This window comes from Tenrec ecaudatus, chromosome 7 (genome assembly GCF_050624435.1).
Source record: "Tenrec ecaudatus isolate mTenEca1 chromosome 7, mTenEca1.hap1, whole genome shotgun sequence".
Taxonomy (NCBI): Eukaryota; Metazoa; Chordata; class Mammalia; order Afrosoricida; family Tenrecidae; genus Tenrec; species Tenrec ecaudatus.
Window position 1 is genome coordinate 52,145,845 of NC_134536.1, and position 288,358 is coordinate 52,434,202.

At 42.1% G+C, this 288,358-nt stretch overlaps 1 protein-coding gene and 1 non-coding gene across 2 annotated transcripts; one reads left to right on the forward strand and one right to left on the reverse strand.

The window, feature by feature from the left end:
* The first annotated feature begins 5,275 nt into the window (after positions 1 to 5,275).
* On the forward strand, positions 5,276 to 208,961 carry MAN1A1 (mannosidase alpha class 1A member 1). Its single transcript, XM_075554619.1, has 12 exons — positions 5,276 to 6,574; positions 56,214 to 56,310; positions 59,435 to 59,550; positions 72,089 to 72,169; positions 126,009 to 126,103; positions 176,174 to 176,297; positions 178,646 to 178,739; positions 189,646 to 189,761; positions 195,870 to 196,089; positions 196,568 to 196,740; positions 205,136 to 205,251; positions 206,072 to 208,961. Exons 1-12 carry the CDS (start codon positions 5,981 to 5,983, stop codon positions 206,196 to 206,198), a joined length of 1,953 nt encoding a protein of 650 aa, XP_075410734.1. The 5' UTR covers positions 5,276 to 5,980; the 3' UTR covers positions 206,199 to 208,961.
* Positions 208,962 to 287,470: 78,509 nt separating this feature from the next.
* On the reverse strand, positions 287,471 to 287,634 carry LOC142453989 (U1 spliceosomal RNA). Its single transcript, XR_012785531.1, has one exon. It is a non-coding gene; the product is annotated as a U1 spliceosomal RNA (small nuclear RNA).
* Between the last annotated feature and the right edge of the window lie 724 nt (positions 287,635 to 288,358).

The following is a 288,358-nucleotide window of genomic DNA, read 5'->3' on the forward strand; positions in this document are numbered from 1 at the left end:
CTCTCTTGAACTGCTGCATTCTGCTCAAGTGACGGACATTGTAATACATCGTAATACTGCGAGCATGATCTGCTTTTGTGCCTGGAGCGCTTGGCTCCCTGGTTCTTTATGCACTGAGCCATCACACCCTTCCCTCCCTTGGAGACTCACCATCACCGTGTTCTCCTCGCTTCGGGAACTATAAAGCCGGCTAATGGGTAAAAGTCTTGGTCACCTTTCTATTAGGACTGGGTAAAACTGTGGATCCCTTCCTCGCACCACCCTCAGCCCATGTCCCCACCCCTGCTCTCCAGAGGACACTCCTGAAGCAGGGGACAGGAGATGAAAGGACCCCCGGTGAGGAACCGCAGCACACAGTGCATTTCACGTACCCTTTTCTTGAGTCTCCTTTAGGAACATTCTATAGATTCATCACGGGTTAAATTGGGCCCATTCAAAATATGTGTCGATTTGGCTACAACACGATTCCCGGGATTGTGTGGTTGTCGTCCATTTTGTAACCTAATGGAACCTCATTTTTTTGTTTTTGCTTTTGGGTTTTTCTTTCTTTTTTTTTTTAGATAATTAAGACAATATGGTTCTCTGTTTTCCTTGGTCTTTCACCACTTCAACATTAATTCTCTTAGGGGAGGAGAGAGATTGAATCAAGTTTTCCAAACGTCTACTGGACTAGATATATTTAAAAACAAACAAACAAAACATTCACTACCACCTCCTCAATTCTGACTCATAGTGATCTTCTAGAACAGAAAGGAACTGTCCCTGTGGACTCCAAGGCTATCATTCTCCAAGAGAGCAGAAAATCTCACCTTTCTTCCATGGCGCCACTGGCGAGTTTGAACCACCAACCATATAGTTAGCTGCCCATTTGTGGACATTAACTATAAACACTTTTTAACCCAAGAATCACGGTAATGTTACAGATGGAGAACACAAAGGACATAGAAGACTTACTGTCTGTGGTCATGCAGCAGAGCCTATCCATGCTGATTATAATATAGAGTCCTCTCTCCAGTGGGACCTGGCCCACAGATCTCAGGAAAACCACTCCTGGCATTTGTCTTTTTCAATGCTTGGTTAATGGAGACATCACAAAATAAAACCAAAACATCCTACAATGGGTGCAGTAGTGAAACACTCTTATTTAAAATTTTTAAAAAAAAAGGCTTTACTTGGAGAAGGGAAGCTGAGAACTTCCATAAACTATTCTGACTTTGAGAGTTTAGAATTTCTCTATAAACTGCCATATATCTTCCTCTTTTTCAAATCTGCCTTTTCCCTTACACTCCAACTTTCTATATAAAGAAAACACTTTCTCATGGAATGCTACTTTGATGAGGAGAGGTACGGTAGCATTCTCCAGCACTTCACTCTCCCCGAGGGCCTTAAATCTCTGTAGCAGCAGACTAACAACCCAAAGTACCACGCACAACTTTGTTTCTACAAAGAAAATGTTCTGAAACTTCCAAAGAGCTAGTTCACAAATACTTTGCAGAACACGGGTTTTCAACTTGGGAACCGCTAATATTTACAAAATGAGTGTTCAGAACAGAAACAGATCTTTCGACAGCAGCCTCCGGGGATAGAGGTGACTCATTAATTCAGCTGCTGCCAAATACCACCACCACTACCACCAACCCCCATACTACTCCTATCTTTGCTCTCATCGAAGCATGGTGATTGGAGCTCTGTGAAAATAATCTGCTCCGTGGGTAGTTCAATGTAAATTAGGGAGAAGTGAAAACAGACTTGGGGATATGATTTTAGAGCACATTTGAGCACAAATATCATTGATAGTCTCTATTAAACTTTGGTTAATTACCATCTTCAGAAACTGCATATAAAATTTAGAGCTGCCTACTGAAGCATTGGCATTTCAAGAATAATGTTCATATTGAATTATTTTCTGGAATATAAAGGCAAAAGCCTATTTTGACTTGAAATTTGAAAATACATAGAAATCTGCCAAAGGAAATTTGATAAAATCTAAATTGTTGGAGTGGTTAGATGGCTGATTCTTACACATATAGAATAATTAATTTCTTTGATTATATTATTTGTTTGAAATCACAGGGCAAATACTCAAAATTATTTTTTTCCATATATTTCTAATTAGTGCTTTCTCAAAACTTCTTTGTGGTAAGACATGTAACTTTACCCTTTAATTTTAATAACTTTTCACCTTTTCTTTCGGTATTACCAATTATCTTTTATGTCATCATGTGCATAATTATTATAGTTCATTTAGGCATGTTAATATAGAAGCTAAGTTTATAAATCCAAGCAACCAAATAAATTGGGGATCTGTTTATACTTCTTTAGTTATCCAACGCAGGTTAAAAAAAACTACCAGGGGGCGGGGGGAACTACCCAGTTCTAAAGATTTTATTTTGAAATTCCAAAATTTATAAATTACCAAAGAAAGCTGCAAAAACAGAAGCATTCAAAAAGAAGAAATAAGAATTATGTTTGTAAAGAAACTTGCAAATGGTACATGAGAGTCATACCCATACTTCAGGACGGGCTGACCAACTAAAGAAAAGTGACACTCAATATTAAAAGGGGGAATCCACAATACTACTGATGTTGTTACATTTGCTTTCAGCTCTTCCTAATGGGAAAATATGTGTATCATGATTATTGTATTCACGAAGATCAAGACTTTCAAGTAGATCTGGTGGGAAACTCAACGTGATGGCAAGAAGTCAAGGTTTTATTTTGGGGGAAGGCAGACAAGCCAGGTTAGCCCCATTTTTGGTCTATCTCAGAAGAGGACGTTTGGTTTTGTTATTTTTATTGTGAAGCACGTTGTGATATTAATGTCAGGGTAGAATGTTTTTGTTTCCCTCAAATGTACTTTTAAAAATTATTATTATGTACCTTGTACCTTGTACCAGAAAAATTTATTATTCTGTACCTTGCCTTAAATATACAAGTTTTGCATGGTTAATTTATTCTGTATGCCTCTATAAAGTTTTCTCTGTGCTTTAATTTTTTGAAATGTAACTCTAACTTGACTATGAACATTCTAATGGTTTTCTTATCCCATAAAGACTGGTACTCTTTTGCCTTTTACCTTTTTGCTAATTGCTATTAAGCCAATTCTGACTCCTGGTGACCCCCAAATATGTGCAGAAACCCTGTACTTAACCATCCATGCTAATTTTTACCTAATAAGTTTAAATCCAGTCTTCAAACAAAATAAACTTCTATCTTATAAGAAATTATAGTAAATTTTAAATCTTAAAATAAGCTTCATAAGGTTGAACTAATATAAATAGATCATTCACTTTAAAAGATTTAAACACAATATAGACAAATGAAACATAGTTTCAAGAAAACAAAAAAAATTCTTAAATCTGTGTGTTAAATCTTGAATGTTGCCATCACAGCTGGTGATAATAAATGCCCACTAGCTTAATTACCAAAGCTCAAGACTGCCAGAAACAGAATTAGGTTTAAAACTCTGAATCTTCCCTTTACCGCCAGTTTAACAGGCACTTAAATGTTAAATTAAAATTATTGATTTTAAATTTCTAAATATTTCTGTGGCTATAAAACTAATACCATTTAAATAATATGGCTGTTAAAATAATAAGGTACTCTCCAGTGATGACCATAAATAGATATGCTTTTAGAGTACTTAATACCAATTGCTAGATGAATAGATACTCAAGAGAGAACGCCATTCTAAAAATGCGATTGAAAACAATGTTATTTTACAGCAATTTAAACATTTGAACTTATCCACACCCTACAGATCAGTGCACATCTGTGATGAAATAAGAAATATCTTTCATATATCCATGCATGTATACAGGAATTCTTTTCCAGTTCTTCTAAACTTTATTACCCTGCTTGAATATACTGCACTCTTCTGGGCATAGAAATTCATAGCAGGTATTAACATAACGAAGCAATGAAGTTTGCTTATCTATCAACAGGACCCTTAAATGTATGACTCTGTTTACACACACACACCTCACACAAACAAACATGCAACGAAGCCTAACCATAAAAGTAAATAAATGAAAGCTGTAACAGGAGTTTCTGGCTTAGTTTCAAATGTCTCATAGAGTAACACTATAAACAAGTGTATCCTGAGCACGGTCCTGAAAGGTGCCAGCTGTTTCCTTTGAGACAAACAGAAAGACTGAAAGTCACGTTTCCAGAGAAGGAAGAGGCCAGGATAAGGCTGCTGAGGACCAGCTTTCAGTAATGAGAAGTCAGTCGACATCTTTCTTTCCGGTAACACTTTATTTATGGAACAAAGGGCGAATTACGAGCACATAAAAATGATGCTGTCTTGATAACAATTTCTATTGGACCGAGCTCTCACTTCGCTGGGGGTAGTCACATCGAAGGCTTAATTTCTAGTGTCGAGGGTTTTTTTTTTTCTGCTGCTGCTTCTTCTTTCTTCCCTTTGCTTGAATCTATGGCAGCATAAAACCCTCTTCTTTAAATGGAAGATTGGAGCAACTTCTATAAGGTAAATGAATTTTGCACGTGTGTGTGTGTGTGTGTGTGTCCTCCGCAGAACAACTTTTTTTTTTTTAAGGGTAAGGGTAAAGGAAATGACAAGTTCTAATAAATTGTGCTAGCCGGATCAGAGTCCACAGCTCTGGGAATCAAGGATCCTCTACAAAAAAAAAAGGACGGGGTAGGGGGGGGTCACTTCTAGTTTACCTGCCACAGGGCACCTGAAGAATCCCTGCTTTCGCTAAAAAGGTGATTAGAAGAGACGCACCTCTTGAAAGGCTAGGTGCCCAGGGATCCCCCGCCAAGCCCAGCCGTTCTAGGGAACCCCTCGGGGAGGTTCAGGCGCCGCGCCTGGAGTCCGCCTGGAGGCAGAGCTGTCCCGCACCAGCCGGGCGCAGCCCGCGCGCAGGAGGACCAGTCGTCCCTGGGCACCCTGGCCCGGGTCCGCGCGAGGTAAACTCTGGGACCCCCGCCCTCCGCACCCTTCCCGGCTTCCGCGGCAGGTCAGCTCCACACACACACCCCTCCCCACGCACCCCGCCCGGCCCGATCCAGCTGCTGGACGCCTCGCGGCGCCGAGCCCACTGCCGCGCCGCCGAGCCCACTGCCTCCCCGCCCGCCCGGGCCAGGCCCCGCCGGGCTGCGCTTCCCGTAAACTGCCCGCCCCGCGCGGCCCCCTCCCCGCCTCGGCACCGCCCCCGCGGGCCCCCGGCCGGCGCGTGATTGGCCCGGCCGCGCCGCCACTCTCCGGCCGCGTCACCACCCTGGTTTCCGACCGCCCGGAGACCGGCGGCGGCAGTAGTGCTCGCGGGGCCGCGGCGGAGCCCAACGTGCCGCCTGCTCGCTCGTCCTCGCGCGCGGGCTCGCGCGACGCCCACCGGAGCCGCAGCCAGGCCTGCGGGGGCGCGCGCTCCGCCGCCCCCGGGAAAGGACCGGCAGCTAGAGACTGCCCCAGCATGGGGGGCGAGCGCACTTGAGGAGCCCCCAACCCGCGCGGAGACCCTCTCGCCCTGAGGGGCGCCGCCCCCTGCTTCAGGAGGTGTCCGCCCGCGACCCTGCTCCAGGTGTGCACCGGGCATCCCGCCCCCTGGGGACCCGAGAACTTCACCCCAAGTCCAAAGAGTGGGCAGCGAGGGCGGTGCCTCGCGCTGGACTTGGTGCTCGGAGTTGACGCGCGGTCCCGGCGGCTCCCGCGGCTGTCAGAGGGCAGGAACCCGCTGGAAACTTTGTCGTGGGCATCGTCATCCCTACGCCGTCCCGTCTTCCTTTTCCGCAGGGGCTGCGGCCAGCGGTCTGCCGCGCGTGCCTGCCGGCGCCCGGAGCGGCCGCGGAGAGAGGACCTGGCCGGGAGTGGCTTCCCCTGGGGGCACCTGCAGCCCAGCCGCGGGGTCCGCCCGGCCCGGATGCGCACGGCCCGGCCCCGCAGCCGCTGACGCCTGGCCGCGGCGGTGAAGTTTGGTGGCTGAGCGGCGCGCCGCGGGGCCACTGGGCAGCGGGCGCGATGCCCGCGGGGGGCCTGTTGCCGCTCTTCAGCAGCCCCGGGGGCGGGGGGCTCGGCGGCGGCTGCGGCGGCAGGAAGGGGTCGGGCCCCGCCGCCTTCCGCCTGACGGAGAAGTTCGTGCTGCTGCTGGTGTTCAGTGCCTTCATCACGCTCTGCTTCGGGGCGATCTTCTTCCTGCCCGACTCGTCCAAGCTGCTCAGCGGGGTCCTGTTCCACTCCAGCCCCCCGCTGCAGCCGGCCGCTGACCACAAGCTCGGGCCCGGGGCGCGCGCCGAGGAGCCGGCCGAGGGGAGAGCCCGGCGCCGCGAGGAGGGCGCGCCCGGAGACCCGGCGGCCGCCCTGGAGGACAACTTGGCCCGGATCCGCGAAAACCACGAGCGGGCTCTCAGGGAAGCCAAGGAGACCCTGCAGAAACTGCCCGAGGAGATCCAAAGGGACATTCTGCTGGAGAAGGAGAAGGTGGCCCAGGACCAGCTGCGAGACAAGAAGGCATCGGGAGGGTTGCCCCAAGTGAACTTTGTGCCCCCCATCGGGGCGGAGGGACCGGAGCCCGCAGACCTTGCCATCCGCGAAAAGAGGACAAAGATCAAAGAGGTGAGTGGCCAGTACCAGACACACCTCCCGACAGTTCGTATTTTTCCAGGAGAAAGAGCAAACCATTGCAAAGCTTAAGACCGCAGCATTAGGGGAGCTGACGGCTTCCCCCTTCCGCCAGGTGCAGTGTCAAAGGCTCTTTCGGTTGTTTATTTTGCTTTTTTTTTTCAGTATCAGAAGATGTAGCCCTTTACCATCTGAGGTTCACTCCCCTTGCCTTTATTTAACTTGTCTGCTGTGGAGCACCAGTTAGACTATTTAGGACAGGTCGACCTCCATCGGGGCGGGGGTCGGGGGGAAGGGGGAGCTGCAAACCGCCTCTTTCACAGGCTACTGCAGGGTTAATCTCCCCTGAGAAGAGTAGCAGACAGTGGAGGCCACAAACAGCTCCCTAATGTGACTTGGAAGTAGCTTTGAGATGAAGCTGGGATGTAAATGCAAAGCATCCACTCCAGGTAATGAAAAGGTTCTAACCACAAGACAGTAAATAAGTTCACACCTGCATGTTCAGTTGTGTCCCCATTCTGCCCCATGGCATCCTGTGTGTGTATTTTGAGGCTCCGAGGGTGGAACTGGAGAACCGCAGAACACGGGAGGTATACTTTTATTTTCCACTTAAAAAAACTAAATAAAAAGAGGAGTAAACAGTCTTCTGTGTGCCATCAAAAATAATGTGATACAACAGGTTTGCCTTCGTGGTAGCACGTCAATGACAAACTTAATCTAAGATACACACGGACTTCGATCGGTCTTTTATCTGTTCTTTCAGGAAATTGTCAGCTGGAACTTGTAGCATGTGATTAGTGAGTAACCAGTTAAAACTGAAGGGGACCAAAAATGTAATTTTGGGCTCTTCTTTTAAAAATGAAACTCTGAGAGCTCTGTCCAGGGCCCCCAAGCCATTTAGTCGAGGAGTCAGGCCTTGTAGCCCATGCTGCTTTTTCCTGGTCACCTGTCACCAGGCTGTGGGTGGACAGGCCTCCTTTCAAGTTACTCTCTGAAACTGTGCCGGCCTGGATCCAAGAACTGGATCCATATTAAAAGCACTTCATCCCAAATCTTCATTCAGCTGTTTTTTTTCAAATACAACATGCATGGAAATAGGAGTTGTTACCCTTTTTTTTTTAATATATAGAGATTTGTAAAATTAAGGTTCGTATTTTGACATTGGGCAGATTGTCAGGAAAGGAAGAATCTGGATCCCTCCCTTTCAGCAAGTAAGAACTTTGAAGTGGAGAAGTGTTGCTGCAGAATGGGGGTGGATCAATTGTCAAAAGACTGTTTTTAAGAACAGATGGATTTAGTTACGCTGAAATTGCGTAAATTAATGTGTTTCTGCAGCCCGTTCAGATTAGGTTAGGCACGATGCCTTCTTGTCTCTTATGCACATAGCTTCCTTCCATAGTCCATCAGTCATTCTGCTTCTTTGAGATCCCCTCCTCAGCCACAGAACCCACCCACACATGAAGAAAGGGATTCAGCTTTCCCTGACAGCTGCTATCTAACTGTCTTCCTTTTGCATGAACTCTTGTCAGGGCTTAGGAAACCAGGAGGAGGGAAAAGGCTCTTTCATCACACATTTCCTCATCCTCATTGCCATCCCTTTAAAAAATATCCCACAAATCTTTGATTCACTAACTCTATGAGACCACACATACACACTGGAACAAAGGTGAGAAGCTAAGGAGGGGCAGGGATGCAAGATTAATGGAAACCCCCCCCCATAAAAATAAATAAAGAGAATGTTGACACACTATGAAAAATGTAACCAATGTCCTGGAGCAGGTTGTGTAGAAATTGGTCGGTGAGAAGCTAATTTGCTATGTCCACTTTTACCTAGCATACAATAAAATAGATATTTTTTAAAAATCTAACCAAATGCATAGATAAATTAATCCAACTTACATCTACCTGCTCATGCGTCCCTTAATTTGGAATATTATAAGTCACAAATGTCATGCTTCTGCATTTATATGGACTGCCACTGCAGATTACGATTGCGTTGTCTGAAACACAATTATGACTGTGTTTCACGTTTTAAATACGAACGGCGCATAGATGTTAAAAAATCTGGTACTGACCCATAGTGATTGAAAGTGCAGTTGGAGCTAAAGCAGTAGGACAGTTGATTCCAGATGACGTGCCAACAGAATGCACATCCATCCCTCTTAAAGCCAAGTCGCTATCAAAAGCTCTTAATTAACCGTGTAAAGGAAATTCATGTAGAGTTCTGTGCCAGTGTGATGCTAACATCTTAACACCTAGATGCTTTGAAACTGCCCAGTCTTGCAGAAAGTGGTGGAACTAAGTGTTCTTTAAAATCCCATGTCACTGTAAGAATCCCAAAGAGCCCGCACGATTAGCTTCAGTATTTAGTCCAAAGATGTTGGGAAGAAAGGCATTATGATTTTCCATCAGATTAGTTCAGGGAGATTTGTTTCTTTGTAAATGTCCCCAAAAGGTAACTGATGCTTTTCTAATGCCATGCTGTAAATGATCGGTTTTAGAGGCAAAGAGTTCCTGCCCTCGGTGAAGAGGACTCATTTATTTTCCATGCTTAGACTCTACTGCAGTCTCCATTATAGCCACCTCATGCATGCACCAATAGGTATTTGCCTGGGGTTTGTTTTTTATTGGACCTGTATTTTCTAGTGCCCTTTATATATTTAGGTTTTCTACTGGTGTTGGAAGGAGCCCTGGTGGTGTGGTGGGTCATGCGCTGGGTTGCTAACTATAAGGTCAGCATTTTGAAACCACCAGCCTCTCTGTAAAGATGTAGAGTCTCAGAAACCCCCAGGTGCAGTGCTTCTCTGTTATAGAGGGTCCCTATGAGTTGGAATCAACTTGATGGTACTGAGTTTGGTGTTTTTGGTATTGGTGGTTGGGGTTAGGCATTGGGCTTTTACCCATAAAGTCAGCTGTTTAAGTCCATCAACCACTCCAGAAGAAAAATGAGTTTGTTTGCTTGCTCCTGTAATGAGTTAGTCTCAGAAACTCAACATAGGGCCTCTGAGTAGAAACTGACTCAAAAGCAGTGGGCCTCTGAGTCGAAACTAACTCAAAAGCAGTGGGTTTGGTATTATAGCTAAATGCGCTGACACTTTTCAGTTACAATTTTGGAAGTCTTAACATGTTAAGAGTTGGATTGCAATTTCTGAATCACTCTTCTTTTGTAAATGGAGTTTAAAGGCATCCAGGACTAATTTTGTGTTGCCAACACAAGTAGGTAACTGATACAGCAGTAAATTTTAAAACGGTTTTGTGCTCTGTTAATTTCACACAGGTCATTGCCTAGCACCTTCACCAGAAGGTGTCACTTGAGTGTTTTCCGGTACTAATTTGATGAAAGGCAAATGTTTTATATGAAATTTCAGATTGAAATTAAGATCCCTCCCAAAAGTGAGGTTTGCAAATAAATCTATAAATCTGGGGTTTCTCATACCCTTATAATTCATTGTGGGTCTGTATTTAAGGAGTTAAAAATTGTACTCAAGTTGTCCTTAATTGTTTAAAAAAAAAAAGACAGTGTTCAAAGAACACGGAATGAAGCACGGACTTTAGTTAAAAGAGTCCCATGGAAGTTTTAGAAGACTACTTCCTCTCCCCTCTCCGCCCCACCCCTTCTTTAAAGATTATGAAACTTTGTGTTTGTCTTTTGGCCTATGCACTGTCCTTTAGGATGAGAGTCCAAACACTTTTTGGAGGAGGAACTCTTTCCCCTCCTTATTTTGTTTCCTAGATTTCTGGGAAGTCCCTGAGTACCAGGGCCTAGAGACAGACAGGTTGGTTCCTCTCCAACTAGAATTTCTCACAACATAAGTAGGGAGAGTGTGTGCTGGCAACTAGCCTGACGGGTCACAGGTCAACAGTCACTCGTCAGCCAAGGGGTCAAAGTAAGCTTCTCTCCATTTGTGAAACAGGTTTCATAGCTTCGTTACAGACTTGCTTACGCAATCACCAATTTCAAAGATTTTTATTCATGCGGCAGACTAGCCTTCCTTTTTTCCTGAAGTCTGCCATTTGTGTGAACTACAGATAGCAGTGCTCCGGAGTAAGCACCGGACTCTTCAGACTCAACATGGAGAAAGGTTAGGCGGTTTGCTCTGGTGAACGATTTACAGCCTCGGAAACCCTGTATCTCGATGGAAGTGGGGTTTATGGGCCTGTATAGAGCTCACTATGAGTTGGCATCGACTCGATGGCCATGGGTTGGGTTTGTCTTTTATTGACTATTAACTTCTTTGGAAAAGAATATATGTGGCAGGGATTTTCTGTGAGAGATTAAAACACAATGAAACCTTTCATATTGAAACTTAACTTTCCATGTATTTGGAGGAGTAGGGTGGGTGTGGAAAATAAAAATTTAAAAAATATTAAAAGCCACAAGTTGAAAACCTGACTCGATAGCAGCTTAGATCCCCTCGAGTTGCCTATCTGTCCAACTGCTCAGCCCACTGTGTGGCAAGTGGGAGATTCTCCTGATCAGAAACATTCCACAGAGCAAGTAGAACCTGAAGTGTTTATAAAGGTTCGCTCTCTCTAACAAGTAGATGAATAAACTAAGACACCAAAAGTGAAGGGCTGGGGTAGAACTGGCTGATAAATGTAACCGTATGAAATAAAAAATGTTGATTATGTTGGATGTAATTTTATGTAAGCTAGTGATGATAAATCTCCAGAGTATAACATCTTCTTATCAGGTGCCTAGGTTGCTGAGCTGTGTATAGAACTTAAAACATAGTTGTAAGGATTAAAAAGTATATTTTCAAGTGATAATGCATCTATATTTATCAGGTACGCTACTAAGCTAAGCCAGTTTGAGAAGTTTATGTCAGGTGTTTCACGTGTGTGAAAAAATGTTTTTTTTTTCTTTTTATATTTTATTAGGGGCTCATACAACTCTTATCACAATCCATTCATATACATACATCAATTGTATAAAGCATATCCATACATTCCCTGCCCCAATCATTCTCAAAGCATTTGCTCTCCACTTAAGCCCTTTGCATCAGGTCCTCTTTTTTTCCCTCCCTCCCCGCTCCCCCCTCCCTCATGTGCCCTTGGTGATTTATACATTGTTATTTTGTCATACCTTGCCCTGTCCGGAGTCTCCCTTTCCCCCCTTCTCTGCCGTCCATCTCCCAGGGAGGAGGTCACATGTGGATCCTTGTAATCAGTTCCCCCTTTCCAACCCACTCACCCTCCACTCTCCCAGCATCGCCCCTCACACCCCTGATCCTGAAGGTATCATCCACCCTGGATTCCCTGTGCCTCTAGCCCACATATGCACCAGTGTACAACCTCTGCCCTATCCAGTCCTGCAAGGTAGAATTCGGATCATGGTAGTTGGGGGGAGGAAGCATCCAGGATCTGGGGGAAAGCTGTGTTCTTCATCGGTACTACCTCGCACCCTGACTGACCCATCTCCTCTCCTAAACCCCTCTGTGAGGGGATCTCCAGTGGCTGACACTTGGGCCTTGGGCCTCCACTCTGCACTCCCCCCCCCCCCTTCATTCAAAAAATGTCTTTGTGTGACAGCTGAACTTGTTAGAATTCTTTGGAGAATTTGCATGTTTGAATTCTGTGATTGCATGACCGATGGCAGTATGAATTTTTCATTAAAGTCAGTAGTGGGTATATGTCTCTAGTTCAGAGAGAAAGAATACCTGCAAATGTATGGGATAAACAAGGATAAGTGTACACAAAGTTGAGGTGCCAGTGCGTCCAGCTCTGGGTCGCCTCATGTGTAACCTCGCAGAGCTGTGGCCTGCAGGGTTTCCAATGACTGGTTGTTAGACACGGATGGTCAGATCTTTCTTCTGGCCATCTGAGGTTAGACTTGAACTTCCACTCTCTGTTCACAGCTGAGCACACTAGTCATTTACTCCACTCAGGACTCACAATGCAGACATCTGAAATGACCAACCTACCGCTCACAATTGAAGCTGCCAGTGTCTTTATAGCCTACCAAGACAAAACAAGACCCACTATCATCTAGTCAGTTCTGACTCATAGCAACCCTGTGGGTCAGCGTAGAGCTGCCTTATAGAGCTTCCAAGTCTGTAATCTTTCTGGCTGTAAAGTTTACAGAAGCCGTCTGTTACATTTTTCTCCCACCTCTGCCTGCATGGTAAGTTTGGATTGCCAGCCTTTCGATTAGCACCCCAGTGTTTAAGCACTCAGCTACCAGGGCTCCTTTAGGACCTATAAGTTCCTAAAAAGAAGGTTTCTACAACCAAAATAGGAACAGCTTTGTGTGGAATACAAAGATACGATGCTTGACAAAGCAATCTCTCCTCCAAGTAGAGGAGATGCTTGGAGGAGAAGCTGACATTAAATAGTATCGAGAAGCAATTCCTTCTTTGGGGAGCCTAAGCTTTCACTTAGCCATCAGTGTACCTAGTTTGGTGTTCAGTTATTGAACTATCTCTAATTCCCCCAGTCCTCAGCCCTCTGTTGAAAGGCGCTTTACACAAATCACAAATTATTTTTTCCTGTTAACTATACTATGCCATAAGAATTCTGACTTTAATTTCTGATTTTTGGAACTAAACACATGCTCTCTGTCCTAAAGTATTGTAGCTGAACAGGACCTTAGAGATAGCTCAATTCTTGTATGTTAGGATTGAGGCCACCAAGACATCCAGGTAGTGGTGGCATTACATTGACAGTGGAGCCCCAATCCTCAGTCTGTGCGCCTTCCTATATCTCACCTTGTTGTACTATGCCTCCTCAGTAAAACCGCTAGGGTGTGTATCAATCCACTGCCCATCTTCATTATTTATAGAACATAATATAGAGCCAGTTCTACAGCCAGAACTCAGTCTGTTACCTGATCATCAGTTCTTCAAGATTATACATTTGTGGTTAAATTAACTAATTTTAACAAACTAATTCTACTAGTGACATGATTTAGAGAACCGCTTTTTTAAAGTTCTATACTGAAACTTTGGAATGGCATCTTTTGCTCATTATAAATATCTAAAGCCATTGAGCTATGATTACTTTGTTTAATAAACTGTTTAATAATTCTGGGAAATAGCTAATTAAGTTTCAAGAGGTTATCAAAAGAGTTAAAAGGAAGCTTTGGTGTTTGAAGGCATGGCATTTTCAGTTAATCAAACAATCTTTCCACATAGCTATGAGTGTGTTGAGCAATTCTCTACTCTGAGAGTGCCACCAAGTTCTAATCGTGGGTATCTTGTCAGAGCTGTGCTTACCGCACATGCATCTGCAGCTTCCGCACTTCAAAAGGTATTGAAGAATTAGTTCGTCTCTTTCTCGCCGCCAATGTGCTTGTTTCATCTGTATCATCTTCTCTAGGAAATCTCCTTTCTTCAGTTACCTACTTGAGCATTTAAATGATTCCTCAGAATCAAAAGGGAGTTTGAGGAAAGTGAAGGTTAACCTGCTCTGTCCTTCGGGCCACCTTCTACAAAGTGAGCAGGAAATTATTGTTTTTGGTTTGGTAGAAATGAGATAATTATGATACATTCTATAGTTAGACCTTAGTCTGGCAACTTTTAGCCAAAGTTGACATAAACTGTACAAAAAGTCTTATTTTGTAGCCCTCAGTGTTTGTTTTTACGTTGTTTTTTTTTGAGAATTAAGTGTGAAGTGCATTGAATTTAACTCTATGAAGACTTCTGGTCCAGAAACCTCAGAAACCCTGTGGTTTCTCTGGGCCTTTATTCATTTTGTGATGGCCAAAGGCACTCCCAACTCCTGGTGACCTCTGTGACCTCCTGGTGACCTCCGTGACCACAGTGTTGCTGTTGTGTCGTCCAGGACTGCATTTTAGAAGTAGATGGCCAGGCCTTTTTTCTGAGTCACCTCTGGGTAGACCCAAACCTAGAACCCTTTGGTAAGCCAATATGTTTACCTTTTGCACCTCCAAAGAACTCCAGGACTCGTTCTGAATAAGAGAAATGAAAGTCAGGAAGCTGTGACTTTGAACTCCTAGTCAAACCCAAACACACTGCCATCAAGCTGATTCTGACTCATAGAGACCCAATAGAAACAGAGCAGAACTGCCCCTTGGGGTTTCTAGACTTTAAATCTTACCAGAGTAATTCTCTAATGGAAAAAAACTGGTGGATTTGAACCGCTGACGTTGTGGTTAACAACCATGTACATAGCCTACTTACTACACCACCAGGGCTCCTAGTATTCCCCCTATTGCACTAGGGACCAAGCTGAGAACTAGTTTTTAGCACGCAGGCCCACTCCCTCTATGGTATCTTAATTGCGAGGTTTTAGTTAGGGCTGATGGAGCAACCAGAATGGGTGGGCCTGAATTTTTTAAATGTGGGTGAACGAGTATGCTAACCACAATTGTAGAAATCGCAGGTCGAAGGGAGACCTGCTAGAAACATAATCACCTTCTAGAAAATAGCAGCAGCCTTCAAAATTCATAGCAACTGAACCTCCTAATAGGTTCAGTGGAAAAACAAGAGTGCCTAGCTCAAAGATAGCAGGCACTGTGCCATTTTGAATGTGTGTCACTCTCCAGAGTCCTGGCAGTATCCCAGTGTTAAGACATCAGGTTCTCCAAAGGGGCTGCTAGTGCTTCTTCCAAGTGTCCCAATACAGGGTCTCTGGAGACTGGCTGGACTCACCCTCACCCTCATCCCCAACCCCACCTCCTAAGCCTTGAATAACCCCCCCACCCCTAGCCATTAAAAACCTCGATGCCACCATTGAGTCGATTGTGACTCTCAGTGGGTTACTTGTTGGGCTGCTAAGGACAAGGCCAGCAGTTTGAAACCATCAGCTGCTCCATTGGGGAAAAGATAGGCATTCTACTGCCACTGTTTTCGAGTTACAGTCTGGGAAACCCGGAGGGACAGTCCCACCCTGTCCTATGATGTGCAGCCTTGAGTGGCCCCACGAAAAACCCCTAGAAACAGACAGCACTTCTTTGCTTGATGAGGCATTGCTGGAAGAAGCATTTCTGGCTAATGCCTTTGCTCAGGCTAATGCTTTTTCACTGCCTCCCCCCACCCCCTTTCCCTGCTGAGCTCTCCTTGATCACTTAGCTGTTTGAAAGGAAACCAAGTGAGATGAAGGTATGGTCATTTAAAAGTTACCGCCCTCGTATCTGTCACGAAGACCCTGGCAGCTGCTTAAGGTGCGTCCTAGCCCAGCAGTCCTGCAGATAATCAGGAAAGAGATCAGAACATTCAAAAGCTCACCCACAACCTTGGTATTTGAGCTTAAGAATTGGCGTGCCCACCTTCCTTTTGTTTTCCTGTCAGTCCATTTCCTCTGGGCTCTCCAGCTTGTGGAAGATCTATCTGATCCCTGATGTACTCCATTCCTTTCTTTCTGGTCAGCCTTGCTCCACAGCCTCTCCTATGTAGACACTCAGATCTTATTATGTCAGATGCATTTCTAATTTTTCATATTCTAGTCTTCAAAAAGTTCATGGGAAAAAAAGGATTCTCTTTTAGTTCTGTTTTTTTCTCGAACATTTTGAAGCCCCCTCGTATTTATATGTGGGTCATCAATAAGGTTGCTCTAGCCCTAGTCTCTGGTGAGGGAGCAATTAGCATGATGGATTTGGTATGAAAGGAGGTCTGGGAATGAGGAGATGAAAGCCTGATGGGGGAAGCCCAGCCTGCAGGGGCGGCTTAATAACACAGCATGCGACACACGTAAACATTGCAATGTGCTGATGGGGAAGCTTGTTTGTCTAGGCTGGGGTTTTTACAAGGAATTTATGGGAAAGGGTGTGGCAGTAATTGATGAAGGATGAAAGGTTGAGACATGAATTTAGGCCATGCAAAAAGACCACAAGCTATTGCTGGAGTCTCCATTTTTGCCAAAGGCTTCATCTTGGAACAGTCTTGTCAAGGTGCCATGAGGAAGGTGTGATTCTCCTGCAAGACAGAAGAATCTCAGAGAAAGAAGGCCAGGCCTTCTGGGCGGGGTGGTTGCGTCCAGCCTCCCCAAGCTGGTGTGTGCTGCATGCTTGTCTGGTGCTGGTTCTTCTCTCAAAGGAAGATGTGCTGTACCTACTAAAAAGGATGTGTTTCTTCACTGTAGCTGCCAGAGAATAAGATGGAGGATGTTGTTTTCTCCAAGTTGGCCGTGGTTCAGGTGACCCTCTGCCTAACAAAATGCTGTGCTCTCAGGCCGCTCCAGCTCCAAAGCTATAATCAGGTGCAGAATAGGTTGGGGGTGGGAGTGGGCCGTGGGGTTTTCACAGTTTTAAAAGTAGATTGCCAGCCCTTTCTTCCTCTGTCTAGAAGCTGTTCTTTGCCAGAGCAGCACATAGAGGCCTCCACTGGCCTATGGGAGGCTCTGGGCGGTGCACTCAGGATTGAAGTCTCATTCCCATCAATCTGAAAGTGTGCCTTCCTTTCATTGAAGTATTGCTTCCTAAAGGCTGCTGCCGAAGGTATTGTAACTTAGATTGCTTAGGAGAAATGAGTCTGCTCTGAGATTTCCCTGAGCTAGGAAGACAGTGGATTTGTAGAAGCAGCAAGTATCTTCCACTGTTTTGTTTTGTTTTTCATTCCTAACATCTACTTAGGAAGGAGAAATTGCAAGTGCACAGGGAGTAGAAAAGAGCAGGAAAACAAATCCCTTCACATTTGTTCAGTCGTGAGGACGACCTGATGGGTTTGGGGTTGTTGTTTTCCCCACAGTTACAGCATTGATCTTTTCAAATGTCATCTTGTGACAATGCAATATGACAAATAGAAGTATCTCTATTTAACCATTCTCTTGACTGTGGCACTTAGGTAATTTCCAGTCTCTTGTTTTTCCTAAATACCGGCATGAATACCTTTGTCCAAGTCTCCACCCTTGGCACTTCCTCCACCTCTGTGAGTCAAAGCAGCCCAGCACACATGGAGGGATTGTTTTCTAAACACAGCTTATACTCTCACCTAGAATATGATGACTGTGGCCCAGTGAACCTTTGTGAAATTCATACCTTTGGAATGGTATCTTATATTTTAATGTTACTTGTGGAGTTTTTAAAGGAGTGAGATTAGGAAGAGGACAAGGTTTGGAGGCCCAAAGAGTTGGGGAACTGAGGAAGTGGATTCTAGCCTGGAGAGCCTGGATCTGGGAGAGACTAGAGTCCCTGAGGAGGAAATGTCTTTGAGGTAGGAGCATGTTATTATTTTTTTAATGATAGCTTCAGTTGGTAACATCAAGATGTGCCTCATCCCTAGGCTGAGCACTTAGGATGAACTAGGTATTTGTTTACAAACGGGAGCCCTTCCTAAACGGGGACGTTTTTGTTAAATTGTAATTGAGTTTTGCGTTATGTATTGGCTTCTGTTGAGATGTGAGGAAAGAGTAAGGGATGGTTGCCATTTCAGGTATAATCCAAATGTTGTTGTTGTTAGGTGCTACCATGTCAGTTATGACCCATCGTGATTTTAAACACACGATGGGCCCGTGCCATCCTGTACCTGAGCCTATTGCTGCAGCCACTGTGTCCATCCATGCCATTGAGGGCCTTCCGCTTTTCGATGCCGCTCCAGCCTACCAAGCGTGATGTCCTTCTCCGGGGTTGTTCTCTCCTGACAGTACGTCCCAAGTATGGAAGATGCAGAAGTCTGGGCATCCGGGCCTCTGAGGGCCACTCTAGCAGAACTTCTTCCAAGACAGATTGGTTTGCCATTTTAGCAGTCCATAGTACTTTTAATATTCTTCTCCAGCACCACAATTCGAATGTGCTGATCTTCATGATGGCTTCCCCAAAATCTTAAAGTTGAGGTTCAAAAACAGTTCAACTAGAATTTCAAAAGTCAGTTAATGATGCTAGAAAATAGTAAGACTTATAAAGCGGAATCTTTTTCTTGCTATTTAACAATGAAAAATTGTGATTTTAATGAAAATTTTCAGGAAATTGGTTTTCCACTCAGCAGCTCATACACATTTCCTTTGGTGACATTGGTTACACCCGTCCTGTTTACTCCCTTCATTTCCTGGTTCTATTTGCCCACCCTCTTTCTTCTCCCTTCCTGCTCTCTCAGCTTTATCCCTGGCCCAGGCTGTGTGTACCCTCTCCTCTGCTGGATGGTTTTAAGGCATGTGCACCTCTGTCATGTTATCGTTCACTCGACAAGCCTGTCTGTTGCCTGGCTAAAAGTTGAGCAGGTGGAAGGAGTTCTGTTGCAGGCTTGACCGGTGACTAAGGGCCACAGCCTGGGGGACTCCACCGGTCTCCATCAGATGACCAAGTCGTCACTTTTATGGTTTTGATTTTGTTCCACACTTTTCACCTGCCCTACCCAGGACCTTCCACTGCGATCCCTCTCAGAAGGGCCAGTAGTGATAGCTGGCCGCCAGGTAGGTCTTTTGGTTTCAGGAGGGTCAGGCTGAGGTTTGAGTGGCCTATTAATCTATTGTTGCCTTAGTCCTTGATTTTCTTCACTCTTCTTTGCTTCAGACAGGGAGTGACCAATTACTGCGTCTTAGACAGCTGACCACTAGCTTTTAAGGCCCACAGCCATTACGCTGGTAGGATGTAGAGCATCGTCTTTGTGAACTGTACATGGATACTATGCAGTTGATTCAGCTGTCCCTCGAGACTTATGGTCCTGAGCCCTTAACCCCCATAGAGCGGAATTCTTAAAGAAAAAGTGTCCAAAAGAAAATTGTTACAAGATTACATAATAGCTTACATTCTTATTTTTGAAGGGGAACTTTAATCGCTTGTATATTACAGACTAAGCGTTTTAAGTGGAATGAATGACTATCTTTGCATTCTTGTTTGGTATTTTAGAAGAGAGGCATGTTTTGTTTATGAAGTTAGAGCTATTCTTCTGGCCAACTACTTCATATTAAGAGTTTTTAGTCATGCTTTTTAAGATAGTGAAGAATTGCACATTTTAAAATGTATTTATATTCTGACCTTGGTTAGTTCATAAAAGTCTGCCAAACGCCAGAACTATTTAAATTTGGCTGTGAGACTGTGTTAACATGATGAATAACGCTTGACATAAATGTACTATATTATTTTTATAAATTGTGTTTGAGATGATAGTAATTTTAGAATATTTAGAATGCTGTTCTGAGACATGTTATTTTTATAGTCAACTTGCAGTGTTGAATGCTATAATGTATCTAGTCAACTACAAGTTTCACTTCATAATTCGAAATGCTTGTGCAGTCCATTCTGTGATTTAAGGAGTTATTAGCTCAAGTCAGCAATTTTATAAGGCATGCTTATTAAGAAACATAAAAGGAACTTTACGTCGTAAAAAGGGTCCCTTATAATTGGCACGTGCTTAATTCATGATATGCATTCATTCATATCAGGCAACTTTGGTTAGTCTTCATTATTTAGTTCTCCTAGGGGTTGCTACTTAATTTAAAATCTGTATCGAAGAAGTCAGGAGCTTTCAAAAAGGAAAGGAAACCTGAGGGAATACAAAAAATGACGATGTACTCGCTACTGCTGAAAGATACGTTAGCAGTTAGGTTGGCTACAAACTATAATTTATTGCGCGTTCCATCAGTAATAAAACTGAGCAGCAGTGTAGGCTGAAAGGACGTCCGCTATGCGGACTGCGGAAATGTGGGGTTTCCACGGCCCTGGCTGGCCCTCATCCTGGATCTCTACCTCGGCAGGATGTCCGCTGTGCGGACTGCGGAAATGTGGGGTTTCCACGGCCCTGGCCGGCCCTCGTCCTGGATCTCTACCTGGGCTCGCATGCCGTCATTGCTGTGGAGCAGCCAGCTTTGCACCTTGACCAGAGCCAGGGCTCAGTAAACAATTTAAATAATGTTTTGAGTATGTAGCTATATAAATTGGAAGTAGATTTTTATTTATCTCCGGAAAGCAGCCAGCTTTGCACCTTGACCAGAGCCAGGGCCCAGTAAACATTTTAAATAATGTTTGAGTTTGTAGCTATATAAATTTTAAGTATATTTATTAATATCCAGAAAGATGTGGATTTTTTTATTCCTTAAATACTGCTTAAAATTGCTTGTTTGGTTACAGTGTCAGTCAGTCGTGCTGTAAGGGCCCAGTAAATATTTGCTGAATGGTATGCTTTTTAAACAAACATTGTTGAAGAAGAAGTTAATCAAGCTAAGTGTGACTCCCCTTTAAGCCATCACATCTTCTCCTAGTGTTGCTCCCTACCCCACCCCGCTCTTTTCCCTCATGTTCTCATGGGTCGCAAGCCTTTGTCCTTTCGGACCGGGCTTACCATTCACAACAGTTAAAAGTCCCTCAGAACCAAATCTAGTGAGTAAAAAAAGTAAGTAAATGTAGGAAATTCCTTCCTTCAGATTTGAAAGCATATTTTTTTCAGACTGCTTTGTAAAATTTCCTTTTAATATTTTTTTCTCATCTACGGGAATGATAAACTTGTAAACCGGCAATGAAGATAATTTCAAAACACTGTGGAGTGAATGTAACAGTGATGATATAAATGTAAAAACCCATGAGAGAGCTGATGCCAGGGGCTAAAGTGGAGAGCAAATGTTTTGAGAAGGATGAGGGCAATGAATGTACAAATGTGCTTTACACAGTTGATCTATGTATGGATTGTGATAAGAGTTGTATGAGCCCCTAATAAAATTATTTTTTAAAGAAAGATAAACAGACAAAATGAAACACAATTTGTAAATTCAGAAAATATAACAGAATTGGAAATGGTAATACAAAAGCATCAAATCTAAATAAATAAATAGGTCCATGAAGAAAAAAAAACCATGAGAGTCCTATGAAGGTCAGAACTTTATTATCAAAGTTCTGTCGTTTCATGGAACAAATCGGGCTGCTTTAGACGTACAGCCAGCCTTTTTTTTTTTTTTTTTTAAGCTATGTGATTTCAGAATGAGGCAGCGGTCTCGTTCGTGTCTATTCCTTGTTCTGGTTGAGGAGCAGTAGAGGCCGCATAATGAACTATGTCATTTTCCTTGTGTTTCGTTCGATTTTACAAGTGCTGCAGCGAATGACACTTGGATTTCTTTTGACGTGGCAACTTTGTTCTCTCTCTTCCTTCAGAGACAAAGGTATTTTGGTGAGTGTCTTTCGGAGATGAAAAGTCATCATTTGTGTGGCATGACGTTTTCTCTTTGAGAAAGGATGACCTTTTAAAAAAGAGAAAGGACATTGGGCGCGGAGTTTCTGATTCACTAGGTCTGGGGCGCAAACCGAAGCCTGTCATCAAGTTGATCTTACGCGCAGCCACATTAGATAGGGTTTTGCGGCTGTAAATCCTCCTGGGAGCAGACCGACTCATGCTTCGCCCGCCTAGGGGCTGGTCAGTTTGCCCCAACACTTAGCCAGCAGGCCCGCAGGGGCTCCTCATAGGCCTGGGTAGGAGTCAAGGGTTTTCCCAGTTTACGTGCCCGCAGCTGCGGTGGGTGCTTCTGGTCTACCTGAGTGCCCTTTGACAAGCGTTGCTCTTGTCGGGTCAGACGCCTCCGCTGGCCTTCACAGCCTTGTGCACACACACCTCCGTCACTCCGTCTGTGGGATTGTGCCCCTCATGACTCAGAGTGCACTCGGAGGCTCTGTGCTTGAGCTAAGCTTGCATAGGGGTGTCTTCAAAGCATACTAATTTAGGACTTTGCCTTGTTTACTTCATTTCCCTCAAATGGAATGACATTTTTTTCCATTTCTGCTGTTGGCCTGTGAGTCACTAATTTCATTGGCATTTCTCTTGTTTTCAGCCAGATTTTAAAACCCCCAAAGTTGTAGACCCCTTTTTCTACTCCATGCTCATGGCCCAGAATTTGATAGTAAGTGATTTCTTTTAAATAGGAACAAAAGGAAAGGATGTTAAGTAGTAATCACCACAACTCCTCCCAACGTAGTTGGGCTGTGAGGCAGCGCAGCAGAGGAGATAGCCCTCCGAGGCCCTCTCCCCACCTGTGAAATGGGTCTGGTATTTCCCTGTCACAAGGTTTACAACAGAAAATATGCGTGAAATTCCCAGCACGGAGCTCAGCCCAGAACCTTATGCAATAGATTACATTTGCCTATTAGCTACTATGGCTTGGAGTAACAAGAATTAGATTCCAGAAGGCATTTCCAGGAAAGAAAAGGAAGTCTTGTCTACAGGGTTATAGTATTGACCAAAGGCCTGTGTTTTTCATTGTTGCCTCCCTCCGGGTGATGCCCTGGTGGCACAGTGGGTTAAGCATTGGGCTGCTGACTGAAAGGTCCATAGTTCAAACTCCCCAGGTACTCCATGGGAGAAAGATGAGGCCGTCTGTTCTGTAAAGATTCAATAGCCGTGGAAACCCCATGGGACAGTTCTACTCCCTTTTGCAGGGTTGCCATGAGTTGGAATCAACTTTGCGACAATGGGTTTTTTAAATTTTTGGTTCCTTAATTATTCTTGCCAATGTCTAGGTTTCCTGCAGCAAGAAGGTAAACATCCTTTTGCTTTGTTTCCATTGTTAGTCCACAGAAGTGATACTCACCATAGGAAAGTCATAGGGAGGGAGGGTGTTGAGCATTGCAGCCTCTCATTCATTCTTCAGTATCCTGTTACCTCTGGCTCCCTGGCCTGCCATGAGAGAGAGGTGGAGAGGGAGAGATGGGAGAAGGGAGAGGAGAGAGGGGAGAGAGAAGGCACAGGCTGGAGAAGAAGGAAAGCTGGAGAAATACCTTCGGGGCATGGAAAGAAATATTTGGTGAGCTGAAACGCTGATAACATTTCATTCAGAGATAGTTACGTGGATAAATTTAGCTCCATAATTAGGCACATGGTGCTTTCGTTTAGGATGTATCTTTGTAATAGATCTGTTGATTATTAGAGCTGCTGTGTCTTTAACTGCATTGGCAGCAGAGATTTCTAGTGCATTTAAAACAAGAACTGAAGAGTGAAATGGAAAACTGAATTAATAACTTGTTCTTGGTTGGTTTTAATCTGCTCTTTATTAACTCTGTAGTTTATGCCTGGAGGAGTAGATTTGGAAGCAGAGTACCGGCTAATGTTCTGAAAGTTTACTTCCTTTTGTTGGAACATTGTACTCTTAAAGACTGTCTGAAGAACATTTTGGCTGGATATTGTTAACATCAGAGATGATGCTTAAGTTCTTAGGACCCCGCTGAAAAATATAAATAGCTTTTAATCTATGAATGAAATTTTTAGGTTATTTCTTGGTAGATTTCAAAACAAAAATTAATAAAAACTGAGGTACACTTTGCTAACCACAAGTATGTTTTTTCTCCATTTTGGGTTTTTTTTTTAAGATTTTCTGAGTCTGAGGAAATAAGAAAAGTTACTTTCCTTTATTTCTTATGCCATGTTGTGTCTCTAAAATGCACTGAAGACTAATAAAGGTATATAGATTTGGATCATAGATTTTAGAGAAAGAGTATTTTTCTCTTAATTTTAGCCTGGTATGATAAATCTGAGGAGGCTTGGTGATGCAGCAATTAAGCACTTGGCTGTGAAGTGAAAGGTCAATGGCTTGAAGCTGCCAGCTTCCCTTCAGAAGACAGATGTGGCAGTCTGCTCCTGTCCAAAGCACAGCCTTAGAAGTCCTTAGGGGTGAGGGGGGTGGTCCTGCCCTGTCACGGAGGGTGACTGTGAGTGTCATCAACGTGATGATAACAGATTTGCTTTGATTTTGTGGGGATGATGAATTGAAATTCAGGTGTAAATCAGAGTATTGGGGGGGGGGGTGGCTGGTCCGTGGAGCATCTAGATGCCATGTTTACTCCATCCTGCCGTCTATGAACTACAATGGCATTATGGAGAAAATGGAAATACTGCAAGAATGACCCAAATGTAACAGTGACATGAAGTGGACACATGCTGTTAGAAAAAAAGCAGCCATTGACTTGCTGAGTGCAAGGTTGCCACAAACCCCAATTGATGTATAAACAGCGCTGTGTCTGTGCATCACAACGAGGTGGAGTGCAGTAAACAGGGCACGCCTGTCTGGAAGTGTAAGCCTGTGGTTGGAAAATGGTTGCCTTTGAGGATCTGCTGTTCTCTGTTTTTTTCTTTCCTTAATGCTTCCTTAATGTGGTCCCATTAGAATATGCCTGGAATTTGGTGTATTTGTTTCTGTGGTTATAGTTCTCCACCCACCTGTGATACGGAGAATTGCACTCTGGGTTCTTCGGAGGTAAAGCCAATAGAAAGCAGGCGTGAGCAATAACTTTTGGAAGGCTGGAAAAAAGTTTGACAAACTGTAGCGCCAGATACTTGTCTGGTTTCACCAGGTCAAGGTTCCTCATTTGTCAAGAATACATAGCTAGTCCAGTAGTATATATTCTTGACAAATCTCCACTTCTGGAATCTAATTTTTAACTTTGATGTGGAAATAGAGGTTTAGGATTTTATGACCCCAAATCCCACAAGTAATTAGGTATTAGTTTTTATTTTTTGCTGTTTGGTTTTGTTTACCTCCTGCTATTAATCATATTCCTTTGGTTTCTCTTTAGGGGAGAGCTGTTGACAATGGGGCACAGGTAGACAGCAGTAGAGTAGCAAAGTGGGACTGCGTGTATTTCCTAGGTCAGAAGATTCATCACCTTAATAATCAAGTACTGAGTGGCTATTAGCTGGGACTGAGCAGGTCTCAGTTCCCGGAGGCTGGAGAGGTGGATTCCAGACAATACTTCTTATGCTCAGACAGATCACCTTTCCCCTGACCTGCCTGGCACTAGCTACTGTGTTTTAGAATTCCTGAGAGAGAAAGCTGTCTAGTTCCATGATTGGTTAGCATATTTGTAGGCCTTTGGCTCTCAGTAGAATTACCTGAAAGCTGTCTCAGGAAGTAACACCTTTGATTGATTTAAAATCTCGTGCATCGCCCTACTCTTGCTAGTGTTTTCCAAAATGCAGAGGGATTTTGCAGGCAGCCTTTTAAGATCCGATTCCAAGGTGATAAACAAAACTGCCCAGAAGTGAAGGTGCTTCCTCCACCTCCCAGTAAGATCACTGCTCCTGTGCTTTATACTCAGGACCCAGTCTTTAAATCCGGGTCTTTAAAGTCGCATCAGGAGCCATTTAATAGACAGTGTCTGTTGTGTATAAAGCACCCTGGCGGTTTCTGTTGTGATGAAACAAGTCTCAAGTTCTGTGTGTCTTGCTTTAATACAGAAATTTGTCTAATAATTGATTCCTTGATTGATTACTAAACCTCCACTAGGATTTTTTTTCAGGTTTATCTAGCTCTGCGCATACCTGATTCCATGAATACCTGATAATTATTAAATGCTTCTATCCTCAATAATAAACATTATGTTTGCACTGTGTACCTTAATCTTAACACCAAATTCTCATTAATTATCATGAGTAGCTTTATTTCTGTTCTGATTTTTAATAGCTATGGACAATACTCATTAGTGAGTTTTTTGTTCATATCACTAGGTTCTCTTTTCTTTAGGTTCAAATGATGATAACATGTTAGACCATACATTTAATAAAAAGTACAGCTTCTCAGTTATATTCTAATATATGCTCCATCCTTTCTGCCAGTAGAATGAGCTTGTCATTCGTGTTCTAAGAATTGTCTCCTTAATTTCTTTTCTATATAGTTTGATCTCTGATTAATATGATCAATAACAGATTGTAAAATCTCATCTTTGAGTAAATTTTGCCTCTTTTATGTGATATTTAAGTCCAGAGTGGAGAAAAGAAAATAAAAATAGCATGTTTTGGGGGGAGTATTTACTCTTGTAGGCAATTTACACCCAGGAAATCGAGGTCCAGAAGGGTTAAGCAAATTGCCTAGGATATCACAGCTCGTGTGTGCCTCATCCGGGGTTTACACTTGGTCTATCTTCCTCCCTCTGCAGTTGCACTGACTCCTGGTGGTCTGCTCTCAGCAGTTTTTTGTCTTAGCACCCTTGAAGATCATACCAATCTCAGCTAAAGAACTGGGACTCCAGGAAGAGTCACTCCTTTGGGAAGAATGGAGTGAAGAGACAGGATAAAGGGTTGGCATTCTTTTCCATCTCAGCTTGTGAGATACAACATGTTGGGTTTTTTGTTGGTGGTGATTTTACTTAAAAGTCGCCATTCATGAAAATCATTTGGATTTTTGAAAAGTTGTTTAAATAAAAATGGAAAGACTATAATGTCACGAAGATACAAAGTCTAACTTGCTTCCTTTTCTCCTCCTACTTTGGAAGCAACTGCTATTCCCAAATTTTAGATTGCATAAATTTGGACTTGCTTAATTTTGGTTTGGGAGGTTTCATAAAGCATGACTACATCATCAAAAAATGAAACTTGAATTTAAACTGACAGTGATGTATATTTGCAAAGGAATTCTTTGAGCCACAGTAATTAATACATTGATACTGATTTGACCCTTGGGTTTTCTATAAAAATGAAAGCAAAAACCATATGTTTAGTCCTCACCAATAGACTGGACAGTACAGTGCTTTCTAAAGCTTATCTATACAAGTGGCAATACAGTAATCATTCATTCTCCAAGGATTTTAATATTGGTTATATAAGGCCACTCTTTACACTTCTTGTCTTATCCATGTCTTTAGTTTTCCTACAATATATCAGATTAAGGAACACTGTAGACCATACTCGAATTCCTCACTTATCTACTATCTCACTATTTAACACAATTCATTTGTGATAATAACAAAAAAAATCAGTGGACTTTTGCACACTAATGATGTATGTCTGACAGTAATGCACTCCTAGGGGCCAGGCAAGAGTAGTACTGCCTGTGAAGGTCAAGTTGGCTGGGCAGGATTCTGGGCAGTTTGGCCGTTGGGTCAGGATGTAGCCACCCTCCACTTTGTGATCCAGTGTGATCGTCCTCCATTTCTCTCTGGCCATCACACACCCCTCGCTGCATAAGAGCACGGTCTTTAAGACAGAGCCACGTCAGTAAATGGGTGCACTCGCTCTCCAAGTGTTTAGCAGCCACACCTATGCAAGGCACTGGGGAGACTATAGTGAGCAACAGAGATGGCACCCAATAGGGTAAAGAAAAAAAGGCCAGTGTGATACATGGTATGGTAGGAGGATTATCAGGTCCCTGTGATACTACCCAAATGGTTGGTGGACTCATAAGATTCTTCGGACTAAGCCCAGCCATCAAAAACCTAAGGCTCACAGTTCCACTTTGACGTGCATGGGGTTCCCGTGTGACAGAACCGAGTGTGGGTATATTTCTTGTGGGAGTATGTGTAGGGTCAGTTAACTCAGACTTTGGATTAAGGAATGCTCTTTCAAAGATGGGTGGTATTAGAAATTTATCCATTAAAGGGCAGGATCACGAGTGCCTCTGGGAGAGAGAACCATGTGTGCAAAAACACAATCACCCGAAAAGTGAACCAGGTGAGTGTGGCTGAGGAATATGACTTGAGAAGTCATGCAGAGAGGTCACTGAGAGCCATGGCAGAATTCTCAGTTTGGGAAATTGTATGAGATTTGCAGGTTAGAGTAAGACTAGCCAGGAAGAGTGTCAGGAGGAGGCCATGGAGATCTCTGTGAGAGGTGGGGTTGGTCCAACTTGGTCACGTAGCTGTAGGGTAGGAACAGCGAGCTGATTTTTGAGATGAGGCAGTCCCCAGACTATGTGTGACTTCCAGTCCTGCATCTGTCCTTAATTCAAATGTGTATGTCGACCAGAGGTTAGATGTTTTTCCTGTGTAACATTAGTCAAATGTTTGTCTTACTGTGTAGGTTTCTATGCTTAAAAATATGAAAGAAACATGTCCAGCTACACTACAAACATTTTAACACAACACAGTAATGATAAAGGCAGTTTTTTGGTGTGCATCACAGTGTAGCACACATTTGCCATTATGGACCTTTCATAGACGCCTCAAATTTTTCACAGAATAGGCTTTATAGCCTTTATGGGGCTTGGTTCAGAACTGTGGGTTGTATATAAAATTGGATGTTCACAACTGGACACTGTCTATATTGAGGAAATAAAATTTATAGAACCATTTCATTTAAATTGGTGCTCTAGTGGCATAGTGGTTACATGTTGTGCTGCTAACGACAAGGTCAGCAGTTTGAAACTACCTAGCTACTCTGTGGGAGAAAGACAGAACTTTCTATGATCGTAAAGAGTTACAGTTTCAGAAACTCACAAGGGGCAGTTCTACCCTGGCTTATAGGGTCACTGTGAGTCAGTCTCAACTCGATAGCAGTGAGTTTGAAGTTGAATGTTTGTCATTTATTTTGGACAGTGATCAGGTAAGAGGAGTCAAAGACGTTTGGGACTTTGATAAGGGAGTTCAATGGTGTTCACAAACCTGGGTAGAGCAGAGTGGAATGGATTTGGCTTGAGGCATGTGGCCCCAGAGAAGCCTGTAAATGGTGCCCAAAAGGACGAGGTCTTTCATAAGCCGCTGGAAATGGAAACAAGTGCTGAGAGGAGAGGTCTAGGTTAGAGAAACCATCCTGAGCCCTTCAAGTGATGGAGGCAATAAGCTCCCCTCACGGAGTGTGCTATGTTAGAAAAGACAAGGTCATAGCGGCCCAAGAGTATTCACATTTAAGAGATAGGCAGAGCACGAGGTGGCAGAGAAGGAGTAGTCAGAGATGTAGCAAGAAAACGAGCAAAGCGTGGCACCCTTGGGGATTTTTACCCATTTCATGTCTTAAAAGGTGAATCTCAGTAATGCCACGTGCTGCTACGAGGCAAGGTAAGGACTGAAGATTGTCGTTTGGATTTGGTAGCAAGGAGGTTGAAGGTGGTCACCACAGCAGTTTCAGAAGGATATTAGGATAGAAGCCATAATGTAGTGGAGGTAAAGAAACATGCAGAGAACTCTTTTAAGATGGCTACTGTCAACAGGACTGAAGAAACACCAAACACACACACACACACACACACACACAATTGTGCTGACTCATAGTACCCCTGTTGGGCAGGGTAGAACAGTCTCTGTGAGTTTCTGAGAAAGCCCCGTCTTTCACGTTGCTGGTGGTTTCAGACTGCCCCCCTTGTGGTCAGCAGCCCAGTGCATAACTGCTACGCCTCCAGGGACCCTAGGACTGAAGAAGCGTGGTGATAATTGCCAGACGATACAGGGCACAGAATAGCGGGACATGATATACTGGGCACTGCTGGGAGTAATTTGGAAATCGTGATGCCGTGGTGGTACCCTCTGCAGATTCAGCCAGCCTGATAAGCTGAAAGCAGACATGTGGGGTGACCTAGGGATTGATTTTTTTTTTTTTTTTTTTTGGTGTTTGAAACAGAGGGAAGACATGTGGTCACCAAGTTTTCATTTGGGAATCTCCTTGCAAAACATCATTCATTTGAAAAGACAGAAATCCATCTAAGACCTCGACAGGTCCTGGAGCTATGATTCAGTAAAGCACCAGGGCCCAGTCTTACCAATCCTCCTATTTCTTATGATGGACTAGTTGGTCTTCTTACTCTTGACATATCTACTGTATTCTTTGCTCCACAAACAACCACTCTATGAATAATCTGCAAAATTCACATGGCCCCTGAATCAAACAAGCTGATGAGTCTTAATTCCAAATTCCAAGAATGGAGTATCTGACCCATTTCCACTTAGGTATCTGGTCATCTATGGCCAGGGGGTGGAGAATTAATTTTTATAAATGTAGCCATGGCACAGAGACTGCTAGGGGAGTGAGAGAACAGGGTCCCTCGCTACAAAGAGGTTCCTACCATCTCTGCTCTACCCAGATGGCTGCTCTGCTGAATCTGTCCTCCTGGATTAATGGCCTGTGGCAGGTAAATCCACTTGTCCGAGATAGATCACCTGGGAGTCCACCACAGAAGTGAGAGTTCACCAGTCTTTTAGATCTTTGTATGATTCCTTTAACTGTTATAAACATGCCTGGAAAACAGCAATTCCAGAGCAAAGTCTTGTGTGCTCTGAGGCATCCCCATTTGATTTTCATGTCAATGCTTCAATATGTAAGGACATTTAAGTGCTTTGGCGTCAATGATGATCCCAATTGAGCACTTATACATATGTGTACACACACATATATCTACACACGTGTCTATATATTTTTTGGGATTCATGCAAATCAAGCCTTACCATTCTTCTTTTGAAATCCTACCTGTCTAACTGACATCTCCTCAGTTCCATAATTGCACCTCTAATTGCCCGTTTTCAGTAGAAAATCATCTCTCTGTGCTTTTATGGCCTACTTTGCTTAAGTCTCTTTAATACATTTATTACAGTCTTTATAACTTTGATATATTTATTACACAGGCAATGAGATGAGAGCGCTCATGGCTTTGTCACTTATTAACAGTTCAAGCCTCTGTAAGTTCTCCGTTTCTTTGAGCCACGTTCTCATCTGAAAATGTGTCCATAATGTCTACTTTTCATGGTTTTGAAGAGCCAGCAAGTGAACTGAGGCAAAGTTATTTGCATTTAAGGGAGCCTGTGCAGATGTTGAGTATCTAGGGAAATACCTTGGGTTTCCTCAGTTTTGTATCTGCCACAGAGGAGTGCCTGGTATGGCTGTGGATGAGTTGCAATTCTTCCTTGTCTTGCCATATTGTGTGCTGGGTGTGCTTGTTATCACTGTCCTATCAAAACTTCACAATCAAACCAACTTAACACAAATTAACATCTTACAATGCTGTAAGTCAGAGGTCTGAGTAGACTTGGTTGCTTTCTTTGCACTGGGTCTAAGGCTGAAATCAAAGTGTTTGCCACTTTGGCTCTTACCCGGAGGGTTGAGGTAAGAATTTGTTTTGTCAACACATTCAGACTGTTGGAAAAATTCAGTCCCTGGCAACTGTAGGACTGTCAATCTTGAGTCTCTAAATCCTGCTCGCTACCTGCATTTCTTATTGCACTGTATCCACTCCCTCTTCAAAGGAGCAACAAGGCATTCAGTCCTACTGAAGTTTTGAATTCAACTTTCCCACCTGCCACATGTTTTCTGCCTCCAGCTGGAGAAGCATCTCTGTTTTTAAGAGCTCAAGTTATTATGCTATGGGTTATTATACCTGGATAATCCAAGACACACTTCCTATTTGTAGTCACATGGTACAGTGGTACAGTTAAGGATGCCACCCACAAGGCTGGCTATTCAAAATCACCAGCTACTCCTTGGGAGACAGATGAGGCGTTCTACTCCTGTGAAGAGTTATAACCCGGGAAACTCATAGGGGCTGCCCCACCCTGTCCTGGAGGATTGCTCTGAGCTGAAATGACTCATTCACAGTGGGTTTGGATTTCTCAGTAACAAAGAGCCCTGGTTACGGAATGGCTAAGAACTTGATTGCTAACTGCAGAGAGGAACCCACTCATAAGCTCTGCTCCCATGAAGATGACAACTTAGAAACCCCCTGGGGCACTTCTATTCGTCTGCCACCTGGGGTCACTATGAGTTGAAATCGACTCAATGACCCCAAACACCAAAGATTAACCCTTGGGTAATTGAAGATTTAGTTTAATCAAATCTGCAAACTGCCTTTGCCATGTCACATATTCACAGGTCCAGGGTGTTGGGTCTGAAAGTCTTTGGGGGTGCTCTGCAAACAAGAGCTACTCAGATGGCCATGCTGCATTGTGGGACTTGCTGCTCAGATTTATGCTCCACAGACAGAAGCTGTTCTCCAGGCTGTGTTTTCAACTTCGAATAACTGCAGGGTAACCCAACCAGAAGATGCTCAATTTCGTAATAAGCAACTCCTTTGTATAGCCAACTTTATTACTATATATAGGTTAACAGTCAAGAGAAAGTAAATGTGTTATATCTAAGAATATAAATGTGTTCAATTTTTTCCTATAGGTATTTTGCTGAGATCTTATGAAATACCTTTGATATAATATGTTAGTTTGATCCCATGATTGTATTCTGCACTCAGTAGGTAGGAATATGTAAGCCGCCCCGTGTCATAAGATGAATTTCTGTTTACTGCCTACATCTCATCAGGCTATAGTGTACACATGAAGAGCAGAGACTTGGGCCACACACTCTGGGTATGACTTGTCTGTTTGCCATTTACAAATCAAGTGGCCAAGCACAAGTTATAAACCCTTACTCTGTGCCTTACTTACCCTATCTGAAAAAGAGGAGTAAAAATAGGTAGGCCCTATTTCATAGAGTTGTTATTAAGGATAAAATTTAATTAATTGATCTATGACTTTTGGGGTGTGCTTAAAAGTGTGTAAGTCACAGTTGGACCTTGGCGTTGTTTGCCCTGACTCATGGTGCCAAATGTGCACAGAATGGCACAGTAGAGTTGTCCTGGCTGAAATCTTACTTGAGAGGAGCTCTGGTGGGGCAGTGGTTAAGGACTGGCCTTTGATCTGTGTGGTCGGCAGTTCAAAACCACTAGGAGCTTCTCAGTAGAAAGACTGGGTTTTCTACTCCTATAAACAGTTAAACTGCCTCAGAAACCCAGACCTGGGTTACTATTTGTTTTTTAGTAAATCATTTTATTGGGCTCTTATAACTCTTCTAACAATCCATACATCAATTGTATCAAGCACATTTGTCAATATGTTGCCATCATCATTTTCAAAACATTTTCTTTCTACTTGAGCCCTTAGTACCAGCTCCTCGTGAACCCTTAGTAAATTATAATTATTTTCATATGTTACACCATCCACTGTCTCCCTTCACCCACTTTTCTGTTATTTGTCCCAGTCAGAGGGTGGGGTTGTTATTCTTCAATCATTGTGATCAGTTCTCCCTTTCTCCCCCTTTTCTCGCCACCTTTCCCTTACCCTCATGGTATCACTACTCCCATTATTGTTCCTGAGGGATTAATCTGCCCTGGATTCCCTGTGTCGAGAGCTGTTATATGTACCAGTGTACACATTGTGGTCTAGCTGGATTTGTAAAGTAGAACTGGGGTCATGATAGTGGGAGGGAAGGGGGTGGGTGAGCATTAAAGAGCTGGAGGAATGTTGTGTGTCTCATTGGTGCTACACAGCACCCTGGATGCCTCATCCCTTCCTTGTGATCCTTCGGTCAGGGTATGTCCAGTTATCTACAGATGGGCTTTGCGTCTCCATTCCTCCCTGCTTCATTGGCCTCGATAGGATTATTTGTTTTAGGCCTTCTGATCTCTGATACCTGATCCTTTCAATACCTTGTGATCACACAGGCTGGTGTGCTTCTTCCATGTGGGCCTTTTGGCTTCCCTGCTACATGACTGCTTGTTTAACTTCAAGCCTTTAAAACCCCAGATGCTATATCTTCTAATAGCCGGCCACCATCAGTTTTCTTCACCACATTTGCTTACGCACCCATTTTGTCTTCAGGGATCATGTGGGAAAGTTATCATCACAGAATGCCAGGTTATTAGAACAAAGTGTTCTTGTGTTGAGAGAGGACTTGAGTAGAGACCCAATGTCCGTCTTGCTACCTTGATACTTAACATATAAATATATGTACATATAGACCTATATCTCTATCCTTATATATTAACATATTTACATATATGCGTGCCTATATTTAGACCTCTAAAAATGTCTTTTGCCTCCTAGTTCTTTCCTCTATTTCTGTTTATTTTCCTCCCATCATACTAAAGCTTCATTCGACTCTCAGCAATTCTTCTCGGCTACATTGAACTTGATCAACCCCCACCAGGCATTCTACACCCTCCACGCCATTGCCAGGCCTTTCCCTTCAGGGAGCCAATGGGTGGGTTCAAATCACCTACTTTTAGATTAACAAGAAATTGCAACATGCTTTCAAGTTGTTTCCTTCTAGCAAAAATCAAAACCTAAGCCCATTGCCCAGAAATACCTACTGCCATTAATTCCCACTCATAGTGACCATATAGGTCAGAGAAAAGAGCTTCCTTAGGGTTTTCAAGACTAAAAATTTGTGAAAGCAGAAAACTTCATATTTCTCCCACGGAGCTACTGGTGGTTTCAAACTTCTGGCCTGGATGCTAGCGAAGCTCAGTCCATAAGCCATCACAGCCCCACAGGACTCCTTTCCAAGACATAGAAAGTGTTCATGGTGATTATGGGAATTGCTGATTTTAAACCGTTGGTTCTCCAGTGGGGTTAGTTGGCCCTCCAGGGGACCTTCGTCATGTCTAGCGATGATTTGGGTTATCATATCAGGGTGTGGTGAGCCAAGTGGGTAGAGAGGCCAGGATGCTGCTAAATGTGCACAACTCTCTCCCCAAAGCAGAGTTATCGACTCAAAATTTCAATAGTTGATAAAGATGAGAAATCCTGTTTTTAAAAGGTGGCATTTTAAGGGTTCATAACATTTTTGGTAAATAAAAGAGCCGTGATAGCACTATGGTTTAGACTGTGGCTGCTAACCACAAGGTTGGCAGTTCGAGGGAGAAAACTGAGGCTGCCTGTGCTCTTGGAAATCCTAAAGAGGGTCGGTACGAGTCAGAATGGCTCAGTGGCAGTGGGACATTTGTAAATACGGTACTGGGGTTTCATAAATAGCTTTCCATTGCAAGGAGACGTGACTGAAGGTACTGAGGAACTGTGCTCCATAAAGTATTAAGTGAAAAAGCCTCTTGGCGATTAAAAGCTATCTCATATTATCTACCTACTTGTCTAGTTTTAAACGTCACACAGATATCATAGGAAAAGTGTGATTAACTAAAAATATATATAATAAGTGGTTAGACATAATCTCTTCTATCCATTGTACTTTCTAATTTTATTTATTTCTTAATTTTCCAGTGAACTTTGTTCTGGAAGTTGTAAAGAAAGAAATTGTTCAAAATTGGGAAGTGCTGTTACTGTATGTCAAAACACAGTGACAGTAAAGCTACCTACCCTGTCTTTAGTTACCGATTCAGAATGTTGGCTGGCGGCACAGTGCTTATGCATTGGGTTAACCACAAGATTCGCAGTGGGAAACCACCAGTGCTCTGTGGGAGAGAGATGGGGCTCTGCACTGCTGTCAGGAGCAGCCCCGCTCTGTCCTATAGGGTCAGCAGGAATTGGAATCAGCTCAATGGCAGTGAGTTAGTTTGCTGCTCGGGGGAACGTTGGTGGTACAGTGAGGTAAGCATTGGTTGCTAACCAAAATATCAGCAATTAAATCTAACAGCCACTCTGTGGGAGAAAGATGAAGCAATTTGCTTCTGGAAAGATATAAAGTCCCGGAAATCCCAGGAGGCAGTTGTACTCTGTGCTGTGTAGGGTGGATGTGAGACAGAATCAACTCTATGGCAATGAGTTTTGTTTGTTTCTTTTTTTTTTTTGTAGTGAAGCCCTAGTGATGAAGTGGGCTACTAGTTGAGCTTCTGACTACAAGTCAATAGTTTGAAACCAGCAGCTACTTCTCGGGAGTAAATTGAGGCTTTCTACTCTGGTACAGATGTACAGTCTTGGAAACTCATGGGGGCAGTACTGCTGTGGCCCTAACGGGTTGCTATGAGTTGGAATGGAATCAAGGACAGGGAGAGAGAGAGTTGGTTTGCAAGGCCTGATAAATGTTTGCCAGTGCCCTATTAGTCTCTGAAAATCATATGAGGTTTGTGTATTTTCAGTTTTCACCGCTCCGATTCCATTCTTACACATAGCTAATGATTTAGACTCCCAATTTTAAATTTCAGAGTACTGCTGTTCAATCACTTCCTGGGTTATAAACACATCTGGCTCTGTTATGTTGACTCAAGGTTAGTTATTTTTGAGTTGTCTTTCTCTTTATTCAAGACCATATTTATTCATTCTTGCTTTTATAGAATTTATCCTTTTGATGATTGGTCACTTCATTGTTCCAACTGTATAAACTCTGGACACAGAGGACTGATGAGGCCGGGGAGGGACCTGAAAGAATCTGGGCACATTTCCGTACCTTCCACTCCTTCACTGGGTAAACTGAGCTCCATAAACCACAAGTACAGCCACCACCGGTGCAGTGAGGGGAAGTTACTTGGTACGACCCTTCAATCTGTGCTTTTGTTACTCAGCACAACTAGAGAGGATTGCCACACAAGCCAAATAGTCCGTTTTGCCATTCCACTGGCATTTGAGAAGCAGCAATAGAGACTCCTCTGACCAGGCGAAAGAAGAACCAGGAGGGAAGCACGTGTAACCTTCCTGAAAAACCTCCCGAGTTCCTTAATAAACCCCATTAGTTGTGAGTATTGCCTATGGTTTCTCTGTGGCGATTGCAGTGGATTATCAACCCTAGTAGAGAAGTAGGGTGGCCTGGATGGCGGGTGGAGGCATGTCTCACCTCTGCTTCACAGAAACCATATTTGGGCCAGAATGGAGTTTGATCTCCCCTACCCACTTGGCAGAGCAGGTGAGACATGGCCCCCATGCCAATTCTTCCACTGTGACTGTAAATTGTTAGAAGTTAAGATGAACACTGACGTGCTGGGCATCAAATCTGTGCTTGAAAATGCTCGGTAATTGATTGCATGATTACATAATATAATTGCTAAGTATTACATACAATATTGTGATGACATATAATATTGTAATACATATAATATTGTGATGATATTTCACTGGAAACACAGTTTTGATATATATTTTTTAAATGTTGGCTTATATAAATTCTGCCAAAAGGAACAAGTTAGTCACAGTGAGGATGATTTCCACTCAATCATTTCAGTTTCTTTTTTTTGGGGTCATTATAACTTTGGATCTATAGGGATAAAGAGAAATGCCCAGACAATGCATTCAAAAGAACCCAAACATTTTTGATATAACATTTTTATATTTGTCATATTATGCAATTAAAAACTGGAAAAATGCATTTTATAACATACTTGTATTTGTTTAGTGTGACCTTTTGTTAAGCTGTATGACTTCATTTTTGAGACAATCAAAAAGTAGTGAAATAGAGATATCTGGTTTTTTTTTTCACAGAACTTCATGATCAAAAAGGATTAGCATTAAATGCAATTGGTATCTTTCAACAAGTTGTACGGGATGCATCTTGCTCCTGTAGCCTCAGGGTGTGAGACTGGAGAGGGTCAGCGCCCACCGCAAGGACTCGCACATACCAGCAACCACGCTGGTGTAGGATTTTATGTTCTGTCGTACCCAAAATGGCTATGGTTTGGAGCTGACTGCAAAACCACTAATGACAGCAATGCTGCGTTTTCAGATGATGGACTGAGTTACTGGCTAGAGGAGGCCGGGGACTAGAGACGATGCTAGGAGATCATTCCTTTCCGAGGGATGGTTCTCAGGAGTTCTGAGAATACAGTTGAGGTCTGAGTCAGGTTTGCAATGAGACAAGTTATGATGATTATGGATCTACGTGGAGCAGAGTTCCATACCCGGAGATCTAAGTCCATGAGAGGAGAAAAAACACAAGGAGAGTCAGGACTGAATCATTTTGTGGGACTGACACACTATGCAACATATCGGGCAGCGATTGAGCATTATTGGCCTTTGAGTCCTTCACATCCTTATAGTATTTGTCATGTTGGCACTTAGTAGACGTTTATGGAAGGAATAAATGATGCGATGTGGAACAAAGGAACAAGTAATAAAGGAGGTGAGATTCGGAGAATCTTTTTCTCAGACTGACTGGCAACTAAGTGACAGAGAGCAAATGCACTTTATAGGATTTAGCGGCTACAATGGAAGAGCGAGGCCACTTGAACTTTTTCACTCCTGCCCAGTGTAACATTTGCAGGCCACATAGTTGATTATTGAATTTCCGGATTTCATTTTCTTACCAGTAATATTCAGAGGTGAGGCACTAGTTGCTTGTATGTCCTTCTAAAGTTAGAACAAAAATGCAGATAGGATAAACAGATCCCTCACAAATCCTGACGGAGCATCATGGGAGAAGGCAAATAGTCTCCTGTTTCCAAGGAGCATTTTAAACAAGGATATTTTAAATCAAGTTAGAGAGTCCTAAGCCAAGGACAGTATTTTATATTCAGTAGTGAGAAGGCATTTTCTGTCGATGGTAGAAGGTCAGACTTCTCTATTTAGAACAATAGTCTAGTTTCCAGAAATGAAGGATATGGAATTCTAATATTACTCAATGAAAAGAAAACACATAGTATAAGAAAGCCAGTTTGTATGGAAATTGATAGTTGGCAATCAACATGTAATGACCTGTTTTAAATAAGATTTGTTGTGATTATAATAAAGCATTGGGGAATTTGTATTCTGATATATATATATATATATTTTTAGAGAGAAAGTTTAATATTGAAGAAACAACTGGAAATCAATTCTGATACTCTGTAAAGGTAGATAAATTGAACACATTGACTAATGTCACTAACCAGAAATGGTATTTAATAAAAGTATTATTTTATATAATTTTAATCAAAGCCTTTACAGAATGTTAAAGCTATTTATTATATCTAACATGATAGATGCAAGTAATGTATTAATTCTATTTTTACTAGCACCATGTATACATACATTTATATCATAAAGATGTCTTTATAACATCTGAGACTTCCATACAAAAATATAAGCCTCTTTAATAACAATATTTACTATAATACTTTTTACATTTTTCTACAAGTATTTTATTTCTTTCAAACAGTAAAGAAAAACTACTAGATTTTCTACAACATCGCTGTTTTCTTTATAAACCCAGGAACTGTCATTGCATGCCTCTGTTTTTTATAGTGGTTTCCTCCTCTGCCACCCATAAAACAGCAATTATTCATAGCTTGATCAATTTGAATAGTATACTTTCTTTGATAGGTCATCAATTTATTGTGATTCAACTGTTGTGATGAAATCTTCAGAGTGCTTTCAGTCACCAGACTATCTTATGAAAAGAAATAAGATGGGGAAGTCCTTCTGCTTAATATGCCATAATTTGGGGTCTGATATAAGCCCAATATTTATGTGAAAACTCAAATTTTCAGGTAAAACAAAATGAAAGAAGAGTTATTTGAAGAATAGAGAGCTCCCTCGTTCTATTGCCCTTGGGCGCCTTTCAGTCTAGAACCAGCCGGTCCCCTGAGACAATCTTTTAGAGAAATAGCAGATTGTCATAAAAATATAGGCTATGACCCATCAGATCAGCGCCCTAGTTAAAAATCATTATTATGAGTCCAAAAGGTTAACAGTTCCTCAGAAGGGGCAGGGGAACCAAAAGTACTTGGGGAACAAACGGCACAAAGAGAAAGTGGGCACACTGCAGTAAACACAACTCACCAAACAGTTTGTGTGGAAATTGTGAAATGAGGACTTAACTGACTGTATAAACTTTCACCAAAGATGCAATAAAACATTACCCAAAAAAGCTACCTAAATTCATTAGTGGTTGTTAGTAGGTCAGCTAATCACGGGCTTGTGTCTAAGTAATACGGCAACCTTGGTGAGGGCAGCCTCGGCTCTTCCTCCCGGCAGGTAGTTCCCCAGCTGACCACTCCTTTGTGAAAGCAGAAACCCTGCCTCGCTGACACGTCTGCATCCCTCACGTCTTCATCCAAGGCAAAATAAAGGGGAATGTGCCTGGACCTTGGCCTATGTCTCATTGACTGGAACTTTGTCACAGGGCCACCCACCTACAGTAAAGAGGTGGCGAAAGCACACATTTGCCTTTTACAGCTTCTATTCCAGTACCCATGGTGGGACAATAAGTACACATTGGGTAACTGCATGCAAGGTCAGCAGTTCAGAACCACCATCCACTCCTGGGGAGAAAGGTAGGGGCTTTCTACTCCTGAAAAGGGTTTTGGTTTTTCATTTCAGTGACAAGCAAGCTAGGGGATAGGGGATGAGACAGTCTTTAGTATCGACAGTAGGTAAAATATATATTCATGTTTCCCCCCATTTTTATTGTTGCTGTTCAGCTTTGTAGTGTTTTGAAAGAGTGAAATAATTAGACTTTTCCTGACAAATGAAACATCTTTTACTCTTTTCCTCAACTTATAGAACCATTTGCTCAACTTTTAAGCCATAACATAACTGAGCAGACTTGGAAGCCATTGCATGAAAAACTAACACTAAGTGATGCGGTCCATTTTAACACATCGCGTGTCTGGCACATACTTAATTCTGGGCGCTGGTCATCCAGCAACAGGAGGATGAATGATGATTGTCTTTTCTGCCATCTGAAAACAAACAACTCGTGCTCACGCACACTTTCAGCCTCTACCAGAATGGTTGACAGTCATGCACTTTCCACCCCAGGAACTACCAGCATTCAAAAAGTTCATGGAAATTTTCCTTTACCTTTTCATTCCATTTTCCATGAAATATTTTAATCCATTAATTAACCCATGCCCTTGTACCACTGGCAGAGCACCTTAGATGATGCACAGAAAGCATAGTGCTCATGATACAGGTATATTAGGTGTGAATGTGTGTCTTAAATGATATATGCATTAACTTCCAATTAATAAATTTTAAAAGTAAAATATATTGTGAAAAGAATGATACCATACCACATATACTCAAAAATAATTCCATTTGCCATCACTAGTAATAATTTTAGTAATATAGTAGATATGTAAATTAAAATATAGTTAAGTTTTGAAAAATAGGTACTATCTCTTTTCATCCTTGTGATTTTTGTAAATATTTAGCAAGAAATCAGATGTTGCCAAATTTGGAGTGATTCATATAGTGCTATTACCGTTCCAACTCTCCCACGTCTTTTTTCAGTAGCTCAGTAGCCACAAAATGAAACTATCTTGGTGTTCTGTTGGTGGGGACATGGCATCTATTATGAAACCAAGGGAAAAAAGACAATGAGATGGTTTATTGCTCAACTGAAGATTAACAGCTTTCAGAGGAAGGGTCTTTGAGCTGTTACATTTCATGTAAAGCAAAGTCCCTTCTCAGCATACACCGGTCACCCTCTTTTTCCCTGCAGGACCATGAAAGCAAGAGATAGTCTCACTTTCAATTCCTTAATATGCCAACATAGTTAATTTTTTCTACTCCAAATCAGCACAGTTTTAAAAATAAGCAAGGTTGCATGGTGGTTTTACATGTCATGCTTCTGAAAGACTCCTTATTAAAAATTAAAATTCCCACAACACTTATAGGTAATTAAACCAGAAACCAAACTCATTGCCATCTAGTCATGCTGATTCATAGCAACCATCTAAGACAGGGTGAACTACCCCTGGGAGTTTCCTAGACTGTAACTCTTAACGGATTTAGAAAGCCCCAACTTTATCCTGCTTACCTTGCCGTTAGCAGCCTAACACATAAACACTCTGCCCCCAAGGCTCCTCTGCATGGGGGATAGGAAACATTAATTATGTGGATCAGCCACACACAAGTAACAGTTAATGCGTACTTGAGAGTTGTGTTTCCCTAAATGCATGGGTTGCCTCTTTAGTTTAGGACAATGTATAATATATTATATCATATTGTTAGTTTGGATTTAAAGTCAACTTCTAACACGTAATAGCAAGTTGCCCAAGATGAATTACTTGGTCTTGTTTTTGTTTTCATATGTACAAAGGGAATTTCAAAAGGGAGGAAGGGCGGGGGAACTAAATGAACCTAGAAAGAGAACAAACAAACTTTACATGAAAATTGTTGTGAGGACCTAAGATTATGATTAACATATTATTTGGCACACAATGGATATTCAATAAATGCTACCTATTGCTATTATAAAGATAATACATTTCCTTTATTACACACCAATTAATGGATTGTAAGCCTTGGAGAATCCATAGTTGTTGCTTAAGCATTATACTCAGGAATAAGCACTTCTAGTGTTCAATGATACAGTAATATATCATATAAATTATCTTAAAAAATCTTTTAAAAACTTCTTTAGTTAGTGTTGCTGTGAATATTCATAGCCAAATGTGTTAGTCTGGGTACTTTAGAGAAACAAATTCACAGAAACTCATGTATAAGAGAGTGTTATATAAAGGTTAAGTACATATCAAGAAACATCACAACCCAGTGCTGCCCAAACCCACAAGTTCAACATTAACCCATATGTCTGACAACAATCCACAAAGTCGTCCTCTTCCATCTCACAAAACACATGCAATGACACCGACTGCAGGAGGAAAGCCGTATCAGTGAACGTGTAAGCATCTCAGCGCAGGCAGGCGTCTCCACACAGCTGCATCCAGCGCTGCATCGGGGTAGGCCCACGCAGCTTCTCCTTGGGGATGTCTTGCAGGAAGTGAGCCTTGCCAGCTGAAGCAGGAAACTGGCTAAGGCAGCTGAACCGTGGTCCGACCATCACCAAGCAAGAGACCCGAGAACTAGAAAGGCGAGGCTCACTGAGCCATTTCTCTCTGCCCTTCATTAACCCCACGTGTGTTTATTGGCCAGGTTGGCACAATAAGCTAACTCACAAAGCATGCACCTGTCCAACAGTTTCCACCTGTACCATCTCATGACAGTTATGACATTTTTGAATTGCGCCACACCACCATTCTTACCCATCATTTCTGAGTTGACGCTCATTAAGAAATACACTGCTCCCTGAGGTTACTTTCTTGCCTTTGAGCTGCTTTTATCTATTTGATCCCTGTAATAATTAGTTTTTTGTGTGCCAACATGGCACCTGTAAGAAGATATGGGTGAGTTTACCTGTTAGTCAGGCCGCAGCCTGAAGGTTTGACCCAGATTTCTGGCTCTGTGGAGGCCAGCCTCTCTCTCTGCCTTGACCTTCCTGCTGCTGGCCACCCTGAGACCTACTGGAGGCCTCCCATGTTTCCACTGACCTTGGAGCCACAGGACTTTACGTACACTGCCCTGGGCTCTTCCTGCATCATTGCATGTGGCTGCGTGAGTCTGAACTTATGGACTACTATCGGACTTCTGGACTTGAGTTGGACTGGGCTGGGATCCTTTCTTGATAATAAAATTACCCCTTGACATAAACCTCTTCCTTACACATATTTGAGTGTCACTGGATTGGTTTTTCTAGTCAACCCAGCCTAACACAATCCCACATAGGTAGGTTTGAAGTGAGCATAATGCTTGTGGCAAACTATTTCTTTTTCACTAAAGTTTGGTTTTAAGATTTTCTCAGGGCAATAGTTTTAGGGGTTCACTCAAACCTCATGGCTCCAGGAAGTCTGGAGTTCATGTGAATTCAAAGTGGTATTCTGCATTTTTCCCCTTTTGATCAGAATTTGCATATGGAATCTTTGATCAAAATGCTAAGTAACGATAGCCAGGCTCCCTCCAGTCCTGGTCACATGGCTAACCAGGAAGTTGTTTATGGAGATTATTAGCCAGAATGCCATGACCTCTGTGGCTCCAGGGGAATAGAGACCAGTCATTTTGCTTTGGATCAGCACTTGCAAACTCTTTAGACCCTGGGCACCAGGCTATAGTCTAAGAGGTAGAACAGAAGTAGCAAACATGTTATTAGGCCAGTTAACTGGGCTGTTCCAGGAAATTATGATCTTAAACCTCCAAACCAAGAAACCAAATCCCATGAGATTTTTTTACTGTATGCGAACAGCCTTAGTTGCTAGTCTCTTTTTGTTTGGTCTTTTTTCATCACTGTAAATATATAAAGGGCCTTCAAATTCTTTTGGAAATTTTTAATTATATTGTAATGGAAAATTTCCATGAACTTTCAGAAGCCTGTTCATGTCTTTCACACAACTTTTTCCAATGCAGCTTTTTGCAGATGTATGACTTGTTGACAATAATTACAGCAATTCAGCTGTGCAACCTTACCCCTCTTTTTATTAAGTACTTTTATTGGGGGCTTTTATAGCTCATCACAAATCCATTCATTCATCCATTGTGTCAAGCACATTTGTACATATGCTGCCATCATCATTTCCAAAGCATTTTCTCTCTATTGAGCCCTTGATATCAGCTTCTCATTTTTCCCTCCCTCCCCCATCCTTGATAAATTATTATTTTCATATCTTACATTGTCCACTGTCTTGTCTCACCCAATTTTCTGTTGTTTGTCCCTCTGGGAGGGGGTTATATATATGTCGATCCTTGTGATCAATCTTCCCCACCCTCCCCTACACCTTACCTTCCTGGCATTGCTACTCCCATTATTGGACCTGAGGGTTTATCTGTCCTGGATTCCCTGTGTTGCGAGCTCTTATCTGTACCAGTGTACATGCTCTGGTCTAGCCAGATTTGTAAGGTAGAATTGAGGTCATGATAGTGGGGGGAGTGGGAGAAGTATTAAAATTGTATGTTTCATCAGTGCTATACTGCACTCAGATTGACTTGCCTCTGCCTTGTGACCCTTCTGTGAGTGAGTGTCTAATTGTCTACAGATGGGCCTTGGGTCTCCACTTCACAGACCCCGCCCCTTTCACATTGGGTATGATTTTGTTCTGGGCCTTAGATGCCTGATACCTGATCCTGTTGACACCTCATGATCACACAGGTTGGTGTGCTTCTTCCATGTAGGCTTTGTTGTTTCTCCACTAGATGGCCGCTTGTTTTTCTTCAAGCCTCTAAGACCCCAGACGCTATATCTTTTGATAGCTGGGCACCATCAGCTTTCTTCACCACATTTGCTTATATACCCACTTTGTCTTCAACAATCGTGTTGGGAAGGTGAACATCACAGAATGCCGGATTATTACAACAAAGTGTTCTTTCATTGAGGGAGTACTTGAGTCGAGGTCCAATGCCCATCTGCTACCTTAATACCTAACATAAATGTAAGTACATAGATCTATTTCCCTATTGCTATATAATTTTATTTACATATGTACATGCCTGTATTTAGACCTCTATAAATGTCCTTTGCCTCCTAGTTCTTTCCTCTATTTCCTTTTACTTTCCTCTTGTCCCACTATCATGTTTGGCCTTCATTCGGGTTTCAGTGATTCCTCACTGTTACATTGACTTTGATTAAGCCCCACTCAGCATCCTTTGCCCTTCTCTCTATCGATTTTAATTCACTTGTTGTTCCCTAGTTTCCTGGACAACTTTATCCTGAAAATGTTATTTCCACCACCAATATCACCTTTTACCCCCTCCTCCCCACCTCTGGTAACCACTAATAAACTTTGATTCCTACACTTTGCCTTTTCCCATAGTCTTTTGTAAGTGAAATTGTGTAATATTTTGTGTGTGTGCAGCTTCCTGCACTCGGCATAATGGCCCCCAGCTCCAGTCACCTTGTATAGCATGCATCAGGATCTCACCTACACAGACTGAATGATACCCATTGTACGTCTATGCTGCATTTGGTTTATCCATTCATTCTTAGTCAAAAGTGAAACCCAGCAGTGTTGCCACTGCTTTTTCTTTTAAGAATTTTATAACCTTTGTTTACACATTGAGGTCTTTAGTCTATTTTGAATTTGTTTTGGGTATGGTGTGGTACATTAACCGTTTGACTTTTATGCATGTGGGAAATGCAATCTTCACAGCACGTTTATTGAAGAAACTTCTTTTCCCATAGAGTTTACTCAGCACCCTTGTCAAAAATCAGTTGACTCTAGATGCATGGTTTATGTCTGGACTTTGGTTTCCGTCATTCATGTCTGTTGTTATGTAAGCACCAGGCTGCTTTTTGATTGCTGTTGCTAGGTCTTGTTGTTAGGCACTGTGTGTTTGTTCTGACTCCCAGTGGCTCTGTGTACAACACAGTGAAAAACTACACGGTCCTGGGACGTCCTCACAGTGCTTGTCATGATAGAGCCCACTGTTGCAGCCACCTTTCAATCCATCCTCTTGAAGACCTTTCTCAATATGAAAGATAGTGCTTTGAGAAATTTCAGAAAGAAAAAAAACCCCACAGATTTTTACCATAATATAGGACATTTTATAAATACTGTATAAAAACATCCCATAGAAAATAAATACCAAGAAAAGAAAATAAATACTGTTGTCATGTAATGCCTTAGCTTAGAAGATGTTTTATTAGTTTTAATATTTGTAATGAAAAAGTATTCTTAATTTATGAGCACTTTTCTACAGCTTCAAATTTTATATTAATTTTTAATTTTTGAATTCCACCTTAAGATAGTAATAGCTTACAAATTATGAAACATAATTTGATTTATAATCACTATAATTGAATAGTGATTCCTGGTTTTAATTCAAAAAGAAATTTGTTATGCCCTGCAACTCTCTTCTTGCTAACTGGAGCAGAGCAGGGCTCAACTCTAGGACTCGTTCATTTGCTAGAAAAAAGAAAGAGAGATAAAACTAATATTTTAAAAGCTAAATATCCCTTACTTTTGATCATATTTATAAAATTCAAGTAAATTCATTTGTTTATCATTAGTAATATTAATTATTTATCATTAATTATGCTTTAGTGTCATTGTATTTGTCGAGTTCTAAGAAATGGATTTTAACAGAACAAAAAATACATAGGGATTTCACAAATTCTTGATCAGCTTCATTAAAGTTGTCTTCTTTCATTTAAATAAAATCACTGTGTGACTACTATAAAAATATGGTAAATTTTTTGAAGCTGCATTCATGAGTTGAAAATGTTGGGATTTATTTTTTGTTAAAAACATTTACCGTGATAAGACTAAGATAATGCATGGCAATTGTATTTGTTTTCTAAGGAATAATTTTATGGATCTCCCTCATGGGATAATGGGTGAGAGATGAGGCTTTCTACTTCTGGGAAGAGTTACAATCTTAGAAACCCACAGGTGCAGTTCTGCCCTGTCCTGTAGGGTTTCGATGAGTTGCATTGACTCGATAAAGCTAACATCATAATGTTAGAAGATAAGACACTATTTTCCCCTAGTTGTTGGGAAAGATTTGTAGCTGCTGATAATCTTGCCGATCTTGACCTGCAGACCAGACCTGGGAGATCAGCGGGATTACAGTCCTGTCGAGGGCCACTGACTGGCCTCATATTGACCACAGAGGTCTTAGCTGTACTCAGCTAATAAAGTCTTGGTGTTAATTCAAAACCCAACCAAACAAAACACATCTAAAGCCAGAATTGGAACCTTGAAACTCAAGTGACAATCTGTGTTAAGAGACCAGTTACTAAACAGAAAAATAGATATTTAGGGTTAGAAATAATTGCAAAGTGATAGACCTTCAGCTGATATAAAACTTTTCTATGTAAAAATAATGTCCTTGGCAATAGTGCTTCTTCACAAAAAAGGAATGTAGTAGATATGCAAATAGGAATAAGTCCTTCTAACCGCTAGCTTTTGAGAAGCCGTTACAGCCCCTTGTGAAGTAATTTAGAAAAATGTTCATACACTTCAGTGGAGCATGTTTTGGGGGGCACAGTGTTACTTGTTTTTCTGACCATGGAACGTCTTCCATTTGGTAAAAAACAAAAATTTCATAAAATAATGTATTTGATCACAAGAAAAGGAAACCATTGAGCATCACATGATCCATTTCTCCAAGCTATCGCTAGAAAAATATAGCATTTTTATTGGTGAAAGACAGACATTTTAGAAAAAGGACACTGTCTTCTACTAGACTTCTTTCACTTGCTCTCTCATTTAACTGGCTTTATCAGGCATTCTGGCTTATTCTAAAGAGACTACTGCTGCTAACTGCTCTTTAAATTCACTGAGGAATTAATGCTTAGTGGCCCATTAGGGTTCATGCAAAAGCATTAAATAATTACTCCTCTTTTTGTATATCTTCTGCCTTTTAAGAGTGTGCTAAAATGGGCTGTGGGAGAATTAAGGACATCTGATCTGAAAAAATGCACCAACATCTACATCCACTCAGTGATTAAGAGGCAGCCTGGAGCACCTGATAACAAACAAATTGAGCCCAGCAGAAAAGCTAAAGCCAGCCTGGATGCTCTGCTAGAAGGACATAACAACACAGAATAGGAAAGGAAACTGGCCAACATTATTAGCCTTGTGAGGGGTGATGGAGGGAAACCTCAGAAAATATCATAAGCAAAGGGAGCTGGCGTCTGCAGTCAGCAGCTTGGAATGAAGGAAAGGGATTCCCAGTGTAATAAATCTAGTGGCAGCTACCTCAGAGCCACCTTGTCTGCCCTACTAGTATCCAGGGCCAGGGGGGAAAGACTCAGAGGAGAGAGAGAGAGCCTGAAGTCAAAGCTGAGAGCCAAAGTGAAGGGCAGGTTGTTGTGAACATATGAAGAGACAAGGATGCAAGGCAGGCACAAAAAGGTGAGAGTATTAAAGGGGTTTTTAACAACCTTGATCTGGTATGGGTCATTTTGGCACCACGTATAGCCACAGCCCCTTGGTCCTGCGTATCTGTTCCCAGAGATGCCTGCCCTCTGCACATGGAGTACAGAGGCCACAATCAGCTCTCCTAAGGTTTGCAAGCTGTACAAATGTTAGGCTATCTCTCTGTCCCATCTCTCTCTCTCTCTCTCTCTCCTTCTCTCTCCCTCTCATTCTATTTTATTGCAAATGGTTGAGAATTAAAGCACTTGAAAGGCTATAAATTTTAGGTTACAGCTTGGGGCTGCTCCAGACAAAGTATAAGGACTGGACCCCCTCACGGAGCGCCTGCCTTGGGCATTCCTGACTGCACAGCAGGAGTTTGGCAAACACCTGCCACCAGCAGCTCAGCAAGAAACAGTGATTTCCAGGCATACTACTGTGTTAATACAGCGTGCACTACAGTCTATTATAACAGTTTCTTTCATGAATCAAGAGTAGAAAGTAAAAATGTGAAGGCAGCAATAAAATACGTAGGAATGTTTCATAATACTTTAAATTGCTGTTGAATGCTCAAGAAGCCTGAGAAGTAAGACTAAAGAATGTGTTGAAGGAGCTTTTTTCACTGGATATAAATATGAGAGTAGAAACGTTAACTCAGAGGGCAGACAGTACACAGTTAAAAAGGCCCATCAAGCAGCGTGGTGAATGCCAAAGTGTCTGGATCACAGAGCATGCTGCTCTTGCAGCGAACTTCCTGTGACACTGGTGCATCCCCGCCCCACAGCATGAACGGCGTGCTTTACAGAAGGTGTGTGTGCTATAGGTATGCTCTGCAAGGATTCTTCCAAAGCTAAAGTTCAACTCCGATCAGTGTGGCAGCTGGGATTGTTTGCAACTAGCTTTCAAGCAAGGCTTTGCAGTCATTTACATTAAGCTCGCCGTGAAGTGCTTAGGACACTTCATCTGTGCTTTAGTGCAAAAAAATCTGAAGGTAGAATTCACCTCTTTGTTGCTGCTCTATATTGCGCTGTAAAATGGGTATGATAATTTTCCCCACAGAGCAGTGTCATGAAGATTCAGAGTAATAGGCGGTCTCAGCTTCCCCTCAATGCAGTGGGGTTGGTATTTGACAAAGTAGGTTCATTGTTAACCGTCTAACCCCCGTGGTGATGATAGCTTTTACAGTTTCATTTATAGAGTAGAAGATTTAGAATGCTAAATGCTCTCCAAAATGTGAAACTAGGTCGGGTGCCGTGAGAAGAAAATAGCTGAGAGATTTATGTATACTGCTGTCTCAAGGACTTTCCTAAGTCTTAGAAATAGCACTGAAGTCGGGAAAGGCTTGGGCTTGCAAGGGCCATCCAAGAAGCAAGCACTCAAAGGCGGCTTCCAACCAAAGTGGACTGGGCGCTGCTCCCACGGAGCAGGTGGGAAGTGACGGGCCTTGAGTGTTCAGCCCCTCCAAGGTCGGCAGTCCCTCTGAGGGAGAAAAGTGAAGCTATCTGCTCCCATGAAGATTCAAAGCCCAGGACCTACAGAGGGTCAAGCTAGGGCCGTCGAGTTTTTGTTTTGTTTTGTTTGAGTCCCGAAATAGAGCAGCAACACAAATGTGAGAGCAGGTAGTGGAGACCGAGCCCGGAACTGAATGAACGCTCTCCGTCTCGTCTAAGGAGCCCTGGTGGTGCTGTGGGTTGAGCATCAGTCTGACAACAGCAGGGCTGGTGACTCAGACTGAAAGATGACCCTGCCCGCTCCCGTGAAGATGTCCATGTCTCTGAAACCTATGCAGAACCGCTATGAGTCAGTCGACCCGATGGCAATGGGTGTCTGCCTCGCCTAGACGTGTGAGATCAAATGCAAGAGTCCACGTTCACTTTGAATTTCAGATAAACAATAAATGCCTTGCATGTCTCCTGCAGCCCTTTTATTTGTGGAATCTGGCAAGCCCATTTATCATAATTCCTGCCCCACCCTGAATAGGTACTCAGTAAATAGTAATTGTCGTTGTATCATTGGGAGAAAAAAGTCTTGGAAATAGAACACCTAAGCAGCCTCAAGGAAGGGGAGAAAAGACTAATATATTCCAGCATTTGAGAGAGATAAATTGAGCAAGGCGCGTGAGTGAGTGTTTTAGTTTGATGTAGTGTACAAGTGGAAACTGTTGTGGCTGGAGAACTATTTTTCTCGGCATTGGGTGAAGACAGCTAGAAGGTGAAGGTAGGCGGAGCCTCTATCCAGGAGAACTGGGTTACACCACGATCATTTCCAGAACTCTTTGAAGCATTTGTCTTAATACCTGTTAAGTGAGAGGCACTAAATGGTGTTTTTCAGTGTGATTGTGGTAGATTGTAGCCTGCACAGATGACGTTGGGGGTGCAGGGGCTAAGAACCCATCTGCTAACTCAGAAGTCGGTAGTTTAAAGCTGTTATACATTCTGTGGGAGAAGGAGGTGACAGTCAGCTTCCATAGAGATTTACAGCCTTGGAAATCCTATGGGGCAGTTCTGTTCTCGCTTATGGAGTTGCTATGAGTCAGAATCCACTTGATGGCAATAGATGTGTGTTTTGTTGTTGTTGTAATAGGCCTGTAGTCCCTGGATGCAGTCATGCCAAGCTCTCTGTTCTGTCACCCCTAGGTGACAGGGCCTTCTTTGCTCTCCTCTCCTGTCAATTCATCCCTCCCTGGCTGGCTCTGTCTGCTCTGAGTTTAACCAAGTGTCTGCTTTCCTTCAGGCTTTTCTCCCCCTTTCTCTGATGAACACCCCGCATCCTAGAAGGGCTGTGCCCTCCTTGTTGCTTGTTGACTCTCCCTCAAAATCCCCTCTTGTGTGCAGAGCAGAGCTGCTCCACAGGGTTTCCGCGACTGCGATGCTAACGAACACACTTCACCAGGCCTCTCTTCTATGGTGCCCCTGGGAGGATTTGAACCACCCACTGCTTTGGAGCCCACTGCTTTGGAGTTGATTTCTCCAGCATGTGGTCTTTGTTAGCAGTCTAGCACAGACTGTCTGCATCACCTCGTGAAGTTGATGTCTTCTTCTAGCCAGGTGCATTAGCACTTTGATTTCTTGACCTTCCTGTGAGAGGATGGAAATGGTATTCTTTTTTAAAGGTGAGAAAAGCTCATGTTTAAGAGATCTAGACAGTTGCTGGAGGCCTGTCCCTTGGCAGCTGGGCTTGGGACTCAGCCAGCTGAGTCTACTCTCCTATGCCCCTTGTTGCGCCCCAGCCTCAGCACCCAGCCAGTGCAGGCTCCATGCGCCTCCTTAGTCTCTTATGCCCTGGTTCCCACAGGAGACTAGTTAGCAGGGTAGGGGGAAAGGGGCCTCGATTCTTGGTGTTTTTCCACAGCCCTAAAAATTCTTTTTTTAATAAGCAAAGACTTAGAAAATGGGAGAAAGTTGAGGCTTTCTACTCCCATGAAAAGTTACAATCTGAGAAACCCACCCGAATAGTTCTGCTCTGCCCCAGGGAGTCGCTATGAGCCAGAGTCCACTAGATGGCTTTTGTTCATTTGCTTTTCTCTTGGAATATTTGTTCTTCTCTGTTTCTATGCCGCTCTCTGGCCTTTGGATTCTCCGTGAGTGTCTCCCAGCTACGCTGCCGCAGGTAGAGGACAAGGAGCCCCGTTGGCTCAGTGGTTAAGTACTTGTTGCTAACCCAAAATTCGGCTGTTAAAATCTACTCGCTGCTCCACAGTTTGCAGCCCTGGGAACTCTGGACAGTTCTCCTCTCTTCCATGTTGTTGCTTTGACTCAGAACTGACCCAGCCGTGCACAATGCGGAGACAGAGTGCCCACAGGTCAGGGCCTCACCTTGGAGGTCATGGCCAGCCTTAGTGATCTGACTCCCAGCCAGGCACAAGGCCTGACCCGCTCACTCAGGGCCACCTGCCAGGGTCACAGCGGACAATGAAAGTAATGTCAGACCTCTCTGACAGAACTATAAGAAGGACTCCTAAGACCTGGCAAAAGTGTTGGCAGAATTCTGAAGAGGTTTTTATTCTGGCTATTATGAATAATTAAGTATCGTAGGAGTAAAGCTTCGGAAAGCTTCAGCAAGTGGAAATGTTTGCTCAGGGCAGCTCCTAGCAGTAAAAGAGCAAAATAGGGGATTTAGACGTTAGTGGGGAAACTTGAGCACATTTTCCTTTGTTCGTGGCAACTAGTGCCTTACATCAAACCCAGGCAGACAATGGACTCGGTTCCCAATATTGAATCAGCATTGTGCATATTGTTCTTCTGTATTTGTGAAAATTACTATGTAAGAAAAGCAAATGGTAGATATCCACAAACGATCCATTAGCTTTTCAACACGATTGTGTCGCGTTTCCGTCTCTTCTGGCCTTTAGAGCAGGCACGCAGGGCTCAGCCCTGGGATTGACTGGTGTGTTGGGGTTAGAATTCTCGCACACCCTGACTCTCTCAACCCCACCCATTGAAAATAGATAATTGAAATTTTTTTTCCTTTAACTACATAGTCAAAGAGAAGTTATGTTGTATTTTTTTAGATCTTTTGTTAGTTAGGAACCCTGGTGGCATATTGGTTACAAGTTGGAAGTTGATTCACAAGGTCGGCAGTTCAAAGCTCCCAGTTACTTCTCGGGAAAGATGGGGCTTTCTACTCCTGTAAACAGCAGCAGACTCAGAAACTCACAGGGGCAGTTCTAATCTGCCCTCTAGTGTTGCTGAGTCAGCATTGACTTGCTGGCAAGTGAGTAGGGCTTTTTTTGGCTTTTGCTACTTAATTCTGCCTTCTTTGGGTAAAAATAATATACTGTTATTATTCAATTTTGTGGCATCATCTCTTGTTTAAAGGTTTCTATTCACACCACATCTTTTACTAAATATAAATACCCAGGGAAAAATGAAAAACTATATCTTTGGTTTGCTTTGAACGTTTTTGGGTTTTCCCCCCGCCCCCTTTGCAAAAGTTCCAGTCAAATGAAGTCCTAATCAACATTCAGTTTGGGCCTACTTTAATCCCCCTATTTGGAATGTCAGGCTGTAGAACCTAATTGAATTGATGAAAGACTACAAAATGAAGTTAAGAGAGAACTCTAAAGAGGTGTTGAAAGCCGGGGGCAATAAATCCTATCCATGAACTTTGGAAGTAGTAGAATTTTATTTAGAAGTGACCTTCTGTCCTCTAACTTTCATGAGCACACTGAGCCTGGAAAGATTAAATACCTTAATCTCATGGCCCTTCAACTGGCGGGTGGCTTACCACTGTACAATTAGATGCTAGTAGTATTTTGATGTTTTCAAATATTTGCCTGAGTTATAAATCTGAATTAACAAGCTGATTTTACATGCAGCTCGCGAGTTCACTGCCACTGTTACTCTGTGTACTGACAATGTCTTGCAATTAGCTTGACCATAGTCTTTTTTTCCCAAAGATGACCAACCATTGGAATAAGTTCACGCTGTGACTGTTCCACTTTGCTTTGTAGATTCCGGATACACCATTCAGGGGGTGCTGAATGAGTCACTTTCTGTTTCTTATCTAACTTTCACTCTAGAACTCTCATGGGACGTGGAACCCAGTGTGAGAAACGTGTCAGAGAAACTCTTGAAATGTAAGGAGCTAAGCAATTGATGTCAGATTTTCTCTCGGGGAAAAAATGTTAAGGAGAGTTAGTTCATATATGTTACAGAGATAACTTAAGGAGATTCCGTACTCATACATTATATAAATTATTTTTTAATTAAAAGTAATGTATTCTTCTATAAAACGAAAAGAACAGTGTCATCCAGTCAATGCTGACTCCTAGTGATCCTATAGGGTACGATGGAACTTCCACTGGGAATTTTTGAAAGTATAACTCTTGACAGGAGTAGAAATCTTCACCATCTGTCTTCCCACGGAGTGACTGGTGGTTTTGAACTGCTGAGCTGGCAGATTGCAGCCCATCACATACCTCCCGCACCCCAAGGCCCCTTGTATTCCTGTGCGGGAGAGTGGGATGCGATCTTTGGACTGCTAATGGCAAAGGCTCTGCGATTTTCCTTCAGATTTACAGCCCAAACAAATCATAATATTTCTTGTTTCTACTTTATCAGGTATATATTTTAAACTTTTCAAAGCTAAAGCATCTTTGGAAATATATATAGGAATGAAGAGTTTACCAAATGTAATACATTTAGTAGGAAAAGACAGTATCAGGATATTTTTGTCAGTTTCTTACACGTGGCCCTTTAGAATCTTACTGGTTTTTACTTTTGTGGTGTGAATTTAATTAGTTTAAATATAAGTTTAAAATTCAGTAGATAGGCAAGTGTCAGCTGTGTGCCCAGCAGTGTGCGAGGTGCAACCTCATGGACCTCCCTGCATGTGTCGTGTGAGGAGTTAGCGTGGTTTTTCAGATCGGGAAACCCTCTAGACTCCCTAAGAGAAAAGAATAGCGGCAAAAGACCTGATTCAGCCGGGGAAGGATTGTAAATCAAGTTATCTGACCCACCAATCTATTATGCTTTCCAGTCAAATTAATTTGCGAGGAGAAAATCTTGAAAACATGATGTGATACACATTCTGTTGATGGTGAAAGATCAACAAGCTAATTCATTAAAAGAAGACTTCGTTGCTGCCACCTCATTAAAGGAAGACGAAGTTTATAGGTTAACACCATTGACTTTGGAGTGAGGCAAGTAAGGAAGAAACTCTGACTTCTAGGTCACAGAGAAGCATCATGACTTGGAGTCACTTTTCTTTGTGTTTAACATCTAAGCCTCCATGCATTCATCTACAAATGGTGGTAATAAAGCACTTTTTTCAGGACTATAGTGAGCATTGACTACACTAACGAGTGTGGAGCATTGAGCAGAATGCCCAGCAAAACTCTCCAAACTGCTGTGGAGTCAATTCTGACTCACAGTGACCCCAAAGGACAGAGTAGAACTGCTCCTGGGGGTTTCCAGGGCTGTAATTCTTTACGGAGTAGAAAACCTCACCTTTCTCCTGTTAAGGTGCTAGTGGTTTTGAACTGCTGACCTTGAAGCCCAATGGGTGACTGCTGCACCATCAAGGCTCCCTGAGTACCCAACAGATCCTAAATAATCTTGGTAGTGGTGGTTTAGGAGCATAATATATAAGTTGCTCAAAGATACATATTTATCTTGAATTTCATTATTTACAATCTTTGGTTCACACAGGACGGTATACTTCGTCCATGTGAACTTTACTGACACCGTACTTACATGGCTGCTTGTTTTCAGACAAGCCTTTAAGTCCCCAGACATGGTTCTTCCCATACCGAGACACTATCTGATTTCTTCACCATGCTTTGCTATAGCACCCATATCTTTCAGTGATCTCCTCACAAAAACAAGTGCCAAGTAGCGCAACATTTTAAGAACTAATTGTTTTTAGATTAGGGCTACAGTTCAAGATCAAACTCCATTCACATAGCTATGGTTTATATATCTCCCTGGTCCACTTAGAGATGTTGTTAACATTGTATTGGGAAATATTAAAAAGCATCCCATGGGGCATATGGTGAGTCCATTGATAGTATCATTAATTAAGCCAATGGTATTGAATTTAGACTACTGTTTGGTTTTAGAAATTTTTACATGACATGAGATTAAATAGACTCGAAAAGAAAAATCTCAGATTTGCAAACATAAAATAGTGACTCATGCGTGTGTTCGAATTTACCAATATAAAATCATTACCGTTTTAATTAATCATCCTCTTTTTAACTAAGCAGTGAATTTTAATGCTTAACTTTCAAGTCTTCTGTATGTGATCTATGTTACTGCAAAATCATCTCAAATTTACATTATAATCCTGTTTTCATTTGCATCCTCAGATGATGAAACATGCCTGGTTTAATTATAAGCGTTATTCTTGGGGATTGAATGAACTGAAGCCCATATCCAAAGAAGGCCATTCGAGCAGCTTGTTTGGTGAGTAGACTGCCCTTGCGTTTCTTTGTGACAATTACTTCTCTCCATGGACACTGATCTTCTGGGTGGAGACATTTCTGTATTACGGTGATCTTCGAGACCATGTTGCTAGGAAACTTGTACACCTGATCGGGTTCTCTACAATGACTGTCCTCAGTGTGTCCTTCCGAGAGAGCAGTGACTGCTTGTAGCATCACGCGCACAACTTTTAAAATACTGATGCCTTGGTGCACCTCCACAGATACTCACTTAGTGCCGATGGGACCTAGCATCATGCTTTGTGGCTACCAAGGTGATTCCCAGGAGAGCAGCATTTGATTGGCAGCAGTGACTAAGACTGTGTCCTAAGATGTGCTGACCACAACACGCAGGGATCCTCTCTCTCCCTCAGTGACACTCCACTTTGGTTCTGGGTCTCTCACTTTGGGACCTTGGAAGAGAAAGTGCACATGAGGTAGATCATTTATTGGAACATCCTTTTCTCCACTCTAGCGTATTTTATTACAGGAATGCGTCTCTTCCCACAGGGAGATCAGAAACTGAAGTGGACTCCGTGGGTTACAGAGCCAGCCAGTCCCTTCGCAATGGGCTTGATTTCAAACTCTCCCCATGTTTTCTCCCCCTTCTCCTCCTTTAGGCCACCGTTCGATTGCTGTTCACCTTCTCTCAGGTTCTTTGTCGATCAGGTTCCCCCTTGTAAAGATCTTCCATTTCATAAGGATACAGAGGAAAAGTTCTACCGATATGAAATATAGTAACATGAGTGTTTTATTTAAAACAGATGCAATTTCCATTTAATTGAAGCCATGTTTGGCTCTAGACCAAGAAATCAACCTTTCTTAATTCCTTAAGTCACTTTGGTGACTGGCAAAGACAAGAGTAATGGATTTGTTTTAGGTGAAACATGAATATTTAATGTTGCTGGAACATTGAAATTTTATCATTTTTTAATTTTTCTCTTGTTATATCTTAAAACATCTGTACATAATTCCATGTTGGTTGTTACCTCAATAAAATTTTATTATACTATGAAGAAATCAGTTAGATGATATGACATAATTTTCATAAAAAAGATCATTTGGTGCTGTTAAAACAAGTTAATATATTTATCATTTTAAACTTTATTAGAGTATTAAAACATTCTTTATCATACTTTTAAAAACTATACTTTTGATTGGCATCTTCTATTAAAAATGGACAAAAAAGGAAAAACTTCCATAATCCACTTAAGAAGTTGTTCTGTTTTTAAGAGATTTAAGTATTGGTATAAGGAAATGAAACATTAATCATTTAAATTATGTTTATGTCATGCCATCTTCATGTTAAAATAGACTATGTCAAGATTTTCTTATACTAACACCAAAGTTGTTACAAAAACATATAAAAATAAAGTTTTCTTTTCTACTGATGAGGAACGTTTCTCAATGACTTATTTACCTTACTTCCTAGCCAGGTTCCTTGTGTGCTGTGTAACTCTCCTCTCAGCAAGTCATAAGTACCTCACCACCTGGCTTCTTAGGAAGTGATTCTTACTTGGACACAGACTCTTCTGTTTTCACTTTAAAAAACAGCTTATTCTATTTTTTTTAATTAAAGAGGTATTACTAGTCAATTAGAATGTTGTAATTTTTCCTGATTATTAGCCATTATGAATTTCTTCAGACCTGGTTCATTCTCATATTTTTTGTCATCAGTTATGCTGAACCTTATATTTATTTCCCAGGGAGAGAAAGAGGGCTACATTATTAACTTAAAGCAGTTGTGTTGTGTGTTAAACATTAGAAAGTATTGCAAGGATTCATCACTTCTCATTTATTTTAAAAATAATAACCAAACCTATTGCAAGATTTCAAAATTTTAAAAATGTTAAATAGAACTGTATCTCACAAGAGAGAAAGAGAATATATGTCTGACTAGTTATCCTCAGTGTAAAGCTCAAATACTTTAAAGTATCCCCTCCTGTCACCTGAATTGATAGTTATTTTTAGAAAAACTAGCCCACCAGTTGTCAGATTGGTTCTCCCTCTTGGGGAGCCTGCGTGGGCCAGAGCAGAACTGTGCTCCACAGGGTTTCAGTGTCGATGGTCCAAAAGTTGCTCATAGGCTTGTCTTCAGTGGTGCTTCTGAGTGGGCTTGAACTGCCAACCTTTCTGGTAGCTGTTAAGCTCACTGATGATTTGTTCTCTCCAGGGAGTCCATCTCAAAAGGTATATTTTAAAGGAAATTGAATGAAAGAAAAGCTGTCATGAAAAGCATATCCCTAGCTTCTTTTTTGTTGTTATCTTTGAATAATCCTTAGAATACATATTTTGGGAGGATAATATTTTAATATTATATTACTTATGACTTCCTAATGATAATATCCCACTTTGGTATTTTAAAGGAGTGTGTCTATATAGTCATTTCCATTTATTACTTATAAACTCGGTCCTAGACTATCCAGAACACCAATCAAGTAGCCGCTCGTGGGTCTGGGAGGGCATCCCTGAGTGCTAGAAAGATGAACAAACATGACCTCTGTCTCCTAAGGGTGTTTACAGACTACGGGCATGCATGCAATTCTAATACAAAAGTGACCAGAGGATGGAGGAAGGCTTCGTGTCAAGGGAGGTCAGGGAGAAAAACTGCAAACCTCGAGGCTCGGTGGGTGCATAGAGTTTTAGAAATCAGAGAGGAGGTGGAATCGCATCTTGGAGAAATGGTTTCTTAGCGCCATTACTGGGCAGTTTGGGATCTACATATGTTTAGACCATTTTGGCACAGGTACATTTTCTATAAATACATTAAAATGAATAGGGGTGTGCCATACCTTTGTTCGAGGCCCGCTGTTTTCTTGCTAGATAATACAATCACAAAGGAAAATTATAACAGATTTGTTTCTAAAAATCAGGAGAAGCTTCAAAGATCAGTGCCTCATTCTTTATATACCCTGGGGTAATTTGTATTTGGGTTTTGGCGAAGTTTTCATTTTTTCTTTCTCTGAAAAGAATTTTAGACTAATTTTACTATCTGTGCTCATTAATAAATGCAGTATTGCTCACCTCCTCTTCCAAGACATGCTCAGTTTGAGTGTATGTACCTGTCAAACTTTTTTTTTGCGATCATGATTTTCCATGATTTTCAGGCAATATCAAAGGAGCTACCATAGTAGACGCCCTGGACACGCTCTTTATTATGGGGATGAAAGACGAATTTCAAGAAGCCAAAGCATGGATTGAAAAAAATTTGGATTTCAATGTGGTAAGTTAAATATGTGCTGTTCATGCAGTCTTTATAAGGCATCCTGGTGGCTCAGAGGCTAAAGCACTTGAGAGCCATCTGGAAGGTCAGCAGGTTTGTTTTTCTGTTGTTTTATTTTTCCAGACCAAAAAAAAAAAAAAGACCTTTATTTAGATACAAGTTTCACATGCCTTGAGTTAAACTGTTTAAGTAAGTAAGCCAGTGGCTTTAGGTATATGCACAAAGGCGCACGACAATAACTGCAGTCAATGTTTAGAATGATGGCGTCATCCCCGAAAGAAAGGGGTTGTTTCACTGGGGGGAGAGAGGGTAGGAGGGTTCAGTTCTTAAGTTTATGTTCATAAGTGACCGCAGGGAATTCTGCACAGAGGCAGGTTATTGCATCGTGGTCTAGCTCAGCAGAAACAAGGAATGCCATTTGTAAAGAGTACTTTCACCTACTTTCCTAAATGTGCCTTTCCAGGCTAGTAAAATACATGTCTTTGGTTGGGGGCAAATTACAGGGGGAAAGGAAGACATAAATATTCATTAGACAAGTGTTCTTGTCTGAGTCCTGCAGCAACCCTGTGAAATGGGCAGGCTCTTCACACCTGTACTAATGAGAAACCTTGGCTTTGCAGGCTCCCTGCCATCGTCCATTGTGGCCCAGTGTACAGCTGCGGTTGGGCACACGACTGCGCAGCTCCAGTGCTCACACTTTGATGCCCAGCCATGGGCATCCATCAGTAGTCACATCTGCTTTTTCGTAAATCAGGGCTTGACATTTTGTTGGTCAGATATGCCTATCAATTTAAAAAATTGAGAGTGTATGAATGACATGTGTTTAAAATTTGATATTTCTATTGTCATAACTAGCAAGCACCTGAAAACACATTTATACTAAAGGAAAACCCAAGAATTAGAAATAACAGGCACTTCTAGCACTTCTTTATACTTTAGATTTCCAAAGAACTGCTTGCCATTGATTTTATCTCACAGCGGACAAAGAGCTTCCTTTACTACAGACAAGTGTCAGCCCCGTCCTTGTTGCTTTTGGCTTCGACTTACATGATCAGCATTATTGCAAATCTAAGATCATGGACCTCGTGTCTGTTTGGTACCAAGCAGAGGAAACCACCAAGCCTGCTGCCGTTGAGTCAATGATGACTCATAGTGACCCTGTTGCACAACCTCCCTGTCCCATTCGGGCTTCTAAGGTTGTCATCTTGACAGAAGCAGACTGCCACCTAACTCTTTCTCCCATGGAGCTGGTGCAGGGGGAAGCCTGTGGGACATGAAAAGCCCCCAGAACCTTCTATGCCCTCCCCATTCTGCTTCTGTACCCCACTTGCTATCTGCTGTCCAGCCCTCCACCCAACAGCCCATCACTCCACCCCCATACCTTATAAAATGCTCCTTGGCGGGGAGAGAAGGGCTCAGTCTCTAGGTCAGAGTCTACCAGGCCATGTGTCAATACAAAGCTCTTCCCTTTGTTATAAACTGCTTGGCATTGGCAGTTCCTTCAGAGCGCCTCCAGTAACAGAGCAGCTGGCAGGTCCAAACCACCCACCCCCTGTCAGCAGCTGGAGCCTTAAGCTCCATGCACACACGCTGTATGTTGAAAATGGACAAAGAGAGAGGTTGAGTCTCCACCCCTCTGCTTTGTGGAGCCCTCGCTCTCCCGGAGGCCACATGAGGGCACCGTTGTCAGTCCGAATGAAGGGTCAGCAAAGCTGAATGAAGGTTTCGGGTAAAAACATAAATTTTAAATATATTTTATTCCGATATGCCTAATTAATTACACTCTTTATTTTAGAGCCCTCTGCCTTAAAGGGCAGGCCGAGCTTGTCTCATGTACCTTGTAACTGAATCTAGAATAGTAAGGAAGTAGTCTTCCGTTATCAAAGAGGACCGTGCAGATCAGTGTGCGCAGGCCATTTCTAGGGATGGGAAGCAGGCCTGAGGAGCTAGTGATTGCTCAAGGTTACACAGTTATTTGATGACAATGACCTGTAGCTGCTGTGATGATGGAGATGTTGGAAAAAGCCAGGGTGGAATGTTTATATTTACTTGTTCTCTTTTCATACGACTTTTGTTTCGTCTTATTATTTATATGTAAATTCATCTCTCTACCTTCAGCTCTGCTACAGTAGGTGAGAGAGTGGAGTGTTTCTCACTCTCTCTTCCTCTCTCCCTTTGCCCGTCATTCCATCCCGTCAGCCCTCCTTGTCATTTTTCAAGAAGGAGAACAAGGTTCTTCCATATCCTGCTAATGGAAGGCAGAAACTGAGCGTTGTTGATACTAGATTTGCTCATTGCCCAGGTCCCTTGCTGATTCTTGGCAGTAATGGTTATTTGGTAGAGAGGGCAGCAGGCCAGATCTGGCGTATTAAAAAGAACTAAGCCCAAGGCCTTTTAAGGTGATAAACAAGATTTCCTTTAAAGAAAAAGCAGTTGGCTGGCCAAAGACCACAGCCCAGTGACAAGACTGTGTCCTGTATGTCTTGGGGACCCTGTGAAAAAGCAGAGTGAGTCTAATAGAGAGATTAGGTTATCTAGAAGAAGTTACTTAGTTTGCTTACTAGTAAGAAAAAAGCATTAGATTACCATCATGTGATTGCTAAGATACTGAAATTGAGTTTCAGTATCTTTAAATTATTTAAATTATTATATTTGCTTTCAAAAAGATTGTATCCCCCCCAAAAAAACAAGAAGAATATTAAAATTATTATTTAAATTATTTTTTTGCTTTCAAAAAGATTGTATTCCCCAAAAAAAACAAGAAGAAAAAAAAGATTGTATCTCATTAGCTTATAGACTTTCATGTGGACCATCAATTGAGAACTGATCCATATATTAGAAATGAAGATTTAAAGACAACTATATGTTATTATAATCCTAGGCTATATCTTTTGAAGATATTTCTTGAAAAAAACATAGCCTCAGATCCCAGATTTGTCGCCACACCTTTAGTAAGGTAGGGGATCTTCAACTACGTTTAGTGCGGCTCTTTGAGTATCGCCATATTTGTCCTTCAATCAACCCAGTGTTATATTAAAACTAGTAGTAAATTTAAATTAAGGAAAGATACATTGCTTTCCTCTCCTAATGATAAAATATAAAGCTCAGCCTATTGTCTTCGGCTTGGTTTTAACATGCCGCCTATGAGAACTTGCGTTGTACAGTGAAGGCTGAAACTCAATGGGACAGCCTTGTTTTTCACCTTGGACAAGTTTTTCACCTTGGACAGAGTGCAAGTTGACCATTTGGGGTGGGGGTTAACTTCACTCTCTTGGTGGAAAACAACCCTGGTGGTTCAGTGGCTTAAATGTTGGACTACTAATCACAAGGTCAGACGTTCATGCCTACCACGGACTCGACAGCGAAACATGCGGCTGCCCACTCCCATAAGGATTCATCTCTGAAATCCCTGGAGGGTTGCTTGGAGTCAGAACCAACTCACTGGCAGGGAATTTGCTGGGACACATTTTACTGTAGATGTTCACCCTCTCTACCTAGAGATTCAGGTGACTACTTCAATAATTACATTATTTGCCTTGTAAAAGTACTGGGAAATTTTTTTCATTTATCTGAATGAAGGAGAAATTAGAAAAATAGAAATAAATATTTTTAGGGATAACGCAGTATTATTCAGATTTTGAACATTTTTATCATTGTGTCTCATAAAATATCTCAGGTAACAGTATGAAGGTATTACAAACAATTTTTATTTTATCAAAATGTATTACAAGGGAAAACTAAAGATGAAACTAGGGTTGAAATAGTCTCATTGAGAGTTGGTATATCCCGTGTGAGCATAAACAAAGCTTACAGTTAAGAATGATTATGTTTCTATGTGAAATAATCAGATTGTATCACTTAAAGGTATAAAGTAAGTGCTTTTTATTAGTCTATACTGTCATTAACTAAAACTAATTTACTTTCAATTAAGGCATAGCTAGTTGATTTAATTAGTATACTTGGTAGCACAAAGTTCAAAAACTTTAATAACAGACATAAAATAAACCAGGAGGATAATGTATTCCCAGGGGTAAGAAAAAGATTTATACATGGAGTTTAGTTAAAAAGCAAGGAGACTTCAAAATATTGTAGGAAAAAAAAAAAGCCTATTAGCTTTTAATTCCATTCGACCACAAACTTTCTTAAGCCTCTTACTATCTACAGAGGAATAAAGACATGGGCAGAAAACCCTAAGTAAGGTCATATTCCAGTGGGTGAGTTTTCTGGTTTTAATGGGAAATATCCTAGACACGAAGAACCTAAAACTAATTCTTATTCTCAGAGTCTTTGTGCATCCCTTAATTGCTAAGTACCTTCTGTGAACAGAGTACTTCCACTCATGGAGCTTAAAGTCTAGAGCAATCAAATTATCTGAGTTTCCTAAGGAAGGAAAGAAGAAATGAGTAACCCCTCGTGGTGGAGTGGGCTACAAGTTGGACTGCTAGCCTGGGGGATAGTAGTTCAAAACTACCAGCAGCACCAAGGGAGAAAGAATGAGCATTCTACTCTTGAAAAGACTTACAGTCTTGGACCAGTTTTACTCTGCCCTCTGGGGTCATTGAGTCAACAGAGGGGCTTTTTTGCTTGTTTGTTTTATGCATGCCAGTTACCCTGCTTGGGTGTTTGGTTTGGTTTGGTTTTCATAATTTTTCTCATTTTGCTTTTATGACAACCAAACCTAGTACATGGCATTTCCTCTATTTTTTAAATAATATACTTAAAATCATGGAGCTGGTCCAGAGCTATGAAATTGAACAAGATATGGGGGTGTATTTCCTGGGTGTGGTAGGGCAGGGAGGGGATAAATCCCTCTGGACACTAACTGGCAGCACACAGAGACTGTAGTCTTTGTCAAGTTCCTGGGGTGTGCCCGCGATTGAAGCAAGTGCCGTATGTTTTATAGAGCAAAGGTGCACTATTGGCAAAGATGACTTTTTATTTCTTAATATAAAATTTGATTTTGCTTATACGTTCATGTTGCCATCCTACTTCTCGGAAAACTACTAGGTGGCCTGTTTGAAGAACATAAATTAACCTCAAGAAGCAGCGTTGGGTCTTCTCAAGTGTCTGAAAAAGTCCTTGGCTTAAGTCTAACATTCCTTGTCATAGAAGTGATTCTTGTTCCTTGAAAGATCGGCTTTAGAACAGCATTAGCTTCTGGTGGGTGCAGAGAACTATAGTAACTAGCCTGTGGAAGGGAGTCATTCTGTTTTCATTTGATTGCTAACGAGTATCTGCCAAGGATGAGGATTGAACTTTTGGCTATGAGAACTGAACTATTTTCTCTGACAGTTATCAATGATAGGTTGGGCTGCTTCTCAAATATCAATCACTCTGGTTCTGTCTAGTAAAATCAAAATCCATTATCATAGAAGAAGATGGCTACTTTGCTAACATTTTGACCCAGAAAATTTGCACTTTGTCAGTTGTAGGAGTTTTATCATGTTACTTAGTTGTGAAACCAAAAGTTGTAAGGCTTGTATTGAGTTAATCTATTTAATATTACAATTTAATTTATGAAAAGGACTTTCATGTATATGTGCTCCTAATCCTCAGAATTCTAATTCAAAACATATACTGAAGTACCATGAATGAAAACTGATGTGCACTAAGTGTAATCCCAGGCAAAGCCTATAAACACCAAACTCCCTATCACGGAGTCCATTCCGACAGAGTAGAGCTGCCCCCTAGGGCTTCTCAAATTGTAAATCTTGGTGGGAGCAGACTGCCACATCTTTCCACGGAAGGCTGGTTGGTGAGTTCAGATCACTGTCCTCTCGATTAGTTAGCTGCACGCTTAAGCATTCGGCCACCAGAGCTCATTATCGGTATCTCCAGTTCTTTACTCAATAGCATCGAAAAGTCTCGCTGTCCCCGGCGTATTCCTCAATCGTGGGAAGCATGGTTTCAGCCTGGGTTTAACAGTTGTTATTAAATGTGGTTTTCTCATGGACCAGTAATGACGCAGTTGTTGCTAAACATTATCACTGCGCCACTTTGCAGTGAGGCCTTTATTACCAAACCGTGCTCGCTTCTCTTACATGATAATAACTTGAGAAACCCAGGCCTATAATTCACTTAGTAGAACGTTAACAGAGAACTGGAAGAATAGCTAGCAAAAGGGCGTGGGGGCTAAGATTTCAGCACTCATAGTGTTGCCCTTTATGAAAACATACCATTATGCTTTGAGTTCAGCCTGAGGAACCCGGAGTAAGTAGTTTCTGGAAAAGAGGATCAGTCATTCAGATTAGAATGAAACTATTTCTGAAAATATTTCTGAGATATTTTTTAAATTGTAAAATAGCAACTAAGGAGAATTCTGGTAGAACTCTCCTTCTAGAGAATTGTCTTAAGGTGTGAAAGGCGAAGGAAATAGCTTACCTCGTCCTCAGAAAAGCTGGGGTCTCCATTCCTCAGTCAGATGTAAGCTGTGACTGAATTATTCTGAAACTTGAACTTGTTCATCTCATCGTCAAGTGCATCATTCCACTCACTGAGATCTGTTTACAACAGACCATTTTATAAATCATTTTGGTGAATTATCAGATTATAAAATTATAATTTATTATATGTCTGAGTCATTAAAGACGCTGGCCTGCCTGATGGGAATAAAGGAGATTGGTCGTTAGCCAGTCAGGTTGTAGCAGACCCCTCGCCCCATTGCCCAGGTCAGGTCACGTGCTTCACATCCATAGAGAGATGGAGCACAAGGTTAGGAAGCAGAGCGGGAACTACACAAGGTAACCTCTAGGCTTAGACCCTTTTCCTCCTGTCATTTTGATTATAAGTAGATTACTGGACAAATATTAAGGAAAGGATTAAGCAGACAGACAGCCTGTCTTTCTCCCATGGAGCAGCTGGTAGGTTTATACATGATTGCAAAACCAAGCAGTAGTTAGCAACCCAAAGTCTAACCCACTGCTTTCCCAGTATTCCTTAGTTTCTAATAGGTGTATGTAATATAAACAAAAACCTAGTTCTATTTCTCAAACCGGCCCTCAATACACAACTCTGGACTAGAAATCATCAAATATAGGGAGTATATTGCTAGGATGAAGTCATATTTAATAATTAAGGGGAAACTTTTATATCAAAATAAACAAATGAAAGAAACCACACAACTTGCATGAATTCTTAGTATGAATCATCCAAAGTTTTAATGTTATGAATTGCCTCAAGCTCTCCCTTCTATACTTTGTCTTCTCTCTGACTTACCATTCTTCTGCTGTTAAGTCAGTGGAAATGGTTTGGAATATTTCAAATGATTATCCATCAATACACATAGGAAGAATAAAATCATTTAAATGTAATAAGATTATTTAAATAGTAACTGGAATCAGAAGTTTGTAAAAAAAAACTCTACGGTTTATAAAGGTTAACTTTTTATACCTTTTATTGGGAATTGAATAAAAGTTTGTAGAGCAGTTCATTTTACCTTCAACGAGTCACACACCTTGCAATGCCCTCAGGGTAGCGCCTGCTCCCCATGTTCCTCTGTCCTCTTCCCCTGCCCTTCACAACTTGGTTCTTTGGTCTCAAACAGTTGATTATTCTAAGGCATGCACACCTCCCTAGTGTTTTTGTGTCTCTTATTGACCTATCTACTGTTTGACTGGAAATTGAACAAAAGTTCTGCTCCAGCCCGGAAGGCTGCTGGAGGGCCATTGTGCTGCGGGTTCCTCTAGTCTCTAGCCAACCAGTAAGTCCGGTCCTGTTGGTGATTTTGAGTTTTATTCCACATTTTCCTCCAGTTCTATTCGCAGGCCTTCTAATGTGATCCTTTGCAGAGCAATTGGAGGGGTAACTAGGCACCACCTACTTCTAGTAGAAGTTAACCTCTGAGAATCCAGGTTTAGCATACAGTGTATCAAAGCCCAAACTTTACCAAGAACTGTTTTCCAAAAGAGGATTTTAAGCTTTACGAAGGAAGACCCAAAGAAAATACATCTTGCCGCATTCTGGAACTTTAAATATGATTGTAGAGGATCTGGTTTTCTAGCATGTCCTGTGATGGAAGACAGGCAGCAGTAGTATATTAGTCTAAGTACTGCGTGGTGAAAGTGAATGTAGTGGTAGATTGTGTGCCTGGCCCTGTCCAATATCATGAAGAGTATGTTTTATTCATGGACCCACATGCCTTATAAGGAATGTATTATCAAGTTTTACAAATGAGAAAATCAAAACTCACCTGGGTGAACCTGCCTTCAAGTCCAGGCCTTTCTGACTCTAGATCAATGTTATTTATAGACTGTGATCCTCAGTATAACCAGCCACTTTGTTGTGGTAGGAAACCTTTTATTTCCTTAGCTCTTATCACCAAAGGAAGGAAAGGGCTTGATAAAGACTTGGATCTGGCTGTGTAGCGTGACTGAACATGTATAATTTTTAATCTTCTCTCCTACAACCCAATCTACTATAGTACATTGAAAACACTTTGAAATTAAATTTTCTAAAATAATTGAGATTGAATTTTTTTTAAAAGGGGGGAGAAACAATTAGATGTTGGGAACGTAAATGTAGTTCTGGTTTTCAAATGGAGGATGGCCGTGACACTGAGAACTGCTGGTAGTGATCGTGTGATGCCCATAAGCAGTATTTTTGAAGACAGGGCCACATCCATCACTGGGAGCCTTCTTGAATTCAGGCTAACAAGCCTGACTTGCTCGTGGGCAGGCTCTCTTACTAGGTTACTACATCCATGAAATTCAAAAGCATTCATAGCATGGCAGTTGACCTTGAGAATGACACCTTTCAAAGTCATATTTCTCAATATCTCACAGAAGGAGAAGGATGACTAGAATTTAGGATCTAGGATACATAACTAGATCAATATTTAGTTGAACAACTGTACCAATAAGTGATTTGTGTCAAACTGAAACTATTTTTCATGTTATTTGACATGAACCCAATCTTTTATTTTGCAATAATTTTTATCAGATGTCTCTATTGGGGTCATGATTACCTCAAATTTTCATTGGAGGAAGAGAGGGTGCATATCTAATATACCCTCAGCTAGAAAAAATGTAAAATCATCTTAACGGACTTGGTGAGGCAACAATATGAAAGACTGTTCTCTGATTTTTCAGACTCCAAAACACAAATGGAAAGTGACGCATGACAAGGGTTTAACTCAATTCCACCAAGTGATCATAAAAATTCACAGGATTGGCAGTTTGAAACAAAACAGATCATTCCCCTCCCATTTCCTTAGCAGCAGTTTGCTATTAAGTGACTTCTGCTTGTTTGATGCATAGCAACCATGCACAGCAGCAGGAAACGCCGTCCAATCTTGCCCCCTCCCTTGGAGACTGTTGCTCCAGTTATTGTGCCAATTGATCTCCTGAGGGTCTTCCTCTTGTTTAGCCGACCCTCTACTTTACCAAGCATGATGTTGCTCCAGGTACTAATCCCTCCCGATAACATGTACAGGACTCAAAATGTTACCACTCTCAATTCTAAAAAGCATTCTCGGACTTCTTCCAAGACAGAGTTGTTTTTTTTTTTTTCTGTCAGTCCAAGGTATATTTAATATTCTTTGCAAACACCATAATTCAAAGGCATGGATTATTTTCTTCAGTTTCCATTATTCGTTGTTCAACTTTCAAATACAAGCGAGGCCTTTGAAAATACTATGGTTTGAGTCAGACCCACTTTAGTTTTCAAAGTGACGTCTTTGCTTTTTAACAGTTTGAAGAGGTAGTTTGCAGTAGATTTTCCCAGTGCAATACATCATTCCATTTCTCGACTACAGCATCTGTGAGCATTGGTTGTGCATCCAAATTAAATTAAATTCTTGACAACTTCAGTATATTCTCTGTTTATCTTTTGTTACTTATTGGTCCAGTTGTAAGGAAGAGGATTTAATGAGCTATAAAAACTTTTACCAATATTTGTATAACGGATAATGTCTCGAAACTCACTCACTGCCAACAGGCCAATGCTGACTCATAGTGATGCCCTGTGAGTTTCCTAGACGCTGCCTGTTGAAGGGAGGAGAAAGCCCAGTCTTGGACCCGCAGAGCTGCTGGTGGATTCGAACTGCCAGACATGCTGATCGCAGCCTGACATGTAACCACTGCGCCACCAGGGCTCCTCAGACCTCAAAAATAAACTATACTCCTATAGTGTGCTTTAAATCAAGTTATATTAGTTGCATATTATAAATGATGAAACACAATGAACTCACTGAAGCATCTTGCTTTATGATGTGTTTGTCCAATTTTGACCCATAATTCCCACCCCTATGCAGTTTTCATAGGCCTTCTTTCAGAGGGCAATCTTGGAGGTTTTTTAGACAACTGACTTAGTAGCTTACAACGTTCCTGAAAGAGCAGGTGGGATAAAATGAATACTTACCTCCTTTTGCTGATTTCCTTTTGGAAAGGTTTCCTTCTGCGGAAACAGAGTCCTGGATGCTGTGCACCTTCCCTGTCTTCCTTTCTGTGGGCCCAGCGCGTGGTGCACTGTGCTCACGTAACGAACATTTTCTCGAGGGAAAAATATCTCCGATGCTTTTGACAAAGCTCATTTCCTGTATCATAAATCTGCATTTGTGATAGATTCCTATTGGCCCCTGTGATTGTCCCTGAATGGTTTGGGATCTGATGTAAAGTCGAGCTACTATTGGCTAGGCCAGAAGAGCATGAAAAGGTGCTTAGTAAAGCTGCAAGTGTACATCTGCCATAGCTTCAGCTTGCTGGATTGTCTCATGAGCGGATGTAGCCAGATCCTTTTTGTAGCCAAATTATATAAAATAATAAAAATATTGGCAATTATTACTGTTTGCATGTGACCTTGTTAATAAAGAGATTTGTACATTATCATGAAAAACACTATGAGACAGGGTAGTAGTGTGGGTGAGATCCCTAGACCAGGAATCATATTAAAATTCAAGTCTACTCCCTGTTAGTTGTCTGTCCTGAGAATGTTACACTGGTTACCGCATGTCTCACTTTCTCGATCTGTAAAATGGGGATGATGTTGGTAGGTGCCTTGAGTTGAGTCAGTTCTGACTTACAGCAACACTATGTCCAAAACTAAAACAGCTCCTGGTCCCGTGCCGTCATCACAATTGTTGCTATGTTTTAGCCCATTGCTGCATCCACTGGGTCAGTCCTTCTTGTTGCGGGTCTTCCTTTACTTGCCCCTATATGTTATCAAGCAAGCTGTCCTTTTCCAGGGCCAACCTCTCCTGACAACATCCACAGGATGTGAGACCATGTCTCACCATCCTAACTTCTAAAAGTGTCTGGACTGTACTTCTTCCAAGACATATTTATTTGTTCCCTGAGAAGTCAATGGTACATTCAGTATTCCTCACCAGCACCATAATTCATTGTGTCGTTATTTTCTTGAAATGGATATGATGGTAGTGTTATAATTATGCTATAATTTCTTCATAGGGTTGGTGTGAGAAGTAAAAGGCATAGTCCATGCACAGACATGTGCATAGGATTTGGCATATTACAAATAATAAAAGCAAATTATTATGGATTTAGATAGGAGTTGTTTCAACAAAGTACAACACATTATTTTATTTTTTAAATCATTTTATTGGGGGCTTATATAGCTCATATCACAGTCTATACATACATACATACATTGTGTCAAGCACATGTGTACATTTGTTGCCATCATCATTTTTAAACATTTTCTTTGTACTTGAGCCCTTGGTATCGGTCCTCATTTTCCCCTCCCTTCCCCATCACTGTGTTTGATTCCCCCCCACCCACCCCACACACACACACACCTTTCCGTTATCCTCCTGATATTGCTACTCTCAATATTAGTCTTGAGGAGTTTGTCTGTCCTGGATTCTCTGCAATACATTATTATCAACTCCTTCAAGCAAAAAGGATATCTTTTTTCCACAAAGGGATATGACCATTTGAGACCACAAGTAGAAAGTTGGGCACTAGCACTTTCGCACAATGTGAGAAAAATACTAGAATAATGTTGAAAAACTGGCCAAATTTAAAGCTCTCAAATGACCTCTGTGGAGAAAAGACATACAAATAAATAGAATGAAGAACAGAGTAGAAAAATAGATCATCCAGGCAATTTCCTATCAGCATAGATAGAGAATAAGCAAAACAACCCATTCCCATTGAATTGATTCCAACTCATAGTGACCCTGTGTAGCACTTTCAAGTCTAAATATTTATGAGAGCAAGCAGCCGCCTTTTATCCCATGGTGATGACTGTTAGACTTAAACAGCCAGCTTTGTGGTTAGCAGCCCAATGTAAACTCACAGTGCTCCTTAAAAATAGAGGATGCAGAGAATTAGATAAAGAACACTGAGAATTATATCTGCTGTTGGTTCAAAAGGATTCCAGATTTTTATAATTTTCACTTTAAATACTATTTTAAATCTATATGTGTATGTTGACACATTAAATATAAGAATTTCTCCCTTGTATGTACACTGCTGTAGACAAGCATATAAGAATTGAAAAAAATCAAATATTTATTACATATTGCTACAATGATATATTTATGACTTATATATTCTAAGTTTACAACTTTCTTTTTTCATAGAATGCTGAAATATCTGTGTTTGAAGTAAATATACGCTTTGTTGGGGGACTACTCTCAGCCTACTATCTGTCTGGAGAAGAGGTAAGATGAACAGTGGCTTGTAAATGTGAATTATTGCATGACTTAAAATTACATTTTCAGTAAAATATGCTTTGTAGTACATATTTAGGGGAGTCCATTAGATGATTATAGTTTGATGGGCCTGCAGCTTACACTGATTTTTTTATAACACGTCCTAATTAAGTATGCAAGCCGGAGAAGTTTTTCAAAGCATGTTGTCAGGGAATGGTAAGTAATGCCTTAGAAGTGCTTGCTCCGTTATGTTTGGTGCAATTACAACTGCACATTATGTATGTGATGGACAAATGAGATCGATTTATACAGTGACAAGCTGGTGGATTAATTGTTTTCTTTAAAAATGATTTTAATGTTGATATAATGTTTTCTTAATAAAAATATGTGTCAATATAAAGAAAGCATGGCAGAAATAAGTGAGAGCTGCCACTGTAAAGAAATCAAGGGGGTGAATGAAGCACTCAGCTTCCCAGCAAGCAGTCCTGGGGGCGGCCATTTGGAGCAGATTTTAAATTCATATGTGCCTTATTGAAAGATTAAGAAAGGATGTTTGCGTCATGCTCAGAAATAGTCCTGATGCTATTTTCTTGAAAGGTTTGAGACTTGTAACTGTTTACAGGGGTAGAAAGACCCATCTTTCTCTTACAGGGCTGCTGGTGGTTTGAACTTCCAACTTGTAACCCCTACACTCTCAGGCCTCCTTTGCCTGGTGAAGGTGTGAATAACATAGATGATCGCCCAGGAGGGTTGGGTTGGTCCTCTCCTTTCATACTGACAATGTTGGAAGCTGATGCCCAGGAGGCAGTCGTGTGTGTCAGCTCCATGCCCTCCGCATTCCCACTGGAGAAGGAGTGCATCTCACGCAGTGCAGTATTTCCTATGCCTTCATGCGCCTTCAGACAGATGTAAACAGTCAATAAGTGTGTACAGAGGAAAGCTGCTTGACTTTGTGCCTGTCTCTCGGGTGCTTTTCTGCCCCAAACCAAACACCCTCACAGTTTCTCTTTCTATAGAACTTATTCTACATAGACCTTTTCAACATTTAAGGATGGCTCTGTCTTCCCTTCCCTCTGCCCTGTTTGAGTGTGGAGTGTAAGTGTTGGCGTCTATGGACGCTGTCACTTTCACAGTCAGGCAACCAGACTGGCAGGTAGGCTCCCCCCCCACCCCCTCTCTGTTTCCAACCCCAGGTAACTGCATTTGTTCGTTAGGTTTAGACGACTGGCAGAGTTCAGCCAAAGAATCCACATATTTTTCAAAAGTTAGACAAACTTAACTCAGGTTTTCTTACGTTTCTACTTTTAGAATATCATACGTCTTAGTTTGAGAATACAGTGTCTTGAGTGTTCTTATTGCTTTTCATATGACATACTTGGGATAACTTGCTCCATAATTTATGTGGAGGTGAAGCTATTTGAAGGAAATTTTGACCATATCCCTTCTGATAATACTCATTAGGAAAATTGACTATATTCTTGTAAAAAAGCAAACATGTGTTTCTTCTAAATATAGATAGCATATTTAACAAGAAAGCCCTTTTATCCACAGCAATATATCATGTGTGTACATGTGCACCTTCTAAAAGCTCATAGAAAAAATGGAATTAAAAAATAATGCAACATTTCTACAGATTTTTGGAGATCTTTCATGTGTGTGTTTGTGTGATTTATATATACATATACACGTGTGTGATTTTATATATATGTATATATATTTATAACTTGCATGAATTTAATACCCATAAATATTATTGTTTGCCTACAGGTAAAATATTTTAATACTCATAATTATAGTTTACCTATAGATAAAGTACCTTGTCTAGGAACTTGCATTTTTAAGGTAACTTCAGTAAACAAAAGAATTCAAAGAACATGTCTCATGCAAATAACAGTTATTCCTCCAATATATTTATTATATTAGATAGTCTGATCACTGCAAACATTTTTATATCTAAATTTTTTCTACTTTCATCTATTTTTTTCTGATTAAAAAAGCCATCTGTGATCTTCCCTCTCTTATATACTCATGTGTTTTTATAGAAAAAAAATTTAAATGTGGTTCATAATATTCATCAATTAGCATACTTTCTACCTACCCATTCTCTGAATGTTAGACAATTGAATTATTCCCAGTTTTCCCATATCTCTAATAAGGCAGTTATAATCTTTCGATAAGTATTTTTCTCTAACGTGTAATTGCCAGTTGAAAAATTATGAGTAGAGTGGTTTAACATCACCCACTACCTCTTGCCCTTAGTTCCCTTGTCATCAGCTATGGTCTGTCATTTGGCCAGCACAGCCAGAGGAATTGGCCACCAGAGAAGGGATCAGGAAAAATATACTTTCCCCCAGGCCTGTGCTTGAGTTCTTTGTCCCCATATCAAAGTAAAAAACTGAACATTCATTTAACCAAAACTATACCAACATGAGAAAATTACATATACCGTATATACTCATGTATAGCCATTTGTCAACACATTTTTTATGCAGTTTTAGTGGTAAAATTAAGTGCCTTGGCTGATATTCAGGTCAGCTTATACTCGAGTATATGCGGTAAATTTATTTCAGATTGTTGATAAAGTTCTGTACAGTCATAGCCTGGAGCTAATGCAGACTCACTTCCAGACCTGGGAAATAAAGCAAATATTCGCAATAAAGTTAGTCACATGGACTTTTTGGTTTCCCAGAGCATATAGAAGTTACATTTGCACTGGGCTTTAGTCAATCAAGTGTGTAACAACATTATGAAAAAGTGATGTATTAGGACAAATACCCAAACATGACACACAGACAGAAAGTGAAATGGTACCTATAAACTTGCTCAATGTAGGATTGCCACAACCGTTTTTGTTTTTTAAATCTGCAAAGTGCAATAAAGTTAAGAGTGATAAACAAGATGCAGTCGTACCAAACACTCTTATGTAAATTGAGGTATTTACAAGGGAGTGTAAGAAAATTTATTTTCCGGGATTATCTTGTGAACCAACATAATTTAGCAGTCTGATTTCACCAGTAAGGTTCATGACTACTTTTGAGAGCATCTTATAAATCACTACCAGAAGTTTAGGGGTCCAAATTGCTTCAAGCTCAAAAAAGTCATAAATTTATATTGTGGAAAGTGTAAAGAAAAGACCACTGGGGTGCTGTACGCTGAAGGAAAGTTACAACTGTCTGAACTGAGCAGTAATGAGAAATTCCAGTGGGGCTCTGATCTACCAAAAGAACAAGAAAAACATGCATTATCAGTAGTAAGCAAACATTTAAAATAGAAGCTTTGATTATAAGTACATGCTAAAAATTAAGCCCCCTAGCTCACTTAAACTTTTATATGTTCGATGATAACTACATAAAATTAAAATCAAGTTTCAACATTTTAAAAGTAGATGTAAAAATTCAACTAGCCCCAAGAATTATAAACAGGGTGAATAAAGATAAATATTAAGTAGCAATGACAGTATTTTTTTAAAGGAAGTGGAAAAAATAGCAGCAATTGATTAAAAAATCAAGGAATGTAAGTCCTCTCTGTAAGCAGTAAATACCAGCATCTGGAGAAGCCCTGGTGTTGTAGTGGTTACATGTTGGGCTGCACATCTTAAGGTCAGCAGTTTGAAAACACCAGCCATTCTTCAGGAAAAAGATGAGGCTTTCTAGTTCCGAAAAGAGTTACAGTCTTGGAAACTCACAAGGGACAGTTCTATCCTGTCTTAAAGAGACAGAATCAATTTTATATGATAGCAGTGAGTTTGGTTTTGCGTTTTGGAAAGTATAATTTCCCAAAGCATGGTCAACGCACTACTGTTTATTGTGATATGCCAGGTTAAATAGGGATCCGTGATTTTATATATGTATATAATTTTGGAGAGCACTATATCGTATGTTCTTCCTATACTGGAGCTTTGTATAACATAGGAAAATCGTCTAATTTTATTTATCCCTGTGCTTATGAAACTCAGCTCCTCTCTTCACTTTTTACATAACACCTGTTAATGCTGAGGCACAATTATTATCTCCCAGAACAAACTTGGGAAATGCCACATATAATAAAAGCAAAAACAGCTGGAAAGATGCTGAAAACCAGCAGATAGGTAAGATAAGCCTAAGTGTTGTGAGAGAGGGTGGTGCCTGCAGAAAAGAGCTTGGTGCATTTTAAAGAGTAAGTTCCCACCAAGGAACTTCTGACTCCGGAAGCCCCACTGGCAGGGAGAGGAACTGCCCTCCACAGGATTTCTGTGACTCTGAGCATTCCGAAGCAGATTCCCAGACCTGTCGCCTGACATGTCTCTGGGTAGGTTTGAGCTACTAACCTTCCAGCTGGTAGCCCACTGCCGAACCATTTGTGCCACATGTTGGCTGAGGTCATGTAAAATTAGGTGTTTTTCCATAGAAACCCACCACTATATTGAGCATAAATTGAACTAGACATGGTGGTGCCCCAGAATCCAAGGAAAAGCTGATAAAGAGCTGGGGACAGTTTCAGGTTGCCAGAGAGGTTTTTTGTAGCTTAGCTATTACCCAGGGGAATCCTGGAATCATTAAACGTGGACTCTTCCTGCTACCCTTGTCTTCCTCTCCTGAAGACACAGAGCCCCAAGGGAAAGGGAGCCATGGACAGTTTCAGTCCAGATGCCCTTTGGGGGTTTTGCAGAATGAAGTAGAGGGTGTAAATCTTCAGCAGGATTTGTCAGTGTCCCAGGGGGCATGTTTAAGGAAACAGATAATTCCTGAGCTTGACATCCGGGCCGGGTCAGAGGGCGAAAGGAGTAGATGTTCGAGTAGGGCAGGAAGAGCCTTAAGTCCACTGCAGGCCATAGAAAGAGTCTTAGAGGAAGCATATAAGTTGAATTTAAAAACAGAAACACCCTCACTGCCATCAAGTCAATGACTCATGACAATCCTATAGGACAGAATAGAACTGGCCTCTTTGGGTTTCCCAGTGTAACTGTTTACAGGAATAGAAAGCCTCAACTTTCTCCCATAAGTTGAATAATTGAATGAAATTCCTGAGAGGAAAAAAAAAATCCCCACTTCTACTTACTTGAAGAAACAAGTTATTCTGAAAATTAAGAGAGAATAATCAGTCTTTAATTTCAAAGAGAACATTCTGATTAATATACTTTAAGTTTGTGAATTAGAAAAACTAAAAGCTAATTACAGGAATCCTTCAGTGAAAAAAGGGTAAGACAAAATTGGACATCCCCTTGCAGAAGGGCCATGGAGAGGAGATGAGCCAGTCAGAGTACAGTGTAGCAATGATGAAACATACAATTTTCCTCTAGTTCTTAAATGTTTCCTCCCCTCCCACCATCATGATCACAATTCCACCTTACAAATCCAGCTGGACCAGAGGATGTACACTGGTACAGATAGGAACTGGAAACACAGGGAATCCAGGACAGATGACCCCTTCAGGACCAGTGTTGAGAGTGGTGACACTGCAAGGGTGGAAGGAAGGTGAGAGAGAAAGGGAGAACTGGTTACAAGGATCTACATATAGCCTCCTCCCTGGGGGATGGACAGCAAAGAAGTGGGTGAAGAGAGACGTCGGATGGTGTAAGATATGACAACATAATAATAATTTATAAATTATCAAGGGTTCATGAAGGAGTGGGGCATGGAGAGGGAGGAGAAAAATGAGGAGCTGATATCAGGGGCTCAAGTAGAGAGCAAATGTTTTGAGAATGATGAGGGAAACAAATGTACAAGGGTGCTTGACACAACGGATGGATGTATGGATTGGGCTAAGAGTTGTATGAGCCGCCAATGAAATAATTTTTTTTTAAGTAAGATGTTCTTTGGATCCAAGATGCGGGTAAAAAGTAGAAAAGTTTAAAACTATGGATTCTTGGCCTAGATTACTTTACTGGGCCTAGATATCCTTTCATTTTGAAGGCAGCAAAAGGATTTTTCTCCAAATCCTCCGAAAGAAGTTCACGGCACCAGACACAAGTGCAGAGGATTACTGTGGAAAACTTAAAGAAGAGAAACGGCTAGTCCCATGGACACAATGGTTGGATAATAATGAAAATAAAATATGAGATCTACCTTACTTCAAGAGGAAAGGGAGGCTGTGGATCAAGTTTAAGGATACCAAAAGGAAATGTTTGAAAGGGGGCCCTGACTTCGGGGAACAGGGAACAGACAGCTAAGACTGAGAATGTGAATTTAGTGGTGGGCCTTAGCTTTTCCTCAAAATGAGTTTCAAACATTCGGGGTATTTTTGGAGTTCGAAATAATTATTTTAAAATCTTAGTGAAAATCATAAACGTATTTAGGAAGTAGAAAACTGGGATGTTTTGAGATGGCTATCTTTCATATCGACTGTGCTTACCTTACTCCCCAGAAAAATTTTGTCATTTCCCACTCTATCCATCAATTGCCTCCCTCATTTTGTAGAGAAATTATAGTGACCAACGGAAAATGTATATAATGCAAATAGAGCTATGGAAAAATGAAGTATAAAGCCAGGTAAGATTCACAGGCAGATGTGCATTCTACTAATGTGTACAATATTTAAACTTTGGTCAGAATTTCTGTTGTTGTTAATAATACTTCCTCCTACTGCCAGGAACTTTTAACTCCTGAGACTTAGTGTATGTGTGGTAATAATTTCTTTTGTAGGAATTAATACCAAAATTTCCCAAGGAGTTGGAGATTGAAGACGTTCCAGATGTCCAATTCTTCCAGGATGCTAGTCTGCTCCGTTTCCCCCTTACACCTCCCTTGAGTATATTCCCTCATGTTTCTGGGTTCTGGAATTTGCTGCAATGTCCATAGAAATTCACAAAAGTCTAAGCAAATGCCTTCCATCGTGGAGGGCATTGGTCAGTCTCAAATGCAGTGACGAAACCTGGCTGACCCAGATGGTGGGTACAGCTGGCGTGCTCCACACCTGGCTCTTGCTAGTGATGAGCTCAGGTCCCCTGCTTCTCAGAAGGCTCATTTAATACCCCACAGGATGGGATTGCAGGGAATCCTGGTCACAATTATTCACAGGGGAATCCTATCAGTATCTTACCCCACCTTCTCAACAAACCAATGCAGGGAAGGTCGTTGGGTAGGAGTGACATTGAATGCTAATAGTGTGACCAAATTAATATATAACCCTTAAACCAAATATGATCAGCTAGTCTCCAGTGCTGGACTGTACCTTATTTGTGTACATACAAGGGGGTACCCCCAAAAATCTGGAATTTTTTCAAAGCTATGTTGTTGTTTTTTTTACAAAACAACCTTATCACTCTCCATTATACTTAGTACACTTTTCAAATCTGTGATTCCATTCTTGGAAACATTTTTCAAACTCATCTGTTTGGATGGCTGACAACACCTCCCTCGTTTTTTTTTTTCATCGCCTCTTCTACCTAGTCAAATTGCTGTCCTTTCATGTCTCTCTGCATTCACAGAAACATAAAGCAGTCACACAGAGCAAGGTTGGGCAAGTAAAGATCATGGGATAAGAGAGTCATGCTGTTTTTTGCCCTAAACTGGCCCACTGAGAATACTGCTTGAGCAAGTGCATTACCACTCCCCCATCTGCCACCTATCAGGCCCTTTTTGTCACACATTGTTGCTGAATCTTTTCAGAACTTCTACGTAGAAAGCTTGATTAGCAATCTGACCTGATGGAATGAACTCCAAATGCACTATTCCCTTCACGTCAAAAACCAAATCAGCATTGTCTTGATCTTTGATTTCACTTGACAAGCTTTTGGCGGGGGGAGGGCTGGGGGACAGGTGATGATGGCATCTTCCATGCTTGATTGTTGTTTGCTTTTGGGGTCATTAGTAATGACCTTGGGAGAAAAGTCTGGTTCACTTCGGAACTGTTGTTTCAAAGCTTGACACGTTTCCACTCCCAAAAGGGTCATTTTGAAGTGACCTTTCTCATTCCCATATCTTCCATTAAATTTTGCTGAACTGAGATAGTCCAGATAACTTTCCCATCTCTTCAGTGGTCCATTATGTCTTTGAACACAAGTGCATGAATTTTGGCAATATCTTTGTCCATTTGGGAAGTTGACGGATGTCCAGAACAAGGTTTGTCATCAGTCACCATTTTATCTTTCTTGAAAGGAGAAAACCACTCATACACTTGAGATTTTCCAATAGCACTGTCCTTGTAAGCAGTATTCAACATCATAACAGTTTCTGTGGCATTTTTCCTGAACAGGAAACAAAATTTCACAGCTGCCAACTGTTCTCTTAAATTGGCCATTGCAAAAAAACCCCGTTCAAGTGAAACTACTTTTATAAAAAATCCACTGTGACCAGAGAGAACCTTCCCAGATGATGCCACTGGGTGTACTAACTCAGAGCCAGTTGTTTGATGCTTGTCTGGTGGGATAATGCATACTGCTAATGTTTTGCCCAGCAGATCTTTTTTCTGTTGTTTAGTTTTGTTTTTTGGGGGGGTAGGTGCTCCCTCCTATGACCTGGGGCCTCCAGCAGGAGGTTTCCGGTAGGCATTGGCCTCCTACTAATCTTAATCAGCCAAGTCTTTTCCCAGGTTACTCCAGAAGCAGGTTCTTATCCTAGCTAAAGCATACCATTACTTACAGCCATTAAAGTACCAGTAACCAAGATAACCATTAAACAAAGAATGTGGCCCTATTCACCTCCTCTACTAAGGTCAGATCTTAATCTCATCCTATACCTGTTAACAGAATGCCCTCCAAAATGGAATGACAGCCACAGGCATATGAAATCCAGAATTGTAATATATTACATAAAAAACAATGGCTGGAAGGACCATGTTAATTAAGATTATGGACACTGAACGTTTTCTTCTTTGGATGGTCGAATGTAAGCTCATGTTGCACAATGGTTCTCATACAGCAAGCCCTCCTTTGAGAGGCCTGGTGGTAGATAGTGGGCTATGAGTGGGACTCCGAGCCACAGAGTCAACACCGTCAGGCCTCCAGCCAGGCTTTCTGCTCCGGGAGACTCATAACTTACGAAAGCCACGGGTAGCTCTATTCCACGCTGTAGGATCACAACGAGACAGCTTCGACTTGGTGTCACGAGTTTTAACTACAGCAAAGTTAGGCCAAAGCTGGCCTTCAACGCCTGGTGACCCCATGCACAGCAGAACAAGAATGCGTCTGGCCTGGACTATCAGCACAATTGATTGAATATCGAAGCATTGCCGTCCATAGGGTTTTGGTGTTTGTTTCCTTTTTACTTTATTCATAATTTTTTATTATGATTTGGGTGAAAGTTTACAAAGCAGATCACTTTTACATTGAACAATCTATACACAGTTTTACTCCGCTCAGGCCCTTCATTGTACCATTGCCTATCCCTATGCCACCCAGTGGTTCCTGCTTCCACTCTTCCTTTCCTCCCCCCTGTCCTAGGGTCCGTGCTGCCCTTGTTGATTATTCCAACATGGGGTGAACTCAGATCCAGGCCTGAAAGGTGACTAAGAGCCATAGTTTGGGAGAGTCCATCAGGCCTGATCTCTTTTATGGTCGTTGAGTTCTGTTCCACATTTTCTCTCACTCCATTCAGAGCCTTCAAATGTTACCCTTTTTAGAGCAGCTCTGGTCTCAGGGCTTGGAGACTGGTGTTTGTGTGGTCCATTAGTCCATGGATTAATTGTTTTCAGGTGTCGATTTACATCATTCTTATTTCCTCTGGGCAGAGAGAGATCAATATGTACACCTGAGATGGCTGCGCACACGCTTTTAAGACCTCTGTTGCCACCCCCCAGAGTAGGATGTAGAGCCTTTTCTTTGTGAACTATGACCTCCGTGTCCCCTGAGACTATGGTCCTGAGCCATCAGGCCCAGTGATTTATTTCCTTAGTTAAAATAATAGAAGAAAAATATATACATATACAAATGTTCTTAACAAACCTACTTATATTTGTGAGTTTTTTCTGCCATACTTGTTCAGCTTGCATGTCCATCCAAACATCTACCTGTCCAAGCACGTACTCACAGAACACCACTCTTACAGGATGTATGTATAATAATATTTGCCTCTATTGCCCTTAACTATGGCAAGCGTCCCTATATCTTCCTTGCCTCCATTATTTTATTCCTAACTTTCCTCATATTTTATATTGTCGTCTCATCACCCAAGTTAATACATAATCTACCCTCTAACCACCCCTCCCCCTCTTCCTTTCCTACTCTTGGTAACCATCAAAGAATATATCTTTTAGTGTGAAAATATTTTTTCTTGATTTTTATAATACTGAGCTCTTACAACATTTAACTTTTGTGATTGACTAATATCTCTCACCATCATGTCCTGCAGATTCATCTGTGCTATGGTGTCTTGCAGATTGATTATTATGCTTTAGCCACGCCTTATATCCCATTGTCTATAGGTACCAACCAAAGTGTATCCATTCTTGCTCTGTGGACATGCAGGTTGTTTCCATCTTTTTGCTATTATAAATAGTGCTACAATAACATAGGTATGAATATATCTTTTAATGCCACACTCTTATTTCTGTAACCTCTAGTGGCATAGTGGTCAATGGTTAGGCATTGTGCTGGTAAGTGCAAGGTCAGCAGTTCAAAACTACCAGCTGCTTTGGAGAAGAAAAACAAAGCTTTCTACTCCGGGAAAAAGTTGCAGTCTCAGAAACCCACAGGGGCAGTTCTACCCTGTCCTCTATCATAGGGTTGCCACGAGTCAGAATTGGTTTCAGAGCTCATGATATTTCTATTCACAACGTTCAAAGGATGCACCATACTGCTGTCCACCATGGTTGCACTGTGTTACATGGCCAGGAACAGCGTAGGAAGGTTCCAATGACCCCACGTTTGCACCAGTATTTTCTAGGGGTCTTGTTTGTTTGTTTGTTTGTTTGTTTTTAACCCTTCTGTTAATGTATCTCGTTTGTTGTTTTGATCTGAATGATTAGTGATCACAAGCATTTCTTCATGTTGGTTGGCTGCCAGAAAGTCTTCTTTGGTGAAACGTCTGTTCATGTTATGCCCTCTGCCCATTTTTAACTTGGAATATTTGTCATTTTCTTGTTGAGAGGTTGGATTTTTCTGTAAATTTTAGAAATTACTCACTTATTTGAAATGTCACCGCCAAATTTTTTGCCCCAGCATGTAGGTATGCTTTTGACTCCTTTGATGAAGCTTTTAGATGCACATGTCAACTTTCCAGGAAGGCATTAAAGAAAAACCAAGGGTTCTAGCATTGATGTAATAACAATTAAAATGTGTCATGAAGCCAAGGGAGCACTGGAACTACTCACTGAGCTACATCAAGATATTTGGAAAACAGCTACCTGACCACCTGACTAGAAATACTTGTTTGTGATCTTTGTGCCCATTCCAAAGAAAGGTGACTTCAAACAGAACTTAACCTACGGAGCAGCTCATCATATGCTCCCCGGTCTGCTCCTGGCCTTGCTTTGGCTGATGAAATTGACCTTCATTATCGCTTCCTACAGATTTAAAGGATTTGATCTTTTGTATTCTCTATGGCAAGGTCCATAGGCACAGTCACTATTCATGTTGAAAATGAGGTATTTGCAGTATATAAATTATTGGTCTTGCAAGATTATATCATGCAATTTACAGTTTCATTTCTATTACCATGACAATATTTTCCAACTGTGGTTCCTTCTTTTTGGTTTCCAATTTTTGCTTTCCAATTACGAATATTTATCAATGTATCTTTATTGCATATTTGATAAATTTCGTACTGAATAAGGTGATATACTTCAATTTCTTTATCACCAGCTTTTGTGGTTGGTGCCTACATTTGAATAATAGTTATATTAACAGAACTTCCTTATAGACATCTACATAGATTAGACTATCACCAACAGCATTCATGAGACTAACCTGTCACAGACAGTACTTCAGGGTAAACTTGAAATGTTCTTTTTGACCATCAATGCGGCACCATTTCTCTTGCACTTGTCATTCATGGCATGGTAACCCTTTTGATGTTTACCCACTCAAATTGGCCAATACCAGTCCGTCTCAGTTAGGTACTATCTAGGATACTGATCCTTCTGCATTCCTTTTCATTTTGGAGGGTTTCTAATTTTCCTAGATGTATAGGATTCATACTTCCCACATCCTGATGATGAGTGGACATTTGCAGCTGTTTCTTTACATTTTGAGTTGTGCCACATCAGCTAAAGAAGGTCACCATGAGGAGGTGCTTCTGTTGTATTTTGAGTGCCCTCCAACCAGAGGGGTTCATCTTCCAGTGCCATATCTGACAGTGCTTCATTGTTGTGCGTACTCTGCAAGCTTTGTTGAAGCCTGTTCACCGTGGGTTACCCCGCTGGTGTTGAAACACTGGTAGCGTCACAGCAACATGCAAGCCACCATAGTACAGCGAACTTACAGACAAGTGGTGGAGCGATCCAATCAGTTATCCCAAGTATCGTCTAGATGATCGATTGCAGGCTCATATTTATCATGTCCTTTCAAAGACACGCCGAAGCTTTCCACTCTTGTAAAGAGCTACAGTCTCAGGAACTTACTGGAGCTGTTCTACCCTGTCCTGTAGGTTTGCTACGGGTCACAATTGACTCCGCGGTAATGAGTTTGTTTTTTTGGTTTTCAAATGCATGTATATGGAAAGGGTTTTCATTAAAATCTCTTAGAAAGTGGTTTTTAATTTATAAATCAGAGGGTTTAACAAAGATTCAATAAGGGCTAATATATATTAAGCCTATAAACAAACAAAAACACTACAATCCCATTGAGTCCATGCTGACTCGCAGCCACTCTAAAGGACTTGGTAGAACTGTCCCTGTGTGTTTCCAAGACCTAAACTCAGTATGGAAGTGGTGGAAAGCCCAGTCTTTCGCTTGAGAAGTGAGTGGCTGGTGATTTCAAACTGCTGACCGTGCAGTTAGCAGCCTAATACGTAACCACTACACCACCAGGTCTCAAAACAACAAGGCTGTGTGATGCAATCAGAATACTGAAAGCATGTCCAAATAAAATGATGAGGTTATCAAAGTCTTTACCAATATGTATCATTTGCTACAGACAATGAGACCGTTTTAGTAATACATTCCAATCCAAGTATAACATCCTCTCTCAGCCATTCTTTTCCAACTCTTAATGACCCTATAGGACAGAATAGAACTGCCCCTGTGGGTTTCCAAGACTGTAAACACACAACAAGAGTAGGAAGCCTCATCTATGAGGATAGCCGGTGGGCTTGAACTGCTGACTTTGTGGTTAACAGCCCACTACACCACCAAGGCTCTTTAATGGAACACAAGGGATATATTATACACATATTTAAAATGTAAAGCCACATGAAAATAACAACTTAAATAACAACTGCTTCTGGAATTAATCCATTACATTAAAATACACTACTTAATGGACACTAGAATATAAAAATTACATATTAAAATCTGTGGGAAATCAGCCAAAGTTGTCCTTAGGGAAATACATAGCTCTAAATAGCTATAAGAAGAAGAAATAAATATGTGGTTAACTAAATGTACATTTCTTTACTCTGGGGGCTTGGGGAGGAGAGAAGAACCAAGAAAAGAAAGGGAAATAATCAAAATAAAGAACATGAATAGAGTGTACAATGAGAAAAGAGCTTGAGAGAACTTATAAATTGTCTTGTGTTCTCTCTTTTACTCTCATTAATATCCCCGCTTAAGATTATTGGACAGTAGAGCCATGTCATTCACCCATTGGGAAACAGAGGGCCTTGCGGAAGGGTGGGTTCACCAGGAAGATTCACAGATGTGTGTAGGCCCCTAAGTTATGGGAAGAAGTACATTGAAATGGTGGTGGTAGAATTGGCCAACCATTTGGTTAAAGCACTGAGAGATGTACTGAAGGGCACAGCTCAAATGGGAGAACTTGGGTATTTCATTAACAGATGTGTGTTGACTGCCTGCCATGTTCTTGGCTTTGGGACGTATCCAATAACAAACCCCTGTCCTGAAGGTCAACTCTTCAGGAGGATATGTTAACTCTCCAATCAAAAACAGGAAAATCCAGACTGATCTGCAAGAGAGGGAAAACAGTGGTTTGGGGGATGTTATGTTATGTTATGTTGATATGACATGACAGTAATGAGGAATCATGAAACTGACTTAGAGCTAGCTGTACACCTGAACTGACCATGGCTCTTCCAACATCTTTCCTCTTCAGTCATGCCCACTTTGGCTCTAAAGAGAGATTCCATGAAAATCTCCACTGGTCCTGGAGGCCCTTAAAAGTTGAGTCATTTCGATTTGATCCCCACCATGCCTACTTTCTGATCTCGGTCCTCCCAGCACACCTCCCTTTCATTGATCACAATGGATTCTTTCCAGAGTACCCTAAGCACACCTGTATGCTCTTAATATCCACATTCCTTTGAATACCTTTCTGCCCCTTCCACCCCAAAACCAGATGTTAGCCCTCTGTGATGTAGGCCACGACACTCACACTACCTACAGGCACATCTCATATGTTACTGGTACAGTGCATTATACAGTGGGCTGGGGTCTTTCTTGCCTCCTTACCCTCACTCAAAAACAGAATTAAGTTCCCACTGTTTTTCTATTCTCTTATTTAGCACTGTGTGAATTTTTGAAAATCCCAAAGGAAAATTCTTGCATTAACTTTTAAAGTAAAATCTACATGTTGATTACATCAGTAAGCACCTGGCCTAGAAGGTGGCAGTGGGAGTGGGATTATGTAACCAGGTAATAAGGAAACAGGCAAGGTCTCTCTCTAGCTCCCTGTGACTCCAACCCACTTCAATACCCCTTATAGAACTTGTTTCTTTTTGTCTGTTCCATACATGCTGATTCTCTGAAAGAGATTTTAAAACTAGTGAGCTAGAGAATGTATCTAAAATTAAATGGTTACTAAATGAGTAAGTCATTTACTGAAAACTTTTGAACTAGAATTCATACTGTTGCAGTATTTTTCCAATTTATAAACCTAAAAAGAAATGATAAAAGGTGAATGTGAACTTAGCATTTCATTACTTTGAGTAAACTATCCAGCTAAAACTTTCTAAACCACTCAAGTTAAAATTGTATGCTAATTTTCTAAAGAGTAATCATTTGGGCCAAATTTATTAAATATTATTATTTCTTTATGTTTTTAAAAAATTTTGTACCAATATGTTCAGCTTTATGAGTCAGAATTGACTCAGTGACAATGGATAATGATTTATTAGAGGCTTAAGTAATAGAATTACAGATATTAATGATTAGAATTTTTATAAGAGAAAAGAATAGATAGACTGAACAATTAGTATCTTCATGGTTAAAAGTTTAACTTGGTGGAACATGATCTTGGAAAAGCCCACTGCTGTTGAGGCAGAGGAATTGCCACATCAGGCCCCTCCAAGACTGTCGTCTTTACAGGGACAGAGCTCCCAAGGAGTTGCTTGTAGTTTGGAACTATGCATCTTTTAGTTAGCACTTGAATATTTAACCAATGTGCCACCAGAGTGCCTTACGGATGATATTGAAAAAACAGTGATTTTGATGATAAGCGATGGTAGGCTGGGTTATCTAGAGAAACAAAACTAATGGTGCTCATATATGTATAAGAACTATATATCAAGACATAATATGATATCAAGAAGGCATCCCAACTCAAGGCCATGGATCTGATACTAGATGGGGCCTCCTCAGGGCCCCAGGACTGCAGGCCTATGATGCAGAAAGGTACCTCAGGATTAAGGAAGATCTCAGGCTGGTGGGTGTAGAGTCGCATGTATCTAAGTCACTGGGAACATGACAAGGCACTGACAGGTTCTAGGGTCACCCACCACATGAGGCCACGTCTGGAGACAGACACAGAATCCAAGCAAGCAGGAAGGCCTGGGGCAAAAGAGAGCTCCCTCGTGTTTCTCCTGTTCAAGGCCACAGCTCCAAGGAGGCATCATCAGGCTATGTGTGGCCGGATTGATGGAGTGGACTCCACCTCAACACTTTCATCCAGGAACAAGTTGATATAGAATTGAACCCCACAGACATCCTTAATTATCCATGGTTAATAAAGAACAATTAAAGCATAGTACATACTACATCATGGTTAGTAACTGTAATTGGTACTTTACAAGATGTTAGAATATATGGAATTGTTTCTAAAATAAAAGCAGTTGAATGAAGTAATTCCTGGTCTTCCCACTGCCTTCAAGTCGTTGCTGACTCACAGCAACCACTATGGGTTTCCGGGACTGGAACTGTCTATCGGAGCAGAAAGCCCAGTCTTTCTCTGACAGAGCTGCTGGTGGTTTCGAACTGTAGACAACGCAGATCACAGCCCAACTCATAACCACTACACCACCAGGGCTCCTTTCTCACCTAGAGTGAATTACAAAATAATGTTTTCTCTTTAACTTGGACTTGTTATATGTGTCTCCCTTTGGGTAGACCTCTAGCCTGTATTTGTAACTGTTTCAGGAAGCATAGCTTTTTATCAGCTGTAGGAAATGTTATCTCAGCAATTCATAAGAGAGTTCTACAGTTTACTAATTATTCCAGTTCTAATGTGTATTGGTAGGAATGTATAAGTGGTAGAAGATTATTCTAGCTTAACTGATGTGCATTTTCTTTTCTAGTTTAACACCCTAGTTTGCATATAGTGAACAGGCTACAAATTCATATCAGTGAGACTAGACCTCTCGCTTATGATGCAGCAACCTTATATTTGGAGCAACCTCAAAATCTCAACATGCTGTGCATGCACTAAACCAGGTGGGTGGAGCAGCCACCATCTGGGGCATTTCTACTTGCCATGGAGCGAGGTGAGAGAAATAAAGCACATTCTTGTTTAACCAGAACATTTGAAAGATGCATGCTATATGCTTCCATGTGCTAGAAGAAGCCATATGACCACTGTAATTGACCAGGCTGGGAGAGGCATAGCATTACCATGCAGAGTAATTTGGATCTACCACTAATCAGTAGCTACCAAACTGGATTAAACTGCATAGCCCTCCTAACTGGCAGACTTGCTAGAGCTAAGAAATAATGAGAAGAAAAATATTTCACTAGTTCTCAACAGCACCACTAGGAAAAGGTTTTCAGACGATGGTACCAAGGCAGCAATGGTGGCGAGTAGAGATTTGGGATAGAAATACACATTTTCACTAACTTCTAGTAAAATATCCTGCTTGAAGCACTTATTTACCAAGTTTTGCTTCTCCAAGAAATGCCTTCTGTTTCCTAACCCTGTCCTCAGCCATCTAAATTTCAAGCAGTAAAGTTGACAAGTGAACATAAATTATCCTAGAAAAAGAGAATCTCTGTCTCTGCCACTGGAGTTGACTGCTGTGAGCTGGTCGTTGCTCTTTGGAAGCAGCCTATTGGAGGACCTGATGTTTTTCCTTCACCCGCTTTTTCTTTGATTTAAATGTTCTTCAGGTTAATCATTTCCAGTTTTATAAATGCCTAATGAGAGATTAGATGGTATGCCTATATTTAGATTTATGTCAAAACTTCATGTAGTTCACATTGACTGTTCCAGGCAGTACTTCATTTTTATTGCCTGAATCATATTGCCAAGAATATCTAATATTAGATGTATGTGTGTGTGTGTGTGTGTTTTAAACAGAAATTAACTATACCCAACCCTACCTGCCCCAGGAATATTCTCTTATGTTCCATTTCTTTAAAATTGTTGTCTTTTATAAGGGTATCCCAAGATGGCTATAGCAAAGGATTTAAATTTTAGTAGGACTCAGCGACACTGAATTAGGAAGGCCATAGAAGAATTGATGCATTTGAATTGTGGTGCTGGAGAAGAATATTGAAAGTACCATGGGATACTAAAAGGACAAATCGATCTCTATGGGAAGAAGTAAGGCCAGAGTGCTCCGTGGAGGCAAGGCCTCATCTTACATACTTTGGACATATTGTCAAGAGAGACTAATCCATGAAGAAGGACATCATGTTCGGTGCAGTGGAGGGGCCTATGACAAGATAGAGAGAGTGACACATTGGTTGCAACAATGGGCTCAAGTATAGGGGCAATTGTTAGGATGGAGCAGGACCATGTTTTCTTCTGTTGTGTATAGAGATGCCGTTATTTGAAGTTCAGTTAAAGTAGAAGAACGGGAGTCAGAGGAGTCATTTGAAAAGGGACTGGACCCTTGGGCATTGAAGGCTCTGTAGTGAACAGAGTGTCAACTGGAGTTTCGAGTGATGCCCCGATACAGGATATGATAATGAGACTCTCTAGCAAGTTATCAACATGAGAAAGCTTCATAAATGAAATCTTTTACCAGGGTTTTATCTGCATGGGTGTCTATGCACTATATGCAATTAACAAAAATATATACAATATAAAAATGGGTCTTTAAAAATGGAGCATCTGTGAACTTATTTTCAAATTGTTAAGATATAAACACTGTTTATGTCCTACACATATGTCTATGGAACTATGAACTGAACAAGGGTCATTACTTTAAAAAGAAAGATATTTATGCAGTAGAAAACATAAACATCTGATTGTTGAGCAAACACAACTTTGGAGCCATAAGAAGTTAGTAGAGATGATTAGAGTTGACAGTAAAAATGTAAACAAAGTGCATGTCGGCTAATTAGTTAGACTAATGCTGCTAAACCTGCGCAGAGCTATTTTCTTCTAAACTGTAATTAGGTAGGATTCCATCAACATTCACAAAAATAGTCAATTTGATCATGGTGATGAAAATCATTTTGCATCTTCTTTAAAAATTCAGTCTCACCTCGTGTATGAAACCTACATTTGATTTACAAATATTTGCTTTAAATTTTCTGGGCTTTAGGAATAAGATGTCTTCTAACATGAATACTCTAAAGATTTCATTTATAAAGCTTTCTCATGTTGTTTTTTAATGGTGTTTATATGTTTATGTATTTAATTTTTTCTCTCCTTGAAACATTTCGGAAAATAGTTTCTTTGACAAATACCAGGGTTACTGCTTTTGTAAATAACTCCATCTCTGTTACATTCTGAAGTATTATTTCTCCAAGAGAAGTCTATTGATATGTTTGAATTTGCCACCACTAATTCTGCATTCAGAAGCAAATAGTTCCAGTCTTACAATTTAGCTATAAATTCATTTGCATTGATAGTGAAAATTAACTAAAACCTGAGGGTAATGTTTGTAACTTAATAACTGATCTTTGTTTTAATTTGAAGTACCACATTCCTCCAGAGCAGCACAAACAGGGATTAATATGCCCTGCAAATGAGAAAAACCCAAGAACTTTAATTGTACAGGAATAGAACACAAGAATTTTCTTTCACAGCTCTTGATTCTAAAAATTTGTCTTGCTTTTGATCCTTGCCTTTAGATGGAAGACCAGGGTTAGTCAAGATAAGTAGAAGAGTGTTACCTTGGCTTATCAACAGGGCTTACATCAACACATTGACTGGTTTAACCTTATTTTAACAGATTTCTAGAAATTGTTTATTTAGCAATAGTCACAATTGCTTCCGTATATAAATCACTGCTTTGTCTATGCTCTAATGCTCGGGTGTAACTTCCTCTTGTAATTACTAAAAAGTGGCTTCATAACCTTAGTTTTCCCTCATGAACTCACTCAGAAAGGACACTCAATTATGCAATTTAAACTTAACTGTTAATCCAAATGAAAATGACAGCATTTGTATTTAGTCTTTGTTAGGTAACAATTTGAGATCGGGCATAGAGTAATACCAACCCAGAGTTTAACGCTGAAGAATTAATTAGAGTGGACATTAAGACTCTATCGTCTGGACAAGTTTTCAATTATTAATGTGCTTAACCCTTTGTGATTCTCATCTTTGATGTTCAGGCAGTCCCTTGGTCACCAACATCCAACATAGACTTAACAGACCACTTGTACTTGCCCTTTAATGTTATGTAAATTCACCCTCATTTTCAAAGGATTGAACCAACCCAGACTCATGGCAATTTCTCCATCACAGTCACCTTCACTGGGTGCGCTTACAGGTTGTCAATAGCTGAAAAGAACTTGGACCCTTTCCTTACACTAAAACGCACTGCCGCAGTCCATCATAATGAGCAACGGCCCTATAAAACAGAGTAGAATTGGCCCGTAGGGTTTCCTGGGCTGTACTTTGTATGGAAGTAGATTGCCACATCTTTTCTCCCACAGAGCAAATGGTGGGTTCTGGTTTTCTACCTTAAATAGGCAAGTGGTTCAAGCACTGTGTCAATAGGGCTCCTTCTTCCACTAACCAAACCAAAACTCACTGCCATTGAGCCGATGCCAATTCACAGTAGGCCCACAGCATGGAGAGGACTGCTCCATAGGGGTTCCCAGGCTGTACGCCTTCAGGGAAACCGGCTCCATCAGGTTGGTTCCCATGGAGGGCTAGTATTGGCCCAAAGCCCACTGTGTTCCTTTCTTTCTCCAAGGTAAGTTTCAAGAAGAACCATGTGAGCCTGTTCCAATTTACTTACAAATTTGACTTAAGGACACACTTAGAAATGGATCTCATTTGTAACCTAGGACTGCCTGTCCTAAGTATTTTATTCAATACCAGCGTGATGTTCTAGCTTCTGGAAGAATCTGCGCATTCAAATGAGAGTCCTTGTTCTCATAAAATGTACATGCTAGTCAAACGGCGTGTTAAATAAGTTCACAGAGTAACTTAAGATAATAACAAATACAATCTAATATAATCATGTGTTATAAAGTGATGGGGGGATGGATAGAAAGATGAAGGTACTACTTCATGCCGACCGAAGGTTGAGATTAGAATGACATGGAGAAGCCAGCCTTTGAAAATCGAAAATAGCAGACCTTTTAAGTAGGACGCCAGGGTTCTGAATTTATGATAGGGTTCGCTCTTTCCTGTGGTAGAAAATGGGAAGGAGGATGCAGATGAGGGTAAAAAATAGGACTACTGTTGAGGGTGGTTATGAGTCAGGTATGTAATATCATTACGCATCCTCTTCAGATTGTAGACACACTGAAAAGCTAATTCTCCAACCATAGGGGTGATGATAGAGCTAGGCTTAGGTCCTCCCTGTTCCAAGGCCAGTGATCCTGCCCACACATTATTCCTAAAACCAGCTCTAGAGTGTCTTAGTTATCGAGCGCTGTGATAACACTAATCCAGCAAGTGGGTGGCTTCAACAGATGGAAATTTACTGTCTCACGGCTCAGGAGCCTAGAAGTTCAAATTCAGAAGGCTAAGTCTGGCAAAAATGTTTTCTCTCTCTGTACTAGGAGTTTTTCTCTGCTTCCAGCAGTTTCCTAGTACAGGGACACTGGGTCCAAAGGAAGCACTCCATTCCCGACTTTTCTTTCTTGGTGGCAATAGGTCTTTCCCAACTCTGTTCATGTCTCCTTTTCTCTCTTTGTCTTATAAGATAATGGAAGGACATGGGCCATATCCCAAGGGGTCTCCCCTTACCTCAGATCAGGCCTATTGCATCCCACCCTGATCCCATCAGATCACTTCTTGAGAGATTAGTACCTCATTGTGTGACTGCCAAACTACATCATTATATGACAGCCAAAATGAAACTCTGGGCCCAGATGATTGGACACATATTTGGGGGGCACACGATTTAGTCCATGACACAGGTACTGCCACAATCTTTATTTTCTTGGTCATCAGTTCACCATAAAATGAGCCCCCAACAATCTTTATAACCCATGAAATCTACTTCCGGGACAGTAAAGACTAATTCATGAATGAAAACGAAGCCGTCTATGTTTCTTATACTTGTTAGTAACAGACTTTCGTCAAGATGTATTTGTAATCATTTATTCCATACACCGAGGTCTTTTTGACAGACAGAGGCAAGATGTTCCTCACCTTTTTTTAAACATTTTATTAGGGGCTCATACAATTCTTATCACAATCCATACATATACATACATCAATTGTATAAAGCACATCCATACATTCCCTGCCCCAATCATTCTCAAAACATTTGCTCTCCACTTAAGCCCTTTGCATCAGGTCCTCTTTTGTTTTTTCCCTCCCTCCCTGCTCCCCCTCCCTCATGTGCGCTTGGTAATTTATACATTGTTATTTTGTCATATCTTGCCCTATCCGGAGTCTCCCTTCCCCCCCTTCTCTGCCGTCCATCTCCCAGGGAGGACGTCACATGTGGATCCTTGTAATCAGTTTTCCCTTTCCAACCCACTCACCCTCCACTCTCCCAGCATCGCCTCTCACACCCTTGGTCCTGAAGGTATCATCCACCCAGGATTCCCTGTGCCTCCAGTCCTCATATGTACCAGTGTACAACCTCTGCCCTATCCAGCCCTGCAAGGTAGAATTAGGATCATGGTAGTTGGGGGGAGGAAGCATCCAGGATCTGGGGGAAAGCTGTCTTCTTCATCGGTACTACCTCGCACCCTGATTGACCCATCTCCTCTCCTAAACCCCTCTATGAGGGGATTTCCAGTGGTCGACACTTGGGCCTTGGGTCTCCACTCTGCACCTCCCCCTTCATTCAATATGGTATATATATATATATACACACACACATATATATACATATACACACATATATCTTTTTTTTTTCATGATGCCTTATACCTGGTCCCTTTGGCACCTTGTGATCACACTGGCTGGTGTGCTTATTCCATGTGGGCTTTTTTGCTTCTGAGCTAGATGGCCGCTTGTTCACCTTCAGGCCTTTAAGACCCCAGACACTATCTCTTTTGATAGCCAGGCACCGTCAGCTTTCTTAACCACATTTGCTTATGCACCCATTTGTCTTCATGATCCTATCATGGAAGTGTGCAGCCAATGATATGATTTTTTGTTCTTTGATGCCTGATAACTGATCCCTTTGGGACCACGCGATCACACAGGCTGGTGTGTTCTTTCATGTGGACTTTGTTGCTTCTGAGCTAGATGGCCGCTTGTTTATCTTCAAGCCTTTAAGACCCCAGTCACTATCTCTTTTGATAGCCGGGCACCATCAGCTTTCTTCACCACATTTACTTGTTCACCCACTTTGGCTCCAGCAGTTGTGTCGGGAGAGTGAGCATCATAGAGTTCAATTTAATAAAAGAAAGTATTCTTGCATTGAGGGAGTGTTTGAGTAGAGGCCCAAGGTCCTTCAGCCACCTTAATACTTAACCTATACATAGAGACACATAGATCTATTTCCCCATCCTCCTATATATATTTGCATGTACATGTCTTTGTCTAGACCTCCATAAATGCCCTTTGACTCCTAGCTCTTTCCTCCATTTCCCTTGATTTTCCTCCTGCCCTACTACCATGCTTCGTCGCCACCTGGTCTAGAGTATACCTCTTCTCTACGCAACCTTGCCCTTGATCATTCCCCACCAGGCCTGCCACTCCCCCCTCTCTACCATTTTGGGTCCCATGTTGTTCCCTTGTCCCTGTGTTTGTTAACACCACTTCCTTACCCCCCTACCCCACCACACCAAGTCTCCCCGGAACTGTTGGTCCCGTTGTTTTTCCTCCAGATAGTTCATCCAGCCTGTCCTATTCAGACAGACTTGTGGAGACAATAACATGCACGAAATCAAGACAGAGGAAAACAAAGCAACAGTATACAACCAGACAACAAAACAACAAAAACAAACCACTGACAAAGAACAAAACAAAACACTTCACAAAAGAAAAGCTTGTAGTTAGTTCAGGGATCGTTTGCTGGCCCTTAGGAGCGTTTTCCAGTCCAGTCTGTTGGGGCATCACGCCCTGGCCCAAAAGTCCACTTTCAGCATTCCCTGGGGACCTTGCTGCTCCATTCCCTTGCTGTTCCGCTGCACTCCCCCAGTGCTTTGCCTCGGTGTGGTGGGATCAGGTCAGGTGCAATTCCCACACTGTGTCTCTGGTGCTGTCCCCCTGTATCGCCCTTAGTCACTGAGGGGCATCATTTCTCATAGTGGGGCCAGCCATGGTTCCTCATATTTTTGACTACTACAGTAAATGGCAAACATTTCCATTTTTCGTCTCCATGTTTTTTATATCTCTCATAGCCTCCTCTTCTTCACTAGAACAAAGTGCTTTTCATTCTTCATTGAATGCTTGTAGCAAAGTCTTTGCAATATGGATAAAAGGCCCACATAGTGTTAACTTTAACCCCACCCCCTTTTATTCAGAGCTAGCATCAAATACAGTTGAAAGTGTTTTTATTTATATTTCAATGTGACTGTAAAGATCAAGGCACACATTAACACTTTTTATAAGTCAGGTATCTTGAGGACAGTCGTAATTAAAAGCACTTTTAGGCATTGTGATGTACACAACTTAGAAAGCGAGGAGCATTACTTTCCTTTTTAAACTGCATTTTCTGGTAAAGAAATATGAAATTACAAGATAGCACACTGTCACTCCCAAGGAAAGTTAAAGTATTAGGGTCTTTTTATCAACATACATTGTGAAAGGTTAACAATACAATTAGAATGCTTTTATATCACTAGACAATTCCAAAAAGCATTTGGAGATAGCTCATAAATCTACCATCTATGGACTGCAATTTAATAAATTTCCCTAGATTATGAATAAAAATTTGGAATCCAGTTGCTTATTTACTTTTAATGTTATTCACTTAGAGGAAGGCAAACTCATATTTACCATGCCTCATAGAAGTAGCTATCAAAAATTATTAAAATATGTACTCATCAGAGCCATCGTAGAGTCGCAGTGAACCAACACTATAGCATCTGTTATCTCAGTTGTGTTGACTGAAGTTAAAAGACATGCGTGCATGACCTGTACCTCTAAGGATAAAGTTAGAGTAGATCCGGGACATGCCATCGCTCTAGGAGTGTTCCCTGTGGTTCTATCGCAGATGCCACGACAAATTATGAACCTGAATTGTCTTAATGAATGTTCTCTATTTTACCTCTCTGTGTTCTAATATCCAGTGCAATGGCTACACAGAACTCATGGACGAATTTCAATAATTAAAGAATGTATTAAGGATGTTAATACCAGTGAGAAGTGCCCACAGTAGACTTATTTATCAGGATATGTTACAAAATTCTTTCAGATATTCTAATAAATGCCCAAAGAGGCCTACTACTCCACTGTTAGCCCCAACCCAAAGGCATTCAGCTTAAGCTCCTTGGGTGGGCAGACCCAGTTCCCTGGATTCATGCCCAGAAGCACGCACTTCACAAAACAGCCTCCTGCACAAAAGCTTTCCTTGGCGCCTGGTGTTGCTGCTGCTGCTCATCCGATGTTGTCGCTGTCTCCTGGATCCAGGAAGTCAGGGATATGGATATCAGGCTCCAGAGAATGCACTCAACTCCTGGCTCTTACTGGTAATGAGAGCCCTCCTTCTGCTTCTCAGAGGGCTCTTTATACACAGCAGGATGGCATTCCAGGGCGTTCTGGTAACAAATTACTCACAAGTGAATCCTGTCAGTATTGTACACCACCTTCTTTCCAGACCCCAAGCAGGAATAGATCATCTACTGGAGGCTTCCTCGTGCTGCGAGCCTTTAATACAGTTCCTTATGTGGTGGTGACCCACAACCATAAAGTTATTCTCATTGCCACTTCAAAACTGTAATTCTGCTACTGTTATGAATCAGGTGGTCCCTGTGAAAGGCTCATTTGATCCCCAAAGGGACCTGGACCCACAGGTTGAGAACTGCTGTTGCATTGGGAGTTAGAGACTTTGGCCAGAAGAGCCACATGAACTAACTCACTGCCTCTGCAGAGTTTTTTAATAGTTACACCCAGACACGTGAGCAGTTCTCACACTCCCAAATATTGTCAACGTCATTTTCCTATTGCCTGGGAGTATAGTCCTCTCTACTTATACTTACCTATTGGCATCCTGGCTCCAGACGGACACAGAATAATCATTTACCCTTGACAGAAACATTCAGAGCACAAATACACTCCGATGGTACCGATTGGCATGTAATATGACACAACTCTAAAAGATGTTAAGTGCACGCATACCTAGAAGATATGGTGGACACAGTTCCAGACTATGCAATACAGGGAATAACTCAAATCAAGCAAGACACAGGAATTTTTTCTTGGCTTCCTGGTGCATAGGAAAGCTATATGTACATTATACTAAGGATGCAGTGACATTATGGAAACGTTTGGAAGATTGTAAAGATTACACCAAACGTGGCACAGAAGCCTGAAGCGAGTACTTCCTGTTGGCAAAAAGGCCTCATTAGACTTGTCTGTAGATGGGTTACCGCAAACCTTCCATTTGTTTATTTAAAAAACAAAAACAAAAAAAGAATACATCTGTTTGCAGGTACAACAAAGCAAAGTGCAAATAAAGCAAAAGATGCCAGCACTGAGTACGAAGAGCCTTAGGAAAGGGCCTCACTCGGCTCATCATTCGACATTGAGGAGCCTGCACAAATGAAATAATTAAACATGTAATCCTTTTTCTACCTAAGGACATTAATAGATACAGTTTGTATATTCAATTTACAAAAGAGAGTATATCTCAATTACTCAACATTAAGGGAATGGTGAGGCAGCAGATCAAATAATATCCACATAATAGAATATTGTGCAGCCATTAAAATATATAAGCTACCTACTTCCAGGTGATACATAACCTTTTCACCAGTGTGTCTGTTTTTCTGTGCCTATCAGAATTTCCACAGTGAACTTAAAATGTTCTTATCAGAAAAGAAAACTAAAGGATAGTTCAAATAGATTTGTATAAAAGTGTTGAACTTTGGCTGCTAAGTCTAACAGGATTCAATTATTCTAGTCTCTCTTAGGGTTTTTATTTTTTTAAAACTTTGTTTACTAGGATTCAGTCATTAAAATCATGAAAGTCACGATTTTCACTTTCTGACATCTGTGTTATAAACCAAATGACTTTGCTTAATGACAATTGAATTTCCTTCTTTATAGTCCCTTTCTAGATTTTCATTTCAGAAAGTGGTTTACTTACAATAACATCTATTAGATGTTAATGTTACCCTCAGTTCACATGGAAATGGAGATGATTCAACCTTAAGTAAACAGACTGGTCATCAATCCTTTCATGGTCTCAGCTCCAACTCCTCAGTCTTGTAGTATGGAAATAATATGGTTTAAAAAGACAAAGATCTCTGTATAGGCACAGACATCCATTCACAGACACAGCCTTAGAAAATCAAAGGTATGACAAAAATAGTTCATACTGTTGTAACCATTTTTCAAAATCCTATTTATTTTATGTGGCTGAAATGGGCTTTTGAAATTTGGTTATTTTCTAGCATCAAACGTGTAAAAGGAAAAAAGCATGGAATTATTTATGCTAAGTATATGAACTTCAATAGTAATTCAAGTTTAATTCCTTGTCAAGACAGAAGGAGACCTGTGGGCTGGCTGCTGAGGCATCTGGCACAGTCTGTGATGCTGTCTTCCTCCCCAGGACTATCCAGAAGGAGGCCTTTGGGAAGGCAAAGCAGACACCCTTCCCTCTTTTTAGGAGTCACAAATATCCCTCCGGGCACTTCAAAAGGAATGAGAGAGAGGAACTGTTTAGTGAGGAGACAGGGAAAACCGGAAACAGCCTTGTTTGACAGAGAACAGTGGCTCCCACCAAGGGAGCATGCACTCAGCCACTGAGGTATGAGACTCCACGAGTCAAACTCCGGACTCATTCTGTGATGGGAACACAAGGTAATTAGAACGTGGCTTTGTGGGTGTAACATTTTATTTTATTTTGAGAATTCAGAAGAAATATGACTGCATAACTACAATATAGGAATTGTTATTCCTATGTTGAAATTTTCCTTTAGAAAGATCTAATTTCAAAGAAGTGTTTCGACGTATCTGTAGATGTGGTAAGAACTCTATCCGTGTCTGCTTGCACTTTACTCCGTCCTTATCCTAAACCCTATTCCTGATTACAGGATATTAACCACTTGTCTGAGAACCTGTAAGAGGACTCTCCTGACCTGCGCTATGACTGCGTCCTGTGGGAAATGGACAAATTGGGGCGAGGGGATGGGGATCTCCTTGAAATGGTCATCATTCCTTTAAAAATTAGCTCTGACGGAGAGGGGGGACCCTTACCCGGACAATCTGGAATTGGTTATTGACTTTCCCACATGACCTTGAGCAAGAGCTTTTATCACTTGGGGCTTTTTTTTAATGGATAGAAATGATGGAATTTGTGTATAAGTCCTCTCAGCATCCCTCGAGCTCCAGTATACCACTGACTTTCAAGTTCACAGTATGTGATAAATTGGGAAACATGTGGCAGAAGGAGTGTCCTCCTCAGAACCTTAAACTTTACTAATATTTGGGTGTCGACCAGTGGCTCCTTCTGTGAAGTTGTACATTGTACCGTACAGTGCTAGCTACAGGTAGTCCAGCTGTTCAGATATCTGGTGATAAAAATAGAAGAGGGAAAATAACTTGTTTTGTGGAAGAAAAAGGCTGGCTGATACTTCATCAGACATTTAGATGTAACCCAAATGTTGAGAACATTTTTATTTACCACGTTTAGATTGCGGCAGTAGTTTTTTCAAGACAAAGGCATCTTATGTACTCTAAATAGCATATGCTGAGATATAACGTGTATTATAGATGAAACAGTAATTTTCATTGTCTTGTTGTTACTTTGCAGAGAAACAACAAATATTACTTTTGTTCAGAATAACCCAAAATAAAACATGGAGTGGTGGTCAAGACCCTGGAATCAAGCACCAGATTGTAGTGTTCAAATACCAACTCTATCACTTATTGGCTTTGCGTGAGCTTAAACTAGGAATGCTACCTTGCCCGTCTCTGAGGGCTGTTGGCAGTAGGGTTAAGTGATTCAGTAGACATAGTCATGTGTAACCCACCAAACCAGTTGCCTCGGGTTGGTTTTGACTCAGAGACCAGTGACTGAGTAGAACTCTGTTGCAAAGGGTCTTAATGTCTGATTTTTCAGAAGTGCATTGCCAAGTTTTTCTTCTGAGGTGGTCTGGGGCTCAAATACCCAGCCATTTATCTGGTTAGCAGCCAAGTACATTACCACTTTGGACCACCATGGACCTCCCATTGAAATATAGCCAGTCCTACAGGATCACTATGAGTCAGAATCAACCCTGTGATGGTGACTTTGGGGTCGAAGGTGGTTTTTTGCTTGTTTATATGAACATCAGCTAAAATTATTTGACCCAGTTCATGTATGCGACTCAGCCTTTGGGAAGTGATATGGCTGGAAACCTACTTAAAACATCTTCATTCCTGGCATCACAGAATCTAGGAGAGATCGCTGAGTGATGGTTGGCACAGTGTGTTATCCCATGTAAACAGTTTAATTTTGATGTGAATGTGAACCAAGAACATTCTTTATATTTGCATAATGTCTCAACATTCACTTTCAAATATATGTAGTATATTAGATATAAATTGGAGTTAAATTTCTTTTTCATATATTGAAATTTTACCAGTCACCTGAAGTGAAAGTACGTAAATATGATCGAAAGAACTGTAAATTACTATGGACTCAGTTCTGACTCATAGCAACCAGAAAAGGACAGACTAGAACTGCTGCGTGGGGTTTGCCAAACTGCAGTACTTTACTGGGGCACAAAGCCTCATCTTCCTCCCTCGGAACAGCTGGTGGATTCAAACTGCTGACCTTGCAGTTAGCAACTTAACTCATATAACCCACTATAAAAGAGGAAGCTATATAGGTAAGAAGAGATTGGGGTTGGGGCAGGTGGAGATATAGCAAAGAAGAAAAAGAGAAAGTTGTCGTTAGGTCCTGTCAGGTTGGTTCTGACTCACAGTGACCTAACACCATCATCTCCACTGTGCCTGTGGAAGCCCATTGTTGCAACCTCTCAGTCAGTACATCTCTTTGAGGGGCGTCCCCCCTTTCGATGGAGGACCTCATACCTGGTACAGCAGCGGGGCAGTGAAAAGGAGGAAAGGGGAAGTCAGAGAGGGAAAAGAAAAGTAAGGGAAACAATAATTTGCCTTAAAATGTTTTACAGTTCATTTTACTGTAATGCGTGTGGCTGGGCTTATAATGATGATTAGATGCATGATTACTTATTTAATTAAATCTGCATTTCTTAGTGGAAACTCCTTATTACAATTTTTCAAATGTAAAAAGTTATCAACCAGCAAAAAATCAATATGATGATTTCCCACCTACTCCCACGCCCCAGTACCCCTGTCTGGGTTCTAATAAGTCATGACTAAATCGTCGCCATTGCGCATTGGGCTGTGATCCAAAAGGTCAGCCACCATCTATTCCCAGAGAGAAAGGAGAGACTTTCTACTCCTGTAAAAAGTTACAGTCTCAGAACCCACAGGGGCAGTTCATTCCCATCCTACAGGGTTGCTTGAGGCAGAATTAACTCGATGGCAGTGACTTGGGGTTCTTGGTTTGGTAATTCTAATTTAGCTTGCATGAAACAATTTGGAAAGACTTTAGAACAGCAGTTCTCAACCTGTGGGTCGCAACCCCTTTTGGGGTCAAGCGACTCCTTTACAGGGGTTGCTGGATTCATAACAGTAGCGCAATTTACAATGATGAAGTAGCAAGAAAAATAATTTTATGATTGGGGGATCACCACAACATGAGAAACTGTATTAAAAGGTCATGGCATTAGGGAGGTTGAGAACCACTGCTTTAGGAGGTAGACAAAAACTTTTAAAAATGATTACTTATTTCAGTTTTCTACATTTCCTAAGGGATCTGGACATCAAGAAATAATGACATGTATTCACTATTTCCACTTTCTTCCAGTTGATTTACTTATTGAGCTATTTTGAAGAAAGGAAGCAATTTTTTTCTTGAGAAACTTACACATAACTCTTCTCGCTGTTAATTTAAGCTGCAACTGATTTGGCAAAGATTTCTCGATTATAGTATTCAAAATCTATAGTATTGTTGTAACTCTCACAGTTGAAAAATAATTACTTTTGAAAATGATTTTTAACCTTGTCTGAATCTCTCACTGCCATCGGGTGAATTCTGACTCATGGCAGCCCAGTGAGACAGGGCAGCACTGTGGGTGCCCTATGACGTGGGCTCTCACTGAAGAGCAAAGCCTCATCTCTCCCCTCAGAGAGACTGCAGGTCGCTAAAGGCTAACTGCACAGGGTGGGGGGGTGGTGGTTGGCCCAAGGTAAAAACCTAAGTCTTATGCGGGTTATTCTACCTGTGAAGTACCTTAGGTGAAGGGGCTACTTTACATATAAATGGCTCTTGGGAGCTGGATACTATTGTGTGCTGATTTGTGACAATGGAGTCCCTGTGAGGGACAAACTAAGAAATGCTGTGTTGTGAACCGATAATTAGATTCTCAATGTGGTCTAAAGCACTCAGGGGAGGTTCATTCTTGGCCTCATAAATTTGACTATATCTTTCCATTCTAATGCTATTAAGTGACTTAGAGACATGACTTAACTGTAAAATAAGCTCCTGAACCACAGTGGCAAGCACATAAAGACTGAAATTAGGCAGTGGTGATGTGTCATTTGTTTAGTACTTGGCTGGGCCATTTGCTCTTAAATATCAGGCTAACAGCAACTGGAGAATTAGTTGTTAATGCTGTGAATTCAGTTGCACATTGCTTATACCTCCCAGACTATTTGCTAAACTTAGAAATTATTAAAGATTTTTTTTGCCTGCCTCACTACGGAAACAGTCTAATTCCTGTGGTAAGACACATATTTGGGTATCCGTGTTGCTTCCAAGCAGCTCATTGCTCATTGTACAAGAGTCATTACAAACGAATGTGGTGTTTGAGAACTGTGATCGTATCAGAATCCCCTGGAGGCCTTGTTAAGGCAACAATTTGCTGTACGTGTTGGGGGGGGGGGTTGTCCCTTACTCACAGAGTTTCAGATTCTGTAGCTCTAGACAGAGCTTATTAATTTGCATGTCTTATAAATTTCTAAGGAATACTGATGTCACTCGTCTGAGGGACACATTTGGAGAAATGCTGCCTGTGAAATTGTCTCGCAGTCCTTCGCAGATGAACAGGATTCCTTCTTTGAAAAATGAACAAATAGCCATGATTTTGCCCTCCCTGAAGTGTAAGATACGGTGCCTATGTCTGAAAGTCAGGTACACACTTCCACTATTGGGGAAGCATGTTTTATTTCCTAAAACCCAGCATGCTGACTGGAGCTTTGAGCTATGTGGAGTTTCATTGATATTGAAGAAAACTAGAGTTAAATAGAACAACTAACTGAGCCCTTTTATCCTGGAGGAATATGTAACAACTATTGCTCATATGTAAACTGAAAGCTGAAAAAACAAACTTGCTGCCCATGAGTCAATGCCAACTCAGCAACCCGATGGGACAGGGTAGAACCGCCCCCCTGAGTTTCCGAGACGTGCTTCCAGGGAGCCACTGGTGGTGCCCAACCACTCACTCACCTTGCAATTGCAGCCAAAGGTGCAGCCTCGGTCATCAAGCTGTTTTAAGGTCTTTCCTCTTAAAATCTGTGATCCGTATTAGACTTTGCCTGGATTTCTTTTTGCTTTTACCACAAACTCAAAAGAAGCCCCGATGGCATGGTAGTTAAGGTTGTTGAGCTGCTAACCACACAGGTTCAAAACCACTAAGCTACAAAAAAAAAAAAAAAAAACCCACTAAGCTGCCCATCTGGTAAAGGTAAAACTGCCTGCGCCCACAAAGATTTACAGTCCCTGAGACCGAACTGAGGATCGCGGTGAGTCAGAACAGCCCCGGGGCAGCACGCGGGGGCTTGGACTGTTTGGTTTAAACTAAGACTGACAGTTTCTTTTTCCCAAGGTTCTCAGTCATTTGTGCTCAACAACACACTATCAGTGACTAAAATTAAAAATTAAGTAGCAAGACTCCACTCCTACTCTAATTGATAACAGATGAAATTCTCAGAGTTTGTAATCAGTGTTTATATAGTTAGATATGGTTTGCTTAATGCTGAGACAGCTTGCCTCCATCTCGCTGTATCTTGATTCTAAGGGTTTTTTCAGCAATCGGTGTCAGTTGCCTGGCCTTTGGACTGGACTGCAGCTCCTTCCTAGACGTACATGTTTAACTCTCCTTTTCACTTTACCCTGGAGCCCTGGTGGCACAGTGGTTAAAGCATTCAGCTGGAAGGCTAACTCCGTGGGAGACTGATGTAGCAGTAGGCTTCTGTGAGATTTGCAGTGGTGGAAACTCTAGTGGGCAGATCGCCACTGTCCTGCAGGGGTAGCTGTGAATCAGAGTGAACTTGGCAGCAGTGAGCTTGGTTTGATTTGGTTTTATCTTGTACTCATTCTTTCTCCACTGTGCTTTCAGCTCAGAGCTTTGAACCTTACCCTTAAGCACACGGCACTGCTTTCCCACTTCTCCCCGTGCTGGTTCTAAGCAGATCCATTCCTTGGCTGCTGGTGGTGATTCCCATCTAAAAGATTATTTTAACCCTATGGAAAAGATGCAGAAAGAAATACGCACACACAGATGAGGTTCATAGGTCATATTAGAGGTTGCCTGCTTTGTCGGAAGCAGAAGTGAAATGCACTGAAACATTCGCAATAGTTTGCCAGAATTGTCTTTCTGTAGTCCTTGGTCCTTTTGATAATTTCACCTGGTAAGACTGGTGACAAGTTTTTTCTGATAGCTTTATATAGTACTCACAACAATTTCACATTCCTCTTCAATTTATTGTGGGAGAGCAAATGAAGTTATTGCTTGATTCTTTTCTCGACACCCTTTAATACTACCCTCTGGACCCCTGCCAGTGACACACTTCAAAAACCAGTGTTAGGACGACTCACTGACCACAAGCGGCCTTGTTTACTGATTTCAAGGCCCTTGTGCAACCTGGCACGCAGCATATGGCTGCTCAATGAGTATTTGTTGGATAAATGAACTGATGTTTGCAGTGGTCAAAATTATAGAGGTATTTCCATTTTGAAAGTTTAAACTGTGCTGAGAGGTGGGGAGGAGGTGGGGCGGGTGATCGTTTTACAAAATCAGAGTGGAAGCAGGGCCACAAGGAACAAGATAAATGATGTGTTCTGTTCGTTGTTGTTTATATTTGAATTTTAAAGAGGAAATGCCTTCCAAATGGTTTCCATTTGATATTTTGGAAATTCTTCTAATAAGAAAACAACATTGAGTATGAGACACTTTGGTACTATGGGGCTGATTGTTATTAATGCAGCACATGGTTTTATTCTGTGGTTCTGGTACTGCTGTAATATAAGACTGATCTATTAAGAGAAGATGCAGCATTGTCATGGAATAGGACATATGAAATTGTTTAAAGCCTCGTAATTTAATAGAAAATGCTTAAAATGCTTCCAGTCAAGTTAACGTGTGTTCTGTTGTGTGCCATCAAGGCACTTCTGACCGGTAGCACCACTTCAGGACAGAACAGGGCTGCCTGGTAGGGAGCCTGGTGGTGTCGTGGTTACACACGTTGGGCTGCGATCCATGTGGTCGGCAGTTCAAAACCACCAGCCACGCCATGGAAGGAGGACTGGGATTTCTACTCCTGTAAATAGTTATAGTGTTGAAGTCCCAAGGGGGTCACTGGGAGTCACTGTTTGCTAGGTGGCAGTGAGAGAAACTTTGCAGGAGCAGATGGCCAGGCCTTTTCTCCTGTGGAGCCGCTGGTGGCTTTAAACCACCTACATTTTGGTTAGCAATGAAGGGCTTGGTCGTGGCACCACCAGGGCTCCGTGATGCATGCTCTGGGTTCCACAAGCTACATCCACACTCATGGTTTTTGTTTTGCCTGTATGTGGTAGAGTTACGAAACTGTATGCAACAGTAGTTGGTATTTACAATTGAGATCTTATGGGCCAAAGCCAAAAAGGCTGACGGGGTGGCCTTCTACAGAAAATGTTTGCCAGCCCTTAATCTTATAATCCTACAAATCCTGTCCTGTCACAGTACAACAATGTATACGTTAGCATATGATTATTCTTAGCACCATTTGAGGATTTTTTTCAAAACCTATTACTACTGAAATGACATACAACCATTTCTCACTTCTTAGCACGCTCCGGTTCCAAAGAGCAGGTTGTTATGTGAAAATCAGCATGATATAAAAAAGGAAGATGGCACAATGTGTCTCAAAATTCAAGATGACTGCATCATTGTATAACTGCTAAATTGTATCATTGCAATTTAACTGCCAAATTACTGAGAATCATGGCCCAGCCAAGATGCCATGTAGCTGTGACCATGGTAGCGAGCATTAGTCTCACGTACCTTGACAGTTATTATAGCCAGACACACAGATTAATACACAATACCATTGGATAGATTTTTGCTATTGTGATAAGTGTAAATGTCAGATAATAAGATAGGTGAGAAGTAGGTTTATTCAGTCCACGCGTTGTTTTACATGTAATAACACAGTCATACGGCCCTTATACTCCTTGAAAAAGTGACTTTGGAAATTATTGCTATAGGAGACACCTTCCTGTTGGAGAAAAATGAGCTAAAAAGAGCATTCTTAAAAGAAGAACTATTTTTTTTACCAACACACACATTAACCTTTTCATGACCTGTGGGACAGCGTGCATCACCCTTCCAATTTTCAGGGGTGAGGGGGCTCCTCTTCTAGTTATAGTGTGAGCTATTGCCCAGCAGGGACCTGTTTAACTGTAAGCATCTAAAGAAATCGTCTTCACCCCACAAATCCTACCACCAGAGCCTACATACATGTCCCACATAGTTTTATGAAAATCTATATTATCTCAAAAAGCTACAAAAAATGTTTGCCAAAATAACAATAGTGGTAATGATATGGGAAAGGTTTTCTTTTTAAAAAAATAGTTGTATTGGTATGGACTTCACATACCATAGCATTTAATCATTTAATCACATTAGGGCTGTGGGATCATGACCACACCCAAACAGAACGTTTTCTTCCCCCGCTCATTGTTGTTAGCTCCCGGTTTCCTCCCAGCTCCCCGGCTGTGCCCCTGGGTAATTATTAATCTAGCTATGTTTTATCTACAGAAAATCATACAAAACACAAACAGGAAGTGAATAGTAACAATAATGACTGGGCGGGGTGTAGTGGGGAACAGAAAACCTGAATCAAAAAGAAAGAAAATATTAAACTGGAAACAACTGTAAAACGGATCGAAAGGGAGCTCAAATGATAAGGTGTTGCATTTTAACCTAACTCCACCTGCCATAATGGACTTAACAATGCCCTCTGTCTGAGAGCAAGATGATTCCCTGGAGGTTTGGTCCGTGTGGGGACCCTGCCAATAGATTTTAGACTTCCCCTGCCAATAGATTTTAGACTTCCGCTGTCATCCATATCCTTCCACAAAACCAAGCGCTCACCAAAGAAGCTCTGGTATCACTCCCTCCTTCGGATTTGGATTTGATTATTTACAATCCTTGCATCAAACAGGCTGGTGTGCTTCTTCCATGTGGACTCAGTTGCTGCCTCACTTAGACAGCTGCTTGCTTGAAGACAAGCTTTTAAGACCCCAGATGCCATTTTAAGGGAAAGGCTTTCCGGGGCACTGTGTAAGTGGTGACCTGAATTAGTCATTTCGGTTGGTGGTTTGTCAAAATATAATAAAAGTCTTAGCCTATAGCTGTTTCTTCAGATTCTGTCGATGAATTGCCATCCCGCTTGAAAAGAAAGCCAAAGTTTCCATAATGACCTTAGTAAGCCCTGACTGTTTGTCAGACCGACTGCCCTCTCCCATTGATTTTGCATCCAACCATCATGCATTTTGCTGTTTCTTCAACACGCCTTGTGCGTGTTGTCCCTTGAAATATATGCTGGGCGTGAGCCTCCTGGCGGAGCCCCTGACATCCGTCTGGAATAGCATCCCTTGTCATTCTTCTCATCCTCTTCCGTACCTCCTGTAGTGCCTGCCTCGCTGACACGGGGCTGCAGGTGTTCCAGAGGCTTCCCAAGGTAGGGCAGAAAATGGAATTAAAGGATCGTTTTTCCATGAATTGTTTTGAAACCTTTTCATGTGTCTTTATTGTTTATGCTCTTTACTAGAATGCCTGCTCCAGGCAACTTGGTTCTATGCTTAAAAGTTTGCTTGACTTGTAGAAGTCCCTCAATAAATACTTGATGAATGAGTGAGTGATGTGAGCTCAGTGTGCTCTCCAAACAGAAGTCCTACTTTCAGAAATGTAACTTGAAAATAATAATAATAACTGTATTTTCAAATTATGTATGTATGTATAGGAGTATTCGTTTTATGGCTATATGCCTTTCCAAATCAGTGAAACCTGAGAGTGAAACAATAGGGCGATGGTTATATAAGTTCTGATATATCCGTAAATTAATATCCTCATTAGATATTTTAATCAACATTTTTAAATGTGTCGTTGATAAGGAGCGTTGCTGTGTGCCAAGGGGACTCCTGTAGGATTGAGTTGAACAGCCCGCAGGGCTTCCTGTACCACATTCTTTATGGAGCAGAGCACTGGGTCTTTGCTCGCTCAGGGCAGCTAGTGGATTTGAGTGGAGGGCCTTTTGATTAGCATCCCTGCTCTTTAACTCTTAAGCTACCAGGGTTCCTCTATAGAATATATATACCGTATATACTCGTGTATACGCCGAGGTTTTCAGCACAAAAAATGTGCTGAAAAACGGGTTTGGCTTATACGTGGGTCGGTGGTATCCCAGCGAGGTGTAATATCTCACAGGTGATTGCCGTTCCTCCGCTGTTCATTCAAAGCCCAGCTGACACTGCAGGGCTTTGGATGTTTGTTTAATCACATCTAACCAATCAGAGCCATTCTATGACGTGGATGGCTCCAATTTGCCAAAGCACCCATAGTGATTCACTTATGCCTGGCAGATGAACTGGTAAGGATGTGTCTATGGCTGCGCTCCGTCTCTCCCCTCTGGTCTCTGTGTTAATTCACATCCTGCATTTCCCACCCCAGGCTTATACTCAAGTCAATCAGTTTTTCTGGTTTCCCAGGTAATAATTAGGTACCTCGGCTTATACCCGGGTCGGCTTATATTCGAGTATCTACGGTAGGTTAGCAAAACAACATTCCTCTGGCTACATATTGTCCAAGTCCTGTTTCCTGTTTGCGTTCTTCTTTTTGTTTTATTATGTAACAAAAATAAAAATGCTTTTTGCATTTTAAAATCTTTTAAAAGGAAAAGAAAAATATAAGACATAAATATATGGCTAACAAAGCCTGAAATATTTACTGACTGTATACAGGAAGGATTTTTTGAGTTCCAGTATAGATTGTTGTATTCACTGCAGATGAAGTAAGTGGAGGTAGATTTAAGTCACTTTAAAATAATATTTAAAAGTTCAAAAGCAACCCAAACCAGTTAGGATAGATCCTTACTGGTTTAGTGTCTAAGATTTTAACAATAATTGTTCTTGGATAGATAGAGTTAATAGGATTCTATGTTTTTGTTTCTCATTTTATGATTTTGAATATTTTCATTTGAATATTCTGCTTCAGTAAAACATATACTACTTTCATGGCTTTTTTATACCTATACAATTTCCTATCTATGTAGTAAATCTTTCAAATTCAGTCGTCTGACAGCAAAATTTAGGCAAAACTCAAAGGAACCAGGTATAAGGCATCATGCAAAAAAAAAAGAATGTGTGTGTGTGTGTGTGTGTGTGTGTGTATATATATATATATATATATATATATATATATATATATATATATATATATATATACCACATTGAATGAAGGGGGAAGTGCAGAGTGGAGACCCAAGGCCCAAGTGTCGGCCACTGGAGATCCCCTCATAGAGGGGTTTAGGAGAGGAGATGGGTCAGTCAGGGTGCAAGGTAGTACCGACGAAGAGCACAGCTTTCCCCCAGATCCTGGATGCTTCCTCCCCCCAACTACCATGATCCAAATTCTACCTTGCAGGACTGGATAGGGCAGAGGTTGTACACTGGTGCATATGGGGGCTAGAGGCACAGGGAATCCAGGGTGGATGATACCTTCAGGATCAGGGGTGTGAGGGGCGATGCTGGGAGAGTGGAGGGTGAGTGGGTTGGAAAGGGGGAACTGATTACAGGGATCCACATGTGACCTCCTCCCTGGGAGAGGGATGGCAGAGAAGGGGGGGGAAGGGAGACTCCGGATAGAGCAAGATATGACAAAATAACGATGTATAAATTACAAAGGGCACATGAGGGAGGGGGGAGCGGGGAGGGAGGGGGAAAAAAAGAGGACCTGATGCGAATGGCTTAAGTGGAGAGCAAATGCTTTGAGAATGATTGGGGCGGGGAATGTATGGATGTGCTTTATACAATTGATGTATGTATATGTATGGATTGTGATAAGAGTTGTATGAGTCCCTAATAAAATGTAAAAAAAAAAAAGAAAAGGGAATAAAAAGAAAAGAAAATGATTAGGGCAAAGAATGTACAGATGTGCTTTATACAATTGATGTATGTATATGTATGGACTGTGATAAGAGTTGTATGAGCCCCTAATAAAACGTTTAAAAAAAATTTAGGCAAAACTTTAGAGGGGATGCTAATACATTAGGCACGGTGACAAGTCTTCCTTGTCATGACCTGGTAGGTAATAATAAGAAAAACAGTAGAACTATAAGCAACAGATGTAAAAAGCTCAGCAGATTTTAGGCCATTTACTGTATGGAGAAAAAGTCTAATATATCCTCTGATTATTCTTGAGGGAATCGTTCTCTTATGGCAAAGAATGATGATGAAGATCATTATTATCACTCTTTAAAAAGCACCTGTGCATTTAGTTAAAGCGATCTGCGGTTGAGAGAATGACTTCTTCTAACTGTACTTGGACACTAGAGTCTTCACAATTGAGTGTGCAGCCAGCAGTGAGAAACCATATCACGCAGTCGCTGTTCTGCGCTTTTACATCTGATGGCGAAACTGAGTCATCGCCGTTGTGCAGTCCACTGAGGCAAAACAGCAGGCAAACACCCGCACAGGTACACTCTAAATGTTTGGATGCACTCAGTGCTCTGACCGTCTGAAGGTGAGGTGCTGAGGGCCGCTTCTGCACACTTCACTAACAAAGATTGCATCTGAACTCAAAATACCAGGGGGTCGCAATGCTTTTGTTTAATATAGCTGTCATTTTTTTCTCCTGTTACTTTTCTATTGAACAAATATTTCCATGCTTTAATTGTGTGTATTTCAACTGATATGTGCTAACAGCTTCTCTATGGTGAATTTATAAATTCTCTTTCCAACTGAAACCACATAGAGTTGCTAGGTTTCATAAGCTCCTGTCTCTTCAGCAAGTATTATTTTTAAAAAGAAAAGCCAAAAAATGCATTCTTTAGAAAAATCAGAAAAGTGTCCCTTTTGATGTGAAATTTTCATTTAGAAATTATTTGCCACACTTAAGTATGTAATATTAACTGTTATCAGTGTAATGCATATCTTCCTAAACATTCTATTGGTTATTTGCCCTTAAAAAATGGGGATGAAGTGAGCTGCTAATAACTCATCTTTCAACCAATCAAGCCTACTTCCATCAAGTTGATTCTCACAGCTGCCTCTACACACGATTGCAGGCCTAGATAGGAGCTGCCCCATCTTTCTCCTGCAGCCAGCTGGGGAGTTCAAACTTCTGGTCATTAGAAGCTCAATCCTTACCCCACACACCAGGACTCCCTCCTTCTTTGGGCATTGCGGGATGGCTTGGATTATTGTTATTACTTGTCCTTGGCCAGGTGCTTCTAATGTTGGCATATCTAATATAATTCAAGGTTTAAGTATACCTAAGGATAATTCTACCCACAAGAGCAGTATAGCAATTGGGTTTCTGCTCCATTTATGTGAATATTTCACTTCTATATCGAATTCAGATTAGAATTTTTTGTAGGTAGCCAAGCATGTAGTCTTATTTTTTTCTCCAGCTCAAGTTCAGAGGGTTGATTTGCATTACAAGAGGGACATAATAACTTATCTTCATCCTCTTTCCTTTCTCTCAGCAACCCCCTCACCAGTCTATCTCTATAACAAAAGCATCTACGGTACTTTTTGCTTGAGAAAACACATCTTTATTGGACTCTAATTATTTCTCAAGACTTCTTTTTTCAGACAGTCTGTGTCATGCTGCCTGGTGCCATCCTTGATGTATCATTGCCTCCTACAACTAAAAGATCCATAACCAATGAAACCTGCTGCCTTTCCTCTGTCCCATTTCTCAGACCCAATGGTCTAGACGTCTCTGTCCTTGTGCTAAATAGGAGGCAGGAAGAGAGTAAGTGGTGGGGTTTCTTCAGACATTTGCTGTGCTTTTTTGACCAAAATGTATCCTCAGCCTTTGTATTTCAGGTCATTTGCTTGTGTTTCTTCTTATTTTTAATACCCTGTTGATCTAACTCTCTGCCCTGCTGTCTCTCTTGCATAATTCTCCCTCCTTCTCCATCCCCTTTTGCTTTATGTGTCCTGCCTTTTACCACCTTCCCTCAGGGGCTTTGAGCAAGCATGCATCCACACCCCCAAACCAGCGCATGTAGGCAACCACATATGTCCCAGCCAGCTCCCCTAAGAACTAACTTAACGTAATCTTTATTTTACCTCCTTTCCACAGTCCCTTCCTGTATTACCTGCTTTATGCTCTCTTTACATGTTAATATATGTCATTGCTTTAACGGCATATCTAAGAGTACTTATAAAAGATCAAGGCAAATTGGAATGAAATAACAATGGAGTAATGCTGCCTTGTTTTCCTGGTTTTAAGCTCCTCAAAATCAGGGCTCTTATTTTTTCTTGTGTATCTCTCATATTTCTCATCGCAAAGCTAAACATATAGTAAAAAATAAAAGAAACAAGAAGAAAAGTTTCTGTTGAGCTGACTCATGACAATGACAATCCTGTGTGTGTCAGAATATAGCCTGGCTCCATAGTGAGCCTCCCACAAGTAGAATACCAACTGTAATGTTGTAACAAATTGATATATTGCTGGAAACAATCACTAGTCAATGGGAAGATTTTAGAACAGCCAATTTGACAACCAGTGGGTTGAGTTATATATTTGTGCCCATTTTAAAGAAAGGTGAACTAACAGAAAATGGAAATTACTAAACAGTATCATTAAAATACATTTTTGCTGAAGATCAATTCTTAAGTCGCTGCAGCAGTCTATCAACTGAGAGCTGTCTGAGACTGAAGCCAGACTGAGAAGACATGGAATGAGGTATATTATTGCTGACATCATACAGATCTTGGCTAAATTCAGAGAATACCAGAACTATCTTTTCTTGTGTTTAATTGACTATGCAAATGCACTTGACTGTGTGGATCATAACAAACTAGAGACGAGTGTTCATTCCAGAGCTCCTCATGCTGCTCATTTTGAACCTGTACGCTGACCAAGAGGCAATCATTTGAGCAGAACAAGGGGTGCTGAATAGTTTAAAATCAAGAAAGATTTGTCGAGATTTTATCTTGTCACCATATTTACTTGGTCTCTATGCTGAGCAAGTAATCTGAGAGGCTGTATTAGACAACGAGCTCGGCATCAGGATTGGAGGAAGAGTCGAGCAACATACAATACGCTGGTGACACACCTTGCTTGCTGAATGTGAGGGGAACTTGAAGCACTTACTGAAAGCTACCACCTTCAGTGTGGATTACAACTCAATGCAAATAAAACTCCTCGTAATTAGGTCAAAAGACAATATCACGATAAGTAGAAAATAGTTTGAAGTTCTCAGGGATTTCATTTGACTTGCATTGACTTTCAGTACTCATAGAAGCAGCAGCCAAGGAATTAAACAACATATCTCATTTGACAAATCTGTAAAATACCTAAAAAGTATTCCTGTACAAAGATGTTACTTTGAGGACTAAGACACCCGACACCAGCAAAGGTGTTTTGAATTGCTTCATATACATTCGACAGCTGGACAATGAACAATCAATGTCTTTGAAGTAGGATATTGGCAAAGAATATTAAAAGTACCTTGAACTGTCAGAAGAACAAACAAATCTGTCCTCAAAGAGGTACAGGCAGGATGCTCCTTAGAAGGGAGGTTGGTGAAACTTCATATCATGTATATTTAACATGTGATCAGGAGAGGCCAGTCCCTGGAAGAGATCATCATGCTTGGTAAAGCAGATAGTAGATAGTCCATGCAAAAGAGGAAGACTCTCAATGAGGAGGATTGATACAGGAGCTGCGATGGTGAGGACGGTGCAGGCTCCAGCAGTGTTTTGTTCTGTTCTACATGGGGTCACTGCAAGTCAGAACAGACTTGATGGCGTCTTGCAAAAATAACAACAGGGGTAAACGCCAACAAGCAACCTTGTGGTTTTCAGCTTTAGTGCAGTGACCATTGACGCAACCTAGGGACTCGAGCCACGTAGTAAGTGTTTACAATAACAACCTGATAGAACAGAGAAGCACCTGGGAAAAAGTCTTATCTCGGGCCTTTGTTTTACAAGAGAGACGCAACAGTCCGAGAGAAGTAAAGGGTCCTCTCTTCATTGGGCAGGACAGGTGAGTAGCAGTTCTGACTCCCAGTTCATTGTGCCTCATACCGGCACAGGAAAAGCACCGGGCCCATTCCAGGAAAAGGAGTCGGTAGTTGCTGCCTTACTGATCACAGCCTAAAATTCTCACAAAGAAAGCGACTCAAGTTACATAAAGAAATTGGAGACTTATTTGAGGAAAATCATTATCATACTTCAACAAAGTATGCTATTCATTCACATATCAACTTTTATTCTTTTTGACTAACCCCAAAACCTACTGCCAATGAGTCAGTTCTGACTCAGCTACTCAATGTAGTATTTCTCAATCTGCATATCATTACAGGAGCAGATACCCTCACCTTTCTCCCATGGAGTAGCTGGTGGACTTGAACCACTAACCTTTAGACCAGCGGTTCTCAACCTGTGGGTCGTGACCTCTTTGGGGATAGAATGACCCTTTCACAGGGGTCGCCTAAGACCATCAGAAAACACATAAATATTTCACAATGTATAATTACATATTATTTCGTGATTAATCACTATGCTTTATGTTTAATTCTATTCAGTTTGTAACAGTGAAAATACATCATACATATCAGATATTTACATTACAATTAATAACAGTACCAAGATTACAGTTATGAAGTAACAATGAAAATAATTTTATGGTGGGAGGTCACCACAACATGAGGAACTGTATTAAAGGGTTGGGCATTAGGAAGGTTGAGAACCACTGCTTTAGACTGATAGTCCAATGCTTATTCAACAGTGCCCCAGAGCGCCTTGTTTTGACTAATGATTGGTGTTAAGTGACTTTATACCCATGTTACTGGGGCAGGTACAGCTCAGAGAAGGAGCGGAGCATGAACGCGCAATTCAAAGGCTGTAACAAACATCATTGAGTCATGTATGTAGAATTGGTGTATTTCCTACTGGGGACATTCTCAACACCCAAAATAAAATTCATTTTTTAAAATTCCACTTAATTTTTTTCATTTGGAATAAAAGATTAGAAGCTGAAGAGAACCCAAACCTGTAAGGAAATAAAATGGAAATTGTTCTTTTAAAAAAAATGGGGTGTTTTTTTTTCATCGAAAAGCAAGATAAAGCTACAGTGCTATTCACTCTGTTTTGATCTATGGCTACTGAAAAGTAAGAATGCATGTCACTGTCTTTAGCATTTTCTCTATAATTAATAGGTGGGAGAAGTTTAGTGCTTTCAGGGCTTTTTTTCCCCAGGAGAATAAATAACATTTTCTTCTTTAATTGCCTGAAGACAAGAGATTGAATTGTCTCCCTTGGAATGAACCACAAAAAGAAAATTTGGACAACAAAAAAAGATCATCTAATGAAGTATATAACAAAAATTTAAGCCCACGATGCAATTTGTCAAATATTCTTTTTTAATTAGAAAAATAAACACACTTCAATTTTAGATTTTGATCACTTAAAGAGAAAGGGATGAAGATCAGGAAAAGGCAGTAAGAGGAAGCAATGTGCAGTGCACCGGAGGCCTGCAGGGAGAATCCTGTGACTGAGGACCGCAGGCCCCTGAGGTGGCACGATGCTGGCTGGCTTGTACTTGACTACAGCTGCCCCTGGACCCACCCGCATCAGCGAACAATCCCAGAGCACAGGGCCTCCCTGCACCTCACATTCCTCATCTGTATTCCAAATGATGGGAATCGATGGCCTTGGACGTTGCAGTAAGGCTCACGATTTTTATATATCTTTCTTCTTAACATTTGAACATTTAGAGGTTCCACTCTAAATTGAGAACCCAAAATTGCTTCACTAATACTCACTAGCTGAGTGATTGACTTTGGCCCATAGTATGTGTGTGTTGCGATTTCAGCAATGTTCTGCCGAAGATAGAACATCTCTGTGACATCTTGAACTGAAAGCTTGATGTAATAGAAACGGGTAGTAAGCAACCCCTGCTTATCCTAATGGGGGATTAGTGTTTGATCTTTGAACAGCCAAGTTTTCAGTGTGAGCGTTTGAAGAAAGGCTTTGATGTTGATTGTGCATTTCAAACTGAAACACGTCTGAACTGAAAATGTTTGCTTCCAGCGCTGCCTGATCCTATTCAGTTCATCTTTACTTCCTCTTTGCTCTGGTATGTAAATATTCATCAGGGAACCCAAGACTAGAAAGGCAGAGAAAGCCATGCATCTTGTTTACAGCCTCTCTAACCCTATCCACGAGAGTGAGGCAAAAAGATAAATGCTCTGATTTAAGTGATTTTAAAATTTGACGTTCTTAGGTTACTAATCAAAACAGCAATAAAATTGTGGTGGTGGTTCTTAAGTGCAATGAAAAGATTCAGTTTTAATGTAGTTTTTTAAAATTTTAAACTTTTGACAATAAAAGTTTTAATTTAAAGTTATTTGTTAGTTACATGCTTGAAAGATTATCACAGGAGCTATTTCATCTTGTTTTACTACCTTTCTGTCACAAAATTATATTAATTTTGATTCTTTTAAGCAGAATATCTATAGGGAAAAATCTTTTTCAAGATTCTTCTTATCAAATGTCCGCCTATCAAACTGATTGGTGTTCGTTGCACAAAATCCCTATTTTATTTTAATATCCATTAAAATACAAGCTGATGTCTTCTACTTTCCACAGGGATTTCACAGTATTGGCTTCCATCTTTCAGTGCATTTTCTTAATTTTACTCCTTCCCACTACATGCAAACCTTGAATATCAAGAATTTTTTAATTTTTATTGTATCTTTGATACAGTTTTATAGAGAAGATCCTCAGTTTACTTTAAACAGTGTCTACACATTGTGTTTCAACCCATCCATTTCCATCTCCTCCAAGTCCTACCACTTATCCGCTGTCCTCCCGCTGCTCCCTCTTCCCCTTCCTCCTGCTTTCCAGCCCTTGTCCTTGCTAAATGCCACCCCTCTGAGCTTACATGGTTGATTCTTCCAACACAGGTCTTCAGACCTGGAAGGTGAATAAGGACCTTAGTCTTGGGGATACCACATCTCTAGGCACCAATAAGCCTAGTCACTTTCATGATTTTGAGTTTGTTCCATATTTCCTCCCATTCTAAAGAAAATCTTCTAAGTCAGAGGTGGGGAAACTTTTTTTCTGCCAAGGCCAACTTGAATATTTATAATATCATTCCCAGGCCTTACAAAATTAGCCTGCTATAGTTGGCCACGCATGTAATGAATCCACACCTAATGTGATGGCTGGAACTGCTTCTCTGTAGTGAGGCACGTGATGTGAGCTGGTGTGGATGATTTCATGGGCCTTAGAGAGCCTGTGGGCCTGATATTCCCCATGACTTGAAATTGAATTGGATTGAAATTGAATAAAGCTTACATACAGTTTCATTGAAAGTATCAGTGAGTCCATGAACATTTTTGATCCAAAACTTTGCATTTGTGTCTGAGGTTGAGACTCTAAAATCTAAAAAGTCCATGGAAAATTCAAATGTGTTATAATTTGATCCTTTTAAATCAGGAACCATCTAGTTCTCCTGATGTCCACATTTTATGGGCGATTGGTGATACATGCTCCCTTAATCCTCTGGGCTAATTGTTTTCGTGTGTCTTTCATTGTTCATCCCTGTTCTTTCTTCTGGATAGGGAGAGGAAATATTTGTACCTTAGCTGTTAGACAATGAATGTTTAAGACCCAATTGCTACTTAGAAATCAAAATTGACTGTCAGATTAGTACTTGGGCTGTTAAGTACAAGTTCACCCACAAATCCCCCCACTAACTCATCCAACAGGAATAAACACTATCTACTCCCATAAAGATATACGGTCTTGTAAACCAGAAGGGGGATGTTCTAGTCTGCACAGTAGGGTACCTATGAGCCAGAATCAACATAGTGGCAATGGGTTTGGTTTGGGGGGAATTTTTTTAATAAAAATAATTTTGCATCAATGGACATTGGGCCTCCATTCAAGTACTCCCTCAATGCAAGAATACTTTGTTCTATTAAACTGGCCTTCCATGAAGCTCACCTTCCCAACACAATCACTGAAGACAAAGAGGGTGCATAAGCAAATGGGTGAAGAAAGCTGATGGTTCCCGGCTACCAAAAGATATAGCATCTAGGGTCTTAAAGGTTTGAAGTAAATAAGCAGCCATCTAGCTCAGAAGCAGTAAAGCCCACACGGATGAAGCCCACCAGCCTGTACGATCACGAGGTGTCGAAGGGATCAGGTATCAGGCATCATCAGAACAAAAATCATAGTGAATGAGGGGGAGTGCAGAGTGGAGATCTAAAGCCTATCTGTAGGCAATTGGCCATCTCCTTATGGAAGGGTTGTGGGGAAGAGGTGATCCAGTCAGAGTGCAGTATACCAATGATGAAACATACAACTTTCCTCTAGTTCCTCCTACCCCCAACTATCATGATCCCAATTCTACCTTACAAATCTGGCTAGACCAGAGCGTGTACACTGGTACAGTTAGGAACTGGAAACACAGGGAATTCAGGGTGGATAATCCCTTCAGGACCAGTGGTGAGAGTGATGATACCGGGAGGGTGGAGGGAAGGTGTGGTGGAAAGGAGGAACCGATTATAAGGATCTACATATAACCTCCTCCCTGGGGGACAGACAACAGAAAAGTGGGTGAAGGGAGATGTCAGACAGTGTAAGACATTACAAAATAATAATTTATAAGTTATCAAGGGTTCATGAGGCTGGGGGAGCAGGGAGGAAGGAGAAAAATGAGGAGCTGATGCCAGGGGCTTAAGTAGAGAGCAAATGTTTTGAGAATGATGAGGGCAATGAATGTACAAATGTGCTTTATACAATTGATATATGTATGGATTATGATAAGAGTTGTATGTGCCCCTTATAAAATGATTTTTAAAATAATAATTTGCATCTTTGCCAGTCTCTTTTTGGTAATTGTGTTTTTGATCCTGAATACTAGTTTTTTCATTGAGGAGGTGATGTTTGAGATCATCATTCCCGCTGTCCCATTTTCCTTAGAAGACCAAAGGCTAGAAGTAGGCGACCAAGGCAGACGGTGCATTGAAGCAGAGGTGGAACCAAAGCTGGGATCTGGCGCTCTCCATCCTGGCTGTCCCCATTAAAGGAGCTCTGGAGGACCGCTTCGTGCCCTTTCTGTGATGACTTGCTCTTCGGCACATTCCCCAAGATGTGCCACATATAACTTAATTGATCATTTGAATGATTTGTGACATTTCTCCCTCATTCTTTTAGCAAAATTAATTTATATGCTTATTTTGAATTTTACTAAATATCATGTCAGGGAGAAAGATGTTCGTTCTCTTTAAGATCTTTGTTTCCTGTCTTAAAAGTAACCTCTCCTCATAGGCCCCAGGGGAAGTGGCACATAAACATTAAGAAATGAAATTGAACCAAGTTCAGATGATTTCATTTAAATAACCAATGGGTCCACGAATGATTTTATCCAAAAATATTTTTAATTCTGTCTGAGATTGAGACTCTGAAATCAAAGAAGGCCTCAAAAAGTTTGTGGAATTTCTGTTGGGATTTAGTTAATTCTATTTTTTTTCCCACAAACTCTTGATGCTCCCCTCAGACTGGTGACAATATTTATAGATGATGGAAGCTATTGGGAAAAGGCGTGACATTGGGAAAATACTGCAATAGCACTGGTTCCTCATTAGAGTGGGCCAGGTGTATTCATTAATATTGAAGATTTGTGGAGCACAGACTGCTTTGTCAGATACTGGGTAGATGCACAGCGACAGCACGGCAAAGCCCCGGTTCGTGAAGAGCTTTGGAGAGCGCCGGCGATAAATATATAGCAAGCATAATCACTAGGAGAAGATGAACGATAAGGCAGAAGTAGACAGAGTTCTGTGAAAGACAACAAAGGCTGGCCAGGGTTACATGGAGTTGTTAGAAAGGATGTGTCCTAAGAGAGGACACAAAACTGACGTCTGAAGATAAGGGTGAATGAGACAATGGACCGCTGCAGATGAGGGAACAGCAGTGGCGAATGCTCAGAGGTGGAAGCGCTGCTGCCCTCACCCGTTAAGTCACACTCTTAACTACTTTCTCATCTCATGGGAACGCTGGGATGGAACCCGCATATGTAAACAAAATGACCGATCCTGAGTGCAGATATTAGATAATGAAGGCGAAATAGACAGTCATTCTCCCGGCCTTTAGAAAGGGGATACAGGGAACCCTGATGTTAATTGTATCTTGCCTTCTGTAACAAATTATCCTGTAATGCTGGTTGTTCTTGTGGAAACTCATTCGGCAAAGATCCTGACCTGGAGTTGGGACCTGCCCTTTGAAGATCAGTTGAATTTGATTAGCCAGTAGCTGACAGATGAGAAACTGAAAATATGACAATAAGGCAGACTAAATTTGAGTGAACGTTTTGGACCACAAGGACTCTAGCTAGAGTCAGGGTGATCTTTGAGAACAGAGGGGAAGTGGTTGTATAATAGGGAGGTCTGATTCATTGAGGCCTTTGAAAAGTCAGTGGAGCACGTTTGACTCGGTATTTTTGACAACAGGGCACAAAAAAGTTGTGTGATCAAAAGAGATATTTAGTCTTGTTAATGTTCAACTTTCAGAAACCGATGAACAGAAACAAGAGAGCGGGGGATTAGGTGGGACTTTACTTTTCTCTTTAATCGTGCTATTTTTCTATCTGGTAATGAACACAGACTCTGCTGGCGTCAGAGAGAGGGGGTGAGCTGTGTAAGAGACATTTCGGAGCTGTTTACAGTAGTGCCCTGACTACTAAAGACTAATAAACCAAAAGTTAAAATGCTTTTTCTCTCATGATCTGGGGATTGACCAAACAGTAGCATCACTGATGAAACCAGGGGAAATTTCCCAGAACATCACATCAATAATTCTGTTTTAGACATGTTTCAGAAGACAACAAAGCACCCACATCATGATGATAATTCTACAAATAATAAAAGTACAGAGCTAGAGTACAAATGGAAAGTTGAATTAACACATGCATGGCTTCTGTAGTAGTAGTTGGCTGCTAGTGGAAAAGCCATCGGTTCAAAGCCACCAGTCACTCCACAGGAGAACAGGCCTGGCAGCCTGCTCCTGTATAGAGATTTCCAGCCTAGGGACCCCTGTCCTGTACGGTCACATGCATCAAAATCAATTCAATGGCACCCAACAACAAAGCTTCCCCCAAACCCACTGCTGTTAAGCCAGCTCTGACCCATAGCAACAGCTCCTCCAGGACATAATCAAACAGCCCCTCAGGTTTCCTGGGCTGTCCTTTACGGAAGTACACTGGTGCAGCCCCTCCAGGACAGAATCAAACAGCCCCTCAGGTTTCTGGGCTGTTCTTTATGGAAGCAGACTGGTGCAGCTCCTTATAGAGTGGCTGCTGGGTTGGAACAGCCACTGAGCACGTAACCACGCTGCCACCAGGGCTCCTACAGAATCGATAGGGATGCTCATTTCAATATCCATCTGCCTCTAAGGATAAATGCTCATTGTGTGTGTGTGTGTGTGTGTGTGTGTGTGTGTGTGTGTAGGCAGTCCTAGTGGCACAAACAGTAAAGTACTATTAGCCAAAGGTTAGTGGCTCAGACTTGGTTTGTTTCCGAAAGGCCACAATATTGGCAGCCCTATGGAGCCGTTCTCCAGACATGGAGTTGCCATGAGTCAGGATTGACAGTAGCCATGATGTGTCTGTGTCTGTCTGTGTGTGTGTGTGTGTGTGTGTGTGTGTTCTATTGAGGCAATGAGAAAAAAACAATAAATCTTATAGAAGGCACTGAAACAGTGAATAAAACCCGACAAGAAAGACTCTTCGGCAGTAACTAAGGAAAGTCCTTTGGAAAATACAAGTGCTCATTATCAACATAAACATGACAGCTAACCTTTTTGGAAAGGTGACAGTGTGTCCTAAACTCTTTAATATAGTCAACTCTTTAAGCTCCTAACTCCTTTTCAAGAAATTTACATAACACGGAAGACAAACTGTAAACTCACATCATCTTGGATGCTATAAGCGTATGGTATGGGCCGTAAGGATTCTGGCTTGGAAGTCATAGCATGTGTTTTTGAATCCAGCCTCATTTCTTCAAGTTGGGTAAGCTTAAGCAAGATGCTTAACATCTCTGTATGTAAGTTTCCCCGTCTACAAAATGAGGCTAAGAATGTAATTTGTAAAGGACTTGGAGAGAAATAATGGGCTCCTCGATATTACAGAGTTGAGGACACGCCGCCATCTTTCAAAAGAGGCTAGCTGTCCCGTAGGGGCTGTTGCTATGGGTCAGAGTCGGCTTACTGCAGTGGGTTTGGGGGAAGCTTTGTTGTTGGGTGCCATCGAGTTGATTTTGATGCATGCGACCGTACAGGACAGGGCGGCATTGCTTCCCAGGGACCCCTAGATGGCCTGGAAATGACTAGCTAAAGCCTTGTGGTCGAAGGTGACCTGGAATTCTGTAGAGTTAGGAAGAAAAGGACACGTTGATATTTTCTTTCTCCTCTTCATCCATGTACAGGTTGTTGAAACAGCACATTACCTCCATTGAAGAGAGTTATTTTTCAACTTAGGAAGAAAATAACAAAAGTTACCTCATTTTTACTGCTTTCTGTACTACAAATGTGTACCTGTGCTTTGTGTACTGGAAAATTCTGATTAATTAAATTGACTGTCAACCAAGGTTTTGCATTAGAAGTCTTTGTGTTGTCGTTGTGTCGCTGAGCACCTAGACAGCACAGGGTACACCAGCGCACACTTTCTGCACGCACCAGTCATCAACATGCAGTACATTCTTCCTGGTGTGTGGCCCTTCTCACTGCCCTTCCTGAGTTGTTAAAACTCACTTTATCTTGAGTTTCAGTACAAAATGAGGATTTGATTGGTTTCAAAAGAGAAGAGTTTGGGAAGCAGCCCCAACACTGGCATGACTTGATCAGCTTCAGCTGGGAGGGAGCCTCTGGGCCTGGATTTCTTTGCAAAGAAGGTCAGTCCTTGAAGCAGGAGTTAGCTGGAAACCCTTTGCTCTGGAGAAAAGCCACGTGTGACTTCTTGGAGGAGCATGAGCAGATGTCTCCCACAGACTGGGGGAGAGCTGGCCGCCATCCCCTGCTCAGCTGTGCTCTCCCAGCCGCTCTCCTGTCTCCCTCAGTTGAGAAGCAAGCACAAGGGAATATTAAACTTTCACACGCACCCTTGCTCAGTTGTGTACTGTAGGCACCGAGGCGTGACAAAGCACTAGTCCTTCCTTCAAGTCTTAAACTGTGAATAGATATCCTCTAATACATTTTGCGAAAGCAAAGTTTTGCTCTAATGAGTTGTCTTCTCAAAACCCCTCTTAACGGAAAGATTCTTATCCTGTTATGCTCATGGTCCTGCCAGATGTAGGCCCATGCTGTGGGTGCCCAACTTCCTTTACCGGTAGTCCTCTTGTCAGACTGAAAGACCCATGCCCCGTTCTTTCCTGGCCCCACAGCCTCCACTCTGTGCTGTCACTGATCCCTTCAGGAATGTTCTCTCCACTTTCCACTTGTCACTTCAGTTTCAATGATTATTACCCTCACTGCCATTGAGTTGATGCCGACTCATAGCCACCCTATAGCACAGGGTAGAATTGCCCCCTGTGAGTTTCTAGGCTGTCACTCTTTACGGGAGTAGAAAGCACTGTCCCTCTTACAAGGAACAGCTGGTGGTTTTGAACTACTGACCTGACGGTTAGCAGCCCAATGTATAACCACTACACCACTGGGACTCCTCTACTATTACTGTCTCCATATAAATGCTGCTTATAATCCCCATCTCAGTGTTACCTTACCATAAAGCCTTACTGAACTCAATGGATTTTCTCTTCAGCTTTCCTTTCATATCTCCACCTTATTTGCATTTTAATTATTTATATGCCTGTATGATCATGCCTAAAGAGGCCTATTAACATAGTGGGTTACTTATTGGGCTGCAAATTGCAAGGTCAGCCGTTCAAAACCACCAGGTGCTCTAGGAGAGACAGATGAGATTTTCCATTTTCATATAGGTTGACAGTCTTGAAAACTCACTTTCTTATAGGATCATTGTGATTTAAACGAACTCAATGGCAGTGTGTTTGGTTTGATGTTTTCTTGTCTACTAAACTCTGAACCCCATCATTTAACTCTGCCTCTTTCTGTCACCTACACTTAAAATAAGACTTATCAACAACTCATAATAAAGTCTTTTTAAGATTTCTCCTTTCTTCTTGCCTCAGGAAGCAAATATGCGAAAGCTGGGGCAAACTCCTGATTCTCAGCCCAGGACTGATCTCCAGCTCAGTGGTTAATGAGGCTTGACTGTTTGAATTGTGTGGCATCACTTGGAGGCCCCTGATCATAGAAGTCTCAGACATTAGTATCATTCAAATCATTCCACTCGCCCCGCTCGTGCACAACCAAGATGCGGACAGCCGCCCTACAGCATGCTGGCCTTCTGGGCCATCCTTGCTTTACTTAGTAAATACTTTTATTTTTAAGAGGGGGAAGCAATTCAATCATTTGAAAAAACTTTTCCTTTTTCCCACAGAGAATTTTAAAGTAGAATGTGCTATCCCACCACAGGTGCTGTAAGTATGTTTCATTTTGCTTGCAATCGTAGCTTATGTAACTGTTTAACTTTGCAGATATTTCGAAAGAAAGCAGTGGAACTTGGGGTAAAATTGCTACCTGCATTTCATACTCCTTCTGGAATACCTTGGGCATTGCTGAATATAAAAAGGTAACACTCTTCATTTTTGACAACGTATTTAAGTTGAAATATTTCAGATAATGATCTGACAAGTAGATGGGTAACTATCTTGATATCAGTAACCAGTTGACTCCATTGGGAATCTTAGGGCTTGGCTTTGTGTTGGAAGCTATGCACTTCTCCTTGTTTCTTTGCCTCAGAGTGGTCCCTGCCGTGGGCTGGCATGACCCCGATCGACTCCTCAAGCCAGAAAGCCTCGACAGTCTTTGAAACTGTCATCAAAACATTTCACATCTCAGGAAATAGAACTTCCTAAAGGCACTTACTTCACTTAAGCTGCCAGAGTTATTGACACCCTGGTAATGCTGTTGATAAACATTGGATTGTTAATCATCAGGTCTGTGGTTCAAACCCACCAGCAGATCCCAGAGAGAAAGTTGAAGCTGTCTGCTCCCACATTTACAAAGCCCGAGAAACCTTAAATAAAGCCACTATGACTTGGAATCGAATCAGTAGCGGTGGGTTTTGTGGTTGGTCAATGATCAGATCCCCCATTCAAGAAAATTGGTTCAACTGACAGGAAGGATTTGAGACTGCTCAGCTTACAGTTGTAAGAAGGAGCTGTTCTAATCCAAACTGCTTATCCCATTTGGTAAAGAACCCAGGAATGCCAAGTCCCTGGGAATGTGTCCCCAAGAAAATCCCAGGCTGAACAGACTTCTTAATGTTCTTTGAGGGTGTGGTTTGAGTTTTTATGAAAGCATGATCATTTGTTAATGACAATTTTTTTCTTAGACTTGTTTTTTTAACTCCTTTCAACCCGTACGTAACCAGTCACATATGCGTCTCTTTGTGATGGTGAGGATAGGTGATGTTATCAAAATAAAACGTGAGGCACTGCTGTAGACACTTTATAAGCATTACCACATTGAACCCTCATGGCAACTGATAGCATAGAAATGATTGTTATTTCCATTTCACTAATAAGAAACTTGAGTTACAAAGGAGAAAAGTTGCTTGCCTAACATCAAACAGTAAGTAAATGATACAGTTAGAATTTGTCCTTTGGTGTTTATACATATTGATGCATAGGAACAAATTAAACCACGTTCTCTTTAAAAGCGCGCAGAGGTTGCAAGGGGTGGCTTGCACATTTATTTCTTAATTATTTCAGGTGTATTCTTTCCTATAAACACCTTATGAAATTAATCATTGTTAGCAGTTTTTGTTTTCTTTAGCTAAGAACCAGTTAAATACTGTCCTGCTTTAAATGTCATATATGTAGACCATGAAATAAGTCATTTTTTACCTACCTGTAGTGTGTGTGTGTGTGTGTGTGTGTGTGTGTGTGTGTGATGTGTTTACAGTGGGGTGCAGCCATGGAGGCAGTGAGATAGAGAGAGAATCCACAACTCTGAAAGAATAAAACATAAGCTCACTGTCACTAATACCATCCTATACACAGGCCAGAACTGCCTCTGTGTGTTTTCAAGGTAAAAACCTTTACAGGAGTAGCAAACATCATCTTTCTCCCTAGAAGCAGCAGGTGGTCTGAAACTGCTAACCTTCCAATTAGCAACCCAAACTCCCTGTCTCTCTTGCCACAATTCTACCTCAATTCACTGCCATTGAGTCCATTGCAACTCAGCGACTGTAAGAGTAGAACTGGCCCTGTAGGTTCCAAGACTAACCCTTTGTGGACGTGGACAGGCCCATCTTTCTCTGTGGGAGCAGCTGGTGGGTTTGGACTGGTGGGTTCGACCTTGCTATTCGCAGCCCAATACATAGGTGTGCTGCTGTGTCTCATGTGCTGGCTCAGGATCAGATTTTCCCTTAGACGTCCTAAGGCTTTCTCTGCTAGCTTGAAGATCACAGTAGATGCTGCAGGGTCTTAAGACAGGACTGGGTATGCGATTAGCCTGGTGTTGGTATGAAGTCCCATAATTCCTTATTAATTTTTATTAGACTTTCTATTATCAATTTCCTAGATTTTCTATCTGTTGGTAGTATTTTGGCCAAGTACTAGTCTCTTATTTGTAATGAAATCTGTTCACCAATATCCTGGGCAAAATGATCACGTTTTTCATTACCTATATTCTGAGAAAAGTGGCATAAGCAGAAGAGTGCACTGAGTTTTTTAGTTCTCTAAAGCGCTGGTTCCAGGCCTTATGCCACTCTAGAGCTGCCTAAATCAGGTCCACAGTTAAACACAACAGGCTTATTTTTAACCTGAAATGTGGGCTGACTCCATGACTTGGGGGTTCACAGACCACTTTGAGATTATGATAAAACATGACCTTAGCAAAACCTGCAAGTTTCTGAGTACACAGTTTTGTATAATTTCATAAAGTTAAGAGTACTTCAAGAGCCCATCTGTATTTTTTTAAATCCTGGAGTAGGTGACTGCTCAAACCTTCTACCATAAGGTTTATGGAATTAGTTCTTAGTGCTTTTCAAAGGCAATAAAGTTGGCTCATGGCCTTATTCAACTTTCTTAAAAGGGCCATAGGCTGATATTTTTGCAATAATTCAGTGAATCATGATAAGGTGCTGTTAACTTTTAATTCTCTTAAATATGAGAAATTGGATTTTTTGAAAGATATATTTAACTTAGTGTTTATTTACGGCAACCAAGTGAATTGTTCCTTGATTGAATATCTTTAGTGAACAGTAGAGATGTGTTTTAGTACACAGAGGAATATTTGTAAAGATTATTAAACACTTGATTCCTTTTGTATCTTTCATATCTATGGTTCCTGAAAACTCACTAACATGGTGTTCAAAAAGCTTTATAAGATCTTATATTGTAAATAAATAAATTAATTAATTAAAAGATCTTATATTGTATTTATGCTATCTTACATTAGAATTTTTGTTTTTCATTACAAAGATAGGAAAATTGATTACGTGAAAGAAAACAGTGATTGTGAAAAAAATAGTGTGCCAGTATTTATGTTTTCTCTGCTTTTTCAAATTAGGCTAGAAGAAATTAGGTGACCATTTGGCAGCTGATAAGAATATATTTAATTTGTTCCTGGCAACCCACATGAATTTTTTATTTTACATTTCATCCACTCTCATTCCCATTTGCTAAATAGCAGTTATTTGCCCAAATTCATACAATAAGCATTGGCCAAGTTGATTGTAATATCAATCCCCTAGCGTTTCTCCTGTCCCCTTGTCCAGCCAAGGGCTTTCCTCTCACCTGCTCTCCTTCCAGCCGTGAAGCTGATTTTTCATCTGGAGAAATTTCCTGTAGGGGAAGAAAACGACATTTCATATTTACCTACAATCATGACATTTCAGGATCTGCTGTTCATGCCGACCGTACACACGTGTGCTTGTTTCTGAATCTATGTTCACAGTATGGGTCAGGGGATAAGGGACAACTGGTTTGGAGACTCTTTGGTAGTTTTTGAAGGCTGTCGCTAATGAGAGGGGGAAATGTTTGCCAAACAAAACCAGATTTTCTTAATTACCTTCTCAGAACAAGGGAGTGTTTGTGGAAGAATGCCCAAGAGGAAAAGACCACTTGAGGATAGGTTTTAGAATATCTACCTGTCACTGCTGCCTGGTTTTGCAGTTCTAGGCACGGATTTGATGGGAAAGGCACAGATTGTGCCAGCTGCAATATCGTAGTCCTGCTTTCTGCTCTCAATGGTGCCAACAGTGAGGGGTGTCCCTTTGCGACACCTGGATGTCAACAACAATGTGAACTTGTTGGTATTATCTGCCCAGTTTGCTCTAGGATACCTGTTATTACTGCCTAAATAAATAACTTTCTTAGCCTTTACTTTGTGGGGGGATAAAAAGTATTTGAGTCTCTACTGGGATGAAAATTCCAGGCGGGTTTTGAGCATATTGAAATTTTTGTTTGTTTGTTTCTCTTCACTTTATTCAAAAAGATAATAAACATGGTATTTGCCCTCAAGGGGTTCACAGCCTGGCTGGCCAAGCAGGATGTCTAATTTATGTTGTAGTGTGCACTGATATACATTAACTGGAAAGTGTTCAGCTGCGCCCAGGAGAGAGAGAACAAGTTCTCACCGGGCTGGATTTAAAGCAAGCAGTTTTTGAACTGGTTGGATCTATGTCCTTGAAGCCAAAACACGAATAAGGCAAGTTGGATTTTCAGCATTTGTGCAAATTGAGAATATGTAGGGAACTAAATAATTTACTTGTGTGCTGCAGTAAGAACTGTGTCCCAAAGCTGGTTTAGGCAGGGCGGGGGAGTTTGGTTTGTTTGTCCTTAATCTCTTTTGGCTACATCTACAGTAAATTATTTGTTGAAGAACTGCCATATCCACTTGTCAGGTAATAGGAGTTGTGATTTAATAACAATAAGTAATTTGACTGAGAAACAACTTAGGTGCTGTATACAGGACCTGACAAGACTAATACGCTCTTGTCGCCAGTACAGTGGTAGAGGGAAGATGCGTATGTTTCATAACATCACTGCTAAAAGAGAATCATTGCCTTTTTAGCAGATTAGATTTTGGTAGCACTCAATTTCTCTAATGCGAATATGTCAGAGTTTGATGTCTGATCTTGTTATCACTATCAGCAATACATTCTTTTCCCCTCAAATCTGAGTAAGAAAAATCACCTCTGCGGCTTGTAAAATTAAGTATATCACCATTTCCATTTGCTAGGTACAATTCAAGCCCAGGTAGAGTAGAATTATTAGATTTTTAGGTTTCCTTAATTTAAAATAATGCAGCTAATGTTCCCATTATTCATTTCTATAATAGAGCACACAGGCTAAGCTTTCTTAATAATCATTCTATCCTTCTTGATAAATGAGTTACTTTTAGTTCTACAGGTATGCACCGCATAACGTTTGTTCGGGCAGCATCCGACCTGGTTTACATCCATGCCGTGGGGGGATGGGCTTGCTTCGAAGGGTACCAGAAGGCCAGGTTGGCATGGCCACGGCAGCCACAGCTGGGTTGCAGCTGCTACTCCTCCAGCTGTGAGCGGTGATAGGACCTACAGGCCCTGTGGTGGCAGCCTGGCTGTAGCTGTCCGTGGCTCAGTGGGAGAGCATGTCTTGCCGACTGCGCCACAGTTGATTCCCTCAGGAGTTATGGGCACTTTGTTCAGTCCTTCAGGACATCTGATTCAGACTAGGCTCCCGGGGGTCCACTCATAAAATGCTGAGTGATGCCAAGCAGCCAATTGCAAACTCAGGTTTATAACCCCAAGACTCCAGGCACTAATGGAGAGCCAAATCCAGCTTATAATTACTTCAATTTTATAAGTGGAAGTTTCAAAAGTTCATGGAAAAATTCCATTTTCTCTCAATTCCATTTTTCCACAATTTTTTATTTTATTTTAATTAAAAGATCACTTTACTGGGGGTTCTTACAACTTTTATAACAATTCATACATCGATTGTATCAAGCTTATCTGCACATGTTGCCATCATTTTCTAAATATTTACTTTCTATTTGAGCCCTTGATATCAGCTCTTTTTCTCACAAAGTTTTTGAAGCAATCTCATATGTGTATGGAATATATATAAGGATAAGCCATAAAATTCTCACTCACTGCCATCTAGTTGATGCCAACTCATAGTGACCCTGTAGGACAGGGTAGAACTGCCTTTGTGAGTTTCTGAGGCTGTAACTCTGGGGGAGTAGAAAAAGCCATCTTTCTCTCATGTACAAGCATACATACTTTTGAAAAATGCTGTTCTCATAACATTTGGATCACAGAGCACTGTATTTCACAGAGCATACCACAGTCATTATGTGAACCATACCCGTATACCATGGGATCACTTGTTTCTCTCAAGTTTGTCTGAATTGACATGTCTGGTGGTTATATTGGGTCGTAGAACTACCAACTGTGTGCTCTTCTTACACACCATCAAAGCATGTGCTCGTGAATAACTAGTCTTCATAGAGACCTCATTATTACTCCACAAGGCAATGAATGAAACAGCCATACCCTCACCTGCTTTTATTTCCTCTTTGCTGGGTTTATTTACTGACTACCCTAATTATCCAAAATCAATGAATATTATATCTTTAGTTACAGTGTGGTTTTATATTTTTATAATTAAATTGCAAATTACTTTAACTAAAATGGGACTTTAATTAAGAATGGTACATAGCTTGATGTTTTCTAATAGTCAAAGATTATCCTGTCTGAAGAGTGTAGTTACGTATATTTTAACAAAGACAATAGTACCTTTATTAGATTCCTTAATATTTTGGTGGTTAAGTTTACACTAAATTCTCTAGAGAAGCAAAACCAGTGACACATATGTACATACAGAAAGGAATTTATATCAGTAAACTGGTTTGTATCATTGTAGAAGCGAGTAAGTCCAAGTGTGGGCAGGTATTAAGTCTGTAGGTCAGGTGTTAGGCTGGAGACTTCTCCTGACTTACATAGCTTCCAGGGCTGATAAACCCAAACCCCAGGTAGGCAGGAAAACTGCAGGCTGGTGACTGTCAAGGCGTATGAATCCAAATTGGCAAGTCAAGTGGCAGAACACTGTGGCAGGCCATTGGCTCTCGTCCAATGAATTAGCGGTCTATGATCCAAATACACATTCCAGCCCAGAAAAAGCAAACAAGCTTTCCAACAGTGTCTGCTTCTATAGGGACTAGGGCACATCCCTGAGGAAGACTCTTCAATGGCATCAATACTGCGACCTGAGTAAAGGGATTGCATTTCGCTCTCAACTTACAGGTACTTGGCTGTTCACAGCAGATCCCATCATGGAGTTGATCACATGCTATTAAATCACATCAGGGGGGATTAATAAACTTACAGGTACTTGATCATAGCAGATCCCATCATGGAGCTGATCACATGCTATTAGATCACATCAGACGGGATTAATGAACTTCTGTTGCCAAACCACTTAGAATCCTGACCCAGGATTCTAAGTTGACACAAAACCCAGCTTATCACTAAGGTATAAAATGATTCAGTATTAAGTTAGAGTTTGTTGATTTTAGTAGATACAAACTATGAAAAACAATATTAACTAGGGTAAATATTTTTCAATATCTCCCCCTGTGATTTTACCTGACATTGAAATACAAACTTTACATTATTAAATTTGAAAAGATTTGTAGTTTTTGTTTGCGTGTTTGTTTTATCAGTAGTTTCTGGTTCCAGATTTTTGGGGGAAAGTACAATATGTGTTAAGATGAAGCAATATATAATTTCTTATGATACTTATGATATCATAAGAATTATACTAAAAATAATGATAAGCAAATATTCTGAGTACAAGCAGATCAACCTGATTCGATGATGTATTCGTATTCTGAGAGAAAAACATTGCTTAAGTATTCTAAAAATGTTCCGTTGCTGTAATAGAAAATTGAGTATAAAACCAGAACTGCACACTGCAGTTAATCCTTTATTTGTTTTTTTATGAATCTACTAAGAGTTCATACCCACCAAATCTAGAAATGAAAATAGAGTTAGTTTTCCTACGGATTTTAAGCTAGCAAGCCTCCTTTGTGGACTTCCCTCCCCACCCCTAGTAGGGTATTTTCCTATATTGGTTTTTGCTGACATTCAAGAATTTACATTTCTGACTAGGTCCCGGGGGACCACACTTTGAAAACCACTGTCGTAAAGAATGACTGTGAGCCATCCTAGCCGCTGAGTTCTCCCCTCTCGGATCTGCTCAGTGAGGCAAGCATCCCCAGACATTCCCAGCAGGGGGTTCAGTTTTTGATTAATTTATGTTTGTTAATAATAACTCAGAGTTCCCCCTTAACTTTAAGCATCTTGTTGCTTCTTCTGGAAAGCTACTGATTCCAGACAGTAATTACTCCCAAAATTCATAAACTCCTTTTCCCGCCAGCATTTTCCACCCAATTCAATAAAATACAAAGCAAAATTTGGACCTTTTTCTTTTTTGCATGGGGGATGGGGAGAGATATTTTTAATTAACTGCTTAAGGGTTAACTATTAAGAGGCAGAGGGTCTCTGCAAAGGAGTTCTTGTGGCTTCAGACAAAGTGACTCCTTCTAGGCGGCAGGTGAGCTGGCCCTGTACCTGAGGACGTCCCAGGGGACACAGCTGAGCGGCAGTGATCCTCCCAGCAGAGTTTAGGAGGCAAGTAGTGATTATGAGATCGTTTAGCTCACTCACCAAGCTTCACGCACACAGTTAATTTGATCAAACTGAAGGCATCTATTTATTACGAGTGGACAGTAAGGAAGGTGACTCTTGATTTAATGAGCACAGCCTCCCTTCTTGAGACTGAAGAGATAAGGGACCGGGACAAGTCAGTAGCAGTCAAGAAAACAAATGATGCATCGCAGGGGGTAAATCGGCTTCACAAGACCTGTCCGCGTGTGGAGAAGCAAAGATGTTATTTTGAAGACCAAGGTGCCCCTGGCCCATGCCATGGTAGTCACTGGGCATCATATGCATGTGAACGTTGGACACTGACTTAGGAAGAATAAGAATTGAAGTGTTTGAATTATGGTTCTGGAGAAGAATCTTGAAAGGACTACGGACTGCTAAAAGAACAAACAACCCCGTCTTTGAGAAGTGCAGCCAGGGGGTCCCTTAAAAGCAAGAATGGCTAGGCTTTATCGCACGGTCTTTGAACATGTTGTCAAGAGAGACCAGTCCCTGGAGGAAGGGCATCATGCTTGGTAAAATAGAAGGGAACTCTGGGCAAGGTGGATTGACATAGTGGCTGCAACAATGGGCTCAACATAAGAGCAATTATGAGGATGGTGCAGGACAGGTGCTGTTTCATCCTGCTGTGCATGGATTACGATGAGTCTGAACCAACCCACTAGCCCCGAAAAATAGCAGTCACCTGCACACCTAATGATAGCAACACTTGCCACAAAGGATGCTGTGCTGTTGTGGCTTCATTGCGGGGCAGTGGACTATGAAGAGCCTCGGGATGCCTGAGCAGTTTACTTTCTGTCCCCTCACCTGGTCATAATTGAAGGCAGCACCTCAGTCCATGGGGTTTTGGGGTGTCTTTTATTCCTGGAGAAGGGAGCAATCCAGAGCTGTGTGCAAATATGGTTCTCAGGGTCTTCATTGTTTCTCTACCACCTTTTGCCCTCTCTCGCCAGCAATTGCCACCTGTCACAGACCCTTCTACTGTGCTCCTTGTAGATAGAGCAAGACCTTAATGAACACAGCCCAGCTGGCATGTTATTCAACTGTGGTTGGGCGCTGCCAAATGGAGGCCTTACATTTAAAAATTAAACTGAAGTAATTACGGTCCAGAAGTTTCTCAGAGGTAGTCTATGGAGAACTTAGACCTTAATTGTATATTCTTAAGAGGGTTGTTTGAATCTTTAAAAACAAAACCAAAAAACTATGCATGGGACGTGGGAAGTCTGTTATGGGCCCTTCCTCACCCTTCAATTTCGGAGAAGGTAGAACCTGGGTGGCTACAAAGTCGTGGGGCTGAATTGGTCAATCTGGCCACTGCTTTCCCCACACCATCCACCTCTGTTTAAGCAGTTCCCTCAGCAGGATGATTTTGTTTAAGGGAAATTACAGTTATTTGAAAGCAATGAAATCCAAGTAGCTTTCATCTCAAGTTTTTCAAATGCGCAGTATTAGTGTTTATCAGAGCCAACTTGGCTCCTTGTAATCACACAACTGGTGAATTGGTCTTGTCAATCTGAAGTTTATCCTGTGGGCAGGATTTAGATTAGGAACAAGTCAGAACCCATGCTCTATGTGACACACTCACATGTTACCACTGGAGGGATCCTTTCAAGAAACCACCTGTCTTGGGCTACTCCCGAACCAGCAATCTTTTTTTTCCCAAGCTTAATCTCAAGACACGGCTAATATTCTGAGTGTGAGATGCACTTTTCAAGTATTTAATTCGTAGGGTTTAGTTTATTGGTTCATGAAATTACTCCAATAGATGTTTGAAAATCGGCTCTGCTTTCAAGGCTCTTTTATCGGGCCTTACAATTGTTAATTATTGTAAATATTCAGCTAAGCTGCATTGAGTCTTGGAGTGAGAATTGGAAGGTCAATATAAAATATTTACACTACAGGCAGTAATGTTTAAAGACATCAAAATCTCAGTGGTGCATTAACTAGTCCATGATGTTCCCTGCTTGTGTGATAATAGCTGTAGTTGATCTGTTCATCGGGGGGGAAAAATTGGGATGAACAATAATTGATTGCAGTCTCCTTTATTAACTGAAAGAAGAAAAGCAATGGAGCAATACTAAGAATTAATTGTAATTTACTAATGTGGAAATTAATGTGCAGCTGGGCCTGAGTGCAGGCAGTGCAATTTGGTGATTTAGCAATCATGACAAATTATCTTCATCTGTAAGGTGGAGCGTTGTTTGCTTCCTTTTATTCCGTTTTAGCAACAGACCCCGTTTCAGGAAGACTTCGTGTGAATGCTCATGTTGCCCTTTAGTCTTGAAAGTATCAATCGGGGCTTAGCATTATTAATTAACGCTCCCCTTTCCTCTTTGTCATGTCATGCTGTAGTCTTTATGGAACATTTGTACAAAACAGTGATTACTGGTAATTGACCTGCATATGTTGAATAATCTTAAGATGCTACTGAGAGTTTAATGTACCTTGTAAATTGAGAGGCTTCCAATTAAGTCAAGTTCGTAAGATAATCACTTTCAAAACTAATTAAGTAATAGGACATTAGTAAAGCTCTTATTGACTTAATTGTGACAAATTAATAAACAGAACCAATGCAATTACTATAATGGCTTTATCAGTGAGCAGTTTTCCAAATTTTGAGTATAAATCACTTCTGCCCCCCAGGGACAACAATAAAAGTCACAGAAACCACTTTACACTGGATATCATTTCTAATGGCTGTATGGGAATACGGTGTGAGAACATGGATAGTGCGTGTTTCTTTTAAAACATGATATGCTTTGCTCATGTCAAAGATCAGCGAGTTCACTTGTCACCAGAGACTCTCTCTCTGCCTTGGACAAGCTCCTCCGTGCTCAGGGGTACTCTCTCACCCTGCTTTCGTGGGCCTGGACGCCTTCTCTGCTCTCAAACGGTAGAATGTCCTATTCCACTCTGTGTCCCACGGAGCCTTTTATACCTCATAGGCACTCTGCAAATGGACATTAGAAAAGGAATGAATTATGAATTGCAAATTTGCTGTGTTTTCAAATATTTGACAGTGCCAATTCCTATGACTGTGCTGATTGTGCTTAAGAAAATGACAACAAAAATAACAGGAGTGTGAATCCTGCTTCCACCACTTCACAAATAATGCGATGGGTATATGTTTGTCAAAGTACACCGAGCTATGAATTTCCAATGCTCCATTTTACTGAATGCAATTATGACTCCACAGAATAAAGCCATGCGATTACGTACCTTCTCTATCCAACCCTTGTTTCTCATCAGGATGGTTTGTATAACAAAACTTTGGTTAAAGGACTCGAGTTGGAAGCCGGCCAGGCCCAAAAGTGTCGAATCCCAGGCAGGCTGCTGGCAGCCCTCACCCAGCTCGCCTGAAATCACTGGAAAGCTGCCTCCCGCACCACCCACCCACACCACCCACCTCTAAACCAGACCTTATCAATGAAGAAAGGGCTTTCGGGTGAGAACTTTGTGTGTCCATGGCACGTGCACACATCTGTAATTCTAGCAGACCTCTCACATGTCCCCTTTGTAACACAGCGTTACAGCCCTCCTGGTAATGGTCATCATCTGGAACAACAAAAGGACGCACACAGTGGAAGTGCCCAGCTGCACAGGGTTATTTGAAGATTATTGAAATAACCTAAAATGAATATGGAGTAAGGCTTTAATCATCCAGGTTTTATTAATTGCGAGGTATTGAAATCAAGGCACTTAAATTTAACAGGAAAAGAATAGCGAACACTGTGTAAATGCAGAACTTTAAGCAGGCTGTATCCGCATGCAAGTTGCTAATTGCCTGCTAATATAGGAATTTGCACTCCACAGTACTAGCAGGACCACAGACCAGTGGCAGGCATTCTGCTAAAATTGTTTTCCCATTAGTAAGGTACATTGGAGCAATCGCTTCAGAACAAGATATTCCTACAGTCGTTATAAATTACATACAAGCATTCTCTAAACAAAGGAGTCCTGGTGGTGATGGTTACCTGTGGGGCCACCTGCTGCCACCCGCTGTCCTGTGGGGTCACCCACTGCCACCTGCCAGGTCAGCAGCTGGGAATCACCAGCCACTCCTCGGGAAAAGCAAGGCTTATTACCGCCACACAGAGTGACAGTCTCAGCAACACACAGGGGCAGTCCTACCCAGTCCACTCGACTTGCTGAGTCAGAATCAACTCCATGGCAGTGAGTTTGGTTTTTTGGTTTTTATATAAACACTGTACTGATTTGGCATATTCCTCTTAAAATATTTTTAAAATAAAATAGTAAACGGATTAACAATAGAAGAAGCGATACAATGTTCATAAATCATTGAAAAGTATATTAATAAGGACACTATACCTGAGTAGCAGAATTCTTGCCTTTCATGTAATCGGCCCCAGTTTCATGTCTGGCCAGTGCACACATACTCTACTGGCTGGAGGCTGGTCTGTTCGTATGATGCTGAGTAGGCTCCTGTGGAGCTTCTAGACTAGGACAGACTGGGAAGAGAGACCTGAAATCCTGAAAAATAGAATCTTACGATTATAGTGGCCCAATCCCATTGTGCCCATGTTCTCCATGTGGCCAGAGGGCATGCAGCGGCTGCTGACAGCAGCGTGATGACTGTCAGGGCAGTTACTGCATTTTCATGGGACTGGCATGCTGTGGTGTAGTGATCTGAAAAGGTCTTACTCTGTATTGTGTATTCCAAAGCTTGATTGTAACCCTTAGACCAGTGAAAAAGCCACAGAGTTATTTTGAGTAAGTAAGCCAAAACAAACTACTTGCCTGCCATGTAACCAGTTGCAACTGGGTGACACTATAGCCCAGAACAGACCCTTCCCCCAGGGGTTCCAAGTGTAAATATTTAGCAGCCTGAGTGCTTAGCCACCAGGGCTCCTTGGGTCAATGGAGGAAGTGGGCTATTGGCTGACCTTCCTAAAACAAGTTGTTTATTTTAAATCCTACCCATCTGTTATTCAAAGAATGATCTTCAAATTCCTTTAGTAGATTACTGTCTGCCCTGAGATCATCATTTGCCCTTGCCAATTATAGGTGCTGTGCACACATACGCACCCATACTCGTGATTTTCTCTCTTTAATGGGTTCAAAGTCACTGAAACTCTTCCTTTGGAAGATTTTAAAACAAGTTACACAACTGAGGTGTCAAGGCTGATATAAACATGTTTTAAAGATGACCCAGCTTCACAAGCAGTATCTTAAACAATCAAAACGTTCAAAATGATCTTTCCTTTCAGTGCATTCCTTACATAAGGCCAAGTGGAAGAAGGAAAAAGAAGTGTTAAATTGTCACCTTTAGCTTACAGTGGTAAATCGAACGTGTTGTCTTCTTTTTTCTTCTATTTTCTCTCTTTAATTATCTGGTAGACAGCCTAATACTGGGACCCACTTGTCAGAAGACATCGGCAATTGTAGGATACATTTCTTTTGTGAAATGACAGCTCTTGATTAAATTCTGCCTCAGATCAACGGAATACCTGTGTTGTAAGCTGTTTTCATGCACTCTCTCCAGGTCTTCACTTAGTATTATAATTATTCTACTGTAGAAGGGGCTTAGTTTTAAAATTAATCACATGGGCGCCATCCCACAGCACACAAATTGCAATACTTCAAAAATATTTGAAAACTGTTATGAATGGAATAGTATTTATCCCCCTCCCCCTAAAAAATGTATTGTAAATCCTGACCCCTGTAGCATTGTAATCCCGTCTGGGAAGCAGTTTTCTTTGTAGTGTTAATTAGATCTTATTGGTGTAGAATGTGTTTTAAATCAACCTCTGTGGAGATTTAACAGAGATGAAACCAGCAAGAGTCCAGAGAGGGAGGGGGCCTTCCTCCAGAGCTGACAGAGAGAGAAAACATTTCTGATAAACCCAGAATTTGCCCCGAAGTTGGATCTCTTGTCTCCTAACTATGAGAACCTGTAGCAACCCTACTGTAGGAAAGGATAGAACTGCCTTTGTCCAAGCCTCCTCTTCCTCCCTGAGGAGCAACTGTTGACCTTCATGACCTTGGTAGCCCACCTGGAAACAACCACACCACCGGACGCCACTCTGACCTTGGCGAGTTTAGTGTTCAGGGTTGGTTGGTTGGTTGGTTGGTTGGTTGGTTGGTTGGTTGGTTGGCTGGCTGGCTGGCTGGCTGGCTGGCTGGCTGGCTGGCTGGCTGGTTACATATGACAAGGTCAATTCCTGTTACTGAAGCTACTCCCTGTGCCCTTTTGTAAGAGCAGCGGCAGTGGGCTACGACGGCTGTGGCATTAGTGAGGGTCGGTCGGACCCCGGGCCTCCAGGAAAACATCCTGGTATCTCTTACATAGAGCCCTCAGTGTCAACCAGGAGAGTAGGGATACCGGGAGGATTAGGGGAGGGTGGGGGAGAAAGGGGCACTTGATCACAAGGATCACTCTAGAACCCCCTCCCAGGGAGACAAATAATGGAAAAGTGGGGGAGGGGTGACGGAGAACAATGTAAGATATGGAAAAATAATCTATAACTTATGAAGAGTTCATGAGGGAGGGCAGGCAGGGGAGGGAGGGGAAGAAATGGGGAGCTGATACCAGGGGCTCAAGTGGGAGGAGAATGCTTTGAAAATGATGATGGCGGCATATGTGCAAATGTGCTTGACACACTGGATGAACGTATGGATTGTGATAAGAGATGAAAGAACCCCCAATACAAGTATTTTTTAAAAGAGGGGAGCAATGTATACTTGGATATTTAATTCCAATAAAGTTGTTTTCTTTATTTTTCGACTGAAAATATGGAAATAGAAGCTTTGATGAAGGCTCCCTCCTGCCCCCTAATTAAGAGTCATGACTTGCACTGTGCAGGCTGCTGCCATAACACTAAGTTTCCAAAAGTCTTTATTCAGGCCGGAGCACTTTCATACCATTTGGCACTTTATCATGGAAAGAATGTCTCATTAAAATAAGTGGACTTTGATTCTGTTTAACTTATTCCTGAGGATGTATTTTTTAATTGCTGTAAAAGAACAATCTAATTCTAATAAATTAGGACAATCTAATTTATCCAGGTGTAGGAAATATGACAAGACTTAGTGACTGTGATACAATTGCCTTTATTTGTTTTCATTTTCTCCACTCTAAAGGGGGCCAGCTGTGGTAGTGTGTCTGAAAATGTTGTTGATTAGATCAAGAGCTTTGCTGTGATGAGTTAAAAGTTTTAATAACAAATGTGTCAGAAAATACTTCAGGAGCTTAAGTCTCCAAAAGTTTATAGGAAGATTTCATCAGCTTTTCATTTGACTATTCCATAAACCCCCCTTGCATCTGATGCTAATGTCCAAAATTGTTGTTAGATTAATTAGAAGGCTAAATTCAGTGGGATTCAAATGACAGGATTTACTCATCTGAATTTCTGAGGCCCGTGAGAAGAGGTAACTTTGAGTTTATTTGAAAAAGAAGTTTCAGAAGATGAAATTCATATAGTAAACATAAGCTCTAGATAAAAGAATCAATTCAATTATAAAATTTTACATTTTCCTAGAGAATGTAAAGTCTAAGGCCCTTTTCACCTGCGGATGCTACAAAATGTATTATTATGCTGCTTGTACAAGAAAAGGAAGGGTCGGTGTGGTTTGGTGGTATAATTCTCGCCTTCCATGGGGAGACCCAGGTCCATTTCCCAGCTAAAGCACACCATGTACAGCACCGCTCCTTACTATGACACTAAACTGCCCCCAGTGGGGTTGCGAGATTAAGGAAGAAAGGCTTGATTATCTGTTTCTCAAAATAAGTCAGTGAAAACAGAATGGATCACAATGGTCTGATGCAGGACTGAGCAATGTCCCATTCTCTCACACATGAACCCATGCTGTGGTTCATGGCTGTGGTGCAGTGAGTTACTTGATTTCACTCTTCTGATGGGGTAACTCCTACCAAATGGCTGGGTGGGAGCGTACAAATATGGAAATCTAAGAAGAGGATTGGTCAGTTTACCATCTCCCTGGATTTAGAATAAGCCATCTCAAAAGCAGAAAGGGGAGTGGGTCTCACTACATCAAAAAAGGAGAGCCAGGAATGGAATGCATTCTTTGGACGCAGAGGTCCCTGGGACCCTGTGCATCAAGCTAGCCCATGGTATCTAGAGTTTAGAGAGGCAAAGAAGGGACTGAAGTACGGGAATGTGTATGGATTTCCCAGCTTGCAGCTGGTTCCAAATCTACCTAACTTGAACGGTGAAGGCTAAGTTGACTAGAACCTACAGTTGACTACAACCTAAGTTGACTAGAACCTACAGAGATGTTTGACACTGAGGTGGTGGAACTCACTGACAAGAGGAGTTGTCAGTTTGCTATCAATTAAGTTTAAAATAAACTATACTGGAAACAGGAACAGGGGTTCTTACTGCCACCAAGAAAGAAGAGTCAGAAGGGGAGCGTTCCTTTGAGACCCAGACACACTTGCATGCCGAACCTCCTTAATCTGGGAGACCCTCCCAAGTAGAGAGATGGGAGAGTAGATGCATTAGTAGATGAGTACTTAGATGCATTGCGAGAGATAGTGGTGCTTATCAGAATTGGTTAAAAAAACCAAAACGTCAGAGAGTAGAGGCATACATGGCCTGTACCTCACAGGAATCAGCTGTGGGCTGATGGAGTTTGAGGTGCTGAATTTGAATCTTCTTCTGCCACATGAATTCAGACCTGCAAACAACTGTTCACGAGGGCCGACTACGTCAGCCAGCTCAAACAGAAGAGAAGAATACACAGGGGAGGGGAGGGGACTGTGACCACGCTCGCTACGGGCAGCCAGACTAGATGAGCTTCTACAGTTCTCCACAGCTTACAAAGGATCTGCAAAGTTATGTCTATGTGTAGTTTCATGCATTCAATATAGTCTTATAAAAATATGATTCTCCCATTCTGTGATTTGAATCTCCTTTTTTAACTATTGGAATCAAAAAAAGCTATGATTTTAAACTTTTGGTAACTGGGAAAATACTGAATAGGTTAATCTTTCACTGCTACCATAACTTATCCTTGTGTTTAATACTGTATTGACCATTAAGTACTTCTGGAATTAAAAAGGATAATCATTGAATTCTACATATCGTCCAGAATTCTACATGTCTTCCAGAACTAAATTCACAGTAGCACTAAGTTGTAGCATGTGCATGTCGACCTTTTGTTAAATTCATATGATGGCTTAAAGGATCTGTTTTATACAGTCAAAAATGAGATTCTTACTGATACAGGAAAAATGTGAACATCTCTCTTCAGCCCCAGTGCTTCTGGCTTCCTTTAATGTGTTGTCCAGATCTCGGTCCAGTGGGAGATGCCTTCATCTACTTAGTTCTCTCGTCATCATCCACACCAAACTTAACCACCTCATGTCCCTACTCTGTAGCGACTATTAGGATATTCTCCTGTGAGCCTTTTTAGACAAACTTTCTTAGGAATTGTTGATTAAATCCCCCAAAATGTACCAGAATAAATTCCCATTCTTTTCTTTTACTTCAGAACAAAAAACAAACCCACTGCCAGCAAGTCATTCCAACTCACAGTGATCCTCTATCAGGTTTCCAAAAGTAAATCTTTACAGAAGTGTCGTAATAACTTAGTTGGTAAGAATTAGTACCAAATGAATCCCAAGGAGATGAACATTAAAAACTCTCAAGTCCACCCCTTGCAAGACGATCGCCCGCTCCATTTCCCCCCTACGTCTCTTTGTAGTTTGTTCCCTCACGTTTCTGGGTTCTGTGAATCACTGCAGCATCTCCTAGAACACAGGAGAGTTCAAAGAAATGTCTCACACACCGGTGGATGCAGTTCAAGCCAAAGTCTGAAGGTCAGTCCGGAGCAAGCCAGATGCTGGGGCCAGAGGATGCACTCCACTGCTGGCTTTTGCCCGTGGTGAGCTCAGACCCCTCCCTTGCAGTGGGCTCAATTTATCCCCAGCAGGTTGCCATTGCAGACATCGTGGCATCCTGGTCACAGCTACTCACAGGCAAATCCCATCAGCATCTTTGCCCACCTTCTTCCCAGACCCGTGCAGGGAAAGGTGGCTCGGTGGGAGTTACATGGTGCAATCAAATTTTACCCAAAGATAATCTGTTCTCTACCCCTGGACTGTATATTATTTATTCCTATATGACCTGGGCATCTGGCAAGATGTTTCTAATACATATTGGCCTCCTGCTAAAGTTAATCGGCCAGGTTTTTCCTCGAGCCACTCCAGAAGCAGTTTTCTTTCTCCTCTAGGTTCTAACATATACTTCTTTATATGCATTATAAGTAACACTGACTAAGATAACGGTGAAACAAAGACTGTGATGTGATTCACATCTTCCACTAAGGTTAGATCCTGATCTCCTCCTATTCCTGTTTATTCGTGGGTAATGGCCTTCAAAAATGGGCTCTCACCAGAGGTATGTACCTTCCAGACGTATGTTACACAGGTGATCTTGACTGGAAGGATTGTATTAGATTGAGAAGACAACAATTATACAAGGAGCACACAGCCTCATCTCTTTTCCCATGGAGCAACCAGTGGATTTGAACCGCCGATGTTGCGCTTAGCTGCCCAATGCTTATCCCATAGCAGCACCAGAGCTCCTATTTACTTCAAAAAGAAATGCCTCAGTGGGTCTCTACTGAAGTGCTCCCTCAAGGCAAGAGCACTTTGTTCTAATACCCTGTGATGCTCACCTTCCCAACAGGATCACTGAAGTCAAAACGGGTGCATAAGCAAATGTAGTGAAGAAAGCTGATGGTGCCCGGCTATGAAAAGATATAACATTTAGGCTCTTAAAGGCTTGAAATTAAACAAGCGGTCATCTAGCAGGGAAGTAGCAAAACCCATATGGAAGAAACACACCAGCCTGTGTGTCTATGAGGTGTGCGTGGGATCAGGTACCAGGAATCAGAAGACCCAAACCAAACAAATATAATACAAATAATGGCCGTCGGCGGGAGGCCCAAAGCCCGTCTGTAGACAATCGGACATCCCTCACAGAAGGGTCACACGGAAGGACCAAGTTAGGCAGGGTGCAGCATAGCACCAGTGGAACACATTTCTCTAGTTCTTAAATGTTTCCTCCACACCCCCCACACTCACCCCATTATCATGATCCCAGTCTCGCCTTTCAGTCCTGGCTAGACTGGAGCATGTACACTGGTACAGATAAGAGCTCTCAACACACGGAATCCAGGACAAATAAACCCCAAAGGCACAGTAATGGGAATATCATTACCATGAGGGTAGGAAGAAGGTGGGAGGAGACAGAGAAAAACGGGAACCAACTACAATGATCAATGACTAATACACCCCCCATCCAGGGGAGCAAACAACAGAAACGTGGGTGAAGGAAGACAGCAGATGGTATAAGACAAGAAAATAATAATAATTTATCATTGTTCAGGTCAACAAGGGTTGAAGGGTTGGGGAGGGAGGAGAAAAAGGAGGAACTGATGCCAAGGGCTGAAGCAGAAATCCCCTTACAGAGGGGTCTCGGGGAGCAGACGTGACAGTCAGGGTGCAGTGTAGCAATGATGAAACATACAGCTTTCCTCTAGTTGCTTTAATGCTTCCTCCCCACCCACTATCATGACCCCAACTCTACCTCACAATTCTGGCTAGACCAGAGGATGTACACTGGTACAGATAAGAGCTGGAAACAGGGAATCCAGGACAGATAAACTTCTCTGGACCAATACTGAGAGTAACCATACCAGGAGGGTACAGGAAAGGTGAGGTGAGAAAGGGGGAACCGATCACAATATAACCCCCTCCCAGGGGGATGGACAACAGAAAAGTGGGTGAAGGGAGACATCGGTCAGTGTAAGACATGAAAAATTAATAATACTTTATAAATTACCAAGGATTCATGAGGGAGGGGGGATGAACAGCTGATAACAAGGGTTCAGGTGGAAAGCAAATGTTTTGAGAATGATGATGGCAACAAATGTACAAATATGCTTGACACAATGGATGGGTGAATGGATGGGGTTGTGATCAGAGTTGTACGACCCCTAATAAAATGACTTAAAAAATAATAAAACAAAATTAAATGATGATGGCAACATATGTACAAATGTGTTTGATACAATTGATGTATGGGATGTTATAATAGATATGAGCCTCAATTAAATGATTTATTAATAATAAAGAAGGAATGCTTAATTCAAACATGCATTACTGATTGCATCCATTCTAGGAGCTATTTTCTGAGCTGCCTCCCACCTTCAACCCACTGTCCATTATTTTTCTTGCTGAATTTCCGTTCATAAAGTCCTGTTTCACATCAGCCTGTTTTGCTGTCTCCTGTTCTCCTGTTCCCATTAGGCCCTCATCATTCCATAGAGACCATTGCAGTGTGCCTTAATAGAGCTTTTCTGCTTTTAGTTTCCCAAACCTTCCAAATTTCCACACTGCTGATGTGGTTTTTAATTGGAAATTTGATCATGTGTACATCTCCATATTTTTTTCTTTATTGGTTATCTGTTACCTTCATTATAAAATAAAAATTATTCAGGCAAAAATGTGCTACCTCATCCATGCTTCTGTTACATGAAACTATGCGTTTTCCCCACATTCCTCACAGCTTCTGTCTTGTTGTTCCCCTGTTGGGAATAGCACTTCCTGTTTCACTTCCCCTCCTAGACTCGCCAGTCCTCTCTGCTTTCAGAACCGTTCCTCACCCCGGCCTGTGTCGTCCATGCACCTACAGCCCGCTGCATCCTTCACTGCCCAGAGGGAACAGGCTTATTTATCTCTAACCTCCACCTGGTTGGAAATGTTTTGTCATTAATAGTTCGGTGGCAGTTGCCCAAGTCAGTCTTAGATGCGTCTTTGAATCCTCAAAGAGATTAGGAAGTATTCCTCAAAGTTCTGCCTAGATCTGTGTTGAACGTTAGGGATGAAGTCTGAACTCTCCTGGCTGTATTCAAAAGTATTATGACCACTGATGTTTTCTCCAAACACAAAGGATGATGCATCTAGATATAAATAGAAAGAACATAAAAACACATTTCGGTAAATCTCTAGTGTGTGAATGCAGCATTGATTATTTAGTGAAAAATAAAGTAGCCCTCTTCTGTTTCATCCAAGTGGTGTTTCCTCACTCGCTGTGTTCGTCCAGGGGGCTAGAAGAACACACCTACGGACACTCGTGTCTGTAAAAAAAGAGCTTTCTATCGAAGAGCAACTACACATTAAGGAAACAGCCCAGCCCAGGCCAGGTCAAATCCATAAGTTTGATATTCGCCCAGGAATTCCTCCGCAGACTCACGCAGCACATGCAATGATGCCAAATGCAGGGAGATCACAGGCAGATGGGTGGAAAGTCCTGTGGATCCAATGCCAGCGGAGCCATCTCCAGGCTCTGGCTGCATCAGCATGGCTCCATGCGGCTTGTCAACAGGAATATTATGCAGAGAGAGTGGCCCGCCCCTTCTGGTGGCAGAAACAAGAGAAAGGGATTTTCCAGAATCCTCATGAGAAGGCCAGGCTCACAAGGAGGCTCATCAGGCTGTGACCTGATTGACAGGCTAGACTACACCCCTTCATTCTTTTATCAAGTTGACATGAAATTGTGTAACTACCACATTTTCTGTGTTTTTGTTTTATATCGTTAAATAGATACAAGTTAACGTTCCCTCCATCGTCTAAAAATACTCAGAATCTAAACTTTTAAAACTGGTATAGCAAGTCCATATTGGTTTATCGAAAGACCGTTTAGATCCGCTTATTCTTGCATGTAAGAGCAATACCGAGTCCATATTGATTGATTGCAGTACTGTTTAGAGTCTTGTATTCTAGCACAGCCAGAAAATAAGACTTCTAAATGTACAAACTGTAGGGATGATTAAAATTATAATTTGCACAGTTAAGGGGTGGAAGCCAAAGTTTTGTTCAGGCAGGCTGATTGCCGTGTTTGGGACAACATTATTTATCATTTTCTAGTTAGGAGAACCTTCTAGTCTGAAGATGGGGTGGAAAGTAAGTTGTATTAAGAAAGCATAAGCATAAATCTTGGTTACAATATCTCTAGAATGATAAAAGTGTAACATCACAGAGCAGGGACAAAAATTCCCTATCTAATCACCAACCTCCTCCTCAGATAGTGGCCAGCAGTGAGGTGTTTTGTTTTGTTTATTTCTCTTGTCTTTTGCCTTTTAAACTAGTGGTTCTTATTATGGGTATTTTGTGAATCCAAACTACAGGTTTAACACTGAATAACTATAGTCTACTTTTCCTTAACATTCTGGTAAATGGTTCCAAGAATTAAGGGCAATTGAAAATAAATGTCCCTAATCTTTTGGCAAGATAAGAAAACATTTAAAAGCAAGCACAGAACTGTACCATCAGCAGGTCAGCCATGTAGCTCAAAATATATTTTGAGATTATTATGTTTCATGATCAAGTCATTTTTATGTTTTATGATCCAGTCGTTGTCACAAGAAATTACCTTGAACTGAGGCGGGCACCAACAAAGAGAAATTGTTGCGTTACAGCAATTGAGGAACTAGACCTATATTCTGAAACGAAAAGGATATATTCAAATATGAGATGCCTACACTGTCCTTCTTGTCCTTATGCTGGGTGTGGGGATAGAATGGTAAAGAGAAGTCCTTTTTTAATACTTCCCAAGAAGCTTATCATCTACAGGAAAGTCAGGCCTTAATTATCAAGCAAGCATCTGACCAACATCAGCAAGTGTAGCAAATGCTCCACAAACAGATGTGCAGAGTCCTGTGGAAGTCTCTGGCAGAGGATCACGTCGGAAGGTCCAGATCAAAAGAACTCAGAGATGAAGTCTAGGTGAAATGGGAGCAGTGGGCCATACAGGTAGTGGAGCAAATGGTTATTTCTGGATGGCATACCATAAGGTCGAGGGACTGAAAAAGAAAAGGCTGTCTAGAATAGGGAGAGCAGCCTGTATGGAGATTAGTATGGAGTTCACACTAATATTAGCATCAGTGGGAAACTACTGAAGCTTTTGCGCCCCAAAGGTGTAGTGTGGGTGGCAGAGTCCGACCGTCCCTCACTGCAAAAGACAGAGAGGAGACCCAAGATATTCAGCATCGGCCATCCAAGGACAATTCCTATGAGGTGAAGGTCAAACACAGCTCCACTTTCTCACCGTTTTACCCAGTCTGACACCACCCCTCCCACCCCACGCACTCTACTTCTCAACCAAGTTCAAAAAGTCATTGCAGAGATCAGATGCACTCACAGACCATACTCACAGTTGTGGTTTATAAAGGAGTTAGCAGGTTGCAGTTCAGATTCAGAAATGCTAAGAAACAGCATTCAATAAGGACAACCTCCCTTCACCCATCCCAGGAGGCATCTCTCTCCCCTTGCTCTCTGCCCTGGCCAGGCAATTATCACAATGCTCTTTTAACAATGCCAACTAAGTTCCCGGAGGCAGTTCCTTCCTCTGCTAAGGCACTCAGCTTTCTTACTGTCTCTGATATCACAGCTTCTGGGTCTCCTGGATTCAGAAGGTTTGCCACAAGGAACGCAGGTCCAAGCGATGTGCTGCCTCCTGGCTCTTTGCTTGATGACAGTTAGGGCATTGAGGTCCTCTTCCTAACCTGTGGGATGGATTATTTTAAACTGGCAGGATGGCAAAACTGACCAATCCCCTTATTTGATACACCCTATTTGCATGGCCCCATCCCCCCATGTGGTTTTTTTTTTATAATCACGTACATTATAAGTAAATATCCAACCTTGGTGAGTAAGATGGTAAATTAATATGACCCTTCTAGCTGTCATTCCTAATTTGATGGATTATAATCCTAGACTCTACATCTGTGGTTTTAATCCCACTTTGAAGGGGGTTCTCTACTGTGCTACTGGACAGAGGTCACTCACGACACAAGACTTGACGAGGTGTTTGTGTGCGGCGTGAAGAACATCATCCATGTAAAGAGCAATAGGTCCTCTAAAAGACAGGAAAGAACTAAATATCAACGTCAATGTCAGAAAAGACTCTGATACTTGCTCTTTATTTCAGATCATAGTGGGGCTAATCGATTTAATATACTAAGAACAGTCTGGGCTATTGGATTTGGTAAGAAATATACAAGATACAGCAGAACTCTATGTTTCTGAAAGCAAGTGCCTTTTGTGTACAAACCACGATGGCATATCCAGATGGTTGAGTTTCTCTGTTTAAAAAAAATGTGTTGAGACTCATTAAAAGATGTTTAAGAATGTTCAATATATATTATTAAAGAAAACTCCAAAGTCAGTACTATAGCATGTGATATTTTTGGAGTGTGATCATTTTTATTGACAAAAGCTTTGCATTCATTGTAAACATATGAAATACTAGTAGGGTTAGGATGAAGTTAATCAGTCTTTGTTCCTGAACTAAAGGTGAAACTTTCTTCAAAGAAGTTATCAAGAAATAAATATGCTAGTGAGCAATCAATAAGTAATTACCACCCAGCTGTGTTACAAGAGTCTCTCTCAGTCATGTCACTTTTCAGAAGTCTAATAAGTTTTCTATTTTAACACTGCAATATGTTAAACTAAGAGCTATCAATCTGCAGCTATTAAAAGTACTATGATACACTGAGACATGTGCGTGTTCACCCATTATTTTAAATAAAATGAATAGTTTCTTTTTTTCTGATTCTAAAAGTAGCTGAAAGTGTTGATTGGATAAAATAAAATATAGACACAAAAGAAGAAAATGGTCACCCAAATACCCATCCCTTTTGTTTTTTAATCATTTTATTGGGGGCTCGTGCAACTGCCTGTCCCCTGGTGGACATTGCTTCTTGTGTTCAGTAGGCAACAATGGGGCCAAGCACGTCTGCCCATTCTTGTTTTGTTTTTTATCAACTTTAACAATATGTAATTATATACAAAAAGGTGCATTTGAAGTATCAATGTCCATGGATTTTGAGACCTGGAAACATCTGTGTAAATACGCCTAGGATCACAGTCATCGTATATATTTTCATTATCCCGAGAACTTGCTTGTAATCCTTTGCAGTCATTCATCCCTTACACACAAAAAACCCTCACTGCCACGGAGTCGATTTAGACTCATAGTGACTCTATAGGACAGGGTAGAATTGCCCTTGTGGATTTCTGAGACTAACTTTTTAAGGGAGTAGAAAGCCTTGTCTCTCCCACGGAGCAGCTGTGGGTTTCAAACTGTCCCCTTCTACATGTACCCCAAATTGCCACCAAGACTTCAGTCCCTCCCTCCTCTCCAGACCTTGGAGACGCCGATACAGAGCGGTTACTGTAAATTAAGTTTGCCATCTTAGGGTTATATGAAAAGAGAATTATATACGTTATACTTTTTCGTCTGGCATCTTTTATTCAATATAGGGTTTGAAAGTTTATAATATTGCTGTGGGTATAATAATTCATTTCTCCTTATTAGTAAGTAGTATTCCATTATGTAGATACATTGTAGTTTATTTACTTTCCTACCTGCGGACTTTTATGTTTCCAGTTTAGGGCAATTATGATGGAAGCTGACTGTGGAAGTTCTTACTCAAACCATTATATGGACTTGTAGCTATAGACCTAGAAGTGGAACTGCAGAATCAAACAGCTTTTGTTCCAGACTATCTTTTCAAGGGTATTTACATAATAAACAACAATGAGCGATAAAGTCTCTTGTTCCGGGACATAAGGCACATGACTTTGCTGCCTGGCTTTATAAAAGCAGCGGCTCCCTCTGGAGCAACGTTGGAGCAGGTCTGCTAGCACACCTTGAGAAGATGGAGGTTCCAGCCGCTGGGAGGCAAACTCACCACGTGTGCCGCATCCATCTGGCTCTCGTAAAACTAAAGCCACCACCACAATACACAACGAAAAGTAGGGTGAACGCACTGCAGTCAAGCTGGTGATGGGACGAAGGTGGCGGTCGTCCTTTCTACCGGCGTCGCGCTGTGAGGAGCAAAGGGGTGCTTCCCGCTTTGTGGCCAGTTGGAGAAACTTGAATAGGAACTAGGTATTTGATAATTTTAGATAATTATGTTGATATTATTTGGCCTTCTATGATAGCACAGTCCCATAGGAAATGTGCTCCTGCTTTCTGAAACACTGCGGGCATGCTGGAATATTTGCTGACTGGATGCCTGGCGTTCCTTCAAGTGAATTACCCAAATGGAAACATGTACACACCTGAAGGGACTTCAGAAATGGTCATGGACTATTTCATTATCTTTTACTTCCATTTTTCTATAAACTTTTGAAGCCCCTCATATACGTGTGTATAAATATACACATAGATACGCTTATATAGAGATGAAAATAAAAACAATCAACATTCCTCTCATCAAGTCAATTCTGACTCATAGCAACCCGACATAGGGTTTGCAAGGCTACAAACCCTCACAGATGTAGACAGCCTCTTTTGTACACAGAGAAACCAGTAGGGTTTGATCTACTGGCCCTGTGATTAGTAATCCAACGCTTACTTGGTAGCGCCATCAGAGATTCTTTACATTTAGATAGGTGAAGCATATGTGGCAAACTTAATAGTAATAAATAGTGTCTGTTTCATCTTGTGTATGTTTAGAATATGTTTTTAAAGAGAAAACTTTTAAATGTACTTCTAAATCATTCAAGACGTAAAACAAAAATTGAATCCTCGTGTGCTATCATTTCTGTAAAAGGTAAGAAATATTTTCATATGTGTCCCTGTGCAAAATACTTACCTCTGTGATGCAATTCAAGAAGCAAATAACTACTTTCCAGTGAGAGAAAAGGAGCTAAGACAAGGGAGGAGGAGGCAGAAACTGAAACAGAGCTTATTTGTCACTTTTGTGTCATTTAAAATACGTGAGCCATTATCACATAATAGTTGTATATTAAGAGGGGGAGATGTTATAAATGGTCCTAAATTGAGTTTCAGAGTATGAATCTTAAAACGTTAAACAAAAAATTCCCAGCTAAGTGGCTAAATGTTGTCAAGCATTAGTGAATCCAGTAACTACTACTGACCTGGTACGAATCATTTAGTATTTACTTTTAAGGCATTGGGAACTGAACATATTTGACTTCATAGTAATGTGTCTACATTTTTTTCTTTTATTATCTCTTTATGCTATGCTTTTCATGGGGAATTTTATTTTAAAGAGAAAAGTTTATTATTGGTCAGTTTTGTGTGTATTACCCTCGTTTTCTTTTTTAATATGATCTTATTTCAAATAAATAAGCACTGATGGGTAACATCTTAATTTGGGGGGTTAATAAATTCCCTTTGTTGTCCTAGACCTAGGAAATTGGTGAATTTGGCCACCAACCTAGACAGCAGGCGCCCTGGTGGCAGAGTGGGTTACATGTTGGACTGTTAGCTGCCCATGTGGTCAGTGGTTCAAAAGCACCAGCCACGCCATGGAAGAAAAATGTGGCTTTCTACTTCTGTAAAGAGTTATAATTGAACATCCCCTCACAGAGGGGTCACAGGGAAGAGATGATCCAGTCAGGGTGCAGTATAGCACTGATGAAACACAAACTTTCCTCTAGTTCTTTTGTGCTTCCTTTACTCCACTATCATGACTTCAATTCTACCTTACAAATCAGATTAGACCAGAACATGCACCCTGCTACAGATAAGAGCCCACAACACAGGGAATCCAGGATAGATAAACCCCTCACAGCCAACAATGAGAGTAGAGAAACCAGGAGGCTTAGGGGAGGGTGGGGGGATCAACCTAGAACCCCCTTCCAGAGGGACAAATAATGGAAAAGTGGGTAAGGGGCGACCGAGGACAATGTAAGATATGGAAAAAATAATCTATAACTTCTTAAGGATTAATTAGGGAAGGTGGGTGGGGAAGGGTAGAGGAAGAAATGGGGAGCTGATATCAGGGGCTAAAGTGGGAAGAGAATGCTTTGAAAATGATGATGGCAGCATATGTGCAAATGTGCTTGACACATTGGATGAACGTATGGATTGTGATAAGAGATGTAAGAGCCCCCAATAAAAGTATTTTTTTTAAGAATTACAGTCTCAGATATCCATAGAAGTTCTTTCCTGTCTTATAGGGTCTCTATGAGTGAGAATTGACTTGATAACATAGAAAGAGGGATTGAAAGAAAGAACGTGAATTTAGCTAGAATAATGAAAATGGCATCAGATAAGAGTGAAAAACACAGAATAGAACTAGTCAGATAGTCAGAACTGGGGTAGAAACCAGTCTTTGTCCTTCAAGTGTGAGTTACCAGCTATTCTATCAAGAACTATCCTGCCTTCTGTTGGCTCCATTGCTGTATTTACGTACAGGTAATTTTGAAGAGAATTAGCTTTTAAACCATGTTACAGGCACATAGGACATTATATGAGAGTAAAATTGTTTCAGTAGTTAATAGTAAAATGGTAGGTTAATGTCAAAATAAATGTATTTAACATCAATGTCTTTTTATACATTCCAACTACAATAAAGCCCTAGGTCACAAACATTTACATTCTCGACTCTCCCTTCAGCTCTCTAACTCCCTTTGACCTGTGGGCTCCCAGTGCACTATGTCAGCAGCTTTGGAAATCATAATCTCCCTTATAAACATTATATGTGGCCTGTGATAAAGCTAGTCAGCAAACTGGACACATTTACGCCTCAGAGAAGTTTCTGTGGTAGGCTTTTGGAAATTATTCTGAAATTAACATTATAGCAAAAGTCATTCTCTGGCAAAGGATAATTTAACAGATTTTTTACTAATTATCTATGCATATGGATAGTCATGAGTAATAAAAATTGGGAGTAATGCTCCAAGCTTTATTTCAAAATAGGATTATATTGTATGAGATTTATCACATGTCACTAATGCTATATATTAGTATTTCTTTAGTCATTTTTAGTAACAAAATTTTAATGGTTGTTCTAAAGGACTAGTTATTGATTATTTGCCACTTTGCAGATAGAGTACCTGGCATCTATCCTGAGCAGGTTAAATTTTATGACTAGCCTGAGAGTAGGACATAACAGAGAGTCTGTGGGCAAGACTTGCCGAGCCTCCCTCACGAACCCATGTAATCATACAGTGTGTCCTCATTCTCTGTGTCTGTTACCACTGGAAAAATATTTTAAGTGCTCTTTTTCTAGAAGATTTACGAGCCATGTAAGAACATTCATAAAGTGCTACATATTGGGTAGTTATATAGCAATTAAATTGTTTAAGAAAGTTATCTGATAACTGTGGCAGCTTGGTACAGTTTTAAATCTTGGGAATGCCTTACTTTGTTTCATTATTACTTGTGTTACAATTTTTTATATCCAAGAGAACATTTGGTGAATGTATTTCTATTGAGTAGACAAATCTAAAATGGAAGAGAAAAATCTGAAAACAGATTTCTTTTCGTTAGCTAAATGTCAGTTGCTTAATGCAAAAGATAAAAATACTTCTTTGGGCTAAACCCTTTATAGTTTCAAAGTCCTTTCTTGTGTAATCTCTCATATGATCCCACTAAAACCCAACCAGATGAGTTAGGCAGGTGCTGCTTTGTTTTATAGATCTGGAGATTATTGCTTTAGACACTCAAAAGGGGCATGCCCGAAGTCACACTTGGAAGATTTTTCTAAATGCATAAATAATGTTTTGAGATTATAGCGCTCATTCTCTGATTTACCTCCCCACTACTCTTCAGTGAGTTTTGATTCTTACTGGCCTACAGCTCCTCTTTTATTCATTTTGTTCCTGAATAAAACAGTTTCCACTGCTGTTTAAATGTACTTACCCGACCCCCACCCCCTTCTTTAGGTAGGGAAAGAGATGAAACTACTAAGTTGCTAGAAGAAAGAATTAAAGCAATATAATTTTGCAGCAAGATCTAAAACATAAATGCTGAAAAGAAATCAGTTTTAGAATACTTAATATATTCCATAGCTTTTATTAACTGCACTATTAATGAGGTAAGAATAACACAATAAAAATTTGTTACGTGAGTAGGGAAATAAAATATTTTAATTAAAAATATGCACACAGTTATACACTACACTGCTATGATTTTGACTACTGAACTAAAAGAAGAGATAATATTGCCAGGTTTGCAGGGTGTAAAGCCATTTTGAGACAGACAGCTTTTTTTCTAAGTAGGGCATAGAAGCCAGAATGTATATAGGGGAAAAAGAAAATCTGACCAAATAAAAATTAGTAAAATAATACGTAAAACCAAAAGGAAGCCAACAACATGGGGAAGAAATTGTAAAAGATGGTATACAAGGAGGTACTCCCCACAAACCGGAATTGTGCTGGGCATGACAGAGCTTTCTTGGTGGACATTTTTTCCTTCCAGAGGAGCAAGGAGCAACTTACTCTGAGTTAGTGCACCCAGGGGTGCAGCCTAGGAAGGTTCTCTCTGGTCACAGTGAATTTTTTTGTAAAAGCAGGTCAGACTGTTAATCGAACTTTCTATTTAGAGGTCCTGAAAAGATTGTGTAACCATGTGCAACAAAAGAAAAGGTCTGATTTGTGGCAGATGGGGGGACTGGCTTTGCCACCATGACAATGCATCTGCTCACACAACCATCTCAGTGCGCCAGTTTTAGGCAAAAAACAGCATGCCTCTCTTGCCCCAGACATTGCTCTGTGAGACTTCTTTTTGTTTCTGTGAATGAAAAGGGGCATGAAAGGACAGCAGTTTGACTATGTAGAAGAGGTGAAGGAAAAAAACCAAGGGAGGTGTTGTCAACTATCCAAACAGATGAGTTTGAAAAATGTTTCCAAGAATGGAGTCACATATTTGACAAATGTATTAAGTTTGATGGAGAGCACTTTGAAGATGATAGGGTTATTTTGTAAAAAATAAATAAATAAATAACTGCATAGCATTGAAAAAAATTCCAGTTTTTGTTGGTACCCCCGCATAAAAAGGGCATACGTTCATAATGTATAGAAACTCTTTCAAAAGGCATTTATATATGTAAGGTTAATTAATGTGGCATGATTAGAGTATTAAAGCAACTAGAAATATGCTCATCAGTAAAAGATTTAATTTTTTTTTATTTTGAGAGGAAATGTTGTCATTCCAGCTTAAAGTTATTAATCTAGAAAGTTGCCCTGATGAGCTGTGATGAGACAGGCACGTTGCTGAGTCATCTCTGCGGTGATAACTTCCCTGGCTTGCATGTCCACGTGGCACCACTTGCTTACCGGTTTGTCGTACCGGTGTTGCTAGGATGCTGAAGGCTATGTTGTCACTGGCATTTCAAACACCAGCAGGGTCAGTCCAAGTCAAGAGTTTTCAGCAGGGCTGAAACAGACTGTACACAGAGTATGAAGAAGAAATAGGCTGTCCACTTCCATGGATAATATCAAAACATTGTCACTTACTGAAAACCTAAAGAATTGAAGCAGAGGCAGTAAAAATTAAAAAATAATTGGAGCAGAACGTTCAGGGATAGTGCCAGCAGATGAGGGCCCAGCAGGAAAGCGCTCAACTGTGGCGGAGCAAGAGCTGGGTCATAATGTTGTGGGTGGAGGCATGCGCGCAGGGGTCGCCTCCGGGACCCCCATTTGCTGATGGGCGTGACACAAAAAAGAAGAAACCACTGAAAATAACAATAATTGTAGCTATACATTGACGGGGAGGTGCCAGAGGTCCAGGTCAGATTCAGAAGAGAACATGGTACAAGGGGTAGCATTGCTGATTTTAGATGAATCTTGACTAAAAGAAGCGATACTAGTGATGGCTGGTTGTGTTTCATTGACTATGCAAAGACATTCAACTGGGTGGATCACCACCAACTGGATAGCTGTAAGAGGACTGGGAATTCCACAGCACTTCTTTGTGCTCGTGTGGAAACTTTACAGGGATCAAGAGCAGTTACGCAAACAGAACAAGGGAATACTGCATGGTTTACATCCAGGAAAGGTGTGCATCAGCTTGTGTCCTGTACAGTGGTACTTATTCAATCTGGATATTGAGCAAATCATCGGAGAAGCTGGACTATATGAAGAATAATGTAGTATCACTAATGGAGAAAGGATTATTAGCAACTACAATGCAGATGACACAGTCTTGCTTACTAAACTGAGGAGGACTTGAATCATTTGCTGATGAAGACCAAGGGTTACAGCTTTCAGTGTAGATTACAACTCCATGTAAAGAAAGCCAAAGTCCCCACAACTGAACCAATAAGGAACACCATGCTAAGTGGATAAAAGCTTGCACTTGGGAAGGCTTTCATCTTGCTTGGTCTCACAATCGGTGCTCATGGAAGCAGCAGTCAAGAGATCAAAGTATGTGTTGCCTGAGATAAATCTGCTGCAAAAGCCTCTTTAAGGTGTTGAAAAGCAAAGGTGTTATTTGAGGACTAAGGTGGCCCTGACCTAAGACAAGGTATTTTCAATCTCCTCAGATGCAAGTAAAAGTTGGACATTGAATAAGGAAGAGTGACGAAAAATCGATGCATTTGAACTATGATTCTGCCAAACAATATTGAAAGTAGTGGGGACTGACAAGAGCAAAAACAGATCTGTTGTGGAAGAAGTACAGCCAAATTCTCCTTACAAGCAAGGATGCCGTGACTTCGTCTCACGTATTTGGGCATGTTGTGCTGAGAGACCGTCCCTAGAGGAGGACATCTTGCTTGGTAAAGTGGAGAGGCAGCGATAAAGAGGGCAGCCTCGGTGACGTGGGTTGGCCCAGTGACTGCAGCAATGGGCACAGGCATAGGGGCCATCAGGAGGGTGGAGCAGGAGCCCGTGGAGTCTCCTTCAGTTGCACATAGGCTCACTGTGAGTCTGAACTGATTCTGTGGCACCTAACAACATGTTCACATGCATGTGGATGGATAACATTAACTTGATTATTTTAGCAAAGTCATTTTAAAAGGTCTGTTGTCAAGTTATATAAGTAATTGTTAGAAAAATTGAAAAAAATTTAATTCTTAAAAATGTTTTATGCCAAAGTCTCAAAAGCAGAACGCATGCTTTTCTTAGCACATTTGCTCCTACCTCCATTTCCCCATCTCCTTCGATGATTTCAGTTTCCACCCAACAGCTAAAACCCCAAACCTAGCAACCATCATTGATTCCTGTCTCTCCTCATCACCAAATCAAATTCTTCTGACAACACTGTGTCCAGATCACAGCCTGAATACTTCCATGGTTTACAATCAGGAAAGGTCTGTTCATCTCTGCTGTTGACACTTTTCCCAGATCATCAGCATCTGTCTCTGGCCTGGACAACACTGCTTGCTTCCAGTCTTGCTCTCATCTCTCTCTCTCTCTCTCTCTCTCTCTCTCTCTCTCTACACACACAGTTTGATCTTTAAAAATATTCATTTCCTCATCCTTTATTTCAAACCCTACAGTGACTTTCCATTATGCTCAAGAATAAATCCAAAAGTGTGCTCTGGCCTGTAGAGCCCTCTGTGACCAATAACTCCCTCACTGACTGTAGGTCAGCCACACCGGCCTGGTTTCTGAGTTCATGCTTAGCATACTCATACTTACCTGAGCGCACTAACATAAACCACTCGCTGAGGATTGATTGACTAGTTCATTTCTATAGTTTCTGGTCTGAAGAGGTCCCCGTCAACACAGCCTCCGTGCAAGTCAGTGCAGCGAAAGTTCCAATCATCCTGTTTTTATTTTCTTATTAGCATTTAGCATTATAACTGTGTCATTTTTCACATTGGCATTCTATCAACTGACTTGGGCATTCAAGAAAAGTCTTCTTTTGAATTGGGGGCAAGGGGAATTTCCCACAAGCTTTGTAATTGTTCTTAAATTGACATTCAAGGACAAATAAGGCATTCACCATAGCTATAAGATATATTTTGTACCAACAGTAGCCCTACTGCATTAAAAAAAAGAGAATTCTTCACCTAATTTGTTATTTCACAATTCATTTCAGACAAAATCTATCTGGCAGAGTCTGATCTTTCAGATCTAGTACAATTTGCCCTGAATTCAGCCTGTCCACTATTATTCCAGCTCTTTCTTCACATCACCAGTCCCCATGATCCATGGTTAAGGAGAGCACTGCTCAGGAGCCCTGGTGGGGAGTGGTTGTACGTTGGGTTGCCAACCAGAAGAGCAGTTCAGAACCACCCGTGAAAAAAGAGGAGGCTTTATGCTCCCATAAGAGCTGCGATCTCGGAGCCCACAGGGGCAGTTCCACCCTGTCCTACAGGGTCGAGGTGAGCCAGAATCAACTCCATGGCAGTGAGAGTGAGTGGGTGAGTGAGTGGGTCAATTTTCACGTAAAATTCCCTAAGCCAGTCATTATTCTCCACTCTTAATTTCCTTTAAAGCCCAAAGCTGTAAAAGGAAGATTGTTTTCCTTTCTTCCATAACAGTAAGAATATTATTATATATTTTAATACTATCCTAATGTTTTCATTTTAACATTTTATAATGCTGTCTAACAAATAAAGTTACCAAAACATGCAACTGTTTATGTCAGCATCCATTCAGCAACTTCCTTAAAAGTAAAACAAGAATGATTGTCATTTCTGGTCCCACAATACTGTATTGATATTTTCACTTTTTGTATTTTACAGAGCGAACACACATTAAATAAAGTTCTTCAAAACTACCCTTATGTCTGCCAACACTGACATGTTTGAAAATTTCTTCTAGAAAATAATGTAGTTTTACTATCAAAGTTTCATAACCTGTTGTTCCTTGTTTTGAAACATGTTTGTCATGCTGCTACCATTTAGAGATACCTACTGAAATTCAAAGCATATTAACTACCCACTTCCATTATCCTTACCTTGGAGACATTTTATTACATTTATCAAAATTATTTTCTATAACATAAAATAACTAAAAAGTTTTAACATAAAGCCAGATATAAAACAAAGGTGTTGTTACATGGAAAAGATTGCAGAAATATATTAGAGTAGATTACAGAAACACATTGGAATAGATTTGTTGCAATGAGATATAAATGCAACAATTATCAAATAGTCACATGTGACCGTGTGAATATAGAGCAACAAATACTAGGGGTTAGTTGTTGGACTGCTAATCACAAAGTCCGCAGTTCAGACCCACCAGATGTGCCGCGGGAACCACATGAGACTGTGTGCTCCATAAGGATTCCGTCTTGGAACCCTCTGGAGCAGTGCTTCTCAACCCCCTCAAGCCACGACCCTTCCATGCAGTTCCTCATGTGTGGTGACGCCCCAACCATAACATGATTTTCCTTGCTACTTTATAACTGTCATTTTGCTACTGTGATGAATCGGGCGACCCCTGTGAGACGGTTGTTTGACCCCCAAAGGGGTCGCAACCCACAGATTGAGAACCGCTGCTCTAGAGGGTCCATGTCAATTAGACTGCACGATGGCACTGGGGGTACTGTATGAACATCTGTCTGAGGGAGTGAGCGTTTGTTGGAATTCTAGCCCTGCCTTTAGATCTTCTTCTCAGGGAGATAAGGTTAAGCTTGGACAATGTTGAATAGCACAGATTACATCACAAGGCAGCATATCGCTAATTATAAACAGAGTATCCTTCTGTACGGAGTATATTTTGTTTAAGGATACTACCTCGGTCCACTAAAAGGCAGATGCTGATTTCGTTGTAGTGGTCCATGTTCTGTTAAGAATACTAGCGTCTACTGTGGTGTTCCTCTTTATTTCTACATTGTCCTCTTTAACCTCCTGTCATTTCCCCCCTAATCTTTATACTTTTAACTTAAGTTACCAAACTGTTGCATAACAGTTTTTGACAGCCACCAAACCAGACGTTGTAGGCAGAAGGCAGGAAAATGAGAATGAAGTTGCTTGGTAGCTTTATTCTCCAGCATCTGTTGAGAATAATCTTTGAATCTGTTTGTCTAACCACTAGCTAGGCACACATTTTTATTTATATGGTACTTCTTATGTAAAAACCCTTCACTAAGAAAAGCTCCAATTTTAAATTACAACGTGGTTTAAATAACTGTCTGGCTATTTTTTGTTTGGTTTTATATTAGTTGGGAAGAGAAATAGATAAACTTCCATAAGGTGCTTTAAAAGAACACACAAATTATTGGTATTGATCACCAACACATCATCTATATTCTTGAATGTTCTTGATGTTAATTCATAGTTGAAAATTTGAATAGCATGTATAGCATTTAATTACATTTTCCCTACTGTGAGTTTCTTAGTTTAGCATTCATTTTACTGATGTTGTCTAAAAATCCATTTTTGTCCACTCTACACTATAGTGATAACTAATTTATTAGGCATAAAATAATGAATCTTTTCTAATTACTCTCAAGTAGTATAAGTACAGAGAAAACCTATAGTAGGCTCTACTGACTTGAGCGATAAGATATGAATGTGTTTTATCTACCAGTCAGACAATGTTCACTTTCTTTTATAAAAGTTTGATGAGGTTTAATTTCTTAGCTAAGTCGCTCAAGACACAAGAAGAGCAGAACTGTTCTCCAAAATCTTTTTGACCCCCCTCAAGTGTCTGAATAAAAGTTTAACTGAGGTGCAATTGAAATTATGACTACCACCCACAATTAAATTAATTAAACAATGTAACGTTAAATTCTGACAGTAAAGAGAGGAAGCTCCTCAACAAGATGGATTGACCCGGCGGCTGTAACAATGGGCTCAACATAAGAACAAGTGTGCGCTAGCCACGGGAGCAGGCAGGGTTGACCGCAAGACTGCTGTGAGTCAGTACCCACTCGGGGCACCTAATCATGCCACCACCCTAACCCTGCCACCAAGCCACAAATAAACCATGGCATGTATCCTGTAGGTGTTGGTGTTTCCATAGCACAGTGCCAGGACACAGTAAGCACTCCATAAATGTGGTTCACTGTCACGCGCAGTCTTCCTTGCTGAACCTATTACCACAGCATATACCCCAAATGCTGATTTTTTTTGACTTGCTGAAAAGACTTGTTTCATATGATATTTTCATACATTAGCATTTTTGCCAAAAACCTTGCATTCATTTTGGCATAATGGATATTAAACAGTTCTTTCCAAAAGCAATTGCTTCGAAGCTGAAGCAATGTTCTCTCCATCACTGGTCTCAGCTTTTAGCTTTCATGAATCAGTAAAAACTTTTGATGAGAATTGGACTTAGTTTAGCCATTTTTTTAAATTTCACTGAACAAGGATTTTTAAAAAACATTTTTAGTGAAAAATATCCCAACCAGCTACCATCATCATTGCACTTTTAAAAAGAGAGATGAGCTCAGCATCAAGAATATAGAAAGGATTGTGATAAGAGTTGTATGAGCCCTAATAAAATGTAAAAAAAAGAAAATGATTAGGGCAAGGAATGTGCAGATGTGCTTTATACAATTGATGTATGTATATGTATGGATTGTGATAAGAGTTGTGTGAGCCCCTAATAAAATGTTTTTAAATTAAATATATATATATATATAGAAAGGCCATATTTTTTCATAAAAGCCAAACCAAACACAGTGGCATCAGGTCAATTCTTACCAAACTTATTGGCATCAGACCAATTCTGACCTATAACAATCTTACAGGCAGACTAAACAGTTGCAAGGGACTTGAGACGACAAATCTTCACTGGATTTGAGATTTAAGTGGAATAACCAGCCTCCCCTTTTCCTGCAGAGGGACTGTTCATTTGAACGGCTGATCTCTCTCGGTTAGCAGCCCAACACTGATCCCACTGACCCACCAGGATGCCTTTTAAGTTGAATGAAACTAAGCCTTCATAAAAATTGACCACCTTGTCTTTATTTTCCCGGTTTCTGCATGTCCTAAATCTTAGAAATCACTTTAGAGAATGTCAAGTTTGTGATAATAAACCATTTGATCAGCATAGAGGAGGGTGTTTTTCTGAAATCAGTTCTAAGAAGGCATGTGTGTGGTCACATTGAAATAAGGAATTATATGAGTGAAGTAGTAGTTAGAGGCAGAAGCCAGTGACCCAAACTTTTCACTATTGCCTTTTCTATTATTTATTAAATTGCACATGCATTAAACACCTCAGTTTCTAGGCGCTGCCCTAAGCTTTGAGATTGCACTGCTGCATCAAGCAGGGTTTCGGTCCTTACGGATCATAGTCTATTAGGAAGGGGAAATCCTAGTCTCTCTCCAATGCATTGTGGCAGCACACTGAAGAACAGAATCAGAAGAATGATTAAAGTTCTGGGGTCTGTACTGGCCTCATAGAACTTGATTTCAGAGATGCTCCTTAGATCTATACAAATACATGAATGCTGCTACTGTTGTTGTTGTTGTTTGTGTTAAGGTGCCGTCTAGTTGGTTCCAACTCTTAGTGACCCTGTATACTAGAGAACAAAACCGTCTCAGCTGTGCACCATCCTCTCAATTATTTTTATATCCTGGCTCATTGTTACAGCCAATGTGCCAATCTATCTCGAGGGGCTTCCACTTTCTTTCTTTTTTTTTTTTTTTTTTGCTACCCCTCTACCAAGCATGATGTCCTTTCCCAGGGATAGGTGTGTCCTGATAAACTATCCAAAGAACCCATGATGAAATCTTTCCATTCGGCCTCTAAGGGGCATTCTGGCTGTACTTCTTCCAAGACTGATTTGTTTGTTCTTTTGGCAGTCCGTGGGTACTTTCAATGGATGAACAAACACAGCCAAACAGCCATATTAGCCTTGATGCCTTATGTCTTAAAATAATGGTATGTGTTAAACTCTTACCATAATACAATTGACCTAAAACCTAATGTCAAAGGAAGAGGTTGTTTTAGGAGATTTCTGGCACACTAATTGCAGCAAATTATCATTTTGGAAGATGAGGTATACTGTGTTTTTAATGCATCTTGAGGTATATTAGAAAAGTGACTGGATATAACCATCCGTAGCTGCTCACCCTCATTTCCAGGAGCTTGGTTTCCAAAAGGTGCATTTGAGAAAACCCAAGATTTCTAAAGCTACCAAATGTAATAGACCCATACTGGCAAGAAAAATAATTATATTAACAGGAGGTATTTATATGGGCATTCCCAATGGGCATTCCCAAACCAACTCTTGTTATCAGCCTGGAAAATTAAGCTAACCAACCCGTGTTATCAGCCTGGAACATTAAACTAACAGCTAGAATCTGTGTTAACAGTTTTGTCTGAAAACAGTTCAGTTTAACAAGGAACCAGATATACTACTATACTGTTTCTAGTGGCAAGAAGTAAAGAAGTTACTATCAATAAAAAAAATAACTAAAAATCAACAAGTTAGCTCCTGTGTTCATCAGTGTATGTAGGTAGGTACATATTAATAAATTAGATTATATATCTACTAATCAGAATGTTGTTGCTCATAACAGTAATGATGATGTTCATTGGTTTACATGAAAAAACTGTGAGTTTAAAGCAGCTTGTAAATTATGGCCCATCTTTTAAAATAAATAATGTAAGTATGTGTGTACCTGCACATCCTGAATACACCAAAATGCTTTCCTCTCGGTCTGCAGCCTTTTCGAAGCTTTCCCCTGACCCTTATCATCACGCTCATGCTCACAGCCCCCAGTGAGTCCTGACTGATGAGAACCCTGCCGGATGGGGCAGGACTGCCCCTGTGGCTTTTTGAAACTAACAGATTTTTCCCCAAAACTGGACATTAAACTTAGCTGCAGTCTCTTGATAATGACTGACAAGAGTGTTTCCCCAAAGACAGCTGGGAAAGAGAGCCTTAGTGGTATCTCTAGACCTGGTGGCATTATGCGCCAAACATTAAGTTGTTAACCACAAGGAGGGCAGCTGTCGGCAGTCTCAGACACCCTAAAGAGCAGTTCTTCTTTGTCCAATAGGATCGCTGTGAGTCAAAATCTACTTGGTGCCCTTGGGTTTGATTTTAGGTTTGGTTTTGGACCTCAAGAAATGTCTATTTGGGAATGAGATGGGGATCTTAACCATTTGTCTTCTTAACATACCCCCCTTCCCAAATCCAAGGTCATCAACTACAAAGATAGCAATATGAAGCATCAAAATAAACTAAGAATTCAATTTTAACTCAAACATAACTACCCATGAAGTGGATCAAGACATGGTTAATATTACAATATCATTTTAATCTTTAGTTAAGTTTTAAAAAGTGGAATTTATGCTTCCTCCTCCCCTACTATCATCATCCCAATTCTATTTTACAAATCCGGCTAGACCAGAGGATGTACACTGGTACAGATAGGAACTGGAAACACAGGGACTCCAGGGCGGATGATCCCTTCAGGACCGGTGGTGTGAGTGGTGATACTGGGAGAGTGGGTTGGAAAGGGAGAACTGATTACAAGGATCTACATGTGACTTCTTCCCTGGGGGATGGACAACAGAAGAGTGGGTGAGGCAAGACAGACAGGGAAAGATATGACAAAATAATAATTTATAAATTATCAAGTGTTCATGAGGAAGGGGGAAGCGGGGAGGGAGGGAAAAATGAGCTGATGCCATTAGGTGGAGAGCAAATGTTTTGAGAATGATGAGGGCAATGAATGTATAAATGTGCTTTAAATAATTGATGTATGTGTGGATTGTGATAAGAGTTGGTAGTCTCAACTCACATTTTTTTCATAAGTAATAAACTATGAATTAAAATTAATCCAATCAATAGGTTTCCTGTTACTAGAAATCTTTTCAGTAGCACGACCCATGGGGAAGTAGTCAGTTGTTCTGTAGATGAGGTTCAATAGAATCTTGTCTGATCTTGAGTGACAATCCCCTGGAATAATTATCCCCAGTTCTTGGTGAGGTCTTAAGACTGAGTACAAAATCAGCACTGTAAAAATATCTCAAGAAAGAAGCATCTGTTGGTAGTGAAGTTCAAATTGCTTAATCTCTAAATCAAGTAGCTTTGAGAATGTGATGGAATGAAGCAGATAGTCAAGAATTTACTAGTTATCCTAATTCACACCACGATCTAACAGTAATATTGAGTTATCTACTCTTTTGCACTAAATAGCCTAGGGTGATCTTCTATTTGGATACAGTTGCTCCTCTATTTGAGTACAGTTTTACAATAATATGGAGGCGTGGGAATTTTTCTCTTCTAAAACCTGAGTAGCAAATGATATGCTAGACTGTGTATGGTAATAATCTCTTTTAGAAGGATTAATTAATACAGTACTCATCCTCAGTGGTTCGGATTGATGATGCCCCAAATGTCCAATTCTTCTATGATGCTAATTATTTTAATCCCACTCCTTCCTTCAGTATATTCCCTCAGATTCCTGGGTTCTATAACTTCACACAGAAATTTGAAAATGCTTAAAGAAATTTCTTATATGATGGTGGGTCTGTTCAGTCCAAAATCTGAACATCAAGCCAGGGTAAGCCAGATGCAGGGCCCAAACTCACTCTACTCCTGGCTCTTGCTCTCCTTCTCAGAGGGCTTATTTTTGTTCCCTCTTTAATTTTTTTATTTTTTAAGATCATTTTATTGCTTACAGCTCTTGTAGTTTACAGCTCTTATAATAATCCATACATCAGTTGTATCCAGTATATTTGTACATATGTTGCCATCATTATTTTCTAAACATTTACATTCTTTTTGAGCCCTGGGTATCTGCTCCTCTTTTTAACCTCTCTCCTCCCCTCCACTCTCATGACCCCTTAACACATTATTACTAATTTCATTACTAATTATTACTAATTTCATATCGTACACCAGCTGCTGTCTCCCTTCCCCCATGGTTTCTTACCCCCTCCCACATACACTTCTGGTATGCTACTCCCATTTCTGTTCCTGGCGGAGTCATCTGACCTGGATTCCCTGTATGTGAGCTCTTATCTGTACCTGTGTACATGATCTTGCCTACCCCACAGTGAAAGGCAGGATTGGGGGTCATGATAGTGGCAGTGTGGGAGCCTCAAGGAATGAGAACAATATTGTGTGTTTCTTGAGTGATATACTTCACCCTGTTTGAATCATTCCTTCCTTATGTCCTATCTGTGAGGGGATGTCCCATTGACTACAGATGGGTTTGGGGTCTCGGCTCCAACTTCCCTCATTCTCAACAATGTATTTTTGTTTGTTTGTTTGTTTGGGGTCTTCTGATACCTGATCCCGTTGACACCTCATGGTTGCACAGGCTGGTGTGCTTCTTCCATGTAGACTTGCTTTTCTGCTAGATGGCTGCTTACTTAACTTTAAGCCTTTAAGACCCCAGATACTACATCTTTTGATAACCACACACCATCAGCTTCTTCACCACATTTGCTTGTGCACCAGTTTTGTCTTCAGTGAACGTACCGAGAGAATGAGTATCACAGAATGCCACATTATTAAACCACAGTCTTCTTGCATTGAGATGGGGCTTGAGCCAGAGGCCCAAAGTCCACCCACTTCCTCAATGTATTACCATAGAAATATATGTACCTATGCCAATGCCTCTATATTTATGAATTAATATATTTACATAAGTGCACACCTTGTTTGTACCTCTATCCATAGCTTTGCTTCATAGATCTTTCCTCTGGTTTTTTAACCTTCCTCATTTCCCACCATCACCCTCACACTTCTTTTGCCTCTAAGTAATTCCTCTCAGCCAGATTGCCGTTGCTCTAATACCTCCAGGATCTCTACATCCTCTCATTTTATTATTTTATTTCCCTAAGTCTTCCCCTGTCTATGGCGTTGTTCATTCCCCACTCCCTTCTCCTGCCTCTTCCTCCCCCCAAGTCCCTCCAGAACTGTCAGTCCCATTGCTTTCTCCTCAGGCTTGCTTCCCATGCCTGTCTTATATAGGTAGGCAAACCAACAATACCATAGACAACACAAATTGAAAACAAAAAGTTGAATAAAAAGAGAAAATATATATACATAAAGAAAAATAATAACAACTAGCAAAAATGAAAACACTCAACCTATAGGTTGAGGAGAGGGGCCACCTGCGGTGCCCACATGGAAGCAAACCAAGAAGGAAAAAGAGTGAGGTTCTAGACCCCATATCAGCACACCAAACCCTAAGGATGACATCCCTGCACAGAGCTGCTAAGACACAGGGCCGAATGAAGGGCCAACAACAGCTCAAGATGTGATGACCCCTTGCTGCAGTATACCGTGACAGAGGACAATACTGGGGACGCATCATGGGGAGTGAGTCCAGTCTGAACCCCCCACAGCGGGGCAAACCTTAACAGATCAGCAACAGGAACAAAGCAAAGCCACAAGCCCCTGAGGAGCACCCAAAATAGACTTCAGACTAGATGGGGCAGTTCTCAGCACCCCTAGAACCAGTGGGGAGGTAGTCATAAAGGTCAGCGGACAGACCTGGAATGGAATTATCTATGCTTTGGGGGTTTGGGGTTTTTTTGTGTGTGCTACTTATTATTCTATATATGTATATTTGCTAGAATGCTTATTTTATATGGAGCAGGATGGATTGCAGTGAATTATATTCACAATTACTTATCCGGTGAATCCTATCACTATCTTCCCAACCTTCTCCCAAACCCATGAAGACGAGGGTCATTTGGTGGGAGTTACATTGAATATCAATAGTGCGATCAAATTAACATATAACCCTTCACCCTTTTAACAGTACCCAAATATAACAATCTACCCCTGGGTCTTATTTGTGCAAGTAGGACCTGGGCTTCTGAGAGGGTGGTGACAGTAGCCATTGTCTTTCCACTAATCTTAATCCACCAGGCTTCCCCCTCTCCCCCCACCCACCCCGGCCACTCCGGAGCAAGTTTTCTCCTCTCAGCTGCAGCATATCATTCCTTAATCCATCACAAGTAACAGTAACCAAGATAACCATTAAGCAAAAAGTGTGGCCTAATTCACACCCCCCTCTAAAGTAGGTCTTAATTCCATCTTATTCCTGTTCATTAGCAGAAAATGCCCTCCCAAAATGGGACTATAGCCACAGGCATATAAAGTCCAGAATTATAATATAGCACACAAGGAATTATGGTTGGAAGAGCCACGTTAATTGACTATAACTCACTATGAATGTGAAGGGACTTTCTTTACTGATAAGCTAATCAGAAGTTACTCAGGCAAGAATCCTCAAGAAAATTAGGGATTGGCTTATTTCTCACTTTATACAAAAGAGCAAGCATAAAGAAAGACTAACTTGGAAGCTAACCAAGACTTTAAAATTATTTCGTTTTTGTTCCATATTTTTTATCTGTTGCATTTGGTTACAGTAGGTAGTGGTCAGACCTTTTGAAGGAACTTCAGAAAGTTTGTGGGAAAATTCCATTATCTTTTAATTCTAATTTCTGACAAAGTTTTGGAAGCCCCCTTGTATTTATTAGTAACCCACTATGTCCAAGTGGTTACTTTAATGTATAACTGTTGGTATCTGTTTCAGTTTACTTTGAAAGGATACACCTTCAAGCCAGAATTCCCTTCAACTAATTGAGTCACTACAGACGGGCAGTGGCTCTCAACCGTCCTCATACAGTTCCTCATGTGGTGGTGACCCCAACCATAAAATTATTTTCGTTGCTACTTCATAACTGTAATTTTTCTACTATTGTGAATCATAATGTAACTATCTGATATGCAGGGTGTATTTTCATTGTTATAGATGGAACATAATTAAAGCATAGTGATTAATCACAAAAACAATATGTAATTATATATTGTGAAATATTGATTTCTAATGACAAATAAATGAAATTTTGTCATGGTGTAGGATGGGTACTCGTCTGTGGGTGAACCTGCCTGGAGACGGATAGAGGAGCAGTGTCTTGATTCCTAAAACCATCGGAAATAGGTATTTTCTGATGGTCTTAGGTGGCCTGGTGAAGAGTCAAAGAGTCATTGGACCCCAAAGGGATCTTGACCCCAGACCCCCAGCTTGAGAACCATTGGTCAAAGGAAAGCCCTAATACTCTCCTAGAGGGCTTGGGAGTAATTCTGATTCAAATAGCATAGTTAACACCACAATCGCTTCCTGTGAACTATGAGAGAGAGAGAGAGAGAGAGAGAGAGAGAGAGAGAGAGAGAGAGAGAGAGAGAGAGAGAAGGAGGGAGGGAGGGAGAGAAGGAGGGAGGGAGGGAGAGAAGGAGGGAGGGAGGGAGAGAAGGAGGGAGGGAGGGAGAGAAGGAGGGAGGGAGGGAGAGAAGGAGGGAGGGAGGGAGGGAGAGGGCAAAGCATTTGATGCCCACTGCATATTAGAACTGTGGGGTCAGTAAAATATTATACCTTCTCCTTTGTAAGTAACAGCACGGAACTATGCTACCACTGCAGACAGACTATATTCAGATTATTGTCATTAAAACAACAAAAGAAAATTCCATGTGGGGGACAACGTCTATAAAAAACTCATTGCAGTTACTGAAAGTATTGATTTTCGTTGTGACATGCTTTATTTTTATAAAGTATGGTCTTTGCAGAGTCTGAAAATTTAACTTAAACTCAAAACTATAGATTAAATAATGCCCCAACTTAAGCTGGAAGGACTAGGGCTTTGAATAAACAAATAACTGAAATCAGAACGGTAGGAAAGTTAAAAACTCTGTTCCAGGAACCTTTGAAGCAAACACTTGGCAGCTTCTCAGATCATGTTAATTGCCTTTCTGATTATACATTTCCATGTGTGCTGACTTGTCATTTTGGCTTAAAATGTAGTGATTATAAAGAGACTGGGAATATTTAAATATGCTTCTCTTTCATGCTTATCTTATGGAACTAATCATTTCTGAACTAAACTATTATTTTGTCTTGAAAATATTTTTCTAATGTATTTTTAGTGTTTGTAAAATAGGCCACATCATACGACAATTACCTTTAACATGCATAATGAAGGGAATTAAAGTTATAGGCCTTTTCAATCTCCCCCACCCCACAGATAAGATTCTCAAGTGCCTACCCTTTGGTAACCAGGGACACCCAGGACAGCCTCACCCCAGAGCAAGGGAGCAGAACACTCCCTGGTTCATTCCCTTCGGCCAAAACTGCCATTTAATGCCAAAGGCCTACTTTCCCTATATTGAAATTATAAATTACGTTTATTCCTCGGTGAATTCATAATTTGAAGACATAAAAAGATCATTTTGTTCTTTCTCATTTTGTGAGTGACCAAGACGAGTTGGTTGTGACTCGGTACAAGTTTGTTGCACAATAAAGGGCATAGCCGTTTCCCACAACAGCAAACATCCTTGGAGCGCTGCTAATGTGGAAAAGCCTGACCACTGGCCCTAACTCCATCCTCTCCTTCAAAAGAGTCTGCAGGCCTTTCCAGCCTTGTCTCAGTCAAGGCAAGTGACCTTCTTTAGCATCTGGATGGAGTGGTCTTTCTCAATTCCTGAACCCCTTTCTGCCTATATTTAAAAGACTGTGGGACCATTGAATGCTCTTACTGAAATGCATTCATTGTTAAAATAATGTTAATAATAACCATCTTTATTAAACATTCCATGTATTCTAAACCCAGCTTTCTTTCTGTTAGCATGGCATATCTTTTGCTAGAGCTTTTAGTGTTCTTGCTCCCTGTATAATTAAATAGTGATAGAAAGGAGTGCTATTTTCTACACACTAGACTGTGTATAAGGAAGGAGGAAGGCAGAGAATATAACCCATTTTAAATTTTAATATCTTTATCATATATAATTTTATTTAGTACAGCTCTGGTTTTCTCTTGATTAACTGTCTCCATGGCAAAGAACAAATGCATGGATAATGAAAAAGTAACTTTATATTAGTTTCTAATATTAGTTCTAATATTAATAATCTATAAATACTTTTTCTCTAACTACTCTCACTGCTTACCTTTTATATGTGATTGTAAAGTCTAGCATCTAATGTCTTCAAACCAAGAATCACTTCCCTGGAGATCCGGGAAGCATCCTTCAACTGAAGGATGAAGTCATTAAACATTCCTTGCCAGACTCTATTTTGTGTGTAGTTTCTCTGTTGCTGTTTTAGGTACTGTCAAATTATTTCTAACTCATAATGAGCCTATGTACAATAGAACAAAACACTGTCCAGTTCTGTTCCATCTTCACATTTTTTAATTTTATATGAGTCCATTATTACAGCCACTGTTCCCATCCATCTTATTGAAGGTCCTCCTCAATTTGACTTCCCTCTACCTTACCAAGCAGGGTGACCTTTTCCGGGAATTGTCTCTCCTGATGACATGCCAAAAGTACATGAGTGGAAGGAAGTCGTACCATCTTCACTTCCATGGAACATTCTGGCTGTGCTTCTTCCAAGACAGATTTGCTTGTTCCTCAAGTAATCCATGATTGTGTTCAATATTCTTCACCAGCACAATAACACACGGATTCTTCTTTAGTCTTATCCAATGTTCAGTCCTAACTCAACATTCAATTTTGCATGCCTAGTAAGCAATGGAAAATACTATGGCTTGGGTCAGAAGCCCCTTAGTTCTCAAAGAGGCATACTTTCTCTTTATCCCTTCAACGAGGTCTTAGGAGCAGATTTGTCCAATGCAGCACATCATTTGATGTCTTGACTGCTGCTTCCATGAACATTGATTGTGCACCCAAGCAAGATGAAATCCTTGACAGCTTCATTGTTTTCTCCATTCATCGTGATGTTATCTCTCGGTCCAGTTGCAAGGACTTTAGTCTTCTTTACATTGAGTTGCATGCAGTGCATACTGAAGGCTAGTCTTTTATTTTGTCTAAAATATGGATTTGTTTAATAGGCCTACTGACTGATGAGTGGGGGGGGAATAATGTGTCATAACAAATTTATGTCCAATTATTTTGTGAATTTACCATATGTTGATAAAACGTGAAAGTTCATCCTGCTTGGATAATGGAATATTCCTTTGCTCTCAGCTAACCATGAAAAACAAAACTGTCTCACAGTCTCAGTTTTGAATATACTTAGGGAATTTTCTTAAATAAATGAATTTATCTTTTATTTCTATTTATCTCCTCTTTGGAGTGAAGTCTAGAGTTTGTTCCAAAGAGTAGTAAGGAATGGACTGAGACTAGCCTACATTTTCAGCTGTTTTACTCTCCTCCCGCTGACCCCAACCCCGTCTTTTCTGCGATAGTCCTCATCAGCCTGGCAGCAGAGGCAGGGAAAGGCCTAACAAGGTTTACCCAGAGGTAGAACACTATAAAGCCGAGAGAAAGTGTTAGGAAATGGAACTCATTTGCTGCTATCAAGTCAATGCCAATTCATAGCAACCCTGTAGAGCCGGGAAGAACCTTACTTGTGAGTTTCGGAGACGGAAACTCTTTACTGGACTAGAAAGCCTCATCTTTCTCCCACAGACCAGCTGGTGGTTTTGAATGGCTGACCATGTAATTAGCAGCCCAACGTGTACCCCCTATAGCACAGAGCTCGTCTGCTATGAATGGAAGATGGTGTGAGTAAAGGTCATAAGGATGAGTTGACACTAGGTCTTGGAGGCTTGCGGGCATCTCTCTTTATTCTCATTCCATTTAAATGCTGAGCCCCATTTAAATGCTGCTTTTGGTATCTCCTACATTTCCTTATCCCAGCTTATCCTTAATTCAGCGTCCAAAACACCACCGTCCTTTCCCCTGCTCAGAAGCTGCCTGACTAGCCCCTCTGGCCCCGTGTTCCCCCTGTGCCCAGATTCTCCCTCTCACCTTTCTTTCCTCCTTTATACCTTTTCTGCAAGACTTAGCTCAGTAGTCTCCTCTTTGTGGAAGACTTTGTGTGACCCCCATGTTAGATCACATGTTCTGTCTCTAGATGTACCAATAACTCTTCACAAATCGATCTTGACTTTCCCATTCTACCGGAATTATTTATGCCTCCATCTTTCTTGCCATTGCACTACTCGTTCTTTGAGAGCAGAATGATTTGTTCACTATCTCCATCCTTGTAACCTAGTACCATGCACCGTCTGTGGCAAATCACAGGCATGCAATAAGTATTCTGCTAAGCTAAAACCAAAATGGGGGGTTTTAATTATCTTTAAAGGAATCTATTGGTAACAAAAATCATTAATGCCTTTCTTTAATTGAATCATCCCATATGTCTCAAAGTTTTGAGTGGCTCTCCAGAAATAAACTTTGCTGAGGAATAGGATCCTGCCTCAGGAACAGCTGTATGTGTATGTGTGTATGTCTATGTGTAGGTCTGAACTGTTTTTAAAAAGCGTTTCCCCAAGATGAGCAGGGCTCATCAATAACATTTGAAGCTCATGCCTTCAATCACTATCAGAATTTAATTACAAGCAGGACCTGGTTGCAAGTATCTAGCTGATATGCAACCCATAGTTACAAACTAATTCCTGTAAAACCTATTATATTAAAAACTTACGGTTCCTACAATGGCTTGTAATAACAAATGGTCACTGCTTTGTGACACATATCAAAATGTTATTACTATTGTGATTGTATCTTTATGGATGCTCTAGTATATCTGCAGATAGCTCATTAATTTCATTCTGTGTGTAGAAAGATACACTATATACTAAGAGAAATATTTGGCGGACACTAGATATGAACTGTGCCTAAACTATTCTGACTTTGGTATGAACTCAACTAAAGACAGACTTAGAAACTTGACTCATTCGTAATACAAGGACTACTTGAATATGATTTTTTTTTAATTTTTTAAAGTATAAATTAAATACGCCCAGAATGAGTGACTATCATGTAAAATACACTCTGAGTGGATCTACATATGTCAAATAGTATGTAAGAAAGGAAAGTCATCAGGAGGCGGGAGAGGGTCTGCAGAGGGATAGAGTGAATAAGTATGTAACTAAATGGTCTTTGAGATTGATCAGAATCCAAGTAAAATTCTGTGTATAATGGGAATATCTGTTAAACTCCATGGAGTTGTATGGCTGAAATTAAAATATTGAAGGGATTATTGTAGGATTTACGGCATGTAAGGGTGTTTTTGGTCTGATCTTACTTGGACTTGTACATCTTTACGTAGCATGAGTTCCTTCTAAAGTATTTGCCTCTATCAACAACGAAGACCCACCCATTAACTTCTTTGGAGATAAGAGTCAAAGCCTGTATTTCTCGTGTGTTCCAAAGCAGAACTGCTTCCTGAGGTTTTGTTGACTGTCATCTTCATGGAAGCAGATCACTGGGCCTTTCCTACTGCTGAGTTGGTTTGAACCATCAACGTTTAGGAGTAAACGTTGTAAAAAGAGGAATTCTTCTAACCTATAACTCTTCAATGTCTTCTCTTCTTTAGTGGGATAGGAAGAAACTGGCCCTGGGCCTCAGGAGGCAGCAGCATTCTGGCAGAATTTGGAACCCTGCATCTGGAGTTTATGCACTTGAGCTACTTATCAGGAAACCCCGTGTTTGCTGAAAAGGTGAGATTCCCAGTACGCTTTGCATAGGAGTACTGCTGGGTGTGGAAGAGACACATAGGTGTACGCAATAATGTAGGAAGTTTGGATACATGCACGGAGCCCATGTGCATGCAGCTTTCATTTCACTACAAAACTGTAAACCCAGCTTCTTTCCATGGCACCATTCAAACTGAGAGCGAAAGGACCAGACTTCTCTCTGTTCCTCAAGCAGATCTCTCTCTATCTCTTCGAATGTTCTCCTCAAGGGAAAATGGATAGCGCAGTGTGGACTCCATACATTTATTAATAAAAGAAAGACCTTGCTGCTTAAAGTACCATACAAATGAGAGGTGACAACTGAATCCGTTTCTGATTTTTCAGAAGCAAACACATGGATATCCGGGTAAATTCATATTCATATTCACCCCACCAGCACTACTCTGACCTTCAGCTCTCACTCTGCTTTATTGTTCCCTTTACAGCAGAGGGTTTTGAAAGAATTCCCTCTGCTGTTTTCCCTTCCCTCTCCTTTGAAGCCTGTCCCATTGGGCATTCCTTCCAGCCATACCTGTCATGGTGGACGTGCTCACTTGGCCAAATCTGATAATCCTTTCTCAGCTTTCATCTTCCTTGCCCGCTTAGCATGGACCCAGTCAGTCATTTCTGCCTTCATGAATCGCTCCCTTCACTTTAAATCAGGTATACAGTACAATATTGCCTCCTTCCTCCATACTGTTCCTTCTTCATCTCCTTTGCTGGATTGCCAGGCAGTAGAGCTCCAACCTGGATCTCTTACGTTCTTTCCCTGGGTCATTTCATCTAGGCCCACGACTTAACATCTCATCTCTTCCTTATCAACTCCATATTTATAATTCCAGGCCCAACCTTTCTTTCCCTTGAACTCCAGATTCAGTAATCAGCGACCTAGACTACATTTCCTCCACATAAAATACCTCAAAGCCAACTCTCAGGTTTGGTTATACCCTGGTCTTAACTTTCTTGATGACTAGCAGTTTACTCAGTGGCTTACAACAAATACTTGAAGTCTGGTTCCTTCTCTTGAAGTAAAGCTCAGGTCCACTCCCTCTGGGAACAGTCCACGTGTCACTGTCCTGTCATCTCCGCTCTACGTCTCGCGTGAGGAGCCCCCGTCTCTCCCCTGGACTTCTGTACTAGCCTGACTGATTGTGTTCCTCTGGCTGGACTAGAGAAAACAAACCCACAGAAACTGATATGTGTATAAGACAGAGTTTTATATAAAGGGTAAGTGTACATTAAGAAAGCATCCCAACCCAGTCCAGTCCAAGCCCATAAGTCCAACATTAACCCATATGTCCGACACTGATCTACAAAGCCCTCCTGAAACTCACAGAACATATGCAGTGATGCCGACTGCAGGAGGAAAGCCGAATCTGTGAGTGTGTAAGCATCTCGGCGTTGGCAGGGGTCTCCACGTGGCTGCTCCAGAACCCAGGGCTTCATCAGGTTAGGTCCATGTAGCTTCTCAGTGATGTCTCTCAGGAAGTGAGCCTTGTTAGCTGAAGCAGGGAACTGGCTAAGGCAGCCACACACTGGTCCAACCATCAGAGAACAAGAGACCAGACAAACAAGTCTCACCAAGTCATTTATCTATCTGCCCTTCAATTAATCCCACATGTGTTCATTGGCCAGGTTGGCACAATAAACGTAACTATCACACTGCTGCTTCCAACCTTGGCGCTTCAGATGCACCTAGATTTTAAAAACTCAAGTCTTCAGTGACTCTTCATCACATGCAGAGTAAGATAAGTTCTTGTTGTTGTAACAAAAATCTTCCCATGATGGGGACATGGCCACCTCTTCTACCTGCCTGCTGACACTCACTGCTTTCCTTCCTCAGCTCCACCTTCAGTGGCCTTGCCAGATGCACGCACGGCACTCGGTCCTCCGAGTGATAGGTGCCCTGTCTTCTTGAAAGCACATCAGCCCTCCTAACTGGCACAGGGCAGCCTGCACTCACCGGCCTCGGTGCCACCACCCCTTTTGTTTCTGTTCATTGCATTCATCGTTTCCTGCCACTATGTGTAGGACAGTATTTATTATCTATATCGTCCCACTAGAATGCAAATTGACAGAGTGGGGACTTTTTGATGCACTGACATATTCCTGTTTCCTAGAGCAGCAACTGGAATACTCAGCCCATCAATTATTAGACTGCATCTGCATACTATTGTCAGTTTGGTGATGGTAATGAACCATGGCTGACTATCTTTGCTCTCGGTCATCATTGAAACAGTACTTTTTTTAATAGAGAAATGTGATCCATAAAAAGGGAAGAAGGCACCAAAATTGTTTAGATTTGTATAGTAACGTTTCATTTTATCTTACAGGTAATGAATATCCGAACAGTCCTGAACAACCTGGAGAAACCACAAGGCCTTTATCCTAATTATCTGAATCCCAGTAGTGGACAGTGGGGTCAACGTAAGTCAAAAGAACAGCAAAGAATAGCATACTGGGGGCAGAGAGAGCACAAAGAGAAAAAAATATTGTATAGATTTTAGAAAAAAGGTGAAGGGAGATGGTTCTTTTAATAAACAAGCTTCTGCTTGTCTTTGTTACTGCTGAACTAGATGTGTATTCTAATGCATCACTGTAAGCATGAGGGCATAAAGCACGTTTAAATCTATTGCTCAGAAAGGAAGACCTGCTCACGGGGGGCAGGGGGAGGTGTTAGGTGCTACCTTGGAATAAACTGGCATTGTGAATGGGAGAGAGAATTACTTCTTTGTACTAACAGCTAGCAGAATTGTGGGCAGAGAATCTGTGTCATCCTATGCCATGACCTTTCTTTCTGCTTGGCCATACATGAAAGCGGATCCTGAATCTTTAAGAGATGAAAAACTAGAATACAAAACAGAGAGCTTTCTCTACTTAATTTGAAGGCATCAAACAAAGGGGCTTTTGCCAGTACAACTGTTACCGTAGGGGTAGAAGAATTTGTTGTGTATTGTATAGTTACCATAAGGGTAGAAGAATGTATTGTGTATTGTACAGTTACCATAGGGGTAGAAGCATGTGTTGTGTATTGTACAGTTACTGTAGGGGTAGGTGAATGTGTTTTGTATTGTACAGTTACTGTAGGGATAGGAGCATGTGTTGTGTATTGTACAGTTACCACAGGGGTAGAAGAATGTGTTGTGCATTGTACAGTTACCATAGGGGTAGAAGCATGTGTTTCATATTGTATAGTTACCATGGGGGTAGAAGAATATTGTGTATTGCGTAGTTACCATAGGGATAGAGAATGTGTTGTGCATTGTACAATTATAGGGGTAGAAGAATGTGTATTGTGCAGGGCTCTTTGATGACAGAAGCCCTTTCTTCAGACCTTTCCAACAGGAGTGTAAAGATTTAGCTAGCTGACAGAAAAGTCCAATCTGTTCTGGAAAGCATGATAGAGTAAGCAGTGGGTGAAAGCAAATGAAGAATATCAAGTGAATTCCTAGCTATTCCTGTTTCTGTAGTTGATAGTGTATAAACTTTTACTTTAATTTTGATATTTTATTTACATTTAAACATTGTATTCTTAGATGAGGATGCTTTACTATTACTTTGTAATGCTTTTTTTTAAAAGAAATCATTTTATTGGGGGCTCTTACACCTCTTACAACAATCCATACATCAATTGTGTCAAGCACATTGGTACATATGTTGCCATCATCATTTCCAAACATTTCCTTTCTATTTGAGCCCTAGGTGTCAGCTCCTCATTTTCCCACTCCCTGCCTAACCCTCCCACCCTCGTGGACCCTTGATAATTTATAAACTTTTATTTTCATGTTTTATACCCTCCGCAGTCTCCCTTCACCCATGTTTCTGTTGTTCATCCCCCGGGAGGGGATACTCTATGTTGATCATTGGTGGGGCGGGTATGCATTGATCCTTGTAGTGGTTCCCCATTTCTCCCCCTTCTCCCACCACCTTCCCCCACCATCACGACATTGCTACTCCCATTACTATTCCTGGGAGGTTTCTCTGTCCTGGATTCCGTGTATCCAGAGCTCTTATTTGTACCTGTGTACATGTTCCGGTCTAGCCAAATTTGCAAGGTAGAAGTGGAGTCATGACATTAAGAACTAGAGGAATGTGTTCCTGTCGGTGCTATGCTGCACCCTGGCTGACTCATCCCTTCCTTGTGACCCTCTGTGAGGGAATGTCCAATGGTCTACAGATGGGCTTTAGATCTACTCTCCGACCCCCATCATTTGCATCAATATATTTGTTTGTTTGGGGCCTTCTTATGCCTGATACCTGATCCCGTCGACACCTCATGATCACACCGGCTGGTGTGCTTCTTCCATGCTTTTTTAAAATAGCAAGTCATTTGAAAAAATATATATATATAAGCACCTTTTACATAAACATATATACATATATATTTGTTAGTAGTGACTGGGGGTGTGTAAGTTTTGAGGCTGGGTCATATTTTAAAAGACATGAAAGAAGAAACCAAAGTGGATGTTAAAAGACACTGTGAAACTTGCTCTACTGAAAGAGTAACTCAGGCAAATGGAAGAAATGATTAAATCAAAAAGCTGAAAAGAAACCTTCCAAGTGCAGCCCAAGAAGACAAAGTAAAACATTGCAATGAAGTGGGCAAATACCGAGGGCTAGAAGACCAAAAAGGAAGAGTATGCTCGGCATATCTTGCCATGAAAGAACTCAAGAAAAAAATTCAAGCCTCAAATTGAAATATTGAAAAATTTTGTTGGCAAAATATTGAACAATGCAGGAAGCATCAAGAGAAGATGGAAAGAATACAGAGTCATTGTACAAAAAAATTAGGCTATATCCCACCTTTTCAAAAGGTAGCACGCGATCATAGCACTGAAAGAAGAGAGTCAAGCTCCACTGGATGCATGAGGCAAAAACAAACCTCCAGGAATTGATGGGTTAGCAATTGTCATGTTTCAACCAGCCAGCGAAGCACTGGAAGCACTCATTCATCTATGCCAAGAAATTTGGAAGACAACTAGTTAGCCAACTGACGAGAAGAAATCCCTATTTGTACCCAGCAGAATGCTCAAATTATAGAGCAATATCACAAGCAAGCAAAATTTTGCAAAATCCTAATTATCCAACAATGGTAGCAGCAGTACATGGACAGAGAGCTGCCAGAGGTTTACGCTAGATTTAGAAGTGGAAGAGCTGTCATTGTTGATGTCAGTGGGTCTTGGCTGAAAGCAGATGATACCAGAAAGATGTTTACTTGTGTTTTATTGATTACGCAAAGACATTTGACTGTGTGGACCATAATAAGCTGTGGATAATCTTGAGAAGAATGGGAGTTCCAGAACATTTCATTGTGCTCATGAGACAGTTGTGGGAAGAGAACAAGGGAAGGCTGCATGGTTTCAACTCAGGACAGATGTGCATCAGGGCTGTCTCCTCGCCCCATGTTGGTTCAGTTTGTATGCTGAGCAAATCATCAACAAAGCTGGACTCTATGTAGAAAGAATGTGGCATCGGGATTGGAGGACAACTAATTAACAACCTCTGATATGCAGATGACACAACCTTGCTTGCCTGAGAGTGAGAACTTGAAGGACTTGCTGATAAAGACCAAGGATTGCAAGTCAATATAAAGAAGACCCAAATCCTTACAACTGGACAAGAAGTTACATCATGTAAAACAGAGGAAAGATTGGATTTTGTCAAGGATTTTTGTCTTACTTGGATCCATAGACGATGCTCATAGAAGCAGCAGTCAAGAGATGAAAGATGCATTGTATTGGGTAAATCTGCTGCCTGAGACCTCTTACAAATATTGGAAATCAAGGATGTTACTTTCATGCTAAAGTGCACCTGACCCAAGCCATACTATTTTCCATTGCCTTGTATGCATGTAGATGTTGGGAATTGAATAAGAAAGACCAAAAAATCCATACACTTGAATTATAGTGCTGGGAAGTATATTGAAAGTACCATGGACTTCCAAAAGAACAAATACATGTGGCTTGGAAGAAGCATGACCAGAATACTTCTTTGAGGACAGGATGGCAAGACTTCCTCTCACCTACCCGGGACGTGTTGTCAGGAGCCCAGTCTCTGGAGAAGGGCATCCTGCGTGGTAAATAGAGGGGCGGTGAAGAAGAAGGCTTTCAATGCAATTGACTTACATAATGGCTGCTGCAGTTCTCTCGAGTGTAGGAACGTTTGTGAGAAGGGGATGGTGTTGTGTTCTGTAGTGCATAGGATTGCTACGAGTCACAGCTGACTCAAGGGCACTTCATGACAACTATTGTTGAGACCATAAAGCTTTTAGTCAAGTTTTCACTTACCTGTGTTTACAGCAGGTAGAGATAAAGAAGAGGGTACCTGAAGGATTTTAGTATGTTTTGGTCTTTTATGGGTACCTTAGCTAGTGGTTTTGTTCCCAATATGTAGCTAGGATTTTTGTAAGGATTACTATCCCACTGCCATTAAGTGAAGTCCAACTCTTTGTGGCCCTCTGTGGGGTTTCTGAAGCTTTAAATCTTTACAGAATCAGAGAACCTTTTCTTTTTCTCACAGAGCAGCTGATGAGTGTCAACCATTGACCTTGCAGTTTGCAGTCCAGTACTTACTGATATAATAATAAGTTCTGTAGATAGTGCATGCAATTTAGCTAATGCTCAATAAATTTAGCTGCTATTATAGATATTGTGGTGGTGCGCTTTTTCCAATGCAAGGAGTAAATAAATAGTGCTAAGTAAAGTTCCAGCTAGTTTCTTAGACTTACAGCATTAACAAATAAAATAAAATGTGACCATTTATCACCAATGAGAGACCCCTCATTTCTGTGGTTCAGACTGTAAGCACCATTGGCTTGCAGAGACGGCAGAATTCTATATGAATTGCAATGGGTTAGGAAGGAGTGATACAGACTGAAACTGGGCTTTCATGCCCCCTCGTGGTAGTAGAAAGTTGGTGGAAGGCAGGGAAGGATGAAGAGAATGAACAGAGTCACAGAGAAAACACTAAGCTTTTACTTAAAATGATACTAGTATCTTAATTAAAACGGTACTGGTGTCCAGAGGATTTCTTAAAGGTGGTGGTCTGCAGACCCCAGGAAGTCCCCGAAACCTTTTAAGGTATATATAATGCCAAGGTTTGGGTTTTTAGATATAATAATCTTAAGGTGTTTGTTTTGTTTACCATGTCTAAAGGTTAGCATTTGCATGTTTGATGTAAAAATTAGGAAAACTGCTGAATCTTCAATAAGAATCAAGGTAGAAATACCAAAATGTACCACTAGTTGTTCTGTTCTTCGGTGCAGTTTAACAAACAATTTATGAATGCTTTTAAAGAAGTAGAATTGATTTATGGATTAGATTTCAAAATTAATGATTAAGAATTTCTTAAAGGATTTCTCAATCCTTATGCCTATGTTTTTTAATTGTTCCATAAGATGAATTGGAAGGTACAATTAAAGCTCTCCTTCTGCATAATGAAAGTCTGTGGTTGCCATGAGGAGACAGACTTATTTAAGTTGCAAGCTAAACTACTTATTTGATTTTTTTATAAGCATCATTTTTACTTACAAGTGTATTAGAGGCAAACTATAAATTTTCAGACTTGGGTAAGTCTGTAAGTCATTTTTGAAAACAACTCTGTCATTTCAAGGAAAATAATATTTGTGCCAATGATAAATTTCAAACTTCTAAATAAAAATTAGAATTATGAAGAACTTCATCTGCCACCAAGATTTGATAACTTCCCCATACTTAAAAATATTTTTCTTTTTTTAAATCATTTTATTGGGGGTTCATATAACTTTCTCACAGTCCATACATCAATTGAATCAGGCGTGTTTGTACATGTGTTGCCCTCATTCTTTTCTAGACATTTACCTTCTTTTGAGCCCTTGGTATCAGTTCCTTTTTCCCCCCATACTCCCTCTCCCTTCCACCCTCAAAGCCCCTAATAGATTGTACATTATTATTATTTTCACCTCTCACACCTACCAAAAAATACTTTTTTTGATAAAACCAGTAATGATATTAACAGATATGTTTTAATTATATGATTAAATATATTAATCTTTGGAAGATTTTCATAATTCAATGAGCCATTATTTTCCAAATGACAAATACATGATGTTACAAAATCATGTATGAGAAAAAGGTTTCATTCAAACTGTAATATAAATTAATGGATTTTAACAAGGGATAACATTTCACTGATACAGTTTCACATTGCAGCTAGTCTCTAAAATCTTTAACCTTTAAAAAAAAAGTACTTGTCCAGTTTTGTTGAAGTATCAATAAAAAATAGCCACAATTACATGAAAAGGCCACTAAAATACTCCATCCCCTTTCCAAGTACGTATCTGTGTGAGACTGAATTTTCTTCATACACTTTAGCCAAAACAACATATTGCAATCCATTGAATGTAGAAGCACATATGAGAACCCAACTGTTTTCTAGGAAGTCAAATACAGAGATGTATAAAATTATAAAACCGTGTCATTCTTGATATTGATTCCTTTTGCTTTGTAAAATCTGTTTTATGAAAAATAATAGAGTACACATTACCATTATTTTTAATGAATTTATAAAAATAACCTGAGCTTCTATTTTAGTTTCTAATGTGGGAAAGATTGGTTGCTCAAACAAAATCTCTTTGGAGGCTGGAGTAAAAGCTTTGGTGCCACCAGCGCATCCAGTAGCTTTCTACCTTTTAGCTCTCTGTAGACACAGGGTACTCTGAGTTCTTCTCACCAAAGACTGGAAGAGTTGAAGAAAGGACTTTCTTTGTTGACTGCTTTCTTCCTTTGGAATTTCTTAGAAGTCTTCGCGAAGGGATAGAAGAAACCCAGTTATACTGGAACATCCAGCTTCACCTCCCGGATCACCCATATGCTACATCTTTGACCATGTTTCCTAATACAAAGAGCCTTTTATACTTGAATCACTTGTGGGCCAACTTCCTGATGATGGAAAAACAAACAGAATTGATGAGTTCCGTGTTTCCTCCCCAACGCCTGTCCTGTGTTCTAGCCACACTAAAGACAGACTTATTTTATCCCTCTTGGCTGTATGCAGAAATTGGCTCATACTGTTTCCTCACTCTGTCATCTAATAGGTGTTTACTTACTTGAATTTCGTGAATACTGTATTTCTGTGTCAACCTTGCCTACCTTTCTGTTCCTGGTTTTAATGAGTTCTCGGTGTTTTATTTTTATGATTACCTACTACTTCTTAGTTGGATCTCAGAGATAGCTCATGATACTGATTACTGATCATATAAACAGTGCTTAGTGTCGCTAAATACCAGACTGTGGGATTCGGTGCCTATGGACAAAACGATTTACACTTGCCTTTGCTTTATATAATTGCACAATTATCATAAGCATTATAGGGGTATTGCTTTGAGGAAATAACTTCAAATTCAATGAAGTCTACCAAAATAAAAGAAGGGGGGAAAGCTGTCAAATAGTCTCATCCTGTTTTGATTCTTTTGCTCTGTTTCACATTTTCTCCTTGTAGGTATTAGGAAAACTTAACTTCAAACATTTATTCTCATTTCATATGCTTTCATGGTGACATGGTGCTTATGTGTTAGGCTGCTAACTGGTACAGTCAGCAGTTCAAAACCACCAGCCATTCCACAGAAGAAAAACAAGGCTTCCTGCTGCCAATAAGAATTAGATCTCGGAAACCCACAGGAGCAATTCTACCCTGTGCTGTAGGTCAATATGAGTCAGAATCAACTCTATGGCTGTGATTAGGCTTGAGTATTCCTATCTGAAAGAGCCCTGGTGTTGCTGTGCTTAATTGTTGGGCTCCTAACGGAAAGAATCAGCACTTCAGCCCAGCAGCTGCTCTGTGGACAAAGCTGTGGAGTCTACTTTGGTAAAGATTTGCAGCCTTGGAATCCTGTGCGCTAGCTCGACTCTGGCCTATCGGGTCACCTGATCAACTCCCTGGCAAAGGGTATACCCATTAACAAGGAAAGAATAGGTTACCCCCTTTAGAGAAGAGCATACTATCTGAGTGATATGCAGTGCACCATACATTTGGAATATCTGGGCATTACAAACACCATGTATGTTGTTTCTAGAAGTAGGTGATTCCTTTCAGCTGATAAAATCAAGCAAGTTCTCCCCCACAACCACTAAGTTGTTTACACAGGGCTCTGTTGCCAACACAGCCAGCCAGCCAGACCTGGAGGAAGCTTAGTAAGTTATATGTTAAATTATCAAAAAGATTTTCTCTTGTTTCTCTTCTCTGTTCCTTTCTTTTCATCCTTACCAATGTGAGAATATTTTAAGCAGGAAATAGAAAAATGACCTAACACCAAAAGAAATGAAAACAAATATATTGTTAGATAATCCTTTTTTCCTCATTTATAAATCTCCCAACTGCCTATATTTGCTTCTCCCATCATTACAGAATCATGAGCCAAAGGTGGAGACACAGGGAGGGGAATCGAGTTGCTTCTGACTGTTCTCAGCTGGGATTGTTGAATCATGGCCATCATTTCCCATTACTTCAGTTAGTTCTTGTTATTCTGACAGAAACCTGACAGTGCTTTGCTTTACCATGTATTGCTTGCATCTGTCTCCTGTAATCACGTTTATAACAGCAGGGCTTATTATTGATGAGAAGGTACTCAGTCTATTTAGTTCTCAAATGTCAGAGTTTTCCATGGCGATTTATTTAGGAAATTGTAAAGGTCACTTCCAACCCTGCTATTCTAAGAAGTGACCTTATAATTTTAAAAACAATTTTTATATTAAAATAAAAACCTTAATTTTAGATTCTTTGTTATTATAACTGTTTTTTAAGCTCATTGGAAATATGATTCCACTAGCTTGAACATTCTTATTATGCTTCATGTAGAAGTGCTTTTCATTAATTGTTTATAAAAGTATCTACTATGTGCAAGACACATCCTCAAACTCTCACTATCATTTAATTGATTTCAAGTCTTAGTGGCCCTGTAGGACCGGCCAGGTAGGATTGTCCTTTTGGGTTTCTAAGAGTTGTAATCTTTATAGGTGCGAACAGCCTCATCCTCCCCCCAGGAAGGGGCTGGTGGTTTTGAATCACAAACATGTCCATTAACAGCTCAATGTATGACCCACCCACTGTGCCACCAGAGCTCCTTCAGACACATTCTCGGAGTCAGTAGCTACTGGGAAGTGTCATCGACCTTCTCGTTGGCCTGCTGGATCATGATTTCATGGAGGAGACAGAAAAAAAGAGTCCTTCCTAATTTGAAGGTATCAGTGTAGTAAGTTGGTGTGTGCTTTCAAAAAGGCAGTTAATAAGGGAGCCTAATAGCTAGAGGCGTCAGGAAAATCACATTTGCTTCCTGATAGCAAGTATGAACATGAATTCTCTACATCGTGTAGTAGCCCAGGAATGTATTTCGGTCTCTAGAGGCCCAGCGGTAGGAAGGGGCCTGGTGGTTTTCATGGACCAGAAGAAAGGCAATGTGCTAAGAGCAAGTGAAGGAAGGCGGGCCCTGAAGGAAACAGACCCCACAGGCTCCCAGGGCTCCCTAAGGACTTAGGCCTTGGCTGCAGACACACTTCAAGCAAGGGAGGGATCCAGGTCATGGTATAATGGCTCCTCTGACCTTACTGTGGCCAACAGATTGGAACCGCCATGGGCTGCCACCGAAACGATGTGGGATGCTGACAGTGCCCTTCCCTTCCCAGGATGAGAGCCAAGGGTCACAAGCAGTTACTGAGCAGTAATGGGACCTAAAAACTGTGTTTTTTATTGTGCTTAATTTTAATTAATTTAAAACGTCATGGCCACATGGTCTCAGAATAAATGCTGGAAGCCTATATTAGTCAGTGCACACTCAGAGGCCAAAGACTTGCCCAGCTTCTGCCACGATTGCACTGGGGAGCTCAGAGCTGAGTGGGTGCATGCTAGAGGTCCTTGGGAAGGAGCATTAACAGGTTGTGGCTACCCTTCGGGTATGGGAACAGGAAACGGAGCAATACAGAATGCCTGCTTGATTTCAGGCACGTGCAGTTAAGAAGAAAGTAATTTGTTTCTAAAGATCGGAACTAAAGTGGGAGATAAAGTTGCGCAGGGAAAGGTAATGAATTCCATTTTTAACCTATTTAATTTTAGATATCCCTATAGACATGGCACGTGGTTCTTCTAAGTAGGCATCTGTAAGAGAAACATTGTCCTGCTAACTGTGTACATGCTGCTTGACGTTTGTATAACTAGGGCAACTGATAAAGACGTCCTGGTGACAAAGGGATTAAGCCGCTGCTGCTAGCCAAGGGGCCAGTAGCTCAGCACTGCGACTGCTCTGCCAGCTACGATGAGAGTCTGCTTCCGTAAAGGACGGGGCGGTCTTCTCCGTCCTGTAGGGTCACGATGAGTCAAGGCATTTGACGGCAGCCCTTTCTTTTGTGTGTTGTTTTAGAGTGGATGAATCAAATTCCATTAAAAAACAGTCTTCCGTTTAAGGCCGTTTTATTCATGCTCATATTCTCTGCCTCCAGGAATATCTCGTTGTGTTCTGCTTTTACGGACAAACACGTTTGAGTAATACAAGTATTCATCAATGGAAAAAGAATACGTTTAGTGTCATATTGCAGAGAACAATCAAGTCCAAATGTGAGGCTGGGTGGCTTCTGGAATCACAGGCGTTTATCAATATTTTCATCTCAGGGAAACTCCCTAAACTTACTTTCTCGTTCATTTTTCAGATGAGGATAACGATATCCATACCTTATAAACGGCTAGGTTTTTGGCAGTGTGCGTATTTCATCTGGTGAAATAAACGTCAGTGTTCATTAGAAAGCCATGCCAGCACTGGGGGAAAGTGTCGCTCTGGCCGGCACGCTCACACCAGTCCTGCAGCCTGGATATCCCGCAGGGGTTTTGTTTTGTTGCGTTTCTTTGACCTTCTAGATTGATTTCACCTGAAAATTTATCAAATTATAATGACAAGAACCTAAGGAGCTACGTGTCTTAGCACAAGCTGGTATTATAAGCCAACCATACTTAAAGGCTTGACGGAGTTTTCATTATTGAGAGTTAACATCTTCATTTAAACATTTCATGTGAAACATTTTAATTTGCTCTCCATTTCTTTTTAACTTAGAGAACCAGATTTTTTTTAATTACATGAGATTATCTTCATGTTTACCAAACTACCCTAGTAATTATTTCAAGTATATCACATTAGTTAACAGTACATCTGTTCCCTTCAGGATGTCATTCCCCAAACTAGAGATTTGTTACAGTTTAAATGTAACATTGGGCTGCAGCTTCGGGTGCTAGAGCCTAGTTGCTAATGTGCTTTTTCTGTGTTATCTGAATTAAAGGCCAAATCACTCTGAAATCCTTTCCCTTCTCTTTTCAGATCACGTGTCCGTTGGAGGGCTTGGAGACAGCTTTTACGAATATCTGCTAAAGGCGTGGTTGATGTCTGACAAGACAGATGTAGAAGCTAAGAAGATGTATTTTGATGCGATCCAGGTAAACGCAGTGTTTACATTATGTTTGTCTGCTCAGTCCTAAGTTATAACTTGCATCTTAAACAACCTTTGTGAAACGATGGGATGCTGCATGAGTGGGTTACAAAGCATCGCCAGTAGACGGAGATCAGTGTCAGCTGGTGTCATCCAAACGTGTTTAGTCCTAGTGGGGAATAAAAAGGCTTGAACCTAATTCAAGCCTCAGTTAAAATTCGTATCTGAGAAAGAGAGGTGTTCTTTTTGTTGTTGTTGTTGTTATTACTTAAGATTACTAGATATTTTAATGTTGTCATTACCTGGTATTAGCCTATTTTTTTGTTTTAATCGTTTTATTAGGGGCTCGTGCAACTCTTATCACAATCCATACACACATCAATTGTGTAAAGCACATTTGTACATTCATTGCCCTCATCATTCTCAAAACATTTGCTCTCCACCTAAGCCCCTGGCATCAGGTCCTCATTTTCCCTTCCCTTCTCCCTCCCCCCTCCCTCATGAACCCTCGATAACTTATAAATTATTGTTTTGTCATATCTTGCCCTGTCCGATGAAAAGAGAGGTATTCTTTTATGATTATGAGTTTCCTGCTTAAAGCCACAGTGAAAATCAAAGGAAAAAAATGAGATCTTGGGTTTTTATTCTGAAACTTGACGAAGTTAAAATTGCCCAGAATTACCAACAGTCCTGTTGGCTGCCTCCATGTAAAATAAACTTATCTCCAAGGGTATGTGGAAATGAGCTTATACAGATGTTATTATTCCTAAAGTTATCCACATAAAAATAGCAGAATTAATCAAATACGTAAGCATCGATTATTAATATTTTTGAAAGAACTTTTTGGAAAAATAATAAGTGGGGGCACATATTTGTTGACTTGCCCAATATGTGCTAAGCAGTATGTTAAGTACTGCAAAAACGGTCTGAAAGTAGTGTCTCACCTCCTCTAACCGTTCAGGGGAAGGAAAATCAGCATTCGCCCAAGGCCAGTCCTTAATGGGCAGAGTTCAGACATGCCTCCACCCTTCAACCTTTTCACCAATTCTGAGGTCACCCGTTTCTCTCACAGCACTCTGCTTCTCTGCAGGATTCAGTAATAAGTTGTTGCAATGATCACACAGAAATCACAGATAGTACTCAGGTGATTTCTTAGGGAAGTAACTGCATACAAATTGGGATTTGAAATGCGAGGATACAATTCTTTGATCAGGACATGTTCATAGATGTTACAAAGCTCTGTTAGCTAAGCTGAGTAAGCACTCCTTCCTGCAGAAAGGCTAGTCCTGAAGGCATTCGATTCTAGCATCGTGGGTTGGCAAACCTAGCTCTGAAGGCAATCTCCCTGCCAACAAGCCACCTGCCCAAAGGCACTCAGCTTGTTCATGTCATGTAATTGGAGCCCATCCCTTGGGTGCTGCCATCTCTCCACTGCTGCTTCTCACCCTCTCCAATAGCATCGCTCTCTGTTCTCGAGATTTAGAAAGCTCAGCACAGGGATGCCAGGCCCAGGGCATGCCCTCCACTCCTGGTTCTTTCTTGATGGTAGTGAGATCCCTCTTCCCATCTCTAAGATGGTTCATTTTCAGCTAAGCAGTGTGACAAAACTAAAAACAATTCCCTCATTGAGGTTCTGTGCACCTTATTTGCACGGTCTCACTCAGCAAGTATGGCGTGTACTTTATCTGCATTAATGGTAAGCCATTTATCCCCTCAGTGAGCCACAAGCACCGCGCATGTGCACAGTCCTGCCCAGTCCTTCAGTGAGCGTTACAGAGACTTTGACTAAAAAGGCCTTATCAAGTAATTTACTGCATCACGTGTATTTTAAATAAAGATTGGGTTGGGGGGGGGTTGTTTGTTTTTTTCTTAATTTATATTTGAAGACCAAAAAAATCCCCCTGCCATTGAGTGAATAAATTCTTACTCCTAGTAACTCTACAGGTCAGACGAGGCTGCCACAGAGGTGTCCAGAGCTGTGATCTTTGCAGAGGTAGTCCGTCCGTCCTTCTGCCACTGAGCAGCTGGCGGGCCCGAACGGCCAGCCTCTTTGTCAACAGCTCACACAGTGCTTACCCGCTGAACTCCAGGGCTCCTGGTATTCTCTCAGTTTTAGAAACAGGAAAACTAAGTCTCAGATTGGTTGAATGGTGAACTAAAATTAAAACTAAAATTTGTCTATACTGACACCTATCCCTTTTTCACTTTGCAGCCATGCATTCATTTTTTAACAAGAATGTCCATCTTACATTTAAATGTTTATTTACAGGCATGTGTTAGAAACTGCTCATCAAAGTTTGTAGGAAATAACAGTGTAGAGGTAAACTAAAACACATCTCCAAGTAAGCCTTTAACATAAAATGATTATAAAACTTATAAAGTCAAGAAGAAAATGATGTTACATAAAACACTTGAAGTCAAACTCAGCTTTTTGAGAAAAACTATCCAGGTACCTTTTCATTAGTAGATACATACGTCATATTAAGTGTTAATTATTATCAAGACATCTTGCATTTTTAAATTGTGGCTGAGAAATTAGACCTAAGAAAATTGCCCTTCAATTTAAGATAAGATAAAATAATAATTTATAAACTATTAAGGGTTCAGAGGGGAGAGGGGAGCGGGGAGGGAGGGGTAGGGGGAGGGGAAAAAGGAAAACGAGCTGATTCCAGGAACCCAAGTGGAAGGCGAATTTTGAGAATGACGAGGGCAACGAATGTATAAGGGTGCTTTACTCAATTGATGTATATATAGGTTGTGATAAGAGTTGTATGAGCCCCTAATAAAAAGATTTATTAAATTTAAAAAAAAAAGAAAATTGCCCTTTGTGTTGATGGCTTAGAAATATTTTACAGTCAAGACTCATAATGAGTCATTGCTAGCCATGATTAGTAGCTTACAAATGGGAGATGTGTGACTACAGTGATCTATCTGTAGGGAGGTCTGGATGGGCTATTTTATTGACGTGTAAATGAAGTTTGCTTTATTCTGACTTGAGTGTAATACTGGTTCCCATCCTGAAGTCAATTGGGATCTTCTCGAAGCAGAGAAGAGACAGCTTTTTACTCTCACATCTAGAAGTCAAAAGCCCCTGAGACCACTGAGCCTCAATCCTTGAGGCCTAGCATCGGTATCAGAAAGAAAACTAGGAATGGCTCCCACGACCTCTTCCAAGCTTATCTTTCTTTGTTCCTACAATATATCAGGTTTTATAATAGAAAGTTCTTCTCTATATAGTAAGGTTTTTCATGTGACATCTTCTAATTACCATACTGGCATATATTTTTAATTATTCCCATTTTAAAGTAACCCCCTAAGTGCTTCATGTTCCAGGAAAAAGAGCTTTAAAATATTCTTTGAAATATTTCCCCAGTTTCTAGGACTATACCCACAGAGCTTTTAATATATTGTATTTAGACAAACCATTGACAGGAAGATCCATTAATAACAAATGAAATCAAAGTGTTTCCTGTTTCCCTCAGCATAAAAACAGTCCCAGCCCATTATATGTTTTCAACTTAGAAAGCAAAGTTGCAGCAAATGAGCTTCTTTCTTGAGAAGTAGCAAAAGTCTTACTGAGCAAACTTTCCTTTTGCTAAATTGTACTTTAAAATATCATCATTATCTAAACAAACTATGGTAAAGGAATAAAATTCAAATACACCCAGAACATGGATGAACCTGGAGAGCATCATGCCAGATACAAAAGAAGAATTGTTGTGTAACCATTGTATTACGTGGGATATCCAGATTACCATGGCTGTGGGAAGGAAAAAATGTGGAGATATTGCTTAGGTTTGTGCAGAGTTTCTGTTTGAGGTGACAGAAAAATTTTGGAAACTAATGAATGTAAAGTGAGTATAAAATCGTTTAAATGGTCATTTCTTTTTTTAAAAAAAACATTTTATTAGGGGCTCATACAACTCTTATCACAATCCATACATATACATACATCAATTGTATAAAGCACATCTGTACATTCTTTGCCCTAATCATTTTATTTTTTTCTCCTCTTTTTTTTTTTTACATTTTATTAGGGGTTCATACAACTCTTACCACAATCCATACATATACATACATCAATTGTATAAAGCACATCTGTACATTCTTTGCCCTAATCGTTTTATATTTTTCTCCTCTTTTCTTTTTTTTACATTTTATTAGGTGCTCGTACAACTCTTACCACAATCCACACATATACATACATCAATGGAATAAAGCACATGTGCACATTCCCTGCCCCAATCATTCTCAAAGCATTTGCTCTCCACTTAAGCCCTAAATGGTCATTTCTTAATATACATCTTCTATAATTTTTATTAAATTTTTAACTCATTATCAAGCAAAGGATTACTTACATTATTGTTCTGGATAGTTGAATTAACAGGACTACGATTACTCTGTTTTAACCTCAGAATGGGTTATGGACAACAGTTTGGACCAGGAAGAAGTGAGCTAAGTGAGGGTACATTGAGAGGATTGCAATGGATGAATGGCAGTTGGCTTTTTCGCCTCCTCTGTACATAGTTACGACATTTCCCTATTGTCACACAGAGGAGAGCCATGCCTTTGCAGGTCCTGGGACTTCATTGGAGTTTATTTTCAGAGGCAGCAACTTGGTCAGAATCATGCCAGAAATAATGTAGTACTTTATTCAGGTTCCATAACAAGCTAATAAGGTTTCTCTAATCCATGCTCAAAAGCTATTTCTCTTGTCATATTGAAAGAATCATTTCGTGGGGGATGAACAAGTATCTGCTTGAAGGACTTTATTGCCATTTGTGTTATGAGAAGTGCAAATAGCCAAGATGTTCTATTGCATTAAATAAGAATGAAATATTAATGTGATAACTAGACCATCAATAAAATTAGTTTAACTGCAGTTAACGAGCACAGTAGCATGTTCGTTTATTTCTTGCAGTCTTGGCACCATTTGTTTATTTCTGATGGAGAGAAGAAAGGATCTCTCTGCCTTGTGTTCATTTTGTCTATCAGAATTTTTTCCTGTCATTCCAGAATGCTTCCCCCCAAAATCCTCCTTTGGGGGGAGTATTCTAACAGGTATAGACACAATCATAATCTTCTTCTTTCTATGAAATAATTGAAGGGAAACTTAATATCTTTCATATTTTAAAATGTAAGACTATTTTTTATCTTGTATAAAACAGTAACAATTATAGGAGAGGAATAAAAGATGTTTTTGTTTTAATGTTACCATTCCCTTCCCTTAAGTTTAAGCATTTTTACTCTTTTTATGTATTTTTCCACGTATGCTAATGTGCTTTTTAATAAGATTACTATACAGGAACTTTATTGACGTGTTAAGACAATGGAAATGGTAGTGATAAATAATATTTATCAAGTGGCAGTCACAGGACCATCTGCTATATAAGAAGATGTTTTTGAGTAGATGGTATTGTTCTCACATTACGGATAAGGATACGGAGGCTTAGGGGTGTAATAAGCAAATGATTCGCAGAGCTCATCCATCGTGACAGGGCTGGAACCGAAGCCAAAGGGGCTTTACAACGGCTCCATTAACTAATCTGTTTGCTCCCGCTTGGAGCCCAAGGCTGTTTTCTAGTTGGTAATTCTATCCAAGAAGACTGATGCCCTAGCCTGGCATCTTATCCACAAATACGCTCTATTCCTCATCCTTGGTAGGGCCCGTGCTTTGTCTTGTTTTTCCCGTTGTAGAAACAGAAATGTAGTACATCAGTACTTACCATGCTCTGGTGACTGTGTTTGAGAGGGAGCAACTTTGGATCTGAAAAGCCAAACCACTGACCGCGCACAGCATCACGTCACACTCCCCAAGCTAATGGAGTACCGACTAGGAGACGAACACAGAACACAGCAATGGGCCATCTCAGATCAAACTGGTTTTATAGCACCAAACTCAAACAATTGACTGACATGGTAGGACCAGCGACAACCACAGCGCCACCGGCTTTTTTAAACAAAACATGGTTTGACAGAGCACTGGTCCAATTTTACAGAGCAATGGTTTTCATTCGCCATTTTCAATGTTGGAGGCGATCATATAGATTTGAGGAGAATAGAAATTTGAATATAGATTCAACATTGCAAAATGTTGAAACTAAGTCTTTTCCAGGCGATCGAGACTCACTTGATCCGAAAGTCCAGCGGGGGGCTGACGTACATCGCCGAGTGGAAAGGAGGCCTGCTGGAGCACAAGATGGGCCACCTGACCTGCTTCGCGGGAGGCATGTTTGCCCTCGGGGCGGACGGAGCGCCCGCCAGCCGGGCCCAGCATTATCTCGAACTCGGAGCTGAAATCGCCCGCACCTGTCACGAATCTTACAACCGCACCTGTGAGTACACGTTGCTGCTCTTCGTTGACGGTCTGTTCCCCGTGCTTGCAGGTCATGCTGTAAATGAACAGCTGGCCACTGTGCTTGACGATTTTTTTTTTTTTTTGGAAAAACGTTTTTTTTCCACATGAAAATATCTATTTTGGTTTACCTGGAAACACAATTCCAGGCCATAAAGTGTTAAGCGAAAATAATTTATTGATCCCTGATTTGGATAAACAGCATGGAAAGGTCTCTGTCCTAGTACAAAAAAAAGCCTAGTGTTTTATGAACCATTAATATTCTTTCTAGTATCCTCTGTCATAGAGTATGAATCCAGTTACCTTCTTACTGCATTACAAATTCTTTAAGGTTTATAACTACACCTTAAAATTATTTTTTAACCTCTCTCGAATGTGTTGAAGTGTTCCAATTGCATTTCCCTGAGAGACTACATGCTGGTCATGACAATTCCCCTCATCCCTTGCTTGTCCTTTAGATGTGAAGCTGGGACCAGAAGCTTTCCGATTTGATGGTGGTGTTGAAGCCATCGCGACCAGGCAAAATGAAAAGTACTACATCCTACGACCAGAAGTTGTTGAGACTTACATGTACATGTGGCGGCTGACTCACGACCCAAAGTACAGGAAATGGGCCTGGGAAGCCGTGGAGGTGATGTTTTAATTTGATTGTGTTTCTTAAAGATAGATATTTCAGTAACTATATATGTATGCAGTGGTGCCTGTAAATTTGTGTTATGTCAACTTTTCTATGAGTTTTACATTTTTCCCAGGCTCTGTTCAAGATTGGATGTTTTCAGCTAAGTCATTTTATATGTTGTATTTCACCCGTAGTAACTTCAGTCATCGCCAGTGACTGGGGAGCCCGTTCATTTTCCTGGTGACCTTGTCTGTGAGGGCTGTGCTGTGCGCCATCAGGCTGCCAAGGCTGTGTTTTCAGGAGTACATCACCAGACCTTTCGTCTGAAGTGGCTGCGGGTCAACTTGAACCTCCAGCCTACCATTAGCGGCCACGTACATTATTTATACCACACCACCAGCATCTCAAAATAATGTTATTTTAAAAAATCATCTACTGGGAGATTTTTATATTGGAGGAAATATCTATTAAGTCATATTGTAAAATTAAGTGCCATGCCTATGGAGTGGTGACCGTGTAACCACTAAGGGATAGTGGCAACTAAGGGACACTCACCCTGCTCGTGTGCGTCCCCAGACACCCCACTGCATGATGGGAGTGGCAGAATATATGCATTTACTAGGGCCAGGTAGCTACTTATTTCCAGCTAGGTGAAGAACGTATAGAAAGCCTGCTTTGTGTAAAGATACTCCTTCACTCTTGTTACGTTTCTTTGGCTGTAAGCTTTCCATCTGCCCATCTGTTTTGGAATTGTGCTTCCACCTTTTTGTCTCTTACTGCCAAATATAGTGCATCATCTTCCTAAACCAACCTATCGTGTACTCTGCGGGCTAGCTGCCACAGGAGGCACACCAGGAATTGTACTAAATGATTTCAAATTTCAAGAACTAGCATTCTGAAAGGAAGTGGAGAGAAAGCAGGGGATATGAGCAAGTGAATGCTTTAATTCCACTTTCTTGTTCTCTGTAAAGTTAAACACAACCCCAGATCCAAAGCCATTGCGATGGAGTTGGTTGCAACTCTTCACAACCTTGCAGGACACAGCAGAACCACCCTGTAGGCGTCCCAAGGCCATCCACCTTTATGCCACATCGTTCTCCCACAGAGAAGCCGGCAGGCTCAAACTGCCGACTTGCTGGTTAGCAGCTGAGAACTTAACCACTGTCCCACCGGGGCTTCTGTTGTACACAAACTGATGTCGAAACCTCAACAGACCCACACAAAAGAAGCAATCGATCAGATGCTTTAAAAAACCTCCAACCCAAAAAAGTCTAGGACTAGATGGCTTCACCAGGGAATTCTACCAAGCGTTCAGAAAAGAGCTGACACCAATTACACAGACTCTTCTAGAATACAGAAGGGGAGAGCAAACTCCTGAACTCATTTTATGAAGTGAGCATGCCCCTGCTACCAAAACCAGGCAAAGACCCCACAAGAATACAAAGCTACAATAGCCCTTATGAATATAGATGCAAAAACTCTCAAAAAATCCCGGTCAATAGAACCCAACAATATTGCAACAAACTAACACAAGATCGAGTGGGATTTATGCTAGGTATGCAGGGTGGTTCAACATTGGAAAAATAATTAATGTAATTCACCACATTAAAAAATAAATAAGAATCACATGGTCACATTAGTTGACACAAAAAAGACATTTGACAATATCTGTCATTTCATCTGGTAAAAGAACCAGAGAAGAATGCCGCTCATCACCACTTTTATTAAACACTGTGCTGGAAATCTTAGCCAGAACCACTTTATGACAAAACAAAATCAAAGGAATCTGACAGAACAGACAAGAGACTAATTTTTAAAACCTATAGAAAACGGTAATATCTCAATAAGGAAAAAAAAGAATAATCCAATTTGAAAGTGGGCAAAGGACATGAACAGACATTTCACCAAAAATGGCTAATGAACATGAAAAAATGCTTGCTATCAGTGGCCACCCCATAGATGTAAATCAAAAGAATGATGATATGATGATATATCGCCTTATACTGACAGTGGCAGCCCAGTTCAAAAAAATAAAAATGCTGGAGAGGATGCAGAGAGATTGGAATTCCCATGCAACACTGGTGTGTCCACTGATGGATGTTTGGACTGTTTCCAACTTCTTGCTTGTAAACAGGGCTTTGATGAACATGGGAGCGCATCCATCTGTTCACATTCCTGCACTTTCTTCTTTAGACTATATGCCCCCCTGTCTGTAGTCCATCCATAGTTCAGTGTCACAGAAGTTTGGTTTGGGGGAAGTCTTTGAAATCATTAGAGAAGTATAGTTTTGTTCACAGTGAAACCTCAAATACAGAGGCCTTTAAAGAACACTTTCACTACAGAATTAACTCATGCTGCTCAGGACGGACTACTAAAGGATGTGACTGCTCTTGGAAAATAACTGACGAAGTGCGCAGTCAGAATGTCCCAGGAAGCTCGTAAAAAGCACCTTCTGGAAAATGGTCTCGGAAACCTGCTTCGTGTGGTTCTGCATAGGTGACGCAGATGTCTAATAGGATTAGCTGCTTTGTGACCAACAAAGTTATTTTGAATTGTTTTATGAGCTTTTAATGGAAACTTCTGGGGTTTCATAGTAACTTCATGATTGATTAGACAAAACCTTGTAAATATCAGCCAATCAGAAAATTTGCTGTTAGTTCGGATAGTTTTATATGAGCGCTTCCTGAACATGTTACTGTATTGGAACACGTTGTAATTTTACTTGTTGCTGCCCAGTGTAAACTAGTAATGAAACCACAAAATACCTTATGACATGGATAGACTTGGGAGCATCATGCTGAATAGAGTTAGTCAATCGCAAAAGGACAAATACTGTATGAGATCACCACCACGATAAAACCAAGACCGAAAGCCCGCACACCAGAGGGAACAGAATAATTCTGACATCCATTCTCCACAGTTCTCCAGAGGGTTCCCAGGTGAACTGAGCCCCAGTTGCACACAGCTCTAACTTGTTCTCATTAGCATGTTTTATTGACTCTTCTTCCCTGTTTCACTCCTGACTTGCTCACTCATTGTACCACCTGCCCAGTAAACTTGGAGAATCCTGTCCTTCACTTATATTGTTTTCAGGGAACCCAAACTGAAACATGGGGGGAATCTTAGAAATAACCTACTCCGGTCTCCTCTCTATAATCCTTGCCAAATGGCCAGTCCTCCTCTATTTAAGAAGTCTCGAAAAAAATAATGCACCAGTACAGAAATCCATTCCACTGTTTTTAATGGGCGAAGGTATTGAGCCAGCTTTGGGGGTATTCCTGGGGGGAGGGGAGGAGTAAAATCCATTTATCTTCTGTCTTTCAGCTCCTCAAATGGCATGTTCTGCCAACTCTCCCTTTCCTGATTTAGCATATCCTCTCACCTTCTCTTAGAAAGATTTCCATGTGTAGTCTTTCAGGACTGGGCATTATAGCTCACGAATCTCTTGAGTGAGTTCCCACATTCCTCTTCGGGTAGATTTGTAAGACCCCTGGCTTATATTGAAATTACCATCAAGGAAACATTAGCTGTTACATTGCTGTTCTTGTCGCATCTCTTCTGTTCTGTTCTGGTTTCCCGTCCACATTTCCAGTTAGTAAAGATATTACTTTTTAAACCTACTTTCTTTCCACTTATCTAAGAAAATTTCTTATTAATAATGTTGAATAAGATATACAAGCATACAGTATTGTAATCCAGCAGTACAGTACTAAAAATGTCCTACAACAATTAGCAGAAATCTATTGTTATACTCTGGTACCACTTAGGATTCTTCCTAGCAAAAATAGCAGTTCTCTGCTATCATTTTTCTCAATGATGGTATGAAAAATGTTACTACTTCCATAATATATGAAAATGCTTTCTCTTGTTCTCAATGAAACCACTGATAACTTTGTGGTGTGAGCTGTATCAGAATAGGAATTGCACGCATACATCATTGTACAGGTAAATGTGCTTACACATTAGCTGCTAACTGCAAAATCAGCAGTTCAAACCCGCCAGCAGCTCTAAGGGAGATAGACGGGGCTGTCTACTCCTGTGAAGAGTTGCAGCCTCAAAGACCCAGGAGGCAGATCTACCCTGCCCTCCAGGGTCTCCGCTCGACATCAGCTCAATGGCACTGGGTTTTATTATTGAGAGCAGTGTTCCTTAACCTTCCTCATGCTGCCGCCCTCTCATACAGTTCCTCATGTGGTGCTGACCTCCTTTGTGGGCGTATCTGCATGTGGGTGGACCCGCCTGGAGACAGAGGAGCCGTATCTCAGTCCCTAAGACCATCAGAAATAGGGTCTTAGGTGACCCCTGCGAAAGGGTCGTTTGGCCCCCAAAGCAGTCACGACCCACAGGTTGAAAGCTGCTGATGTAGAGGTACACATAGGTAATGCAGCTGCCATTGTACAGGATAAACCTGACCTAGGATATTTCTAGCACAGGCATTTTTCCCTTCTCCCCTATATCCAGCCCTTTCCACATGGAAATTCGCTCATCAGAGCGTGGTTATTCTTCAGTTCATTCTGCCACAGCCTTTCCCTAGGCAGGCCTTTGTACCTGGTCCTGTATGTTCTAGCCTTGGATTTAGCCCAAACTCAACCCCACAGCCTTAGGTATCGTCCGCTCTGGGATCTACTTTTGAACTCTCTTGGGCCAGCCATTTACTTCTCATCTTTAAAGTGGTTAATAAGAGAATGCTTTTTATCCTCACTTAATCTGCCTCATTTGCTGTTCTCTCGAAACCATGTGCGGTCACGTGTTTGTTATTTATCCTGTGTTCAAAGATACAATGATGGTAAGCATTCTCATACTCTGTTGTTCCCCGAGTGTATTTCAGGCCCCAGTGGTCACCCACAGTGTGAGCACTCACATCAATTTGAGGGGATGTTGGTGCTCAGAGGCCCAGGAGTGTAGTGACATGAGGTTCTGTCGAGGCTTCACCGCACGGGCATGCGGCTGCCGCTTCTCTTGACAACATATTAGTAAAACTAGGACCAGTGGTGAGGGCCCAGGAAGGCATCCTGATGGTGCTGTTTGGGAAGCATTGGGCTGCAGACCGCGAAGCCCGAGGCTCAGAGCTACCAGCTGCTCCTCTGTAGAGGGGAGAGGCTATTTGCTCCTATAAAGATGTATCGCCTCAGAAATCCTCAGAGACAACCTGATGCCAATGGATTTGGCTTGGTTTGGGGCACGAGAGCCTAAGAGAGCTTCACATTCCTAAAATCTGAGAATGTAGACTTTTGCCAGGAAGGCATTTAAGTATTTAAAGATTAATAATGCCTCTTGTTGTCTGTCTACCTTTTTGTCTTTTACCTAAATTTGACGCAATGATAACTCCAGTTACTAGAGCTTGGGGGGGTCGAAGGCCCTCTCACAGGGGTCCCCGATTCATATCAGTAGCAGAATTACAGTGAAGTAGCCACGAAAATAATGTTATGGTTAGGGGCAGCACAGCATGAGGAACTGCATGGAAGGGCGGCGGCCTGAGGAGGGTGGAGAAGCACTGCTCCAGTAGGGAGCACTGTTGGATTCCTCGGGTGGGGAATACCGCAATCCTTGGCTTCGCACGAGAAAGATATTCCTGCCGAAGCCTGGTTTGTGATCCTAGTGAGTTTTTTTATAAAAGAAGTTTCAGGTTTTACTGTTAACTGAACACGGGACCCCACACACATAGCGATCTTGGCAGGGTGAGCGGGGAAGAAACCACAGCACGGATCCAGGTGTACTGCCTTCCTGCTCCCAGGGCCTGAATTGAAGCATGTTCAGTAAACACACCTGGACCCTGTGCTAGCTACCTAACAGCACCATGATCAAGTACTCAGCTCCTAACTGAAAGGTTAGCATTTCGAACGCCCAGGTTGAGCCACAGGAGCAGAGGAAGGACTTGGCGATCTACCTCCTAAGGATCCATGTCTAGCAAACCCGTGAGGCAGCTAGCTCTGACCTGTCACAGCCTGGGGGCGGTGGGAGCGGCCACCGACAGTATCTGGTTTCAGTCTCACTGCAGCTCCAGGTGGAAGGCATCATCACTCCCAGTGTACATACGAGGAAGGGGATGGGATCTGGTTCAAGGATCTGGCCTAGCGCTCTTGTGCTTAGATGACCGTCTTCACTACCTGCGCACCGTGAGAGTACAGGAATGCACGTGGTGCTCTGGGAAAGGGGGACAAGGGATGGCAGAGCATTGCCGAAATACTCCAAAGCGAAGGTGGACAGTAACGAGGGAAGAAACCTACAGAAATGAGTCCATGGTGGGTGGTGGGGACCACTCTTTATCTTGTCCGACCCTCGTTAGCGCAGCTTATCACGAAGAACCTCACAGGGACAGCCAAGAAAAAGTCTCTGGTTAAAATATGTTCTAGGAAGTGCCTGGAAATGGGATTTCACCACGTTCTCTAACAAGTTTGTTCATTTCTTCTAAAGTCTGAATCTTTTAATCTTAAAAACAAACAAAACCTTCAAACCTGCACAATAAACCTAATAAAGTGTCAACATTAAATAAATAAATAAATAGATAGATAGATAATTTCAGCCTGTTTCATTTGACCTTTTTAGTTGTAAAAACGATCACAAGAGGAAGGGAAGTGGGGGAAGATTTTTCATACTTCTCCCTAGTTGACTCGTGGTCTGGACCATGGCATAGAATCGGAGCTTCTTATTTTATTTTATTTTTAAGTGAATTCTTCGTATTTTCCCAGAGGCTTTAATAAAGTACCATTCATGAGGCATTTTCTTTGGTCCCACAGCTGGCTGGTCAGATTTGTTTTAACATGGTAATTAAGTGCTTCTCCTCCTGGCCCCACGGTCCCTCCCCCGGCCCCGCCAGCCTTGGTGTGAAAAATCAATATCCTCATTATCAGTGCCTACAGATGGGGACTGAGCTTCAGCATGGTGTTCCTGCTCACGCAAGCTGGCCAGTTCACCTGCCGCCTCCTCTTCTCTTGGCTCCTGATGCCTAAGACTCTATTGACCCGAACGCCCTTCGCTGCCCAGGGAGGGTTTTCTCAACACCACGGTGTGTGTGCTTCCTATCTTCTTGATAGTTAGGCTAAGTGAGAGAAAAAGGAGTGTGATTGTACATATTTTTGTTTTTGATTAAGTAATAGGGCTATGGTTTGTGAGAGAAAACTGCCAAGCCTATGGAAAATAACCTATGAATTTAGAAGGAACTGGGTTGGTCATTTTAAAATCTTCGGCATTTTCTTCATCTCATGACAAATATTAGGATTCTAGTCTGTAACGCGGTTCTTTTTCTTTTCCTGCATTCTTCTGAATTAGAACCAGGTTTCAGATGGCAGTTGTTGTACAATGGAAAGTTTTATTTGGCCATACAAGTGATAGGGTTCCCAGGATGTAAGGAGGACAGTAACTCCCTAGAGATGAAAAAGTCAAAAGACAAGCTCACTGCCCCCCCCCATCAATTCTGACTCTTAGCCCCCCTCTAGGCCAGGCTAGAACTGCCCCGGGAGGTTCTGAGACTGCCACTGCCCACCAGTAGGAAGCCTCACCTTGCTCCCTCCGAGCAGCAGCTGGTTTTCAATCGCCCACCTCGCTGGTGCCTCCCAACGTGCGATTACTAGCTCACCAGGGCCCCCCGGCTAGAGATGAAGGTCACTGCCACCTAACCAAGCAGCCAGTGTCGTTTCAGCACACAAAGAGCAGGCAACATGGTGGCAGCTGACAAAGTGGAAGACGGGTTACACTAAGGTCGTTTCCAAAATTTCATCCCCAACCTCCTCCACCTGCCTCTTCCTCAAGTCGTCATTGCTCCCAGACAACGATGGGATCAACAATGTCATTGCTCTCCCCGACGAGTAGCCAGGGAATTCATCCCAGCTGCGTCTATCCCAGACTGGCGAGAAGTCTATTTGAGGGCCAAATGCCAGCCACATGGTTGTCATTGCCCACCATGTTCTTCGTTTAGCTCTGTCTCCCACATGCACTGCAAAGTCCGATGGTCTCAGGGTGGCAGCCGCTGCCTTTGGTCCAGCACTCTGTCCCAGTTGACCGTCTCAGGGTCTCCAGGGCAGGGGCCAGCACACGCGCTCTGTAGAAATGCAGAATGCGCATTTCAGGCCGGCTGGGGTCTCTGTGGCGAGGACTCAATGTGGGTACGAAAACAGCACAGAAACAAGCTGGCCGTGGCCTGCGCCCGTGCGCTCCAGTTTTCAAGACGCTGCTCCAGAAGGGTGTTTTTTAAAAAAACAAAACTGACTCCAGAAGATGTACTGTCCGCAAGTCCTCTAATTTTTCACACTTGCATGTACATTGTGTTGTTTTTCAGGGGTTGTTTTTGATTTGTTTTCTCCTAAAACTCCCGCTTTTCACACAGTTTGAATCCTTACTTCCTTTGACTTTGATCGTTCAAGTGAGCGACCATTTGCTTACAGGTTTCTCCTCTCCTCTGTGCATGCAGGCCCTGGAAAGTCACTGTAAGGTGAACGGAGGCTACTCGGGCCTGAGAGACGTGTACCTGCGGCACGAGAGCTACGACGACGTGCAGCAGAGCTTCTTCCTGGCCGAGACGCTCAAGTGAGTGGCGGCGAGGCGGCGGTATCCGGACAGCTCCTCTTCTTCTTCTTGTTTGATACGGGGAAGAGTTTTCTTTCATTTTCTTGAAAGCATGCTTACAGGCAGGCAGGCGGGCTTTAAGAGTTCAGGGGACACTTGGGGGTTAAGGAGGAAAAGATTTTAATATCATTCCAGAGAACAGAGTAGATTTGTTGGATACAACAACCCACAAATGGAAGTTCACCGACGGGCAGGTCCTGATCATGAGCGAAGTACCTTCACACGACCAAGGGGTCCCCTGGAAGATGAACTACTAGAGACTCTTAAAAAGTACCACATCATGACATTCTCTTTGTACATGCAGCCTGAGGGAACCGATGTACTTTGACGCGGTAATTAAATGCTTCTCCCGTGGAGCCCAGAGGCACTCGAATGCCGCGCTACCCCACACCAAACCCACTGCCAGCGAGTGTGTCCTCTGACGCCTGGTGCCCCTAAGGGGGTTCTGGAAACTGCGTATCCGTGTAGGAGCAGCTTCTCCCCAGTAGAGAGAAAGGAGGGAGGCTTGAACCTCCAACCTTGCTGTTAGCAGTCCAGCCTCCTTCTACACGCAGGGCAGGAATCCCAAATCTGTCTTCAATTACTGAAGCTCGCGCCTTGGAACTGTGTGGCACAGTTCGCTCCCACTAACACTAAAGCCCAGAGGCGCTTTTCCCCCAATGCACGTATCCCCTCAGGGACGTCCTTATGAGCGATGACGTAGATGTGGCCTTCCCCTTGTCTCTAAATTCAGTGCCGGGCATGGTCTCTTGGGTCTTACATGTTTTGCTTCCCTCACCAGGTACTTGTACTTAATATTCTCTGATGATGACCTCCTCCCCCTGGAGCACTGGATCTTCAATACCGAGGCGCATCTCCTCCCGATCCTCCACGTGGACAAAAAGGCAGTGGAGGTCAAAGAGCAATAAGGGGACCTCTCTGTTTGGCTCTGCTCCATCCCCTCACAGCACACCTTAACTGTTCCTTTTCCAGTATTCCGGCACCTGATGCATTTTTATTCCTAGATCTGTGGGTGTTCTAAGTTTTACAATTGTTTTGCAGTCTTTTATGTTTATTACTGTAAGCTTAGACGTACCTAAATTCCTCATCATTCCACAGGGCTTCTCTTTTCTAGGCAGCCTGTCCTCTCTGGCATTCTTAAAGTCACAGCGTCATCCGGGCGGTGCGCCCACGACCTCTCGGTGACAGTTTTGATTTGACTGCAAAACCTTTTCCTCCTCTGTGAGGAGGTGGCGTCTGCTTTAAGCTGTAATGTTTTGCCATGTTGCAAAAAGCCATAAGAATAAATTAAGTATTTAAAAAAAGCTTTTTTTTTCCCTTTTCAACTTCATGTTAACCTGGTTTGTCTACTCACCAGAGACAGATCGTCTAACTGTGACAGCCTCCTCCCGATGCTGGTCTATCCCCCTTTGATGGCGTGTCCTCTAAATCTTCACTCGCATTGTAGTTCCAATGGGAAAGCCATCCCACCAAGATCATCTCATGTGGCTCTCCTTTCTGGGCAACCGAAGCATGCTTTCGTTGATTACTTAGGAATATCTTCTTGATTTGTTCTCAGATTTTCCTCTGTCTTATGTCTGATTTCTTCCATGCCTGCTGCACAGTCAGGTGGACTAGCAGGGTTTGCAGAGCTCGGTTCCCACTGATCTATATTTTTTAAAGAGAAATAATGTGATGTTTTTAGGGTGTTCAGTCTTGCTTTTAACTGAATAGACGGAGAAAGATAAAAAGAGGTTATTTCAACAGGCTTTTAGTTTACGTGTGTTGGTATTTTATCCTGATTTTTGTTTTCTTGAGGGAAAAAAAAAACATTCTATTTGGTTTCTATTTGAAAAGGGCCCTGTTTGAAAGACAGTAAATTATTTCATTTTAATCTATGAAAGCAGGATTTGAGTCTCTGAAAGAAGTTGTGCAATTTTTTCTGTCCTCGTCTATTAGAAAAATCGAACACACTTTTAGGCCAAATAAGAGCATAGTATGTGGATAAACTCAATCTAGCGCTCCCAACTCAGAAACATGTAGCTTTGCCTACTTCCCCCCGCCCTCCCTACTGTCCTGTAGCACTTCCAAATAATGACTCTTCAAAACATCAAGTTTTGGATAGCAACTGCTCCCCCAAGAATAAACTGGTTACCCCACATCCCTAAAAAAAAAATATTCTCCTGATTCACCACCATTAAGTCAATTCCAACTCATAAGTCAATTCCAACTCATAGGGAACAGATAGGATAGAATTGAACTGCCCACCGGGCTTCCAAGGCTGGGGGTCAGTATGCGGCCTCTTTCCCTCACAAACCAGCTGACCTTCTGGTCAGCAGGTGATCGAGCACTTTAGCCACTGTGCCACCAACACCCCGCAGATTGGTTTCACCTTGTGTCTTCTTATCATGTGGGTTCATATGTTAGATCTATTTCCATGAAAGGCTAATATGATGATATATACTGAGGTATGTGGAAACTTTGAACCACCAAAATGTTATTCCTATAATGATCAACCCGATCAGGGCAATCTCCTGGATGAAGCAGAATCATGTGGAATTGCCATCTATACGCTGAAATATCAGCAATTTTTTGATTCAGCCTGGATTTGTAAGACAGCTGTAGTTTTCTTAGGTCTCAATAGACTTAATAATCTCTGATTCAAGGTGTTTTAAAAGATTGTGTTTCTCTGAAAGGACCAACTTGTATTAGCTGCTGTTTTTCATTATTCTACATGGGGCCAATGTCAAGGGATAATGTCATAGAATTAGCTAACAAAAGCATCTTTCCGTATATCGCGATTGCCTTGTTGATGTGTCTCTGGAACCAGAATAACGCCCCCACCCATATTTTCAGCTCACCTAGTGAAACAAAGGCTTCACAGGAGAGTGCCTTTTATCCGGGACATGAGTATGAAGGATTACTGCCAAAATTGGGCCACATGTACTTAGATGATCATTTTTATATGTAAACATCCTCTGACTAGTAACTTAATTCCTTTTCTTTTCCATTTGATTCAAAAGACTGCGAATCTGATGCGTGTTTCTGCAGCAGATTGAGTAAAACCAGGTTGTATGTAGGCACTGCACTAGAACGCACCGTCTGTGTCCTGGTGAAAGTAGACAGGACGATTGGGCTCCGCATTGCTCTGCCAATGTGAGAACCAAGCTTTTTAAGTTCTAGAACTAGAGGGGTGGAATGTTCTTTAATGCAATTCCCCAAACACCAAAAATGTAAACAAGAGATGAATGATATGTTGATGTAATTTAATTAGTTATATTTTGTGTTGATTCTTTTTAACAAATGAAGTTGCTAGGTAGATACTGTCTTCTGTTTATTTGGGGCAAAACTGTGCAGCTGTTTACATATATTGTTCACATCCTGGAGGGTGAAGAATTAAAATAGCACTTAATTTTGTGTGTATGCAATATGTTTTGGGTATATGTTGTGCAATTAAGATTCCACATATAAGTTGAATGGCAATTTACGGACCCCATTGTTTGTCTGGACGTCTTCTTTTGCTTTATCCATTCTTGACATTGATTGTTTCTGTGTCGTACTTCAATCCACTTTGCCATTTCCAACTTTATATAAATCTCTAATGTTATGGGATACATAATAGATTGACATAATTTTTAAAGGCTATATTTGTAAAATTTCTCTATTGTGAATAAAGTCTTTTAATATATCTCCTAATTTGTTCAGTGTTTTTATTTTATATAAGCTTCTGGATATCTAAAAGTGAATGCCTACTGATACAAACAGAATTAGTAACTCCTTTTGGCATTTCCATACCACACTGAGAATCTTAACCAGGAAACATTTTCCACTAAAACTTTAAGCTGCAAATGTGGTGCATTTGGTTAATCAAATATCTTTTCTAAAGAATCTAGCAACTGTCAAACATGAGAGCATGCAGAATAGAAGTTGGGGGTCAGTGTCACAAATAGCATGATACTTACGGCACACAGATGATGACATTGTGTTGTGCTAAATTAAAAATTAAATCTGGCTGAAGAGTGCAGGCAATCTGGAGGCCAGTAGATGGTGAGTATCAAGAGATGCATAGTCGGGGAAAAAGAAAGCTCTAGGAGAACCTACACTATTTATGATTTTAAAACCTAGCTCTTAAAACTTCACGTGCTTTGGGGAATGTTGCAGGGACTATGGATGCTGTTCCCTCTACCTGGAACTGTGTTTCTCCCAGATTTTTATAGTTAATTTCTCACTTTGCTCAGGACGCAACTCAATTGTCATCCTATCAGAGTGGCTTCCTTTTTCAAGGCGTGTGATTTCCCAGAAGCCTTCTTACCTTTCTTAGAGGGTCGTTCTGAGTCAGATTCAACTCCAAGGCAGTGGCCGAATTGGATTTCTCACGGAGTGTTTGTTAGATAGGATGGTGCCGGTGCCTCAGGGTTTGCGTGGCTTTGCAGAAACCAATCCCCAGACTGTTCTCCACTACTGCGCCAGCGGGGCTCGCTGCATGCCATGGGGAGTTCCTCACTTACCTCGTCTGCCGACCTCCTTCCAATGTGAGCTCCAGGAGAGCTTCAGCCATCTTTTCCTATTCCCAATCCTCCAGCTCCCATGCCCAGAACAGTACCCAGCACTTGATAGCGCGAGTGGACGGTGGGTGAAAGAGTGAATGAGAAAATGAGACACGACTTTATATTCCTAGACTTGGCCACAGCTGTTTGCAAATAAGCAGTACATTCTTTTAAAAGATCAAATACGTGTGTTGTGTAACTATGTTGTTTCTATCAAATCATAATTAAAGTGAATATTTTTATCCCCTCCACTAGTAATCCCAAGGGATTGTAAAGTAAATTTGTGTGTGTGATTGGAATCAATGCCTTATCAATAGATTTTAAAAAACACTTATGATTAAGGTACAGATAGAGCAGCCCCTAATTCCTCCAACAGGGGTTTTTAGTGTTACAATTTAAATAGGTTTCCAAGTGTTCTATGATTTAATTTCACAGTCCATGTCCACATAAAGGAGCTGTTACAACAACATGAAGCAAAGGCAGTGGCTTCTCCCCTAACAACGTTACTCAAGTGAGCACCTGCTGAATCCAACCATTTCTTCAGTATCTGACACTGGTTACACCTGCCCTGTTGGTGACAGGATTACTAGCAGTTCACCATGCTTTTTATTTAGACCAGGCGTCCTCGAACCATGGCTCGTGGGCCACATGTGGCCCACCGAGGACATTTATCTGGCCAGCCTCGTTCGATTTTTTACTTCAAAATAAGATATGCGCAGTGTGCATAGGAACTTGCTCACAGTTTTTTAAACTGTAGTCCGGCCCTCCAGTGGGTCTGAGGGACAGTGACTGGCCCCTGTTTAAAAAACTTAGAGGAGCCCTGATTTAGACTGTTCGCCCAGAGTGAGGTCAACCTGGTAACTCAGACATCTGGTTTCTGGGCACTGCGCCTATGGTGCTCCAATGGCGACAATACAAGTGAGTATCCGCATTGGGCAGCTCACTGCGAAGCTGGCAGTTCGGCCACAGAAACTCCGTAGAATCGCTATGCGTCAGAATGGACACACTGATCGCAGGGTTATACGTATGTAGACAGTGGGTTAACATTTTTGGAAAATCAGCAAAATCTTTTTTCATTTAGCCTTAAAATTCATATATCTACAATTGTCCTTTGGCATTTGCCAAGAAACCGTCCCAGCGGCGCTCCGATCCCTTATATAAGATGGTGTAAATTTGCATTTAACCTCCACTCATCTTCCCTCCCATATACTATAAGTCATCTCTAGATTATTTATACTACTTACAATACCTTATCACAGTGTAAATGGCATACAAATACCACTTTAAATTTCCTCTTAGCCTTTGAAGCATTGCTCGGACCACTTAATTGCTTCCCTCCCCCAACCCCCAATATTTTCAACTGGGGCTTGGTTGCACCCGCAGATGCAGAATCCTCGGAGGTGGAGGGCCTCTGAAATTGTCATTCGCGTTCTCTGGGCTGGAGCTGAAATGTGTGTGCACAGAGGACACTCTTCATCTTTCTTAAACTGGTTCCATGCCTCAAAGACCAATTTTTGTTTTTCCTGCTCATTCCATTCACATTCGCCAACACAGTCATAACTTCAAGAAATAACTTCCAGGCATTAGGTATGCATATGAAGCTTTAGAATTACATATGAGCTGAGACATAATTTAGTCCAACTGTTTTATTTTAAATATAAGGAGATTGGGCAATTTTCCCAAAATCAAACAGTTTGTTACCCTACTCCTGTGCTATCAGACACAGAGATGGAATATAGATAGCTAAGATTTTATACAAATTAAAAAGAAGAGCGTATGAGAACATCATTCACTTCCCCGATTACTAAAATGAAGGTGTCAATTCAGAAGTCACCCTTGGGAATTTGTTTATGGGGGCTTCATGAGGTGGGAGCTAAAGTTGGCCAACACCAAAATCCCTTGAGAAGCTTGAAGGTTCCAGAAGTTTACCCCAAATTTAACAAGTCAACATTGTGGTCAGACCTCAGAATACACACATGAACCAGCAATTTGTGTTATTCCAATTCACAATAAAGTTGAAGAAGCTCATGTCCAACCTGTAACTTTGTTCGAGTCCCGACCCTGGAAAAGCGATCAGCTCTTCATGACCATCCCATGTACATGCTTGTGTATTTTGTTTTCTCCCTCAAGGTTTAAACGCAACTGGAGACAAACGTTTGATCCCTTTGGGAATGTGGAGTCATCCTTTTACAGAAGCATTTCTGAGCCATAAACTCGACGTCTAAGGACACAGATTCACCCTGGAGTCGTAAGCAGAAGTCCTTCCCCTGCTATGGGGAGCCCTGAGAGGACTAGCTTCACTCATTCCTCGTTCCATCAGCCATTGTTTCCTTTGCTTTCTTCCCCCAACAGCTGCTTTCAATGTCATTTCTCAAGTTGCTGCTTCTGTTCTTGTGGATTTTAATGGAATTGTCACTGGCACAGAGGATGCAGACTCCAAGTGCAGCCGTGGGTCATGTACATGTAAAAGATGTTCTTGGACACGACCTCTGAAATCACCTCATTTTCCCTCCTCGGTGTTTTCACATCACTGTACTTATCGAAACTGTGTCGGCGCTCCATTGTTAGGATCACTTGAACCCTCTTAAAACATGCCATTACTCACTGCATAAATTAATTCAAATTATGTCATGGAGCCATTGAATTCCCCAATGAATGCAAATTACTGCAAACCTTTAGAACATAGTGGTAGATGTGTAACTTAAAGAAAAAAGGTTCCCACCTACTAGACTATTTTGGCCCTAGGCTAAGAACACACATTAATTCATAATTCTGCAAACAAATTCATAAATGCACCTCTGTTCAAATAACACTTTCAAAATAGCATGCACTTGAGATTTATTTTCTTTTCCTTCTCTCTCTTTGTATTTTAGTTTTTTTAACTTTCTCAGGAGAAACAAGTGAGTGATCAAATCTTTGGCACGTTTCTTCCTGGCTTTCCGATTCTTCAGGGAAATACAAACACCTCTCCTGTAATAGCCTCTCAGAACCATCGTGGATAGCCTCCACACCAACTTCTTCGGCAAGTTGGAAAACACTGGTTCCATCCCGTGGATGTGACTGTTTGAGCTTCTGGCCACTCACAGCTCTCTGTTTCCTATGTGTCAGAAACCCAAAGGCACTGCTACTGAATTTATTCTGACTCACGGTGACCCTGCACTTAATTTTTGAGACTGAAAATCTTTACAGGAAAAGGCAGTCTCATGTTCCTCTTCAAAGAGCAGCTGATGAGTTTGAACCGCACCCCTTGAGACTGACAGCCCAGCATTTAGTCAACAGCTCGGCCAGGACTCTACAGAGAAACTGAATCGGAGTCTCTTCCCTCTTGGCACCAATCTCTTCTCTGCCATTCGATGCAACATTTAACTTTGCTCGTCAATAAATCTTAAGTACATTCCACTGCAGGGCTCTTTCTCTTCCATCTTGCTCCTGTCAAATTGATAACTTTGTGAATTACATAGTCTTTTTCATGAACTTCCAACCAAAAGTCTTTAAATGTTCCTCTATTGAACTAAGTCCCTCTGGTCTCCTTTCTTCACTTCTAAATGGTGCAGGCTAGTAGGTCATTGGGAAGGAAGTAGATTTCACTAAGGGTAAAGGCAACTGGCTTCCAAATTTAGCTCTGTCATAAGCTCCTGTATGATTTGAAGCAAACCCTTCAACTCTTCATAGCCCAGTTTTCTCATCTGAACAGTGGGAGATGTGTTTAGCTCAGGCATAATAAGTAGACTGTGCGTGGAGTAAGACCTGTTGTTGACAATCAAGAGACAGCAGTCCACGTGCCAGAAATTTTCCATTGATGAAGTCAAGCCAGAGTGACTGGAAGGAGGGTGTCCAATGGGACCGATAGCACTCAAATTATAAGACACAGAACCTTAGTTTCCTTATCCACTTACAGGAACGATGATGCCTAGTTATCAGAGGATTTAACAGCTGATACATATGAAATTATAAGCATTTTGCCTGTCAGGATTATGTCCTTAATGCATAACTGCCAACCCTACTTTCAACTCAGCATCCTGTGAAAGCGCCAGCTCTCCTCTGCCCTGGAAAGGCATCAATTTCCCATGTGCTATTATTCTGCTTCCTGCCAGCTTAGACTTTGGGCATGGTTTCCTTCCATCAGCCTGCTTCAAACACACGTAATTTGTTCCTCTTCCAAGGTCAGAGTGTCGCTCTTCTTTTGTGGCATGAGAAGGCAGAAGCACCCAGCTCTTTTCTCCCCCTCTGTGCCATGCATTACGTGGATATGTTCCTACTGGTTTCTTGTTGTTGAAGAGCAAGACGTTTTCTGTTAACATTTCTCAGAGACAAGAAACAAGGATAAAATTGCATGATTGTTGTGCTGGTAAGAACAGTATTATCTCTTCTATCATTTGTGTCATCAAATAAGCCCGGGAAATAAAGCAGTGACTCCCAAGACTTAAGAACTCTCCGTGCAGTTTTGCTTTCATCCTAGTGTAACTTTGGAAATAATCAAACGTGATTTTTCGAATGAAGAAGGATTATTAAAATAATAGTTTTGAAAGAGCCGCCATTGCTCCCCAAATCAGTTTATATGTTTGGAATTCATTTGTGGTAACTCAAACGGATCATGTCTGGAGAAAACTACAGAAACTGATTTTGATGGAGAGCCTACTTACCCTGAGCAATGAGCAAGTTTATTTCTTGTTTGCATAGAACTTGAAACCTACGGGACGATCCAGGTTGGTGTAGTGGTTAAGAATTGGGCTGCTCAACACAAGGCCACCAGTTTGAAATCACCAGGCATTCTGTAGGAGAAAGATGAAAGACGAGGCTTTCTATTTCCATAAAAATTTACAGTTCCAGAAACCCAGAGGACTCGTTCATCCTATCCGACAGGACCATTATGAACTGGAATAAACTCTGTGGAAGAGAGTTTTATTTATTGTTATTGTTTAATTTGGTTTTAAGACTATGGAAGGGAGGGGGACTAAAAGGCAAATGTGCAGATATAAATTTTTAAAATTTTAAATCAGGTGCCATGGCTACTTTTCCAGAGATTAATGACATCTGGCAGATATTGAATTTCCAGCCAATGGCACACTTCCATCCTACTCATAGAAGACATATCTTGATCATTTGGTGAGTGGTGAACAAATCCTAATGAAGAGGGGAAAGTTCATCTTAAATGTTTGCTCAAAACCATTATGTTAGGTTTCTCTAGAAAACAAAACCAGGACACTTATACTTTTATATATATTTATATAGATAGCTATATACAACATAAGAAATAAACACTAGTTATTCTATAGAGCAGTACAAATGGCTCAGTGCAACTCACTTCCATGAGACAGCTAATACACTACCTTCAAGTCTTGAGGGCCACCATGTACAAGTCAAGGAAACAGACAGCTGAGGCCTCTGTAGGGCAATTCAGGCAATCCAGCCACAGGCAGCAAACAGCAAGGCAGGTCACCAACAGTCAGCCAGATGACAGGGTCTGATAGCCCCCAGCTCAAGGAATGTGTACTCTGGTAGCTTGGTGAAGCAGGTCTTGAAGGAACCTCAAACGACAGCAACACAGTCCATGGGTTGAGTGTCCCACAGATAGTGTAGCTCAAAAGTTGAGGCAGAGAACCAGCCAAGGCAGCCACACATTGGTCCAATTATTAAAGAGCAAGAGACAAGAAAGATGAGGCTTGGCGAGCCATTTATCTCTCTGTTCTTCAAGTAATCTCACATGTGTTCATTGGCCAGGTTGACACAATAAATCTATCATTCCCATGAATTTAATTTCCATCTTAAGTTTGCCTGCAGCAGGGCACAATCCCTGCTAACCCCTGCTAACTCAAGGTGGTACTTATATCTGAGAAGCTAAATATAGAGTCTATTTTTAATGAATAATCTAGGGTGTACCTTACCTGTGAGATACCTAATTATAAACTGCCATTAGAAAAATTTCATCGCTGTACTTGAAAAAAGAAAACTCACCCAAAATAGGACAGCTTTCTCATCTCTCGGTATGTTCAAAATAGACCAGCTGTCTCAGGAAAAACCCATAGGAGTCTGTGGTAGTTACATAATCTGGTGTCAATTTGAGGATTGAGAGTGTATAAGCCAATGAGGTCTCTGTGTGGACATGGTCTTCTGAAGATCCTTGGAACTCCTGTATTTCCTCCTTGGAGGCAGTAGATACTCTCTCTCCAGGCTTACTCTCTGTGAAATTCTCAGCTCACTCTCTGGGAGACATAGTAGCTGACAAGACACAAGGAGCTACACTAGTACCTTGAGCTGGAGAAGTCACATGGAGACCTCTGCCATTGCTGAGATGCTTACAATGCCTTTGGCTCCACAAGGCTTCCCACCCACTGGCCTATGATCTTGCTGCATTCGGTATCATTTCATGTGTTTCATGAGTCTGAAGAGGACTTTATAAATTGATATTGGACATATGGGCTAATTCCAGACTTAAGGACTTGATCTGGACTAGACTGGGATGTTCTCTCAGTATTCAATTGCTCTTATACATAAAGCTCTTTATTATACACATATGAGGCTCTATAAATTTGTTTCTCTTGTCTACCCGGACTAACACAGAGTCCAAGCCATAGTCCTCATTCCAGTTGCTCCTGGACTACATTATGTCATGAAAAGTAACAGCAGATCATCTCTGCTCTATTGGAGTTTGGCTTGTATCATTTTCGTTTTGTTTCTATTTTTAGACAGATAAAGAGAGAGTGTGTGTGTTGGCTATGATAAATAAAGGTTATCATTGACACAGACGCATCTATGGGGCTGTCTTCTGGTTCATGTCAGTGACATAAATGATAATAAAAATAAAATTTAAATTACATGTAGTAACTGAAAGCTTTTTGTGCCCCTTTCTAGTAATGAAACAAAAGATTTCAAAAACCGTGACTGGTTGCCCTCTGGTGGATTCCAATCCATAGTAACCACATGCGTTTCAGTAAAACAGCTTTCCATAGAGTTTTTAATGGCTCAGTTTGGGCACTAAATCACCAGGTATTTCTTCCAAGGTTCTTCTGGGTGGATTTGAACATGCAATCTTGTAATAAACACATGAACTACTGCCCTACTGCCCTACTGCCACCACCCTTAAACTCCAGACTAGGGCTCATATCTATTATTATATATTTTTTTTTTAATCCAGCTGCCTTTTCTTTCCCAAGCTGGTCTTTCTCAAACCATTCTAACAGGTGATAAAAATGACTGAGTACAATTTCACCTTCATTCACCTTAGCTTTTTGTGCCTAACTTCTAGGGAGGTGCTCATATAAATTACCGAAGAGGAGACAGGTAAGGAAAAAAAAGAGTTTCTGAGAGATTAATTGGCCCCTGAAAATCTGAAAGTGACTTTTGTCACTGTTATAAATCAATATACAGGATTTCTTTAAACATTAGCTAAAAGCCATTTCCTACATCAAAACTATGATTAAAAGGTAAATAAGCACAATGAATTTTAACCAGAACTTGAGTTTATTCTGCTGCTTTGAAAACATACAGGGCAGACTGTTTTCTTCTTCCAGTCTCCTTCGTACAACGATGATGACATTAAGGAGACGTTTCAAACTTTCCACATTGTCTCTTGGCTTTTAACCTCGCCCGAAGATCAGATAATGACTGCCAAGCCAAAAAGCATTCTTGGCTCATGTGCACAGTTCATCTTTACAGAGGAGTTTCAGCACGTCCAGGCAGGAGCAGACTTCTCCCAAGTCTTTCTCTATTGATTAACCATAGAGGCTATTCTGTTTAAAATGACCCGTGAACACTCACTAAAATAAATGTGTAATCTATTTGGTGGTGAAATGTTGTAAAGGAAAAAAAATGAGACAAACACTCCCTTTCCCCCACCTTCCAAGTAGATGTGACATTGCCTTTCCCCCCATGATATTGCTATAAAGAGCCAGCCATAGAAGAAGGGGTCAAATCCCCTTTGGTAATGAGATTATACTTTTCCTCCTGAGATGGAAATCCAAGACCAGGTACCAGTTATTACTCGATAACTCTCAGCATACGTCACAAAGTGCCTGGGACCTTTGGTTAAACGACTGATGAGCCCTACATCTCCAAAGGAATCAGGGAAACGTCGCCTTTTCTGTGATTCTGATAGTTAAGCTCATGCCAAGAGTCCTCTATAGAACCCCAGGAGCAAGCATCAAAGGCAGACAGAGATCAGTACAAAGAGAAGGCCCCTCCAGGTTCTTTCATGGTCATTGTGTTAGTCTGGGCACTTTATGAGAACCAAATCCACAGAAACTCATGTACAAGAGAGAGTTTTATATAAAGGTTAAGTGGGCATCAAGAAAACATCCCAACCCAGTGCTGCCCAAGCCCACAAGTCCAACTTTATCCCATTAAACCATATGTCCAACACCAATCCACAAAGTCCTCCTCCATCTCACAAAACAGACGCAATGATGCCGACTGCAGGAGGAAAGCCAAGTCGGTGAATGTATAAGCATCTCAGCGCTGCATCGGGGTAGGTCCATGTGGCTTCTCCTTGGGGATGTCTTGCAGGAGGTGAGCCTTGCCAGCTAAAGCAGGGAACTGGGTAAGGGAACTGCACCCTGCTCCGACCATCAGAAAGCAAGAGACCCGAGAACTCGAAAGGCGAGGCTTACCGAGCTGTTTCTCTCTCCGCCCATCAATCAACCCCACATGTGTTTATTGGCCAGGCTGACAGAATAAACTCACTCAGTCATTATCTTTGTGATTACTGCAAATAATGTATCAGCCGGGAGACAGTAACTGCACAGCTAATGGAACTTTAGTATAGGTAACTGGTTACACAGGGCAGGGGAGAGATGAGAAGCCAAACAGAGGACTAAGAAGAAATTCAAAAATTCACAAAAAAAGGAAGTCTCTGTCTGGCACAAGAGCTAGAAGGATACAGAGGGAAAGTGGAAGTACCAGAAAACAGAAAGAGGGGGCAAAGGCAAGAACAGAGATCTGCCCAGCAACATTGAATCGTGGAGAGAAGTAGAAGTCCAATAGGAGCTAGAATCATGAGGAAGATGCCAGCAACTGCCAGAAGCAGCACTTGAAACATAGAGATTTGGAGAACTACCCGCCTCCGCGCCAGCAACCTATTGTTTCCTGACTGCCAAATCAACTACCAGTGCCTCCCACTAGTCACCATCACCAGAAAACCAGAAAGCACATGAAGCTGGGGAATGTAGTTCCCTGAAGTGCAGAACCAAACCTGGGCAGTGTAAGAATGGGTAAGATGAGAATGGGTAAATGACTGACAAATGCAGCTGTAGCTAAACGCACTCAGCTTGGGCAAATCTTCAGAACAAAACCTCATTAAAGGGGTGATGAGCAAAGGTGTGTACCTAATCCAAGTCAGGGTATCGTCCATCACCCTGGATGCATGGGACAGCTAGACAATGAAGAACTGACGCTCGTGAATTACGGCGTTGGCAAAGACTTTTGAAAGTACCATGGACTGCCAGAAGAACAAACAAATTTGTCTTTGAGTAAGGACATTCAGAATGTTCCTTAAAAGCATTCTGGTGAGGCTTCACGTCATGTACTTGGGATGTATCTCTAGAAAGGACCAGTCCCTGGAGAAAGATATCATGCTTAGTCATCATTAAAAAAAAGACCCTCAATGAGACAGATTGACACAGTGTTTGAAATATAACAACACGTGAGGGTGGCCCACGATGAGGAGTGCTTCATTCTGATGTACATGTGCCTCTGTGAATCAAACCAACTCCACTGCACCTAACAACAGCAACACAGCATAGCTGGAAGGTATCCTGATAGCTCAATAGTTAAGCATTTGACTACTAACTGAAAGGTTGTTAGTTCAAATCCCCCAGTTGCTCCATTAGAGAGAAAACTGGCAACCTGCTCCCAGTAAGACTTACAGTCTATGAGGCAGGTCTACTCTGTCATTGATGGTCACTGTGAATGGGAATCGGAGAAGTAGCACCTAACTCTACAACACTTAGATGGAGAGGCCGTTATTTTTTTTTTAATAGAAAAATAAACCCTAACCCTACCAGCTGCTGGAAACCAGCAGATTTCAAATTTTGGTTGCAATGACACATGTGACCTCCCTGAGGTCCGCCGCAAAAATTATTAAGCTGCCTGATGGCTGCTAGATGTATTCTGCGTATCTCAGTAGTGAACCTGCAAGCAAGAAGGTGTGTTTGCCCATCCATGACTGTACAAAGAAGAGGTTTAAGAAGCCTCTCAATCAAGAACAGACTGCACAGAAGGCAAGCTATGAATCTATGAAGCACTTGTCCTCAGAGACCTGAAGGGCAGATAAGCCCGAAATAAAACCTACAGAATCCATAGCCATCAAAATGATTATTTTAGATGTCAGTGATTCAACATTGGCAGACTGCTTTGGATCACAACTGGTCTGAACTCCACATTTTCACATGACTGATGGTAGCACTTTCCCAAGCCTTCATTTGCCAACCCAAATACATCAACCTACTTTTATATTCTCCTTCATGGAGCACAAAAAGCAATGAACATGAAATGATTGTGCAATACAGAGAACTTAGATTTATTTAAATGCCTGATGGTGGTTTAATAGTGCTCACCAACAGGGTCCTATAATTTTAAAAATACAGAATTTCTTTCAATTCTTAAAGAAAAGATATTTTGGAGTGTTTTTCCTGCATGCCACACTGGCTTATATAGAAATATCTACCCCTCTAGGAAGCCAATGTTAACTGTCCGCTCTGAAGTCGGCCTCCTCAAAGCAGAAGTTTCCTCTTTTCTGTTCTGGTGGTCACTCACTTCCACATGACTTGAGGGTTGGACAAACTTCATTATCTTGCAATTATTTGTTGCCAATCTCTCTCCCTACCAGGCATTTAGGCAAACAACTTGTCGAAAGCAATTTAACTTTACCAGTTGGACAGATACAAAGTGGTCAGCACTATAATTTGTTCAAAAATGAATATTCCCAGTCACAGTTGCCACGTTTAATAATTTAGTTGTAGAATTGGGTTATTTCTGCGGGAGAATTGAAGCAGTTATTTGTCTGTTTTTCAAAATTGGAGCTGGAGCTTTTCCTAATTTTGTTCTAGTTTCAGCAAGTTGTTACTGCTGCAATTTGTAAAATGTAAAAGCTGAAACTTGCAAAACAACAAATTCTAGAAGATTGACCGAAACGACTTCATTTTCAGTTTTAGGAGACAAATTGGAACAATCTTAAAATCCAAAATTAGTTCGCTGAAATAAATATGTAAGTTATGTTTTCCATTTTAGAGGAAAATACTGTAATCATGCCTGACACTAATTCATAGTCTACAATAAGTATCTAATAAATAAGCATTGCATTAGTCGGGGTTCTCCAAAGAAACAGAACCAAAAGGGAATGCACTGCATTTTCACTCAAATAGCAAGATCATTATATAATATGACACGATCCCCTCACATGTTCGTTTTTTATGCACCAAAATATGGTATATACAGAAAGAGGACTTTAAAGAATTAGCTTACAAGATGATGGAACTAACACGCCCGACATAAGTATACAGGGTGGCAGGCTGATAACCCCAAATCTATCTTCAGTTTTTACCCGTAAAGTCTTCAACTGCCCAGGATGAGGTCCACTCACATTACAAAGGGTCATCTGCTTTACTCAAAGTCAAGTGATGGTAAATCTTTATCTAAATACCTTAGTAGCAACATCTAGGGTTTAGACTCTAGACCAGGGGTCGGCAAACCTTTGAGACAGAGGGCCAATTCTCTCCCACACAACAGTTTAACAATAATTCAAGAGCTGTAAATATATTTCTACAAACAAATGCCATCACCAGTATCTAAATAATATCTTTTAAATGTTTTCAAGTTTATTTCAGAGCCACATGTATAAGGGGTTACCCCCAAAATGGAAACCAGCTCCGCTGGAAGGAGCTTTCATAGGACACATTTTTCCCATGAGGCGAGCATGCAGCAACTCACTCTGAGTCAGTGCACCCAGGGATGTTGCCGGGGAAGGTTCTCTCTGGTCCTGGTGAGGTTTTTTTTTTTTTAAGCAGTTTCGCTTAAACCTCGTTTTTTGGGAGGGCTGATTTAAGAAAACAGTGAGAGGCTGTGAAATTTTGTTTCCTGCTGGAGGAAAATGGCACAGAGAGTGTTATGATGTTGAACACAGTTTACAAGGACAGCCCTATGGGAAAAACTCAAGTGTACAAGTGGTTTTCTTATTTCAAAAAAGGTTGACTGATGATAAAACTCATTCTGAATGTCTGTCCGCATCCCGAAATGATGAAAATGTTGACTCAGTGCATTTGGAGTTTGGAGTGCACCAGGTCAGACTGTTAATCAAGCTTCCTAGTTAGAGGTTCTGCAAAGACTGCGTCAGAGAATGCAACCAAGAAAGCCTGCTTTGTGGCAGATGGGGGACTGGATTTGACACCACGACAACGCACCTGCTCAGGCAGCCATCTATCTCAGTGCACCAGTTTTTGGCAAAAAAAAAACACAAAACAACAAAAAACAGCATGCTTCTCTTGCCCCATGCACCTTACTCACCTGACCTTCCTCCATGAGACTTCTTTTTGTTTCCTCAAATAAAGAGGGACATGAAAGTGGCGATACCGGAAGGGAAAGGGGGGAACCGATCACAAGTATCTACATATAACATCCTCCCTGGGGCATAGGCAACAGAAAAGTGGGTGAAGGGAGAAGTTGGGCAGTGTAAGATCAGATAAAATCATAATTTATAAATTATCAAGGGTTTATGAGGGAGAGGGACGCTGGGAGGGTTGAGGAGGGGGAGGGGAAAATGAAAATGAGGAGCTAATCCCAGGAACCCAAGCAGAAAGCGAGTTTGGAGAATGATGAGGGCAACGAATGTATAAGTGTGTTTTATGCAATTGATGTATGTGTGGATTGTGATAAGAGGTGTATAAGCCCCAATAAAATGATATTTTTAATGTGCTGGAAAACTTAGCTTATGCACTAGTATGTACAGCACTTTGAAGGTGATAAGGTTGCTTTGTATAAAAATTGAAATACATAGCTTTGAAAAAATGTTCCAATTTGGCGTAGGGGGATACCCCCTCATGTGGACTGGAAGAGCCACATACGGCTCGAGATCCGCAGTCTGCCAATCCCTGTTCTAGACTACCATTTGACCAAACAACGAAGCGCCATCATCCAGCCTCATTAGCACAGAATAAGTGGTTGTACTTTGGGCTGCTAACCACAAGGTCAGCAGGTAGAAGCCACCAACTGCTCTGAGGGAAGAAGACTTGTCTTTCCACTCCCCTCGAGTTACAGGGTCAGAAACCCACGGGGCCAGTTCTGCCCTGTCTCATAGGGTCACCAGGAGTCAGAATCAATTGGATGGCAGGGAGTTTGTCTTGTATTAACCTTCAAAAGTATGCACGGAATTTTTTATCTTTTTCCTCTGAGTTCAAGTTATGGAAACAAATCCCACTTAAACATTCCACAGATGCAGACATGTTGTCTGGCCACAGGTCTTCCTTTGGCAAAGGTCTCAGATTGCATGTGAATATGCTAGTTCAAATTTTAATCAACTGAGCGGAAATGCTATTTTTCCAAGGTGGAAGGTGCTTTTCCTGTCCTTAACGCTTCTCTCAAACCAAAGTCTGTTTTTACTTCTCTGCTCCTCCTATTTCCCTACTTCTCCTCCCCAAATGTGAAGCAAAAGCCTTACTATACACACGCCATGCACCAGGACAGAGCTATCCCTGTTATCATCGTTGTTTACCCAACTCTAAGAATGTCCCTGAGAGCCCTCTGTATCAGGGTTTGGGCTTGCAGCTAAAGGCGCTAGAGAAATGAATTAGTAAGTTCATAAATTGTTCTTGAATAGTTATCTACTTCCAAAGACTGAATGAAAGTATAATTGCAAAAGTTTTATTCCCAAACCCCAGATCCTTGCAAAGTGTTGAATGAAGTATTTTCCAGCACATGATCCAGGAGATGAGAAACCTAATATACACAATTTGGTGTATTAATGAGCATTAATGACCCATAATCAGTTTATAATAACAAATCACTTAAACAGATAGTTCACTGACTTGCTTAAAATGTAATTAGTAAAATTACTAATTCAGGTCAGAATGTAATTGCTTTTGGCAAGGCTCTTTTGAAGTGGTAGTTGGATGCAAGCTCAGCAGGAGTAGTTCTGCGTCTGGTGTTTGTTTTTCACAGACTATGAAGGGCGTTCATTATACCGTGGTTAAGGAGCCCTGGTGCCGGAGTGATTACTTATTGAGCTGCTAACCACAAGGTCAGCAGTTGGAAACCACCAACCACTCTATGGGAGAAAGATGAGGTTTTCTCTTCCCCTAAAGAGTCACAGTCTCGGAAACTCACAGGGGAGTTCTTCCTGTCCTCTAGGGTTGCCATGAGTCAGCACTGACTCACCACTAGCAATGAGTTTGGTTTGGTTACATAGTTGTTGCTAGTTGCTATAGACCTAGTTCTGATGTATAGCTGTCCCACGTGTCCAAAGTAAAACTGCTCTGCAGGTTTTCCAGGAAAGCTCTCCAGGCCTGTCTCTGGAGGGCTACCTGTAGGGTGGGTTTGAACCTCCAACCTTTCAGTTAGCTGTTTGCACCCAGCAACTCCATTATATAGAGTACAGCCTCCAAAAAATGTGTCTGACACAAGACTGAAGAGCAATCACATTGAAATGTTCCAAATGAATCATTAGAATGGAAAAAGAAGTATTTTTGAACGCTAAGTGAGAGCAGTTTCCATAAACTGAATGATCTGCTACAACTTTGCCCAGCAGCTTTGGTGCTGATTTTTTTCCAACAGTTTTTTGGCAAGTAATTTACATATCATATAATTCAATAGTTCAATCATTGAATTGTATCAAGGATAATTGTACAATCACCTGCACATCAATTTTAGAGCACCCATCCCCCATGGTTAAGTTGCCTTCAAGGTGAGTTATGACATCACTATCCATTCTAGTGCTCCCTTCCCTCTCCCTTCTTCCTTAGTCACTCCCGAAAGCCCCTTCCCCTCCCTATCATCTACGCTCACCTCTGTATTTCCTACAACCCCTTGTATCAGTTATTATCATTATGCATCCATTCCTGCTGTGCCTCACAGCTGGGAGACCCAACAGAAAACAATAAAAACTGCACTCAGGTGATAAAATCATAATAGTATATGAACATAAATACAAATAATGCATAAGAAGAAAAAGACACACATCCCCCAAACAACATTCAAAAAGCCAAGGTAGAAATTTCTGTCAGTGAGAGAGATTTGCACCCAGGACAGATACAAGTGACTAGGGGTAGTCACATTTACAGGGTGGTCGACTGGCCGAGTATCCAGTTTGATCCAGCATAATCAAGATTACACTGAATCTTCAAGACTCTTGCCTGTGGCTAGAGCAGATCTTCCAGTGACTCAATTTGACCAGATACTCTGCAGATGGGTTTGGGGCTCCCACCACCCCCCTTAGCCCTCCACAAATTGGGCGTTCATAATTTTTTTGCTCTGATGCGTTTCTCCTCACCATATTTGAATTCCGTAATTGTCATCTTTGAATCACACAAGCTGGTGTGATTCCATGTGGACTTCCATTTGGACTTAGTTTACTCGTTGCTTAGATGGCTGCTTGTTTGAATATAAGCCTTTTATGACCCCCAGATACTATTGTAATTGATAGCCAGGCACCATCTGCTTTCTTCACCACACAGTGCTGTAGAACCTTGATCTTCAGTGATCATTTCATGAAGGTGAGTATCGAGCATGGCCATGATGTAAGAACTCATTGTTCTTTATTTGGGGCTAGGTTTTAGGGCAAGCCCCAAAACCATTCCTGGATCAATGCCTTTATTGTTTTGTTTTGTATTTTTAATTTGCTGTAACTTGGAAGCCAAGACTTATTTGATATCATTCCATAGTTCAATCATGTCAAACATAACTGTACAATTTCTTTCAAAATCATACATGTTTTCCAAAACATAGTTTTCCTTCCTGGACTTCTTGACAGCATCTCCCTCTTGTCCCCCCCCCCCACTCTCTATATCCCCTGCCCCCAAACTCTTGTTATAGTTTCTTTCCCTGTAGGCCCAACATCTCTGGGTTTCAGTTATCAAAAATTAAAGAAACAAATAGCACAGCTTCAAGAGGGTGAGGCCCAGTGGTAACATACCTCTGAGATACACCCCAATATAAATGAGCATAATAAGCAAAATCTAACAGAATACCCATCACTGGATAATACATACCTTCACACCACATTCAGGGTATTGAGTAGTGCTGTCTTCTTCTACCTCAGACACTGTGTTTTGCGGCTTAACTCCTCAGGTCACAAGCATGTCTGGGCTAGAGTCCAGTTCACCTAGTGGAGTTCCCATTTGGGGTTCTCACCAATGCAGCCTCTGGAGCATGAAATGCACCCCAAAGATCCAAAGAAATACACATGCAAAGGGAAGTTACCAGTTGGCCTGGTGCCATGCATAGTTTCTGCTGGACCAGGTTACTCATTAAGAGACCCCAGACAAACCACTTGCTAGCATAGCTGTACCCTGCAGAAAGTGGAGTGTCCCCATGTCAGAGGCACCCGGCCTTGCTGCCCAAGACACCCCCAAATGCCCAAGTCAATTCTGCTCTCCCACTGCACTCCACTAAAGACCCTCCCTATCCAGTGATCCCAAGAGCATCTTCAGTCTCTCTTTCCCCCACCTAGCAGTCAGCCCTCCCTCCCCTAATCCCCTCCCCAAAAAAAACATGGTGCTGAATTTTTCAGTGACCAGTTTTCCTAGAACTTTACAATGTATGACACACTTTCCCATATGTTTCTTCCTTAGTTATCTTGACAGCTACTCATATGTGTGTTTGTGTGTTCACATATTAGATTGTCACCAGCATAATTGTGGTCACATTTCTAAGGCGCACACCAAGGAACAGAAACCCAGGAAGTGTCTGGCTTGGTGTCAGATGGGCGATTCTTGACCTCGACATTGGGCGGGGGGCGGGGGGCAGGGAGTGTGCATGTGCACTTGCTGGCATGGCTGTACACGTCAGAAACGGGTGCTTCTCTCAAAGCTCCAGGGTGCTATTTACAAGATTCATTTTACTTATATTCTAGGTGATCATAAAGTGGCAACTTCTTGGTGACCTTCAATGAACAAAGCAAATCATGAAGAGAGAATGTCTAGCCATTGGGATCAAAACTAAGAGATTCACCCAGAATTAGCTAAAATTGGGCCCATTCTTAGTCCGGGTCCTGAGACTTTTCTTGCAGTCAGAATCGTTATCTTTCCATGAAGGCCATTCCTCAGTGCCATTCCCAAGAGCATGCAACGCTTCCCTGCGTGTCGGCAGCAAAGGTCGGCTTGGTGCGCATGTCCAATTCTCCTCATCATAATACTACCCCAAATCCTCAGTTTAATAGTGCTGTGTGCAATCGATCTTTATAAAGAGATTTACATCTAAACAGATGCTGCAAGCAAGGAAATGCTAAATTAATCCCATTACTCTTTTTGTGGCAAGAAATGCTTGTTGTTGACCAGACGAACTGGCTACTTTCTGATTGGGTTAATGTGTTTCAGAATGGTCTTCCTGTGCAATTACATCTTTCATTAAAATGTTCATTCCCAGGCTCTCCTGGAAACACTAACAGTGGGTCAGTGAGCATAAGAATAAATAAGAATGTTTCCTTTGGTCCAGCATTTATATGATGCTTAACTGTTATTACCAAACTATTGAGATTACAATGAAAATTACCCTAAATGCCAACATAAACAAGGTCAGCTAAGAACAGGAACAAAAACAAGAAAAATAAAATAGAAACCAGACCGACAAGTCTAACAAACCAAAAGATGAGGTGAATGGCAGTTCAGGACTTATTAAGGGGTGAATAGAGCACCGCTGTGTCCATCCTTAAAGCAGGTGGAATCTGGTTGACACCTAACTCTTTAATCCTGATTCAGGGTTTCCTTCATAGTACTCTTATCCCTGAACCCTGAATAAATAAACCAACCAAACTAGTGCAGCTGCCCAACCCTAGAGGACTGATTCTGGAGCGCCCCTGCCCTGCGCCTTGTTCTACTGGCTTCTCATATCAGGCTCTGTGTGCCCTGGCATCTCCAGCACATGCCTTCAAAGCCCAGCTGTTTCCTGCCATCATTTCCTAGAGAGTGAATTCTCAAAGCTCAGGCTCAGCACCGAGTCTGGACTTGACAGGTGTCTAACTCGGAGCGATCTCAAGTGGGTGTGGAGAACGTCCTGCATGGGCCCTGCAGCTTCTACTCTTTCCAGCCAGGGCTCATTAGCAGCCCTCCCAGGGACCAGGAGGTGCTACCTCACAGGGTCTTGCAGGGTGCCGGGACAAGCGCGCCCATGGGGCAAACCTGTCAGAGGAAGGAGGCGAGGTCCTGTGTTTACAGGCACGGTTCTGGAATGCCTGCTATGCGGGAGCAGCTTGATGGGGAAATCAATCTCATCACTAGCGCGCTCTCTCCCAGCCCAGAGCATGGGGTTCCAGGACCAGCTCTGTCTCTTACTAAATCTAGGTCAGGGTGACTTGTCATTACCCTCATTCATCAAATAGTTAACTGCCTATCATGTGCCAGCCAGCACTCCAGGCAGTTGGGAGACACCGGTAAACAAAATAGACCAAGTACTGTGGAGCTTTATATTCTGGTAGAAGACAATAAACTTTATAAATTGGTAGATTGTGTAATTGGTAGTAGAGAAGAGCCAGAGAGAATGTTTACAGTGACACAGGGCCGGGGAACCAGGTCTGCCGGAGGTGACGGGTGGGCCTTGCTCTTTAGAAGATTTGATGTTCCGGGTGGGCCTCCTTGAGACAGGGAGACTATCACTACGGTATGAAGGGTTTGAAGAATCAGCCAAACAGAGACTGGGATTTCCACGGGGAGTGTATTTCTGGCAGAGGGGCTAGCTAGAGCAGTGGTTCTCAACCTGTGGGTCGTGACCCCCTTGGGGGTTGAATGACCCCTTTCACAGGGCTCGCCCGATTCATGACAGTAGCAAAAGTACAGTGATAAAGTAGCTACAAAAATAACTTTATGGTTGGGAGGTAACCACCTCATGAGGAACTGGATTAAAAGGCCATGGCATTAGGAAGGTTGAGAACCGCTGAGCTAGAGCAAAGGACGCAAATAGGTGGCGGTGGCCCAAGGAGACCAGTGCGTGGAGAGGCCGAGGAAATGCACGCGTGAGCGTAGGGGGCTGCCGGAGCAGGGTGTGGAGACCTCCCTCGGGAATAGGCATCCTTTCCTCACAGGGTCATCGTGTACAAAAGTGCCTTCTTCTCAAGGTTGGGGGTACGTGATCATAAGAGGCAGGGGCTTGGCATGACACTCGGTGCAGCTTCCGAAAATACCCATCAGTTTTCCGTCGGTCCCGCTCACAGTAGATTAAAAGGAGCCCAGGGTAGAGCTGGGAAAGGGACTCGGCACAATAGGAAAGAGCAGAGGACCAGTTATGAAAATAGCTATTGAAGGAGTTTTGAGAGAATTCCAAACTCCCTTTCACTCAGCAGGTCCGTTATTTCAGCAGGTCCCGGCCAGCAATCGAGACTCATCGCCACATTGTTGGCTCTGTGACAACCGGAAGAGACTCTATAACCTAGACACCCAAGGTCAAAGGGAAGTGTTGAAGGTGCAGGGCTACTAATCACAGACTGCTCTTTCCCTTCCTGTGGTAGTTACATAATCGCATGTCAACGTGAGGATATTAAAAGGGAAAGGGTGGAGTTTAGCCACTCAATCTGCCCCCAGCCTGATGATGCTTCTTTGTGGGCGTGGCTTTCTCATGGAGATTCTGGGATCTTCCTCTCTTTCTCCCTAGAGATGAGCCACAGACTCTCTCTGTTTTCACCTTCCTGTTAACAAGCCACGCTCAGAGAGCTAGAGGAGCCAGTGGAGACCACACCAGCACTGAGATGCTTCCACCACCATTAGATCCACAAGGCTCTTCACCAGCCTGTGATCTCCCTGCATTCGCATCAGTGCATGTGGCTGCCTAAGTCCAAAGAGGAATTTATGAACTAGTATTGACTTGTGGGCTAATAATCGACTTATGGACTTGATCTAGAGTGGGCTGGGACATTTTCTTAATATACAATTACTCTTTGATATAAAGCTCTCATATATGAGTTGTCACTAGATTTGCCTCTCTAGTCAACCCTGCCTAACACACTATGTCCCCTCAGTGTCCATCCTCATGTGTAGTCAGGTCCTAAACTGTGGGCTAGGGACCAATCCTTCTGCAGAGGGATTGTGTGTGGACCCTCCTGGTTGTATGACTACAACTAGCAGTATCTCACTTTACATGGGGGGGGGGAGTGTATTTAGACCAGTCTATTCTTAGAAAAGAAGAGGATCCACTGGAGATGGATAGAGAGCAGACAGGAAGGCTTTCCATTGAAGGAGGCCTCGCTCCAGAGAATCTGCTCAGAAATGGGAAACTACTCGCAGCTGTTCTGACTGGGCCTTCTCACCCCTCCCTTCAGGACAACGCGAGGTGGGAAATGCTGACATCAAGCAGATGAAACCTTCTTTTCTGACCTCAGCAGGCATGCCGGTGCTTGAGTGGAAGCTGACTGGACTGCAGCCAGAGACCACCAAGAACATCATGTCTTGTGAAAAATGCCTGGAAGGGATGCAGATTCCTTCTCAACAGTGTGATAGGTTATGGCTTCCTAATCTTAGGTCAAAATACATACCAAGTGTAGCCTTGTGGGAGAAGGCGAGGAAGGACAGATGGAAGGATAAGCCCAGGGGTCACCCCAGAACTAGATGCACTTGTAGGTAATGAGTTTCAGGGCATTTTAGTCCTAACTGTCCATCAGCAGCTGTCCTGCTGTTCTTTCCCGTCCAAGAACTGGCTGCTTGGTCCCTCCTGGCTCAACAGCTATAAGTGTGGAGTCTCGGGTCAGAGATTTGATTCCTGAACCTCGAGGAGAGTTCCTTCCTGCATGAGCCCAACAAGATGGGTCTTCAGAGATTTAAAAAAAAAAAAAAAAGCAATGACCCTGACCTTATTGCATTTCTCTACTCAATAAATTTTATCTGACTTTATTATTTTATGCTGGGGTTAATACTAGTATTATTCTCTGGAGTGATACCGTCCTTCCCATTTTTAATGTTCTACTGTTGCCTTGGTAGCTAATAGTGTTTACCAATTCCACTTGTACTGGGCTATGAAACCACATGTTGTCCAGCTATCGCCAAAACCCATGACCATGCTTTCCATTCCCACAAATCAAAACCCAAGGCTAACTCAACAAAGACGCTGCTCACCCTCCCTTAGCAACCACAGTTGAATCTGATGCTACTCCACGTGTTTCAGATTAATGAGCACTCACAATGTTTGTATTTTGTGATGGACTTACTCCCACTCGGTACAGTGTTTTCAAGATTCATGTATAATGTGCCATGGATAACTTCATTTCTCTGTATCACATTTTAAAATTAGTTCGGAGAAGACATATCTGATCAGAGACCAGGGTGAGCATTGGGAGAGACTGTATAATTAATGCCACCAGGGGTCAGTAAAGAGGGGTGCCTGACGCCCTAGAAGAGTCTATGGAAGGTGAAGGAGGGATCTGAGAAGGAGGCTCCCAGGCAGGCCTCCAGGCGGAGGGAGGTGGGTTGAGGACAAGAGCAAAACAAGTTGCCTCCACAGGTGGGTCAGACTAGGAGGGGCTTGAACACAAGGGTTTTGAATTCTCCATTAAGAAATCTAGGCTCGTTGAAGGTTGCACGTGTTGATGATGAAAGAGTCACCACTCCGACTTCGCAGCTTCACCTCATACATGGCGTTTCCTCCAGACAAGCTCAATTCACCGTCTTGAGCCAACACTGCTCAGCTCCCAGGGAGTAGGCGGCCACAGAGAATGCTCTTCCGGAGAGACCGGATCTCGGGGAAGCTTCACGACCTGGATCCTCTGTCTCCGCAGATGAAGAAGGTAATAGGCTACGGGAAGCTCAGCCCTGGCACAGCATGTCAGCAACCTCTGGAGGGAGGGTGGAAGCCCACGCGCATGGAAAACTCCAGATCACAGGCTTAGACTGCACGCTTTTGGCACCATCCATTTTTGTTGTTGTTGTTGTTGTTGTTGTTTTTCATTTTGTCTTCCCCAGTTCCAAGCATAGAGGTCCAGGGAACATTCCATGACAGAGAATAGCTGGGTTGGATCAGGGGAAGGAACAGCAAGGAGGAGCTCCAGCCTCCGTTCCTGGTTGGCACTGTCCCCCTCCCAAGCCCCCACCCCGCACTTAAAGTCACGGGGACACCCACATTGAACCCCTGCGCCTCGTGTCATGGTCCCTCTCCTGGTTATTCCCACCCCCTGACGAGGGAGCAGCCCCTGTCTTTGAGCTACTTCCCTCAGGAGAATGCTCTTTGTTTCCTGCTCCAGAGAATGTGGCTTAGTCTTAGTGACAGGAAACCACAGGAATTGAAATAAAAAGGTAAACGGATCCCCATTGTGAGTGTTACCTTGTCCTCTTTCCTGGGGATGGTGGTTGGCTTGCGGAGGGAGGGAGGATGCTGATACAGAAAGGCTTGCTGCTGTCAGGTGCCCTGTCGTGTCAATTTTGTACTCATGATGACCCTGTGAAGCCTTGGTGGCTTAGTGGTTACACATTGGGCTTCCAACTACAAGGTTGCCACTTCAAAACCACCAACCAGATCAATGGGAGGAAGACAAGGCTTTTTATTCCCCCAAAGGGTTACAGACTCGGAACTCACAGGGGCAGATCGGTTGTTGCTGTTTCTGGTAGCTGCCATCCAATCAGTTCCGACTCACAGTGACCTTATGCACAACTGAAGGCACACTGCCTGGTTCTGCATAGTCTTCACACTCGTCCCTAAGCTTGAGTTAGTTCATTGCTGTGGCCACGGTGTCAGTCCATCTCCCGGAGAGCCCTCCTCTTTTCCACCACCCCTTCACCAAGCATGACGTCCTTCTCAGGGGACTGGTCCTCCTGGCAATATGTCCAAAGGATTTATGACCAAGCCTTGCCTTCCTTGCATCCAAGAGAGATCACTTCTCTTCCAAGAGAGATCAATTTGTCCATTAAGCAGTCCACGGTACTTTCAATATTCTTTGTCAGCATGGTCATTCAAATGCATCAATCTATCTTTGGTTGTCCTTCTTCCATGTCTAGCTTTCACGTGCACACGAGAGGACTGAAAAGGCCATGTCTGGGGTCAGGCACAAATTAGTAACGCCCTGGCTTTTCAGTAGGCTGAGGACGTCACCTGCAGCAGACTTACACAGTGCAACCCTCTCCTCAGCTCCTGACTGCTGAGTCCATGGACCCACGCTAGACCAAATCCTTGACAACGTCAGCCTTTTCTCCATTTACCATGATGGTCCACAGTTGGCAGGATGTTAGTCTTCTCTACATGACGCTGCAACGCATCTGAAAGGCTACAATCCTTCATCTTCATCAGCAAGTGCTTAGAGTCCTCCTCAATCCCAGCAAGTAAGGTTGTCTTAACCGCATATCACAGGTCACTACACCTCCCTCCACCATCGATACTGCATTCTTCGTCATGCAGTCCCGCGTCTCTGGACTAGATGCTCAGTATTACATGCTCAGCATCAAGATGCAGCAAGTATGTGAGCAGCTATAGCCCTGCTGGACACCTGTCCCGGTCTTAAGCCATGCGGCATCCCCTTGCTCTGTTCACACAACTGCCCCTTGATCCATGTGCCATTTGCACAGGAGCACAGTTGAGTTGTCGGGGCTTGCCATTGCCCCTCAAGGCTTTCCGTACTGGTTATGATCCATACAGTCGACTGTCTTGTCGTAGTCAATAAAATACAAATAAACATTTTTCTAGTATTCTCCAATGTGAGCCAAGGTCCGTTTGACATCGGCAATGACATCCTTTGTTCCACATCTTCTTCTGAATCTGGCCTGAACCTCCAGAAGCTCCCTGGTGGCTGTGATTCAGAATGGACTCAGTGGCAGTGAACTTGGTTTGGGGCTGACCCAGTGTCCAGAGGAGCACTGCCCCCAGAGACGTTTCTAGGCCATGCTCTCTACTGAAGCAGACCACGTGCTTTCTTCCAGAGTCCCTGGGTGCATTCACACCACCAGCCTTCCTCTTAGCAGCCAAACATTCTCTTAGGACTCGTAGTCTGCATTTTCTAGTATTTCTTCACAAATGCTTTCTTTCTCTAACTTACAATGGTGGTCATGGTTGGAGTTGTTGATTTCCCCATTCAATAAACAGTTAGGACCTACTTACTCTGTGCTACATAATATGCGGTGTATTTATGAGCTATGTAACTATTGCACCCTCATAATTTTCAAAATCTTCCCCCAGCTCCCCTTTGCCCGCCTCCATGAGCAGTGTGGGAGCGCCTGTGCTACACAAGGCGAGAGTCAAAAGTTTGCAAAATCTCTGGGAAAGTTCAGATGTAATGGACCCCCTGCCCGCTCAGCAGTGGCTCGACTCTATTCTGTTCTACCTACCACTCAGCTCTTTGCCAACCCCCTAAGCCTCTGCTCCATGCCGGAGTGAAGTGCAGACTGAACCACATTTAACTTACGGGGCCGTGGACTAAGCAGCAGGGCATTCGGGAAAGAGGAGCCTTGGGTGGGACAGAGGGGTAAAATATTCAGCTGTTAAATGAAAGGTGTGAAGTTCCTGCCTACCCAGAGGCCCCTGGGAACAAAGGCCTGGCAATCTAACTGTGAACCATCAGCCATTGAAGATCTTGTGAAGCACAGCAACTTGATGTCAACTTGCTTAAGTTGGGCAGGAAGCAAGTCCCCCGGGATTGGTAAGAAGCAGACTGGCCCGGGTAGCATCTGTTAAAGCGGGCAACAGACCTGACCTGACGGGTGTTCTGAGCATCTGGTAAAAGCTGCATTCAAGGCCTCCTTTGAAATCAGCGGTCTTAAGGAACCGCTTCAGGCTCTTGCGGCAAGCTGAGCTCCAGCCAGTGGGAGAGACAGGCTCTTAGAAAAGACCCCTGGCCGTTGTAGGGGAGTACACACTGAGGCAAGGCCTAGGCAGAGGGAAGACCCCAACTGTAGCTATGAGCTCTATGCAGCGTGCCACAAGACACACCGCACATCTTATTTGCCCTGCCTCCAAGTAAGAAGTCCTACTCAGCCGAACTCTACTGCAACATCCCACCCAAGGGGCAGAGAGGCGAGTCGCTGCTCCGATGAGGGCCAGGCAAGCACAGCCACATCCACAACTAAAGCATCAGCCCCCGATGCTGCTAGCCTTTCACAAAAACATGAAGCTGTGCTTTGTACCAGGATGTTCCAGAGTCATTTGGCTCAGTGCTTCAGAGTGTTGGCAGTATTTAACAGCCTTGTAAAATATATTGGCAAGGGTTGTTGGCCATGTGGTTTCTTTCTTTTTTTTTTTTTAAACCGCAATGTTTGGTCTACTGTTAAGTTGTGTGTATCATTTATTTAAAGTTCATGCTGTCAATTAATAGATGCCTGATTTAGCCTTGCCTGTTTTCTATTTCTGCACAAATAGTTTCTTTTCTTCTAAAAAAAATACTAATTGCAATAGTGGGAGGAACTGGTTGGCTATAAACATGAGCCTGACAACGGTCTCCCAAAGCTCCCCTCTGCTACCTGGTCAGCCCTGCTCTTGCCTCGCTGCTCCTCCGATGCCTGGGGTATGCAGCCGTGCCTGATCTGTGCAGCCTGGTCTGATTCCAACGTCTGTGACTCTCTAGGGGCAGTCCTTCCTTCCAGTGCCCCAGGGGGTTATATGCTAAAAAATTGTCCAAAGTAGGAATGGACATTTTGGACGCACCTGTAAGTCGCACCGTAGTTTAGATCCCTCTTGGCGTCTGTCCCACTAGCAACTGGAGATAACAGCCTGTTGGGGGACCGGATTTACATCGGTGCTCCCAGAAGCTTCACAAATGGAGGGGAGATTGGTGTTGTAGAGGATTTCATTGATTTCTCAGGGAAGCAGTGGTCAGGAAAGCATACTTCACTGATGAATCTATCAACGATCTCTCCAAAGCAGTGGTTCTCAACCTGTGGGTCGCGACCCCTTTGGGGGTCGACCGACCCTTTCATAAGGTTGCCCGATTCATAACAGTAGCAAAATGACAATTACGAAGTAGCAACAAAAATAATTTTATGGGTGAAGGGGTCACCACCACATGAGGAGCTGTATTAAAGGGTCGCAGCATTAGGAAGGCTGAGAACCACTGCTCGAAGGTGTAAAAATCAAGGATGTCAAAAACAAAGGAGCCACTTTTGAAAACTACAATGCACTGCACCCGACACAAACGACGGTGTTTTCCATCACCACTTTGGGTGTGAAAGCTGGACAATGTATCAACAAGACCAATTAGAATTAATGCTTCTAAATTGGGTCACTGGGAAAGAGTATTAAATATATCATCGACTGCCAGAAGAAAATCTACAACCAGAATGCTCCTTAGAGGCAAGAAATGTAAGACTTTGTTTCATGTACTTTGGACTTGTCATCAGGAGGGACAAGTCCCTAAAGAAGGACATCGTACTTGGTAAAGTAGAGGAGTCAATGAAAAAGAAGAAAACCCTCAAGAGATGGATTGGCACAGTGGCTGCAACAATGGGCTCAGAAATAACAATCTTGGTAAGGATAGCGCAACGCCAGCCAGTGTTTCATTCTGTTGTACATAGAATTGCTATAAGGCAGAACTAACTCAACAGCACTTAACAACTCCATAGCCCAGAGTTGGCATCATATTCCATTTAAAGTCTTTAGCCTTGGGGCAATTTCATTCAACCCATAAATTCAGTAGCATTTATGTCCTAGCCAAGATAGGATGACCTCCAGCCAAACTGTAAAGATATGCTGTCCTACTGGACCTCTACTCAACTATTCCCTCAACACAATCACTGAAGACAAACGTGTGCATAAGCAAATGTGGTGAACAAAGCTGATGGTGCCCGGCTATCAAAAAATATAGCATCTGGGGTCTTAAAGACTTGAAGATAAACAAGCAGCCATCTAGCTGAGAAGTAGCAAAGCCCACAGGGAAGAAGCACACCAGCCTGTGTGATCATGAGGTGTCAACAGTGTCAGGTATCAGGCATCAGAAAACCCCAAACAATCATATCCATTCAAATGAGGGGCAAGGTGGGTCAGAGTGGAGACTCAAAGCCCATATGTAGACAATTGGACATCCCTCACAGAAAGATCACAAGGAAGGGAAAGCAAGCGAGGGTGCAGTATAGCACTGATGAAAAAATACAATATTCCTCTAGTTCTTTAATGCTTCCTCCCTGTCTGACCTCTCACCCACCACCACCATCACCATCATGACCTCAGTTCTACCTTACAAATCCGGCTAGACCAGATCATGTACATTAGTACAGATAAGAGTTCTGGACACAGGGAATCCAGGACAGATAAACCTCTCAGAAACAATAATGGGAGTGGTGATACCATGAGGGTAGAGGGAAGGTAGGGGAAGAGAAGGAGAAACGATCACAATGATCTGTGTATACCCCCCCAACCCACCCCCCAGGGGGACAAACAACAGCAACATGGAAGAAGGTAGACAGTGGATGGTGAAGATAGGAAGATAACTTATAATTTATCATGGGTCCTTGAGGGTGGGGGTGCTGGGGAGAGAGGGAAAAAATGAGGAGCTGATACCAAGGGCTCAAGTAGAAAGAAAAAATGCTTAGAAAGGATGATGGCAGCATATGTACAAATGTGCTTGACACAATGGATGCATGGATTTTTAAGAAGAACTGTAAGAGCCCCCAATAAAATGATTTTAAAAAATAAATAAAACTTGAACATATCAATGGGGAGGGGAATGGGTTGTCCTTTCAGCTATGGATGCTGACAATGCTTATATAATTTATTGGGCTAAGGTATGCTCAGCTCCTTTTCTAATGAGATATTTTAAGCAGAAAGAAGAAAGGATGATGTACTGCTTCATTCTGTGTTTATATAATCAGCATGTCCTTGAGTCTCGCTAGAGTGCTGGGCCCTCTTCAGAGAGTTACCAGGAGCATCGGCTCCGAAGGTTGGTTAGGTCAATAGGTGTTCAGGATTACTGAAAGCTATCATAAAAATGCACTTGTCTTTTATCCTGCCCACCTAAAAACACACTGGAATGGACCTAATCCATCTCTGCTCTTTTACAACCTTTCTTTGGCCATTGTGGGAGTGTTCAGGGTATCCAAACGTCCGTGGTGGGGGCCTTTGTGAGCTTGTCTTGAGATGATGCTATTCAGGGGTGATCATAAAGCTCGTGCAGTAGAAGTGATTCGAGCACTATCCTTAGTTAAAGGGGCAGGGCAAGAGGACAGCAGACCACCTAATACCCAAGAGCCATTGTTTACCGTCACATCCAGCATCACTAATGGAAGGCAGAAATTGCCTGTGCTTACTCAGATTTGCTGCCCTGGACAGCCTAAGAGAACAGGCAGATTTCTCAGGAATCCGTTCTCAGCACACAAGGACAACTGCAAACGGCAATTTGCATTCAGCGTTTTCAGAGAAACCTTATCTATAATAGAGAAGAATCGAAACCAACCAACATGACGAGGAGTCCACGAGATGACTCGATGGCTAGTGTGTCAATAAATCAGAATATTCCACAATTCCGGAAAGCGTGTTCAGCTCCCCTAAGCCCTCACCCCACCAAAGGACGACATGGGAAAATCGCGACGAAGTGAAAAGGGCGGATACAGAGCTGCGGCTGCAGTCTGTAAGTAAAGTACGTTAATGTCTCTCATGTTCAAATAGGAAGAGGCTCTGTCCTGCTTATGTTCTTCTTTGTACGCTTCTTTTGTTTGGAAGCTTCTGAGTGTTTCCGGCGTCCTCCAAGGTGGAACCTCGCTCCCTTGTATACGCCGAAAGAGACAACGTGATATTTTAAAAGGACAAGATAGGCACTTTACATAAGTTGTATTACATATTTCTCCCCTATGGTATGAAACTATTATTTTACTTACACATACAGTTCATTGGCTGAACAAACATTTATTAAGTGCTCACTATCTGGCAGATCCTTCATTTATCGCTTCAATAAATATCTATCATAAACTGAGTGGGAGGTACAGCAAAGTATAAAATAGATAGAACCAGGAATCTGCTAAGATGGATGATTCTGAGAAAGATGAAAAACCCCGGGCCCCCAGCAACAGCAGAGTCTAGAAAGAGACAAACTCACTTCTAAAAATAATACTGATGATATTGGGTTCCCGGGTTCAGACCCTGCTGAGGCTAAGCCAGGGTCCAGAAGGGCAAAGAGCTATTGGTGAGGAGCCTAGTCCTCAGTCAGATTGCAGGTCCATTCCTCATGTCCCGTTATGTTTTCGTGTGTAGCGGCTTCCTTGCTATTGTTGCTGTTCATGTTAGTTCCCTCCAGACTTAGGGAGAGAGCATGTTTAACAGAACACGACGGCCGGGTTCCGTGCTCTCCTCGTGACCAGTGTGAGACAGGGCTGCATGGGGCCCAGGGTTTTCATGAGTTGATGTTAGGAAGGTCACTAGAGCGTTCCTCTAGTCCAGGGGTGCTCATACTTTTTCAGCATGCAAGCTACTTATAAAATGATCAAGTCATAATGCAAACTACAAAAATGCAAAACATATACTTATGTTCATTTATTTATTACATTTATTCATAAATGCATTGAGAATTCTTTATAGGTACAGTGTGTTTATGTGCCTTGCATAACCGCATGAATCCATATTGCACAACACAACACAATGAACTATGTGCATTTTTTTTGTCACTACCAGAGTTTACTCTGATGGCTTGCCCTGAATGGAATGAGCCAGGGACGCACAGTCCGGACAGTAGCTGCTGACAGCCAGCCTCAAGCACACTTCTAAATGATCATCGGTCATGGTGGAACGGTACTTGGACTTAATGATCTGTATGTGGGAAAAGGCTGACTCACATAAATAAGTAGAGCCGAATAATGCAGTCAAGGAGGTAGCACATTTCCTCATATTTGGGTACTTTCCCTCTGTGAGGAAGTTCCAGAACTGTTCATGTGCTCTGGACTTCAGCTGAATCTCAGCTTGTAGTGTCAAAATCTCCCATTCCGTATGAAAGTGATACGTTTTTGTCTTATTACTTGGTCTAGCTCCCCCACTCACTTTAATACCCTTTCTAACGATTAAAAGAGAAAAAAAACAAGGTCTGAAACTTGGCAATAACTTAGCTTGTTGGTTTTGCTCCACTTAGCACAGTTGTTTGCGCATGCGTTGACACCTAAGCTTGCATCTGATTGGCTGCAGCGTATATCAATTAAGTGACGGGATTGTTGATAGGCTTACGTTAATTATTTTAATACCATGCGATCTACCCACACTGCATTTGCGATCGACTAGCAGATCACCATCCACGTGTTGAGCACCCTGTCTAGTCCGTCTCCATCCAGAAGCTCCGCCGAAACCTATTCCACAAACATCACAGGAGCGGGCAAACCACTGCTGGCAGACAAGCGGTAGCTGCATGTGAAGCCATTGGCCAGAGATTGAGCCCCGTCTGCACCTGGAAGGCTATCACTAAGCAGCCCCCACCCCCACCTCTTTGCCCACGATCATTAAGGAGACTCCAACTCATAGCAACCCTGGCGGACCTGGAGGTTTCTGCGGCTGCAAGTCTGCATGAGCCGCCAACCTCATCTTCCGCCCACAGAGCCAACCAGGGGCAACACTGCATTCAAGGTGACTGACACCGGGCCACCTGTTAGGACAGAGGAGAGCTGCCCCAGAAGATTGTCTAACAAAACTCACGGCTATCAAGGCGGTGCCGACTCAGAGCAACCCTGCAGGACAGCGGAGAGCTGCTCCTAGGAGCGCCCTCTCTTCAGGAGTAGTCTCCTCTTTCACGAAACCTGGGAGACGCTGGGCATTTCAACCCGCTGACCTAGCAGTTTGACCTAGCCCAATTCAACCACTGCCCTACCAGGACTCTCGGGTCAAAAACCTCACATACAAATCTGATTTGGTTGCTATTCCATGCATAGTCTGCCACTTTCCAGGGGCCACATCTGCACTATTTGGAACTGGTTTGAAGGCCTGGATTTTTCTGATGTGTGAGTTCTTTTTTTCCTGATTTTTTGGTTTTCATTTCATTTGAACATCATTTTCGGATGTGTTCACAGACCCAAAAAATGTATTTGGTTGGAAGTTGAGCATTAATAAATACATAGAAATGGGATTTCTGGGAAATGCCGCTGTTCAGAGTTGCCTTTGAGTGGATTTGAACTCTTGGTGCCCCTGGGTGTGCAGATGGGACCTGCTCCATGGAGGTCTCAAGGAGATGACCTTTCAGGAACAAAGCACCAGGCCTGCTTTCTGAGGCAACTCTGCATGGGTTTGCTTAGCCAACCTTCCTTCACCAGGGATGCCTTTCAGAGACTCTGATTTCCACCAGTAAAATAATTCATAAGCCAAGGTTGGATGTCAGTGTTTCGGATGAGGAAATTGAAATGAAGACGTGTGGAGTTGTGTTCAGTTGTGTTAACCCCTCGTCAATGTGTGTTTTTTAAAAGGTAGTGCCTATTGGACAGATTTTAAAGGTCCAGGGAAAATTCTAACATCAGTGAAGGGGATCTTTGTCTTTGTCATATGCCACTAAGCCTAATCCAATAAACTGCTGTCATGGGATTCTAACTTAAACATGACTTCTCCAGCTAAGTGATGGGAAAAGAGTGGGTGCAGAGATTTGTGAGATGATGTGGAAAGTAGGATTTGGTCGCCTAGGAAGGACAGTGGCCCAGGCAGCAGGAGAAAGGGGTGAGGGAGAGATGAGCGGTTTCAAATGATAACATTAAATTAATTGTAAAATCTAATTTAAGACCAACTAAAACAGCAGAGGTGGAGGGAGTTGAAATCCTCCCTGGGTTGTGGCCCCTAAACTTTCCTGTACGCTCATCCAGCCTGAACGTCCTCCTGTTTACACCAAATTGCAGCCTGGATGAATTAAGGAACAATGTACTCCAGACAATTCATTTCCAGGCATTGATGGACGGCACGCATGTGAGCACAGAAATACTTGTCTTTTAATTGGGCAAGAAGGAAAGTCCACCGGTGCTCTCTACCCCAAACTTGTAGTAGCAGATGACTCTCCTGAGAGCATACCCACCATGTCCTGCAAGTCCCAGGCTCAGACATTAGTGAAGTTCATATTTATCTGGAAGTTCATTTATTCTTGTAACAAATGCCACTTATACACTGCCTTGGTTTCTTGGTGTTAAGCTGCATTGGGTCAGTTCCAACCCATAGCGAATGCACGCACAATAGAAAGAAAGGGCCTCCTCACGATGGTTCCTATGCTTGAGCCCATTGTTGCCACCACTGTCAATCCTTTCCCTTAAAGGTCTTCCTCTTTGTCACTGTCCCTCCACTTTAGCAAACATGATGTCCTTCTCTGGGGACTGGTCCTCCAAGCAACACGTCCAAAGTATGTGAGACTTAGCCTCACCATCCTTGCCTCTAAGGAGGACTCTGGCCATGCTCCTTTCTTCCAAGACAGATTTGTTGGTCCTTCTAACTGTCTCTGGCACTTTCCATACCCTTCTCTAGCAACATAATTGAGATGCATTGATTCTTCTGCTGTCTCCCTTATTCATTGTCCAACCTTTACATGCACACGAGGCGCTTGAAATGACCGGTGCCTCGAAACCCTCCAACTAACACCCATGCTTTTAAACATGCTAAAGAGGTCTTGTGCAACATATTTACCTAAGATTGTACGTCTTTTGATCTCTTGACTGCTGTTTCCATGAGCATTGGTGTGGATCCAAGCAAGGCAAAGATCTTGTCTTGCCTAATTTTTTTGGACGGTTATAAAAAAAATACCACAAATGGGTATCTTTAAAGAAAAAGAAATGCTATTTTCTCACCGTTTAAGACTCTAGGATTCTGATTTCAGGGCACCAATCTCTGGAGGATGTTTCTCTGTTCCTCTTGACTTGGCGTTTGATAGTCTCAACTTTTGTGTGTATGTGCCTTATTTTTTTTTAATCATTTTATTGGAGGTTTGCACAACTCTTAGCACAATCCATACATACATCCATTATGTCAAGCACATTTGTACATTTGTTGCCATCATCATTCTCAAAACATTTTCTTGCTACTTGAGCCCTTGGTATCAGCTCCTCATTTTCCCCTTCCCTCCCCCACCCACCCTCCTTCATGAACACTTGATAATTTATAAATTATTATTATTTCATGCCTTACACTGACCGATGTCTCCCTTCAGCCCCTTTTCTGTTGTCTATTCCCTTTGGAGAGGATTATATGTAGATCATTGTGATCGGTTCCCCCTTCTCCCTTACCTTCCCCTTACTCTTCTAGTATTGATACTCTCATTATTGGTCCTGAGGGGTTTATCTGTCCTGGATTTCCTGTTTCCAGCTCTTATCTGTACCCGTGTACATGCTCCAGTCTAGCAGGATTTTTAAGATAGAATTGGGGTCATGATAGTGGTGGGGAGGAAGCATTAAAGAACTAAAGAAAAGTTGTGTTTCATCATTGCTACACTGTACCCTGACTGGCTTGCCTTTTCCTTATGACCCTTCTAGAAGGGGATGTCCAATTGTTTACAGATAGGCTTTAGGTCTCCACTCCACACTCCCCCTCATTCACATTGATATGACTTTTTGTCCTGGATCTTTGATGCCTGATATCTGATCCCATATGCACCTCATTATCACACAGGCTGGTGTGCTTCTTACATGTGGACTTTGTTACTTTTCAGCTAGATGACCATTTGTTTATCTTCACACCTTTAAGACTCCAGACACTATCTCTTTTGATAACCGGGCACCATCAGCTTTCTTCACCACTTGGCTTATGCACCTGTTTTGTCTTCCTATCATGTAGGGAAGCTAAACATCATGGAATGCCAGGTTATTAGAACAAAGTGTGCTTGCATTGAGGGAGTACTCCCAATATTCATCTGCTACCTTAATACTTAACATATAAATATATGTACATAGATATATTTCCCTATCATTATATATAAATATGTTTACATGTGTGCATGCCTGTATTTAGACCTCTATAAGTTCCCTTTGCCTCCGAGTTCTTTCCTCTAGTTCCTTGTACTTTCCTCTTATTCCCCTATCGTGTTCGACCTTCATTTGGGTTTCAGTAATTCCTCTCGGTTACATTGCCCTTGATCAAGCCCTAGCAGGCCTCTCCTCGCCATATATTTTAGATAATTTGTTTTACCCTTGTCCCTGGGTTTGTTAACACCCACTTTCTTTCTCCTACCTCCCCTTCTCCCATGCCAATCCCCGAAACCATCAGTCCCATTGTTTTCTCCCCCAGATTGTTTATCGCGCCTATCTTATCTAGATAGACATGCAGAGACAATAATAAGCACAAAAACAAGAGAGAGCAAAACAAAACAATAACAACAAAATAAACAATGGCCAAAAAAAGCGTATAAATAGCTCCAGGTCCTTTTGTTGACCTTTAGGAGTGTTTTCCAGTCAAGTCTGATGGGGTGACATGCCCTGGCCCCAAAGTCTATTTTTGGTATTCCCTGGGGACTTCACTGCTTTGCTCCCCTTGCTACTCTGTTGCATGCCCTTAGCATTTTGCCCTGGTGTGGTGGGGTCAGATTGGGCACAATTCCCACACTGTGCCTTCAGCGTTGTCCCCAGTAGTACTATGGGTCTGTGAAAGACATCTTGTCTCATGGTGGGACCGGCCCTATGGTCCTCTCTGTGCATTGGCTGCTCAGCAGGAATATCATGCTCGAGGCTTGGTGGGCCAGGATGTGTACCCCTCTGACTCCTTCCCTCTTTGTTTGAGTCTCAACTTCTATAGCCCAGTATCCCTCCATTCCTCAATGATCTTATTGGTCTCTATCTCCCCCAATTTGTACTTACTCCTGTGTTTCGTCTCTTCTGGTGATAATTCAGAAGTAAGTTTAGGGCCCTCCTCCAGTGGTATGGTTCATTAAGAGACCAAAGAAAATCCTACTGGCAAACAGGATTCTTCCCTGTGTATTCTGGTCAGTACCATTGCCCTCCACCATCCCAGCTCTGACGGTTCTCTGCTACTGGGTAGAACTGGTCCACGGGGTTTTCTTGGCTAGATTCCTTATGGAAGCGTATCCCAGTTCTTTCTTCCACAAAGCCCCTACAGGGGTTCAAACTGCCAACCTGTAGGTTAGCCGTCATGTGCAGACCCTTTCTAGAGCCCAGGGACCTATCCACAGACATAAAGGTTAAGATTCCAGCACATATTTTCAGGAGACACAATTCAACTTATAACAGACACCTTCTATGAGTCAGGAGCTATGCGAGGATATCTGTTGTGTGGGTGGGTGTGGAGCCTGTGCTGGTCTAGAGACAGTTTGGGTACCAAAATCTAAAAGCAAGTCACAGGCCCGATCGGTTTCACAAGACTCTGCAGAGCTGTCATCTGCAAGACAGTTCATATCGAATAATGAGAGAATAAAACTACTTCCTTTTGTGCTGCTACCGAGCAAGTGGGGACCAGCAGCCCTGCTATGAATCTCGAGCTTTTTGAGAAGTGAATTTGTGCTCCCTGGGGACGCCTGAAAAGAGCCCCGCTAGGTAGCAGTAAAAGACTCGGCTATTAACTGAGAGGTCGGCAGTTCAAGCTCACCAGCCACTCCCTGGGAGAAAGATGGGACAGTCTGCTTCTCTAAAGATTGCTTGAATGCTCTATGGGCAGTTCTACTGGGTCCAACAGGGTTACTGTGAATCAGAACCCACTCAGTGTAATCGCAGGTGTCTGAATAGCGAATCAGGAGGCTGCTGCCCTCTCTCAGCACTCTAGTTTGTCTTGTGCTAGCAACGGGCCTGACACCTGCCAGCACACCTCGCAGTGTAATCACGGATGTGGGCTGGCTGCATCGGTACCGTGTGCAAAGCCATTTCTATACCCAGGGCTTTCTATGCAGTGATGCGCTGCTCAAAGTGCTTCCATCTTTGTAAATAACTAAATAGCAGCTTGATTGAAATCTGTGTTTCTGTATTCCTTTCTGAACGTGGTTAAGCATCGCAATGAACAGAACAAAACAGCCCGGACTATTCTTGTGCACGGGAACGCTGATGTTCCCAAAGGCAAGAACTCTCGCAGGCCAACAGCGGTAACATCCAATGGTTCCTGATGGCTCTCACGATCGGTGCCTTGCCCTGGGTTAAGGGCACCGGGGCATCATCTCCTTTAATGCCCACAGCAGCGTCCTGTGTTATCACCACAGCTGGCGGGGACGCGATGGTTTGAGGGGCTGGTTAGTCTTTCTAATTTCACCTACCATACGTACCTGGCAGAACCTGAGTTTGGAGGCCTGGCGTCTGACTCGGGAGTTTGCATTCCTAACCGCCACCCAGAGTTCCCCCAAGGAACAGAAGGAACATTCCGAATGCCTCCTTTGCTTGGGCCGGTGATGATCCAGTCTCCTCCCGGAAGAGTAAGCCAAAGCAGCCGTTGTCCGGTCAATCCCAAGGCGTCGCGATAGACCAGGACTGTGCTCCATTGGGCTTTCCACAGCGGATTGTTCCAAAGTAGATCACCAGGCTTTGCTTTCAAGGGGGCGCCACGTGGGCTTGAACCTCCAGTCCTTGGATTAGCAGCCAGCATCTTAGCCATTTGCACTATCCAGGGACACCCATGGGAGTGTCGATGGTGATGAGGAGGGGTCGTGCTCATAAGTCAGTTCGGACCCATGGCAACCATGTATACAGGTGTTCAGGGCTATGGCCTTGTGGAAGGAGATCCCCCACTGGGTCTGTCTGCAGAGGAGCCATTGGGTGGGTTTCAATTCCCAACCTTACAGGGAGGTGTTGTCTAGTGACCCTTCAAGCCACCTTCTTCCCCAGTGCACAGAGAAGCAAAGCAAAGATCAAAGCAACGGAGCCAGTTTGCCAAGGGCACAAAAGAAATGAGGCAAGTCAGCAGGCAGGTCCACTTGTGCTTGGTCCTGAAGGTCTCGTCCCCACTGGGCTCTCCTGCTGGTCCCACCGAGGTGGGCAAGATCAGGCTCTCCTTTGGACACATCAAGGGCCATGATGTGCACCTCATCTCCCCAGGGCTCTGCTTTCTAAATACATGCATGAAACAAACCTCAACTCCCAATCATTCAAAACAACCAGGAAAGAGGAGGGAACTATCATCTTTGTCTGTTTACCTGAGCAACCTAGCCAGGGCTGGGTACGCGCGCCTTGACTAATCACCCAGGGTGACGGAGTGATTTTTTTTCTTTGCTAGATGCCAGCAGTTTCATTGCGGGGCCTGATTTGCGCCACCAGTATGAGGAAAGGGGAAGGGCGCGCGCAGTGTCTTGAACAGCATGCTGGACCAACAGAAAAGGAGACCTCGCCTCACTCATGCCAGCCTCGGTAAGGCCTTTTAATCCTTTTTAAATCTCCGTGTATCTATTTTTGTGTTCATAGCAACTGGCTATGATGACTGAGGACCGAAATATGCATGTATTAAACAGTGCACAGAGGGCCCTGGGCAGTGGGGCGGGGTGCTAAGCACAAAGAGTTGATGTTTTGCGGGTGTCAAGCACAAACGGCAATTCCGCGTGAAGAAGCCTTGGCAAGAGAACATGAAGAGTTTCTCCGGGTGGTTGACCAGTACTCTGTTTTCTGACATTCACAGAGACAGAAATACAGACCTTGGCTCCCTGAAACGCTGCAGTTTGCTGACTCTGAAAGCGGCGGTGGCTCCCTACTGCCATCGTGTGGTCACTCCTCAATTTGCTCTAGGAGAGCCAAGCATGGGTGACTGGATGGCTCAGGGTAGCCTTGGGCTGTGTCTCTGGAGAAGGCCCCAGCAGTGTGTGCACTGCGTGCTGCAGGAAAGACGGGAAGTGCTAAGGGGCTCTCTGGTGGCCGAGCAGGGAGGAGACAAGAAAAAGTCAGATAGTCCAGCTGGGCCACCGAGACAGGCAGCTGGGAAAGAGGGAACCCATTTATCCTCTGGGAGGCAGGGTCGGAACTCAGGTTCAGAAGCCTGGCTTGGATGATCCTTGAGGAGGAACAGGGCTTGGTGAGGGTAAGGCTAGGCTCTCATCCTCGGGGGTGAGTGGGACTGGGAGATAATCTGAGACTGCCGCCCAAACTAAGTATCGCCTTCCTGGCCACTGATGTTTCAAGAAAACTGGGCCTCCTGGGAGCCTCGTTCAGGTGAGCACAGAGTCCACCGGAGTCTCCGGGGATGCTGCCTGGCACAGTGCTGCCACAGACATGCTACTTGCCACACCTTTTTCCTGACCAAGGGAAAGGACTCCCATCCACACGGAGAATCGAGAGCATGCAGGACATGTGGATAGTGGGAAAGGAGGGCTCCAAGGATGAAGACTTGAGGATCAGCTTGGGACCAAGTGGTCAATACTGGGCTGCCACAGCTTGAGACCACAAGCAATGAGGACTCGGGATGGGTGAAGAACTTCACCTGCCCCATCCCCAGACAGACTTGAGTCTTAGAGGGGACAGGACTTACGGAACTTTGCAAGCCCCAGGGTTAATGTGGAGATGTATCATGACTCAGCCCAACAGTAAGGATGGCCCATGCATTTTGTGAGCAGGAGGTCCATGGCAGAAGGCAGAGCCTTCAATTGCCCACTGGGTATCTTCATCTTTGTGACTCTCGTTAGGCCTGGGGACCCCGATCCTCTGCTGTTAGCAGTGCAGTAAGAGTAACCTGGAAATGCAGTAACCATCCTCTGGAAGGACCCTCACTGCCTTCCAGTCAATGCTGACTCATAGCGACTCCTGGTGGGTTTCCAAGACGGTAACTCTTAACAGGAGGAGAAAGCCCAGTCTTTCACCTGCGGAGCTGCTGGTGGCTTTAAACTGCTGACCACGTGGATCGCAGCCCAACACTTAACCTCTGCATGACCAGGGTTCCTGTGGTGCTGCAAAAGCAAGGCTGGGGGCTCACATCTTTGGGAGGGGGCCGCAGGTATAGGAGCCACTGTTTAAATAAAGTAGAGCATTGGGAGGGAAAAAAAACCTCCAGTCTGTGCAGCAGGACTCCTCAGCACGTATCCCTCCCCTGTTGGTGGTCACAAGTCTCCTCCCTCTGTAAAGACACGCTCCACTGAGCCAACGCAACGGCCATGTTTGCGGACATGTGTCCTTATTTTTCAGGCCCTCCAGAGCCAATTGGTGGGACAGAAACGCTATTGATGCAAAACTGACTGTATGATAAACAGTCTTTGGCAACAGGCAAAATAGATGAGTCAGTCAGAAAATGCAATTAGAAGCAGATGGGCAGATGTTTCGTTTTTAAGTTTCGAGCAGAGCCTTGTTCTGCACGGACACTTGAAGCCTGCTGAGGGTCCCTGTGAAGTGGTACAGTAGTCCCCAAACTCCAGTCATAAATTTGGTCATGGCTGTACCCAGCTTGCACATTTCTTTCTTTTATTTAAATTGTCTCCTTTTTTCACCATCAAATTTGTTTTCATGGATGTTTCATCATTATTGAAAGTGGAAAACCAATGCCACTTGCCATATGTGGAAGGTTATTCCAAACATAAACAAGAACTAATTAAAGGAGCCTCTTCGCTGGGGAGCCCTGGTGGTACAGCAGTTAAGTGCCTGGCTGCTAACTGGTAGCTTGGCAATTTGAATGCACCAGTCATTCTGTGGGAGAAAGACGTGGCAGTCTGCTAGTGTAAAGATGTACAGGCATGGAAACTATAAATCAGTTCTACTCTCTCCTATAGGGTCACTATAAGTCAGAATCGACTTGACCTCAATGAGTCCCTATATCTCACGGTCATGTGTCAATTCCAACTCACAGCAATTCTATAGGACAGAGCAGATCTGCCCCTGTGGGTTTCTGAGAATATAACTCTTTTTTTTCAAAGTTAAATCACATTCTATTTATTTATTTTTAATCATTTTATTAGGAGCTCATCCAGCTCTTAGCACAATCCATACACACATCAATTGTGTAAAGCACGTCTGTACATTCATTGCCCTCATCATTCTCAAAACATCTTCTCTCCACCTAAGCCCCTGGCATCAGCTCCTCATTTTCCCCTCCTTCCCCACTCTCCCCTTTTTGTCATATCTTGCCCTGTCTGACATCTCCCTTCACATTTTTCTGATGTCCATCCTCCAGGGAAGAGGTCACATGTAGATCCTTGTAATTGCTTCCCCCTTTCCAACCTACCCTCCCTTTACACCCCCCCACCCCCACCCCCAGTATCGCCACTCACACCACTGGTCCTGAAGGAATCATCTGCCCTGAATTCCCTGTGCTTCTAGTTCCTATCTGTACCAATGTACATCCTCTGGTCTATCCAGACTTGCAAGGTAAAATTGGTATCAGATAGAGGGGTGGGGGAGGAAATATTTAGGAACTAGAGGAAGGTTGTATTTTTCATCGTTGCTATATCGCACCTTAACTGGCTCATCTCCTCCCCTCGACCCTTCTGTAAGGGGATATCAGTGGCCTACAAGTGGGCTTTGCGTCTTCACTCAGCACTCCTCCCCTCATTCACTATAGTAAGAATTTTTTGTTTTGATGATGCCTGATACCTGATCCCTTTGACACCTCATGATCACACAGGCTGGTATGCTTCTTCCGTGTGGGCTCTGTTGCTTCTGAGCTAGATGGCCACTTGTTTATCTTCAAGCTTTTAAGACCCTAGACACTATAGCTTTTGATAGCTGGACATCATAAGCTTTCTTCACCACATTTGCTTATGCATCCATTTGTCTTCAGCAGTTGTGTCAGGAAGGTGAGCATCATAGAACGCCAATTTAATAGAAGAAAGTATACTTGCATTGAGGGAGTACTTGAGTGGAGGCCCAATGTTCTTCTGCTACCTTAATACTAAACCTATAAATATATGCACATAGATCTATTTCCCCATCCTCATATATAAATATATTTGCATATGTACATATCTTTATCTAGACCACTATAAATGCCCTTTGCCTCCCAGCTCTTTCCTCTATTTCCCTTGACCATCCTCCTGTCCCACTATCATGCTCAGTTCCCACCAGAGTTTCAGCAATTCCTCTTGGTTACATTACCCTTGACTATGACCTACCAGGCCTTCCACACCCTCCTCTCCACCAATTTGGATCCCTTGTTGTTCCCTTGTCCCTGGGTTTATTAACATCACTACCTTTCCCCCCACCTCCCCCACTCCCATGTCCCCAAGGAACTGCCAGTCCCATTGTTTTCTCCTCCACATTGTTCATCCAGCCTATCTTATTTAGACAGACCTGCAGAGATAATAACATGCACAAAAACAAGACAGAGCAAAACCAAACAACAATATAGAACAAAACAACAACAGCATACCAATGACCTCCCCCCCAAAAAAATAACACAACAAGAAAGAAAAGCTTGTAGTTAGTTCAAGGACTGTTTGTTGGTATTTAGGAGTGTTTTCCAGTCCAGTCTGTTGGGACACCATGCCCTGGACCCAAAGTCTGCCTTCAGCATTCCCTGGGGACCTCGCCACTCCATTCCCTTGCTGTTCTGTTGCACCCCCTTAGTGTTTTTCCTTGGTGAGGCAGGATCAGATTGGGTACAGTTCCCACACTGTGTCTCTGGTGTTGTCCCCTATAGAGCTATGGATCAATGAGGGGCGTCATGTCTCATAGTGGGGCCGGCCATGTGGTCCTCTCTGTGGACTGGCTGCTCTAATCAGGAACATTGTCCTCAAGGCCTGGTGGGCCAGGATGTGCTCCACTCTCTCCTCCCCCTTCATCTGCTCCCGTGTGTTCCAATCAGATATGTCCCTCTCCTGGAGCTGTAGATTCAATGCCGTCCTTTGAAATAAATTCTTCTGTGGGGAGGGGCAGGTGTCCACTGGTTCCCTACTTCAAGAATGTAACATTTTATGGGAGTAGAAAGCCTCATCTTTCTACCCGAGTGGCTGGTGATTTCGAACTGTTGACCTGGAAGTTAGTGGCTCAATGCATTCCCACTACAAGACCAGGCCTCCTGGTACCCCTATACTGCCTCCAAATCAGTGATTCCATTGGTGGCACCAGGGCCACAATTGAGAAACATGCCCATGCCGTTGTTAAGATCACAGGCTCTCAAGTCAGATTGCCTGACTTCAAATTCTAGGTGTAACTCATGAGCAAGTACTTAGCTTCTCTAAGTTTTCCTTTTATTCTGGGAACTGCTATGAGGGTGCAAGGAGATGACACTTTAGCATCATGCGTGGCCTCTGATGAACAATAAATATCAACTGTCACTGTTATTGCTGCCACTGTTATCATGCTTTTGGACTGGGCCACCAGTCTGTAGCTCCTGTGACTAGATCCTCACAACAGGCACACTTGCTCTGTGGTGAGGGATTGTACCAGAACATCCAGAAGATGCCCGGAAAGGTTTCCAGATGGTGAAAGAGTCACAACAAGTCAAGGAAACTATTGAGCCTCCCATGTGAAAAAAAAAACATTCACTTAGAGAAAGAACTCTAAGTGTATCAACTTGTGAGCCCCTGAATTCTCTGAGATAATATTCTTTCTCCTGGTACACACTGCAGCAGTCTTGGGCCCAGCAGAAATCAACAGGTACCCAAAGGGCAACTGAAGGATTTAGTGATGAAACTATTTAAAGGGGTGACCCGTGATGAATGAAAGAAGCCAACTTAAGACCATGAAGCACCCAGGCAAGTTACATTTCTAATCACAAGGGTCAAGGCCAAGAAGTTGCTTGATACAGCCTGGGAGAGACAAGGTCCCTGAGAGTCTGCGCATGCCCTGTCCCACCACAGGGTGTGTAGTTGAATAAGAGGCACGCAGCCTCTGGACCAGCAGGGAGGTGGCAGAGTGAACAAAAGGAATTGAGCCCAAGTGGGAGGGGATCCCAGGGCACACCATCCTTAGAAACTTCCTAAATGCTTCTTCCCCCCACCCACCCCCACCAATTTATCATGATCCCAATTCTGCCTTGCAAATCTGGCAAGACCAGAGGATGTACATTGGTACAGATAGGAACTGGAAACACAGGGAATCCAGGGCGGATGATCCTTTCTGGACCAGTGGTGAGAGTGGTGATACCAGGACAGTGGAGGGACGATAAGGTAGAAAGGGGGAACCGATTACGAGGATCTACGTATAACCTCCTCCCTGGGGGACAGACAACAGAAAAGTGGGTGAAGGGAGACGTCAGACAATTTAAGATATGACAAAAGAGTAATTTATAAATTATCAAGGGTTCATAAGGGAGGGAAGAGGGGAGACGAAGGGGGGAAATGAGGAGCTGATGCCAGGGGCTTAAGTGGAGAGCAAATGTTTTGAGAATGATGAGGGCAGCGAATGTACAAATGTGCTTTACACAATTGATGTATGTGTGATTGTGATAAGAGTTGTAGGAGCCCCAATAAAATGACTTTAAAACGAAAGAAAGAACGCTGTCGGAAGAGAAGATTGGCAGTGGGTCTGGAGGGCCTGACAAGAAGAGGGCCCCACCCTCCTATCCTTGACGCCCTTTTGCGTTCCTTCTGCACTCCATAAAGCGACCTCCCGGCTTGGGCAGGATCCCACGTGAAGTGTGTATCAAGCACCCAAAGGCTAGTTGGGCGTGCGACCAGAGCAGAGGGCAACCCGCCGACCCCAGCACTGAGCACCCAAGGCCACCGGACCCGGTTCTGCTCCCACCCAAGGATTCTCCCTCCGGTGCAGCTGTTCGGTAGCCAGTTGGCCAGGCCTCTGCTCCCAAGCAACAGGGAATCGTTCAGAGGAATTCCCGTCATTCACGGCTTCACCGCAAGCTAACAAAATCCGGAAGCCGTGCAATTAAAATCACTCCTCTCCCAGGAGCACTGGCGGGGCCAGAGGGAAGCGCTAGGCTGCCAGCTTCCATGGCACCTGCTAATGACTCCGCAGACCCAAGACCTGGCGATCTGCTCCGAGAAAGGTGTTCAGTGTAGAAAACCCTGTGGCGCATCCTTCTGTTGGAGGAATTGCCTCAAAGGCACCTTACTAAGCTACGTCGAAGAACAGGTGTGTTTCCTGCACATCTCCGACCGATGCCAAACACCCTGCGCAGGCTGCTTCTGACGGCAGATTGGCCTTCCCAGGGACAGAGCACGCAGGGGGCTGGTGTCAAGGATTTCCCTGGAAGAAAGCAGACCTCCTCTCTCCTTTGGACGCGTCTGCAGAAGTGCTGTCCCAGGCAGGCGGAAGCCAGAACTCGATCCCAGTGAACTCTTTTCTCATGGCGAGGTCACAGCACCGCAAGTCCAATCCCATCCCTTTTCCCTCCCTCCCACGCGGAATGTGCAGAGTGTAGGTGTGGATCCGTTGATTTTCAGAGCAGCAAAGTGCTAGCCCTCCCGACACCCCCTAAAGCAAGGCCCTGTGGAAGGGCAGAGCGTGGGCTGGAAGTCAGGGACCCGAGGCTGATGTACCCACGCTCGCGTTCTCCTCGCGGTGTAGTCTGGGACACTCGCCTGCCCATCTCTGACAGCGGACCGAGCCAGCTGCGTTGGCCTCGGGGTTTCTGAGATGGCCCAGGGATTCGGTGAGGCTTGGGGGACCCTGGACGTGCTGCCTGCAGCACCACACTGTGTGGAGGTGACTTCTGAATGGAGGAGCTCCCTTCTTCGTGTGCTGCCTGGTTTTCAGTGTTCCTGTTGGTTTGGTGGGACCCCTCGGTCCCACCTGGGGCTGTGTTGGTTGTATGTTGTTGAATGGTGGGTGTATGAACAATCTCCCTCCGGCATCCAAAAGGGGTAGAATATTGAGGGTGTGCTCCAGTAGACCAAGTCTGGCTCTTTAAGATGATGATGATGATGATGATGATTACGTTTGTGGCTGCAGCTCAGAAGAGCACGTCCTCCGCAGCTTTCCCTTACCACTCCCCCTATCAGAGCTCTGTACTCTGGGCCTTCTCAGGAAGTGAATTCGTCAGAGGCTAGAGGTCCCTGTGTCCTTCCCGAGCCCGTTCCACATTCCCCACATCCATAAATATCACACTCCACAGAGACCCGGCTGCCTCCCTGATATATGGTCTTCTGATCGCAGTGCCTACACAATGCTCTCCGCGCTGGGACGCACAAAGCGGATTTACTGGGAGTGGGACTGCAAATGATGGGCGCTGGAGCTTTTCACAGCTGCTAGGTGGTTCAGCGGCTCAAGGGCCTGGCGCTCCGAAAGGGCACCCATGCCCTAACACAGAGCTCTGCTCTCCGAGAAGAGAGAACGTTAAGGGGCGATTATTCGCCTTGACAAAGGATTAGTTAGGTGATTCTTTAAAGGGGACAACCGTAATAAGAAAAGAAATACTACCCACTGCCATCTAGTCCATTCTGATCCTAGCGAGCCGATAGGACAGGACGGCGGAGACTTGCTCCCTGGGGTTTCCAAGAGTGTGAACCTTCACCGGAATAAGCAACCTCATCTTTCCCCGGAGGAGTGGCTGGTGGGTTCGAAATGCAGATCTTGTAGTTAGCAGCCCAACGTGTAACCGCTATGCCACCAATTCCCCGTCATCCTATCCCTTTAAATAAGATTCCAATGGCATTTCCCCAGCACATCTAGTAGCCCCCCCCCCCCCAAAAAAAAAAGCGCTTTCTCGGAGTACTGATGAATGATCCTTGCTGTGCGGTCCCTCTATAGCATTTTCATCTGCAATGCTGAGGCCCTTTCAAACACAGGACGTCAAAGGACCCGACTTACCCGACCCCCAGCCCCCCAGCACCCAGGAGCTCCCGGTGCTGCCAACTCTGCCTTCAGTTGTTCAACTGGGGCCGCCAAGATTGAAGAGCCAGGTGACCACATGAACTCCTTGGACAGGACCACTTAACGGTCTGTCTGCAGGGGCTTTGCTCTAAGATCAACACAGGACAATCTGACCAGGCAGGAAAACTTAGCCCTCGGGCAAAGCCAGAGTTCAAGTGTGGAGCTCTGCCTTTTGTGTCTTCTCATTAGTCTTAGGAGCTTTAGTATTTCCATGAAAGAGCTGGTCCCAAAGTGAACAGCGGTTCTCAAACTGTGGGTCATGACCCCTTTGGGGGTGGAAGACCCTTTCACAGGGGTCACCTCAGACCACCAGAAAATACATTGTTTTGTGATTAATCACTATGCTTTAATTATGTTCAATTTGTAACAATGAAAATGCATCCTGCATATCAGCTATTTACATTATGATTCCTAACAGTAGCAAAATGACAGTTATGAAGTAGCAATGAAAATAATTTTATGGTGGGGGGTCACCACAACATGAGTAACTGTATTAAAGGGTCACAGCATTATGAAGGTTGAGAACCACTGACCTATAAGAAGTAACTCCAGACCCAATTGGCTGCCTTCTCCATACTAAACAGCCCCAGATTCCACCCTCCGGGTGGGCATCGGAGCTTCAGAGTCGCTCAGCTCCAGTTCTGAAAGGCTGCTTAGCGCTATTAACAGCAAAAGTCACTTGCTGGTGAGCCTGATAACTCATCCATTTTAATACCTAGTGAATCCGTTCTAGCGCTAATAGAAAAGACATTGTGTGTAGACCGCAATACAGAGTGAAGTACTGCAGGTAATTCCTCTGGGGTGGGGAGGGGGGAGGGGTGGATGCCAGGATTCTACAAGGGAGAGACCCTCCCTCCCCATGGTCCTGTGGCCCCATGGTCCAGCCGCTCCTTGTATACTGGGAGCAGTGCCCTTGAGACTCGAGAGGGCAGCAGCTGAGGACTGAGGTGAAAGAACCGGGTGGCCGGCATTGGTTGCTGGCCACTGAAAGGCATGGAGGAGATGCTGCAGGTTACACAGCCTGAAAGAAAGCAGAGGGCAGGTCTGAAAATGGCTGGGGAGCGAAGAAAGAACTGTGCGGTTGGTCCAGGAAAGTGGATATTGCCTGTTGGGTACCAACCGCTTGTGTCCCTGCCCATCACAAGTGAGGCCCATCCTGCCTAAAGCTGTTTCGCTGCTTCTCCCAGAGGCCCTGTGGACACAAAAAATGGTTTTCACCGAAGAAGCACATCCGGCCACACGTTTGTGTGGGAAATGGGGCTGATCAAGACAGACCCCTTTCTCAGACAGCGCCCAGTGCCCATCAGGTCACACCTGAGGCTGCTCGTAAGGACACACTGCAATGCCTTCCACTCCCAGATGTTCACCTGGTCTTCCTGAACCCTCGGAACCTCACCTGCACCCACTTTTCTTTCTTTTTTCTTACTTTATTGGGGGCTCTAACATCTCTTACCTCCATCCATCCTTTGTGTCCAGCATATTTGTACATTTGTTGCCATCCTCATTCTCAAACCATTTTTTTCCTACTTGAGTCCTTGGTATCAGCTTCTCATTTTTTCCTTCCCTCCCCGTACCCTTCCCTTGGTAACTTATAAATTATTATTATTTTGTCATATCTTACACTGTCCAACGTCTCCCCTTGGCCACTTTTCTGTTGTCTGTCACCCAGGGAGGGGGTTGTATGTAGATCCTGTGGTCGGTTCCCCCACTTTTCAAAGCACTGCCCATCACCAGCTCCATGGGCTCATGCTTACGGAGGTGTGCGACCCACGCGGGTTTCCAGGATCCCACCAGATGCTGATATTTGCAGCAGCTGCAGACTCACACGGGTGTGCCCCCGAAGGGTTAATACTTCACGGCCTGGGCCGTGAGTTGGCAGGGCCTTGCCTGGAACCCAGAGACAAAGAGCACTTGCTTGAGGGGACCAGAGGCGGCCCTATGTTTGCTTCAAGAGCTGCTCTGAGGGGCCACGGACACAGCTCGAAATTGGCAGTCTAGGCCCTGCAGGTGGAATGCTAATTAATCTAGTTTTAAATGGGTCATTAAATATCCCCAGGGGTGTTTTGCCTCCTGCCTTAATGGTAGTATTATGGGAAAGTGGGATACTTTCAGGAATTGCTGAGAAGCTTCCACCCCACCCCCTAAGGAAACAACTTGGGGATCTTATTCACCTGTCCTTGTTCCGTTCTCTGTGCTGAACACTGTGCCAAGGGAGATGCTGTAAAGTGTCTATTTCCCCCACGAGTGAGCCTGTAGTTTGGAACGCTTGCTCTACAGAGCACCCGGCGTTACAGCTTTCCAGATCCTGACGGGAATATTCGGAGAACAGTGAGAAAACTGTGCTAACCAGAAGCAACCTGCTGAGTTCTTCTCCCCAGAAGCACCAGAGGAGGCCTGGGGCATTGACACTTGGTTTTCTAATAAAGAGAAGCTTCTCTGGGGTTCTCTTGAACCCGCTCAGATACAGGGAAAAAAGATTGATTGAACTGTGGCTGTCCCTGACGGTCAGTCACTTTACTGCTCAGTAGCACACTGAGTGCAGAGCTGATCAAGAGAAGGGGAGGGGGGACCCACTCGATTACATTTCAAGAGTGAGACGTACTAACGCTGCACTGGGGAAGGTGGTAGACAGAATAACATGCCCCTAAAGTGGCCCCATGGTTAAGCCCTTGGCTGCTAGCCCACCAAGTCGGCAGTTTGAATTTACTAGCTGTGCCACCGGCGACAGATAGTCTGCTCCCCAAAAGAGGACTGCCTTGGAGACCCTAGAACGCAGCTCTACACAACCCTACAGAGTGTGAGCCACAGTCAACTTCGTGGCAATGGGGTTGGTGCCTTCTTTCCTTTGCTGGGCTTGTTGTTGCTGTCAGTAAAGGTGGCCCAGAGTTCCTGGATGGTGAGAGTTGTTAAGTGCAGAGCCATTAACCAAAAGGTTAATGGTTCAAACACACCCAGAGGCACCTTGGAGGAAAGGCCTGGCGATCTGTTTCCATAAATATTAAAACCAAGAAAACCTCAGGGAGTCGTTCTCTGGAAGTTACCAGGAGCCAGAATCCAGTCAAAAGCAGCAGGTTTGGGTTTTTTGGTTTTTTTTTTACTTAAAGTCATCCATTTGCCAATCGCAGGCTAATCCCCCTTTGAGCGTGTTACCTGGCGTGACAAAAAGGACTTTTCAGATATGCTTAAATTAAGGAGCTTTCTACAAAGAGATTATCGTGGATAATCTGGGCGGCCCCAGTATGTGAAAGACAGTCGCAGCAGAGGCAGAGGCAAGATGATGTAATGTGAGCAAGACTTGTCCAGTAAAGATCGATGGAAGCCATGAGCCGGGAATGAAGGTGGCCTCTCACTGCCATCAAGCCAAGGCCACCTCAGAGCAACCCTATAAGGCAGGAGAGAGTTATCCCTGTGAGTTTCCAAACATGTAACAGTTTACGGAAGCAGAAAGTCCCATCTCTCTCACAAGGAGCCGCTGGTGGTTTTGAAGTGCTCACCTTGTGGTTAGCCACCCAACATGCAAGGACTGTGCCACCAGGGCTCATGGGCAGGTGGCCTCTAGAAGCTGGGCAGGGCAAGGAAACCTTCTTGACAAAGATCCTCCAGCAGCAACACCCTGTCAACCCCTTGCTCTTAGTCCAGGGAGATCCGTTTCAGACTTCTGCCCTTCGGAACCATTGCTGTGGTTGATAGATGCTGTCGAGTTGGTTCTGAGCGCTCGCCCAACAAAGCGATGCCCAGCAAGGTCCTGTGTCAGCCTCCCGACCGTTGCTGTGTTTGAGCCCGTTGTGGCAGTCTCTGTGTCAGCCCAGCTTGGGGAGCATTTTACTCTTTTTGGTGACACTCTACATTACCCTCCACATTACCAAGCAGAACCAGCAGGTGCGTAGATTTGAGAAGCGCTGACAGACTGAAACAGACTAGGAAGCAGCACCTTGCCATTGGCTTCTGAAAAAAATAGGTCTGTGTAAACCTTCTGGATAGCAGTGGAGCATTGTTTGATCACAGACCAGAAGATGGGGTCCTTGGTTTGGAAAGCATCCCGAATATCACTGCAGAAGGGCTGTCTTCTGAAAGTAGAGTTAACCTTAATGCCATGGACGGAGTAAAGGTTTGGAGACCTTGTTGGTGTAGCATGACACAAAATGGGAAGAAACAGCGCAAATATCCATCAATAGAATGTGACATGTATTTAGTATGAATGTAGGAAAATTGAAAGTTGTAAAAAATGAAATGGAGTGCATCAAGGTTTATAACTGAGGCATAAGTAAAATAAAATAAAGTAAAATAAAATGGATTGGTACTGATCATTTTTGCCTAGGACAATTGTGTGGCCTCCTATGCTAGAAATGACAGATTGCAGAGAAATTATGTAGCATTCATCATCAGAAAGAAGATTTCAAAATCTATCCTGAAGTACAATGATGTCAGTAACAGGATAGCAGCCATACACCAACAAGAAATATCTATTTCAAATTCACACATCATCCACTAATGCCGAAGATGAAGAAATGGAAGATTTCTACCAACAGTCTAAAATTCATCAAACACGCATTCAAGATGCATTCATAATTGCCGGTGATTCAGAACCACACGATTCTATAATTTAAACCAGTAAGTTTCTGGAAAGGAGCCCTATTGGTACAGCGGGTGACATATTCATGGGGCCGTTAACAGCAAAGTGAGTAGCAGTGATATGAGTGAAAAGTTTATGATAGTTTACCACTGCAGCAGCAATATTAAATGAATACTGGGTGAAATTTGAAAAAGCATCCTCTAGAAATTAGTGAAGTAGGAACCTCAAAGTAACTATCATAGTTGTGAAGTGTCTTAGGCCAGGCTGCCTAGAGAAGCTAATGCAGTGACACAGATAAATGTGTAAGACGGAGCTTTATTTTATATCACGTAGTTACACATCAGGAAGCTATCTGAGCCCAGGCCAGATGAAGTCCCTAAGTTCGATACTACTCCATAAGTCTGATGCTAATCAATAAACCCACGCAGCCACAAGCAATGATACAAAATGCGGGAAGATCACGGGCGGGTGGGTGACCCAATGGTGGTGGAAGCAACACCGGGCTGGCAGAGATCTCAGCAGGATACAACAGGAAGGTCAAGGCAGAGAGAGAAGGGTGGTTCTGAGGACCCTCCTTATGAGAAGCCCCGCCCCCCCAAGGAGGTAGCCTCAGGCAATGACCTGATTGACAGGCTAGACTCCACCCCTACACTTAAAGTTGTCCTGAAACTATGTAACTGCCACATGGGCTTACATATTTCATTTTCTGACAACTCCACTCTTTGACTAGAAATAAGCTCCTTGAAGGAAGCTGTACGCTCAGCATCTGGTTCACAGTGATTACCCAGTAAACATTTTTGTAAGGATGACTCATCCAACAACATTCTGGTGCTGTCATGTAGATGTACTGCAATTTGCAGGCATAGTCATTTTTGTTTGAAAAGGACTAATGTGCTTATTTATCTCTAGTGTTCCAACTCCATCCCACAGCACGGTCTTTTCCAGCCACTTCACTGATATAACTATCGCCACCTCCACCTCTAATATTCCTCAACATTCTAATCCAAGTGATTACATATGCATGTCACACCCCTTCCCCACCCCTGGCCCTAAGACAGAAGCAAAGTAGTGAACAGGTCCCACAGCCTGGATGTTTCATCTCACACACACCTGTCCCCTTGTCTGCCCTCCCCCCTCACCCCCCATGCCTCTCCAATCAACTCCCTCCTACCTCAGGGCTGCCCTCAATGCGCTTCCTCTCCCACTGTGCCCCCCACATTTCCCTAAGGCCTCCTTCTCCCCTCCTTCATTTTTCTGGTCTGCAGCGATGTCCTCAGAAAAGCCTTCTTGTGCAACCTCCACCCTGAGATCAGTCAAGCCCTCTGCACCCACCGCGTGCTCTCCCAGCACCAACGCTTTTCCTTGATGGCGTGTGCCACCGACATCTCCAGCGTTACCGAAAAGCAGGGGTGGCAGGGAGGAAACTGCTGAAGGAGAGGTGATTCCCCTGCCATGGAGGGCATGCGCGCCCTGGCTTCCCCAGCAGTCCACCGTCCTCCACACGGCCTCTCTAAGCATTCCCGGTGGGGTAGCTAGACATGGAAGAGGAAGCACAGCAACATGGAAGCAGAGACTGCTGGTGAGCTAACCTGCAGAGAAACAGTGGACGCCGACAATCAGGCTGGCAGATAGACATCGGAGATGGGCCCTCTGGCAGGGAGCACAGAATCTCCCCCTCCGGGACTAGAGACGCAGCTGCCAACAGCAATGCACCCCACAGTCTGACAAGCCGTTGATACACGGCTCAGGAAAAGACAGGCACGTGCTTGCGGGATTTTGCAATCCCGTTTGTACACGAGGACAAGAAACTAGCCAAAGTGAGTTAGCAAATTATGAGTCCCATCACAGGCACCCAAGTGATTGTTGCATTAATTTAAATTGGATAATGGATATGGAGATTTTAGCAATAGTCATTTCTGCTGAAGAGTTATACGGAAATCTGCTGTTTTGCTGACCCAACATTAATGCCCCAATTTCTGCTAACAGCACTTTAATTTTTCTTTGGAAAATACTGGGCCTCTTCCCAATATTATCCCACCTCTATTTTTGCAGAATTCTTGCCAAGAAAAGGTCACATGACCCAAGCCTGAATCTCCTGTATCAGGAATTTGAAAGTTGAAAACGGTGACACAAAGTGAAAAAATACCACAGCTGATTTCTTTTGATGATTAGATAGATACACACCCTACTCAGACAGACTCCGGTGTTCAACAGAAGAAATGCTCCGGGCCCTGCTTCATTCCCACAGTTGTCAGCATGGGTGAGAGTCTCTCTTTCCCTCTCAGGCCTTCTACTTCCCTGCACCCCAAGTCCTCCCCCAGGGGGAATTGTCACTAATTCTTCCTGATGACATGTCCAAAGCCAGCCAGTCTAGACGATGTTCTGTTGTGATCCATAATATTTTCACGACCTAAGTTTTGAAAGTAGATTACAGGCCTTCTATCCTAGTCTTAGTCTAGAACAGTGATTCCCAACTTGTGGGTCGTGACCCCTTTGGGGATGAACAACCCTTTCACTGGGGTCGCCCGATTCATAACAGTAGACAAATTACCATTATAAAGTATCAACAAAAATAATTTTATGATTGGGGGGGGTGGTCACCACAACATGAGGAACTGTATTAAAGGGTCGCAGCATTAGGATGGTTGAGAACCGCTGCTCTAGAAATTTTATTGAAACTTGTTCACCAGGGGAGGCCCTAACAATATTTGATATAGCAATACATCAAAACAGCACACAATCCACTACAGTGTGTCCACAGATAGGTGGTAGATGTTGATGATAGTGCTATGAAAACACACTGCCCAGTGAGTTCCATTATTTATATTTCTGAGCCCCCCTGGACTCCTCCCCTTTGCAGCAGTCGGTTGCTTTACTTCGTTGAGATGCGTCAAATCATTCCTATGAATTCTTTTAAAGCTTAAACCAGTTAGAACTGGTTTGGGTTGCTTATAACTAAGTAGCTCTGACTTCTTTGGTCTATTCAGCATGTGGTAGTGATACTTTAATGTCAGTAAATTATTTTGGATGTAATGATATAATTAAACCACATATACATTCTTGAAAGTTATCTGTGGTTTGGCAAGGATTTTGTTTTTGAAGTTTAGTGATTTTTCTTTATTTATTTTTACTTTAGTGATTTTTATCTGCATTAGAAAAAATGTACTATATTTTTTGAAATCATCTTTCTGCTGATGTTGATCAACAGAAGAATACTAATATGTAATGCCATCATGGCCCTGTGGGTTAGACATTGGGCTGCTTACCGTAACATCCGTAGTTCAAAGCCACCACCTGCTCCCTAAAGACTTACCATCTCAGAAACGCTGGATAAGTCACTGTGGTGGAATAGTATGGTTAATGAGATTTCTAGTCTGAAACATTTTCAGAATCATGAAGAAAGTGGAGCAAGATGCAGAACATTAAAATTACTTGGATATCACAAACCCCAAATACAGATGGATCATCTTAAATTCCTGGTTTTTCTTTTGCACGAAGTTTGAATTTGGGCCTATCATTCTTTATCTATCTTAGCTTTCCCCTAAAAATCCACATCAGAGCTCGGGAGCCAGACACTGTACATCAAAGGGAATTGTGAAGGCATGTAGCAGAAGGAGCGAACCCATCGCTTTTGTGGTAGCAATTATGAATTAAGGAAACCCAGTTCTTTCTCTCAAGCTCAGTACATTTATACTTATCCATTTTGACGAGAAAGAGTAGAAGATGAGTGAGTGCTTAAGGTATAATGATGAATCTTTAAGAACAATTCATTTGCTCACTAAAATAGCCTTGACATTTTAAATTGTGGGGGGCGTTTTTTTAAGAACGCTTTAATCTTTGGTTTTTTATTGTGAAATATGTCATTCTTACAGAAGGTCTCTGTGAAAGCAGTTTAAAAACTATTAATAAAAGAATATGCAGAACAACACCAGTTTCAGAGACTCTATGGACCCTCTCCAATGACGTCTTGATCCCTCGGCCACAGAAGTGATGGCCACCCTATATTTTGTGCTGACCATTTCTTTGCTTTTGTTGATTGCTGTATTTCATATGGCTGGCCTCTGAAGGATATAATTGTGCACACTTTTTGTGGCTTGCATCTTTTATTCAACATTATTTTTTAGATTATATTATGCATATACCCTAAGTTCCTTCATTTTGCTTCAACATAAAGTATTTTACTTTATAAGTGTCTTAAACTGGGTTTTCTGGGAAAAGCGAGTACCAAGACAATGGGGTCAGATGTCACGCTGGAGGTGTCTCTGAAATCACATAGCAACAGGGCTGATGAACCCAATGGTGGGAGGAAACACGGCAGACTTTTGATGGTTCCCAGGATTGGCAGGCAGTGTGATAGGCTGCTGGCTAGAGTCCAAAGAATCAACGATCAGATGATGAGCCAGATGCAGTATCTAGACCCAGCAAAATGCAAGCAAGCTTTTCCACAGCATCCACTTATATTTAAAATAAGTCACACCTCCAAAGATTGTAGAGTGATTACTGCATCTTTTTTTTGTAAAACATTTTATTAGGGACTCATACAATTCTTATCACAATCCATACATACATCAATTGTGTAAAGCACATCTGTACATTCTTTGCCCTAATCATTTTCAAAGCATTTGCTCTCCACTTAAGCCCTTTGCATCAAGTCTTTTTTCCCCTCCCTCCCCAATCCCCCTTTCCTCATGACCCCTTGATAATTTATAAATTATTATTTTGTCATATCTTGCCCTATCCGGCATCTCCCTTTACCCCCTTTTCTGTTGTCTGTCCCCCAGGGAGGAGGTCACATGTAGATCCTTGTAATCAGTTGCCTCTTTTCAACCCACTCATCCTCTACCCTCCCAGTATCACCCCTCACACCCCTGATCCTGAAGGTATCATCCGCCCTAGATTCCCTGTGCCTCCAGCTCCTATCTGCACCAGTGTACATCCTCTGCTCTATTCAGACTTGCAAGGTAGAATTCGGATCATGGTAGTGGGGGCAGGGAGGGAGGGGAGGAAGCATTTAGGAAAGCTGCATTCTTCATCAGTGCTACATCCCACCCTGACTCACTCATCTCCTCCCATAGCCCCCTCTGCGAGGGGAGATTACTGAATCTTAATTGCAAACTATAGAGAATCCTGACCCAGCTAGATCGACACTACTGTAACTATCACAATAAGTGCATATATGTGAATCTAGTATACTGTTATTATTTAGGGATTTTTTTTATCTTGAGAGTAAGGCTGCTTTGAACGTGTTTTCTAAAGCATAAGTGTACCTTATGCCTGAGATGGCAGGATCACAGGATGTACTTCATCTATTCTAGGAAATGAACATTTTTATTGAGCCTGGTTGTGCCAGTTTATGTGCCCCCAAGCAAGAAAAAAGTTTTGATTGCTCCATTGTTAGACACCGCCAGCCCAGGAGTAGGAATAGTTCTCAGGGGCACAGGCCAGGTCCTGAGAAAACAGGCAATAAACAAACGGTCGGTGATCCAACACGGCTTTCCTGGGCTTTCCATACAGAGATGGAAGCTAGAAAGCTTGCTGTGCACAGTGAAGCATCAAGCGTCACCAGAGAGAGGTCCACACGAAACAGTGAGCACTGGGTGCTAATGTCCCCTGGTAGCTAGTGCTGCCACGAACATGCTTACCCTCAGGAGAGTCCAAACAATGGTTAACCAATTTCTACATCTGTGCTAGTTAGCCTGTCCATTGACATGACCATGGACTTGGGGTTTTTACGTGTTTTTCCCTGTTTCCAATGCTGCTTGGAAGGAGGAGAGGCCATAAGGTTCATGTTGTCGCTTTCTATTTTTCCAGAGGGGTGACAAAAGGATGGGGGAGTTCATACAACACGAAGCCTCTCTTAACTGTGAGCTCTCCTCATGTAATGCTGATGTAGGTGAGGGCCTGTCTGCTGGGTACAATAGTAGCTGTGGGTCATCCTCGATTATTCTTTCCTCCTGTATCCATGTTCTTATGAATACATTGGGAAATGCTTCTGCATTTCTGTCCTCCGAAAGAGTTTGAATGAGATGGAAGTTCTCTGGAGCTTTCCATTTCTTTGTGTGAAGAATTTAAACTATGAATTTCATTTATTTAATGGCTATAGGGTTATTCAGAGTCTCTATTCTTTTTGAGGTTGGTTTAGCAAATTGTATCCTAGTGGTATGAGGGTTACACGTTGGGTTGCTAACCACAAGGTCAGTGGTTTGAAATCACCAGCAGCACTGAGGGAGAAAGATTAGGCTTTCTACTCCTATAAAGAGCGGGTCTTGGAAACTCACAGGGGCAGGTCTACACTGTCCTATGCAGGGCCACTGATGGTCAGAATTGACTCGATGGCAGTGAGTGAGTGAGTGAGTGAGTGAGTGAGTGAGTGAGTGAGTGAGTGAGTGAGTGAGATTCTATAATAATGTATCCATTCCGGTTGGGCTTTAAATGTAGTGTCATTTTTCTTTCCTGTAGTTCCCCCATGACATCTATAGTTGTATTTCTCCTTTCATTTATGACATTGTTTACTTGAGCATAGTCTTACTTTTTCATTATTTTTGTTACAGAGGGTTGCTCTCAGCAGTCTTAAAAGAAACAACTTTCTCGTTACTGTTTGTGTTCTACTTCTTTATTTTCTATTCAAGTTCCATTGTTGTCTTCCTTCTACATTCTTTGTGTCTCTTCTGCAATTTTTCCAACTTGTTGAGATCGATACTTGATCTATTAATGTGAACCTCTTCTCTGTTTCTGATATAAGTGTTCTCTAAGGCTCACTTGATTTGTATTCCCCACAGATTCGGTGGGTGGGAGTTTGCATTCTCTCACGCCTCTGTCTGTGGGCGGGGCTGTGCTGGCACACAGCCTGTTGCTTAAGGACCAGCAGGGTCCCGCCTGGGACAAAGGGTTTAGCTAAGCTTTCAGACTAAAAAGAACTTGGAGACCTACTTCTTTAAAAGTCAACCAGTGAAAGCATCCTGAATCGCAGCAGAACATTGTAAGAAACGGCAAAAGAAGGTGAACAAAGATGAGATTGAAGACACTGCCAACACATCCAGGAAAGAGCTGTCTGCTCAAAGCAGAGTAGGCTGGAAGGACAGGACAGAGAGGGGCACAAGCTTGCCGGATCTCCATTTGCTGATGCGACTTGATTCAAAGCGAGGAGAAGCTGCTGGAGATGCTCATTAATAGTCAGAACTTGGGCTGCACAAAAGATTGACTAGGAAAGCAGAAAGTCAACAGAATGAAGCGGAGCACACAAAAATGTGTCTCCAAGCCATCACTGAGTCAAACTGCTGTTGATAGTTTTTTCTAGAACCACCATGTGCTCTAATTCCAGGAATGAAAAGTTTAAATGAATGAACAGCATCTCATTCATCATCAAAAAGAACATTTCCGGATCTCTTCTGAATGCAACCTGTCAGCGATCGGGTAATATCCATAGACCTATAAGAAAGGCCAGCTGATACCACTAATGTTCAAACTGCTGATCTTGCAGCTGGCCGTCCAACTTGTAACCTGCTACGCCCCCCAGGCTCCTTAAAGATACACATATGATGTACATATGTCTATATGTATTTACAGCAATGATATATAACATGTTGATATTATTTTATCAGTGGTGACACATATTATCTTATCAGAAGATGTTAATAGTAGAGAAAATTAGATGTGAGATTGTGGGAACTCTGTACTATTGTCACAATGTTTCTGTAAATGTAAAGCTATTTTTAAATTAAAGTTTTCTATTTTAAAATATAAGTTTTCTAGTTACCTAAGCTCATAATGTTCCAAATAGGAATGTAATTCTGGGAAGCTAGCTAATCTAATGTGTTAAAGCTCCACAAGGGTATTGCTGATCAGTGGTACAATTCTCACCTCCCGTGGGAGACAGGGATTTGATTCCGTCTGCGTACCTCATGGTGGACACAGCCCATCTGTCTGTAGAAGCTTGTCTGCTGCTATGCTAGGGAACAAGTTTCAGCAAAACTTCCAGACTGTGGTGGACTAGCAAGAGAAGCCTAATGGCCTGCCCTGGTGATCCCCTTCTGAAAACCAGCTCTCTGGTGCTCCTGTGGTTGCCTTCTGAAAGTCAGAGCCCGGCTTCATGACAGCGCGTAATCACATTTCAGAAGTGGACATATAAATGATCTTTCCAGTGATTAAAAAATTAATGAAGGTAATTCAGAATAATTAATAAAACAATCAAGAATAAATTAAAAACTCAGATGAAAAGCCTCTGTTGGAACTGAGCTATGAAAATGTAGTTGGCCACAAGGATTACAGTTGTCTTAAATGCCAAGTATGTTGCCAGACTTGCTTCTCAGATCGCCGGCTTTCTCCTGGGAATTTACAAATTCTCAAATCTCTGATGAGCTTACCACTGCTTACACAAAAATATCCACAATTCAGTATACACAACTAGAATCAAACAAGATTTACTATGACCCAGTTCTTCAACTCAGCGAGAAGTCTTAGACCAGTAACATTTATGAACAAATTTTGTCTTTATCGCCTGATTTGGCACTTGGTCCCTGGATATTTTCCAGTCTAAATGCTGATTGAAATGAAGAGAGTATTATGTGAACATCTGGGTCCCTGTTCAACCTATTGTCTAAGCTCCTTCCCACCAAGGGAAATGTTAATTGAAATCTAATCTTGAAAGGTCCGCATATCACTTAAAGCAGGTGGTGACTAGATTTCATCTCAGGTGCCAACTTACAACAATGAGGAGCGGCCCCTGGGGGCACTACCTGCCTAGTCAAAGGGAAAGAGTGGCAGCCCCTTAAAAATGCTTTGCTTTTTTTGTTGTTTGTTTGTTTTTTTAAATAAATCATTGTATTGGGGCTCATACAACTCTTATCACAATCCATACATACCTCAATTGAGTAAAGCACCCTTAAACATTCGTTGCCCTCATCATTCTCAAAATTCACCTTCCACTTGGATAAGCTGATTCCCGAAATGCTTTTCATGGGTGTGACGGGGAGGACAAGGGGAGCAGGGAGAGACTGTGTGAGAAAAAGAAGATTGGAGAGGTAAGAAAGAGAAGAAATTTGCAAATGAATGCAAAGTGCATTTACAATTGGCATGACCCTTCTCTTCAAAAATGTAGATTGGGTGTACAGGAGTTATTGAGCCAGATCCAGGCAGCTGTTGTAGCCCCAGCTGGCAGTTTTAATGATCTCGTAGGCTTGGAGCGGTATCAGAACCCTACGCAAGGGTTTTTGTCCTGTAGCCAACCCAGCCCAATGGGAGCTAGCAGGTTTTGCAGCCAACTAACTCATTGCAAACTCTGTTGCATATTCAACTTAGCGAGAGTCTATGTGTGTGGTGAAGGGCTAGAAAGAAACAGAGGAAGTGTATGTGTGTGGTGAAGGGATAGGAAGAAACACTTAGAGGGAGTGTATGTGTGTGATGGCGGGGAAGGCAAGGGAGTGCCAGAGACTGAAACTGATTCTCCAGCTGTTAGACACCTGGGTAATAGAAGCTTCCTTTAAGCTTACTCTTTATGATGACAGAAATTATATACATTCCGATACTCAGCATCATTCAAACTTCCAGGGAACTTGGCCTTTGTTATTTCAGAAATGCCAAGAAACTAATGAAAACAAAAAATAAATAAATGTGCTTATGGGGAGAAAGCTTTTTGAAAAACTTTAATTCTCAAAATGGGACATGATTATGTGGGAGAGAAGATATAACCAAGTTAGCTAGAAATTGGATTGTGTTCATTTGCATGTTTTACTTGGAAGAGTCAAATGTAAATTATTCTTCTCCCTCGTATAACCTCCCTTCCAAGTGCTATTCAGAGAATAAATTAAAGAAGAACAGATTTATCTATGTAATTCCCCACGCCCTCAGCTCCCAATACTCAGTGCATTGCTTTTCTTTGTTGTAATATATCTATAGAATAAATAACAATGCAGGACTGAGTACCTTTGAGGACAAAAGTGTCATGGTTAGTGGGAACGAGTAGGAGGAAAGAAGAGGGACTCGGTGAGTTATGGGGTGCTGACTCTGTTACTGTGTAGAGGGTCCACCAAACAGCAATCAAAACTTCGAATGACGAATTCAGAGACAAGAAAAAGTTCCAAGAGTGGAATCTTGTTTCCATGTTTACCAGGATCTATCGCATGACTCCTTGAACTTGGAGACTTTTTTAATCAATGTTTTATTTCATTAATCGAGAACTATCTTCAGAGACACATTTCAAGCCTGGCTAGAATTCAGAATCTTTATCTTCACATGAAGTCAGAAGATGTTCCCTTTCACCTTTGGTTTAAGTAAGGAACCCTAATGGTGTAATACTTACCGGTACTTACACGTTGGGCTGTGATCTGCAAGGTCAGTAGTTCGAAACCACCAGCTGTTTGGGGGTTGAAAGCTGAGACTTTCTACTCCTATAAACAGCTACAGTCTTGGAAACTCACAGGGGCAGTTCTACCCTGTCCAATAGGATCGCAGGGGGTCAGTATTGACTCAATGGCATTGAGTTTGGTTTGGGCTTTAGCAAATACATTGCTGACCACAAGGGTTTTCATTTAGAACTGAAGCCAAGCTTTCAAAGTTCTGTTGTAAACACTAACTCTTACCATAAGGATTCTGACACTAATATAAACAAATATATTAGCAAACAAATTTGGTGCTAATATAAACAAATCAGTTTATAACTTCCCACAGAACCAACAGATTCAGGTTCAACTTCCTATCATTTGAATTTCCCATGTACCAGTAAGATGAAGATTACCTTCATTTGGGGAAATGACTGAAATCCTCTCCTATGGCATTTTCTGTGCCCTCTTTCCTTCCTGTAATTCTTTAAGCAGCTTGCACCTCTAGGCCAGTTTGCTGGGAAGTATTTGGAGGGACAGAAACATCTATGTCTGATGGTAATCCGATTTAAGGCATGTATTTCTATTCCTTACACAAGACCCAAGGGAATCTGTTTTTCATTCAGATTTCAGAAATAATACTAGGGAGTTTCCAATATGTGTGGGAAAAGGGAATTAAAAGATAATGAAGTTTTGCCATGGACTTCTTGAAGCTCCACATACATGCAAGCAATCCTCTGGGTACAAGTGAGATCGGTTCTCGAGCCTGTCTTAAGAATGTGTAGGTAAATTGGAACAGGTGTACACTGTTGTTCGTTAGCCTTGCTCTAGCAACTTGGGAGCCATGTGACATGTCGATTGCACCAACAGCTCTGCTAGGAAAAGATGAGGCCTTCTGCTCCCAAGAAGATTTACAGCCCCAGAAACTCACAGAGGACAATCTTGCTCTTCCTTTTTGCTTGCTATGTGTCAGAATCCACTGGAGGCCAGTGAATTTGGGGGTGATATTTTGGCAGTGCACATCAGGAACCCTGCTGGAATGCGATGAGATAGGCTTTCAGATGGTAACCACAAAGGTCGGCAGTTCCTTGAAGAGGTCACTGAAGATATGGGTACCAAAGCAAAATGCAGTGAAGAACTAGATAGTGCCTGGCTATCAGAGAGCATCGCATCTGGGGTCTTAAAGGTTTGTCTTCAAGCAAGCAGTCATGTAAGCGAAGCGTCAACTAAGTCCACCTGGAAGAAGCACACCGGTCTTTGTGACCCAAAGATTGTAAATAATATCATCCAAAGCTGAAGGAGGGAATGGTATCAGAGCTTGAATTGTGAACTCCTGGTTTGCAGAAGGTTATGGATGACAGTGAAGACCCAAAATCCCTTTGCAGGATCTACACACAGATAAACCTCCAGTGATTTCCCTCTGGCCACAGTCAAAGGACGAGAATTGCCTGGGGTCAGACAGGGTATTAAAGAGAAGAGTACAGTAGATTAAAATGTAACATCTTATTCGAATGGTTAAAGTGTAACATCTGATTTGATCCCCTGTTTGACACATCTACGAATTGTAGCAATTTTCAAAGTGAAGAGGAAATAATATGTGCGTGAAGCCTCTGGCGAATACCCTATGAACACAGACCGGCATGGGAATACCCTTCGCTACCACAGAGAAGGCAGTGGAAAGTGGAATGTAAAAGATAATTGCAGTAGCTTAAAATCTAACACTGTAAACCATATCATCTCCTTTTTGACCATTTTAAAGTTGTTCCAGTTTTTAATATTTTCTGTTTTCTTCCCAACTAGGAATTTTCTCTATTTTAGTTTGTTAATGTTATTAGCTTTTTTTGCCTCTTTGTTTCTTATATTTGTTTGAGTTGTTTGGTTTGGTTGTATATGAAATCCAGGATGACTCTATAGAGACAGTAACTGGATTAATGGTTCCTCAGGAGCACAGCAGGGGAAGTTGAGGGAAAACAGGGAGCCAATAACAAGAAGTACAAGAAAAAAGGGGAAATTTTTAGTATGATTGTGATTCTGATAAAAATTGATTATGATAATGATTGTGCAACACTTCTTGAGATAATAGAACAACTGAATTGTAGGATATTTGGATTGTGTCCCAATAAAACATTTAAAAAAAAGATTACCAGTTCCAACCCACCAAACTGCTCCACAAGAGAAACATGAAGGTATTTGCCCCTGAAAAGATCTACTATCTCAGAAATCATATACAGAACTATTATGAGCCCAAATCATTGGTTACTGTTGGTTTTGTTTTTATGGAAGTGAGGAGCCCTCATTAGGGTGGCTTCAGGGCTGGATTGCTAATGGCCTGGGCAATGATGCCACCCGTCAGTGATGCCACCCCGTGGGCCATTCCTCGGGAGGAAGAGGAAACTGTCTGCTGCTGTAAAGACTTCCAGCCTCACCAACCCCACAGAGCAGCCCTGTGAGTCAGCGGGTATGTGTGACGGCTGCGAGTTTTGGCTTCAGTGCAAGAAGCTCTATGGCTCTTCAATGACTTTCAAATAGCACAAGCAACAAGGTGATTGTGGTGAAATTGTTTCGAGTAGTGGTTGGTTTGATTGTTTCAAAAGAGGGTAAATTTCTGTAGCATTAAAGGGCAAGTAGAAAGGGGTCCAGTTTCTTGATTTGCAGGGTCTTCCTCCAATAATAATGTTCAGATTTTCCTTTGACTCTAAGTAAATCATGTGTATTCTATTTAGCTGTTGAAATGGCTTAATTGGGGAAATACATGACTCATATCCAAATATTGGCACTCTGTAAGGAGTTTTGCCTTTTTCTGTTTATGTTTAACTTCTGTGAGTCTCTGCTCTTATATCCTACTTTGTAATCTGCCAAACTTTCTATGTGTTCCTGCCCCTCCTCTTGACTTTAAGTTTATAGAGGCAAGACTATTTTGACAAAGGCAGGGGTTCCCCCAACCCTTAAAGGAGAGATTGACATACCTTGCTCCCAAAGGGATCTAGGGGAGTGTCTCAAAATCTACTTTTTAAATTCCCGAAATAACTCTGACATCAAGCCTTGCTTGGAGAAGCCCAGGAGATTTCTCTAATACCGACAGCATTAGGAAACTAAATAACCCTGCAGATGCCAATGTCTGAGTCCCTCTGGCCCACTAATGGCCTCAAATAGAGTGTACACAGCATGGCTCAAGTAGCATTTCCTCTACACTGACCACGCAGTTTGCACTCAGACATCTACGCCCAGACCCACGTCCCCACTACTGGCTGGGATTCCTGAGCACAGGGCAAAATGAAGTATTGGAATACACTCTGAGAAGTTTGTGTCATTTGTTATCATTAATGCACCATCCCCCAATAAGAGAAGAGAATTGAAAGGAAAATCAAACCTGATTTGAAGATCAGTGTGTACAACCTGGACAGTGACATGCTAGGCAAATGGCGAAGGCTCCAAGCTAGTAGAATCTTCAGGCATAACTCTCTTCAGCTCCTGCTTTTGTTTTGCTACTGGGACTAAAGCAGTGCAAACGTTTTCCCCGTTTGACCTATAATTTCTCTACTGACATAGTCAGCAACACCTTGGTTGCTGTGCCTCTGATTGGCTTCCGTGAGTTCAGGAAGTATCCTCCCTTAGAAATAGTATCTGGGGGTTCCATTTAACCCTCCTCAGGGAGCACATAGGGAAACAGAGCCCCAGAATTGAGATCTTCTGCATCCTGAGAAATACTTACTCCTCTGCTCACTGCTGTCTTGTTGCCACCTAAAGATGTTGTCGCTCGAGCCCCATAGCAGCTACGTGGATGACTGCCCCTCCCCCCAGAAGGATTTACTTTAGAGGACGACACTGAAGCTGCAGCTCGGGGAGAGGGACATGTCTGATCAGAGCACATGGGAGCAAATGAATGGGGAGGAAGAGAGAGTGGAGCACATCCTGGTCCACCAGGCCTGGAGGACGATATCCCCAGTCTGAATACCCAATGCAGAGTGGACCATATGGCTGATCCCACTATGAGACACGCCATCCCTCGCTGGCTCAGGGCCCTATGGGGGACAAAACTAGAGACTCGGTGTTGGGACTGGCCTGGACTGACCCCGTGACACTGAGGCAAAACACTAAAGGTGTGCAGTAGAGCAACGGGGGAGCAGAGCAAGGAGCTCCCGAGGGAGTACAAAGGACAGACTCGGGGGGCAGAGTGTGGTACCCCATCAGACTTGACTGGAGGACATGCCTAGAGTTCAAAATAAGACCTTGATCTATTTACAGGTTTTTCTTTCTTTTAAAAATTTTTCTTTTTTTTCTTTTAATTAATTTATTCTTTTATGGGTCATTGGTATTCCTTTTTGTTGTCATCACTGTGTTCTCATTCATCGCCTATCTTGCTATGCCTTGTTTTTTGGTCCACAGTATTATCTCTACAGATATATCTAGATAAGATAGGCTGGATGAACAGTCTGGAGGAGAAAACAATGGGACCAATGGTTCCAGGGAGACATGGAAGAGGGAGAGGTGGGGGATAAGGAGGTGGTGTTGACTAACCCAGGGACAGGGGAGAAACAAGTGATCCAAATTTAGTGGCAAGGAGGATGTGAGAGGCCTGGTAGGGATTCAGCAAGGGCAATGTAACTGAGATAAATTACTGAAACCCAAATGATGGCTGAGTATGATAGTGGGACAAGAGGAATGTAAAAGGAAATAGAAGAAAGAACTAGGCGAAAAAGGGCATATAGAGAGGTCTAAATAAAGGCATGTACATATGTAAATATATTTATATAGGATGGTGGGGAAAAAGATCTGCATGCATATGTTTATAGGTTTAGTATTAAGGTAGCAGATGGACATTGGACCTCTACTCAAGTGCTTACTCAATGCAAGAACATGTTGTTTTATTAAATTGGCATTCCATGATGCACACCTTCCCAACATGATCACTGAAGACAAATGTGCATAAGCAAATGTGGTGAAGAAAGATGGTGCCCAGCTATCAAAAGGTATCGCATCTGGGGTCTTAAAGGCTTGAAGATAAACAACAGCCATTTAGCTTAGAAGCAACAAAGCCCACGTGGAAGAAGCACACCAGCCTGTGTGACCACGAGGTGTCGTAGGGATCAGGTACAAGGCATCAAAGAACAAAAAATCATATCATTGTAAATGAAGGTGAGTGTAGAGTGGAGACTCAAAGCCCAATGGTAAGCAACTGGACACCCTCTTACGGAAGGGTTGTGGGAAGGAGATGAACCAGTCAAGGTGCAGGGTAGCTATGATGAAACATATAACTTTCCTCTAGTTCTTAAATGCCTTCTCCCTCCCCCTCCCCATCCCCACTATCAATTCTATCTCACCAATTCTATCTCACCAATCCCAATTCTATCTCACCAATCTGGCTAGACCAGAGGATATACATTGGTACAGATAGGAACTAGAAACACAGGGAATCCAGGACAGATGACCCTTTCAGGACCAGTGGTGAGAGTGGCGATCCTAGAGGGCGGAGGGAATGTGGGGTGGAAAGGGGGAACCGATTACAAGAATCTACTTATAGCCTCCTCCCTGGGGGATGGACAACAAAAAAGTGGGTAAGGGGAGACATCGAACAGTGTAAGCTATGACAAAATAATAATTTATGAATTATGAAGGTTCATGAGGGAAGGGGAGTGGGGAGGGAGGGGGGAAATAAGGAGCTGACATTAAGGGCTCAAGTAGAAGACAAATGTTTTGAGAATGATGATGGCAACAAATGTACAAATGTGCTTGAAACAATGCATGTATGTATGGATTGTGATAAGAATTGTGCGAGCCCCCAATAAAATGATTTTTTAAAACGATATTGTCAATAGAGAAGACATAGCAGAAATAGCAGAAAGGGACATCTCTAATTCATACAGCCGCATTTAGTCCTTAAACTGCTGCAATGAAAGGACATAGGTCAGCCCTTGCATTCAATTAACCAACTAACCAACCACACCCAGGCTGCTGACACTACTCTGAATCCTTTGAAAGTTGACTTGCTTCTCTCCCTGCCTGATCAACTGTCCTAATTCTGCTTCTAAAAGAAACATTGAACTCCACAACTGCAGTGTAAATTGCATGTAGTTGATTAATCTTTGGCTTTTTACAACAAAAATACACTATTCAAAGCCATTGCTAGAGTGAGATTCTTGCAGTCAACTCTTCCCCCTCCTCCTGAGGATGCTGGTAAAACCCAAAGCTCTCAGTAGCTAGAAGAGTTCATGTCCAGTCCCAGATCACTAACTCATCTCTTACTTGGTAATGCACATTGTACAAAATCCACAAATCCATTATTTGGTCTACACTGAGGCCCATGCCTTTTAACATTTGATTATCATATTCTTTTTTTATACTTTTATTGGGGACTCTTACAGCTCATCACAACCCATATAGTCCTCCAACATGTAAAGCATATTTACACATATGCCGCCGTCATCATTTTCAAAGCATTCTCTTCCCACTTGAACCCCTGATATCAGCTCCCCATTTCTTCCCCCTTCCTCCCCCCAACCCTCTCTCAGGAACCCTTGATAAGTTATAGATTATTTTTTCCATATCTTACATCGTCCTCCATCACCCCTCACCCACTTATCCATTATTCATTCCCCTGGGAGGGAGTTCTAGGTTAATCTTTGTGATCTATTCCCTGTTCCTCCCCCACCCTCCCCTAATCCTCCTGGTATCTCCGTTCTCCGTGTTGGCCCTGAGGGATTTATCTATCCTGGATTCCCTCTGTTTCGGGCTCTTATCTGTAGCAGTGTGCATGTTCTGATCTAATCCGTTTTGTAAGGCAGAATTGAGGTCATGGTAGTGGGGGGAAGGAAGCACAAAAGAACTAGAGGAAAGTTGTGTGTTTCATTGGTGCTATACTGCACCCTGACTGGCTCATCTCTTCCCTGTGACCCCCCCTGTGAGGGGATGTCCAGTCATCTACAGATGGGCATTGGGTCTCCACTCCATGACTCGCTCATTCACACTGGGTATGGTTTGGGTCTTAGATGCCTGATACCTGATCCCATCAACACCTCATGATCACACAGGTTGGTGTGCTTCTGTCATATGGGCTTTGTTGCTTCTGATCTAGATGGCCGCTTGTTTATCTTCAATCCTTTAAGACCCCAGGCGCTATCAGCCGGGCACCATCAGCTTTCTTCACCACATTTGTTTATGTACCCATTTTGACTTCATCGGTCGTGTGGGGAAGGTGAGCATCACAGAATGCTGGATTGTTAGAACAAGGTGTTCTTGTGTTAAGGGAGTACTTGAGTTGAGACCCAATGTCCATCTGCAACCTTAATTCTTAACATATAGATATGAGTACATAGTTCTATTCCCCTCTCAAGATATATGTACATGTCTACATTTAGGCCTCTATAAATGTCCTTTGCCTCCTGTTTCTTTCCTCTCTTTCCTTTTTATTTACTTCCTTCTTGTCCCACCATCATGTTCAGCCTTCATTCAGGTTTAGTAATTCCTCATTGCTACATTGCCCTTGACTGAGCCCCACTACGCATCCTACGACCTTCCTTCCATTGATTTTAGTTCACTTGTTCCCTTGTGATTACCATATTCTTGTTGTGAATCTGATACTTTACTTCTGCAGTATGCTATTATCAACTGTATCTCTATTTCTGTTTGAATGATGGTGCAATAAATTGCCAGAAAAGCAAACAACTCTATCTTGGAAGAAGTACAACCAGAATGTTCCTTAGAAGTGTGGATGGCAAAACTTTGTCTCACATAATTTGGGCATGTTATCAGGAGAGACTGGTCCCTGGACAAGGCTATCATGCTTGGTGAAATAGAAGGGCGAGGGAGGAAGGGAGAGGAAGACCCTTGACAAGATGGACTGACACAGTGGCTATAACAATGAGCTCCAGCAACTACAATTGAGGATGGCACAGGCAGTGCTTCTTTCACTCTATGGTACAAAGGGTCACTATGGGTTGGGGCCGACTAGACGGTACCAAACCACAAAAACATGTCTGGTACTAATATAAAGCCACAAATCCATAGTTTTTGGAACTGCAGGAAACACAACACTCTTCCAAAGGGAAAACCCTCTATTAGTGTTAGCAACTAAATGTTTCTATAAAATGTCTATGGATTATATATGCCACCCAGTGTTAAGAATTTTGTCTGGAAGGACCTTCCTGTGTTCTGGATGTCTTCCATTTGCCTCGAGAGCCACTCTCCACCTTCGCCCACACCACTTTCTGTCCCTGAAGGCTGATCTGTGTGGAACTTAGTTAGATTCCTGCCAAGAAGAGAGCCGAGGGCAAGGGAAGAGCAGAGTAGGGGTACTTACTCCCCTGGCTCCCACCCTGTGAGACCACCCCAGGTTGACTGTGTCCATGACCTAAAGGCGAGCTGCTCCCCACCACTTTTTCCGCTTCCGATTTTTATTAATGGGCCCTCCAGCTGTCAGAGTACTGGCAATCCCACCGCCTGGAGCTTCAAGTTTCTGCATTATTGGTAGTACCCCTACACCCATCCACATTTTACTACTTACCCCCTATGTAAGCAGACCTCTCACGTTATCCCTTCTTATTTCCTTTGGAAATTCTGAATAATATGCTATACAACTTGGACACTTTTCCTTGAAGTTTCATCTTAACTCCAGCATCAAACTCTTCCTTGAATGAGAATGCTGCTAGGAAATGTGCTGCCTTTGATGGCTTGTTAGTTCCTCCCCGATGCTCACACCAGGCTTGCACAGAAGCTGACCTACTAACCCAGTGTACAACTGTTGCTGGCTGCCCATCCTCACCCCTCATGGGCGCCACATGTACAACAGAATGGAAGTAGACGGGTCTTTTGGAAATTCAAAATTAACCAATGGTGACTATAAAGTTGTGGATATATGAAATGGGGAGATATACCACCCCCCCAAAAATGGGAAAACACTCTGCTGGTCAGTAGAACCCCGGTACTCGACCGCATCAGGACTCAACCTAATCAGATTTCAACATGACATGTCAAGAAAATTTTGCATAGGAGCTCAAACCAAACATTGGGATCAGGCCCAATGCACATAATTTTTGTAAACAAAGTAGTTCATATGTGTGTCACTTGGCGTTAGTTGGCGTTGTTAGTATGTATTGTTAGTATGCATTGTTAGTTGGCGTTGTTAGTATGCATTGTTAGTATGCATTGTTAGTTGGCGTTGTTAGTATGCATTGTTAGTATGCATTGTTAGTATGCATTGTTAGTTGGCGTTGTTAGTGTGCATTGTTTAAACCTGTTGCGGCTGTGTTCCAATCATTTTGCTATGATTTTCTTAGTTTTGTGGCTTTTTGTACTGTTTTTAGATTTAAGAAATGGATCCCTTTTTGAAAAGAATCATCATGATAAACAACTGGTTCACCGTGTTATCGATATTGTTGATGTTAATTTAGTAAACCCTTTTACACAACAGTTAAGGAAATGCCAATAGCAGACCACGTTAGATAGATTTTTCTTTTTTTTTTTTTTAGGAGAAATCTAGCCAGGTTTAAGGAAAAAAAGCAAGGAAGGGAAAAAAATCTGAAAAGCAGCCACCAGTTGATTTGATGGAAGGGGATTCTCCTTCCAAACAAGGACTCTCTCTCCGTCCCTCCTCTCTGCATCCGTGTCCACAGATCCAGATCCTCATCCATCTCAAGGTATGGACCAGACTGTAATTAAAAACTGTTTAATGCTGTGTTTCTTATTTAACTCTGAATTTATTTACTTTGAAAGTGTGTGTCGTTTTGTATACAAAGGCAAGGTTAGGGTAGAAACTTGATGGTCGAGAACAGATTAATCCATTTTCAGTTATTTCTTATGGGAAACACTGATTTGGAGCTCGACTGCATTGTATCTCAACGCTCCTTCTAGCATGGATTAGCGTCGAGGCCCAGGATTCTACTGTACAAAATTTTCCCAATAGGTGAACATGGAGCAACTCGTTCTGCTGAGGAGGTTTCTCTAGTCACAGTGATTTTTTTTATAAAAGCAGATTCACTCCAACCTTGTTTTTTTGTGATGGCTGATTTAAGAGGACAGTTTGCAACTGTGAAATTTTGTTTCCGGCTTAGGAAAAATGCCCCAGAAACTGTTGTGATGTTGAATACGACTTACAAGGCAGCACTATTAGAACAACTCAAATATACAAGTGGTTTTCACATTTCATAAAAGACGAATTGATGACAAACCTCCTTGTGGACATCCGTCAACTTCCTCAACAGATGAAAATGTAAACAAAATGTGTGTACTTGTGCTCTAAGACAGACTAAAATGGACCATTGAAGAGATGGAGAAATTATCTGGACTATCTTGGTTCAGCAAGTTTTAACAGAAGATTTGGGAATGAGAAGGGTCACTGAAAAATTTATGCCTTGGATGCTGACTGACCAGGAAAAAGAGTGGAGACATGCTGTGCTTTGAAAGAACAGCTCCGAAGTGACCCAGGATTTTTCCCCCAAGGTCATTACTGGTAAGAAGAAATTGTGTTATTCTTACAACTCTGAAAGCAAACATCAATCAAGCCAGTGGAATACACCATCGTTACCTCACCCTATAAAAGCTTATCAAGTGAAATCAAAGGTCAAGATGATACATTTTTTTTATGTGAGGGGGATAGTGCATTTGGAGTTCATTCTACCAGGTCAGACTCTTAAGCAAGTTTTCTTTTTAGAGGTTCTGAAAAGATAGCATAACAGTGTACGACAAAAAAGGCCTGGTTTGTGCAGACAGGTGGCTGGTTTGGCCACCACGACAATGCACCTGCTCACACAGCCATCTCAGTGTGCCAGTTTTGGGCAAAAAATCAGCACGCCTCCCTTGCCCCACGCACCTGATTCACCTGACCTCGCTCCGTGCAGCTTCTTTTTGTTTCCTAGAATGAAGAGGGACATGAAAGGACAGCGATTTGATGACTAGAAGAGGTGAAGGGTAAAACGAAGGAGGTGCTGCCAGTCATCCAAACAGATGGGTCTGAAAAATGTTTCCAAGTATGGAATCACAGATTTCACACATGTATTAAGTGTAATGAAGAATACTTTGAAGGTGATAAAATTGTTTTATTTAAAAAAATTTAAATACAGAGCTTGGGGGGAAAATCCATTGGGGGAGGTAGAGGGGATACCCCCTCATATTTTACATGCCAAACCAAAAAAGCAAGCTCCCTGCCATGGAGTTAATTCTGACAAAAAATAAAAAACACCTAAAAAGTAGAGTAGAGCTGCCCTTCTGGGTTTCCCAGGTGTGAATCTTTCTAGGAGCAGAAAGCCTCCTCTTTCTCCTGTGGAACACTGGGAGGCTCCAACTTCTGACCTTGGAATTAGCAGCCCAATTCATGAATCCCTAACACTGCTAAGCAAATTAATGTGTTCACCTACATCTATAACTTGCTCTTCAGTGAATGTGAGAAAATAGACTTGAAGGAAAAAAGTAATAATGTTTTAATTATTGGACTTACTCAAAGACTTACACAATAGCTGCTAATCCTAAAATTATTGATCGGTGGATTAATAGATTCAGGTCTTTGAGTTTAGAGCTGATGCAAATTTTCTGAGGCTTAGCCTAAAGAAAAGTATATGGCCTGCATATAAATTAAGATTCCTGAATATTAAGCAATAACATTGTTTATAAGGAATGATTAATTTAAAATTTTTGAAAGCATTATTAATTACTTAGTTATAGTAAATATTTTCTAGTTTGTGACTAATTGACCAGGAGCTTCAGAGATCCATGGACCCCTGAAATTGTATGCAAAACTAGTGTGCACACATGCATTTTCTTGAGGCAAAGGGCTAATCATTTTCATCAGCTATAGGGGTGTGTTAGTCTGGTAGAAAAAGTAATTCATAGACACCGTCATCTTTATATAAGAGAGGGTTTTCTATAATGGGTAATTGTACATTAAGAAAGCATCCCAACCCAGTCCAGTCCAAGTCCATAAGTCCGATATTAGCCCATATGTCTGATACCAATCTGTAAAGTCCTCTTCAGACTCACGAAACACATGCAGTGATGCCGAATGCAGGATAATCACAGGCCAGTGGGTAGAAAGTCTTTGGATCCAGTGGCGTTATAAGCATCTCAGCCCTGGCAGGGGTCTCCATGTGGCTGCTCCAGGTCCAGGGTTCTGGCTGCCTCAGGGTAGCTCCATGTGGTTTCTCCAGCTCAGGGCACTAGCGTGATTCAATGTGTCTTGCCTGCTGCAGCGTCTCCCAGGGAGTCAGCCCAGAGAGAGAGAAGTATCTCCCATCTCCCAGGAAGAAAAATCCAGATTTCCCAGAATTCTCAGGAGAAAGCCATGCCCACACAGAGGCCTCATTGGTAATATCTTGATTGACAGGCCACACTCTACCCTTCACTCGTAATCCTCTCAAATTCCAAATTGACACCAGGTTTATCTAACTACCACAATAGAAGAAAGCTAGAAACAATTGCTAAACTCTAAGGGCCATAAGGTTGTATCTCTTTTGAAAATACACATTAATAATTGTTATCAAGAGTGTTACCTTAAAGAACCAAACCATAAGTCAATACAGCACCTATGTGAATCATAGTTCTCAAAACAATCAACCAAATGGGACCACCAAAATTTCCAAAGGCAGGAATGGGCTAGAAAGAAGAGAAACAGGAACAGGGAACCAGTAGAGGAAGTGAGAACAATGCTGTCACATTGAAGGGATTGCAGCTGATGTCGAGAAGCAAAATGTGTATAAACTGTTGGATGGAAAACTAATTTGCTCTGTAAACTTTCACCCAAATCACAATAAAATGTTACTGGGGAAAAAAGTACTTTAAAGTATAAAATAAAATAAATCACCAAGGACATAGTTTATTTGATCTTCCAATTGTGCTATTAGTTTGTTCTTGACTTAACTATATTTTCACGTGCTATTACATTTGCCAGATTGGGGAAGGGAGAAAAAAAGGACCTTTACTAGGAAGCAGAACTTACTTTTTATTTCCATTATCATTTAGATGAACCCCTTGTAAGCAATGATTTCAGCATGACTCATTTTAATAGCATATAAAACGATCATCTTTTTAATAAAGAGTGAGAAGGCCTTTACACCCCCAGGTAAAATTTTATAAATAAATGTGGATTTCTTAATTATAACTCTAATTACTGGCATAAAATTAAAGCCAATGGACTAGTTATAATTATTATTGCCTTGCTTTTAAAAATTGAAATGCAATCATAAGTTTGAGCATGAAAACTTACTTCTAAAGATTGCATGAAATATCACTCGCTGGGAAATTTTGTTGATCCTGGAAGATGAACTCTGAGACTATAAGGCTCTCTGCATGGACAACATTCATTAGAAGACTTCAATGGCAGAGAACATGAATAGCAATAAGCCAGCTGGGATTTAAGTTGCTATAATTCAGGTAATTAAACCAAATGAAATTAAAAAAGTAAAATGCTTTATATTGAAATTTTTATTTGACAGTTAACTTTAACACCTCAGTATTGATTTATTAAGAGGAGCAGTAACTTAACTTTGATAAACAGGTGACGCAGCCTGGCTTACTGAAAGTGAGGAAGACTTGAAACACTTACTGATGAAGATCAAGGATTGGAGCCTTTAATATGCATTACAACTTAATGCAAAGAAAACCAATGTCCTCACAACAGGACCAATAGTTAACATCAGGATAAATGGAGTAAAGGTTGAAGTTGTCAAGGATTTTGTCTTTCTTGGATCCACAACCAATGCTCATGGAAGTAGTCAAGAGATCAAAGGATGTGTTGCATTCAGTAAATGTACTACACAAGACCTCTCTCGGGTGTTGAAAAGCAAAGATGTTACATTGAGGGCTAAGGTGGTCCTGACTCAAACCTTGATATTTTCAAGCACATCGTGTGCATGTAAAAGCTCTATATCAAATAAGGAAGATGAATGAAGAATCTATACATTTGAATTACAATGCTGCCAAAGAATAGTGAAAGTACCATGGACTGACAAAAGAACAAATCCATCTGTATTGGAATAAGTACAGTCAGAATGTTCCTGAGAAGCAAGAATGGTGAGATGTTGTTTCATGTAATTTAGACATGTTGTAGGAGAGACCACTTCCTGGAGAAGTACACCACACTTGGTGAAGTAGAAAGAGTGAAAACGAGGAAAACTCTGGACAGGATGGATTAGCACAGTGCCTACCACAATGGGCTCAAGCATACAAACGAATGTGAGGATGGTCCAGTACTGGGAGTGTTTCATGCTCTAGTACAGAGTCGCTATGAGTTGGAACCAACTCTATGGCCCCTAACACCAACCACAACGTGAGCTGGAATCAACTTGATTATGGTGGGTTTTGGTTGGAACGTGTCAAGCCAACATCAACAGACCAGGCACCTATTCTTCAGTGCCAACATATTAATACATGAGAATATAATTAGAGTACACCTGAGTCAGTTCCGATCCATAGCAACCATATGCACAACAGACGCAAACATTGTCCGGCCCTGCACCATCCTGAAACTTGATCCTCTGCTTGAGCCTATTGTGGCAGCCACGTGTCAAGCTCTCTCCTGAGGGCCTTCCTTTCCTTTGCTGCCCCTCCCCTTTACCAAGCATGGTGCCCTTCTCCGGGACAGACCTTATCCAAACAACATGTCCAAAGTCTCGGAACTCTTGCTATCACTGCCTCTAAGGAGCACTCTGGTCATACCCCTTCCAAGACAGATCGGTCTGTGCATTGAGCAGTTCATAGGACTTTCAACATTCTTCTCCAGCACCACAATTCACATGTATCCATTCTTCTTCAGTCTTCTGTATTCAATGTCCAATTTTCACTTGCATAGGAGGCAACGGAAAATACCATGCCTTGGGTCAGGCACACCTTAGTCCTTAGAGTAACATCCTTGCTTTTCAAAACTCTAACGAGGTCTTGTACAGCTGATTTACTTGTTTTCTTAGGGTTTTACAAAATGCTTTAAATATGTTTTCTTTGAGTTTTACAAAATAGCTTTACCCATACTTATTAATAACTCTCTCTCCAAAGAGTCCAAGATATCTGTACAAATTGCAAATAATGTAAACAAGGTAATAAACTTGTCAACATAAATAGCAGAGGCTAAAAAGGGAGCTTGCTCTTGTTGGACCAATGATACCAGAATTCCCCTGGCACCCTTTCTGATGCAAGACATGCCCATAAGAGACTTTTTCTTTGGTTACTGAGGCTGGGAAGTCCAGCCCAGGGAGGACAGTCCTTCTGGCGCTCCCATAGAATCTCCCTCCCGCTGCCCCCCTCAAAGACCCATAGCTTTCTTAGTGATGGGTCAATTAATTCCCTATTGTAGAAAAGAGTTGCACTAAACAGTGACAAATAGTCCGCTTAGTGAGGATTATAAATAGAGCCCAATTCCGTTAAGTACCACATCATTTTCTCTGGCAAAGCAGAGTGCGGCAGGGTTTGCTTTCATTGACAGCTCAGAGCTTCATGCCTTTATGAGAAATCACTTTGCATTTTCCTCATTCTCACTCCATTTAGTCTTCTAATCTATTCAGCAGGAATCCAGGTGTGATAGAGTCGATGGTTTAATTTATACTTAAATACCCAATAGTCACTCAACCAGTAGCAAATGTCATAGGCATCTGGACTAGAATGTTAGAACTGCTACAATATTTATAGCAACGTGTAGGTGTCACTCCAGATGTGCTTGAGTTTTGTTATTTTTTGAGATCATTCATTTCAGGAATTGTTTAAAAATAGTAGAATAAAACTTTTAAAAGGGACTACATATGATTTTTACAAGGGCAAATCAAAGTTCTGCTTCAAAATAACAGAACCAACTCCATGTGGAGAGATCATTTCTCAACATAGGCTCCGACTAGTCCAAGGGTGCACACACTTTTCCAGCATGCAAGCCACTTATAAAATGATCTCGTCAAAATGATCTACCAACTACAAAAATGCAAAGCGAATATTTATTTTTATTTATTTATTACATTTATTCATAAATGCATTGAGAATTCTTTATAGGTACAGTGTATGTTTATGTGCCTTGCATAACTGCATGAGTCCATATTGCACAACACAACACAATTAACTATACACATTTGTTTTCATTACCGGAGTTTACTCTGATGACTTACAATAAATGGAATGAGCAAGGGGTTCATAGTCCCAACAGTAGCTGCTGACAGCCATCCTCAAGCACACTTCCAAATGATCATCAGTCATGGTGAAACGGTACTTGGCCTTAATGATCTTTATGTGGGGAAAGGCTGACTCACATCAATAAGTAGACCCAAATAATGCAGTCGAGTTGGTAGCACATTTTCTCAGGTTTGGGTACTTTCCCTCTGCAAGGAAGTTCCGGAACTTCCAGAAGTTCCAGAACTTCATGTGCTCTGGACTTCAGCTGAATGTCGGCTTGTAGTGTCAAAATCTTCCATTCCTGTGCCCGATATGATCCTGCCACATCAAGGCAAAACACTAAGGGGGGCAACAGAACAGCAAGGGAACGGAGCAACGAGGTCCCCAGGGAATGCCGAAGGTAGACTTTGGGACCAGGGCTTGGTTCCCCAACAGACTGGACTAGAAAACACTCCTAAATGCCAATAAACAGTCCTTGAACTAACTACAAGCTTTTCTTTCTTGTTGTGTTTTGTTTTGGGGGATTTTTGTCATTGGTTTCTTCTTGTTGTTAGTCTGTTGTATATTGTTGCTTGGTTTTGTTCTGTCTTGTTTTTGTGCATGTTATTATCTCCACAGGCCTGTCTAAATAAGATAGGCTGGATGAACAATCTGGAGGAGAAAAACAACAATGAGACTGACAGTTCTGGAGGGACATGGGAGAGGGGGAAGTGGGGGGAAAGGTATTGGTGTTAACAAACCCAGAGACAAGGGAACAACAAGTGATCCAAATCGGTGGTGAGGACGGTGTAGGAGGCCTGGTAGGGCATGATCAAGGATAATATAACCAAGAGGAATTACTGAAACCCAAATGAAGACTGAGCATGATAGTGGGACAAGAGGAAATCAAAGGAAATAGAGTAAAGAGATAGGTGGTAAAGGGCATTTATAGAGGTCTAAATAAAGGCATGTACATATGTAAATGTATTTATATATGAGGATGGGGAAATAGATCTATGTGCAAATATTTATAGGTTTAGTATTAAGGTAGCAGAACATTGGGCCTCTACTCAAGTACTTTTTTTTTCCCAGGGGAGAGCGCGAACACAGTCCCCCACTACCACAAATTATGCAGTCGAGTTTCCCACATTTGGGGAAATCGCAGGGGTCAGCACATCCGGAGTGCAATGGATAAGCCTCGCCCTGGGAAAACCACCTTCGTGATCATGGTATCTCCCCTGCCAGGTAAGTATTCTACTCAAGTACTTACTCAATGCAAGAATACTTTGTTCTATTAAATTGGCATTCTATGATGCTCACCTTCCCGACACAATCATTGTAGACAAAGCGGATGCATAAGTAAATGTGGTGAAGAAAGCTGATGGTGCCCGGCTATCAAAAGATATAGCACCTGGGGTCTTGAAGACTTGAAGGTAAACAAGTGGCCATCTAGCTCAGAAGCAACAAAGTCCACATGGAAGAAGCACACCAGTCTGTGCGATCACAATGTGTCAAAGGGATCAGGCATCATCAGAACAAAAAATCATATCATTGTGAAAGATGGGGGGAGTGTGGAGTGGAGACCCAAAACCCATTTGTAGGCCACAGCATCCCCTTACAGAAGGGTCTTGGGGAGGAGATAAGCCAATCAGGGTACGATATAGCAACAAAGAAACATACAACTTTCCTCTAGTTCCTAAATGCTTCCTCTCTCCCCACCCCCGCCCTATCATGATCCCAATTCTACCTGAAAAATCTGGCTAGACCACAGGATGTACACTGGTACAGATAGGAACAGGAAACACAGGGAATCCAGGGCGGATGATCCCTTCAGGACCAGTGGTGTGATTGGCGATACTTGGAGGGTGGAGGGAGGGTGGGTTGGAAAGAGGGATCCGATTATAAGGATCTACATATAACCTCCTCCCTGGGGGGTGGACAACAGAAAAGTGGGTGAAAGGAGACATTGGACAGGGC

What these genes read in the sequence shown, in the direction of transcription:
- MAN1A1 (XM_075554619.1), top strand. Translation starts at nt 5,981, where the DNA reads ATGCCCGCGGGGGGCCTGTTGCCGCTCTTCAGCAGCCCCGGGGGCGGG. An exon ending in ACTATCTGTCTGGAGAAGAG is followed by an intron (nt 72,170 to 126,008) that starts GTAAGATGAACA and finishes TTAACTTTGCAG; the next exon opens with ATATTTCGAAAGAAAGCAGT. An exon ending in TGTATTTTGATGCGATCCAG is followed by an intron (nt 189,762 to 195,869) that starts GTAAACGCAGTG and finishes AGTCTTTTCCAG; the next exon opens with GCGATCGAGACTCACTTGAT.